This window comes from Lissotriton vulgaris, chromosome 5, assembly GCF_964263255.1.
Source record: "Lissotriton vulgaris chromosome 5, aLisVul1.2, whole genome shotgun sequence".
Classification (NCBI taxonomy): Eukaryota; Metazoa; Chordata; class Amphibia; order Caudata; family Salamandridae; genus Lissotriton; species Lissotriton vulgaris.
Genome location: NC_141693.1, coordinates 734688262 through 734976619, shown reverse-complemented (window position 1 = coordinate 734976619; position 288358 = coordinate 734688262). Strand labels below are relative to the sequence as shown.

The window sequence follows — 288358 nt, the reverse complement described above, 5'->3', positions numbered from 1 at the left end:
CCTCCCCATTAACACAGCTTAACGCCGCCTTTTAAATAAGGCGAAGCCCCTATCACCACAGGAACCTCGTTAAAAGTGATGTTTCTGTAGCAATAGGGACTTATAAATGCACCACAAAGTCTTTTGCCATATCTACAGCACAATGCCATTGATCTGAAGCAGTAAAATGACAAAAGCCTTTTATCATTCCAGGCACAGTATAACAGCTTTGCATTGATAAACTACCATCCAATGAAATGAATAAAAGCAACCCTGATATGTATTCCACTATCCTTATAGCTCTTCAGAGAGGTTTAACTTTGTCCAGACACAAGGGAGAACCCAGTATAAGTCAAAACAATACCCTTGCAGGCACAGAGTGCCGCATAAATTGAGCAAAAAAGAAGCAGAGAAGTCTGGATTGTTCCCAAGTTTAGGTGGAGAGTAGCTCCTGTATAGAGCACCCCACAACACCAGTGACACTTTAAATTTGCTCACCTCAAATGTCTGCTTTCTATCAAAAGCTGAAAGCATAGGATTAGTACAGTGCCATCCAGTGGCGGGCGCCACAATGAAGAGGTGGTGGGGCAGGTGAAGGTGGTGTAATAAAATTACCTGGAGCTGCCACGCACCTCCCACATCGCGCTTCGTCCAACCTGGTCCCAGGAAGTACTGGGGCAGTGTCACGGACTCTCTGTGCAATCCCTGTGCTGCTCTCATTAGAGAGCAGCGCATGGATTGCTCTGAGCGGGCTGTAAAGATGCTCCGCTCAGACCACGGGAGTCTGTGGGGTGTTTTCCAGTCCGGCTGTTCAATGCAGCTGGGATGGAGAAAACCTAAGAGCACATGTGTTTTTTTGTCAGCCTGAGACGGCCGGCCAAACACATATGCGCACTTAGGGAATACACATAGCACTCCTCTTCCCCATTCCCCACCCGGACCCTCACTGCACAAGCTGGCTCAGAGCCGGCAAATGAAAAATAAAACAATGCTAGAACATCATTTTATTTTTCATTTGCTGGCTCTGAGCCAGGCAGTGGGGGTGACGCTCTTCCGCCACTGCAGAGGAGCCACCACTTGGCCATCCATGCCTAACTGTAAAATGACAAAACCCACTTATCACAACAGGCACAATATTACAGCTTTGGAATGATAAAATACCATCCAAGCCAATCTGAAATTAATGAAAGCAACCCTTTACTCGTGTTTCACTATCATTATAGCTCTTCAGAGGTTTATCTTTGTCCAGATACAAGGGAGCACCCAGTATAGAAAGATGCATAAATTATGCAAAAAAAGAAGTAGAGGATGCTGGGTTGCTCCCGAGTTGAGTTAGAGAGTAGTAGTAAATGAAGACTTAAGAATAGGAAATTAAACGGATATTAGTGCACAATGATTATATTGGGGTTGTCAGTATTTTTGCAACAATATTTTGGAAAAACAATACATTTCTGCTCAATATTCTGACATATCAGTGCTAATGGAAAAGCCCTTCTGTTATCTACCTCATAGGAGGCTAAGGCTCTCATTTAGCGGGTGGCCTGTTGATGTGCTAGGTTAGTGGAGTCTATAGTCTCTATATGCCTGGAAGAGCAACATCTGTCAGATTTAGAGATCCAGTCTACTGGCCAGAGATCTATAAGTCTTTATAGCAAATTAAACTGTAGCAGTTTATTTTTATTTTTTATTTATTTAATGAGTTTTATATAGCGCTGGCTAGACCCGTAGGTATCAGAGCACTTTAAATTAGGTTACACAAGGTTACAGAAAATGATAACAATTACACATTACATCAAAGATAAGCAGCACATTGAGAGAGGAAAGAAAGGTGAGACAAATAGAGCAGAGGGGGGAAGGGCGAAGTGTAAAGGATGAGGGAAAAGACGACGAGAGACAAAAGGAAGTCTGCCCAAAGACCGACTGGATAGGTGACGTCCGAGGAGGGAATCCACAGCCCGTCTCCCCTAAAGCTAAATAAGGTAGCTCCATCGGGCATTAGTCAAATAGCTAGGTCTCAACTGACGAGGGAAAGTTCACAGAAGAAAGTCCAGTGGATAAACAGGTTGGGGACTATGGGCAAGGAAGGGTGAGTGCAAAGGTCAATAGCTGGAAAGAGGAGAAGAGTATAGCGGGGAGGGGTAGGGTGAAGGGGAGGAGGGACATACGTTCAGGAGAGACGCAGGAGGGTTTGCCCAAAGACCGGCTGGATAATCAAGGAGGGAATTCATAGCCCATCTCCCTTTTAGCTGGCAAGGTAGCTCCACCAGGCATCAGTCAAAATGGTTAAGTCTTAGCTGTTGAGGGAAAGTTGCTCTGAAACCTGGAGAGGTCGCTCTAGGAGTGCCATCTCAGTTTCATTCACTAAGCAAACATTTAGTTTTTTTAAGAATAAAGTCCCAATGCTGGAATTTGTTTTTCCATAGCAAAAGAAACAAAGGACATAACACGAAGGAGAACTTGGGCAAGGCTACTAAGCCCTTTTCCAGGGGCAAACCCTGCGATTTGCAAAACCACATGATTTGAAGCCACAAACTGGACATTTCTAGTCCTCATTTGCCTTTTAATGAGTCAGAAGTGTTTTTCCAACTCATAAAATGGGTTCTGCAACCCATACTATTTGGAAGGGGCATCCCTTTTTAAACTATGATTCAGTATGCAATGTATCAACGTTTGCAATTGTAATTCTGGTTGCAGACCATCTACTGACTCATCAAAGGAGGTGTTAACTGATTCTCAAAGCGGAAAGGGTGCCCTTAGCGTCCCTTCATCTTTGAGAATCATCCTGGCAGCTTAAGGGGGAGAAGGCTTTAACCCCTGAAGTTCTCCAAAATGGAGAACTTTTATTTTTCAAAGAAGCACTGATTGCTCTAAGTAAAACAGGTTGCTTAAAAGAATTCCATTTTAGAATTCAAAGTCAGGGATAGTGGTCTGTTGTACCTTTCAGGTCACCATCCCTGAGTTGGCAGTCAATTACACAGGGGATGGGGTTCACATTAGCAACCTGTCTAATTAATAATAATTCGGCACATCAATGTGCGACCCCCTGCGAATGGTGAGGAGAGTAAATCCCACAGTTCTAAGGCCCTAGCCTTTGTTTAAACAAAAATAACTAACTGTTTAAAGTGACTTATGCATGTACACATAACTCCAATCAAATTCATAAATAATAAGCTAGGCTGGTGCACCCAAAGTGAAAGTGTGATACTCATAGTCAATAAGTGAGACTGACTTCCCATTCCAAGACTGACAAACAATGGATGAGAATGTTTCATGGCAGGGAATTAAACCCTAGCATTTGGCACTGCTCCAAAGTGAAAAACTTGAAATGTGTGAGACTGTTACCTGAGTCTAAGTGGGTTGCACTATACAAACCCCCAAGTCAGCCTACACACCAAGTGAAGCTGAGTTTTGTGCGAGGCTTACATTTAATTAATGACTGAAGGGGGCTGACCCAAAGTCCCTCCAAGTAGTATTAGTCTATGTGTTATTGACAAAAAATAAGGTCTGAGATACCAAGAGAGCTGTAATATCAAATGCATATACCAACAACTGTCATAAAAATCCCACTAACAGGCTAAATAAAAAAGCAAATAAAGGACAATTTACAGTGTAACAATTAAACTGCTTTGCTTTGTACAAGAGAGTTATTAAGCGAAGTATGGAGTGTAGAATGACATTTACCTTGTATAGGTAAATGTCATGTAAATGTCCATCAGCATTACTGAAGGTATTATAAAAAATGTTTCAATAAAAACCCAGGACAAATCTGATTAATATAATGTTGAGTTATTTTCTCTACTACATTTATTCAACTTGTATAGTATGAAAAAACGACTTCTTAACCCCTTCCCTGCTGGCCCGTTTCCGCCCCCGTGCGGTAAACAAACGAACAGGGGCGGGCCATGACGAACCCCAGCCGTCATCAGCACACGAGCACCGTAGTGCATGACGGCTGGGGTTCGTCACCAGCATGGAAGGGGTTAAAATGTGTTTTCTTTCAGTGCCCCGTATTGTTGTTGGGTGAATTAATTTCAAGCTTTTTCATGAACTTTTCTCCAGTAAAGTTTACATCAACAAAAAGTACACAAATTCAAAACCAATCCATTTGGTGTTAAACATGAAAATGTATCCTTTTGAACTTTAACTACACAAGAGGTTAGTAAAGGGAAAGGGCATTTTCAATTGACATCATGGTGGTACTTGTGGAGGTCTATGGTATAATGACACTTCTCATTGCTTTTGTCGGGAGATACATTCTTTATATTTTTCTGACCACCAGATCAAACTTCTATATTCCCCATCTGCTACATGCAAACCCAACTGTTGGGTTTGCATGCAGCAGATGGGGGGATACAGAAGTTTGGTCTGATGGTCAGAAAAATATAAAGAATGCATCTTTGACACAAAAGCAATAAGAAGGGGGTGTAGTTGGACACTGGGTGCACAGTTCAGTGGGATTTAACGTCATTGCAGGTGCTTGCTGTGATTTTTGTTATGTAGGTGGATTACTTACAGTTAGTCATACGCTTATCAAGAGGCTACCATGTAAGCTGTTACAATGTTATGCATTATCACTGGGAAACAACCTTTACAACGCAACTTTTACACCGGACTACCATTCCAACGAAACTTTTACAACGCAACATCCATTACAACGCATGCATTTACAACGCAACCATGATAACGCATGACACTACAATGCACACCTGTACAACGCATGCCATTACAACGCAGTCATTACAACGCATACCATTACAACCCATAGCATTACAACACATAGTACCCTTACACTATCCAACACTTACCCTACTGTTGCACCCCCAGGAGTTAGAATATTCATTTTTAACCCTACACTATCCAACACTTACCCTACTGTTGCACCCCCTGGAGTTAGAATAGTATTTTTTACCCCTACACTATCTAACACTTACCCTACTGTTGCACCCCCTGGAGTTAGAATAGTAATTTGAACCCCTACACTATCCAACACTAACCTTACATGCAATGTAATGTTATGCGTTGTAATGGTATGCATTGTAAAGGTAGTATGCGTTGTAGTGGAATGCGTTGTAAAGGTAGTTTCAAAGAATTCGTTGTAATGGCATGCGTTGTAATGGTATGCGTTGTAATGGATGTTGCGGTGTAAAATTTGCGTTGTAAAGGTAGGCGTTGTAAAAGTATGCGTTGTAACGTCATACATCCATTATCACTAGTTGCTTTGAATGACAAATGTGGGGATTCCAAGTTAGAGAGTCTTATTCAGTTCATGACAGTTACAGAGGAGTTGCTAGAAGGCTGTTTTCCTTGAATTGACGCTGTTCAGTAACATAGACACAAGAGGCAACCTAAAAGGATAGAAAATGTAGGTATTAATATTCATTTAGAACTCGTTCAAAGTGAACAGAGTAACAGACATGTGTAGAATGGACCTACCTCAAAATGGGGAACTCACTTGGAATGAGGCGTGGCCCTGACTGAGCAGGAAGAATCTGTCTCTGCGTGCAGTTGGTATCGGAGAACTTAAGTACTGACACAAATTCACACCAGCTTGTACCATCTTGGAGTAGGCTGCCACGTGCAGCGTGGCGAGAACAGAGGATAAATGTGTTTTTTTCAGTCTACGCAATCGAGAAAGAATATAAGATAACGAAGTACGCACATTTTTGGAAGATTTAAACACACTATTTTGTAAGTTTAAAGAAAGGGGAAAAAGTTAAGAAGGTGTTGAAAGGCCCAGTACCTGTAACTCTTTTTACAGCGAGTAGAAAAGACTCAGTAATAATATTGGTATTTTAACTTGTTATTGTAGCTTGTTAAGTTACATGTTTTCAAAGTGTTTAAAATTGCAGCTTTCAACATGTTGCATCCCCAGTTTTCCTGTCAGAAGCAGGTGAATCACTGTTACCTTGTAAATTATGGAAGATAATATTTTACTCACATTTGAAAGTCGTAGGAGGAGAAACACTCTCTCTCACCTTCGAGAAAGCCAACTGTACTGCTATGCTACTGGGAGTTTAAAGGTGTAACTTTAAAGAAAGTATACACGACGTACCTGTCTGGAAGTGGTGCTGGAGAATTAAACTAAGTTTAAGAAATTACAGTTTGGATACTTGAAATGCATTTTGGGCCTGGAATAAATCTTGTTTTTGCTGGGGGGGAGCATGACGGCCAGAGGTTAACGGCCGTGACGGAGCTCCACCTTTTCCTATGCGGGGCACCACGCAGGCGCGAGGAGAGAATCAGCAGCGGCAATAACGGCAACAAGCGTATGGAGAATGGAGCGTTTCCACCCAGTGGCCCTGGGAGTGTGATATTTTGAGCCCCCGGACTGCGGCGGTAATCGGGCAAGGGTCGTCTACCAGCCACCCAGCGAAGAAGCAGGCACAGTGATGCGAGGCTCCCTCTTCTAACTTGGAGCAGACGGCGAGAGTGGTGAGCGGTATCGGTTCTAGTGACTATAGCCTTTGTTTGTCTTAAAGCTACACACCCTTCTCAAATCATGTGTATCGGGAGAAAGCGTGGGGGAAGGCATGAGGTGCTCAGAGCCTTTTTGACTATTGACTTTTTGGCTATTACCATCTAACAGTCTTCCTGGGACTACGTTTTTTTTTTTATTTTATATATTTCAGACCTTTTCCCTTTCCTTTTCCCTTTCCCCTGTCCAGGACCTTAGGCCAAAGATAGATTGCTTAATTTTCTAATTCTCTAGGTACTACGGGGAAGGCAGTAGGGGAATTCCCGGATGGTTAACAGAGGAGTCTTTGCACCCCACGAACCGGCTTGGTTTCGCGAGTATGGTGCTATAAGATTCTGGAGGGTTAATGCTGGAAGACGGGCTCAGAGCTTAACACAGTGGAGAGGCTATATCGCACTGGTATATGTACAAAGCTAGAGGAACGGGAGCGAAACTCTTGAAATAAGGAGCTACGGGGGGCAGTCAGCCTTGATAACACTGCTTAAAGATCCAGACTTGAAAAGAGTAGACAGTAGAATAACCTATGCACCCCTGAGCCTCTCTGGTGAACCGTTGTATATATCTCCTAAGAGTAGCAGTGTCAAAGACTTTTGTATGGAGACAGGTAGTCCCGACATAGCTAATCTGCAGGTCAGCCCTCCCTTAGTCAATTTGGGTAAGCCTGCACTAGCTGCTCCTGATCCGCTTTCTGTGGCTAATAGATATACCCTTCGCAGTCGGGTGGCCAACCTGCCCCGAGTTCATACTATTAAACCTGCCCCCCTCCCAGTGACTCACGTTAAGGCTTTAACCCAGAAGAAAGGGGCTAAGGTGAAAGGGTACAGAGGTAACCACGACATTGGTGACATTGGTGATTCTGAAACTCTACCAGGAAAAGGAAAGGGCAGGAAAAAGGTGAAGGGAAGGATCCCTGCTTCCTCCAAAGTTACACCATCGCTAAAATCATTTTATAAGGTTCTCTCCACTAGTACATCAAGTAAAATTAGAGATCCAATAAAAACTATGTCATCTCCGGCTATGGAAACCCCGAAGGAAGCCACTCAGACCGAGATGACGGAGAGCGATAAGCTTATATCTACCCCTTCACCTACTCAATCGGGTATTTCCGGCTCCCCTGCTTTAACATCAACAATGTCTCCTACAGTCAATTCGCTCGAGTTAGTACACCCAGAGGTGGAACTCTCAAATAGTTTTTCAGCATTGGAAATCCAAGATGAGCAAGCTGAACTAGATGAGGTGGGTAATGTGGATGCCTCTCCGCCTGTATCGGACATTCAGCATACTCCTGTATCTACAGTAACCTCTGTGATTACAACAGCCCCAGAAAGCCCTGCAACTTTAGCAGATATCCTTATGGGTTTGAGAGAAGACTTGGGGAGGCGTTTTGCTACCTCAGAGGCTAATCAACAAGCCATTCAGGCCTCATGTGAGATGCTAGCTCGTAAGGTCGAAGACGTTTCATTAAGAACGGATGCCCTGGAAGCAGAACTGCCCAAGATCCAGGAAGTGCTAGGAACATCGGCAATTAACATTGACAATCTGGTCAAACAGAATCGGGAAATGAGAGAAGACATAGAGAGGTTGGAAAACCACTCAAGGAAAAATAACATCAAATTTCTAAATATCCCGGAAGATCTTGAGGGCAACAACATCAAAGCATTTATTGCGGCCTTGCTTAAGACTACAGTGTTGAAAGACTCTCCCGAAACGGCCCAGGAATTACTGGTGGATATTCAAAGAGTCCATCGTGATCCTTTCCGGCGGAATCCTAATAAAGAAAAATCTAGGAAGATCTTGGCCAACTTTCTCACTTATTCTATTAAGGAGAGGATTTTATCACTGGGACGGAAAGCTGGACAGATTAAATCTGCCTCTTTTTCCACTCCCTTTACTTTCACTATTCGATCAGATATTTCCCACATTACGGCATCTAAGCAATGGGAGATGGGCAAGAGACTGGCAACTTTTAACTCTCTGGGGGCTCGAGCGCAAATGAAATTCCCTGCTTCCTTGAGGGTTATGTGGAATAACCACATGTATAATTTTCGCCAGGTGAAGGAGGCAGATTGTCTGATAGAAAAAATCAAAGCTGGGAGTAAAGGGGAGAGTGGAGATGGTGTGCAGGGGTCGATGCTACCCGGGGCAGCTGGGTCTGGGTCAGGGTGAGCGACAACACTGATTTTTCCCTGATGGGTTCATTATGAATTATAATGGTAGTAATTAGATCAGTTTAGTATAGTTTAGTACACTTATTGATAAAATTAGATGCTCTATGTAGTAATTCTCTTTTTTTTTTCTTTGCTGGTTTCTTTTCTCTTTGTATTGATTACTGTTAACACCGTGTAGGGGGGGGGAGGCCCGTCGCAGAGCATATTTGCTCAAGAAGAAAAGAGGGTTCCCCAGGGTGGGATGTGTGGTAAATAATTGATTACCCTGTCATAATTTCTATACATTAATAAGGATTACTCATATAATGAGAGGCAGAGTCCGTGGTGTCCGATTCAGAAGGGCTTTAATGCAATAGCTTGAGGTACTGGAGAATCGGGTTCCATCACCACTAAGGTTCAGGAAGGATCGTCATCTGAATTCTTTATTCACATAACACATTATATATAGTTAAAACATACATTGCATTGAATAGAGAAGGCGGAGCGCTCCAGGCGGAGCAAGTGAAAGAGAGAGATAAGAGTACATGGGCGTAAAAGAGGCGTGTAAGGAGGCGTACACGTGGTCATAGGTGTGTCATAGGTGGGTGGATGCATGGAGGGGGTTTGCATGGTCAGCAGGAACCTTTACCCTACTTATGCGCAAAACTAGTCATGACGTGGAATTGACGTGTAACTGGGGAGAGCTGACTTTAGTGCTAGTAGGGGAGTCTGGGATGTCAGAACGACCTGCACCTTTGGCATTATCTGATATCTTGTGTTTGAAGGATGTATTGTCCGAAGTAAAGGTCGCTCGAGCAAAGGCTGCTCATCACTAAATGCTAGAGTGTGCATATATTTCTTCGTGCATTGCGTGGGGGCCATGGGCCTTCTATGGATACGGGTTCTGTAAATCACTTGAATAGAGACAGAAAGGCTAGGCCCTATCTTCTGCAGGCGGAATATGTTTACCCCTTTCACTAGACTGGAATGTGTTTTCTGTGGAGCGGAGCAGATAACTGTAGGCAAAATACCGTCTTGGCAGGCCAGGCTGGGCACCTCTCGGCTGAGCAGGAAGTAAGGGAGAGGTCAGGGATACATAACTAAACTGCAGCTTTCAGAGTATCAGGAGGCTCGGAGCCTGAATTCGGGTCCTGGCTCGGCTGTGCCACAAAAACATTCATCTCGACTTTTAAACGTGTACCATGTAAATGCATTGGCAACATAGGCCTCAGTGCAGAATTAACGTTTCATTCATGGAAGGCCTAATAACTGACATACTAACATTGGACGGAAATGCAGAGGCATTATTATTACAGGCATGAGAAGGGAATTACATGATGACATGGACATACATGGGGAATAGGTACATACATAGGGTGCGTGTAGGGGACACACTGGCCACGTAAAATTTCTATTTCCTCATTCCCTCCTTGTCCCCTACTGTGCCCTTCAGGACACATCTATATTCATGAGACCATCTATTTGTTCATACAGCATCATTTGTTCGTCCCTTTTCATTTGTGCACGTGAACGTGGACGGGGAATACAGGCAGTGGCACACAAGCCGCAAATCGCTGGGCCACATTGCAGACAGAGACAGCAACTGAATATAACTAGTAGTATTATTCCTAGGAACGACAGTACTTTCCATCCCCAGGCTGATATCACACTCCAGAGCCAACCGGACCAAGTCCAGGTGCCTGGGTTTTGGTGTATCTCGTGAGCTATCTTATAGAGTCTTGTTATTGCTGCATACACGGATGGCGCGTTATTTGGAATAAACAAGAAACAACTGGAGCCGATCACTCTACAAGCCCCGCCCCTATCTGCCAGGATGACGTTAAGAACAAGGCGGTTCTGAAGAACAACAAGTCTCATAGCAGACTGCTCCTCTGTTACGTTTCCTAAGGCATAAGTAGTCTCATTCACTACTGCTTCCAAAGTTCTTGTCAATCTGCGTATTAATTTACTGTTTTGGACAGGACCTATGAAGAAAAAGAATCCTTTATTGAAATCTGAATATTGCTCCCACGCTGTCTCAGTCTGATCGACAACTGGGAATTCGGTCTCCCTCTTGTGTCTAACATGTACTAGTCGTGAATCTCGATGATAATGGGATGGGGCTAAGAAAACAGGTGGTATTAGGAACGCTATATAACACGTCCCACCCCAGTCTAAGGGCAGACGTACATAGGCTATCTGACCGCAAATGAAGTAGGAATGGCGGGAAGCTTTGAAAGTAGACTTTCCTTTATCATTGAACTCGACCACAGTATTACAATCACTGTGTCCTAAGTGCACTGAACCTTTCTTTCTAACGCATAATTCACCTCTTACTGGTAAGACTGTTATGAACGGTGAACCTGTATTGGTCTCGGACTGGACATTCAGAATCATAAGGTTAAGGGAAACATTTACTAATTCGTACACCTCATTTTCTAGATTTGTTCCTTTCCTTTGGGGTAAACCATCTTTGTCGGGGAAACATGCCTTATTCATTACTATATTCAAATCTCCCCAAATCCATTCACTCTGGGAACCTGTGAACTTTCTGTCTTGTGATGATGACATTAAAGCAAACCATGCTCCGCACGATCCATTGTGCGAAAACGGATACGGAAAGAGGGGCAGAACTCCCTTCGTTTTCTGATAAGGTGGGAGTCGGCCACATACCCAGCAATTCGTTACATTGCTGGTCTGGTGAGAATGGTGTAACATGCGAATAAAAGTATTGTTGCGCAGTGCTAGTCGGTATGACAATTCATGGGGTGGCAGGTCACTGAATGTGTGCTCTACAGTGTCATTGAAGGAAGAACGTATATGTGAACCAAGAGGAGGAAAGAAAACATGTAGCGTCAAGCTTATACATATAATCGATATACTTAGAAAAAACATAATGATCAGAGTTACTATGCATCTGCTGCGTAACGTTTTGCAGTATTTCTCTTTCTTATCTCTCTGCCTATCTCTCTGTCTATTCGTGTCTACGATCTTATACATATCAGGAACCTGTCTAACCGATTCACCCAAGGGGGACTTAAACAATTAAACGCTGTCTGACTTACTAGACCGTAGCTTTAATTTGTACTCCTTTTGCGGAGTCTTTTCTAGCAAAGGGAGTTTCGAGTCACTGATATCTGGGCAGTCCTTAGTTTCAGTTACTGGTCCGTGTCCATGGAATCGTTTAACGTGGTGTGCATGGATCCAGCCCTTCCTTCCCTCGACCTTGACGGTGGTCCTCGTTGTTAATAGTACCAGCTTCGGTGTTCGCCAGCGGGGCTCGAGAGGACTTGAACGATCAAAGTTCCGAATTAGGACAGTGTCTCCGGGAACGATACAATGTTCTTTAACCTCGTTGTTGTCGGGGAAGGCAGCTGCAACCTGTGAACGACAAGAAAGGAGTGCAGACATCAAGGAAGCCAGGTAATCTGTCAGCATATTACTGTCGACATCGGTTATTCGTTTCGGCATAGGCGTACCCCACATATTCGGTGGTCTACCAAAAACCACTTCGTACGGGGACAGTCCTGTTCTGGAATGAGCTACCATTCGCATGTAAAAGAGGGCAACCGGCAAGGCTACCATCCAATCCACGCCTTTTTCTGCAGAGACTTTCGCTAATTTTGTTTTAAGTGTCTGATTGTGTCTCTCGACGAGGCCTGCTGCCTCTGGGTGTCGTACGCAATGGAATCTCCCCTGGTACCCTAACAGAAGAGATACTTGTTTCATTAGTTCAGAGGAGAATGGCTGACCGTTATCTGAGTACACGACACGGGGCAAGCCGTACCGCGGAAAGAATTCTCGGACCAACTGCCTGGCGGTGGTCACAGCAGTGTAATATGGGACTGGGTACGCTTCTGTCCATCTAGATAGTGCACATACAACTACCAGGACGTACTTGTATCCTCGACATCTGTCCATCTGAATATAATCCATCTGGAGGACTTCAAAAGGGTGGTCAGGAGGATGAAATCCACCTTGTTCCACGGGAATGCCTTTGCCTGGATTGAACTGGCAACAGATCATGCAGGTACGCACTTTCTGTTTTGCTGCTGCACGCAGGTGCTTGTTGAACCAAATATTCTGTAAACTGTCTAACATAGCCTTTTCTCCTAAGTGTGCTGGACTATGTGCTGTATTTATGATAACTTGAACCATGGAGTCAGGGAGAAACCATGTGGCTTTGCCTTTTGTCATCCAACCCTGGTCTGTCTGGACCCCTCCTTGTTCAGTCCATTTCTTTATTTCGTCTGGAGTGGCATGTGTCTGTATGTCGAGTACATCTTGTGAGGGATGCCTGACTGTCATGCAATTTGTCAGTGATGGTACTTCTGTCTTCGTCGTGTCTGTGGGAATGTCTGTTGGAGTCTGGGCTGTAAGTTTAGCTGTTCGATCTGCCAGGTCGTTACCCTGGGAAATGGTATCAGAGACTTTCGTATGTTCTTTGCACTTCATGATGGCTATGGCTGTAGGCAATTGTATTGCATCTAACAGAGCCTGAATGAGGGGACCATGCTGAATTTTGGCCCCATGAGAGGTCAGGAAACCTCTCTCCTGCCACAGGACTCCGAAGTCGTGAACGACTCCGAAGGCATACTGTGAATCTGTGTATATGTTTACTTTCAAGTTCTTGGCTCGTATGCAGGCTTGTGTCAGAGCGATGAGCTCTGCTGCTTGGGCTGACAATGTGTCAATTCGATGTGTCTCTATAAATTCAGTATCAGTGGTCACTGCATATGCGGCCACTAACTCTCCTGTGCTTGTTCTCATGCATGAACCATCCACATAAAGTGTCAGGTCTGGGTCTGGCAATGCAATGTCTGTCAAGTCTTGTCTTGGCTTCGTTACTGTATTAATCACTTCCACACAGTCATGTGATGCAGTGTCTGCTGTGCTTGAGGGCAAGAGTGTAGCAGGGTTCAGGGTATTGCATCGTCTGATCTCTATGTGTGGCTGGAACAATGTCAGTTCATATCCTGTCAGATGTTGTGTCTGTGACCTGTTCAAGAGAACTTCCACTGAATGTGGAACCTGTACTGTCAGGGGGTGTCCTAACACTATGGAATCGCTCTGTCTTATTGCTAGGGCTGTTGCTGCAACTGATTTTAGGCACGCAGGCAGAGCCTGGGCCACTGGATCCAATGTACTAGAAAAATAAGCACAAGGCTTGTGTTTTCCTGCTTGATCTTGTGTAAGAACAGATAATGCTGTACCTTCGCGTTCAGTGACAAAAAGTGTAAAAGGTTTGCTGTAACATGGAGTCGCTAAAACTGGTGCTTGACATAGTGCTTTTTTCAGTTCATCAAATGCAAGTGTATGTTCTTGAGTCCAAGGGAGGACAGTCGAAGTCGCTGCCTCCTGTGTTGTTAACTGTATGAGTGGCTTGGCTAGATATGCATACTGGGGAATCCATTGTCTGCAGTAAGAAGTGAGGCCAATGAAGGCCCGTACCTCCTTCTGTGTCTTGGGCTGTGGAAGATTTGCAATTAACTGAATGCAGTCTGGTGTCAGCTGTCTACCCCTCTTGGACAGCAAGTGTCCAAGGTACACCACTTGCTGTGCACAGAATTGCAACTTTGAAGGGGACACTTTGTGCCCCTTGTCTGCCAGAAAGTATAAGACTGTCAGTGATGCACGTTCGCAGTCTCGTTCTGTTCGTGCTGTAATCAAGAGATCGTCCACGTATTGGAGCAGTGCGGTATCAGTAGGCATGTGAATACTGTCTAGTTGTCTTTTCAATGCTTGACTGTAAATACTAGGACTTTCTGTGAATCCTTGAGGAGCCCTCGTAAATGTAAAGCTGCGTCCATTTAAACAGAATCCGAAGAGGTACTGGCTCTCTGGATGTATTGGGACACTGAAGAAGGCGTTCTTGAGATCGATTACAGTAAAGAACGTCGCTTCGGAATCAATTGCAGTCAATAATGAAGAAATGTCTGGGACCACTGGGTACTGGGGTATTATGCACTTGTTCAGTTCTCGGAGGTCAATCACTAGTCTGTAGACTGGTGGTGCATTTGGGTCAGTTCGTTTAAGAATAGGAATGATAGGTGAATTACATACATTTCAGTCAGTTTCTACAACCACTCCTTGTGCAATGAGTTCGTCAACAATTTTCAGTAATGCTACTACAGCATCAGGTGGTAACTTGTATTGTCGGATTCGTGGCAGTACTACTCCTTGTTTGAGAGTGACACGGTATGGCGTAATGTGCATGTAACCTACATCAGTCGGACCTTGCGCCCATAAATGCTGTGGTACATTCTGGAGTCTGGGATCAAAATCTCTCAACACATAATGCCCTTTAAAATCACGTAAAAACAATCTCACTCCTTCCGGAGAACAACAAATCACTGCTCCTAGTTCTTTCAATGTCTTTATACCAAGCAAATTTTCTGGACATGACTTAGTAAGTAACAAGTCTGTAGTACGGGACAATGGACCAACTCCTAAGGAAACTGGCTTTGACACTTCGTTAACAATAGGCTTTCCTGAAAATCCCAGGGAAATATTCTGTGAGCCTGAGAGGGGTGCCCCTGGAACCTCGTCATGACTGATGGTAGTTCTGCTCGCCCCTGTGTCAATCAGAAATTTTCTGTCTTTTCCCAATACACGACTATGTACATAGGGACCCTCTTGATCTACAGGAACCTCAATAAGGGGCAAGCCAACCTCCCTCTCTATCAACAGTACTCTTCATGAGTACTGTTGATATTCTGGATAGTCTGACTGTGCGTACTGGTACATTTGTTGCGTGACATGTTGTGTGGCAGCTATTGGTTGGGGTACAGCTACTGTCTGTTGCGTGTTCTGTGGCGTTTGCGTGTTATGCGGGGTGTTATCCTGTCTAGGAGGACGCGGTCTTTCTTTTGTCTTGCCTGTAGCTATGTTATGTTTCAGGACAGCACATTCATTTACATAGTGACCTGGTTGCTTGCAATAATTACAGTTCCCTTTTACAGGTGCCGTGCCCTTTTTATGTCCATCAGCTGGTACTGATTGTGCAACTAGTACTTTCATTTTCGTATCTTTCATGTGTCTCTTTTCATGTTCCTGTTCCTCTCTAATTCTGTTCTGGTGGTATTGTAACATTTGCAACATTTGGGAAGGGCTATTTGCTTGCCAGGTACTCTCAACCTTCAGTACTCTATTTTTGATCGGGGGTAAGGAATTCTCTACTAATTTGCTCACAAAAAGATGTGGGTACGATTCACTATTTGTCTTAAGGCCACTATTAATAGTAAAACATTTTTCGAATCTAGAATAAAAGTCACTGGTGTCTTCATCTAGTTTCTGTTTACAGGCTGAAATAGCATCCCAATCTTCCTTTTTAGTAACTAATAATCTCGGCAGGACCTGTATCAATAGTTCAGGTAGGGCTTTGGCTTTATCCCCGAGGCCAACACCAGGGCCCCGTGTTTTATCCTCATCTTCCAATTCTGTCCAATTTATCTTTTTCTCTCCCACCTCCCAATCTTTTTCTTTAAGCTTTTCGTAAATGCCTGCTGGTAACAGTACCTTTAATAATTTAATGATGTCAGCATATGTGTAATCCCCTATGCGGAAAATATCTTTTAATTCACGGTGGAACCCCCCGGGTCTTTATCATGACAGGGCAGCAATTTTTTCATTTCCAGTATTTCTATTTTTGTTAAGGGTGTGTAAACATATACTCGTTGAAGCTCATTCGCTGTATTTCTAACGGGATGTACCTCTCGTAGGGGGTTCTGTCTGTCTATGTGGAAAATCTTTCTGTCGTGGTGTGGGGCAGGAATCAAGTGCGTGGTCAGAAAAGTCAAGTACTTATGTCGTTGGTCTAGAATGACATTAATTAATTCGGTACCTAGGCCTCTCCATCTCTCTAGGAGTAGGTCGTCCAGTAATTTATACAAGGGACCTGGATCAGAATGTTGACTGTCGTACAACGTGATCAGATGTTGAACCATGTAAATACCAGCTAAACGCTGTTCTTCCGGAGGAAGGCTCAAAAAGGTTTGCGCCACTACTTCATCATTATATATGTTAGAATTACAAGCCCATTGAACGGCTGACCGAGCTAGTTCCTGTTAATGCATAGTGTGCAGTCTATCGTACTCTACTCGTCTTTTTAGTGCGTTCTCAGTAGCTTGGAAAAGATGTTCGAGAGAATATCTTCCTGGTATGGGAGGTCCATGTTTACTGTAATCTAGGCCTTTGGGCCTGTTAAACTGTCTTGCTCTACCTACGTAATTCATTTTATTCACTTCCTCTGTTTCGGGCTCACCCTCATCTGATGGTAAGTCGTCCCCTTTCTCGTCTGACTCTTTCCTGTGTGCGTCTGACTCATTTTTGTGTAAGTTCAGAATTTCTTTACGAATTTTCCTGTACATGCATTCTATCTTTGACATTGTATCATGTTTACAAGCAGCTATATTATCGCTCCACTCCATCATACCTCTAGTTACTCCTTTATTTGGCTGGTCTTGTTCCCTAATCAGACAATTAATCAAAAAACGTAAAATCATGCGTTGAACCTCCACCTTTCTTTGTTCCATGGCCTCATGAATACTCTCGGGTCCCTCCCCTGTCCTAATAAAATGGTACATTCTGTCTAAATTGTCCTTCATGCCTGGTAATGTGGTCAAATAGTCTGCATCGCGTCTTAATCGCACTGAGAATATGAGCATTTGGCCCACACCTGGTACGGGATCATATATACAATGTGAAATCATTACATTTTGTTTAAGTGGTGATGCTGTCATTTTTGGCGTTTGTTGTAATGCTAATTCTTGCAGTGCTCGTAATGGAGGTGGTGTTCGCGGTATGCCTGTAGTGGGCCCCCCTCCCATTGCCCCTTGGCTTGAATCGTCTTTCACTGTCATTGTTACTGCTGGTGCGGGTTGATCCTGTGATACGGGCGGAGCGAAAAAAGGATTGTTAGGATTGTTGCCAGGAGGAGGAGGAGGAAAACCTGCATTAACATAATCCGGAGCGGCCTCTTCTAGATAGGAGGAAAGAAAAATGTCCGCTGCTGTCTGTTTATGACTACGTACTTTGGTCGGGATCAGTGGTGGCGGCAAATTACTAGGCACTTCCGGGGTCACTTTAGGTAGTCCTTCAGCGAGGACGGGATACATGCCTTTAAAAAGGGCATTTCTTTGTCTATCTGCTTGTTCTGCCTTAACCCGTTCACCTTCTTCCTGTAGCTCTTTTTCTCTGGCTTTTTCTGCTGCTTCTTTACTTCTCTCTGCTTTGTGGATTTCTTTCTCTGTTCTCCTATGCGCTTCTTAACGCCATAACTCAATGGCATCTTTCTGGGACTGTCTAACTTTCTTTTTCCATAGTGCTTCCTCTACTCTCATAATGCAATCAGCATCCCATGTCCCTGAGGCAGGCCATCTATATTTCTCTTCCAGATCCTTCGTGTTATCTACCCATAAGTCTAAAAACAGTATGGCATCTAGCCCGTGTTTTTGGTACATGAAATGGCCAGCTACAACATTAAAACATTAAAAACAGATACATCCTAACTAGTACATAGAAATGCAAAACATGATCCTGAGAAACTGCTTACTTTATATACTGCAAAACAGTACAACCATACCGGTCTCGTAAAGAGGCACGTCTTTACCGCATCCACCTAAATGGACACGTCTTTACCGGGTCTGTGTACCCAGACTCGTCTTTACCGGGCTCAAATAAATGAACCCGTCTCTATGTGTTCCCAATAACGGTACTCACCGGGAAGCAAAACTGAAGGCCTCGGAAACTCGATACTGGACTGGACTGCTGCTACTGCTTCTGCTGCGCATGCGCCTCAGAACAGGTGGGCCTCGGGATACCTCGGACCTTGCTCTCTCAGCTTGGGCTCTGGTCGGGATGGTCCGCAATCCTCACCGCCTCGTGTGGATGCCTGGTCGCAGTCTCCGTCTCCTCCGTGGGCCTGAGGGAGTAGGCAGGAAGTCCCGCTGTCGTGTACACCTGAAGTCCGTCACGGCTGTAGAAGGGGTAGGGGGCTGGACCTACATCACCGGCGCGTGGGGAAGGGGACTAGTCCCTATTCGGGCGCCACATTAATGTGGTAAATAATTGATTACCCTGTCATAATTTCTATACATTAATAAGGATTACTCATATAATGAGAGGCAGAGTCCGTGGTGTCCGATTCAGAAGGGCTTTAATGCAATGGCTCGAGCTACTGGAGAATCGGGTTCCATCACCACTAAGGTTCAGGAAGGATCTTCATCTGAATTCTTTATTCACATAACACATTATATATAGTTAAAACATACATTGCATTGAATAGAGAAGGCGGAGCGCTCCAGGCGGAGCAAGTGAAAGAGAGAGATAAGAGTACATGGGCGTAAAAGAGGCGTGTAAGGAGGCGTACACGTGGTCATAGGTGTGTGGATGCATAGAGGGGGTTTGCATGGTCAGCAGGAACCTTTACCCTACTTATGCGCAGAACTAGTCATGACGTGGAATTGACGTGTAACTGGGGAGAGCTGGGGGGAGCTGACTTTAGTGCTAGTAGGGGAGTCAGGGATGTCAGAACGACCTGCACCTTTGGCATTATCTGATATCTTGTGTTTGGAGGATGTATTGTCTGAAGTAAAGGTCGCTCGAGCAAAGGCTGCTCATCACTAAATGCTAGTGTGTGCATATATTTCTTTGTGCATTGCGTGGGGGCCATGGGCCTTCTATGGATACGGGTTCTGTAAATCACTTGAATAGAGACAGAAAGGATAGGCCCTATCTTCTGCAGGCGGAATATGTTTACCCCTTTCACTAGACTGGAATGTGTTTTATGTGGAGCAGAGCAGATAACTGTAGGCAAAATACCGTCTTGGCAGGCCAGGCTGGGCACCTCTCGGCTGAGCAGGAAGTAAGGGAGAGGTCAGGGATACATAACTAAACTGCAGCTTTCAGAGTATCAGGAGGCTCGGAGCCTGAATTCGGGTCCTGGCTCGGCTGTGCCACAAAAACATTAATCTCGACTTTTAAACGTGTACCATGTAAATGCATTGGCAACATAGGCCTCAGTGCAGAATTAACGTTTCATTCATGGAAGGCCTAATAACTGACATTGGACGGAAATGCAGAGGCATTATTATTACAGGCATGAGAAGGGAATTACATGATGACATGGACATACATGGGGAATAGGTACATACACAGGGTGCGTGTAGGGGACACACTGGCCACGTAAAATTTCTATTTCCTCAGATAGGGAGGGGCGTTGGGTCACGGGGGGGGTGCAGTGTGGGAAAAAAAGAAAAAAAATATGTCCTTATCTCCACGTACAGAACAAGAAATACATACATCAAGCAACATCCCATTATTGTATAGTCCTGTCAGGTGCTGGAGTAAGTGGGGGGAAGGAGATTACAAAATATGACGCAGGTTTTTTATCTTGGAATGTTAACGGGCTTAGATGTGTCCGACGTAGAAGATTGATATTTAAATATCTAGAGCAGTCAGAAGCCAAAGTGATCTTGCTCCAGGAAACCCATCTGACATCTGTAGAAGCTAAAGAGGCCTTTGGGAGAGTTAGATGGATCGATGCCTTTTGCTATTCAGATCAATCCGCCACTAATAAAGGTGTAGCGATATTAGTCAAAGGTGGCTGCGGCGGCTCAATAAAATCACTCTTAACTGACCATTCAGGCAGATGGGTTCAAGCTCTGATAAATATCAGGGGGAGGGATCGGACTGCGGTTTCATTCTATGGCCCCAATATAGACGATCCGGTATATATACATAAGGTGCAGGACAACCTGTCAGTAGTCCGCTCAACGCTACTTATAGGCGGAGACTTCAATGTCCTTCTTGACCCCAGGCTAGATCGCTCCAACCACCGTCAGGTGGTAGTGGCTCCAAAGTCACGACATGCAATGAAGAATATGATCCTAGACCTGGGATTAATAGATGCTTGGAGAGCGAAAAATGGCCCGATCCCAGGTCATACTTACTTTAGTAAAAAACATGGCCATGCTTCGAGATTGGATTATATTTTATTGGACCAAGAAGGCTTGGAGTCAACGAAGGACATGGCCATTTTACCCAGTGTGTTATCCGATCACGCACCTATTCTGGCTACATTCAATTTTTTAGAAGACAGGCCGAAAGTAAATCCTAGATGGACTCTTAAGCGAGGAGCCTTATATGATCAGGAAGTTGTCTCTATGATAGATACCTCCTCTGTCAGTTTCTTTTCTGACAATATAGGCTCGACATCCCTTGAATTTGTATGGGACGCCTACAAAGCGTTTGTCCGCGGTCAATTTCTTAGCGCAATAAGCTCCAGTAACAGAAAAGAGGCTGCTAAGTTTAAAACAATAGAGGACAAGATCTCCTCTTTAGAAACACTGAGAATGAACCTAAATGTGGAAGATGCTTCCCGAATTTCATCCGAAATAGAACTTCTCCGCCAGGAATATCGGGGGCTTCTAGACCAGAAGGTTAAGGCTCAATGGGCTTCATACTCCATGGAGAATTATGAATATGGAGAAAGAGCAGGCGCAGTGTTGGCAGAGAAAATAAGAGCAGACCGAGTCAAGAACAACATCAATAGGTTGATTATAGATGAACAGGGCACGGTCATGTCTACAGGTAGAGATGGAAAAATGTTTTTTCTCTCACTTCTCGGAGCTATATAAAGAGGAGCCTTCCAGTAGCCCAGTAAACGCTATGCGCTGGTTGGAGGATAAGGAATTACCAAAGCTATCGGAGGAGGGTCGTACCATGCTGGATAGTCAATTTACAGAAGATGAGATTAAAATACAAATTAATAAAATTCAAAAAAATAAAGCTGCCGGGCCTGATGCTTTACCGGGCGAGGTCTATAAAATATTTATAGATCTATTAGCACCTAGACTGTGTGAATTGTTCAACTTTATTTATAGTCCGCATGGTAAAATTCCACCTTCCTGGAAAGAGTCCACTATTGTTTTGCTATTAAAACCAGGTAAAGACCCTCTCAGGGCGGAGTCCTATAGGCCAATCTCCCTGCTAAATGCAGATTATAAGATCTTCACTGGTGTGTTGGCCGGGAGATTGGCCAGGCTGGCCCCGTCCCTGATTAATTCAGACCAAAAAGGTTTTATTCCGGGGAGGCACATCCATGAGCTGACCCTCCAACTCATTGGCTGTATTGATCTGGCGGTGACGCGGTCAGAGCCATTGGCGGTGGCTGCATACGACGCCGCCAAGGCGTTTGACCGCGTCAATTGGGGATTTCTGTAGGATGTGCTTAAAACTATGAGGTTTGGGGGGGATCTTCATTGATACTCTGAGGAGTTGCTATGAGGGAGCCTCGGCAGCAATACTGTTGAACGGCCTGTTGTCTCCCCGATTGAATGTGGGGAGAGGGACTAGACCGGGGATCCCTATCTCGCCCCTTTTGTTCAATCTATACATTGAGCCCTTGGCACAGGCACTTCGATTGGATAATAGAGTTACCCCATTTAGGATAAACGATTATTCCTCCCAATTGGCCCTTTATGCGGATGACTTAATGATTTACACCAGTAATCAGGTGGAGGTCTTCCCCAGAGTAGAGGAGATCATGATGGACTATGGACAGCATTCTGGATATTTAATAAACAACACTAAAACTGAAATAATGTGCTGGGGAGTCGATAATTGGGACGGCCCGCTAAGCAACCAGTTCAGATATCTAGGAGTCCTAATTACCTCCGACCTTAATAATATTGCAAAGGTCAACCTGACGAAGGTTATGAAGGATATTAGTTTGTTATTTTTGAAATGGCAGAAAATCCCCTTGACGATTTATGGCCGGGTTAACCTGGTTAAAATGGTTATTCTGCCCAAACTAACATATATATTCAATGCTATACCCTTAACTTTCCAAAATAAAGTTTTGGGGAATATCCAGGGGAAAATAGGTAGCTTCATCTGGGCAAACAAGAACGCCCGGTTCTCATGGAAAAAAATAAAAAGGAGTCTGTTAAAGGGTGGAATGGCGCTTCCGGATGTTCTCTGGTATTCCTTCTCTTTTCAATTAAAAAACATCCGCACTCTTTTAACCGCCCCAGATGAATCTCATTGGGGTCGGATATTAAAGGTGATGCAAGATCTAGAAGGGGAAGGCTCGGGTTTTTTGTATAAATATGGGTCCCCAAGATTCTTCAAAAAAGTCCGTCTGAAGGTTCTAAGATCTGCCTTGACGATGTGGTGCAGACTGAAGCGATGTTGGGGTATAAATTACTATTCAGATCTGGCCCCCATCTGGGACTCCCCTGGCACACCATTATGCCTAAAGGACAGTCTTTCTCAGGCTATCAGGAGTGCAGGAGTAGCTACCTGGTCAGATCTTGTCACGGCGGAGGGTGTTCTTCCCTGGGAAGTTTTGCGGGCTAAGATAGGGGATTCTTTTTCCCGTTTTAAATACATCCAACTTCGCTCCTGGTTTGTTACAGAGAAAGACAATATAGGGGGAAAATGGGAAATTGAGGTAGTACTCCGTTCTGTTGGTGTTGGGAAGAAAGAGGTAGCCCTTTGGTATAGAGAATTGCTGAATTCGGAAGAGTCCACAGCCACGCCCCTAAACCAGGTTTGGAGTGCATCTGTCTTTGAGGCCTCTGCCGCCGAGCTCTATGAAAGATCTCTTAAATTCTTATATAGGTATGTTAAGTCGGCCTCATTGAAAAAGAACCACTATTTAGTATTAAATAGGTTGTATTTCACGCCCAAAAAAATAGCAAAGTTTGTTTGTCCCCCCCCTTTATGTCCAAAGTGTGATTCAGTAGAGGCGGACGATATTCACATGTTCTATGATTGCCCTGTGATTGGTCCCTTTTGGACAAGAGTAGGAAAGACACTGGACAGTGTTTTAAAAGTAAATATTGGTCTGAATGGGGTGAGGGTAATATTTGGGTTGGACTCGGAAACTACTAACGAGCTCAGTGAGGAACAGATTGCCTTATTTTTTACTCTAATTATTATCGCTCGCAGAGAAATTTGCATGGTATGGAAAGATCCAGTCCCCCCACTATATGATAAATGGCTACAGTCTGCTCTAAAAACTGCACGGCTTGAGTTGGGGGCTATATATAACAGAAATACCACAGTTTGGCTCCCACTTTGGGAATGGGCACTCGAGTTGAGGTTGGTATCCGATTCCGAGATTGTCCAATGATTACACCGGACCCCGGGATAAAGGGGTAGCCAGGTCGGCTTCAGGTGCAGCAAGGACCCCGACCCTGGGTGCACAAGAGAGAAGAAAGGGTTGTTTTTGTCTCTCTTTTACAAGTACCAAAGGTGAGATGAGGACAAAAAAAAAATTTGGATACTTGAAATGCATTTTGGCCCTGGAATAAATCTGGTGCTGAAGAGACACTAGTTCTGAGACAAGATAAACAAGAACGAATGAGTACATTTATGGCTCAATTGAGGAACCGATCTTGTTCTTGCGAGTTTGGAGAAATGTCAAAATTTCTTATTTAGGACCAATTAGTTTTCTGCATCTTAAGTCCCAAGGTGCAAGTAAAATTAATGGTTAAGAGCCCTAGTTTTAGAAGTATTGTCAAGAGTATAAAACATACAGCTGGTGAAAGTGAAGGAAATGAGATTGAAAACACCTTACCTCATTCATTATGTCTTTAGGAGCACTTAGGCTTGCATGCATGCCGTTCAGTTTCGCCCCTCTCCTAACGGGGAGTGATTCAATTAGGGACTGTGGAGGCTGGAATCAGAAAAGCTCGTCTCTATAGTAGGTTGCCTCCCAGACCCTCGATTGGTATAATTTATTACACAAGGATCTGAAACATTATCCTTAGTAGGTTTCTCTCATTAACCTTGTTATACATTCAAGGAATTTTTATATCAGTGAAGATATCTAAAAAAAAAAACACTTTCAGATTCTTAATTTACAGACCCGCACAATTAATGAACATTGCTTACACTAGAACTTCTTTCATTTCTTTGTATTCCCAATTTTTTTTCAATTTGTGAATTGGCAAATCCAAACATTTATATATACAAACAAGTCGTTTTGTTGACATTTAGTTTAACCCCTTGCATGCTGATGACGGCCCCATCCATCATGCACTACGGCGCTCGTGTGCTGATGACGGCTGGGGGCCGTTATAAACCCGCCCACTCGCGATTTTGCCGCACAGGCGCAGAATCGCAGCAGCATGCAAGGGGTCAAACATGTGAACACATGACAAACTCACAAAATAAGTGAGACAAATAAACCACAATTTGTTATGACAAACTACATAAACTTAAATTACATATACGCTAGTGACTAACATCTTGTGGTGCAGGAACATAAATTATATAAAACATCTGTGACTTATATTATTATTACTTCATGATAGCACAAGGCACATACATTGCTTTAGCTAACAATGCTTTAAAAACAGTATTGTGTGCCCTTTTTATTGTGTATTGGGACCTAACAACGTTATGTCCTCTAATGCTTTCAAGTAGTGGTGTTATTTAGCGGTCCTGGTAAGGTCAGATATATTGATCAATAATTTTAAGTAGCGCCCTTCTTTGCGCTTACTGCTCAGTGCCTTATGTGCACTTGTTAGTGGTTCAACTAGTCTGTTGACCTAGGATGGTGTACGCCGAAGCGTTTCGACCTCCATAGATGGACATCAGCAGTGTTTTAGTGGAAGGTCTTCTTCAGGGCCAAGTGTTCTTAGTGCGGACATGTGTATTGTAATTAGAGTTGACCTAGCTATTGATTTTGGAAGCTAGATCCTTTGTAGAGGGCAATCTTCGTGGTGTGATAAGGAAGAATGAGCACCTCTTCTTTCTCACTTTTGTCTTGCAGTTTTTTAGGAGAGCTTCTGGAGTGGCCGTTTTCTTTGTTGCTCTCAGTGTCACTCTTTGGCGTCCTGAGTCGCGTTACTTCCTGGTTTTACACTTTAGAAAAGTTCAGTTTAGCTCAGCAGTGGCTGAGGCAGTGTCAAAAGTTCCAGTGCCTAAAACAAAAGAGGAAGGACAATAATTTTTCACCCTTCCTCAGTTTTACTAGGGTTTTTCATAGATTTTGTGATTATCATTAGCACTCTGCGAAGACTGACAGAGAAAAGTCAGAAAGCCTAGGATCAATGGAGAATTAAAATATTGGCGTGCATGGCAAGGCTGTAGCTCAAGATGGCCATGCAGGTCCTGGGCACATGCTGAATCCTGCCCCGTTTTTGCCAAATTTGGGCACATTTGTAATGTCCATTAGCTTTAAGAGCAAAGGCCCCTTGGGTTTCAGCTGTTCTGACATTACAGCAGTAGGCTCCACTGACCAACCCCAAGGACTTGGAGCAGTGAACACACATGGTGTACAGGCTGGACAGATCTGGTGGTAGCAATCCTGGCAGGAACAGTCTGCCATAGTGCGAAGGGGTGTATCGGCAGCACAGGAAGCCATACAGCTGCCAACATAGGGGTGGGGAGGTAAAGGCAACTGAGGCACTCACCGAAGGCCAGATCTGCAGGCTGGACTATGGTGATGTCCTAGATCCGACTCTGGCAGACAGGCGTGCTGGAGAAAAGGATGACCTGGGATCACAGTCCTGCCTTCATTAGTAATCACTGAATCTCAACCTGTGACTCAGTCTCTTCCCTCATCACGTGGTCCCCCTGGATGCTAATTTCAATGTATTACAGAAAAGGAACTGAAATTGCGCTCTGGGGTCTTTTCCATTGCTCCACCTACATTCCACGCACTGTGAATCCTTGGACGCTTTTAATACCACTTCACAACAAAAGTGAGTCCACACTGACAGCATGAACAACGAAGAAGACTTTGTCCAATCCCATGCCTCTGAGAATAAGAAAGTCCTGAAGGTTACATTATAGTACTCTCATGTTAGATCAGAGCTGCTACAATTGAAAAGAGTGTTTTGCAAATTCCATCAACCAGGACTATGCTGAACTTTACTAGAAGATGGAGAAAAGTGAGATTACTGTGGGGGCTACTGAGGAGAAATTTGAGAGATGGTCTTCTCAGGTACTAGGAGTAGAGAAAAAAACTATCTGCCTTTGCTGTGAAGATATGGGTATCAGACGACCAAAGTGGTGAACACAACTGGAATCAAAAATTGAAATACTGGACTCCTGAATTTCAGTTCCGCCTGCCTGCTGCTGCTGCAGAATCATTGTCAGAAGTAATGATGAGTGTGCTGGACGACCTACAAGGCCCTCAGGGAAACATGTAAGACTTATTGGTGCGAAAGGCATACAGGATATTGGGTGCCAAAGGGAAGTGTCTGGGCATATCAGACACGATATTGGTGACTTTAGTCACTGCCCAAATACCGACAGAGGGTGTGCTTCAAGCGATGAGCTTCACAAATATAGTGATATTCGGAGATCATTGTGTCCTCCAGTTTTCTGCCACACGGGTATGAGTCCAGGAAAAGAGAGCTGTTTGGGGTCACACAACAGTTATGTGTTGAGGGACTAACACATTCTGAAGGACCTTAAGTGCAGATTAACAAGGAAAGAAATGTGCGCTTTCCCAGTCTAACACGGCCAAAACATTTTTGCCTGGTTAGGACTGTGAAGAAGGACGATTTGCTGCCTTCTGTGATATTATCAATTAACTTAATTTTTCCTCTCGGAGTTGATCCCAGGGGCTATTGTTATCCAGAATAGGGATGCCTATAAAACAGAGATTCTCAACCAATTGTCAGTTGCGGGCAATTACAAGAAACTAGCATCTGACCTTACTAAGGATATCGCACTTACCATTAGAGCTGTGACGGATAATGCACTTGAAGAGGGCTTTATAACCAAACATGAATGTGAGTACCTTAATAACATCTACCCCCGTCTGACGACTATTTATACCTTACCAAAAGTCTACAAGAGGCTTAATGATACACCGGGGAGACCGATCATCTCGGGGTGTGGTTCGATTCTCGAACCACTTTGTAAGTTTATTGACATCTTCATTAAGCCAATAGCAGAGAACACTGCTTGTTACCTTAGAGATACCATGCAAGTGATAAAATTGGTGGATGAGAAACTGTTTGACCGTACACAGGAACTGATGGTGACAATGGATATCACCTCTTTATATAATAATATTCCACAACATGCCGCCCTTGAGGTTATAAGAAAAGTATTAGATGAGAGAGTGAGTCTCCACCAGTTTTAAAATTGAACTTCTAGAAATTGCAATGAAACAAAATTTCTTCATTTTTGATGGGGAATATTTTGTGCAGACAAATGGCGTAGCCATGGGGGCAAGCTTTGCCCCAAATTTGCCAATTATTTATATGGACCAGTATGAACATGATCTGGTCCTTGGTGAGAACAATCCATACAGAGAGAACATCACGTTATGGCGTCGTTATATAGACGACGTGTTCCTTGTGTGGAAAGGCCCAAAAGAAGAGCTGATGGCTTTCCACACTTGGCTGAATGGGAAAGATAAGAACATCCAATTCACTATGGAATATAGCAATCAGTCGATACATTTTTTGGATTTCACGATAAAGGAAGAGGAAGGGAGTCTACATACCACTCTGTTCAGAAAATCCACAGAGAAGAATACCCTTTTAAGATACTCAAGCCATCACCCGCGCAACCTCAGGGACAATTTGCCATATGGACAGTTCCTGAGGTTGCGTAGGAATTGTAGCCGTAAGATAGACTATTTTTCTGAATCATCTATTCTGATGATAAGACTTATGGAAAGGGGTTACCCTAGACGTCTGGTAAGGAAGGCACGAAAAAGAGCATGGTTTTGTCATAGGGAGGTGCTCCTAGAACCCAGGATAAGGAAGGATAATGATGATAGAAGGTTGATATGTGTGACAACCTTTAATACTAGAAGCACGGATATTAAGAAGATCATTAATAATCATTGGCATCTGGTGGCAGAAGATACTGGATTGCCAGACCCTCCCATACATGCCTTTCGTAAGGGTAGGAGTGTTAGAGATTATGTAGTGCACTCTATGCTAAAAAAGAAAAATGTGGAAACACAGACAGTGTTATGGAACCTCCTGCCTTTGGCGGGACATTATAAATGTGGAGCCTGTAAGGCAAGTTCTATGGCTGTAGAAACAAAAGAATGTACTTATAACAACTATACACACACCTTAAAACACCACACCAACTGCAATACCATGGGGGTAATTTATGCTATTCTCTGTCCCTGTGGTTTCATGTACATAGGACAAACAATGCAGAAGGCAAAAAGTCGTATCCTACAGCATTGTAGTAGGGTACGCTGCAAGGTACAGGGAGCTCCCTTGGTGGAGCACTTTGTTAAATCCAATCACCATCCTGAAAGCCTCAAGTGGTGGGTAATAGAGAAGGTAACACAGAACCCTCGGGGAGGCAACTTTGCTAATGTCATCAGCACCCGAGAATGTAGATGGATGCATCTTTTTGATACAGTGAATAGGGGACTGAATGAGCAGGAGGAAGTCAGCAGACAGATGGCTTCGATCCCCAATGGTTGATATCCTTTCTCATTGAGAGTATTAGTTAGACATAGAGGTTAAGATGCCCTTGAGAGCATTATTGGGCATTAACCTTTGCTAGAGCTATGAAGTATCTTCTTTTGTGTTCCTTGATGTATACTCTGTATTGTCTGTGTATATGCTCCGTATAACTGTGGATTTGTATTTATGCACATAATGTCTGTTGCCCAGGGATCTGGTCATAGATATGGACACTTATGTACACAGTATTGTATTGTATCGAATGTATTGTCTTAACTTAGACTCTATGTAGTCTGTCGAAATCAGTATCATCTTTTCCATCAGGTGTTGATTAGCAAATTTTTATGTATAAACTGTATGACACTACTTTGTATCATGTATTGTATATGGGATACAGATAATGAATGAATCCTGTTTCGGTAGGTCACATTCAGTACAATCATTTGGACCGTTTTTCATAGATTTTTGAGCAGACTTGCCTTGCGATCTTTAAGCTAATTTTAATTTAACAACGCACTCCCGCTATTGTTGTGCGATACGGACTAACCAGCTTACTTACAAATATGTGGACGAATTGCCACTCTCAGACTGACAAGCATCATGAATGCAGCCCTCTTTCTATCTTTACTCAACTAGTGCCAGAACATAGTGAAAGTGCGGGATATCATGTGACCGCACGTTACGTTGCGTGTAACTTTGGCCACGCCCCCCGTTTTTGTAAACCCTGTTGAGACGCGGTCCGTCTTCAATTGAAGAACGCGGATTAGATTTCTCCTTACGGTTCACTTCGACTAAGGTAACTACTGGCTGAATGCGTGTCCAGGCCCCTTTCTTCTAAATGTATTAATCGTGAATGGAATGAGTCTGACTACGGCCCCTCTCTGCTTTTTTGTTTCAAACAGAGAAGCGCTCCAGTTACCTAGACCTCCACTTAAAGAAACCTTTTATATGGAGCAACCCGATTGAGGTAAATATATAATTGTCTGGTCCCGAATGCGAGTATAACTGCTGGCATTATATTTTCCAGAATTATCGATCTATACTACATTGACCTTGGTCGATTTCCCTTTTTAAAATAGGATTGCCATTATCAACATTGGTGCTTCGTGTGGGTTCGCCCTCCTCCCCTCCCCTTCCATTTGATTGCCTGTAGCGAATTGATCCTCCGCTTAGACGTCTGTGGCTCAAGGCGGGGGTGAGTGTTTTTCTACCTCAATTGCCAGTTTGATTCAGTCGATTCAACATTGGGCGTTTGGGAATTATATCGTAATTTTCCCCCCCTTCTTGTATTTAGAAACGTATTAATAACACCCGGAGTAATCATCAATTCCATTGTTTAGATTTCTTGACACATCTATATTAGGTGGGTCACCTTCTTTGAGTAAATCAACCGCCATTTGGTGTTTTGGACATTAGACGACAGAGCTTTTTGGAGATGGGCACTGAGTATGTTTTTTGTCCTTTTTTCAGGTGGCCCGTCCAAATTATATTGACGTGACCTTTTCGTTTTACCCTTGGTAATGTACCCAACACTATTCATGTGAATTCATTTAGAACGTTTGGATAGGAACAGCAAATCTAATTTAAACTAATTAATTTTTAGGATCCTTGGTCCAGCCCCGGGTACCCGCCCCTCCCATCCTTGTCCTGAAGAAGACCCGCAGCAGAGGCCTTGAAACCGCCCTTTCTTGCGCCAGGGTCGAAACGTCAATGGTTATCCCCCTAACCCAAGGCCTACACCTTATTTCCCCTCCTTCCCCACCCCCCTCATTGTGTTTGTTACAATTGATGTATATACAAATGTATGGGTAGGCCTTTGTTTGTTCAACTGAAAAATTGTGTTTTTTAGTTGTACTGAATCATTTTAATTCTGCCCTTTGAGCTAATTTTCCTTTCAATTCACTGGAGCACCCCTTTAATTTCTTCCTTCTGTCCACTGCATCTTGCAGTTTTCCTTGATCACTTATTTTAGGATTATGTAAATAAATTTGTGATATAAAAGTGAGATCAAGTACGTTTGGCTTTTGATCTATATGTTGGGTTTGCTGCAATAAATATTGCTGTCTGCAAATTACACATCTCCTCAGGTACAGATTTAATCTGTTTAATTGGAATGTGTTTATGTTAATAATAAGACTTACATTAATTGCGCCTTGAGTTATATCAAGGACCACCTTGTTTCTATATACAGTCAGTCAATTCCTTTATTGTCGATAAATTAATATCATATGAAGACAAAAAGCACAGTCATATGAACATACAAATAATTACGACGAGATTGAGTTAAAAAATGTACAGTTAGTTACAGTTACAATAGATTTCAATAAAATTAAAAATGTCATAGATATAGAGCAATGTTTAACTTAAAACTCATTTCATGACTTATAAAATTAAGTATACATGTTCAAGACATCTAATTGTCACAGATATTTAGGAATGGTCGGAATGTGACATTTCTCCTCCTTATTCGATTTGCTGCAATTAAAAAACAGGCAACGTGAAACATTATTTTTGGTGAACCAAGTTGTTTTAGGTACACTAGTGCCGGTCTAACATGTAAAAATCCTGCCTCTTGGAGGATTGGCAACAAATATTTCCTCCTGCACTCAGTAAAGTGTTCACAGAACATCAGGAAATGTAGGGTATTTTGGGGTGAGAAATTGTTACAAGAGCAGGGGACTGCTTCTTCAGGGGAGCACCATTTATGATATACTCCCAATGTATAATGAATTAGGTTGAGCCGGAATCTGGTCAAAAGAAACCGATGATATGGTTTATTTACTGTGACCAGGTACGGTTCCGGCCCTGTGCAGGTGACCAGTGCATAATTTTCTCTAACCCTGGGTTTTCCCATCTCAATCCCTTCCCGCTCTAAAGAAAAAAATCCCAGGGACTTGGCATAAGATCCATGGGGGAAGGAATGTGGGGAGTGTGGTAGCCGGCTTTCTGTTACAATGTTTAAATGCTTTTCAAATGCAGTATCTCACCGCTGTTTTCCTTTCTGCAATTAAGAATACAGCAAGGTACTGCTTATTATGATTTTCTGGTGGTTAGTTATCCACAATGTCCATTTTGCAAGTTAGCATAAGAGAACATGTACTGCTTTCAGTGAGTAGCCTAATATATGGGGTAAATTACCCCCTGCTGTACACTACAAGGATATTGCAAGTCCAAGAGGAGTTTTGGGACCATCTAGAGAAACAAGGCCAAAGGCTAAGTTCCTTCATAAAGTCAAGGAACTCCAAGGCAGGTATATGTTTATTTGAGAGTACCCTATATAAATACAGTGTATAGTAAAACGATTACAGTTAAAATGAGAGGCAAACTCAGTGTGTGGATGACAACAACAGATTAGCAAATGGATGTTGTCAAAGAAACAGTATTACTTGTTTACAGATTGTCAATGGGACATGAAAAATAAAGATCAGTGTCAGATCTGGTATACATTTATTTGAGATTCCCTAGACAAAACCATCACTATACTAGATACCGCCATTGAAAAAAACGTATTTAGCAATTACGTTTGCTAATAAAGAAGAACATATAACAACAATCTCATTAGCTAATTATAAGTCGTCATGGATCGACCCTGCAAAGGAAACTGAACACTGGAAAAAAGTGAAGGGAGTGAACGAAGGCTGAATTCCAGAGACAGTTGTGCTAGCAATAGGCAGTCTAGACTAAATAGCAACTACTACAAATGAGGATAATGAAGCCAAAAGACTCATACTTTGCTTAGAAAAGATAAAAAGAAAGGTAGAGTTCCATCATCGCCACCTTTCTGCTGTGGTTGATATCTCACCTCCACCAGCAGTACCAGAGAAAATTGAAAAGTCAATTTTCCATTATGAGCCTGGCTGTAAATGAGTAATACATATTATTCGGAAAGGCAGCCTCATAATGATTGCTTGATATCAAAAAGCACACAATGAATGAATGACATGCAGAGAAACACAGCAATTAATATGGCATGCATATCCAGAAAATGTTCACAAAGGATTACAATAAAAAAAACATACCGGATTAGAGGAGGACTAGATCGGCAGCCACACTGCAACAATTCAATCAAAGTCCACCTATGTTCTTGAGCAACATATCAGAACAGAGAAAGTGAGCACATTGACCCGAAATGCACCTAAAAACTCTCAAAGTAGCTCTCACAAGATTGTAGTGTATGGAAGGAAACAAAAGATGATTTTAACACATGATAACTCGGGTGTCAAGTGTGAGGATCTGTAAACACTGGTAGTGACAGGGCCTGCACACTGTTCCTTCATCTTGAGGTTACCATGGAGCACCCAGGCTTGAGTCACGGGTTTCTGAGATTGGAAAGGAAACTAAAGTGAGAGTGAGGCGGGAGGGGGGGAGCGGGGGGGGGGGGGGGGGGGAGGGTCGTGGGGCGCACACAGCTGTTGGAAAAAAAGACACCTGCGACTTCAACAGGAGCTTGCAATATAGGTTAATATTTTTCATCCACATGCCATTCTTGCATATTTTGCGAGTAGAAGTGATAAAGACCAGTCTGGTAAATTGATTCCAGAGGTCATGACGACTTGAGTCTTGAGTATTCCTGCACTTTCACTTCATCCACCTAAGTTCTACTGAACTGCTGAGGACTGAAGAACTCCAGGACAGGACATTGAGGTCCCTCATTCCTTGCTAGAGTTTGCAGGTGGATTGCAACACATTTCCAGAAACTAAATCCAACAAAAAACACGAACATAATACTGACTGCACTTTGTCAACCAGGAACAACAGTCAATGGGTTCTCTTCTTTGATGTGCCTCAGGTAGCTTCTCAAAGAGGTAAAAAACAAGCATTTACAATGCAACGGTTTCGCCTTTGTAAAAGTTAGAGCTATTGGCATTGTAAATGACAAATTTTATTTATGCGTTGGTTTTGAAAACAGATAAATAAATGGGATTGTAATTTACATTGCCAACAGCTTAATCTCTCGCAAATGTAAGACCTATTGTACCCTACTGGACGAGCTCAGCAGACAGCAATTACTACCACACCCACACACCCAGAGCCACACACACCCACCCACACACCCAGAGCCGCACACACCCACACACCCAGAGCCACACACACACACCTAGAAGAGCAAGCACAGCGAGGGGGCAGGGAAGCAAGCACAGCGAGGGGGCAGGGAATCAAGCGCAGCCAGGGGGCAAGGAAGCAAGCGCAGCCAGGGGGCAGGGAAGCAAGCGCAGCCAGGGGGCAGGGAAGCAAGCGCAGCCAGGGGGCAGGGAAGCAAGCTCAGCCAGGGGGCAGAGAAGCAAGCTTAGCCAGGGGGCAGAGAAGCAAGCTCAGCCAGGGGGCAGAGAAGCAAGCGCAGCCAGGGGGCAGGGAAGCAAGCGCAGCCAGGGGGCAGGGAAGCAAGCGCAGCCAGGGGGCAGCAAAATTCTTGATATGCAGATTGCACATAATTCTTGGCAGCAGGCAGATTAACCCGCTGAGCTATCTTTTGATTGGACGCAGACAGAGGAGGCTTCCAGCATCATAAGGAAATTAATATGGGCCTGAAAAGCAGGACATTCGTCTGAAGTGATGAATACGAGTGACTAATGGAAAGCTGGCAGGTGGGGTGGGGATGGAGGGCACTTCAAAGTAAAGCTAGAACTGGGGCAAAGAAGAGATGTGAATCCTGTGTGGTGCGCCACCCCACAGTGACTGCAGGTAAACCCTGTGTGAAAATAGGCAAAAGCTGGAGTAGCAACAAGGGTCAGGGGGTGCGGGGGGGGGGCGGGCACAACAAGGGTCAAGGGGGTGGGGGGGGACTCGAGCACAACGACGGTCAGGGGGGTGGGGGGGACACGAGCACTACGAACACTTAAAAGAGATAAACAGATGAACACACAAATGAAGGAAATTTGAAGATTTAGAGAACTGCCAGGAATTAAATACGAGTACCAAAATGAAAGGGAAACTAAAAAAGACAAACAGAAAGCAATACATTGAAGAAAGGCGAGAGCAGAAAACATAAATGAAATGAAAATACCATGGTCGGGGCGCCGGAGGGGGGAGCGGAACACGGGAGGTGCTGGAGGACACCGAGGCTCATGGCGTTCAGGCACTGCGGGGGAGACCACACCTCCGGCATCATGGAGACATCCTGGGGGCTGCCGAAGCCAAACAAGAGAAAAGGGTCCGAGCTGCGGAGCTTCCCAAATAAGCTACTGCCCGGCCGCCATCTTCGGAGGAATGAGAACAACAAGTTCCAGAGCAATGTGTGCGGTTAGTTTGAATGAAACAGACATAAAATGAAACATCGGAACAAAAAGAACACTCCAGCACCGTGTAACTCAACACCAGGCATCAGATGACTGCCGTGAGCAAACTAAGGGTTTTACAAGAAAGGGAAAACAAAAGTCCTGCCCTCTCCCCCTCCTCAGCTCTCCCGCTAGTACCTCTAATACATACCATATGTTCTGCACACTCACCAGCTCCGCCTGGAGTCCCTTCACCCCTGACTGCTGCAACCATGGAGACACTTTGGGTGAAGGTTAAGCGAGAGACGGGCCACGGAGTCGAACGGGCACACGGACAGCGGGAGGGGGGCGGGAACGGGCACACGGACAGCAGGAGGGGGGGCGGGAACGGGCACACGGACAGCGGGAGGGGGCGGGTTAACGGGCACACGGTCAGCGGGAGAGAGGGGGCGGGAACGGGCACACGGACAGCGGGAGGGGGGGCTAGTTTGAGGTACTTTCTTATGCACAATATAATTAAGACTATGTGCGATCTGATCTTTTCTCCGCATCTTTCAGTAAAAAGTATCTGCACATGTTATTACCCTCCTTCACATTTATAACACTCCTTCAGTTTAAAGAGAAAAAAACGTTATATAGTTCTAAATAAAGGTTTCAATTTTGTAAAAAGCAAAAATAAGAATTTGGTAGCAGAGAATAGTTTCACGGATCACCAAGAACTAAAAGAAGGACTTCTAAATAAGGTTCTCCACAATTATTGTATGTAACTCAAAGGCTAGAGAAGGAAACCAAGAGTTCCACCGCTCTGAGCTCCTCTCCAAAATGGCCTGCTACTGGGCTCAAGGTTCGCCCACCCACTGAGATACTTCGGGTTCAGGCTTCCCTGTCGGTACTAGATACAGGCTCAGTGCAATATCGCAGGAAGCAATATTGTTTACCAGCACTCAAAGCTCCAGTTCTAATCTCAAATATGTCCCCACTTCAACATACCAAGCACCTATGGCTTTCTAGTGCAAAGACATCTAATGCATCCAGGTGTTCAGCACCACTCATGCCCTCCTGCGTCTCATACCATCACACACTTCCAAGTGTTCCTTCCACCGGGCACCACGTCAGAAAGACCAGCCACCACCTCCCAATATTCACGAAAACACTATACTCCCTTCTACCGGTATTGTGATTGACCCTAGCCACCACCTTTCAGTATACTGGAGTTACTGCCACCACCTACTAGTTAGTGTTACAGGCTTCAGACGCTCTTCTTCCATTGATTAAAAAAGTTCAGCGCATGCCATTTCACTGTGTATCAGAAAAAAATACGAACAAACCAAGGTGTAAACAGTTAGAGTTCTAAAGCTGAATTACCACGATTAAAATGGATGCAAACTTAAGAATGACCTACAGACGTTATTGTGGGAACGGCAGAGCGCACGATTTATTATTAAATACTTTATAGATTATTTCAATTTTCGGTCTTCTCATTTTTTGACCGACAATCTTCAAATTAAGGCTATATCCGGTTTGTTCTTAACAACAATGTTCTGTACATTAGACATAAGAGCTCCTTGCCGTGGCTTGTTCAAAAGTAAAACTATACAAACGATCAGTGTTTAGCCAAACTTGGTCCGATCAACTGACGATTGTACTTCATTGTGCGTTTAGGACTGCTCTCAAGGTTAATCTACGAAAATTTGGAAGGACCCAACCAAGCACTCAATTTCTGGCAATATACATGGAGGCCATTTCACTTATTAACGATAGGCCCAAAGTTGCATAAAAGGAAGTTGATTTACATCAAATGTATGTATGACAGATATGGTGTGATATTGAAAATGGAGGATTTTAAACTCATTTGAAATTAAATCATCTGATATTACAATGTATGTTATCATTCTAAGCTAGTGTTTCACCCCAACGTTTGGTAACAGCTTTTGTCCAGTGTGCACTAAATATCCGATTACCTATTTTTACTACTACTTCCACCAACTCCCAAGTGCTCCAGCTTTACACCACCATGTCAGCCCACTTACTCATCCAGTAATCAACCTCCCTCCACATACAAGTGTGCGTTGCCGTCAGCACCTACAACATTACACCAGACAGATACCAACGTTCATGCCTCATGAGATACCAGTGGTCCACTCCCCATCACCTATATCCCAGAGTTCACCCCAAATGACCTACCAAGACTCAGGAACCACAGATCTCCCAGTGGTGAGCAGTCAGCAACCATCACCTCTCTCTGCTCTCGCCACCCCCAGCCCATCCGTGTAATTGTTACCCGCCCATTTCTTCTGCAGCCCTCCTTTCTGCTGATCTTACTCTGCTGTACTCAGTGAGGGATACACCATTGAACCGACTTCCCCCTTCCCCACCGGGGCTCCTCCTCTCTGAACCCTCCTCCTACCCTTTTCCTATTATTAAGGCCTTTCCTTACTTCCCGGGCCTTTCTTTTACCTTTATATTCAGCCTAGTTCGTTTAATTCCGCTCCCTCCCCTACCCAGCGTGCAGTGCCCGACCAAGCTCCTCACCCTATTCTGCCCGTCCTCGGCTCTCTCCCACTCCCGCAGCCGGCGTTGCCTCCGCTTCTCCTCCGAGGCGTTGGTTCCCTTCAAACAAGATGGCGGATCCCGGTGTCCCCGCGGCCACGTCAGTGTCAGTCTCAGTCTCGCGCGATGGACTCTGGGTACAAACAACGCTCTTCTGCCACCCCTTGGGGCTCAGTTGCAGGCTCTGCAGCCTCGCAAGAGGCGGCCACGTTGTAAGAGTGACATTTAAAAGTAGGAATAGTAACAGAAGATCTCAAGGAAAATGAATAAACGTCTAAAATCCATAAATAAAATAAAATGTAATACTAAGCTCAATTAACTTTTTAATTTTCTAAGTAAATGTAATTGTATGCTCACATTATACCAATTTCTATTTTATTTTAGAAAACCACAAACGTTCTAAATTAAAAGTGCATAATAGTATTTTTTAAGGTACCAATGTGAAATTCAATGCTGGGTTTATATTTTGCTGACTTCCGTATGTAACGATGTAATTTCAAATATGTCCGCTTTATTTCCGCATTGATGTTATCGTATTCGTTGCAGTCCTCTTCTATTCTGAACTCCCGTTCATCAGTGAAACACTGTTACACAGGGTTTTCCACATTGCTCTATTGCGCTGTGACTTCACAGCTTGATCCTAGTGATATTATTTACCTGAGTCGCATGTCTCTCAATGGAACGTAGACTAGCATTTTACTGTTAACTGAAGTTCAGTGCCTCTAAAGCTTGTCGAACCTATAGTGTGACCCAAGCCGGAGCTGAGCCAAGGATTTTCGCTTTACACTAAGAGCCAGATTATGAGCCAAGGCATCAAAAGCTTTGATTTGGCATGTGAATAACTTAACTAACCTTATGTAAAATACAACAAAACTATTTCACATTATAAAGGAGTTAGATTGTGAACACTGGCTTTTCTCTTCAGTCCGCTACCTTGTCACTGCAATGTCCAGTTACAAACAATTGCATTTAAACACAAGTCAGGTCCCGGGCCGGCAGCCAATCACAGCGCGGCCCGGGGAATGACGTCACAGTGGTGTCCCGGGCCGGCAGATTCGGGGGCGTGTTTTTCGTGCTCCCCCCTTCCCATTGGCTGGAAGGTAAAATTCCAGCCAATGGGAAGAGGAGAGGGCGGGACTTAAAAAAAGACACGAAACGCCCCCAAATCGCGTTCCGACGGGGAAAGAATGATTGACAGCCACTCTCTTCCAATGGCTAGCCTCCATTTATGGAGCTAGCCAATGGAAGACAGAGGCGGGACGAAGCCCCATACTGTCTCTAACATTAGATTTCGCCCTGGGCGGAGCACTGCTTCGCAGTGCTACAGCCAGGCCGAAACCTAAAAATAGGCATCCTTAAAAAACATCTTACGTTATACCCTCAAGTTGACTGCCCACTTTTTCTACCTGAGGACTCTTCGAAACATCATACCACTTCTCATTCTGAAATATCATATGGCAATGGTCAATGCAATTATCCAATCAAAGACAATATGGTAACAGGCAAAACAGAAAAAGTCCTAGTTCTTCTTCAGCTCATTTAAAATACAGCAACCAGACTCATAACTGAACAGAGAGGTGAGAACATGTTTCTCCAAACTTATCAATCCCTTCACTACCTGCAAGTTTAAATCTCTTACGATCTTACATTGTTATTTATTTATTTTATTTTGGAGATTTATAGAGCACATGGCTGCCCAAGAGCGTCCCAGCGCTAATTGAAATCCACTATCAACTCCAGAGGAGGGGACCGGCGGGAAAAGAAGAGATCAGGGGAACAGCCATGTCTTCAGGGATCTGCGGAATGAAAGGAGATTAGGTTGGGCCCGAAGGTCTGATGGAAGAGTATTCCACATCTTGGACGCCTGAAAAGAGAACTGTCGACCTCCAAAACGTGTTTTTTTGATCTTAGGTATTTTGGTCAGGTGGGCATTGGTTGAGCGTAGGGTTCTGATTGTCGTGTGTGGGGTCACGAGATCTTTCAGGACCGGGGGGGCTTTTCCATGCAGGATTTTGTGGGTTAGGCACATGGCCTTGAACTGCACCCTTTGTTCAACCGGGAGCCAGTGGAGCTCCTTGAGTGCAGGTTTGGCGGAGCAGCGTTTTTTTGGTGCCAGTGAGAATTCTGGCGGCCGCATTTTGCACCACCTGCAGCCTAGAGATGACTTTTTTGGGGGAACCGAGATATAGGGCGTTGCCGTAGTCAAGTCTAGACAATATGAGGCCCTGCATGACCAATTTTCTTGACTGGAATGGTAGGAGTCGGAGAATTTTACGGATGGAGCGGAGCAGGCCAAAGCAAATTCCTGCAGTTTTCTTGGCCTGCGTGTTGAGAGTAAGTTTGTCATCCAGCCAAATCCCCAGACTCTTGATATCAGTTTTGGGGATTGGTGGTGGGCCCATACTGGAAGGCCAAAGAGACTCCGGGCGGAAGTGGGACTGGTTGCCTAGTACCATTAGCTCAGTTTTTTCCCCGTTGAGCTTTAAGTGGGAGTCGCTCATCCAGCTGACTATATTCTCCAAGCAGGAATACAGATCAATGCTGGGGGGTTCTGACTGGCTGAGGGAGACGACCAGCTGTGTGTCGTCCGCATATGTCAAGAGTTTAATGCCATAGGGGACGACGATTTGTTCCAGAGGCGCCATGTATACGTTGAAGAGTGTAGGGCTCAATGAGGAGCCCTGGGGCACTCCGCAACGTATAGGGGTTTCCCTAGAGATGCAGTCTCCTTCTGCCACCTGAAAGGAGCGATTGTGGAGGAAGGATTTTAGCCATTCAAGGGCTTTCCCAGTGATGGCGAGGTTTTCCAGGCGTTGGGCAAGGATGCCATGGTTGACGGTGTCGAATGCTGCGCTAAGGTCCAGGAGGATCACTGCCACTGATCCTCCTGCATCGATGATTTTCCTGGTTTCTTCGACTACCGCCACCATTGCCGTTTCTGTCCCTTGGCCCGGGCGGAAACCAGTTTGGGAGGTTTTTAGCAGCTCGTTGGACTCCAGATAATGAGAGAGCTGGGAGTTGATATATTTTTCCGCTAGTTTACTAATGCCTGGGAGGAGTGATATTGGTCTGACGTTGGCCAGGTTTTCCGGGTCAAGGGATGGTTTTTTTATAAGTGCCTTCACCAACGCTTTTTTCCAACTTGTGGGCACAGTTCCAGATTCAAAAGAGGCGTTAAGTAGGTTGGTCATGAGTGGAAGGATGCTCGGGGCAACCTGCTTCAGATGTCTCACCGGAGCTGGGTCATGAGGCGATCCGCTTTTGAGGGCTTGTAATATAGAACCAAGCGTTTCCGCGTTAATGAGTTGGAACTTGCTTAGCTCAATGTCTCTGTTCTGATGTTGGGGAGAGGGACGGGGGGAGGGGTCTATAGGAGAAAGAGGCGGAAGTTGTTTGAGTATAGTTTGTATTTTTGAGTCAAAGAAATTGGCTAGCTCATTGCAGTGTTCGATTGAAGGGTCTCGCGCAGCTGGGGGGGTGGGGGGTTTTAAAAGCTTTTTCAGGGTGAGAAACGTCTCCCTCGACGAACTTGCTGCTTTGCTAACTTTCTCACTGTAAAAGGAGATTTGTGCGTTTTTGAGAGCTTTTTTATAGTTAAGAATCATCAGTCTGTAGTTGTTTTTGCTGATGGGATTAAAGTCTTTTCTCCAGACTCTTTCTGCTCTCTTGCAGATTTTCTTTAAAAGGCGGATTTCTTGGGTAAACCATGGAGAGGTTACTTTTGTCCTTGGTTTACGATGAGGTTTTTTTGGGAGAGCTTTGTCTAGAGAATTGGTGATCCAAGATGAGAATTCCCTATCAGCAAGGTCAATAGTTGAACTAAGGGTAGGGACTGTGTCCTCGAGAGCTTGTTTCCACTTATCATAATCTAGTTTCGCCCAGGGTCGAGATGGTCTGCCGGGAGCTTGGATTTGCGGCGGTTTGGGGTAAGTGCACCAGGTGAAAGGAATACGTAGGTGGTCGGACCATGGCACCGGAATGGGAGGTCTGGTCACAAGATCCTGGAAATTACAGAATATGGGGTCGAGCAAATGCCGCCGGTTATGAGTGGGGAGAGAGTTCTGTAAGTGTAGTTGGTGGGCTGCCAAGTCTTGGATCAGCTCTGAGGCCGTGTTGTCTTTGCAATCTTCAAAGTGGACATTAAAGTCTCCTAGGATGAGGAAGTTGGTCCGGGCGCTAGATCTGGCCAAGGAGCATTCTAGGAGGGAGTTAAGAAATTTTCCCATGGTACCAGGGGAACGGTAGATAAGGAATCCGGAAAGAGAAGAGCAAGGGGAAATTTGCAGGGTGAAGTGGACGTTTTCACAGTCTAACAGAGGACTGTCAAGGAAACGGCATGGCATTGAATCCTTGGAGATGACAGCAATGCCTCCACCTCTGCCTTTGGGACGGTTAAGATGTTGGATACCGAATCCTGGGGGAAGGGCTTGGACTATGTCGGCGTCTGAGTCAGGCGTCAGCCACGTTTCTGTAAGAAACAGTATTTCGAGGTTATGGTCTTCAATGAGCATATTTATTTCAAGGGCGTGTTTGGGCAGTGATCTGCAATTGATCATTGCCATGTTTATAGTCGACTGGGTGGGGACGCTGATGATAGAGGGGGTGAATTTAAAAGAACAATGTGGACAGTGGGTAAAACGAGAGTCTCCTTTCAGTACATGGGAGCATGGCGATGGAACGGGCCTGTTGAGATGGCGTAGAGCATCTCCTGAATAAGTAAACCTTACCTCAGGCCTCTTGCCTGGCTCCTGGCGTGTACTGGCGCGGACGGGCTTGCCTTAGGCGCGCCTTTGGCGGGCAAACGGCGCTCCCGCTGCGCTCGTCCGCTGCGCTTGCGTGGGAGGCACATTTGAGGGGAGAAGGGGAGGGCGTGGCCTATCCGGTGGGCGTGGCCTCGCGACTGGCGATGGCGGCCGTCAGAACAACTTCACGAAGCAGCGCTAGATCTGCTGCCTGTGAGCAAAGCGAATGTCAGGGGCCCAGCAAGAGCTCAGGGTAGGTAAATAAGTTTTAAAACAATGTTACACACAGAAATAAACAGTTTTAAAATATTGTTGCAAAACCTCCGGCTTCCGCCTCAGAGGTAGTGTTTTCCTATGGGCGCACTTGTGTTCAGTGCTTTTGTAGGCTGGAAAGTGGGCGTGGCCTATCCGGTGGGCGTGGCCTCGCGACTGGCGATGGCGGCCGTCAGAACAACTTCACGAAGCAGCGCTAGATCTGCTGCCTGTAAGCAAAGCGAATGTCAGGGGCCCAGCAAGAGCTCAGGGTAGGTAAATAAGTTTTAAAACAATGTTACACACAGAAATAAACAGTTTTAAAATATGTTATGTTGATTTTCATAGCACCCTTTCACCCATGAGGTTATATTGGCGCAATACAGGACTGTGTGGCTTGCCTTGAGGGGCTTCATTGGAAGAACCAGGTCTTCAGTTACTTGCGGAATTCCAGAAGCAATAAAAAGACTCGGATGTGGTGTGGGAGGTTGGTTCATGCTTTAGGAGCAATGAACGAAAAGGCACAAATTCCTGATCTGCTTTTACATATGCTTGTCACATGTGCTAGTGAGAGTACGTCTGTGAAGAGGTACCTCTGGTTTTGGTGGAACTGCATACAGTGGTTCAGATAGGCTGGACATGTGCTGAGTACTAATTTGCATGTGTGGGTATGAAGCTTAAACAGAGCACACTGTTGTATCAAAAGCCAGTGTTGTTCTCTTAGGTGTGATGTGATGTGAGATTGCTGCATTTTGGGCAGTCTGAAGTCATTTTGTGAGGTGGTTGGTGATCCTGAGTAGAGGGTGTTCATGTAGTCCAGGCTGCAGGTGATGAGGGATTGGCTGACCGTTTTCCTGGTGTTGTTGGGTAGCCACTTGATTATCTTTTTCAGCATCCTCAGAATGTGGAAGCAGTCTGTGGAGAAGGCATTGACATGGGCAGACATGTCCAGCCAGCTGTCAATAATGATTCAAAGGTTTCTTGTTTGGACAACACAAACCTTCTCGACTCCCATCAGTCGGGATTCAGGAAAGGTTGCAGCACTGAAACCGCGATCCTAAACATTATTGATGACATCCACAAATCATTGGACTCTGATCAATGTTGCCTCCTCATTCTCCTAGACCTATCGGCAGCATTCGACACAGTAGACAACAAACTTCTCCTCAAGGCTCTCAAAGACAGGGCCGGTCTAGACGAGGTGGTCCTCAAATGGTTCTCCTCTTTCCTTCACAACCGCTTCCAGAGAACCAAAATCAAAACCTTTGAGTCCGACCTCCACCCCGTCAACAGGGGAGTACCCCAAGGATCAGTGCTCTCCCGTCAACTCTTCAACATGGAACCCCTCACCTCCCTACTCAGAAAAGCCAACATTTCTTTCCACCTTTAGGCTGACGATAACTCAAATTTACTTGGAAATCTTCTCGTCCAAAGACATTCAAAGACTCTATGAAACACTAAGAGAAGTGCAACTTTGGCTGACAAGCAACCACTTAAAACTGAACCCGGACAAAACCGAACTACTCCTCATTTCGAACAAAGAAGAGAACCCACTAATGGTAGAGTGGCTAAAAGCTATCGATGCGCTCAATGTGAACCTCACCCTGGCTGATTCTGTTAAATCTATAGGCATCACCCTAGACTAAAAACTGGACATGACTAAACACATTAAGATCTCGGCGAAGAGCGCCTTCCTCAACCTGAAGCTACTGAACAAAATTAAACCTTTTATCCTGCCCAAAGTTCTTAAACAAGCCACCCAGGCATTGGTGTTGTCAAGACTGGACTATGGAAATGCAGTCCTCTCTGGAATAACTCTCAAGGCGGCTGCCAGAATGGTCACAGAAATTTGATCACATCTCTCCTGCACACAAAGATCTCAAGTGACGACCAATACAATTGCGGACGAACTTCAGAACAGCCTACCTCACCCACAAAGCCCTGCACACAGGCAAACCTGAATATCTGGCGGTGAAAACTTAAAAAAGCTGGCCAGAACAGAACTCTCAGATGCTCTAACACCCTACTTCTCGTCCCGCTAAAATCACGAAAACAAAAAACGCGGCCAGGTCCTGCGCTGGTAATGCGCCCAAAATCTGGAACTCCATTCCCCCTCACATCAGAACTATTCCTTCTTTCGCTAAATTAAAAAATCAGCTCAAAATCCTCTTCCTCGATCGAGCCCTAGCGAACAGATAGAAGCAGCTGGAGCCTTGAGATTGACACCTCACCCCTCTCGGATGCAGTGTTAACAAGTCCTCGAAATGGAACTCTTCGTCATTGTCATTACGATTGTTTTGCGCTATTGTATTATGTTCTGCTCTCTTTTCATCTGCTCTGTAACTGATGTTAAGCGCTCCGATAGCCCCCGTCAGGCTAGCGCTGGCGTTGGGTCCTAAACCTGTAGGCCCTCAGGCGGACAACATCTAGGTGGCCACTCTGATCATTCACGAGTTGAAGTTGTTCCTGGTGCTAGTGTTGGAAATGGCCCTTTCTATGGTGCTTTCCCTTGACTTTTTGCTTTTCTCATTCAGGGTTTTCCACTGATCTAAGTGCTATTGTAGGACTGAGCTCGTTTGACACTGTCATTCAGTTCCAAAGCATTGTGCTTGTCATACGCATACTGGTGATTGGAGTATAGATGAGGGGCTGATTTGAGTTAGCTGTAAGTCCCTTGTCTAGGCATACATAAACCCAGGGCATGCACTTCAAATGCTCCTCCGTGGGCCTGCAGCACTGGTTATGCCATCCAATGCGGTAGCTCAATTGTGCCACAGGTTTGCCCTGGTGGGGCCTGTGTGCGCAGGTTATTGTTACTCAGCTTGGCATTTAAACGCTACTTGTCAAGGTTCTCCATGACTCTTGCTATATCGGAGTTCTCCCTAGTGACAGTGTACATATCAGGAAGAGGTAGGACATTTGCCTGTATGAGTTAGATGCAAGAGTCACGAATGACACCGGCTGCTGTGTTCGGTAAAACAGGGCCTCCTTCTCCAACTGGATTAACATGAGGGAATGTAGGTCAAGGCTATTGAGCAGTATTTCCTACGTGCAGAATAGTAGCAGTTTAGTGTTTGATATCGATGAGTTTGTAATGACGGATCCCCTCTGGCAGTGCAAGCAGATCTGACATTATGTATGTTGAAATATCACTTTGGGAAAGTGGGCATTTCAATGCTTGTGGCTCTGTGTACCTGTCCGTCTGTTTCTAATTTATATCTGTGTGCTGGGGGAACAGCTACAACTGTGCATGCCTGATAGAAGGCCATAAACTAGGGGCCCAAGGGAAACTGCAGACCGTTGACCCGGAGAGGCCTTTCTGGGACGGTTATGAGGGGATGTAATTGGCACCTGCATTCCAAGGGGCAGAGTCTTGGCCCCAGTGAAGATAGTGATTGAACCTCCCGGGGCAGGATTACAGATAGGACACAATTTAGAGAGGACCTGTGCATTTCAAAGGTTTCATTTTCAACTGATCGTATATTCAAAGGCCACTGTAGGTATAACTACTGGGGCTCTGACCTCAGAAGTTAGAGAAGCTTTTGGATTTTGAACCATTCTACTCTGGTACGATGTTGGGACATCCACAAGAAGAATCGTTAGGGCATGAAGGACTGTAACTTGATTATCCACAGACTTGTGGTGGCCTGGAGCTTGTCGTGCTACAGGAAGGGGATTATCACTTGGTGGATTTTGCCTGGACGTTGCTGGCCTGCAGCTAAGTGCCAACTGTTGTGGCCTGGGTCCCGAAGTAGTCTCCATGGGCCAGTTGGCTGACCTCCTGGCCACAAGATCGCAGGGACACAAAGTGTAAGAACTGGGGGTCTCTAGTTGGCAGAGTTAGGTACCTTTGACCAAATAAGGATCCTTGCTTCTAGTCAGGGTAAGGGGGGACACTTCTAAAATAACCCCTGCTCACCCCCTTGGTAGCTTGGCACAAGCAGACAGGTTTATTTCAGAGGCAATGTGTAAAGCATTTGTGAACACATACAGTAATATCACTACAAATGGACACCACACCAGTTTAGAAAAATAAGTAATCTTTACTAGACTTAACACAAGACCAAACGACAAAAATCCACAATACTGTAATCAAAAATAAGGCTTTAAAATGGTAGAAATAGCTTAGTTCAATGTAGATGGTAAATGCAACAGTTTACTCTCAAAGTAACTTGGAAGCATCACGCAATACAAAAAAAGGGTCGCAGGGAAGGTGATGAGTCATTTCCTTGCTTCGGGGAAGGTGATGCGTCGGTTCCTTACTGCTGCGCAGGGGAGGTGATGCGTCGGTTCCTTACCGGAGAGGAGGTGATGCGTCGGTTTCTTACTGTAATCCGGTGCGATGCGACAAGATGGTGCCTCGATGAGATGCGACGATCCGGTGCAGTGCGAGAAAATGCTGCCGCGAAGCAACAACGTTGGATGTGATGCTTGCACGCCCAACAGCCGTGCGGCGAAGTCGGTAACTTCTGAGCCACGACAGGCCCTGCGACACGCTTCACCGGGGATGTACTGGCAACCTCTGCGGTGGCAACACGCTTCTTCGGTGATGTGACACGCTTTGTCGATGAAGTGACGGCAAACAGCTGCAATGGCGGCACCCTTCTTCGGCGATGCGACGGCAACTGCTGCGGCGGCGACACTCTTTTCCTCATTGCATCTCGCTTCCAGCTCCCAGCGACTCGTACTCTTCTCAGAGGGCCCAAACAACAGTAGGCACCTCTCTGCAGGCAGAAGTCCACAGCTATGGAATTCAGGGGAGCTGGTGGTGAAGTCTTGTATCCCTGAGACTTCAGGCAGGAGGCAAGCACAGTTCAAACTCTTGGAGATTCTTCTTAAAGAATGCAAAAGTACACACAAAATTCCTTTTCCCCTTTCCTTGGCAATAAAGTAACCACTGCAGGCCAACCACAACAGCACAGCACGGGGCAGTCCCCTCATTCATCTTCCTTGGTTCTTCTCCTTGGCAAAGGGTCGTCTTGATTCCCAGAAGTGATCTAAATTTCTGGGATCTGGGTCCCCCTTTTTATACACAAAAATCCTTTGTCTCTGCAGGCAGAGAGTGTCTGTATCTAGTCCAAACCAGTTCTGGGTGCATTCTGCCATTGCACAACTTCTTCCTTTGTCTCTGAGGGCCAGGTTCATCAGACACACCACAGGAGGTGGAGCCAGCATTGTGGAAGGCAGGCACAGCCCTATTCAGGCCCAGATGCTACTCCTCTACCACTCCTCATGCAGATAGGTCTATTCAGCCTTGTACTGACACCCTGTCTCCTGGAGCCCCCCCCAGCCCCTGTAACTCACAAACCAGTCATGAAATACACAACCTAGCAGAGGCAGGCTTGGATGGTTAGGCAAGAAAATACCTACTTTCTAAAAGTGATATTTTCAAACACAGAATGTTAAAACCAACTTCACTAAAAGATGTATTTTATCATTCTGAGTTCAGGCATTCTAAACTCGAATTTTTACCTAGTTCCCGGAGTCAGTTAGGATTATAAGATGTTATAATCAAACTGCCCATTCTGGCCTAAGGGAACAGGTAGCCTTGCAATAGTGAAAAACGAAATTGGCTGTAATTCACTATCAGGACATGCTACACACATCAGGGCATGTGCTACCTTTTACATACATTGCACCCTGCCCTCCGGCCTAGCTTAGGGGGTGACTAATATGTAGAAAAGGGAAGGTTTAGGAACTGGCAAGTGGGTACACTTGCCAAGTCGACATGGCAGCCCCAGGCTGCACACAGGCTCTGCAATGGCAGGCCCGAGTCACATTTTACAAGCTGCTTCTGTGGATGGCACAACCAGTGCTGCAAGCCCACAGCAGCATTTGATTGTCTGGGCACACATGATGCACTGTACTAGGGTCTGACAAGTAAATCAAATGAACCAATCACGGAGTCACTACAATACAATACTTTACAATAGGGAGCACTTGCCCTTTGGCACTGAATAGCAATGGCAAAGTGCCCAAAGCATCTAGACCAGCAAAACACATAGCAACAAGCATTTACAATGCAATGGTCTCGGCACCATTAAAGGTAGAGCTATTGGCATTGCTCTTTTTTTTTTGCAGAGTTTTATATAGCGCAAACTAGACCCGAACCGAATCAGGTATCAGAGCGCTTTACATAGCACCAGTTACGTTACATGAGGACACACTTTCATTTTTTTTTTAGGCACGGGGAGATTAAGTGATTTGCCCAGAATCACAGGAGGTTTTTTTTATTATTTGGTCTCCTCAGCTGGCTTAGGAAGAAATCCATTGCTAAACTGTGTATTAAGGAATCAATAGTCCTTGACCTCTGAAAACAATTGTATATTTGAGTTTCTATTGTAAATACATTGGTGTCAGATTTTCAGGGAGGTCGGTGGGAAGTTTTGTTTCCTTGGAAGGAAGAAAGAAAACATGAAATTGATTGCTTTAAAGTGTTCCTGGCTATCTAGAACACATGCCTCCTTCCTGCTGAAATTGGTCATAAGAAGGAGGCAGTCAACAACCCCTGCATCTGGCAAATGGGTTAAAAATATCAGTGACTAAAAGGAGACAAAACTTTTTTTCTTTCTATGCAACGTAGATCACATGTTAAAGCGCTGCTAACAGTGTGCGTTCTTTATTTTTATATGCAGGATTTCTTTTTTTCACTGGTTTTATGTCTGCTACTTTGCGATACGGTGATATTCTTGCATCAGAGGGGGAGGGAGGCTCAAACAAGCCTTGTGCTACGCCACATTTCTCAACCCCAGAAGCATTTAAGAAGAGTGAGACTGTTTATTTAAACTGTGTTTCTCCTCCCCCGCCCCATGCAGAGTTGCCTTGATTACTTTTCACTTCGTACCAGCTTGTTTGCTCCATTAATCTCTCCGAGTGGGGGTGGTGGCGAGGCCGGTCAAATTAACCAGGGCAAAGAAACTTTAAGCCAACCCCTTCCAACTGTATGGTGAAATCGTGTTTTTAACCTCAATGTATGTTTTTTCTTTATTTGTAACGTTGCTTTTCTGAAGTTCGTTCTGTAACGAACATCTACTGCGGGATTATAACAATATTAAAACTACACTTAATCATGTCACAAGAAAAACGTATACCTTTTATTTCAGCTTACGAAACGTGGTTGAATGATTTCGCGTGAAGTCATACAATCAAAGGTGAAAAAGTGTCCACGTTAGAGAAAAAAAAAATGAACAAAGTAAAAATGTATTTACCGTTTCGTTTGCATATGTGTAACTACTGAGGGTTTTTAGTTTACATGTAACTCAAATTCGGTGAAACTGGGAAAGTAACCTCGGTGGGATAAAGAACAACATCGGCCCTGCCAGATTAAGGCAAACAGGCATCCTTAAAAATAAGACGAATCTGCGTTGAGCCACTAAACAACCGGGAAGGGTTAGTACATACCCAAGCTCAAATATTCAATGCAAACAACTACGACAGAGATAAACATGGCTTGATGCATCTGGGGATACTTAAGAACAATCTGCCACCGCAAAAATAAAAGTCCGAGTATGGCATATGAAACAACGCAAGCATAGAGAAATACTGCTTTATCTGAAAACGAAGTGGGGCAAAACCGGTGATATTTTGGAAAAGTGCAAAACAGATCGGCGTACCTTCGCGTATCAGAGTCTAAATGTGCAATTCGACTAAATTAACATTATAAAGAAGAAAATGAGGTGGGGGGGGGGGGGGAGAATCACTCACTCCAAAAATCATACCAAATTACAATAGTGGATAACATCATAAAATTCCATCCCTACCGTTTGGAAACTGGTTAGCTCAGTCTAACCCTGCAATTATTAAAACACTGACAGTGTACTGGGGGAACTAAATCACTCCTGTATTAAAACAATAAACACGTAGGTACATTTTGACTCTCGCACACAATCGGTAAAAACGTGGGATAAAAGTTCAGCTAGCAGTTTCCGACTACCTCTTAAAAAAGTAAATCAATAAAAAAGGAAGGTTAAAAAAGAAAGCAAGTTACCTACTGAACTGCTTTAGAGTCACTGGGGAACTTTTTGCAGAAGCATCCAGCGGATTTACTGGCTACAAATATTCTGTGGAGCGCACTCTTCGAAAATCTTGACCGCTTAGGACAGGCAGGTACAAACTGAGACCTGCCTATGCAAAGTTTCACCGTCCCAAACTGACACCTGTAGCTTTGCTAAATTAAAGTAATGGACTCGGAAAATAAGCAACATTAGTATTTTGAATACAAAAAATATATAACGAGTTCACTTCCATGTTGGGGACGAAGCGTTCAGACTGCTGATTCTACTCCTTTTATATTGTCGACTTTTTTGGGCACATTGAATGAGAGCATAAAATAAAATGATATAGTACGATTATCAAGAAATAGCAGAGCTACTGACAACGGTTAATGATTGCTAAGAAAAAAATTCAAAATGCACGTCAAGCAATGGTAGCCCAATTGGATATGCCGGTGCTTGATAACATTTGCCACAACCCTCTCACACACACGAACCATAACTCTCATAGTAAGAGTTGCTACAACCCATCACGAATTCATAATCAGGATTCTGCTCTCTTATCGACAGTAAAAAAACATTTTTGAATACTTTCCAACAAAAGCATTTGTATTTAAACTTGAAGCTAAGGAAAAGAAATGCGCGTGCCGTCATTCAACGCGTCATTCGGCGTCCCTGTCTTAGTGTTGCTTGCCTTACGAAAGGTATATTACATAAAGTAACAGCAGAACTTAAAATTTCACACCTAACGCACAGGCGGCATCTGCCATCCAACTGTGCCTGGTGGCTAGATGCCGAACATGATTTACTGATTTCTACTTTATTTCATTTAGATTTCTCTGTAAATAAAAGGTACATTTAGAATTTTCCGGGTTTGTGTTGCATAGATGGCAATTTTATAGAACGGAAACTAGCAGGCTTTTTTAACATGTTTGGTAAAGTTCACTATGAGAAGCAACTACTTAATACACTTCGACAAAAGAATGGCTGCACAAATCTTAGATTGCAGAACAAGAGCATCTTTACCTTCACATTGAAGGCGTTTGGAAGTGATATTCCATATTGGTTCTGCTTACTATGGGCGACAGCCAACCAAATGTGATACAAATAAAAAAAAAACAGAAAACATAAGCGCAGACATTGCTTGCGGCTTCACTAATATATAATTACAGAACACGCAGAATTTCGGCGTGATGCCGATTTCAGCAATCAGATCCTTTCCATATAGGCCATATTGCACCATTCATTAAAGGTCTAGTCCTGTAGGTGTTCTCTGGCATCTTCTGAAATATATTTTTGGCATGGGTTCATTTGCGCCCGTGCTCGTCCCTTTAAAGCATGACTACAAATGCTAGAAGCATCCCCTAAAAGGCCCAATTTAACAAAGCATTCATAATGGCAACGATTTTGAGTAGGAGACGTATGTGATGTACATTCTGAACATCCAAATGACGGCTGTGCTGGGAACGTGAAATGTGATGTATTTACAGACGAGATGTGTGGACAGCCATAGAGACACAGCTAATTCATTAAACTGAGAAAAAGATGCACGCACGAAAACGTGTAGAGTGGCCTCTCTCTCCTCTGGGCGGTTACGTGTCTCTGTCAGGAAGGCTGAAGCAAGTGCGATGGCTGCGGTTTGAACTGCAGCTGCCATAATCGCTCTAAAAACCCTAGTGAGTCACCACGGTGGCTTCACCTGCAGGCAAGAAGCCTTCCTTAAGGCATCGCATGTTTAGATCCCATCACGGGCCTCGAGAAGCAAAGCAGCCCGCTCGCAGAATGTGACTAACGTGCAATTCCAATGCTGTGTGCAACGAGCACCACTCCCTTTTCTCTACAACAAACGCCCCATGTCTCGTGTGTCTGAAACAGATGAAGGTGCAAGCCCTGGCAAAGGCAACACAACCGAATACCAGGCAACAGAATACCAGTTGAGGGGTGGGGAGAGGCTGCTGCTTGGCACACAGCGCCAGAAGCAAGCAATAAAATTAGGCAAAGAGCTCTCCCAACATGTTGACATCCGCAGCACACTGCTGTTGGGACATCATTTGCATGCTGCGGTGGTTCGGACTTCATGCAACAAAAATCAATCCCTCCTGCAAAATACACTAGATTCAGTACGCACGGCGCACATACCCGGCATATAGGGCACACACAGCATCAGCAAACTTGACAGCAGCATCATTTCCATGAAGGAAAGGTACCATTGGCACAGCTTGTCTTCGTGCTCCTCTCCCGGAGCGAAGGTGGCATCAAAACAAGCTGCTGCTGTCTCTTTGCACGCAGTGTCTATTCATAGGCTACGTATAGGTTCGATGAAGCATCACCACAATGTGTCCCTGCCTTTGTGCATGCCTTGCCCCTCCATATACTGCCCACGGGCGAGATGAGGGCATCAACACGGTCTAGGGAGGACTGTGCATGCAGGAACCCTACATCGCCTGTCAATGGGGGTGGGGCATCTACACCGTGTTGGTGCACTCAGGTCTCCTCAGGGAGCCATCAGTATTGCCGGGCACTGCCGACAGGTATCCAGTACCGGCGCAGGCGATGAGGCGCGCTGTGCAGTGGCACGCAGCAAGCACTGCGTGCGAGGTCTGTGCTGTGCCCCTCCACGGTTTCATGCCGCCAGTGTGCATGCAGTGGCACACGACGAATATGACAAACACTGGTGGCAGCCGCTATGCAAGGACCCCGGGTAGATATGCGGGGGGTGTTCCCTACCTTTCAGACGAGGACGACTTCTCGGAGTTAACTGACATCAGCAGTTCACTGCTTCCGCTGGCCGTGTGGAGAATGATGGTGGAGCGCCGAGGCCGGGCCGCTCTCGGACTCGCTCTGTGTGGGGTTGTTTCATGTGCTGCTGCGGGTGCCGGGTCCGGGTTCACGGGCGCTGCGGCGCAGGAAGGCTTTCGAGCAGGATCTAGAGGCGGCGGCGGCCTGGCTGCACAGTACACATGACTACCGGGGAGGCGGGCGCTACCACTGTGCGCGGCATGGGTACGCTGTAAGCTTCTAAACGCCTGTCTGCCCACACAAAACGAGACGGCGCGATTTGTACTCTTGGGCACACAGAGACTGCTAGGTGGAGGAGGCTGAGACTTCTTGGGGCGGCGGTTGTTGTGAAATGGCCTAAAGAAAAGCGCCGCCATTTTCAGATTCGGGGGCGTGTTTTTTGCGCCCTGAGTGACAGACGACATCACAGGGCTAAAGAACGCAAAAAATCACGCCCCCGAATCCGAAAAAGACGGAGCTTCTTTGGAGGGACGGCTCTCTCCTCCAATGGCTGGCCTCCGTTTAGGAAGTCAGCCAATGGTGGAGAGACAGGGCAGAGAGGCGGGTTCTGAAGCCCTACTAAATAACATTAAATCTCCGGACCGGAAGCTGCTTCGCAGCTTATAGGTCCCTCGACCTAAAAACACAGGAGGTAACAGCAAAAAAATGGAAGGGAGACCCACGCCAATGGTGCCAGGTCTAACACAAAGGATCTTCTCATTTCCACAAGATCATAAGGACCACAAAGGTGGCGGCAGAAACAGGAGGAAGTGATCGTCAGTTGGGATAGGACAGTCCTGACGTATACCATCATCACACTGTGCAGAGGAGTGTGCTCGTAAAGATCAGCAGCCTACTTGAGGTGCCAGGACGTGAAGAGTTCGAGGAGTGTGGGGGGAAGCTTGCAGAGTCTGTGGGACCCATGCTTGCAACCAGGGGGACATGTGCTAGCTTGCCCTCCAGAGGGTGTTGTGACTGAAGGGTGTTGGGGGACCTGAGCTGGGAGCTGAGACGGTCTTCGAACTCCAGATCGGGAGGACAACAGTGCCTGACATCGCGGCCTCCGTCCGAGGTCACTGGCTCTCTCTGGACCCACGCTACAAGGTATTTTGTTGTGGGGAACATCGTGAGGGGCCCGAGGGGTTTCATTATTTCATTGGGCCTTTTGAGATCCTAGGGCTGACTGCAGAGAGCTACAGAAGCTCGCACCTCCGCTTAAGGGGAAACGTTTTTCCAGACTTGGAAGCCATCCAGCTTCCTGGGTCACAAACTTTTGGGATATAGATCCTGCACTAGAAACCATTGGGTCTAACAGGTGTTTGTTCCGAGGTAGAAAAAAAACAGTAGTGTGTCATCGGCGTAGGTGAGCATGTTGAGTACATGGATTATGTCTGCCAGTGGCATCATATAGATGTTGAATAGGGCAAATGAGTTTCTAGGCTTCTGAGAAATAGGGTGGCATGATGACTGTTGGTGCTCTTTCAGTAAGAAAGATGCATATCGATTGGAGGGCGATCCTTGGATGCCAGCCGATTGATGTTGTCTGATCATGGTTATATGCGAGACTGTACATTACATGGACTAAACAACTGCAGCTCCTTTTACATCTGCGAAATTCAAATGCAATACACCTGAATTAAACTTACAACAGAGTTTTGCTACATCATCCTCAAACATGTAAAGTAAAATCAGGAAACTGAACTTTTTCTATAGTAGCAAGCTTTGACATTAGAGCACTCTACAAATATCCGTTTCCAATAATTTCTTACCACTAGAGATGTTAAATTGCTGATTTGTTCTACCCTATGAAAGCATGTTTGGAAGACAAAAACATGAGACATGTCTGACCACACCATCAATGAAGTTTGTATTAAATCCTGGATTAACTTCCTTCATGCAGGCTTCGGCCACTGGCTGATGCTGGGGAGGGTTGAAAGGAAACCCTTGGTGCTCCCACTGGAAGTAAACTACTATCACATCTGTGGGACTTCCTCTGCCCTGGATGCCTCCACAGGCATTGTTTGAATGGGGAGAGTCTCCGTTTTCAGCGAAGCCTTTCACAAACAAATTCCTACTTGTGGTTCGCAGTGCATCAAGAATAACACTAGGGGGAGGAGCTTCGCACGCATCCAAGATGGGCTCCCAAGACCCTCGTACCCTCCCGCATATACCCTGTCACTGATCCTGTCTGCTGTCGACATCTCTAAGTAGATGAACCACAGGAGAGCTGAAAGCTGAAAATTGCGTCCCGATCGGACCCCGGAGGCCGGAGTTGTGATGTGGTGAAGTTTGCGGCCCACGTCTCCTGGAGGCCCGGCGCTTGGGTTGGCATGGTGCCCGAGGTGTAATTGAACAACATCGGCACGGTTCAGCGAGGGCGGCCGGTCCGACCTCACTTTCACTTTAGGTTTTGGCACTTGGACCGTTCTTTGAATAGGAAGACGTCCCATTATTGCGACGGCTCATGCCCCTGTGCGGTGTCTGAGCGTCCTGGACAATATACGACGTGTCGCGCTTTGGCCTTGGGAACGTCCCTCCCCTTTCGTTGGGCTGACTTGAGTGCATGGCTCGGAGGCCATTTTACATTCTCCGTCTTTTACATTGGGCGAATAAGAGATGTTGGGAGCATATCCTGGAACAAAGTCTCTATCTATTGCCTGCCGGATCGGAGACTTGCTCTCCTGACTTGGACACCGACTTGAGATCGCTCTGAAATGGCGAGCAAATCGGAAGGGGACAAGCAGAGCTTGAAAACCACCAGGAGGGGTGGATACACCCAGTCCAATGTCATGGATCGGTATGCCCAGGTTAAGGGGTCGCCCGGCGGACTTGGTAAGTCGCAGGAGGAGGTGAAGGATTCCTCGGCTCCGGCAACTGAACTGACGTTGCAGGACGTTATGGCCGCCATTGACGGTATCAGGTAGAAGCATTGAGCTGCACTCCTGAGGCGGAAGCCGGGAGCGAATCACCCATTTTTAAAAAAAACTTATATTGTCACAGAATAACTTGTGTATTTCTTTTAAAAGCACTTACTTCTTTGGAAATTAGCTGTTAGAAGCAGCGGAGCCAGCGCTGACACAGCACGCTAATTGACAACACTCCTTCGCGCCCTCTCGCCACGAGCAGAGGCCACGCCCCTTTTTAGGCCACGCCCCCTGCCGACTCCTACTTATAGACGCCGATTCAAGGGCGCCAAGTAGAAGCATTGAGCTGCACTCCTGAGGCGGAAGCCGGGAGCGAATCACCCATTTTTTAAAAAAACTTATATTGTCACAGAATAACTTGTGTATTTCTTTTAAAAGCACTTACTTCTTTGGAAATTAGCTGTTAGAAGCAGCGGAACCAGCGCTGACACAGCACGCTAATTGACAACACTCCTTCGCGCCCTCTCGCCACGAGCAGAGGCCACGCCCCTTTTTAGGCCACGCCCCCTGCCGACTCCTACTTATAGACGCCGATTCAAGGGCGCTAAGTAGAAGCATTGAGCTGCACTCCTGAGGTGGAAGCCGGGAGCGAATCACCCATTTTAAAAAAAAAACTTATATTGTCACAGAATAACTTGTGTATTTCTTTTAAAAGCACTTACTTCTTTGGAAATTAGCTGTTGGAAGCAGCGGAGCCAGCGCTGACACAGCACGCTAATTGACAACACTCCTTCGAGCCCTCTCGCCACGAGCAGAGGCCACGCCCCCACGGTCCTCATTCATTGGAACAGTATAAATCATGTGCATCTTCCGGTCGCACAGCGGGCGAGCGCAGCGGGCGCGATGTTTGCGCACCGAAGGCGCGCCTAAGGCAAGCCAGTCTGCGCCCGTCCGCGACCGACCGGGGCCAGGGGCCACCCCCCCTGTTCAACCATCATGCCAGACCATCACTTACCACTCGCAGTTCCTTCGCCACCTAAACCAGACAGTTGGGCCATCCTGTTTACACACATGGGATCCCTCTACCCAACATTCCGCTTGTAATCAGTGCGGTTTTCGCCTCTCTCATGGTGTAAAGAAATCTACATCATTCTCTATGCTGTTGCTTAACTGCCGTTCGCTTCCGAAACACTCCACGGAAATCTCTCTATTGTTGGAGGAGATAAGCCCAGACGTCTTTTTCGCCACAGAGACATGGTTACAGGAACACTCTGAACCTGACCTAGTGCAAGCACTCCCACCTGGCTATCAAATACTCCGCCTTGACCGCAAAAAAGGCATTGGCGGTGGTCTAGCTATAATCTACAAACCAGATTACATTGTCACCAGTACCCCCGTAAATTTCCCAGACTGCGAATGTCTTCCTTTTTTTATAAAATTCAGCGCCACACATACCTTCTCGGGTATGCTTATATACCGCCCGCCTGGACCACAAAGGCAGTTTCTTTCAGACCTTGCCTCGATAGCGGCAAGTCTTGCAGTAAGCGCCGCTAATTTCACAATTCTGGGTGACCTTAACATCCACCTGGATGACCCAAATGACTCTGTCCATCACCTTTTCCAAAATTGATTTTATCCACACTAAGGGGTCGATTAGGATCGCGGACGGACTTGAGTCCGTCCGCGACCCCAGAGTATGAGGGAACGTCCGCATGGGCTGCGGCGTTCCCTCATGTGCGATTAGGATGTGACCGCCACCCTGGCGGTCACATCCTGGGTATTTAACATTGCGGCGGGTGCTGCTTCAAGCAGCACCGGCCGCAATGTTAAAAGTGCATGTGTAACATTTACATGCACAAAGCGGCAGGCACCGCGCGGTGCCTGCCGCATTGTGCATGTTAATTCTGGGGGGTACCATAGGTACCCCCCCATGTGCACCCCCCACCCGCCAACACCCTGGGGGCCCGCAACGGGCCCCCAAAATCAAAAGTACACATGCTTTTCCACGGCGGAAAAACCGCCGCGGAAAAGCATGTTTTCAAATGCTTCCTAATTTGGCCGGCAGTGTCTGATAGACACTGCCAGCCAAATGAGAGCTTTTCCACCGCGGTTGTAATCCGACCGCGGCGGAAAAGCAGCGGACAGAAACCAAGACCCACCAGCCATCGTAATGCGGCGGTGGGTCTTTGGTGAGTCCGCAGAGGATTTTCCGCCTCCTCCGGGCCGGAGGTGGCTTCCGCCGGCCCGGAGGAGGCGGAAAATCCTCCATCCTAATCGGCCCCTAAGTGTGGGAGCGTATACTCAGACGTGAGTCCCTAGCTCATTGCACCATCAGGATTCAAGCAAGCCGGGCCGATGACGGCTGAAATGCCAGAAACCGGTCCCCGGTAGCTTGTCTCCTTTCTGGTGAAGAATTGGCTTGGTAGTTTGGTCTGCCCTGTTCCCATCATGCACTGGGACAGGAACAGACTAATTTGCATGTAGCCAGGTTCTGAGCTGGGATGGTGCAGTCAGCTAAAAAACGGTGATGGATCAAGCCCTGATCTCTTGACTGGGTAGGAGTATTCTGCATCATTCAGAAACTCTGTCCATCACCTTTTCCAAAATTGATTTTATCCACACTAAGTGTGGGAGGGTATACTCAGACGTGAGTCCCTAGCTCATTGCACCATCAGGATTCAAGCAAGCCGGGCCGATGACGGCTGAAATGCCAGAAACCGGTCCCCGGTAGCTTGTCTCCTTTCTGGTGAAGAATTGGCTTGGTAGTTTGGTCTGCCCTGTTCCCATCATGCACTGGGACAGGAACAGACTAATTTGCATGTAGCCAGGTTCTGAGCTGGGATGGTGCAGTGAGCTAAAAAACGGTGATGGATCAAGCCCTGATCTCTTGACTGGGTAGGAGTATTCTGCATCATTCAGAAACTCTGTCCATCACCTTTTCCAAAATTGATTTTATCCACACTAAGTGTGGGAGGGTATACTCAGACGTGAGTCCCTAGCTCATTGCACCATCAGGATTCAAGCAAGCCGGGCCGATGACGGCTGAAATGCCGGAAACCGGTCCCCGGTAGCTTGTCTCCTTTCTGGTGAAGAATTGGCTTGGTAGTTTGGTCTGCCCTGTTCCCATCATGCACTGGGACAGGAACAGACTAATTTGCATGTAGCCAGGTTCTGAGCTGGGATGGTGCAGTGAGCTAAAAAACGGTGATGGATCAAGCCCTGATCTCTTGACTGGGTAGGAGTATTCTGCATCATTCAGAAACTCTGTCCATCACCTTTTCCAAAATCCAAATGACTCCATAGCAAGAGAATTATCCTCAAGCTTAAGCGCCCTCGAACTGCACCAACGGGTCACTGGGCCCACCCATCTAAAAGGACATCTTTTAGACCCCGTCTTCAGTAACTGTAAAAACCTTCACATTGGAAATCTTTCTCCCCTTCCCTGGTCTGATCACTTCCTTATCCCGCTCACCTGGACCCTGCACCCTCACCTCCCCCCCCAAACCCCCGATGATGCAACGATCACGCAACTGGTCTAAACTCCACCTATCTGAGTGGGAGGACCTCCTACAAGGTACGAAACCCACTAACACATCTATCCCCACTCAAGATAATGATAACTACAACATGTGGATCACTAGCTCCCTAGATACAGTATTACCACTAAAAAACTCCCATCCCAAACGGGGCAATCCTACAGCCCTGTGGTACACGAATGAACTACGAGAGGCCAAACGTGTATGTAAACGACTGGAGAGGAAATGGCGCCTCAGCTACCTCCCATCAGATAAATCGAGCTATAGAACAGCAATTAAAAACTACAAAGCGGACATTCATCTAGCTCAGGCTAAATATTTTGAACACAAGATTGAGAACGCAGCGACCAAACCCAAGGAGATCTATTGAATAGCCAAAACCCTTCTGCAACTTCCGGAGGCACCAAAGCATCATAACAACACTCAGACCCATTGTGAGGAAATTGCTGTTTTTTTACCAGAAAATAGAAACCATCAACTCTTCTTTTCCCCACCCTGTCACTTTGCCCACAGATTTTGTCAATACAGGTTGCACGACAGTTCCTCCTTACGTTCTCAATAGTTTTTCTCCTTTAGAACTTACTAAACTGGAGAAACTTATGGGACAGGTTAAATCTGGATCACCTGCCGACCCAGCTCCTCCCAGTACTCTCACCCACTATCTTAGACCTGCTCAACTCCTCACTCCATACTGGTACTGTCCCTCCTCTATGGAAAAGAGCAATGGTCAAAGCTCTATTAAAAAACCCCAGTCTCGACCAATCTAACCCCGCCAACTACCGTCCCATCTCCCTCCTACCATGGCTCAGTAAACTTCTCGAGAAGCATGTCAACTCCGTTCTCACTGACTTCTTGGAAGCCAATAACATACTAGATCTCTCCCAGACCGGCTTCAGGCCCCGTCACGGAACAGAGACTGCATTGATTGCAGTGACGGAGGAGGCAAGAAGGATCTTGAACGATGGCGGATCCACGGCCATCGTCCTACTCGACCTAAGTGCCGCCTTCGACACTGTCAATCATAATATCCTACTCCATCGTCTTGGAGGAATAGGATTGTCAGGGAGTGCACTCAGTTAGATGAGATCTTTTCTGACAGACAGATCCTTCAGGGTTTTTGTGAAGGACTTCACCTCTGCCAGTAGACCTCTTAATTGTGGAGTGCCTCAGGGCTCCTCCCTGAACCCTACACTTTTTAATGTCTATCTACGCCCCCTAGCTGATGTCGTCCGCCCATTTGGTGTGAAGATCGTCACTTATGCGGACGACACGCAGCTAGTGGTAGCACTGGACCCCCCCCTGAACTCTCATCACAGTCTACACAAATGCCTGGAAGCAGTCGCTACCTGGATGTCTGGCTCTTGTCTTAAACTTAACGGGTTACAAAACAGAGATAATGCTCCTTGGAAATAACATCGCAAATACCATCGACCCTATCTGGCCTCTCTGTTTAGGGAGTCCCCCGCAACCCAAGGAGCAAATCAAGAGCCTAGGCATCTGGCTTGACCACACTCTTTCCTTCAACCATCAGGCCACCAAACTCGCTGCCACTTGTTTCGGGCTGATGAGACTGCTTCGTAAAATCCTCCCTCTCCTTCCATTCCACTCGAGGCAAATTATGGTTCAAGGATTGATCCTCTCCCGCCTCGATTGTGGAAACGCCCTATATCTTGGGGCGCCTCAATCCACACTCAACAAACTCCAGGTTATCCAAAACTGTGCGCCAAGAATTCTTCTGAATATTCCTCGCCGAACCTCAGTAAGAGCCAGACTGAGAGATCTTCACTGGCTCCCGGTGAGATCCAGAATCGAATTTAAGAGCATGTGCATCGCACATCGCTCTTATTGGGGAACAGGCCCCTCCATCAATTCCCCCTTTGTGAAAGCCTACCAGCCCTCTCGTTCCCTCAGATCCGCGACCTCCCACCTCGCCTCAGTACCACGCATCAGGAAGGCCAGATGTGGAGGCCGCTCGCTCTCTTACAACCTAGCCAGGATTTGAAACTCCCTCCCTCTCCATATCAGAACTGAACTCAACCTTCTCACCTTCCGGAAGATTCTTAAAACCTGGCTGTTCAGCAAAACTTCGGTTTAAAACTTCACTCAACCTCTCCTATTCCAGCCTCTCTGACTCAGCTCAAGCTTCTTACAGCGCAGGGACGCCCCTGGGTAGCCATCGCGCTTTACAAATCCTCATTCCATTCCATTCCATTCCAGGTCGTCCCTTGGTAAGCAGATGGAGACCCTGGCACATAAGTTGGACATGGTAGCTATTGATGTGAATCTGATTCGCACGGACCTCACAAAGACAAATGAGAAGGTCAAATCGTTAGATATTAAGACATCGAGTCTAACTGACGACGTTGAATTGCAGACAGAGGTTCGAAATTTGAGGGCCTCGAATGACACTGTTGTCCGTCGCCTTGAGGACTTTGAAGGAAGGGCCCGAAGGACAATGTCCGTATAATTTGAGTTCCGGAAAAGGCGGAGGATCAAGCGGCGGATCTCTTTATTGAAGACCTGATCATCAACCATCTAAAGCCCAAGGGACTGAGTAAGTTCTTTACTGTGGAAAGAGCACACATGGTTCCTGGTGGAAGACCAAAAGTGGGTGCCCCGCCGAGGCCTATTATAGCACGGATCTTTAATTTCCGAGACAGGGACGCTATCCTCCAGGCATCTCGAGCGGGTGGGCCCCTGAAGTTCGAGAACTCATCTATCAGCTTTTATCTGGACTTCACACAGGGGGTCCAAAAACAAAGACTCCATTTTCTGGGGGTGAAGAGGAAACTTTGTGACATGGGTCTCAAATATGCCATGCTTTTTCCGGCCAAGCTGAGGATTGAACACGATGAAAGGACCTATTTCTTCGATAAGCCCGAAGAGGCGGCCAATTGGTTGGGCACTTTGCCAGCCCAGCAAGATTTTGGGGGACAATCTGGTGGGGCTGAAGGCGAACATATGGATCTGGAATGAATATTGAATGCCTGGTCCCTGGAGTTGCTAGGGTATTTCCTATTGTGTGGGTTCTAATCTAGGCTGTAGTTTCATGCAGATGGAATGGGGGGTTGTTGGGCTACCGGAGGGTCTCTCTCCTCCACAGCTTGTCTTTTTGTAGATGTGGGGGCGACAGGCACACTGCGAGTTGGGGTGGCTCTATGGTCTTAAGCAGGGGTGCAGGGTGGGGGGTATTGTAATAGGTTGTTTGGGAAGGGGAGGTGGGGGGGTGTTGATTTTCAGTTTCGTTTTTCAGCAAGGCACTATATTGCAAGACATTTTCATTGATGTGAGGGACTTGGAGGGGGGATGGGTTTTCATTCTGTTTTATGATGGGGGTAGGGGGTTGAGGTTGATGAGCTGGAATGTGAATGGGCTGGGGGACAAGATCAAACGCGGGGTGGTGTTGCAACTCCTGAAGCAACACTCTCCAGATGCGGTTTTACTTTAAGAAACCCACTTAGTGGGTAACATGTGTCATGCCATGAATAGAAAGGGATATCGTTTGGTGGCTCAGCCGGGGTTCTCATATGGGTCCCGGGGGTTGGAATTCTCCTTAAGAACTCTTTTCCATTTGAAGTGGAGTCCTCGGTCCTTGATGAGAGAGGGCGCTATGTTGCAGTTTCTGGAAGGTGGGAGGGTCGTGTGCTTTCCCTTGTGTCTGTTTATGTTCCTCCTGGCCTGCAGTCTACGACTTTTGCTGATCTGGGACGTGTTCTACCAGATCTCCCTGGGGGGTTTCTGATTCTGGGGGGTGACTTTAATGCAGTGGTATCTGGAGAATTGGACAGGCACCCACCTCGGGCTCTCAATGGGGCTCAGGGGTGGTTGCCTGACTTCAATGACACGATGGGCCCAGTGGACGGCTGGAGGTTGCTACACGCTACTCAACGACAGTACACTTTTCATTCTGGTGCCCATGGTAGTCTCTCCAGGATAGACTATGTGTTAGTGCCAGCTGCACAGGCGTCCTATATTGCTGAGATCAGACATATGGCTCGGGGTATTTCCGATCACTCCCCACTTTGGTTTCGGTTTGATCTGGCATCGCGCTCTGGAGGGAGGATATCTCCCATTAACCCTTGGTATCTCCGGAATCCCAAGACTCTCAGTTCACTAATTAAGGCATTGGACCATTATTTCCAAGAGAATGAGGTGTCGGTCTCTTCCTCGGTATCCTTATGGGAGGCTTTTAAGCCAGTGATTAGAGGTCAAGCTTTCTCTTTAATTGTTGGTGTTAAAAAACAGAAGGAAGAGGATGTGGTTAGGATGGAAACGGAGATAGCGGCTTTGGAATTGGAATTAGAGCGAGAGGTTACCCCCTCTAGATTGCATGTCCTGCACTTAAAGCAGTCAGATTAAAGAACGTTGGTAACGGATGGTGGCAAATTAATTGTGTGGTTAGATAGGAAGGACAGAGCTAGTCGTGTGGTAACCGAAATTGAGATCGAAGATGGGGCTCTGGTCACCGACCCGCACGAGATAGTGGCATGCTTTGCCGAACATTTTCGCTCTGTGTACTCTTCCGTGTCGGATAGACCGGAGGAAGATTCATGCTTGTTGTTGTGAGATATTGCGCTCCCGTGTCTGTCCGAGACGGACCGGGACCTCCTGGATAGTAAGATCTCAGCTGATGAAGTAGCATTGGCAATGCACTCCCTGAATTCAGGTAAAGCGATGGGTCCCGATGGTCTACCGATTGAACCATATAAGCTTCGCCCAGATAGGATTGCTCCGTACTTGAGAGACTTGTTCCTGGAGTCCCGAGATCGTGGTCTCCTCCCCCGTGATCAGAGATTGGCTTCGATAGTCGTAATCCATAAGGAGGGAAAACCGAAGAATAGGTGTGCCTCGTATCGGCCGATCTCACTGTTGAACTCTGAACCTAAGATTCTAGCTAAGTTGTTGGCTAATAGGCTGATAAAGGTTATTAGCGATCTGGTTCACCCAGACCAGTCTGGCTTTATTCCACACATAAATACGGCACTTAACCTTAGGCGTCTACATGGGGTCCTTGTGAAGGCCTCGACGCTACGTGAACCGGCCATTTTGGCGTCATTGGACGCCACAATGGCGTTTGATACTGTTGAATGGCCGTATCTGTGGGCGGTGCTAGCTAAATTTGCTTTCGGTTCAGATTTCATTAGCTGGGTGCGCCTTCTTTATACAGACCCTCTTGCCCAGATCGTGGTTAATGGTCGCGTATCGGAGCCGTTTTGTCTCGGGCGAGGTACTCGTCAGGGTTGCCCACTGTCTCCTCTTTTATTCGCGTTGGCTCTCGAGTCTCTCTCGTTGTATCCGCTGGGAGCCCTCGATGAGGGGCATTAATTGGTCGCCGCAATTTGAGGATCGTATTTCCTTATATGCAGACGACATTCTGCTGTATTTGACCTCCCCCAAGAAATCTTTAATGGTACTCTGTGATGTTTTGGCCTCCTTCGGAAGAAACTCTGGTTTGGTCCTTAATTGGGCGAAATCCTACGTGTACGTTCTCAGTGGCGAGATACCGATCCTGCCTCGTAACTGTCCTATCCAAATAGCACAAGAGGGATTCAAATATCTCGGAATTTATATTTCCATAGACCCTAAGGTTCGATACGAGAGGAACCTTCTCCCTCCTTTGACTCGGTTAAAGCGAGATGTTGCTGGCTGGCAAAAACTCCCATTATCTATGCTTGGGCAGGCGGCCCTTTTTAAAATGATGTCGCTCCGTCGTTTTCTGTATGCCCTTCAGAACACGCTGGATATTGTTTCGGCTAGTTACTTTCGTTTGGTGGAGGATTCACAGAGGAAGTTATTATGGGATTGCAGACCGCGTATTGCGCTAGCTAAATTAACGCTCCCATGGTATGATGGGGGCATCGCTCTCCCTGATATTAAGAGATATTATTGGGCGTCGCACTTGGCAGCCATCAATCACGGTATGTATGGCCCTGTGTCGAATCCCGGTTTCGCCATGGATAGGTGGTTACCTGGTGGTAATTATTATAGAGCGCTGTATTCTAAATTGGTGATGAAGGCTTTGACGGGCCGACCAGGACAGCTGTGCGGGTCTGGCGTGATGCTACCAGTTCATTAGGGTGGAAGGACCATTTAACTTAGGCTACCCCACTTTTCGGCTCTGACAAGTTTGGCAAACTGTGGAACACTAAAGGGTTCGACAAGTTGGATCTTATTAGTATCTCCAAGGTCAGAGACATATGGGTAAAGGGAAAGGTGAAATCATTTGCGGCCTTGCAGACCGAGTTTGAATTGGGAGGGATGGAATACTTTCGTTATGCTCAGATTAGACATGCACTGACTTCCGTTTTCCCGGAGGGGGAAGAGATTCCGGAATCTACCCCATTAGAGGATCGCATCCTGGATGGCCATATGCCTGATAGCACCATATCCCTAGTGTACAAGAAATTGATTAATCATAGGGCGAACCTTTTATTGCAGCTACGTGATCAGTGGACCCGTGACGGCCTTGAGCTTGATGACGAAGACTGGCAGTTGGCGATCTCCTCTCCGAAGGAGGTCGCGATTCCAACGCGATTGAGATTGGTTCAACTTAAAATATTGCATAGGGTATACACCACGGGTCCCCGTTTGGTCCAGATGGGTCTATCTGAGGAGGGTTTATGATGGAGGGGTTGTGGTCAACTGGGGACGTTCCTCCATATCATCTGGGAATGTCAGGAAGTGTTTGACTATTGCAGTAGAGTCCACGCGGTAATGCAGGAGGTCACGGGTGTGGCTCTCTTGCCGGAGGCCAGACGCTGTTTACTAAATGTCTGGGAGCCTACTGATCATAATGTGGCACAAACCCAGTGGGTGACTCTAGGGGCCATGATTGCCAAACGGAGCATTGCGCAGTTGTGGGGGTCCCAGAAGCCTCCTACACTTGACGTGTGAGTAAAAAATATGGACTGGTGTATGTTCCGAGAGAAAACAGTGTACTTGGCTCGGGGGCGCCCCCGGAAATGGAGCAAGATCTGGGGCCCTTGGAATAGATATAGAGGGGATATATGTGTACCACCAGTTACCGCGGTCCTTGATGTTCCACTTTCCCCCTGACCCCTTATTTTCATTGATTACTTTTGCTGTTCTTCTGTGTCCTCTCCCACCCCCCTCCCCCATCAATATATTGTTTATTGTAACATTTGATGAAATGATGCTCGACCCTCGTAAAGTCTTTGCATTCATATGTCTTGTATATGCCTTGCTTGTTTTTTCAATAAAAAGAAACATACAAAAAATAAAAAAATAAATTTAAAAAAAGAATAACACTAGACACCAGGGATTTTAGTGTTTTGGGCCGTCAGTCCCGCTAGCACAAGGGCTGACAACACCGGGGTATCTATAATTTCAAAAGCAGTTTGCTTTCCCATAGGTGGTGGGACAAAAGTAAAGATCATGATTGTGTGGTGGTTCGCCCTTTCTGCATATGGGCCAACCCCCAGGGACATATTACTTTGGCTACAGTGATATTCACTTTCTCTTGAGTGGCATGATCAAAAGCAAAGATCTCCATGGATTGCACCCCTTGGGGGGAAAGCAAAGATCTCCATGGCCAAAAAATCCAAAAGGGACCCTGTTTAGTGTAACTGGTGCTCATGTAAATTACACAAGTACCTTTAGGCCAAGTTCGCGCTATATAAGACGTCCGAAAAAAATAAATAACTATTGGGGTTGGCCAATTCTGCATAGGGGCGACCATCAGGTGGCACAATATTTTTGTGTGAATGCACCCCACAGGGAGAAACAAATATCTCTGTGGCTAAAAAAAATAAATTGACATTGTGTGATGTAACAGGCACTCATGTAAAGTGCACCAATAGCTTTGGGTTGAGTTTCCATTATTGAAAACTGCAAAACAAAAAACAGTACAGTGTATGGGGGTTGGCTCTTGTGACATAGGGGCTGAACCCTACTGGGCAGCATATCTTTTTTTGTTTTAGAAGTCTCTTGTCCTACGAAAAAACGCATTTCCCCCAAAAAATTATGCGGGGTTCGGATCCCCTGAGAAACGGGTTGACTCACCTCTGGGCCAACAGGCTCACCCAACAATAACATTTTACAAGAGCCATGACAAAACAAGCATTGACAAATAGGCCTGGTGAATGCTATCAGCTATTTGGCTTTGCAAATTATTATTATTATTACTGAGTTTTATATAGCGCGTGGTTACCCTTGGGCATCCCAGCGCTCATCCAGATAGCATACCATAACAGAAAAAAACATTAAACAGGGAACAGGTGAGTCTTTAAAAATGTGCGAAATCGCAGAGTGCTAGTTTCGGAACGCAGGGCCAGTGGGAGAGAGTTCCATAACGTTGCCACATTAACGGAAAATCTTCTCCCACCGGACCTGGCCCTCCTCTCGCGACTTGCAGAAGATATTGGTGGTCCGAGCGAAGGGCGCGGGGAGCTTTGTAAGGTTGAACCATTTCCCGAAGGATAGGTGGCCCTTTCCCCTGTAATATTTTATGGGCCATGACCAGTGACTCAAGTTGGCTCACCCCTTGTACTTTGAAGTATGCTGTAGTATTGGGTATGTGACATGGTAAAGTAAAACTTTGTTTTTTTTTGGCTTTTTAGTGTCTTTGGAGAAATTGCAGCAGCATCGATTAGCTAAGTGCTTTTTTAATGTTGAACACATGCTCGCACCCAATGATCGATAAGCTAAGTGCTTTTACACTTAGTCACACACTTTTCACAGTTGCACGTAACACCCACCAACTGACTTCGAATAATACTGGTGTCTCCTATGTAGGACAGTGTTTTAAAAGTAAGCTTTTATGCAGCTTTGGTTAGTCAAAAGATATGGGGTCTCATTGGATGAATGCTGCCAAAGACCTAACTCGAGTTATGGAGGATAGCTCGAAGGCTGGATCCGATACTGAGACCGCATCGGAGGGAGAAGAAAATTAAACAGAATCTGGAAGCGATTTTTCAGTCGGTGGAATTCCATCCGATGGCTCATACTTCAGTGAATCTGAGGAACATGCTCTTTTGATAAATTGAAATATGTATTAGAATTTTGGGGTGTAATAATAATGTATGAGGTGATTTGTGCACATGATCAAATTGACCGTTCATCTGAGCACATTGGTGTTGCGGTGGAGGTGGTGTGTTTTGAACCGCTACAATGTTACTGAGACACATGTTGTTGATTCATTTATAGCCCTGACAAAGTCAGAGATGCACAAGCATCCGAACTGACGGAACGCGTGTTGGCTACGGCTATATGTGATTGGAAGAGAATTCTGAATGACAAGAATAAAGATCACCATGGATATGGAGTACTGATTGGACTTTGATTTTGTGACACACGAGATGTTGTGCTCAGAACATTTTTCTTCATGTTTGCTATTGGACTAACTTGTTAGTTTTTTCTGGGGGTATGAGTGGCTGTCCCCGTTCTTGGAGCACACAACATAAATAGCTTTTACCTAACTAAGGGGAATTACTGATTACCAATTTGCGCACAAGTAGCCCTGCCACTAATCATCTTTTTGCTCTAATATTAAACTGCCATCAGGGATCTATGCCAGAAAACACATTGATGGCTAGGTGAGAGCAGGATCAGAAAATGAAAAAAAACCTTTGACCAGGCATAAAGTTCCTTAAAATAATAATGGAAGTCACTGCAGACGTCTAGAACATAGACTTGTTCTTAATTATAAAAACAAAATACCCTGAGAGTAAGATATCCGCTGCTGAACAAAATAAGACAGTTACAGTCTGAAATCAGCAACATTGTGAACGTTGTCCATTACATGAATGAACACTTTAGTTATTACCTAGGTGCAATCAAAATGAGCTGTATTGGCTACTCTAAGGATGGACCACAAACTACACCACTACACGCTTCATTTTAAATACCTGGTTTGGGATTGGAATTCTGTTGGGGTAGGGGGTCTTTTTATTCGTTTTATCCTGAATACTTTGTGTTGCTGCATTTTTAGCAAAGTGCACGTGTTCAAGTGCCCCACTTCCCCTTCATTAAGGCAAAGCGGCCACTTTGACTGGCCTGCTCTGCCACGCGGTCAGGGCTCTAGTTTCTGCGCATGGCTCTATTCAAGCGTGGCCATGGCGCCCCAAAGGGAAGCCTGTCTGCGCCCATCCCCGCCCCAACAGGCCCAGGAACCCTGCATCTATCCATCCAAATGCAATGGTCTCTGCAGACCAGCTTAAGGCACTCCGCCCCTCTTTAAACTCGCTGGTGAGTCCTAAGTGCTGTACCATTGCACCTTTTTGTTCATCGTAGACTGTAATTTCTTTTACTCTCCCAGCAAAGATGAAACTTACTCTCTGGGGGCATCTAGGAACGAGGCCACAGGCTACTGTAATGCTTTAGGTAGCAAATTCTCCTTCTATAGCATCAATGGGCACTCCCTGCCAAGACATCAACACCTACACAATTTGGTAATGAACAAATCCCAAATGCCCTGTTTCTTATTAGAACATGGCTTCATGATGCCTCACTGTCTGACGTTATTGCCACTCTACCCCAGGACTATGACATTGCTAGACAAGACAGCAGGTGGGATAGCCACAATTTTTCAATAGAAATGTCAATGTAAAATGCATGAGTTGCCTATCCCTGCCTGAGAAGCCATGTTTTTGTCTCTCAGTCTTTCACATAATCTCACCATTTCCGGTGTTCCGATTTACCGCTCTTCTGGCGATTGTGGCAATTGATGCTCTACGGTTCCTGACCGGCTCTCTCCCTACATTCTTAAACGCACCATTTTTATGCTGCTTGGCGAGCTAAATATACATCTGGAGGACCCAACTTGTAGCTTTGTCTTCGGCCCATATAGAGGACCTTAGTGTCTTGAAAGCTCGGCCTAATCAACTCTGCACCCACACATAAAGCCGGGAATCTATTAGATCCGAATTTCAAAAACATTAAGGGACTTACTACTGTCCCCCCCCCCCCCCCCCTCTTGGCACTTCTCTGACCACCTTGGCAGTGCCTTTCTCCATTCAGACCCGTTCTTTGCCCTCGACAGCTGCGGCTGGACCTCCGGTTATGTTCAAAATTGGTACAAATTATATCTAACCATCTCTGAAACTCCTGACTCCTAGATACCTTACCAAATCTAGTGCAGTCTAAAGAGCTTGACCAACCTATGGTTATTGATTGCTTCCGGAATTTCCTGGAAAGAAAACTTGCTTTCTGAACCAAGCTCCTCAGCAATACTCCACACTCCTGCCACCTGGTTCAATTAGGCTTTCCGTGCGGAGAAAAAGCAGTGCAAACTTCTGAAATGGTCTGGGAGAAAAGCCTACACCAAGGATAAAAATGTAGGTACAAAACGGCACAAAAAGATTATCACACACTATGTAGAGCGGCCCAGGTGACATTTTACTCAGATAAAATAACTGCTGCTCAGAAGTGTTCCAAAACTCTTTTTAAAGTAGTTTAAGAACTTTCAGATCCCGGTAATGTATCTCTGTTCCCCTCGCTGTCACAGTCACAATGTGACGATCTAGCACACTTTTTTTGTAACTAAAAAAAGGGTGACATATCAAAAAATCTCTTACGACTGCTTTAATGAGCAAGTCTCAAACGGATTTTAATATTTCTAGCAGAAGCTCACGGATGCAATGCTGAACCTGGGAAGCAGATGACATCAGTGCTTCGCAAGCCACTCAAAGTCTGCGCTCATTTGCCCCTCTGGACACCTCACTCTTGCACACTCTCTCACACTCCATAAACTTGGGCTTTCCTTGAGACCCTCTTATCCGGCCAAACTTAGTACACTGGGTCTAGACCTAATATAATTACTATCAGTTCTCCTCAACTCCTCCTTAAAAGAGGAATGCATTTGTCAGGCATGGAAACATGCCACAGTCCTGCCTCTTTAAAAAAAGCCTAATTTAGATCCCTCTTCTTGGTCTAACTTCAGATCAATTTCAATGCTCTCTCCTTTTCCCAAAATCTTGGAGAAACTTGAGTGTGCAAATTTCTGCCTTCGTGGACACCCAAAGCTTTCTTCATTCCACAGTCTGGTTTTAGAGCAGGACAAAGTACCGAATCCGCCCTTCTGGGAGTCACTGAACATCCAAGACGGCGTCTGATTTAATGGCTTAACAGCTGCACTGATTCTACTTGACCTTAGCGGAGCCATCGATACTGTATCCCATACATTCTATGAGAAAAACTGGTGAACCTGGGTCTCCAAGGGACAGCTCTATCTTGGATGTCATCTTTCTTGCAAGATCACATCAAGTCTTCTCTTCCAGCTTTACATCAAAGTACCATGCTCTTACGGCTGGAGTCCCTCAAGGGTCATCCTTAAGCCCAATGTTATTCAATGTCTATGTTCACTCCCTTGTGGATAGCGTGGAAAGCTGCAGCCTTACCCCATTTTCTTGAGCAGATGACACTCAGATGATCTTTTTTTTGCCGTCTGCCCAGGGCCACAATTCCAAAGCCCTGAATTCTTGTCTCCACCTAGATGAACACCAACTCATTAATGGAGACAAGACCGAGGTGATGGTGAAGGGTAAGAACCCTATGCTATGGGGCCCCCAGCACTGGCCTGAGACCCTAGGAACTCCCCCTGTCCTGGGTTCTAAAGAAAATAACTTAGGTTGTTGGCTAGATGTCAATATGCTGATAAAATCTCAAAGCCCCAAGGTAGCTTCAACCTATTTCGTGGTGCTGAAAAAATCATCTGGATAATCCCTTTTGCAGCCCAAAGGTCAGTTCTCAAGGCCTTGATTTTGTCAACACTGGAATATGGAAACATCCTCTACTCAGGGGCAGACAAGGCCTTTATTAAGACGCCTACAAGTCTTTAGGAACTCTGCCACTAGGCTTCTATATCTTCCTCCTAAACATGCCTCCGTTTTGTGTCTTCTTCGCGAACTTCACTAACTTAAGGTGGATACAAGCATTCAGTTGATAGCTCTATACTGGGCTCAAAAAATCCACTTGCCCGCTCGCTATGGTGAACCAGATTTAATCAGGACGAGCTATTTTTAGGGTTTTACTCGCCCTTTCTGGCAAGCTAAAAATCCTCTAACTTCCATCACAGAAAGAAAAGTAAAGGTAGGAAAACAAACTGACTTTTGACCTCTGTCTCTGAAAGAGGAACAAATGTGACAAGATAAGATTTAAAGGCATCTTTATTGCTCACAAAGTGAATGAGCAATAAAGATGCTTTTAAATCTTGTTATCTTGTCACATTTGCTTGACTTTCAGAGACAGAGGTCAATAGCCAGTTTGTCTTACTACATTTCCTTTCCTTTCAGCGACTGAAGTTAGAGGATTTTGTAAAGTGAACTGTGCGACAATCACCTTGAGACCAGTTCACGGTTCAAGTACATTACAGTTAGGTCAAATAATGCATAAAGCTAGATCGTGTACTGGTCCACTTTACCTACAAGAACTGGTGGTACCTTCACAGCCAACTTATTCCCTGCGTCCAAGAAACCTATACCTATGTGTGGTTCTCATTGTTAAATTGGCTTGAACGGGCGGTCGCTTTTTCTCACACTTGGGCCCTAGGCAGTGGAACATCCTGCCTTGGTCCCTGAAAAGATGCCCTTTACCGACCACCTGCCGCAAAAATCTGCAAACCTAGTTGTTCTGGTTGCTTCCCACTCCACAAAGTCATACCGCACTAAGACGTTCTTATATAATAAATAAAAGGTCGCTGATAGTAGCTTGATTATGTGAATGGCTCTGGTTGCAAAATCGATCTAGAACATAGGGTACCAACTTTGGTTTGCCAGGAAACCCCAGAATTGTGTGTGTTGCATCGTTTTAAGAAATGGCTTTCATTAACTTAGTCACTTTCACCCGCCAACTTTCGCTAACGCACTTTATTGCGAACTGCACCTGCCCATCATATTCTCTGCATAACATAACTCAGTCTACTTTATGAAGTGCACTCTTGTTGCCAAGATCCGTGTCTATTAACCCAAACGATGCACATTCGTTCACAATTAAAAGACGGAAGACTACATTGGAAAGGAAAGAAAGAGGGCGGCAGCCAAGGCTATGTAATTTTTTTCACAAAAACATACAACATGCACGTTTATAAAAAAAATTGCAACCACAAGAATGAATACGAATATTATACATTATTTACTAACGCAGACGTACTACATCATCTGATCAGAAACAATGAAACCACTCGGGGTCATTTGCTCCACGCAGAATGCGGCCCGTGTATCAGCGTAACCTTAGACCTCATTAACGGAACCAGTGTCAAATTACCAAAACATTTATTGTCCGTAAAAATTCAAAATATGCTTCAGAAAAATGCCATCGTGCATCCTGGAAGCACCCGCATGTAAAGCCGCAGTTTGTGGCCCTGCATGCAACCTGCTGAGTAACCACGTGGGCGCGCTCTATTTTGTGCACAGGCTGACCGGCATATGGGACTCCATTTATATGGTCAAATCACGGCTCTAATCATTCCCTCGTTCAAAACAACGGGCAGCAGCAAACCCGCCTGCCGAAGTCGACATAAACTGCTGTCGCCCTGTGCATTACATCCCCATCTAACCCCACGCCAGCAACTAAAGACCGAACCTTCTCCAATTTGGGCAGCAAGCACCGACATCGTTGGAGCTTACAGGAGGACTCAGACAGTGACTCCACATCCAATCAACACTTCGAAATTTGGTGCAACACACTGGGATTGGTTGAGAAAGCACCAGTGCTCCAATCCTGGGTCACTTTACAGATTATCAACCCTCCCACTCTCAGTCGAGTTCCAGTATTTATGTTCTGCCGAAGAATCTTATGTGACCCGGAAGTACTAAAATCATGGACAAATTACATCCGTTAAAAGATCAACAAGGAGTATCAGGCTGAATTGGAGCGTTTAGGGCGGTTTAGAAGGTACATGCATGCGTTTATGAAGGATGTGATGAAGTTTGCGTGAGTTGATGGATGGAACAGAACCAGTGTCTCATTGTGTGTGGAACGAATGGCAAGTAGGACACATAATTGAGCATCTTCTGGCCATGCTGTGTACCTGTTAAAAAATAAGATTACTTGCTTTGATATTAACTTTTGTGCCTTTAATGAAAATGGAGCAACGAAGCTGAATAGGATGCCAGGACTGCAGACGCAGACCTATGTATTACACTATTTTTGAGAGTCAATTTTTGGTCTGGTTGTCGCTGGTGTGACTCGTATACGGATTCCAGTGTGGTCATTCCAACGTGGTTGTGTATTTCATTTACAGACAGCACATTTTAAATTGAAATGGTCACAAACGTTAACACTAACATGCAAATTTGCTGATAAAACTATGTAGTGTATGAACAATAATGTGTGAAAATTGGAAAACTGAATTTCAGCAAAAATACTTATCGTTTGCACACCACCAACTAAAGTGTTCAGAATTGTTTTCACCTCCAAGTTTGAATATAAAAAATTAAAGAAAACAATGTCTGACAAGTCAGCAAGGACTATTGTGGTGGAATCACCGAATATGCCACTACTTACGGTGCTTCCACTCTTATACAAAAGTTGTTGAGGGTGTGTGAGAAAATTAGTAGCTCAGAAAGAAGAGAATGCATGTGGACAACCTCTGGCTTTAACATGTCTGCCTGTTCCAACGCATGTGTCCTACCCATGCACCTGAATATGAATATAAATATAAAGCCAGTGAAGTTCATTCTATACCCGAGGATGATGGAAACATTATTCTCAAGTATCTGTTCTTTCTTGAGGATGAAAGTGGTGTTTTTTTCCGAACATATCCTCATCTGAACCATCTGGGATGGCAAACAGAAAAATTCACATTTTCATGAGGTATCTCCGTGGTCTCCCTCATTATTTTGTAACACATCACTTCTTTTGAGCACCAAAGAGACTGATTCTTACATCATACATTTTGGATCTAATGCTCAAATCCTGTTATTAATAGGACTTCTAAATCTGCACAACCTCTATAGAGGCATGTGTAGGTCACTTCTGTAAACAACCATGTTTGAAATAATGGTCATTGGAATTGATATCCTATATTCCTTCAAAACAACTGTTTGGCTTTAGTTCTTCCTTCACCTGGGTAGGAGTGCCGGGATATCTCCGAGACTGAAGACAAAACTGATTGGGCAAATAAAGCTGTGAGGGAGCTCAAATATAGCCCCTTAATGTTCAAGGGAAGTGAAGAAAGAAGTACACAAACCAGAGGTCTCCAACCTTTTTATTTAGTGAGAGCTACATCTTTTCAAAGAAAGTTCCCGCAAGCCACTAATAAAATAGTGGCCACATATGTTACACTATGACCACCCTAAGTATGATTATCCGTAGCAACCACCCAAGCATTTCTTGTTGAAGAAATGCCAACAAAAAGGTTACTAATAATAAATTGTCAGCACCTGACTAATAAAATAACATCAAAAGCATCATGTACCCTCTGGAGCAAAGGATATAACCTAATAATAAATCTTCCCAACCATGACTGAATTATCATTCAACTACCATCTTTAAATGTGTTTTGGAATTGCAAGCTTTAGTCATCAGCATATCAGTTTCTAAAAATGCATTTTTTTCAATCAAATAAAACTTTACATTTTGGGCAAACAATCTCACTTTTCCAGGAAAAAAAACCTTTCCTGAAAAGACATGATTTTACCCTTCGAAATATGCAGTCCCCAGTTATCAACTTTTTCTTTCCATTGAGTACTCCAGTGTACAAATGCCTTTCTTGAAACATATTCTGCTTCCAATGCATCGGATTCAATGGATGCTCTGTTTAACAATAAGGATGCATGTGATAAGCTATTAATGCCTACCAGTTCTAACAGTGCCACGACAGGACGCCATAATGGCAAAGTTGCCCACCATATATCAGTCATGACCATTAATATGGAAGATCGCCCACCATTGTGTTTGGGAAAGCTGAAAGTTGGTCAGGCATTCTGCCACAACTACATCAAGGTTTCCCAAAATAGTCCTGGATGACCAATGTTGTAATTTGTGCTTCTCTTTTGCAGCGAGCCGTCCCGCCTAGCCACTTGCCATCCTGCCATTTGCTACTCCCATTTCCTGACTTTAAGCTCCCGGCCCCCATCCCAGGACCTACTTAATGAAGGCTGCAGTGCAACAGCATTTAGCTGGTCAGTGTACCATCCCCCCCCCCCCCCCCGCTGTCATAGCCCAGTGCTTATTTCCTGGTTTTTGGTTTTGCCCTGTGTTTCTATTTAATTCCCTGCTTTTGATTTGCTGTTGTTCTCTGCACATTGTCATCTTTAGCCTAAACCTGTTACCTTGTTAATTGTGATTTTATGTTTTCAGCTTTCCATTTCTTGTAATTTTCTGTGCCTTGTTGTTTATAATCTAAACTGCCATTTTTTTGTAATTTTCTTTTGCAGCGAGCCAACCCTCCTCACCTCTCGCCTTCCTGCCTCATTGCTCGCCTTCGCGTCATTTGCCCCTTCGACCTACCGCCTCCCAGACCCCATCCGCCTCCCAAGACCTATTTAATGGAGGCCGCATCACGGCTAAGCAGTGGATGCGCCAAAGGCACCCCAAAGGCATGTCCATCAGCACCCATCCGCTCTTGGACCGTACTCAGCGCCAGGAACCCTGATCTCCTGTCCCCCACAGCTTAGTGCCAAACTCATAGTCTTAGACTCCATACTCCGCAACAAAATCTGCTGCCGCCCCTCTCCACACTCAACAGAAGGACCTTCCACATGCCACCACTGTCTCTTCTCCTGCAACACCGCAGCACACACTGCAGCCACCACCACGCTTATAACAACTGCACCTGGATGACACCACTACCTTTTCCTCAACTCCAGATCGCACTGCAAACATGCCACTGAGATCTGGGACAACATCACCTCCCTCACCCCCATGTCGTCTTCCTCACAGAGACGTAGCTCAACCCAGAAGCCACATCCGACATCGCCATGGCCACACCCAACGGCTTCAAGATAGCACTCTGGGACTGCATCAACAAACACAGAAGTGGGATCGCCATCATCCACAAAGAAACCATCCACTGCACCACCGCCACAGACAGCACCACCCCGATTATGGAACACCTCAAATTCCGTCTCAAAACAGAAGGCAAAACCACCATTAGAGGGAGCCTCGCCTGCAGACCTCCAGGACCACGCCCCGGCTTCTACAATGCAGGACACATACTCGACCCAATTTTCCCAGTCAGCAACAGAGTCCAGTACAGCCATGTCACCAAGCTCATCTGGTCGGACCACTCATTCGACCGCTTCACAATCACAGCAGATTCCAGCACCCAAGAACTTTACCACCTGACCACCTTCCCAGAAGAATAGAATGCTGAAGTCAAACCCATTCTCAAGAAACAATCAGCAGGCCCCAACGAGCTCAAGAACTACCGGCCCATTACCCTGCTCTCCCAACTCCCCCCCCCCCCCCCCCCCCCCCCCCAAGTTATTGTGAAATACCTGGAAAATAACGATCTTCTGTATTCATCCCAATCCTGTTTCCTAAAGAACCACAGCACCTTAACTGCCCTAATCTCAGCCACCAACGGCATCTGAACCCTCCTAGACTGGGGAGAAATGGCTGCTTTATTCCTCCTTGACCTCTCAGCAGCCTTTGACACCATCTCCTACCACACTCTGTTCAATAGGCTTTATCAGATCAGAAGCGAAGAGGGCACCCTCTAAGTGATCGCTTACTTCCTCATCAGAAGAACTTGGAGAATTCACCTTCCACCCTTCACCACAGAACCCAAGAACTTCATCTGCGGCGTCCCTCAATGTTCATCCTCCGCCCTACTCTGTTCAACTTTTACATGACCCCCATGGCCAACTTCGTCAGAACCCATGGACTGAACATCAACTCCTACTCTGACGACAGCCAGCTAATCCTCTCTCTATCTGAAGACCCATCCACCACGAGGGCCAACTTCTGCCTGTGCATGACCAGCGTCGCTGACTTAATGAAAAAGTGCCTCAAACTCAACCCAGACAAAACATACGTTCTGATCTTCGGGAACAACATCTCCACAGGGAATGATTCCTGGTGGCCCAGGTAACTGGAACCCTCACCCATTCCTACAGACCACACCTGTTACCTCAGCATCATCCTGGACAGCACCCACTCCATGAAAACCAAATCAACAAGGTCGACTCCACCTGCTTCCTCACTCTTTGCATGCTCCGAAAGATCTTCAATTGGCTCCCTGTCACCACCAGACGCTTTGTCACTAAAGCCCTCTTCACTAGCCGCTTGGACCATGGCAACACACTCTACGTTGGAATAGCCATCCACCTCTTGTAGAGACTGCAGACCATACATAATCAAGTGGCCAGGCTCATCCTTGACATCCCCAAACGGACCCACATCACCCCACACCTGAAGAAACTACACTGGCGTTCACAAGATATGCCAGTTCAAAATGCTGACCCATGCCTACAAAGCCTTCCACAATCAAGGACTATCATACATTTACCACCGCCTGAGCTTCCACCAACCCTCAAGACACCAGTACTCCACCTCCCTCGCTCACTCCTCCGCATCAGACGAAGCAACAGTGGAGGACACTCCCGCCTCAATGCAAAGTCCTGGAACAGAATCCCCCCTCCAATCTTCACCCACCCTTCAGAAATTCAGAATGGGGCTCGAGACCTGGTTGTTCAACTGATTCCTCCTGAGCAGCCTGGCTCTCAGCGCCTGGATACCCTCGCTTGTGATTAACAGTGCTTTATAATTCCTAACTTTTAGATTGAATATTATGGTGTTGCCTCTATTATGCCATAAACAGACACAATTATGCCAGAGATGGGCCCTTTAAGGTCGGTGTAGAATATCATTTTGGTGATACTGTTTATTAGAGAGAGACACTCCTGCCTGCTTCCCCCCCCCCCCCCAACACACACACACACACACACACACACACACGCCCAATCTTCATGTGACTTTGCTAGGTTGTGAGTTGAGACAGATGGTCATGTGGCAGAACATGTGTTTGAATGTTATCATGCAGCCCTGCTTAGGTGTGGCTGCCTACCACTCTGAGAGTCTTGATATGAGCAGTGCTGTCTTTAATATGCACAGACTCGTTTGCATACAGTACAGGGCTTGGCTTCACCTCTGAGAGCCACTTTGAGGGTGCTGTGAGCTATCAGTATCTCCCAAGCTACTTGTTGGAGACCTGTGACATAAACCATCTACTATTTAGCTGAGCTTGTGTGGGGCAATTGCAAAGTGTTCTATTTCACTGACTTTAATCTTCTGCTCCCTGGACAAAAGATACATAATAAATAATCGCTAGATGCTGACTTTAATTCTTGGTTTTGAGGAAGAATTACTCCAGCTCTTTTGAAGGACTAATTATAGTCTTCATTGCGGGTGTATTGCTGCGCTTTAAAGGCCTTCTGACTCTTAGCAAGCTAGGTGACCACGATAGCAAGGCAGGTAGCAAGATAGGTACTAGCATAGAGGCTTTATATAGGGGAGACCTACCCCCTGTGCTTTACAAACGGTAGGTACACCCAGTAACAAGTTAGGTCTTCAATTGGAGGGATGAATTAGGTCTCTGGGACTAGGTCCTATTCTTAAAGGCCCTCGTGGCCTGAAGGTACCTATTTATTTTTTATAGCACACTGTAGGGGAAGCAGACCAGCAGATGTCAAGCAACAGGGTGCAGTGAGGACTGTGGCAAGGAGAAAATACACAGTGTGGTAATTTGTCTTTCCAGTCCAGATGCTATTTATTCAATTAGTAATCCTAAATAGTTTTGGTAAAGCAGCTCACTGTTTAATGTCTATATTTAGGATTTGTGCTGTTAATGGACGAGGCCTGCTTTAAAATCATGTACAGCTGAGATATTAATGCCTATTATGTGGCAATACTGTGTCAGTGTCTCACCACTCATTTGTATTACATGTTTCTGAGTTTTTGACTTTGTTATACGTCTGAAGGTCGGTTTCATTAAAGTAGACAAGATGGATGCTGCTAGATTGTTGAAACAAATGGAACACTTCGAGAAGTCTTAATAAAACGTATATTTTTTTATGTTCCTTTCTGAAAACAGTTTCTTTCATGATGTTTCCACGCTGAGAAATATGGACAGTTCTTTCGTTCAGCACAGTGTGAAGGTTCTGCAGGCACTGAACAAGCAAAGACAAGAAGGAAGATTTTGTGATGCTACTTTGGCTGTGGGTGGTATCTTATTCAAGGCCCATTGGAGTATTCTGGCTAACGCAAGCCCGTTTTTCCAAAGCTTGTATGGAGATGGGACATCAGCCAACATCATTCTTCATGAAAGTTTTTCCGAAGTGATTAGCCTGTTGCTAGACTTCCTGTACACCGGAGACCTGGCCATAACAGAAGAGAACGTGGGGAAGGTGCTCCTCGCATCGAAGGAGCTGTGCATTTTTGATGCAGTGGAGTTTTGCGAAAAGTTTGAGGTGAAATGCTTCCAAACAAACACCCCAAATGAGGAATATTTGAATGAGTACAATGTGGTTGACTCTCTCCACGGGCATGTTAAGCCACCTGCTGAGTCTGACGGCGAAGACACTGTAGAATTGGTGTGTGAAATCCACCCACCTCTGGCGCAGGAAGCAGCTCCCATAAACTGTATTCCTCAAAGCCAGGGACATTCTTTAACACCTGTTCTTAGGAAAACACCTTCCTCGCCAGACACAATAGAACCGGCAGAAGAAGTGAAAACAAGCCACGAGAGTAATGAACTGAAAAGGCCAACGAGGAGGAGCAGACAAGATGACAGTGTCTTCAGTAATGAGGTTGTAGTAAAGTTCCTTTTCTAACTTAATGCATGTTGACTGTAGTGACCGTAGATTTGCATGGATAGTAGTGGCAGAGATGCAGATCACAAACCTATTTATTTATTTATTTATTTATTTATTTATTTATTTTTACATCCATCTTTTCTATAAATATCCTTACTGCATTTCATTCAGCTCTGGGAATCGTATCCTTTTTTTCAATGTTTCCCCCTCCTAAAGAACACCAATCAATATCTCAGCTAGTGGTATCTGATAAAATAAAATACAATTTTCTTGTATTATCTTTGATACCTATTTTATTCTCTGGTCTTCTTCTTGCCTTGTCTGGGCTGATAGAGGACCAGAAACGTTTACTTACTGGTTTACTGCGTGTAAGCTGAATTATATTGAAATTGTATGTATACATAGTTAATTGGATAACTTTAGTCACAGCATACCCACACGGATGTCACAGTACCTACTGCTTACTTGGTGCAACTTCCATAGGATATATGCTGTGGAAAGAAAAGTCGAAGACCTCATTGCTCACAATCCTCACAAAGGCTTTCTCCTGCCACTACTCTACCTTCCCTTAAGTAGGCTCCGAATCTTGCGGTCCTCGATACTTGGAACACAAAATGTCCGCTCAAATCGACTGTGCAAATGGTAGAGACCTCGAGATACAAGTGCTGCACTTTACAATTTATTAAAATTATATTTTTACTTTTCCAATCATAACTATATAAGAAATGTGTTGGTCTAACGCGAACCTTTTTCCAAAATGAGCTATTTTCCCTCAGTTTAAACCTTCGTCAAGTATTTTGATTGGAAAAAAAAGTCCCATCTTTTTGCCAAATGGTAATGTAATATATTGGTTAAGACTGCAATATTTTTGTTAGTTAAAAACAATATTTATTTTCTAGGCCTAACTGGGAGCTATAAAGTGAACATTAGAATTCTCATTTCTTTGTTCCATTCCACATTGTTACCAAAGAAGGCACAACTCAACACCTTCCAATAAGTGCGGACATATCTCCGTATTCTGTCTCTCAGTTCAAATTCAAAATTCCTTTATTCGACTGTATGCAATGCAGTCATAAAAGTACAATAAAAAACATATACATACTTAACAATGTTAAAAAGACATTTTATCAAGAGCGAGAAGTCACAAGAGAGCATACAATTTCTAAAAAATATAAATATACTGTTTATCTAAAACATATTACCGGGGGAGGGATGATTCGAATAACGATTAACCTTCCATGCTTCTAAATTTCAGGGCTGTTTTTAGGAAATTACATAGAAACAAGGTGCTTTCACGGTATAGCATTTGAAGATAAAGTAATGCAGGCCTTATTTGCACAAAGTTCAATTGTTTTAAAAGGGGTTTTAAAAACAGTTTTCGTGGTATCATGTAGTAGGAGCATATAAATAAAAAGTGAGCCAGGTCTTGCGGAGACTTACTGTCGCAGCCGCAAGCTGGCAACACTTGTCCCCTGTGGGCCCCACTAGGCACAGCTAGCATCAAATGAAATAAGTCAAAACGAAATCTGGACAACAGGAAACGTTCATATCTAGAGATGGGCCAGGATAGGTAGGGTTCAATTTGCACGCAAGATTTTGTTAAAACATGCCTCCTCACGCTACCTTTTTTGAGCTCCAACTCTTCCCTGGCTAGCTGTCGATTCAACAAAAAAGTATCCTTTGGATACTTGCTGTGGTGCTAGGAAAAGTTCCAACCGACCCAGTTCATGAAGACAGTTTCTGATATATTTTAACCAGGGTATCTTGTATTTCCCTTCCCAGTTGAGTGCTTCGAGAAGGATATTTTGGGTAAATGGTATATCATCATTCATCCAGCAGTTTAACCAACACAGCAAGGGGTTAACAGCAATTTTATCCCCTAGGTAAGGCATACCAAATTCTTCGTGAATGGAGAAATTAGCTGTGCCTTTAGGTAGACATAATACTTGTTTTAGGAAATTGTTTTCAATTGTTACAAGGTCACCCACAGGGACAAAGCCCCAAATTTCACTCCCGTAACAGGCCACAGCGGTGCTTTTGGCTTGATATAGTTTCATCAGAGCAACCGCTGGCGTATTTCCCATTTTACTTGCAAAGTCAGTTATTGCAGCATTAGTCCTTGCTGTTTCTCCCTTTTTCTTCCTTACCGCAGGACCCCAAGTGAGTTTGTGGTCAAACAATACACCAAGGTATGAGAAAGTCTTTGTTATTGGTATTTTTTCCCCATTAACAGAGAAGGGATAAGACTTTTTTGAACCAGATCCTATCTTCATAACAAATGATTTAGTGTTGTTGATGCTCAGGCCCCGTGATTTCATGAATAAGAAAAAGGAATCAAGTAATATTTGAAGGCCCAGTGCAGTTCTGGAGATAAGGACGGCGTCGTCTGCATAAAGCAGAACAGGTACGCCCTTTCTCCCTATGTGTGGATAGTCAGTATTAGTTTTTAAAAGATGCTCCTCGAGACCATTAATATATAAATTAAAAAGAAATGGCGCTAAAATACAGCCCTTCCTAACCCCCGATTTATCTTAAAGTCTCTAGTAACTTTCAAGTCTTTTGTATAGCGGACATTTGCTAGAGTGTCACTATGGAGGTCGGCTAAAAAGTTAATCAAGTTCTTCTCAACCCCCATTTTGAGTAGGACATCCCAGAGCCTGCTTCTATCAACACAATCAAAGGCCGATGATAAGTCCATAAAGGCCATATATACAGTTCCATTTCTGGCCATAGTATACTTGCCACTGATTAAGTATAGGTTCAAGCATTGAGTTATTGTTGAGTGCCCTGGTCTGAACCCGTATTGAACGGGGGACATTACATTGTTAGTTTTTAGCCCACATGGTCAGCCTATTTAAAATTATTCCTCCCACTACTTTGGCAACTGAGTTTATCAGGGAGATGGGCCTGTAACATGCTGCATTGTTTCTGTCACCCTTCTTGTAGACGGGTACTATGGTTGAGGCCCCCCAGGACTTTGGGCTCCCGATTGCAACTCAAGCATTGACAACCGCGGTAAGGATTGGGGCCCAAAGTGAGATATTTGATTTGAATAAATCTGGAGGAAGGCTGTCTGGGCCCGGGGCCTTATTACTGGTTAAGCCGCGGATCCCCTTTTCGACTTATTTATTTATTTTTTAACATTTAATATAGCGCGAACAAATGCCCGCAGGCGACTTCTTCAACTGTGAAATGCAGGGGAGCTTCTTCTGTGATTTTAATTTCTTGTATCACCTGTGGATCATCGCTCTTGAAGATTAAACTAAAATGAGAGACCCACTCATTCTCGGGTATATTTGTTCCAAGACTGGAGGCATTGGGGTCATCAAACATCGGCTTGTTAATTATGCTCCAAAACTTATAGCTATTACCCAGAGTTGATGGGTCAAGCAAAGACTCCCAGATGTGTGCTTTTATATCCTTTTTATGGGATGCCAAGGTTGATTTATATTCAGATCGCAAGATTTTAATATGTGCGGAATCCCTTGGCTTTTTCTTGAGGGCCATTTTCAAGTTCCGACTAGCTGCCGAACAAGCGTGGTCAAACCATCTTGGCTGATAAACAGTTGGGCCTTTTATTGGAACAGATAGCAGTTGGTCAATCCTTTGAACTACAACAGCAAAAGCAGATAAGATGGTTTCAGGTGGTGTGGACTCAGAGACACAAAGATTAAGTTCCTGTTTGCAGCTCGTTTTAACAGACCTATACAAAGTATCACTGTTTATCATGGACCATTTCAGACGGCGATTTCCATTGATCAACTTTAGAGCACCCATGTCTTTATGGTTTTTCCGTAATTCAAAAAGACCCGCTCCTAGTTCAATTGAGATTGGATTGTGGTCACTAAAGATGCTTTCATGTATTTTGAAATTTAAGGCTAAATTTGCCAGATCAACAGAAAGAAGAATATGGTCTATGAAAGAGCCGTGCTCAGAACCTTTATAAGTTGGTACTTCAAAAATAAAGGAGTCATCTTTCAGGGACATAGCGACACTCAGGTTCAGGTCATCTATTAGATTATTCACATTGGTACCTCGCGGACAGTGAGCAAAATGAAGTCCTGACCTGTTCCCGCATCCCAAGGAGTCCAAGGTTGTCTCGGTCAGGTTTCCACAGATATGCGCGTGGAAATCACCAATGATTATTTTATTCCGTGGCAATTTTACCAATTCATCTCACAAGTAATTGTGGAGCTTGACGATGTTGTACTCTCCTGGTGATGTTACTGAATTATAAAAGTTGACCAAGGTTAGTGCTTTTCTGCCCTTCCTAAGCTCCATGACCTGAATGTTCCTGTTTTCCAATTGTTTGGTTTTGACCTGGCAGATGAGGGAGAGGCTGATGAATGTTGCCAGGCCCCCCTTTGATCTGCCACTGGGCGATGGAATTGCTGGGACGAAGAAACTCTGAAACCCCTCGATGAAGACATTTTTATCTATGAGCCATGTTTCCTGAAAACACAGTATAGCAAATTTCCTTATAAATTTCACCCACGTCTGGTCCTTTACTTTTGCGGCCAGTCCTGCTATGTTCCACAACAAGATTGTTATAGTGTTAAGTACGTCGTGATCAGTCAATGACTCTTGAGTCGTGTTAGTAAACGGATACAGGTTTTGATTAAGTCGGCTTGTTGCAGCTGCTGGTTGATTACTAGTGCTAGGTAGCAGGTTATGGGCTATAGTGGGAGGAAAGCTACCTAATTGAAGAGTGGAGAGAGTAGGTGCCACTTGTAGGGAAAGATTCTCAGGGAAAAGTGTTACGGGCTCTATTGTACTGATAACTGGTGCCACTCTTAAGAGGGCTAAGGTACTTGTTGGATTATCAGTACTTATTATGTTAGTTTGTTTCACACAGTTCGAAAGGTCAGGTGAAGTACTAAGGGGCAGGACAGGTGTCAGTCAATCCACCTCATCCAAATAATCATGGGTATACAGGGCATCATATCTGTTTGAGGTCGGAACCCCAAATTGATTTTGATTCAGATAGGGATATGCATGATCTCGTTTATATGTATATGGTGCGGATTCCATTCTCTCATACATTGTTGGAGGGGGATGGTTGTATGATCTACCTTCCCAGGATTGTGCGTATCTTTGTTGTTCAAAGTCTAAGGGCCAGAGGGTCTGAGGTAACATGAATAAGAAGACTAACTGTGCCTCTCCAGAAGATTTAATAACCAAATAGTGAAAAAAACTAGGGTCAACCTAACATTAACCCCAACAGATGGTCATATGAGGATGCCCATCAGTCACCACACGGAACCGCCCTTCATCATTTGGGTTCCTTCTAAGACCACTGATGGTGTTATCTCCTATGTTGCTCATGGAGAGCTAAGATTATAACCGCCCTCTCATGGACAATGAGATTAACGTGGTCTTACTTCTCAACGGAGAGGATGTTTAAGAGAAGGGGACTGATGTCGTAGTGCAAAAATGGTGAAAAAATAAGGAAAGAGTGTGTGAAGTAAAATTGGATAGGAGGGTGCTGAACGTGACTTTATTCTGTCGCTACCCGCTTTTCCAATGTTAAAAAAGTAGACATGGATAATCCAACTTGGATCATCTAAGGTATTCTAGGGTCAACATGTTTCTGCAATATATGACTTATGTTGTCATTGCTTTCATCAGGACCACTATACACTTACTTGCTACTACGAATCAATGTGCATTAAAGAAAAAAGTGCTCAAATTATAAGTAACAATAAATTATAAATATCAAAAACCGATACTGGGATCACCTGTGTCCACTAGATGTCTGTATCGGAACTTTCACCATTCCAAGATGGAGAGTTTCTAGGAGTAGCGAAAACATAGAGTTATTAGACAGTAATCTAATTGAGGAAGCACAGCATTCTTATCCTAGTTAATACATTCTTGGTTTCAATTGTAAAATCCAAGATGAAAGATAACATTTATGAAGGCACAGTCATGGGGACGTCTTAAGTGCCAAGTTTTCAACTTTTTTATGCTAATTTATTGATAGTCATCAAAAGGAAGATGTAAAGACCTCACCCCACCTGGCCACGGCTCAGGGTATAGGGGAAGCACCGCTCTAAAAGAAGGGCAAAGAACAGCATAACTGAAAAAAGCCCCTTGTATCTTGTGTTTGCAAACAAACATATACCTGCGTCAGGCGCACCACTCACTCCGTCACTCAAACTCCGTGATCGACCTGAATTTAGGGTCAGTATCACCATTACCATGACCTTCCATTTGCGCTTGTACATATGGAACCACGTTGTTCCCAACGTGAAACAGAGGTTCCAAAGTAATAGGAAAACAAAGTGCCAGTCAGACGCTACAGTCCTACTGAGAGCTAGCATGTAGGAAATGAATTAACGCTGGCATCCGATGTAAAGGGCATCCTGTCTATTAAGCAAATGAGAGCTTGTGCCTGCAGCGCTGTTATCACCCTGTCGGTCACCCTACCTCTCCGTCGGTACTTCAAACCGGCATCCGAGCCGACCGGGGAGGTAAGGGAGACCGTCAGAGGTGCAGTATATAACACTCACCGTCATTGGAACGGCGAGCGTCACATGTGTTTCTGCTAACATCCTGATTGGCTGGTTTAAGAGCCAATGGGAGCCAGGCATTTCCGATGTTACAAGGAAGTAAACCAAGCTCTGTATTCAGAACGGTGAGCTTAACATGCATTTCTGCTTGCATCTTGATTGGCTGGTTTGAGAGCCAATGGGAGCTAAGCATTTTCGATGTTTCAAAGAAGTAAACAATGCTCCGTAAACACACTACTATACAGATTGAATAGCCTAGTTATGAACCACCAAATGCAAGTTCTGGCTATTATAAGAAGACGTGTCTAGAGGGGTAAAAGTAATATGCCAAAAGAGTATTTCCTTTTGATGACTATCAATAAATTAGCATAAAAAAGTTGAAAACTTGGCACTTAAGAAGACGTCCCCATGACTGTGCCTTCATAAATGTTATCTTTCATCTTGGATTTTACAATTGAAACCAAGAATGTATTAACTAGGATAAGAATGCTGTGCTTCCTCAATTAGATTACTGTCTAATAACTCTATGTTTTCGCTACTCCTAGAAACTCTCCATCTTGGAATGGTGAAAGTTCCGATACAGACATCTAGTGGACACAGGTGATCCCAGTATCGGTTTTTGATATTTATAATTTATTGTTACTTATAATTTGAGCACTTTTTTCTTTTAATGCACATTGATTCGTAGTAGCAAGTAAGTGTATAGTGGTCCTGATGAAAGCAATGACAACATAAGTCATATATTGCAGAAACATGTTGACCCTAGAATACCTTAGATGATCCAAGTTGGAGTATCCATGTCTACTTTTTTAACATTGGAAAAGCGGGTAGCGACAGAATAAAGTCACGCTCAGCACCCTCCTATCCAATTTTACTTCACACACTCTTTTCTTATTTTTTCACCATTTTTGCACTACGACATCAGTCCCCTTCTCTTAAACATCCTCTCCGTTGAGAAGTAAGACCACGTTAATCTCATTGTCCATGAGAGGGCGGTTATAATCTTAGCTCTCCATGAGCAACATAGGAGATAACGCCATCAGTGGTCTTAGAAGGAACCCAAATGATGAAGGGCGGTTCCGTGTGGTGACTGATGGGCATCCTCATATGACCATCTGTTGGGGTTAATGTTAGGTTGACCCTAGTTTTTTTCACTATTTGGTTATTAAATCTTCTGGAGAGGCACAGTTAGTCTTCTTATTCATGTTACCTCAGACCCTCTGACACTTTGTGTTTTACAAGTTCTGTTGGGGCCGTATCAGAGTGTGGTCTCTAAAAATCCCTTTTGACCCTCTTCAATATATGTTGTTGTTGTCAAAGTCTAAGGGCGTCACCTGACTAGGGGCGAGAGGAGGTGCCCATGATTGAAGATGGGCTTGGGGCTCCAACGACCCCTCGTGGCCATGATAAGGTTGAGGATTTTTATTTTGCCCGTTTGTATTATAGGGGTAAAAATAGCTTAAACCCATCGTGCGGATCAGGCTATTTGTCGAGGAACTCCTCCAGTTAATGATGAATTTCGCCACTCGTCTGTCTTTAAAATTAACTACAATGCAGTCTCCCTCTGTTGATTTGAATCTTGAGCCCACCCAATCTACTCTCTTCACATGAGAAATATACCCACTTATGTGAGAGGGAAGTGGCCTATGTGTGGTTAACCATTGCATGACCTTATTTTTTAATTCCGTGTAAGTCTCCCCCCTGTTATCAGCCAGTTTGGGGACCCCAATCATGACAATAGTGTATGCATTAGATTCAGGTGGAAGGTTTATATGGATAGGTCTTTTTACTGTCATGGGTTTAAGCTGATTTGCCCCTGCTGTCTTAATAGGAATATTCGGTGTTAATAATGTGGGGTGCCTCAACGACTCTACATTTGCTATAACTGATTCTGGAGGGTGACCCTCAGCAGCCCATTCACTATCATCAGTTTTATCATCTACCTGTATAATTTGTGTGTTATTCACAGGCGTCGCTACTACCTGCGGTGAGTTGAAAACTACTTGTGTGGTAGTTACTAAATTGGAGGTAGCTGGGGATCCCTGTCGCTGAGGCGATGGCTGTTTGACGGCACTACTTGTTGTGTCTCTAGTGGTTTTCGCGGTTTTAGTATTATTAGCATTGAGGGTTTTGCTTGCTGGAACAAAAATGGAAGTAGGATTAGGCATTTTTAGCATTTTAAGAATGCTAGAGGATACTTCATTTTGTGCTCTCTCAAATTTTCCTAGAGCCTTCTCTATGTTGATGACTCGTTTACTAATCGGCTGTAAGAGAGATTTAACCATAGATTCTATTTCACTCAGGAGGGATATTTTCAATGTGGATAACTGATCTATTTGACTTGTCTGATCTTTAACCGAAATACTCTCAATATTATTCTTCTCATTTCGGAATGTATCTAGGTCTTGGGTGGGTGTCAAAGGAATCCCAGTTGTGGTTTTTGCGGAAGGTTTCGCCTGTCTAAGTTTTTGCCACATATCTTTAATTGAGTATTTCGGTTTGACTATTGGGCAGTAGGTTTTCCTCAACAGGTGTTTTGTCTTTCGTTTTTTCTTATGATGCTGAGTTACACTTGTTGGATCATGAGTTATCCCGGAAGCAAGTTGAGTAGCAGGTGTTAGGCCCTCCACTAGTTGAACCTCTGGGTCTAAAGACGATGTATGCAGGCAGCTTATATTGTTGCCATGGCTAGTCGACACCAGAGGACTACTCTCCATGGTGTTCCCTACAGGGCATGTGAACAGGGGTTTCGGAGTATTGTCCTTAATATGCGACCCTGGCAAATCTTTGAACGACTGCATTAGTAATGATTCCTGAGAGTTAATTGTGGCATCGATAATGTGTGTGTTATCAGTAGTGTGCAAAGACAGGTTTGGAAAGCACAGGTCTGGGGTCAATGAAAGTCGTCTCTCTGTGTCCTGGATGGCGTCCGCCACTACGCCAATGCTTTTTTGCAGCATAAGGTCTATGGCAGTTATGGTAGGTAGTGGCGTGCTCACAGATTTTAATCTTGTTGTGGATCTCGTTGTCACCGGAGTTTTCCTAACTTTGGACATCCTTGTGATGTAGACGTAGAACTGTGTGCCGTATATCTAGTAAACGGGTTACCTTGTTGCAGGGTGTCTGATGAGGAGATGTTAAGGGGGTGGCCCGTCCCGGCCACTTCAGGCCCCTGAGGGCCACAGAGGGCCCGCCCTTTGCCCGGGCTTAGCCCGGCGCGGCCCCGCGCGCTCCCGCGACGTGGGAGGTGAATGCCGATTTATAGCGCCTCCTGGCGCGCTCCGCCTCAACGCGACTTCCGGTCGCGGAGGCCGCTGGGAGTTGTGGTTTTACTCTGTCTCCCCCACACTGCGGCAGCGCTGATGGAGTGAGGCTGCGGCGGGGGGAGATGACAGGCAGCGGTGGAGCAGCGGCAAAGGCAGCAGTGCCGGTGTCTCATTAAAACCCCTCTGGCAGATTTGAAGTCCGTTAGCTGTGTGCAGGCAGGAAATAATTGCACGAGCACCCGCTCCCCAGCAGGTGAATGCCGATTTATAGCGCCTCCTGGCGCGCTCCGCCTCAACGCGACTTCTGGTCGCGGAGGCCGCTGGGAGTTGTGGTTTTACTCTGTCTCCCCCACACTGCGGCAGCGCTGATGGAGTGAGGCTGCGGCGGGGGGAGATGACAGGCAGCGGTGGAGCAGCGGCGAAAGCAGCAGTGCCGGTGTCTCATTAAAACCCCTCTGGCAGGTTTGAAGTCCGTTAGCTGTGTGCAGGCAGGACATGATTGCACGAGCAACTGTCTCTCAGTTATCTTGGACCACTCAAACCTCAACTTTCTCAATGAACTGCTTCCAATCGATGCATTTCTACTTTCATGTTCTTTGGTGATTTTGTGTCCCTCAAACCTCATCAGTATTAATCAACAGTACTATTCATATTTCTAACTATTTCAGTTCAGAAGCAGTATTTGGCAAATTTCTATTGAAGATTACAGTGGTTATTCCAAATTATCCCCAATTGTAAAAACATTACTATTATAGATGTAGTCCCGTTTGCAACTATTTATTAACCTCTTCCAAATTGTGCAATAATATACTACTTTCAGCTACATAAAAAATTAATTACAGACCTACTTATTGTTTAATAATCATTGTAATGTCTCAACTGCATAATTTTCTCCAATACTGGTAGACTGAATGATTAACAGTTGTGATGAACTTTCTTTTAGACCAACAAACCCCCCCCCCCTTCTTTTAACGGTCTCGATCACTTGACCACCTGCAAATACAGTGCCACCAATCTCCTTTTATATCTATGCACGCAAAGGGAACTCTCAATCAAAAGTATGTTAATGACCTGCAATCATCTACATTTGATATCCTTTGGGTTTTTTTTGTCCTTCAGGAATGGATCTGTGTTTAAAATATCCCTCATATACTTGTAGGGATATCCCAGATGGTGATGTTTTTTTAAACTCCAGTCATAGAATGATGCTTCTTTTCCTGAGAACACATTTTCTGAATTTACTTTTTAGCCTTCATGTACAATTCTGTAACTTCATATTAATTTTTTATTACAATTGTTGGTAATGAGAATGGTGCTTGTCCTTATGCTTTTACTTAAAGTTCTCTTGTGGTCCGTGGTTGCTCGGAAGTGTCTAAGGTGGACTCTGTTGTTTGATTCAATAAATATTTTTCAAGGTTTTCAACATGAATAAAAGAACTCTATACACTTGCCCCTCCTCACCAGAGAATCACAACAATCACAGGACTGGTGAGAATATTTCAGAAGTTTTTTCAGTTGGTGTAGACCGATTATTCATAGACATCATCTTATTTCACAGTAATGTGCTCCATGTAAACTAATCAAGCTGCACACTCTCTAAAGCCACAGTGCCATAGCATTTGCTGTATCTACAGTCATTCCCAAAGTAAGAGAATAGCAATGCCCTCCTTTTGTGGAGAAAATAAATAAATGTCTTTATTCTTGATAGTGTTTTACATGCCCCGTATGAACAAAATCTGTGTTACCAATTTGTAAGTGTGGAATAAGCACCGTGCACCATTTTTTATAAGATTGCCATTTTAGCTGAGAGGAGCATGATGTTTACCTGGGCAAGTATCCTCTGAGAAGAAATCCAGTTGTCCCTTGTAAAGCACCCTAGTAATATACCCCTGGTCTTCAGGTAATTGTATTCCCAGTGCTTCTTTTATAGCTTTCATGATTTCACCCCAGAAGCCACAAAAGATCTTGCAGCCCCATGAAATGTGTTTTTTGGGTGCCTTTGTCTCTGCAGGCCCTTCCGCAGCTATCCTGCTTAGCTGTATCCATTGCATATAAGCAAGCAGGTGTGAGAAGACCTATATACCGTGTTTTGCTGAATGACCCCAAGCCCTGAGCATGATATACCTTCCCTTGACCCTCTCATTATATCCCATTGGGCATCTGTAATGTTCGCACTCAATTCTTCCTCCCACTTAGACTGTAAACTAGCTTTTCCTGGTGTTCCTGTGTTGTTCGTTGGAATCTTTCTGAAGGATTTTTTCAAATGGGGGAAAAAGGATTTCAGCAGCTGTTTATGTTTGGATTGAGAGCCCAGTGCCACACATGCATGTATTTAGAACATTCAGATTTTTATAAACCCTACTGCTCTGTCATCACTTACATTTTTTTATTTTTTATCTTTAAACCCATGAACAAATCTCTCAAACACATGCAGTGGGTCCTCCACCGAGCATTTAGTGCTTTCGTATCCATTCTTGCGGTGTATGCCAGATTGCCAAAACATTGGAGTGAAAGGGTCTGGCAGAGAGGTGAGATCCATTTTTTCACCTCTGTAAACCCAGAACCTGAGGGATACTCTTGTGATTGGGAAGCAGGAAATATTGACAGGTTATGTTTAGAATTGCACCACAAGAACTCCTAAAGCGGCCATCCAGCTAAAGGGTGGTCTCTATAACATCACTTTTTCTCAGTCTCTACTTTAGACCAAGCCAGTAGGTACCACAGAAAATGTGGGATCCTTAGGCCACCCCAGTTTGTTGGGCGAAAGTCTAATTTCTCAGGCTTCTCGCTTTCTTTCCCCCTCCTATGAAATTGGTACGCATGAGTTGTATATGTGCCAAGAAATGCAGTTTTATTATTAGAACAGTGCCTGAAATAAAAGAGCAGCTACGTAGCGGTGTCCTCGTCGGTCACTATTCGTCCCTTCCATGATGAAGCTAATTTATGCCACTGTTGTGTGGCAGCTCCGAGCTCTGCCAGCATTGGAGATAAATTGGCATTATATGTTCCTGTAATCATTGCAGATAGATGTATCCCTGAATAGTTTATCGTATTGCACTGTTAAATTGGGAGTGTCCCTGTACCCATTCTGCAGTCTCTAACGGCATATTGATTTTTAGAGTCTCAGACTTGTATAGCTTTATCTCAAAGCAGAAATAATGCCTAAGTCTTGCTGGGTTTTTAAGAGAGTTGACATGTGTCCTTTAGTGTTACCCATCAGTCCTTACTAAGTTCCAACCACAATCAGAAAATTCAAATAGGGTTGTAACCAATGCATTGTGATTTTTTTTTTTTGGACTGATTTTTAATTGTCTACATGTATGGTTTTGTGTAAATTGTATTATATGTTATTGTTTCATTTTCATTCACTTCAGTCCATGTAAGTCCATTGTATGTTTTTGTGAAAGTTTATTTAGGACAACCACTGATAAATGTATAGCACGTTTTTTTGATGCAACTAATGGTTTATGAAATAATGAATATACAGGATTGAATCCAAAAATGGTGTGTTTGTTTAATTTTTAATTAGATATTTGTACTTTCAAAATAATATTACAAATGTCATATGAGATTAATCTGTCCTTATGGCAAACAAAGTAATTTTTCTTCACAACAGAACCACTGTTGTATGCACGTCCTTTAGTGTTAGTCAGCAAATTTAGAATATCATCAATGGACGTTTAACTTTTGAATTCATTGATACCCAGTCTTAACGCCTCAGTACATGGATCGTTATGGACCTTGTGGGCCAGGGGTTCAACCTATATTGCAAACATTTGTAGTGATCGTGGGCATCTCTGCATTCTGCCACGCTTGAATCTAATTACAAGAGTTCCTACCATTCACTCTGACTTCTGCGTTGGGGCTTGAAAATTCTACCAATGCCACTGACTAAAATCTCTATCTATTTGGACTTCATGTAAAAAAAAATCAACTCAAACTGGTTTTATCAAAGGCCGAGTCTAACAACATAAACAATACCGGTTTTTGATTGTTCCTTTACTATGTCTGCCATGTGTAAAGTCTTGTTTTTGTTGTCTCTAGCTTGTCTGTGGTTTATGCATTCTGATTGAAACAGATGAATTAACTGTGGCACCAAGGATTCTAACGTCTTGTTAGTATCTTGTGAATATTTTCATGTCCACATTAAGTACCAAAGTAGGGTGGTAGGGACCATATTCTTGCATTTTCCCCCTGTTTAAGTATGACCGTTATTCTTGCCTCTGCCATGGATATGGGTCATTGCTCTGCTGTCAGCCATAGTGTTGAATGGTCATCAGATTGCGACACGATCTTTATAGAAAGGTGGCGGGAAATCCATCTGTGCCTGGGGCCGAGCTCATTCTTTAGGTTTTGTTGGTGCCTGCTATCTCTTTTGGTATGATTAGTTACTCAAAAATCTCCTTTCGATTCTCTTGTATGGTTTTCAGAGCAATGTCTATTAAATAACCTGTTCTTCGGAAGTGATCTACAGACTCGCTAGAATTTTGACTTGATAAAATTAAAATACTCTTTCTATCTTATCCAATGTATTAGCCTGTCATCCATTCCTGTTTGATAAATATCTGGCCTTTCTTTTCATTCCAGTTTGCCTGCCAGCAGGTTTCCTGCCTTATTGCTTCCTTCATAGTAATGTTATTGAACCCTTGCTAGTGTATATTCCGTCTTAAGTTCTTAGAATCAGGGCTTATGTCGCATTACTAGGAATCTGCACCATGTATTTGGGACAGTGTAGCTTTGTGCCATGTTTGCTGTTCTTTCTAGTCCTTATCTAAGAACCATCTAATTACCTCTCTCACTTTTCTTAGTATTACAAAATTCTGCGATGCAGCACTTCCATCTCAGTATTACTTTTCACGAATCCCACACAATCTATAACGAGCACTCTGTGCATCATTACATTGAATGAACTCCTTGCTTTGCGTGGTGCCATTGGATCTCTAAGCAAGGACTGATCTAAGTACCACACAGGGTCTTATTAATTCTTCTGTTGTCCCATTTTAATATGCACTTAACCGCGCCATGATCATAGAGAATCTTGAATAAGGCTTGTGTGCAGCAGCAATGGATGGCAAATCCCTGACTAGAGGCTGGATTGTATCCCAAATATCTTAATCCTGCTCTGCAAGCGAGGCTATACCCTCACGAGATAGTGGTCTCCTCAGCCATTGAGCAGCAGCCATCTCTCTTCCTTGCTTACTCATCACTGATACTGTAAGCATGATGTTTACTCCAGAACCAGAAAAGGCCCCCACTCCATTTACCTTTGCTGATGGAAAAAAAGTAAGAATTGCTGGTGGAAAAAAAGGAAGCAAGTCTCCCAGTATCTTTTGCAAAGCGACGGGTTTCTTGAAGAAAATATATATCTTTCGCTACACTCAAAATAGCTATTCCTTTTGCTGGGATTATTAATGTTGCTCATGTTGGACCATATAAATGGGACATTTTCTCCCAGTTTCATTTTGCTTATATATAATTTTATATACATTAGTTTATGATTTCTTTTTTGTTGACTTTCATTATTGAACATGGAGCAATTCTCTTGGTATTGGCCTTCCAGACCAGTCCTACATCGCTTTTCCCAAAATAATCCCCGTCCCTCCCCATTGTAGAGCATTTCTGTCTTACACCCGATTTCCTCCTTATTGCCCCAAACCCCCCCCCCCCCCGTCCCCCCTGAGTACTGACCCGTGAATTGACTAACTGTTCTACTTCTATAGCAGTGTTCCTCATCTGGGTTGGTCATTCTCATGCAAATCTGCTGGTAACCTAGAGACCCAGATCTTAAGGCCTCTCTCCTCTGGTTGTCCTGTTGTGGAAAATACCTGTTTTGTATGTGTGGTGTAATGTCCATTCTCCCCCTAGTACCTCTGAGCCACCCACCCATCCTTAATTCCCCTCTCTTGAAGAGCCCACTTTGTCTCTTTATAAATAATTCCATTTTTATTTGAGGTTCCCATCTGAAGAGTAAGGTGTTGCTTGCTTGTCTTGCTGCTTAGGCTATGCTTGCTTAAATTGCTAAATCACCATCTTCCACTCTTTATCCGTAGAAGATAAATTAGGTTTTATCCATCCACTTAATGCTGACCTTCCCGCATCTGCCCATCTGTTTCTAGATCTGCCTTGTTGATGCTTCTGTTTGCACGTTCACCTTCTCTAGTATATCTTTCAGAATATGGAGGATGGATATTGCTTTCTTCAGCGACATGGCCTGCATATTCTTATCTTATCATTTGACTATTCAGTGGTTGGACCCCCCCCCCTGTATTCAGTGTCATGTGATTTAAGAAATTCGACCTCTGGTCAGATGCTTCTCCTTGATGAGAGCTGAATGAGCCTGAAAAAAACCTGACAGATTAGTCCTCAAAGTTGACTTTATTTTTGTCTCTCACTGCCTCTATAAGCTGCTCTTTCTAATAGAAGAAGCTCACCCATATGCTGGTATGCGGGTACCAGTCTAGACCATCTGTGAATAATATGTCCTGCTTCCAGCATTTCCAAACAAGTTCTTAGGTTTAAAGCATTTTATTAAGACAAAAGAACACGGGGAGAGGGAACAGGAGGTTAGGGTTACAGACAGTACAATAGGAGAAAAATCGTAGTATCAGGAGCGTGCCCGTGGAACAGTGTTTTAGGCCAGAGGAAAAGCAATAGCAGATGAAAAAGAATAAAGTGCAATTTATATCTCCACTCTGCGCATATCCAGCACCCCAAATCTGATCAAAGAAGGCAATGAAATTGACACAAAAAAAGAGCACAGCCCCTCCCCCTCTAGAACCCCTGCCCCAAAGAAAAACCCAACTCCCCAACCCCCCCGTCCAATGTCCCATTACCAGTACTACCCGCCCCAGAGCCACACCCCCCCTCACTAAGAACCCGCCCCCCACTCATTCTAGTCTGCCGGAGTCGCCGGCGGCGTCAGCCTCAGAAGCCTGAGGTACCTCGGGCAGGTGAGCTCCCTGAATTCGGTGGTTAACAGCGCAAGGAAGGGTTGCCACAGCTCATCAAATTGATCTATCTCCCCCGCCACCGTGAGCGACAGTTTCTCCATTCCCAACACGTGCCAGAGTCTATGTAGCCAACCTGTAATGGAGGGGACAGTGGTAGTGCGCCAATGGATGAGGATATTCTGGACCGCAGACCCCAGCGCGATCGCGATCTGCCTACCCCTGCGGGACTTCAGCGGGTACATCAGGCCATTAGGGAGGCCCAGCAATACATACGCCAGAAAGCGCGGGAGCTCAATTTCAAAGTGCTTATCCACCTCATCCAGAACCTCCTTCCAATAGGCGGTCAGCAAGGGACAATCCCAAAGAATATGTGAGAGGGTCCCCACCAGCCCGCACCCTCTCCAGCACCCCTTATCAATGTGCCTATTCATCTCATATAGTCTCTCTGGGGTGTAGTACCAGTATGTGGACACCTTGGTAAATGTCTCCGTAAGGCCGGTATGGTACGCAGAGTGTCGTGCCCGATGTGCGATCTGGTCCCATTCCTTGTGGCTAAGTGTCCTGCCCAATTCCCTGTGCCATCGTTCCCTCCCCGGGTTATAATAGTGGAACGGTGGGGGCTGTAGATGTTTATAAAGATCAGTAATCAATTGAGCATCAGAGGTACGGGTCACCAGCCACCGCTCATACGGTGTAATTTGACGATCAGCGGTGTCCCGCACCTGGGGCTGGAGGGCCCAATGTCGGACCTGCATGTAACGTAGTCTATTCAAACTCCGTCAGGCCGAACTCCTGCTGAAGCTACCGAAAGGGGACCACGCCTTCCGGCCCATAGACCTGAAAGAGCGCCCGGCAGCCCGCAGTCCTCCAATGGGAGAAAGCGCCTGGCTCCATCCCCGGGGAGAAATCAGGATTATCCACTATAGGTGTAAATGGTGAAGGGAAAGTGGTAAGGTCTCGGGCCTCGCAGACTGCATCCCACACCCTCAAGGGGACCCGTGTAACGAAAGAGGCGTAAAGGTTGGGGGGGCGGTGAGCGCGGCGCAAGAATGGAACCTCCTGTAGGGTGCGGCCCGCCACCGCTTGGTCCTGAAAAAGCCAATGTTTATCGGACTCCCACCTGCTCCACTCCACAAGGTAACGCAGCTGCGCCGCCTGAAAGTACTTACGGAGGTCCGGAATACCAAGGCCCCCCGCCTCCGGGGCAAGCGTGGAGAGAACCCTCTTCATCCGCGGCTTGCGGCCTTGCCAGACAAAGCGGGAGATGTCGGCCTGCGTTTGTCTAATCCAGCCCACTGGAGGCTGGAGAGGTAGGGCTCGAAAAAGATATAGTATCTGGGGCAAGACCATCATCTTGACCGCCGCGATCCTTCCCAGCCAGGATAGTAGGCCCTTACTACAGCGGCTGAGCTCCTCCCTGATCTTTTTACTGAGAGAAGTGTAATTAGCCGTCACCATCGCTGGCAGCGTGGGTGCCAGTAGGATCCCTAGGTATGGTACAAGGGACGATGACCACTGCATAGGGAAGAGTCGCTGGAGGTCCCTCCTAGTGTCCGCAGCCAGAGACCCATCTAAAGCCACCGACTTGCTCATGTTCATTTTAAAGCCGGCCACACGTGAAAAGGCATCCAACTCGCGGATGCAGGCGGGCAAGGACCTCCTAGGGTCGTCCAGGGTTAACAGGACATCGTCCGCATAGAGGCTGACCGTGTGGACAAACTGGCCCATCCTGATCCCAATAGCATCCGGATTGTGGCGGACCCTCTGGGCGAATGGCTCCATGTAGAGAGCAAAGAGGAGTGGAGAGAGGGGGATGCCCTGCCTCGTACCGCGCTCGATTGCAAAACTACGGGAGCTGCACCTGTTGACTCGCACCAACGCTGAAGGATACTTATAGCAGTTGAAGACCATTGTGCGGAATTTATCACCAATTCCCAGTTTCCTGAGGACCAGCTCGAGATACGGCCAATGAACTCTATCAAAGGCCTTCTCAGCGTCCACTGCTAGCAACATCCGCTCCCCCGGGATCCGCGAAGCCTTCTCTAAAACGTGCGTCACCTGCTTGGTGTTGTCGACCGTCTGCCTGCCGGGCACAAAGCCAGCCTGGTCTGCCTCAACCAAACCGGGGAGGTGCAGGGCCAGCCTGGACGCCAGAATCCCCGTGTACAACTTGAGGTCGACGTTGAGGAGCGAGATGGGCCTGTACGAGCCGCATAGAGCCCGGTCCTTCCCGGGTTTCGGAATCACCGAGACCGTCGCACTCAGAAGATCCGGTGGGATGGCTCCCGGGTCAGAGAAGGAGTTAAACAGTCGAGTTAAGACAGGGGCCACAACCGGGCAAAAGGTCTTATAAAACAGGGACGTGTAACCGTCCGGGCCCGGGGCCTTCCCGTGCTTCAACCTAGCTATAGCGGAGATCACCTCTTCAACGTGAATATCCCGCTCCAGATATTCCGCCTGAACGGGATCCAGTGCCGTAAGAGGCACCGACTCTAGATATTCCTCGGTGTCCCGCGGCGAGGAGGGCTCCCCAGCGTACAGCGCCTCATAGAAACTGCAGAAGGTTTCCGCCACCTCCGCGTCCTCGGAAACGGCCACCCCGTCCGCACTCAAGAGTTCCTTCACTACGTTACGCTGTTGCGCGACCCGAAGCCGATGCGCCAGGAGCTTGCCGCACCTGTCCCCTCCTGTGTAGTAGGCATGTTTCAAGCGCAAACTAAAACTGAACTCTGACAAGACGGAGGTCCTCATCCTGGGCTCTTCACCCTCCGCCTGGGACGACTCCTGGTGGCCTCCCGCCCTGGACACCGCACCCAAACCGACAGACCATGCACGCAACCTGGGCTTCATCCTGGACTCCTCCCTCTCCATGACCAGGCAAGTCAACAACGTCTCCTCGGCGTGCTTCAACATCCTACGCATGCTACGAAAGATCTTCTGGTGGATCCCCTCCGAGACCAGGAAGACCGTCACCCAGGCCCTCGTCACCAGCCGACTGGACTTCGGCAACGCCCTCTACGCCGGTACCACCGCCAAGCTCCAGAAGAGACTCCAGCGGATCCAGAACGCCTCAGCCAGACTCATCCTCGACATCCCACGAACCAGCCACATCACCAGACATCTGAGAGACCTCCACTGGCTCCCCGTCAACAAAAGAATCACCTTCCGCCTCCTCACCCACGCACACAAAGCCCTACACGACCAGAGTCCGAGCTACCTCAACAGCCGAATCAACTTCTACGCTCCCAATCGCCACCTCCGATCAGCCAACCAAACCCTCGCCGCCGTCCCCCGCATCCGAATAGCGACTACGGGAGGAAGGTCCTTCTCCTACCTGGCCGCCAAGACCTGGAACTCCCTCCCGACCGACCTGCGCCTGACCCAAGACCACCTCGCCTTCAGGAAGAAGCTGAAGACCTGGCTGTTCGAGCAGTAGCGGCCATCCCCCCCCCCCCGGCGCCTTGAGACCGGGTAGTTAGCGCGCTATATAAGTGTCACTGATTGATTGATTGATTGATTAAAGGCAGCGTATTCCGCTCTATCCAGGTGCCGACAGGAGCTTCCTTGCCGCCTTCAGCTGCCTCCAAACCCTCGGAGCACCCGTACGGCGGTGGACCTGCTCAAGCTCCCGAACCTGAGTAGTCAGTTCATCCCTCTTCCGTTGCCGCTCCCTATTTTCTGCCGAGGGGATGGAGATGAACTCCCCCCGAAGAACCGCCTTCAACGCAGCCCACTGTGTCGCTAGTGAAGTGTCTGTATTACTGTTGTGTGTCTGATAGTCCTGTATGACCTCTGCAATACGTTTCACCACCGCTTTCTTGTGCAAGAGGGTGTCCCTAAGGCGCCACATCCCCCGAGAGGGGGAGGCCGCCGGCCACGCAAACGCGCCAGTAACCGGCGCATGGTCAGACAGAGTCAGGACCCCAACGTCCGCCGCCATAGCAGCGGCGCGCATCGGCCCACTAACCAAGAGATAGTCCAACCGTGCGTAGGTGCGGTGCGCATGCGAAAAATAGGAGTAGTCTCTATCCGTGGGATGCATGGAGCGCCAAAGGTCGTGTAAATCCATGTCCGCAATCCGGGCCTTCACAGCCTGGGAAAGTTCTCCAGTCTGTGGAAACCGCTGCGCTGACCTATCCAATATTGAATCAAAGACGATATTAAGGTCCCCCCCTAGAATAACATGTCGGTCAGGCGAGGCAGTGACATCCACCAGTACGGAGTCCAAGAAGCGTTCCTGGTGGTCATTCGGGCTATAGACAGAGCCAACTGTAAACGCTATACCTCCCAGGCGGAGGCGATATGCCAGAAGCCTCCCCTTCTGCTCAGCGTATTTATATAACACCTCCCCCCTGAAGGAGCTCGCTATGAGAATGGCCACCCCCGCAGTCTTGGTCGCTGCAGAGGAGAAAAACTGGGTGGGGAACTTAGCAGAGCGCAATCTATGGCAGTCACGGGACAATAAGTGGGTCTCCTGCAAAAGGCAGATGTCAGCCTGCGTCCCCTCAAGCAGAGACAGAATCGCCCTGCGCTTAATCGGATTATTCAGTCCCTTAACATTAAGGGTCACCACCTTCAGGGACGACATGTCTCCCAGGGACCAGGAACGCTATGCAGCGGGCAAGGAACCAGAGGGGGGGGGGGGCGCGCAGGGCAGTCGCGCGGGACAGGCCAGAGCAGGCCAAGCGTGGGCATGGACAACTTCGGACGGGACTTCCCCAAATCTAGAACAACACCCAACCCCACCCCAAACACACCCACGGCAACAAGCCAAATGCCAACTCAAACAACCCATTGTCTCAGTCAAGCCCCAAAACGGGCAAGTCCGTAGAAAATAGAAAAGTGGACGTCCGGCCACTCACCTCCACCCGCTCCCCCCCGACCCCCCCCCCCCCCCCCCCCCCCCAGCCCCAAACCTGGCATCGAAGAAGCTATGTTCATCTCCCCCCGGAGTGAGTCTAGGCCGTCAAGGCCACGCCGTTGGAGTCGGCCAAGTCCCTGGCCGCCGCCCTCAAGGCACCGGCCATGTCCGCCCTGATGGTAGGGGAATCAGGACGCCCAGCGCTCGCCGTCGATCGTCTCCTCGCTGACCTCCGTCGGCCCCCTCTCTCCGATCGCCTCCAGGACGGCGTGGCTCCATCCTCCTCCGTAGCCGTGAGCCCCAGGACACCGCAAATGTCTTGCAAGGATCGTAGCTGATGTAGCCCTCCGTTCCAGCGAAAGATCAAGCGAAAGGGGTGCCCCCAGGAGTACGGCGTCTCATGTTCGCGCAAGAAGTCGGTGGCAATCCTGGAGGACCTGCGCTTCTGCAGCGTGATGGCGGACAGGTCCTGATAGAGCGCCACGGGCCGCTCCCGGAAAGTCAGTGGCTGTTTCCTGCGGGCTTCTGACATGATGCGCTCCTTCAGCAGGAAGTCGGGCAGGAAAGCTAAGATGTCCGGCGGGGGCGCCGATGACTGGCGCTGTCGTCCAACCCTGTGAGCTCTATCAATGCGGATAGGAAAGTCCGCGGCCTCCCCCAGGATCCCCCGGAACAAGTCCTGCAGATAGCCCACCAGGTCAGTCCCTTCGTCCGCAGACTGCACACCACGCACTCGAATGTTATTTCTCCTCGACCTGTTCTCAAGGTCCTCGGAGTGGGCCTGGAGCTCAACACACTGCTCCCGGAGACGGAGAACGTCCTGTTGTAAGTGGACAATCTCGTCGTCCCGGCGCTGGGACGCCGTCTCCACTGTCTCAACCCATTCACCGAGGCCCTCCACCTCTCTGCGGACCTCACGGACCTCACTAGCCACTTCCCGCTTCAGCGTCTGGAAGTCCTCATTAAGAGAACTGAACAACTCCTCCATGAAAGATCTCGTGACAGGGTGTTCTCCCCCGGGCGCGTCCGCCGAGGCCCGGGAAGACCCCGGCGACGGCTGTGCTCTGTCCCGTTGCTGCTGGGCCCTGCCAAGCATATCCGGCAGGGTGCGGTCCCCCTTCCTCGAGCCACCTCTTCCAGACATTCCAAGCGCTTCAGGTGAAGAGCGGGCACAGGCCCGACCGCTCCGGAGAATGTCCAACCACCAGCAAGTACTCGCTGTGGGGAGCTCCCGGCAAAACCGGGGACCTGCGCCACAGACGACAAAATGGCGCGTCGGTCCGGGCACTACAAGCTGCGGGCGCCCAGTCGAGATGGCAACCGGAACCTACACTGGGGGGACCCGGCCGAGCCAGTACGCTCCGCCACTGGGAGATAGCTGTGTAGAGGCGGAGGGTGCAGGAAACTGCCTTCAGGGGACTCCGGAGGAGGCCAACGACACCGACCCCTCGAGGACAAAATAGCGGCAGGGTGGGGCCAAGCAGAGCGCCCGAGCCCGGCGACACCACCGGGCCACTCCAGAAACCAGGCAATCCGGAAAGTTCCACAACCGGGGCCGCTCGGTTACTTAGAAGAGTTGGCAGTTCTGGCCCCGGTCTCAAGTCGATCGTCCTCCAGTCCCGGGACCGGGATCCTCGCCATTCAGGGAGCCACTGCCTCAAGTCCAAGCACCAGGGCACGCACTCAAAGTCCCCCGCGTAGCGGGCCCCCCAGCCGATAGCCCTCCTTCGACCTCCGTCGAGCGCCGGGACAGTCTTCACCCAGATCGCCAACTTTCAGCACTAGGCCCAGCCAAGGCGCATGGACAGCACTCCGATACGCTCCGCCTCCCGGGCGCTCCGTCGTCTCTCGATTTTCAATCGGTCTTTTGAGGTGCATCCACCGGAGCGATCAGGGCCAAAGCGGCATCAATGCGTGCACCAGGTTCTCTGCCACACTCCTCTCAGCCGCTGAGCGTCAGCGGGGGGAGAGAAGCTGAAGAAAAAGGGCTCGAGCCTAGCCAGGCTGGAGGAGCTGCGGGAAGATGCGTCCGCTCACCCCGCCATCTTGGCCACGCCCCCTCCCAAACAAGTTCTTAAAACGTCCTCACAATAGGCATGTCACTTCCTTGGTCAGTTGGACTCAAAAAAGGCTTCTTAAGCAGTGGGCAAGCCATGCATCTTTCTCTAGTATATCTTTCACACGTTGGAGGATGGTAATTGCTTTCTTCAGCGACATAACATGAATATTCTGATCCGGTCATTTGACTGTTGAGCGGAATGGATGACCCCCTCTGTTTTTAGTGACGTGATTTGAGAAATTCGAATGCTGGTTAGATGCTTCTCCTTTATTGCGTCATGGCGGAGCCTGAAACGCTCACGACAAAAGGTGACATTATTTCTCTCTCACCGTCTCCATGAAATGTTCTTTCTAATGGAAGAAGCTCACACTTGTGAGGATATCTGGTATCTTAGTGCCCATTGAGGCAATCTGGGTATAATATGACCTGCTTCCAGCGTTTCCAAATAATAAAAAAGATCCTCACAATAGACCTATTGCTTCCTTGGTCAGCCGCACTCTAAATAGGCTTTTTAAGATGTGGGATAACCCATGCATACTTGAGACTAACTGGAAACCTTTCCCTCTGCTAAGTTCAGCACTAACTGGGGCAACCATAATTCTAAGTTCTTATCAAGGAGTAGACTATGGAGTCTCCAGGACATTGGCGGATATTATTACCTCAATAATCTAATCAATCTGAACTAAGGTTACGTATGACGGGATGAAAGCAGTAGGTAAGCCAGTTGATGACTGTATTAATGGACTTTCTTACCAAAGAAAAGTTTTCTAGTACCAGTACTGCCAGTGCCTTCTGATAGGTGTTTGACAAAGTATATTGTGTCTTCTCTATTATTACTTCTGTAGTTAGACTATCTGCCTTCTGAATCGGGGTGTTGAAATACAAATGTTTTGCAGCTACCAGGAAATGGGAAGGAGAGTGTGGCAATGGGGGCAAAGGGAGGCAAAGCGGCACATAAGCATGAATGCAGAGCTTACTAGAGGGCGGGTGTGCGCTCGCAGGACATATTCACCACTAAGCTCTCCTGCAGTTGAACGTAGTTTGTTCTTGGACAGCTCTTATGTCTCGGGAGTGTTAAACAGCTACTTGGAACTCTGTGTCTGCATCTCTGAATTCCTTGTGCTGGCAGGGGACTTTAACACGAGCAGAAAACCAGCAGCAAGTAGGTCCACATTCATGAAGCTCCATATAAGTTCTGAGTTTGTGTAGATCATCCCTGAGCTTCAGTCGTGCTCCAGTTGGCATTCACAGTCCTTGGCAGCTGAGCAGCAGCAGCCCTCTTCTAATCCCAGCACAATGTTGGAGTTCAAAATCCCAGAGTTTGGAGGAGTTTCTGGGAAGGTCAGGCCATGGTCTGCTCCGTCACAGATTGTGCTGTAAGAGATGGTGACTGGGTGACAGTAGGTAAGTATAATCTCCAGAGGCAAGCAATGGCAGAAAGCGTGCATTGGCTCAGACATGCGAACAATGAAAGACAACCCAGCCTGTTTATGGGTAGTAGCCATTCTCCATCAAGCAACAACCATTTAAACTAAACAACATTTGCAAAAATCTACGGTTAACCCTGATGATGGGTACAACAAAGTAGATTGTGATATTTGCAATCCTTACTGCACATAATGTTCATGACCTCTAGGTTTGAAAAAAGAAAGAAATACGGAAGGGTCCATTTGCTACAGGTTACTGAATTTAACTTACAAGTAATGCACTGTAAAATGTGGTCATTTAATTCATCCAACCAGAAAGTAGACAAATCAGTTGAGGAAGGCTACTCCCTAAAGGTTGGCAGGTGGGGATACAGACCAGTTTGAGGTATTTCCAAACTAAGGCCACACCAACGGTATCCCTATGAGGAATCAGATCTGCCTGTTCTAATGTTCTTTGAGCCCACTCCCCCCCTCCGTACTGATATTGCCAAGAGGGGAAATTGCAGTTGATCAAACAGAGCGAGGAAAGAAAAGTGGAAATGGAAAAATTGTATCGATGGTCAGAGACTTAAGTGTTTTTTAAATTAGAATTATCTGTAATATATTGACCCATTACTTGGATTCTACAAGCTATAAAAACGTATTCCATATCAGGTAAGCATAAACTCGAGTATTTGACTTTTGATTCTGAACTGTTCAGCACGTCTTATTTTTGTGGTACCCTGTCTCCTGACAGCCTGTATACTTTATGGTGTGCAGCTTTCCTCTTTTCTTTTTAGAACATTTGCCGTTATGTTCGGCCCAGCTTCTTTTTGACTTTGTGACTGTTTCATGGGTGTTCTTTTTAACAGAAAGTTAGACGGCTCCATTCTCCATTTTTACTGCAGTAAGTTTGAGTATTTTCTGATCCAGAGGTGTTCTGTATAGTACACTTTCAAATGTGTGTTTCGATAAACAATCCAATTGTCACCGTGCAGTGTGTGTGATGCAAGGCTTTCCCACTACTCACCATCAACCTAACGTGTGTTCTAACGACCTTTTTACTTTGAAACATGGTATTGTCCTAACATTAAACACCCTCTCAATCAGAACATTTGGATGGCAATACAGAACAACTTGTTGCTTCTGATTTGCAGCATACTTGTATGCTACAAATTTAAGTTTGGTATTTGTTTATTTTCTAGTTGTTTAGCATTCATTGGTGTCTTCTGTTGAAACATCTGATGATTTGGCACACAAGAGGTGGCAGTATGTTTAGTTTGATTAATATGTCAGTAAACTTCATTTCAATTGATACTTCTTTTTGAGTGTATTAAGGTTTGATAATAGAAAGTGAATTTTTTTTGTGTGAACTGTTCCTTTTTTGATGTATGCGCTAAACAAAAATGATCAAATCATGGTCTCTTCACAGTGGGAAATGGAGGTGGTGGTCCATGATGTCATTGCAGACGTTGACATTCATGATGAAGATTACTCGCCGGAGAAAAAGACAATATACCCAAAAAGGAAATCATGCGTAATGAAAAAGAACACTGATTTGGGATGTGCTGTGGATACTAGCCTAGTACCTGGAGAAACTCTTCTCAACAATAAGACGACCCATGCATGTGTGGAGTGTCCCACATGCAACAAGAGGTTCCTCAGCAAATATTATCTGAAAGTGCACAACAGGTTAGACTTGTGAAGCATATCAGTCATCTGCTTATAATGTACTGATGCAAAAAAAAAGAGGTAGACGTTTTCGTTTAATCCAACTCTGAAGAGTACATTTTTTCAGCTGTGCCAAGTGAGGAAATGTTTTGTGAAATGACATCAGATTTCTCTTCTTCACATGTTTAGTTACTGTCTTTTCTTTTCAGGCAAATGCAGGGGAGTCCTTGTAGCCTTCAGATAAAGATGGAATTGCAGACCAGATATTACAGCAGCGAGTGTACCCCATTTCATGTGGGACCTTCATCAAGCCTTGTTTTAAAGGCCAGCCACATTGGGCATGATACATCTGATAAGCTTTGATTTGTGATGGGGAAGAGCGGAGCTACATGTCATGGTAATCTGAGTGATGTTGGCTGAAAACCCACGACTTGATGAAGGGCTTCACACCAGACTTAAACAAACTTGTAAACTATGCAAGAAGATTTATTTACACAACCAGAGATCTGGAGAATATTTCCTTTATAAGAAGAGCTTGCTCTTGGGAATTTAGTGCATTTGTCCACAAAAAAGCGATTTGCTCTCCAATTAGTAATTTTTCTGCTGTTAAAAAAGGCAATCTCTATGTCCTCTTAACATCATTGGTGCATCATTGAAGAGCTCGGTTAATTCTAGATGTGAATAGCTCATAATAAAACCAAAATGAAAACATCCTTGCCTTTGTAAACTTAAAGACTTCAGCATCATGAGTCTTGAGTATAGGCACTTAAACCCATACATAAGTATAGGTTTAGTGCTTACTTTACCAGTGCTAATAATGTCTTCAGGATAATCACTGAGATTTGCTTGAACTACGTAGCAATTGGCTGAGTTTACCTTCACTTAGTGGTGATTGTCAAGTCATCATATCAATAATGGAAATATTATACCTATGCTTGTACATCATCTCTACTAGGCAGATAGCAAGTTTGGGGACCTAACTTTGAGTAAAGTTGCAAAATCTCTTGTTTACCTGTTGCAAAGACCAACGACCATAATTGCTTGTGCCGTCAAATTTGCATCTGAACCCCCAGTTGTTGCATGCTGTGCAGGTGATGGTGTTAACAATGTGGTTCCTTTTGCCCCATGAAAGTGATAACTGGAAGAATCTGATGAATCGACCTCCTATTCAACCAATAACTGAAGACTGCCAATTCCCATGTTCTGTTTCTTATTACCTCCTGGCCAATCTTAATGTCTCCTCAAATAGAAGTAAAATAGTATTTATCGGTTTTTAAGTCCCTCCTACTAGACCAAGCAAGCGGTCTGTTTGCAAAAAGACTTCTAGTCTGCTTATAGTGGGCTTAGAGCCCACCCATTGCTTAACATTAGTTAGCTTTATTTTCACTTATTTGCTTGCTTATTCATTAGCTTGTGTGGGCCTTCTTTCCCCTTCTTGTGTTTGTCATTCTCCTGGAGCATGGCCTCATTACTTGTGCCCTTGACTGCTTACTTTGCAGACACTTCTTATTTCTTTATAGTTAAGCAATCCATAAGCAAATATGTCTAAGCAGTAGTTCATGTACTCCTCTTTCACCTTCTGCCATACTACATGTTGCTCTCTCTCACTTGTGTGCTTCTCCTTACCCCCTCCAAGTTTCACTAGCCCTGGTATGCCTCTCCTCCACAAAATAGCTTTCTCCTATTTGTGCTTCTCTTCCTCATCATGCTCCATGTTACTTTCCCACCCCACCTGCAGCCCTCTGTGTGGCTTCCCACCCCACCTGCAGCCCTCTGTGTGGCTTCCCACCCCACCTGCAGCCCTCTGTGTGGCTTCCCACCCCACCTGCAGCCCTCTGTGTGGCTTCCCACCCCACCTGCAGCCCTCTGTGTGGCTTCCCACCCCACCTGCAGCCCTCTGTGTGGCTTCCCACCCCACCTGCAGCCCTCTGTGTGGCTTCCCACCCCACCTGCACCGTGTGTGTGGTTTTCCACCCCACCTGCGCCCTTTGTGTGGTTTTCCATCCCATCCGCGCCCTTTGTGTGGCTTTCTATTCAACCTTGTGGCTCCCAGGCCCCCACCCGCCACCTCTGTGTGGCTCCCAGTCCGCCACCCGCCCGCCCCCTCTGTGTGGCTCCCAGTCCGCCACCCGCCCGCCCCCTCTGAGTGGCTCCCAGTCCCCCACCCGCCCGCCCCCTCTGTGTGGCTCCCAGTCCCCCACCCACCCGCCCCCTCTGTGTGGCTCCCAGTCCCCCACCCGCCCGCCCCCTCTGTGTGGCTCCCAGTCCCCCACCCGCCCCCTCTGTGTGGCTCCCAGTCCCCCACCCGCCCCCTCTGTGTGGCTCCCAGTCCCCCACCCGCCCCCTCTGTGTGGCTCCCAGTCCCCCACCCGCCCCCTCTGTGTGGCTCCCAGTCCCCCACCCGCCCCCTCTGTGTGGCTCCCAGTCCCCCACCCGCCCCCTCTGTGTGGCTCCCAGTCCCCCACCCGCCCCCTCTGTGTGGCTCCCAGTCCCCCACCCGCCCCCTCTGTGTGGCTCCCAGTCCCCCACCCGGCCCCTCTGTGTGGCTCCCAGTCCCCCACCCGCCCCCTCTGTGTGGCTCCCAGTCCCCCACCCGCCCCCTCTGTGTGGCTCCCAGTCCCCCACCCGCCCCCTCTGTGTGGCTCCCAGTCCCCCACCCGTCCCCTCTGTGTGGCTCCCAGTCCCCCACCCGTCCCCTCTGTGTGGCTCCCAGTCCCCCACCCGCCCCCTCTGTGTGGCTCCCAGTCCCCCACCCGCCCCCTCTGTGTGGCTCCCAGTCCCCCACCCGCCCCCTCTGTGTGGCTCCCAGTCCCCCACCCGCCCCCTCTGTGTGGCTCCCAGTCCCCCACCCGCCCCCTCTGTGTGGCTCCCAGTCCCCCACCCGCCCCCTCTGTGTGGCTCCCAGTCCCCCACCCGCCCCCTCTGTGTGGCTCCCAGTCCCCCACCCGCCCCCTCTGTGTGGCTCCCAGTCCCCCACCCGCCCCCTCTGTGTGGCTCCCAGTCCCCCACCCGCCCCCTCTGTGTGGCTCCCAGTCCCCCACCCGCCCCCTCTGTGTGGCTCCCAGTCCCCCACCCGCCCCCTCTGTGTGGCTCCCAGTCCCCCACCCGCCCCCTCTGTGTGGCTCCCAGTCCCCCACCCGCCCCCTCTGTGTGGCTCCCAGTCCCCCACCCGCCCCCTCTGTGTGGCTCCCAGTCCCCCACCCGCCCCCTCTGTGTGGCAACCAGTCCCCCACCCGCCCCCTCTGTGCGGCTCCCAGTCCCCCACCGCCCCCTCTGTGTGGCTCCCTGTGTGGTACCTTAAGTACCAATATATTTATCTGGCTTAGTTTTAATGAATCTTATTAATCGAGGCAAAATGTTGCAGATTGTTTCTTTAGCACCTGGCAGCTACTGTTAATTAATCTACAGTGACCATTTGTTTGTAGCTTAAATTGCCCATGTAATGAGTTATTGTAATTTTACCTGGTTTATGTTAGTGAGGAAGATGTTGACATCTTTTATTTAACTTACCTGAGATTTGAAATATGCACTATCCTTTTATAACGGAGAATGTTGTTCAACCAACTGTAGATTTATTCCTACTTTTCCTGTTTTAATTCTTTGAGCACATATTTAATGTTTGTTTTAATTTTAGGAAACACACAGGTGAGAAGCCCTTTGAATGTTCCAAATGTGGTAAAAGGTACTTTAGGAAAGATAACCTCCTGGAGCATGAAGCGAGGAACTGCGTGAACAAGTCAGAAAAGGTATATCTCCTGGCATGCCTTTACAATCAATTAACAAGCAATCCAGATGATTTTCCTCTTAATGGAAGATGACCATAGCATACCTGTGGATGTGATGACTCCTACAGCTAAATCAAAAAATTTATTTTTTTGTTCCAACAATGTAAACTTTGATTGTCTCATTCCAACAGGTAGGCAGACTATAATAAGAAAAAGAAGAGGAACATAATTTTAACCCATGTATTGCCATTGTGGGTTTGCCTCATGCAAATTCAACCCCCTTTACTCTTTGCTTACTCCCGCTTGTGTTATTCCCCCTGCAAGCCTCTTTGCCCTCCATGTTACTCTCTCCCTCATGTGCCGTCCCCTGCAAACCCCACGGTTCTTTTTCTTCTCCCCCTCGTTTGCCTTTCCCTACACCCCATACACTGTTGCACTCCCACTTGTTCTTTTCCAGCCCTGGAAAACACCCCTCGCTGCTTAGAGTTTCACTCACCCTCGTGTGCTTGTCCAATGCAACCACCCCCTCAGCAGAACATTGGCAAAGCCAATGGGTCCTAAAGGCCGGAACTATTTGCTTTGCCAGTGCTTGTTGTTAATTCTGTTATAGTGCTATGGGGACCTCCATTTAGATGTAATAATTTCTAAATACTGATTTTATAGAAGTGGTGACCACAAGGTATGATTCTTATAATCATCTTGTTAAGCATGTATGGAGAAGATATCAACAGACATTGGTGGACTGTTTGGGGGAACTGGTGTAGTGTCCGGACTGCAATCTACTGAAATGCAGAACATCTATGACCTACCGCCTGAGGGTATGAGTGCATGCTGCATTGCTTTCTGAACGTTTTACTGCGCTAAACCTGTCATTGCAGGGGGCACAAGTTGGTGCTCGCTCTGCTCGCAATTTGTTTTTTTTATTCCTATCGGTGTACTGCTATCATAAAGACTGGCGCTGCTGTGAGAGAGCAGGGGCACGATTAAGGTGCTTACACTGTAATTAATTAGTTTTAAATTCACGGTATTGACATTTACCTTTTTATTGCAACTGTGTCCGCCTAACACTCCCCGTTCCACCCCGAGCCTAGCTCGTTGTTTGTGGAGGGAGGTCTTTCTATCACTTGCCCGAAATTGCTACACTTCCGGCGGAAGGGGGGAGCGGTCTAGTTGTCACACCGCCGACTCCCTTCATAACCGATGTGTTGGCGGACGCGCAGCTGACGCGCGCAGAGGGCGCGACGATTGCGCGCCAAAGTCCAGCTCGTCTGCGCCCATCCGCAACTGGACGAGGCCAGGAGCCAGTCCCCCTGCTGCTACAATCACTACAAAAACTCTTATTTATACTAGAGATGCACTTTTGAATCTAAGATCCACTCAATGCTCACAAACTACGCCCCTGAGCTGTCACGAAGCCCCTTACAAATGCTCAGGTTGTAACATTGCCCTCTTATCCCTTCCCTCTACACTTACCTTGGCAAACTCTGATTTTCTGTAGCCTCGGCCCATGTATAAACACTTAGTTTCCCCTCACGAGCTTACATTCATTACTTTGAATTGTAGATCGCTACCTAAGCATAAAAGAGAGATTTTTGACCTACTTACCACTTCACAACCAGCCGCACTTTTTCTCACAGAGACCTGGTTAACTGACCGCTCCGGTCCAGACATAGCATCTGCCCTTCCCGACAATTATACCTTTATCGGTAGAAACAGAGTGGGCAAAGAGGGTGAAGGGATAGCAATTATCTTTTAATAAAATTTACACCTGTAAATGGGAGGACTTAGATATACATAATTGTGAAGCCGGTCTCTTCAAGCTCCTGCTAACCCCCAATTTTACTTTATCTGGAATGCTTATTTACCGTCCCCCCAGTCCCAGCCAGCTCCTGGTCGACCGCATTCCTGGACCATATTTCACCGCTGCTGTTAGATGCCTCTAACTTCCTGATCATTGGGGTTCTCAATATTCATTTTAATGACACATCGTGCCCCACCAGTACCAATCTCATTTTGGATCTAGCAGCACTTAACATCCTTCTCCATAACTCTGGCCCAACTCACAAGGCCGAGAATCTGCTTGACCCCATATTTTCAAATTTGAACACCATAACATGCAAACTTCCCTACCTATCCATTGGTCTGACCACTATATGGTGGACTTTTCTATAATAACTGATCGGTCCCCCAAGACCCCAGCAATCCATACAGGACCCAGGGTAACCCGAAAATGGAAAAACCTGGATGTCAATAAACGTAACTCCTATCTTGAGAACACCAGGCCCCTCACCACTGTTACTAACATCAAGGAAGAGGAGGTCCTACATAACTGGTTTATTGCTGCCGTCAATGCCTGCCTCCCTCAGAGTAAGAAGAAGTACACTTTACATCATCCACCGCTCCTTGGTTCACAGACTCACTAAAAAGGGAGAAAACTATCTGTAAAAACCTGGAGCGGAGGTGGCGTACCGACTATGATCCCGGCACTAAGCAAATGTATAAATCTGCCCTAACCAAATATCATGCGCTTTGCAACACTGCTAGGGCACAATATGTCAACCGTACGATTCTGAATGCACAAAACCGCCCAAAAGCGCTTTTTAAAGCAGTACAGGAGCTCTCTGGTGCTTTATGTCAGCCAAAAGTCCCATGTCTTGACACGACGCAATGCAATACCCTGGCAGAATTCTTCATTTAAAAAATTGATAACATCTATGCCGACTTTGGAGACCCAACCCTTATATATTCACCCTCGGAGCAGCCTGCACTGGCCACGGCCAGTGCATCTGAGGAACTGAAGCTATCATTCAGTAGTTCCTCCCAGTAGCTAACAACCTGGGACTCTTTAAATATCAACACACTTTATGACATCATTGGCAACATTAAATCAGGCTCCCCTAAGGATCCCATTCCCCCTCAAATTTTACAAGCCCTGGACACTTCTACCCATACCCCTATACTAGAATTACTTAACACATCCTTAAGGGAAGCCAAGGTCCCTAATGCATGGAAACATGCCATGATTGTACCTTTACTAAAAAAGGCCAATGCTGACTCTGAAAATCCATCAAATTTCTGTCCCATCTCACTCCTTCCAGTTTTTTCTAAAATTCTTGAAAAACATATTAACACTCAACTCACCAAATACACTGAATCTAGGAATCTTCTTCATCCTTCTCAATCTGGCTTTAAGTCAGGCTTTTCGACCGAATCAACACTTCTAGATGTCTCTGAGATCATCCGATGCCAAGTTGACAAAGGGGAAACCGTGGCACTCATTTTGCTTGACCTAAGTGCCGCATTCGATACGGTTTCCCACCCCATCCTTCTCAACACCCTACAGTCCTATGGCATCACTGGCTCAGCTCTGAAATGGCTTGCTAGCTTTCTTTCTGACCGAACGTTTCAAGTTTTCTCCACTACAGCAGCCTCCAGAACACAAAACTCGAAATGCGGCGTTCCCGAGGGCTCCATTTTGAGTCCCTTATTATTTAATTTGTATGTCAGCCCTTTGGCCACGATTGCAGAACAATCTGGGCTCACCATTTATTCCTACGCTGATGACACCCAGATTATCTACTCACTTTCTGCTAATTCTCATTCCACGTCTTCCTCCTTATGTTCAGGACTTAACAACATTGCCAAATGGATGTATGACAACAAGTTAAAACTCAATGGGGGAAAAACAGAACTTCTTCTGTTTGGTAACAATACAGTTCTGTGGGGATCTCATCACTGGCCTTCTCAAACGGGTCCTCTTCCTGCCCCCTCCAAAACGGCCCGTAACCTCTGCATTATCTTCAATGACCAGATGTCTATGAAGCAACAAGCGGTTAAAGTCACCTCCACTTGTGTTACGATTCTCAAGTGGCTTAAGAAGATCACCTGGATGCTTCCTCAGGACACACAGAAAACCGTAGTTCAGGCCCTAATTACATCTAGACTGGACTACGGTAATGTCCTTTACTTAGGCGCATGTAAGGAAGTAACTCGTAAATTGCAGAGGGTGCAGATCATTGCAGTCAGGCTTCTCTGCAAACTACCTAATAAATCTTTCACATGTCTGTCCTTGAAGAACCTTCACTGGCTTTGCATTGAGTGCCGCTTAAAGTTTAAGGCCTTATGCTTCATGTACAAAATCCATACCAGCAGCGCTCCATTTTATCTTGGGAATCTAGTTCACCAATACTGTCCCTCGTGCGTTCTTCGCTCCTCCAACCAGCACAAGTTTCAGGTACCCAGGATTAAACGGGCCAGAATGGGTGGTCGGTCTTTTGCTTACTTGGCACCCTCCCTCTGGAATTCCCTTCCCATTCTCCTGCGCACTGAACCAAGTTACCTTAAATTCTGCAAGGATTTAAAGACCTGGTTGTTTAACCAATAGGCTGTTCTTTTATCTTACGAGTCTCAAACTTTGCCTGTTTTTACCCTCATCCTGTTCTTAGCGCCGGGAAACCTATGGGTAGCTGTGCGCTCTATAAGCTCATTTATAATAATAATATAATAATGCTGTACATGCCCTGCCTGAGACTCCAGCTGACCAAAAGAAATACGGAAACTCAGCTTGGTTACGTGCCACTTAATGAACCATGCAAACCGTGGAGAAATTATACTGTTCAAGAAAAATACCCTGCATTAAGTATTCTTGCTATTTTTAAAGGCTCCCAAATCTAGTTCTACAGACCAGGGCTTGAAAAATCATAACATATTTACCAGACCTTCAGGTCTAGTAACTGAAATGATCTACTCGACAGAACTGTAATGTACTTGACCAGTGAACTGGTCTCAAATTGTGTGATCCTGAACAAATATTTTGCCTTATGATGCAACCTTTTTTTTCATTATCACATGAGAACACCTGCACAAAAAAACTCTTTATTTACTAGACTAAACGTTTGCCCACAATGTATAAGAATAAAGCCCACAGATGGTGTACACATGATCCCTGGCTTCCTCGTAGTTCACTTATAGCATTGTTATCTGGGCAGGAGCAGGAATATTTCCCAGTTCACGTTTAAAAACGAACTTTTCATAAATATATTCCTATAGAATGATGTAGTGGTGCACTCTCACTTACAGACAACGCATTTTCCATTGAAATGGGCACAAAACCTTCCCGCTAACATGTAGTTTTACTGTTAAAACTATAGAACGCATAAACAGTGTTTAGAAATTGGGTTTCAGCTAAAATATTTAAAATTCTCACATCACCAAGTTGTGTTCTGATTTTTATTTTGATCCTATAAAATTCTTTTTTTTCCACCACAGAAGTATGTGTCTTCATAACTAGTAACATATATTTGAAATGTTTGATCAGTTCACTCATTAGCTATTTCAGAGTTGTGTTAGAACCAAGCCTGAAATCTTACAGCCTTTCATTTCACATACTATACACAGCCCTACTGTCACACAGTTCACTTTAGAAAATCCTCTAACTTCAGTCACAGTAAGAAAAGTAAATGTAGTAAGACAAATTGACTTTTGACCTCTGTCTCTGAAAGCTGAGCAAATGTGACCAGATAGTAAGATCTAAAGGCATCTTTATTGCTCATTCACTTTGTGAGCAAGCAGAACATCTGCTGTCAGCTCGCCAGAACGGGCGAGTAGGCCCTCAAAAAATACCTTGTCCTGATTAATTCTGGCTTGCCATGGCGGGTGGCTTTTTCGAGCCTTGCAGGATTTGTGTTTCAGTAAAGATCAAAATTTCTTCTGGATGCCAAGTCATCCTTGCAGATTTCAGCTTCATAAATAATGCTGCTCATTGAGCTTTCATGTCAAGCAAGGTTGAAAAATACCTATTGTTGGTTTACCAAGAACATACTTTGGGCTTGGAGTCTGTCCATTGCTTACCATTGGTTGGTTTTGTTGTCGCATTCAGTTTCTTGCTTCATTTTTTGATGGTTTCCCTTGTCCATCTTGTGTTTGTCCCTCCCCTGGAGCATAGCTGTTTTACCATCCTCTTGCTGGCTGGCTTGTACCCCTCCACTGATCAGTTTTAGGAAACAACTTTATTCTTTTTGGTTAGGCTCTCCATTAGAGTGTTTGTGTTTCCCAGCTCCCTCCCTCTTGTATGTTTCTCCCCACTTTCCACACACTCTCTTTGCTCTCTCCCCCTTTAGCAGCTTGTTGTGTCTCTCGTGGTGTTCTCCCCTCAGCCCCCCCCTTGCACTTGTGTTGTTTTGTCTCTTGTGTGTGTCTCCCCCGCTCTTCTTCCACCCTCCTCCTGTCCTCCCTCGTGTTACTTTCTCCTTCGCTTCTCACACCACCATCTGTGTTTGTTTATTTATTTATTTTAAAGTTTTATATAGCTCGAACCAGACCCTTGTGGGTATTAGAGCGCTTTACAGGGTAGGTGTCATAGTTACATAAATACAAAGAAAATAACATTGGGTTCAATGCTGGTCCGTGATTGTAAAAAACCTACTATCATTGATACATGGGTATAAGGTGGATAACAAAAATCTAGCAAAGTATAGATACAGTATCCAGGAGACCTCACTGGACAATAGACAATAAAAGGTTCTATGAAGAAGATACATTGTGTAGCAATATAACCGTAGTCCATGCTCAAGTGAATTTAGCCGTGAAAAGCGATTTCACTTCTTTTTTGAAAGATGCCGTAGAAGGATTAAGTCTGGTTTCTGGGAGTAGAGCATTCCATATTCTGGGCGCCATCCCTGAAAAGGTTTGGGTATTTGTTTTCTTCTTGTTGAATCTTCGCGGTTTCAGTAGAAGGGTTTTAGCACTTCTTGAAGCTCTAACCCCACATGAGGGCGCTACTTTCTATACCAAATAGCTTGGTGCATTATGGTGAATGGCTTTATGCATCATACAATGCATCATACATGCTATTTTCAGATGTATTCTAGCTTCAAAAGGTAGCCTATTAAGTGATTTTAGGTCAGGAGATATGTGGGAGCATCTTTTGGAGCCTGTGATGAGTCTTGCTGCAGCATTGATTGAGGCTCTTAGAGGGGCCGTTGCAGCTCTGGGTAGGCCGCAGAGAGAGATACTTCTGTAGGCAATTCTTGGGACAACTAGAGCTTGTACTGCCAGTTTGAAGTCCTTTTCCGACAGGAAAGGTTTCAGTTTTCTCAGAGGATGTAACTGAAAATTTGCTCCTTTTGTTGCGTTGCTGATGTGTTTTTGCATATTGAGGGTTCTGTCCAGTGTAATTCCCAGCGATTTTGCTGAGTCAACGATGAGAGGTTGGCAGTTGAGTGCAGTAAGGTGTTTGATCAATTCTTGCATTCAGGGTACTTGAGTGGGAGGAGTGATTAGGAGGAATTCGGTTTTGAGGGCATTCAGGTTTAAATGGTTTTCGGCCAGCCAGATCTGAGTTTTTCCGAGAGTTGTGTTGAGCGTTTTGATGTCTTCTAGGGTATGGATCTTAAGGATAATTGTGTGTCATCAGCGTACATGTGATATTGCACGTTAGACGAGTTGAGAATTTCAGTGAGTGGTTCCATGAATAAATTGAACAGTGTCTGAGATAGTGAAGATCCTTGAGGGACTCCTAACGTGACCTGGATGGGTTTGGACAGTGAGTGGTTCACCTTAAATCATGAACCAATTTAGAACTGATCCAGATAGTCCCATTCTGTGTTTCAGAAGCTCTTAATTCATTATTTTATTTATAGAGTTTTATATAGCACAAACATATTCTCAGTAATTACACAGGTTCAAAGGTGTACTTTTTTGTCTTTCTGAGGTCTGATTAAGATTTGCTGGGAAGTTGCAGTTACTTATTGGAGTTTTAGTTTGCAATTTTTTTGAGCTGACCGTACTCCTCAGGCATTTAATATTCCAGAGGAAAGCTTTGCCTAGCTGCGACAATGGCACTGATGGATTACCTGGTTAGTGTCTGACTGAAAAGTGAATGATTAGCAGTTGGGCGAATGCAGCTTTACTTAATAAAGGACAACGAGCGTGGCACTCTTCACATTCCGATTTCAGAAATGAAATGGTTCTCTAGCTCCTATACAGGGAGGAATGTCAGATCTGCAGTGTTTTATTTAAAAAATGTCACATTCTGCGCTTGTAGAAAGAAACCAGGTAACTGTTTCAGAATGAAAGACAACTGAAAATAGTAAAACGTCTGGTTGTGTGTTTTTCCCCGTGAAACGGTCTAAGGTAGCAGGTCTTAACCAGTGGTCCAGGGACCCCTTGGGCGTCTGCTTAGGAAATTAAATAATATCAACAGATTTATAAAGTGTATATAAAGAAGCAAAATGTTACATTTTAAAATGTTCTGTAAATCTTTATTTTTGGCTACAAAATAAATTGGTATCCTCTGATTGATTCATGGGAGGAGTGCATCAAACAGAATATAGTATGGACAATGAGTGGTCTCCATTACATTTAAAAAAGCTCCAACCTTCCCATTGAAATGTAACCTGATTTTTATTTTGCATTTGCTTGTGAATTAAATAACATATTACATTTTGTGTGTATTTGTTTGATGAATGTGTGTTTCCATATTTTTGTGTATTGCCTTGCAGTACAAATCATCAAAACTACTTGGGCTGTGGTCCCCAGAATCCAATAATATCTCAGGAGGAGGGCCCCTGATTCCAAAAATGATTCATTAGGAGTCCCTAGGTTTGAGTAATGATTAAGTGGGGGTCCACGGAAATCAAAAGATTGAGAACCACTGGTCTAAGGCATTTGGGAAAATGTTATATTCACAGCAGATTCATTACAAAGCTGCCTTTTGGTTCAGTCTGATCTAAACAATGCCTTTTTGTATTTGAATTTCTGAGAGGACGAAAACAGAGAAAAATGGATTAGGAGTATTGAGTATCCTGAAGCAAAATGAAATTAAGTTTGTGTTGCCTCTCAGAGAAATTATTTATAAGGTCTGGTTGCTTCTAGTGCTTTGTGGCTTCTTGGTGCTAGATTATAGCTTCGGAACTTGGACAGCCACGAGTTCCTTCTCAAACTCCATCCTCATGGGTATGTCATGGACTTTGGGATCACTCAGGTAGGCCTGTCCTAGAATGTCAGGCTCAAGTTCCCAGGTTTCTGGTCCTGAAACTGGCAAGGGGAAAAGGCAGTGGATACCCGAACCCTAGAGCTCAATGAGTTTCTTGATCTCGCTAGTGTATCAACCTTGGTTTCCATAAATGAAATCTTGATGCACCTACTGGAAGTGTCTGTCCTATCTTTACACCCAGGTTGCAGACAGTGTTTGTGTACTCCAGGAGTTCAGTTCTGTAACCAGTCTTGGGCCAGTCTGCCCTTTTGCTATTTCCTTGTAGACTGCTCCAGCCATGGTCTTTGTCACCAGCTTGAGAAGGGATGCAGGGGATAGGGGAGAGTCCATTGTTGGCCTTCTACAGCATGGAAAGGTGACAGTAGTCTGTTTCTTCCAAAGGAAGGTGTGCATGCTGAGCCACTGAGTTGTGAACCCTGCTCTGGATCTCACTCTGTCACAGGGAGAAAAAAACAACACACACACACACCTTTACACACACACTTTAACTTGTGGTGAACTTGAAGCAGTGGCGCACAGTGACCAACATTGGCTCTCTGAGGGGGTGGTGGATCTTTCAGGTATGATGGGGTCATGTGCAATTAAGGTCAGTAACTGTTGCAGCTTGAGATTTTTCTGACCTGTTGCTCCATAGATAAGGGCGAGGTTTGAAACTTTCATCTAACTTGTATTAGTCAGACCTCTGTGCACATTTGGATCCCATCCATGTACTTTCTGTTGCTTTCCGAGTGCTTCTTATCTCTTTGTTCTTTATACCTGTAGCACAATGGATCATTCAAGCACTTCCATCTGTCGATGTCCTTCTCCTGTGTTCTTCGTTCTCGTCCCTTTCCTCCGTCCTCCTGCTGTCCACTTCTTTCCCATTCCCACCCCATCACTTGCAATTCCCTTGTACAAGGACTTTTCTGTCCTCCATTATGTCCGTGCGGTTTTCCCTCTTATGGATATAGTCTGAAGTCTGTTGAATGACCATATTAGGGGAGTGTGAAAATTGTGAATTAATTCGACAATACTGCTGAATAAGTGCTGACTGGGGTTGTTCTTGAGTGGTAGTAGTGGGGGAGTGTCTTTTTGGAAGTGAAAATACATACCCGAAGGTCACTTTTCTAAAACCTTTCCACTGTGTTTTTTCAGGCGTTTACTTGCACTATCTGCCAGGACACCTTTAAGAGACGATCAGAATTACAGATTCATGTGGTATCACACACAGGAGAGATGCCTTATAAAGTGAGTACTCAAATTTGACCACTATTGTAAGGCACTAAGGGAGTTTGAAGGATGGAAGAATGAGAAGACATATTGAAATTTCCTTTTTATCTAGATTTTTTAATCAATATCCTTAAAATTGAGACGGCAGATAAAATGAAACATTGTGTGGTATTGAAAGAAGTCATTGTAGAAGTATATTGCTATTCACCTCCTTCAGTATATGAATCCTAACACTTTTCCTGTTCTCTGACTGGTTCCTTTTTGGAGGGATTTCACCTGCTGTTACTCTATCCTAAGCAATCTATAGTATATCAATGAGAAAAGGTCCAATAAATAAACGTAAAAGCTCTGGATAACGTCCATCACTTGAAAAACACTTTTTCAGCAGAAGACGCATCTTCAGTAAAAAATGTGCATAAGCTCAACAGGTTTTTATGCTTTGATCATGTTAAACTTTCATGTAGTGTGGCAAGATAGTAGCTGGAAAGACCATCCAGAATCTTTTTCTCAGCACAGCTAGTTTTTTAAAATCATTTGTTTAGTGCTACCCTCCCGTGAGGTAGCACTCACACATTCCCCGTAACACTAAGTAACTGCAGGGTCTTTGTGCAGATTTTCTGGATGATTGCTGGTTGTTAAATATTCCATTCTAGTTCCTTAGTATGTACATTGTTTCTCACATAGATATCATGACATTCTGGCATGGGTCCCCACATGAGAATCAATATTGTTTATCCCTGGTGGAAGTTCTTTAGCTGAGTCGGGTTAAGGATCACAGTAGCATGGGATATGTGAAGCTTCCTAGACTATAGCACATTCACACTTCTCTTCAACTTTGACATTCACAGGACTTTTTAATTCAGCCCCTCACAGGTGCGGGGTCTATACTTATAAAACAACTATAGTTCCACTTGAACATTTTGTGACATACACGTCAAAGGCAGGTTGTGTGCAAGCAAAAATGACAATCTCTGGGTTGCAAATTAACAATTTCAAAAACAGAATGCTTATTTTGTTTTCTATTGGCTTTAACCAGACTCTGGGGAATGACAGAGAGGCTCATATTAATTATGATACTACTTGTATGATAGTTTAATGATTTAACTTCATTATTTGGGCAGCTAATCGTGAGCTCATTTTCAATATTTTAAGACCATCATACAAGAGCAAACATTTAGGTAGTTGGTTTGTAATTGCAGGTTGCAAGACAAGAAGGTTCATATCTGAATTGCTGCAATCAGTAAGCCATCAAAGCATTTGGCGCACTACTCTTCTCCCATCTATAGCATTTCATTGCAGTGGGTTGGGGTATGGCAAAATTGGGTCATGGGCAATGTTCCCCCTAATTTTTTTCCTCTGTGCGCTGCAACCATGGCTATGGGCGCCAGGAACCAAATCGCGCGTGTCTGCGGTGCCAAATGGCACTCAAAACGTTTACTTTAAAAAGTGAAAAGATGGAGCATTTTCACACATACAGCTCCACAATAAGGGTCTTAAGGGCAGTTTGCAAATTGGATAAGCACGCCATGAACAGTTGTGCAGGAAGCCATTACAGAAAAAAGTACAAAGTTAAAGCAAAGTAGGTTGCTTTATTTTAATGTTAACCTCACAGACTTCCCCGACGTAGCATAGCACCCGATTTTAGGAGAGGCTGACCAGCGCAGTGTGTGTTTACTGAAATGCTAGGCATGCATTAAAGAAAACGGAAATGCCTCATCCATTCCTGTTTGGAAGCCGGGGACCCCCAAGCAATTTGTACAACTTAAATTTCTTCCTAAAAATGCCTTTTGAAGCTGAGGCAATTTCAAGAGGGAGATAGCCTGAATTAGGTCTATTGGCATGGACATGTATGCATACAGCAGTGTATTATTTATTGGTACGCACGGGCTTGTGGAAAGTGAGCAATCAGACCGCACAAAAATCAGTGCCCTTTTTCTTCCCTCTGTTCCCCTCGCTGTCCCCATGCTCTTTCTGCCAGGTCTTTCCTTCTGTACCCCTCGCTGCCGGTGTCTCTGCCCAGTTTTCCCTTCTGTTCCCCTCGCTGCCCCCGTGCCTCTCTGCCCGTTCTGCCTTCTGTTCTTAGCTGCCCCTATATTTCTGTATTCTGCCTCCTTGCCATTAGTTTTTTGTGCCCGTCTGACCTCTGTGCCACTCGTTTTTCTGCCCCTTTTGCCTTGTGTTCTACTCGTTTTTCCCCTCGCTTTTTGTGCCTTTCTGCCCTCTGTTCCACTCGTTTTTTTTGCCTTACGCCCTCTGTTCCACTCGTTTTTAGTGCCCTTATGCCCTCTGTCCCACTCGTTTTTTAGGTCTCGCCTGTCGATGCGCATGCGCATCGAGCAAGGCGAGAGTATTGCGAGTTATCCACTCTTTATCTACACTGCAAGGAATCGTGGCGATTCCTTGCAGTGCCCGTGACTTTTAAGGTCAATGCGCATGCGCATTAAGCTTATGCGCATGCGCATTGACCTTAAAAGTCACGGGCGCGTGCATGTCAGTCTTTGTTTACCCGCTCCGCCCCCTTCCCGCCGTCTCGCATTTCCCCCTGCCGCATCAAAGGCTTTCACGGCCGGCCGGCCATGCTTTCAGTTTCACGACCGGCCGGCCGTGTCAATTACATTTCTCTCCCCGCTCCGCCCCCTGCTGCGGCCGTGTCGCACTTCTCCTCCCCCCCCTCCCCACAGCAATGCCCTCCGTCTTGTTTGTTGCAGTCTGTCTTCCTTTTGTCTCTCCCTATCCCTCTTACTTCACCTCATTCTCTCCCCTTCCCTCTGCCTCGCCATCTCTTCTTTCCCTCTCGATTCCCCGTGTTTCCTCCTTTCCCCCGCCTCACTCTCTTCACTATATGTCTCACTCCTGATGTTATTAGGTTGAAGATATTTCAGTGACATATATATTTTAAACAGAACGCGGTATTCCACAACATCGTTATCTTTCCTGAAATGGTATTTTTTTTTATAAAATAGAAGCTTGTGTAAAAAAAACGCTGCACATAGAGGGTACGTGCACTGTTGTTGTCCCGATACTGCCTTCAGAGACAGTCTGAGAGTTGCATTAAACCTCCACTTGTTTGGCGAGTGCGCAGAACATCCTGTTCCTTCTGGGCCGCCAACGGCTGAAGCTCGGCCTCTACTGCCCCCTGCTGGTATCAGGCGCTTCGGACAAGAACGTGATGACAGAAAGCTTAAATGAATCGGGGCCGCTGCTACTGCGCTGGGTAGCTCTCCGGCGGCCCATTGTTATTTTTTTCTGATCGCGTGATTGGATAAAGGCACCAAACGTATATAAATACGGCCCCACAGTCCAGCCATAAATGACGCGGGGAGTCGCATAGGAACAGAAGCAAACTCAGACCAATTTCATCTCCATGGGCCTCACTGGCGGGTGCGGCTCGAATTTTAATTCCACGGTGAGCACAAGACCTCTTCTGTTCGTCCGTATTACTTGGAGCGAATAACTTAAAACTGAAAACACATGGAGGGTGAAATGAATTAATCATGATGACCACCGGCATTGGCTTAGCTATCATTCCATTCCATCGTTTTTTGCTCATTGTGCCGTTAGACAGTATAGGCACTCATGCTTGTCCGCATTTACATTCAGCGTGCTGGTGCATGAAATCCTAATTTGTTTTAACAGTTTGAGGGAGCGGCCGCAGGGATATATGATTTTTTTCTCCTTTGGGTGCAAGTAGTGGAAGCACGCCCTCTACTGCCTCCTGCTGGTACTAGTAGGAGCAGCTCCTTAGCAGCTATGAAGATGCAAGGCCCCTCCCTACTTTCTGCCCTGGCCCCTCCCCCTCTCCTTGAGGTGAGCTCGGCATCACCCTCGCTCATAGCCTCGAATCCATCACCCTGCTTCCAGTATGCACACCCCGAGCACGTCCTCGAAACACATTTCCATTCTGTCCATTCCTATGCATCATTCATTTATCACGCAGACACCTCTCAGATCCGTTTCAAAGCCAAACTGCAACTTTCTTGCACTCTCACTCATCCTCACTCACCCTCAACCCCTCACCCTCACTCACCCTCAACCCCTCACCCTCACTCACCCTAACTCACCCTCAACCCCTCACCCTAACTCACCCTCAACCCCTCACCCTAACTCACCCTCACTCACCCTCAACCCCTCACTCACCCTCAATCACCCTCAACCCCTCACCCTCACTCACCCTCAACCCCTCACTCACCCTCAACCCCTCACTCACACTCACTCACCCTCACTCACCCTCACTCACCCTCACCCTCACTCACCCTCACTCACCCTCACTCACCCTCACTCACCCTCACTCACCCTCACTCACCCTCACTCACTCACCCTCACTCACCCTCACTCACCCTCACTCACCCTCACTCACCCTCACCCTCACTCACCCTCACTCACCCTCAACTCCTCACTCACCCTCAACCCCTCACCCTCACCCTCACTCACCCTCAACCCCTCACTCACCCTCACTCTCACTCCTCACTCCCCCTCACTCACCCTCAACCCCTCACCCTCACTCACCCTCAACCCCTCACCCTCACTCACCCTCAACCCCTCACCCTCAACCCCTCACCCTCACTCACCCTCACTCACCCTCAACCCCTCACTCACCCTCACTCACCCTCACTCACCCTCACCCACCCTCACTCACCCTCACCCACCCTCACCCACCCTCACTCACCCTCACTCACCCTCACTCACCCTCACTCACCCTCACTCACCCTCACTCACCCTCACCCTCACTCACCCTCACTCACCCTCACTCTCACTCACCCTCACTCACCCTCACTCACCCTCAACCCCTCACCCTCACTCACCCTAACTCACCCTCAACCCCTCACCCTAACTCACCCTCAACCCCTCACCCTAACTCACCCTCACTCACCCTCAACCCCTCACTCACCCTCAATCACCCTCAACCCCTCACCCTCACTCACCCTCAACCCCTCACTCACCCTCAACCCCTCACTCACCCTCAACCCCTCACTCACACTCACTCACCCTCACTCACCCTCACTCACCCTCACCCACCCTCACTCACCCTCACTCACCCTCACTCACCCTCACTCACCCTCACTCACCCTCACTCACCCTCACTCACCCTCACTCACCCTCACTCACCCACCCTCACTCACCCTCACTCACCCTCACTCACCCTCACTCACCCTCACTCACCCTCACTCACCCTCACTCACCCTCACCCTCACTCACCCTCACTCACCCTCAACTCCTCACTCACCCTCAACCCCTCACCCTCACCCTCACTCACCCTCAACCCCTCACTCACCCTCACTCTCACTCCTCACTCCCCCTCACTCACCCTCAACCCCTCACCCTCACTCACCCTCAACCCCTCACCCTCACTCACCCTCAACCCCTCACCCTCAACCCCTCACCCTCACTCACCCTCACTCACCCTCAACCCCTCACCCTCACTCACCCTCACTCACCCTCACTCACCCTCACCCACCCTCACTCACCCTCACCCTCACTCACCCTCACTCACCCTCACTCACCCTCACTCACCCTCACTCACCCTCACTCACCCTCACTCACCCTCACTCACCCTCACTCACCCTCACTCACCCTCACCCTCACTCACCCTCACTCACACTCACCCTCACTCACCCTCACTCTCACTCACCCTCACTCACCCTCACTCACCCTCAACCCCTCACCCTAACTCACCCTCAACCCCTCACCCTAACTCACCCTCACCCTCACTCACCCTCAACCCCTCACTCACCCTCAATCACCCTCAACCCCTCACCCTCACTCACCCTCAACCCCTCACTCACCCTCAACCCCTCACTCACCCTCACACTCACTCACCCTCACACTCACTCACCCTCACTCACCCTCACTCACCCTCACTCACCCTCACTCACCCTCACTCACCCTCACCCACCCTCACTCACCCTCACCCTCACTCACCCTCACTCACCCTCAACTCCTCACTCACCCTCAACCCCTCACCCTCACCCTCACTCACCCTCAACCCCTCACTCACCCTCACCCTCACTCCCCCTCACTCACCCTCAACCCCTCACCCTCACTCACCCTCAACCCCTCACCCTCACTCACCCTCAACCCCTCACCCTCAACCCCTCACCCTCACTCACCCTCACTCACCCTCAACCCCTCACCCTCACTCACCCTCACTCACCCTCACCCACCCTCACCCACCCTCACCCTCACTCACCCTCACTCACCCTCACTCACCCTCACTCACCCTCACCCTCACTCACCCTCACTCACCCTCACCCTCACTCACCCTCACTCTCACTCACCCTCACTCACCCTCACTCTCACTCACCCTCACTCACCCTCACTCACCCTCAACCCCTCACCCTAACTCACCCTCAACCCCTCACCCTAACTCACCCTCACCCTCACTCACCCTCAACCCCTCACTCACCCTCAATCACCCTCAACCCCTCACCCTCACTCACCCTCAACCCCTCACTCACCCTCAACCCCTCACTCACCCTCACACTCACTCACCCTCACTCACCCTCACACTCACTCACCCACCCTCACTCACCCTCACTCACCCTCACTCACCCTCACTCACCCTCACCCACCCTCACTCACCCTCACCCTCACTCACCCTCACTCACCCTCAACTCCTCACTCACCCTCAACCCCTCACCCTCACCCTCACTCACCCTCAACCCCTCACTCACCCTCACTCTCACTCCTCACTCCCCCTCACTCACCCTCAACCCCTCACCCTCACTCACCCTCAACCCCTCACCCTCACTCACCCTCAACCCCTCACCCTCAACCCCTCACCCTCACTCACCCTCAACCCCTCACCCTCACTCACCCTCACTCACCCACCCTCACCCACCCTCACTCACCCTCACCCTCACTCACCCACCCTCACCCTCACCCTCACTCACCCTCACTCACCCTCACTCACCCTCACTCACCCTCACTCACCCTCACCCTCACTCACCCTCACCCTCACTCACCCTCACCCTCACTCACCCTCACTCTCACTCACCCTCACTCTCACTCACTCACCCTCACCCTCACTCACCCTCACCCTCACTCACCCTCACCCTCACTCACCCTCACCCTCACTCACCCTCACCCTCACTCACCCTCACCCTCACTCACCCTCACTCTCACTCACCCTCACTCTCACTCACCCTCACTCTCCCTCACTCACCCTCACTCACCCTCACTCACCCTCACTCTCACTCACCCTCAACCCCTCACCCTCACTCACCCTCAACCCCTCACTCACCCTCACTCACCCTCACTCACCCTCACTCACCCTCACTCACCCTCACTCACCCTCAACCCCTCACCCTCACACAGTGCAATAGGTCTCGGAGCATTTGAGTTAGAGCTTTTAGAAATGTTTATGGCTTTTTTTTTAATTCTTTAGCATTGGCTACAGGAAACAAAAATGCTAAAGATTTACAAAAAAACCCATAAACAATTCTAAAAGCACTAACTCTAATGCTGCGAGACCTATTGCATTTCCAATGCTTGTTGTGCCTTTCTGTCCTGTGTTCCACTCATTTTTGTGCCTTTCTGTAGTCTGTCCCACTCGTTTTTTGTGCCTTTCTGCCCTCTGTCCTACTGGTTTTTTGTGCCTTTCTGCCCTCTGTCCCACTCGTTTTTTGTGCCTTTCTGTCCTGTGTTCCACTCGTTTTTAGGTTTTGACTAGCCAATGCGTATGAAGTACGCATGGCTAGAAAAAACTTAATGATGTGTGTGTGTGAGGACTGGACCGTCCCCACTCTCTCATTGGCTAGCTCCATAAATGGAGGCTAGCCATTGGGAGAAGGCTGTGTCCGTCAATCTCGGACCAGATTCGGGGGCGTTCCCGAGAATTTTTGGCTTTTGGCTACGTCAGCCGAAAGCCTCTTCTCGTCAACGCCCCCGAATCTGGTCCGGGATTGAGGGCACCCGCCTTCCTGCTCCTGTCTCCTGTCTCCTGTTTGTGGGAAGCAGCTGTCTGCCTCCAGCCAGGGCCGCGCTGGGATTGGCCCAGCCGGCCGAGCCTCCGCCGCGTCATCGGGAGGAGGAGGAGGAGGAGTAGAGAGCAGGAAGCAGCCTGCATAGTCTGTCCCGAGGCTCCCCCCCCCCCCCAATCAATAACCCAATGTATTAAAAATCTGACCAAGAAGCGTTCGGATAGTGTAGTAATAATGCTGAAATGTGTTGGTCACAGTTATAATGAAAACATAGCCCTACTAAGAGGTTTTGTTGCTAGGAAGGTCACGGCATAATGGTATCTGAAAGCACTTTTCAAAAGAGGCAGCCTAACAATTTGCGTTATTTAAGGCCAGAAGGCACCATTCAGGTATGGCCGCCACGTTAACCTACTTGGACGAATCTAGCGGACGCGACGAAAAATGAACTGTCCTCTCGGAAGTGACACGCCCGCCCCATCCTCACGAGCCACCGTAGCCAATCGGGAAACGCTACGGAAGCCGGCAAGACGGCGGCCCCGCAACGCCAGCCTACAGTCGGGCCAATAATGTCCGCAATGATGGCGGAGCAGAAGGGCTCAAAGAACAGCGCTAGGAACCAGGGAGGGGTACAACGCGTGGAGGGCAAACTCCGTGCTAGCGTGGGGAAGGGGGACCACTATGAAGCGCACCAGATGTACCGCACCCTGTTCTTCAGGTAAGGCAGCTGGCGTCCTGCATCCAAAGCCTGGTCTTCCAGGGCTTTCTTTGCTCTTTAGTGAAGCTCAGGGCTAAATTGGATGATCTGGATTGAGATGTCTTCATTTAAGTGCACAATATTTGCTGCTTCCAGGAAACTGGGTCTGTCAGCGAGGTGGTCTTTGATGGTTATTTGACTTTCTGCACAACCGTCACAAGAGAAGGCAAAGAAAGGCCGAATGGTGGTTTAGCAATCTGGGTTTATACAAATACTTGTTCTAACAGATTAAAACATCACAAAGGTAATTAAAACATCCTGCTTGTAAGAATAGATAGTGAACTGCGTACAACTGATATTATTAACGACTATTGTCCCCCTGATACTATCAAGAACTACTGCACTATCATCAATGACCTGGAGTGATGTATCTCCAAATTAAAGGTTGAGCTTCGAGATGTTATTCCCCCTTTGTAGCAAAAACCTCAGACCTCACACCTTGTGTCTGTGGTGACTTGAATACTAGCTCTGACTCAGCTATGCTGCATGTGGAGCTGCGCAAGCAAAAGTCCATATGGTGTCTCTTCCCCCCCCACCCCCCCCCCCCCCCCCTCCCCCATATGAACGTCCACAAAACAGGATCTTCCAAGCGCAGCAGAATTTTAAGAGTTCTCCTAAATAGGCCCTAATTATGGTGCCTGAATGGTCGCACTATATAAGACTGTCCTGGTCATACATTCAGAGCATGCGTTAAAGCTACCTTGATTGATTACATATTTATGTACAGTGAATCCTGGCATATCATCGCTGACATGACCATCATGAGGTGGCTAGAAAGTGACAATGACCTTTAATGGCTACTTTAAATGTGCGCTTGGAGCTCGGCTTGGGAACAGAAGTGGCTAGAATCTACAGCTCAACTAATTTAATCGTGTCAACAAGTAGGAAAAACATCACATGGCATGCCAGTCGCTCTGCCAACAAATTTAGTCCTGATTAATTGCTGGAAGCAAGAGCGCGACAACCTCATACTGCAACAAGACCAAATTGATCCAACTGCTCCAGTCAAACTTGCTACATTCCGGAGACCAGCATCAAAGCTAGTATCAGTTAGTAGTCCGCTCTTGCATTGCCTGCTGGATCCTATAGGCAGTATGTATATAGCTTGGTTTGATGAAGAGTGTCTCTAACTAAAATCTGCACTGGTACCAGCCCTACACTTAAGAAAAAACTCTATTATGCAAATCTCGCCTGTCCTCTTCCAGCCTGCCCTCCCTCAGCCTGTCCCCTCCATGACCTTTCCCAGCCTGTCCTCTCCCAGCTTGTCCACTTCCAGCCTGCCCTCTCCCAACCTGCCCTCTCCCAGCCTGTCCCCTCCCTGCCCTCTCCCAGCCTGCCCTCTCCCAGCCTGTCCCCTCCCTTCCCTCTCCCAGCCTGTCCTCTCCCTGCCTGTTGTCGTGTCCCGGCGGCAGCAGGCAAGAGCGTGCACTGCGTCCCCGAAGTAACAGCCCTAAAGCAAGCAAGAAGTACGCCCCCCTCCCACCAATCCCTGTTAGGTAGTGGAAACTGTCCAAACTGGGGTGCAGACAGCCCCTCTCACCTTTCGGCCTGGTACCACTGCACCAGCCGCACTACTTCCCTACTGACCGTTCTCCACTTCAGCCCCGTCTAAATTACAATTCCTGCTTGTGACTCTTTTGCCTGCTTGTGCTTGTTTTTGTGACCCTGTTGCCTGCTTGTGCCTCCGTGTGCCCCTGTTGCCTGCTTGTACCTCCGTGTGCCCCTGTTGCCTGCTTGTGCCTCCGTGTGCCCCTGTTTGCCTGCTTGTGCTGTGTGGGTGTGTGGAAGGCTCTGTGTGGGTGTGTGGAGGGCGCTGTGTGGCTGTGTGTGTGGGGGGCTTTGTGAGGCTGTGTGTGTGTGGGGGCTCTGTGTGGCTGTGTGTGTGGGGGGGCTCTGTGTGGCTGTGTGTGTGGGGGGCTCTGTGTGGCTGTGTGTGGGGGGGTTGTGTGTGTGTGGGGGGGCTCTGTGTGTGTTTGTGTGTGTCATTTGCGAGAGATAAAGCTAGTGGCATTGTAAATGACAATGCCATTTATTTATGTTAAAAAAACATAAATAAAAATGTCAAGAGCAATGCCAATAGCTCTAACTTTAACAAAGGCAAAACCATTGCATTGTAAATGCTTGTTGTGCCTTTCTGCCCTCTGTCCCACTCGTTTTTGTGCCTTTATGCCCTCTGTCCCACTCTTTCTGCCCTCTGTCCCACTCGTTTTTTGGGCCATTATGCCCTCTGTCCCGCTCGTTTTTTGGGCCTTTATGCCCTCTGTCCCGCTCGTTTTTTGGGCCTTTATGCCCTCTGTCCCGCTCGTTTTTTGGGCCTTTATGCCCTCTGTTCCACTCGTTTTTGTCCTTTATGCCCTCTTGCCTTCTGTTCCGCTCGTTTCCCCAACCGCTGTGGCCTTTTGTTTAAATATAGCTGATAATCAGAGCCCCTTCACGGGCTCCGATTTACAGCAATACTTAAACAAAATGCCACAGTCTGCCCTGCGCTTTACTAACAAAAGCGGACACTTTCTAAACACAGCGTGTGCTAAAGTACACGCTGTGTTTGGAAAGTGTCTACGATTTTGTTAGTAAAGCGCAGGGCAGACTGTGGCATTTTGTTTAAGTATTGCTGTAAATCGGAGCCCGTTTAGCGGCTCTGATTATCAGCAATATTTAAACAAAAGGCCACAGTCTGCCACGCTCCCACACAGCCGCAAGCGCCATAATCCCCACCAGCCCCCCCCCCCCCGCCTCTTTACCTGCACTCCTCAGGCCACTCCGCCACCGCCACCACTGGAAAAGTGACTCATATTCACGCCGCTCGCTTTTTTAAAGAGGCGGGCGGCGCGACTCTCTAGCGACGTCCTGTGTGCGCGCTCCACGCTAGGTGGTGCGCGCTGACGTCAGGGAAGGTGCGCGCGGCCTAGAGGGAACAGTGGTCATGGGCATTATGCCCTATTTAAAGTTAATTGTGCCCTTTCCATCAGGAAGAGGGCACAATTAACTTTTATGTCCACTAGAATCTGTGGTCTCGGGGTATTCCAGTAGTCATGCGCAAGCCCGAATGTTGTTGACCTAGGTAGAATGCTCATCGCAGTAGGATGGTTTACGTTAATTGAGTTTACAGGTGCAGCGTGTATAATCCCTAACTGGAATGGTCTCTCTTTTCAGTGTTCCCACTGTTCTCAGCAGTTCATGAAGAAGAAGGACCACCAGAGCCACATGATAAAGATGCATGGCGCTCCTAAGCCACATGCGGTAAGAATCTGAGCTATTGTGTTTATTTTTCCTAGAGATGGACTGTGCAGAGTAATTTTTTTCACTTTGCAATGCAGGCTTGTGCTAGAAGAGGATCTGCATATTTCCACTTCCCTAGTTTTTATCTTAGGTTAAGCCATTATTCCACCTGTTTTCCTAAAGCTCCCACTAACTTTGAACTGATTGTAACTTTTTACCACCATCACAATGAGGTAGCTTTCATTGGACATGCCATGTATAGTTATCCTCAACTCTGAAATACACAAATATGCAATATTGTGACATGTTCTTGTGCATCTACTTGTATGGATTACAGTTTTGCACCCCGAAAAATGTGCAAGATATCAATACACTTTTCCTAACAGCAGCATACCCTGTTATTAACTTGCACGAGCAGAAATCGGGACGACGGGTTCTCTGTGATCAAGAAAAGAGAATTATCATATTTGAGGTGCAAAATTGAGACACATCATAGTTGAGTGGAGGATAGATTACGACTTGGTGCATATAACCAGAGTCATCACTCTTTATGTGCACAACACCTCCCAAACTGATTGCTTTGGAACAGCTTTCAGTACACATACTGCACCTTATACATAAGCTAGAGGGAGAAGATTTGAATTACAGGCAGACACCTATATAAATTGACTCCACCCACCATTAATGAAGACGCCATGTTTCGATATTGCATATGATTTTAAACGTTGGATGGATACATAGGTTTTGCAGCGTGAATCTTTCTGGCTTCACTATGCTGTGCATTATTCCGCGGTCTAGTGTTTGGGTCCGGAATCGTAGTCTTTCCTTTGTATTTTTTTTTTTTTCCGTAGGACAGGTGGGCGTCGACGTCTTACCTTTTGGTGACCTTCCGTGACGTCGGCATGCTTCCTGCGGAAGCTCCCACCCTTGGGCGCCATCTTCAGATTCTTTTTTCCGCCGTTGGGTCTGGATCGTTCCAGAGAGGCTCCAGAGTTTTGGATTGGAAAAGAATAGAGAAGAGTCGAATTTGGAGGAAAAGACTGAGAAGACGACGAGGAATAACAAACTTAAGCCGGGGCGACGAAAAAGAAGGAGAACTTCGAAAACTTCGACGTCGAACGAAGAATGCGCACTCAGGGGGCCCCCTGAACGAAAGAAATGGACAACACACCTTTTAAATTCTGCCGTAACTGCCACCACAAGTACGCGCAGAAGGACCAGCATCTGGTTTGCAACCTCTGCCTACCGGTTGACCACGAGATCAAGGATTGCAACGTTTGCTCTGCCTTCACACCGAAGACCCTCCGCGTCAGAGAATGACAGAGAAGGGCCAACTACACCATGCAGGGGAAGGGCCAACCTCCTTTCCTTTGAGATCTGGGACTATCGACCGACGAAGAAGATAACGTTGCCGGAGAAGACGACGACTACGCGGTCGAAAAGACAGATAAGAAAACTTCTAAAGAGGTAGGAGAGTTGTCGACCCCTAAACCCCCGACAGACCATCGAAAGTCTGATTCAGACTCTCGTAAAAATGAGTCAAAGTCCTCGAAGGGAGCACTGGCGCTGAAAACCTCGACGGCCGCAGCTGCATCCAAGGACAAAGAGCCCAGCGGATCCTTCGAAAAGGACTCCCAGTCGGCGAAGACCGACGAAAAGCCATGGTCGTCGAAGCACGTCCCCGAGAAGGAACGTTCCACTTCGAAAGAAAGGGCCCCGAAGATCGCCTTGACTTCGACAAAGGACCCGAAGCCCATTTCGACATCGACGTCGAAATACACAACCAAAAGACCAGCCGAACAGTCCGACGCCGAACAGGCCGCCTAACTGGAAAGGAAGAAAAGACGGCTCGAGGCCGAAATGGATAACATCCTAAAAAAGGAAAAGGGAGTTCGACGAAAGGCTCAAACAATTCACGATTACGTCGAAAACACCGACGGTAATCGTCGAAGAGGAGGAGGATTTCGAGGCCGAAGAGCCGCAGAAAAGCCCTGAAGCTCAAGAACACCAGGAGGATGAGGAGTTCTACTATGAGGAGGAGGGTGACGACGACCAGCGGACGATCCTCGGGTCGGCATCTTCGTGGGCACAGGACCTGGAATGGCAGGACCTCGACACCGAAAGCCCAGAAGAGGACGTAGACACGTACCCTTCGAGGCCTTCGCCGCCAGACGACATTCGGGCATACAATATAGTCGAGAAGAATGCAGCAACGGCGTTTGGGGTCAAGCTGGACGAGGAGAAGCAGAAATCTGACTTTTTATTAGAGACCCTACTCCCCACACAGACAGGAGCCAGTATCTCCCAATGCTAGAGAGTGTCATGGCTCAGGGGAAGGAGGCATTCAAGGAACAGGTCTGTTACGCCCAAAACCGAGAAAAAATACAAACACTCCACAAAAGATCCCCTCCCTACATCAAGGGGACAGTCCTAGCAGACTCCATTATCACTGCGACTGCAAGGAAAAGGGCAAATGTGCCGACATCGGGCCACCACCAGACAAGGAAAGCAGGAGGATGGACCTGACGGGGAGAAAGATTGAAAGGAATGCAGCATTGCATTGGCGCATGGCAAATTCAAACGCCCTAGTAAATAGGCACCAGTAGCAAATCCTGGACCAGATTGGGCAGCTGGTGAAGAACCTCCCAGAGGAGTACCAGCAGAGGTCATCGCACCTCGTGGAAGAGGGGAAAAATGTGGCGAACACTTGCCTTAAGACTGCCTTGGATGGAGCAGACACATCCAGCAGGCTGATGATGCTGGGGATCACTGAAAGAAGGCAAGCCTGGCTCAGAATCTCAGGCTTCAAACCGGAGGTTCAGCACGACATTCTTAGCACCCCTTTTAATAGAGACACTTTTTGGAGCACTGGTCGATGACAAACTCACCCAGCTTAAAAAAGAGAACGACACTGCAAGGTCCATGGGAGCCCTGCAATTCAGAGGGGTGAAAAGAGGTAACCCGTCACGGAGACCGAACGGCAGAGGGGGAAACCAGCCAGGAACGTCGCACCAGACCTTCCAGCAGTCCGGCCAGGGAGACAACCAGGCACAACAGGGACACCAAAAACTAAACTGGCACAACCAGCAAAGAGGCCAATCCTTTCGCGGGAGAGGAAACGGATGTGGTCAGAACAAAAGAGGAGGCCACCAAGCCACCTCTAAGTGACGCCGTCACACAGCATGTACCCACCCGCACAAGACCTCCCAGGGTGGAGCACAAGAGAACAAAAAATGGGTTACACAGACAAAAGATCATAGAACATGTAACACCAGTAGGAGGCAGGCTAAGTCACTTCTTCAGAGAGTGGAAGAAGATAGCAACAGACAAGTGGATCCTGAACATCATACAGTTCGGATACTGTATAGAACTAGAAAGGACTCCACCAAACAGAAAACCAAAAAAGAGGACGCAGTCAGGAAAGGAACTCGTAACTGCTTCAAAAGGAAGCAGAGGAACTGCTCCAAAAGGAGGCCATCGAACCAGTACCCCACCAGGAAAGGAACAAGGCGGTGTACTCCACATACTTCCTAGTACCAAAGGTGGATGAAACACTAAGGCCCATCCTGGACCTCAGGTTCCTAAACAAATACATAAAGACAAAAAAGTTCAAAATGACGTCTCTCCAGGAGGTCATTCCACAAATAGGATTCAGAGACTTCATGGTCACCATAGACCTAAAGGACGCCTACCTGCACATACCAATGAACAGGAGTCACAAATGCACGCCTGCTCAGATTTCCCATCAACCAGCATCACTACCAATTCACAGCCCTAGCGTTCGGCCTAAAATCCGCACCAAGGGTGTTCACAAAGTGCCTCGCAGCAGTGGCAGCGCACCTAAGAAGGGAAGGGATCCATGTATACCCTTACCTAGACGACTGACTAATAAAGGCAAGTTCTCACAAGACATGCAAGTAACATGCCCAGCGCGTGACAAACACTCTGATGGACCTGGGATTCTCCATTCAATGGGGAAATCCTCTATGGAACCAGAGCAAGTAAAAATCTTCCTGGGAGCACAAATCAACACCATACAGAGCAAGGTGTTCTCCAGCGACAAAAGGACGCAGGCGCTAATGAAGGAGACTCGCCTATACCAGAAGGGGCGAGCTCTGACCGTGAGGACAGCGAGCAAGGTCATGGGGATGATGGCCTCATGCATACATTTGGTACCAAACGTACGCCTCCACATGAGACTATTCCAAGAATGGCTGCAAGAACAATGGTCACAAGCTACAGGTAGTTGGGAAGATCTAGTGGTTGTAACGCACGCAGTGCAGGAAGAAATGTTGTGGTAGAACTTGGAGAACATAACAAAAGGGAAGCCTCTAACACCACCGACCCCAACAGTGACCATCACCACAGACGCAACCCAGAAAGGATTGGGAGCACACATGAGCAAGCTCAGGGTGAGGGGTCTGTGGACTCCAGCGGATGCGGTCAAACACATCAACTACCTAGAACTGAAGACCGTGTTCCTCGCCCTGAAAGCCTTCCAGACGAAACTGTACAACCAGAGGGTGTTGATCCAGACGGACAACACAACAACGATGTTCTACATCAACATACAGGGAGGAACCCAATCTCCGCCACCTTCGAACCTAGCGCAGGAGATATGGATATGGGCTATCCCTCTAAATATAGACCTGCTAGCCATACACCTACCAGGGAAAGACAATGTGGAAGCAGACTGGCTCAGCAGACAGACATCGGCATCGAGTGGGAGCTAAATGGACAGGAAACGCAAAAGCTAATCAGAAGGTGGGGGACACCAACAATAGACCTATTTGCAACACACCAGAATGCAAAATGCCAAAGCTTGGCATCCAGGCCAACAGGGGAGGATTCCCTGGGGAATGCCCTATGGATAGACTGGTCGAAGACATTTGCTTACGCTTTTCCCCCCGATACCTTTGATACACAGAGTACTCAACAAGTGCAGGACCAGCAACATGACTCTGATACTGGTGGCACCTCAATGGGCCAGGCAGACGTGGTACTCACAGATAATGGAGATGGCACAGGTTGCACCCCACAAGTTCGGGAAAAGAAAAGACTTACTGTCCATGCAAAACGGAGAGGTACTACACCCAGAACCAGAGAGCCTCAGCCTAGCAGCATGGCTCCTGAAGACATAGAATTCGCACACCTAAGGTTACCAGAGAGCGGGGGGCGTGGCTAAGCCGAGCTGCGAGATGGCCGCTCGTTGAGTGAGCTCCGCCGGCTACACCAATTAATCCTTTTGTGATCCTGCTCCTGGCGCCTGCGGGCCCCCGCTCCCTCGGGGTTTGGCAGAGGACACCTCCATAAATCCGGAGTGTGAATCTGAGACGCACTGCAGCGGCGATCCCGAAACCGGAGCCCTTCAAGACTCCGCCGACTGGACAGCCCGTCCTGGCACTGGGCGGAAGTGCACATCCCTGGGCGGCGCGACGCACTGCAGCCCGAGGCTTTGGAGGCCCCTAGCAGACCGGAGATCGTGGGCGCGAAAACTTGGCGGCGGCGCCGCGACTTCAGACGTTCCCTAGCGGACCCCTACTGAGCCCTGAACCGATCGGGAGAACTGTGGGCGGATTGGAGGCGATCGGGGGCTAGATCCCTTGCCTGGCGGCGGATTCGCCTGCGGAGCGGAGCCCGGACCTGCCGCCTTAGTGGAGAAGACGTGGAACGGCCAAACCTGCGGAATCCTGGTGAGCGCATGTTCCTACCCTGCTGTGACCGCTGGCGGTGGCGGCCGGAGTGCAGCGAGAAGCGCTACGCGCGGAGGGGCCCCTGCTGGCGTCCTCGATGCCCTACCTGCTCCACCTGGAAGGGGTGCATACTAACTGCTGAGACCATAGGCGTGCTGCCTGTCCAGCCACAAGACTGTTGGGCTCCAGCCCTGAGAATATAACTTGGTCACCTGCCCTGCCGCATTTTGGGTCTCGGCGCCATTACCATACCCCAAGCACTCAGCCCGCCATCTTGGGCCTGCCTGGCACGCTGCTGGCATCGCGTGCGGAGAGCGCTCACGCCACTAGGGCCTGGACTCCGGGCTGTGGATCCGGGCTCCCCGGGACTACCTACGCAACCCCTGCCTCACACGGGTTGACGCCTCTACACTGCACAGGGGATCCCTGCGTTTCTGAACCGCCCTTTGTTAATGACCGGCAGCCACGATGGGGAAGAACGAAGCCAAACAATCCAAGATCAGCTTTGATAACAAGCGCACTCCGAGGAACCCTGCTGCAGAATCGAGTGGCGACATGGCGTCGTCTCAAGGGCTGCCGGCCGATATTGACTTTGGGGCGCTAATCATGGAGGTAAGATCCAGCCTGAAAAGTATCGATACTAAACTCGACACCATGTCTGCGCAATTGGAATCCGTGAAGACCAAGGTGGACGTACATGAGACTCGGCTTGACTGCTTAGAAAACAGGCAGACTGAATGCTGTGAATTCCAGCAGCAAGCCAAGAAGCATATTACTTCTCTGGAACGAGAGTTAGATGTACTGCGAGCCAAGTCGGATGATTTGGAAGCACGTTCCCGAAGATCCAATATACGCATAACGGGAATTCCGGAAACTACAAATATCGACAAAATGGAGACCTATGTGGCGGACCTTTTGCATGAACTCTTCGACCCGCACCTATCCCCAGTCTTCACGGTCGAGAGAGCGCATCGATCGCTAGGGAAGAAACCACCGCCAGGTGCTACACCTCGGCCAATCCTCGCAAAACTGATCAACTACCAGGACAGAGACTTGATCTTGCGCCTGGCGAGGGAGAAGGGCAGAATCACCCATAAAGGTAATAACATTTCCTTTTATCCGGACTTCACCCCCCTGGTGCAAGCGGCTCGCAAGGAGTTCCTTCCGGCGAAGAGACTACTGCTGCAGGCAGGCGTGCCTTACTCTCTGCTGTACCCTGCAAGGTTGAAGGTACTGCATGACAACACCACCCACTTTTTCACGGACGCAAAGTCGGCGCTCAAGTTCGCCAAACACATCGGCGGGGCGGGGTCCAGGAGAAGATCGCCCAGACATGAAGATACGTCCGAACAGCTAAGTGACAATGACTAACTGGTGGTCTAGTGGGGGTACTAGGATGTCATAAGTCCGCCACCTCAAACTTCATGTGAGTTGGCGCGGATTCATTGGGTTCGTTGCTGGTACATGCTCCCTGGGAGCGCGATAGGTGGAACTGGGTCCTGTCCCGGGACTCCTGGGTGTGTTTTATTGTGCCCTACTGAGTACAGTCATCCTGGAGGCGGTGCGACTGCTAGATCCCGTGGAGGGGGACTCGCGGAACTCATGGAACCTTATCCCTAATTGTAGCCACCCCGTTCACACGGGGCTGTTCGCTGGGCACACCACGCCCCATGGGGTGCCTCCCGCTGTTTTTGCTGTTGGTTCTAGGTTGCACCTTGTGTGCCTTACTATGGGGTATTTCACGACCTGATTGGGAGGTTGCTGAGGGTGGGGGGCAATGGGGGGGGTTTGTTGTTTCGTTATTTCTTGTTCCGACATGGTGCACAGAACTGGCCGCTATGTTTTCATTTTCAGGTACGCGATTCGTGGCAAGGAGTTATGGGGTCCGTTGTGGGTGCGGGGGGTGGGCTGGGACGAGGATGGTCCCAACACTGGAAGACTTCAAATATGGGTGGGATTAAACTTTGGACCTGGAATATTAGAGGCCTCGGGGACTACAGAAAGGCCCGATTGATGCATGGCACATTGGCCAGGCATAATGTTGACGTCTGCTTCCTGCAGGAGACACATATTAATACTACTCCCTCGCCCAGGTTGAAGAACTCTAGGTGGTCTCAGGTATATTCTTCTGTTTACTCCAACTATGCCAGAGGGGTTGCTATACTTGTGCGCAGGGGGTTAGACTGGCGGGAACATGCTCACGTGTATGACGTGAATGGCAGATACGTGATCTTGTATGGCTCCCTGCAAGGGCGGCCTGTTGTGCTGGCAGCTGTTTACGGTCCTAACGTAGATGACCCGGACTTTTTTAGGGACGTGTGGGCGCAGATTGCTTTGCTTGACTGTTCGTCGGTGGTGTTGGGGGGAGATTTTAATGTTGTGCTGGATGATGATATGGACAGACGTGGTGTGAGTAGACCTATGCATGCCCGTGCGCGCCAGGCTATCCTTGACGTGATGAGTGAGGGATTGTTGTCGGATGTGTGGAGGGTTCGTCACCCTGACGTGAGAATGGGGTCCTGTTACACGTGCCATAAAGCGGCTTGGTCCAGATTGGATTTCTGGCTGGTGTCTCCTGAGGTTGCAACATGGGTGACAAGGGTCGAAATACAGGCTAGGTCCCTATCGGACCATTCCCCCTGTGAGCTTGAGCTACGCCTTCCTGATACCATTAACAGAGCATTCACGTGGCGATTGCCCCCACACGCACTCACGGACCAGGTGTTCGTTGAGGAGATCAGGGACGACATTGTTAAATACTTTGCTGAAAATGCAGGTTCCGTCGCCTCAGAGGCTGTTGAATGGGACGCCTTTAAGGCAGTAATAAGGGGCCAGTGCATAGCGAGGCAGGCGGGAGTGCTACGATCGATTCGAGACACCCTGGCTAAACTGGAGGGAGAGTTGCGAGGGCTGGATGCAGCCTTTAGCTTGGCCCCGACATTAGGAACAGCAGGTGAAATCAAAACGAAACTGCTTGCCTTTCGAGAGGAAGCGGAGAGAGAGGTGCGTTTTCTGGGGAAACGCGCTGAGGCCCGCAGATACGGAGAGGGGGATAGGCCCAGCAGAACACTCGCCAGGTTGATAGACTCTCGGGCACAGTCACACTACATCCACACTATCTATGACAAAGAGGGGACTTTAGCCGTGGGCCAAGAGGCTGTATTGCGCGCCTTTGCTGACTTTTATGCGTCTCTATACGCCTCTAAACAACCCACCGCCCCGGCCTCCTTAACTAGTTTCCTTGACTCCATTGCATTAGTTTGGTTCAATAGCAACCACAGACAGTACATGGACTTGCCTGTTACCGTCCAGGACATCGCTCAGGTGATAAAAAGCATGCCGGCTAACAAGGCCCCTGGCCCTGACGGCCTGACGACGTCCTTTTACAAAACCTATGTTAATGAACTGGCGCCGAAACTACACTCCGTGTTTGTGGAGGCCCTTGAATTGAACTCCCTGCCTGACTCCATGCACGAGGCCTTAATAGTCACTCTTCTAAAACCTGACAAAGATGAGATGCTCCTGGACTCCTATAGGCCCCTCTCCCTCATTAATGTAGATGCCAAAATATACGCTAAAATAATCGCGGACAAGCTGCAACCGATGTTGCCGATTATAGCTTTGCCTGACCAGTCCGGATTCATCCCCGGTAGAGCCACGTCCCATAACCTCAGGACCATTTTCTCGGTCCTTCATTACCTACATCCATCTGTGCAGGCGGCGGTGGTGTTTTTGGACGCGACCAAAGCGTTCGACTCTTTGGAATGGCCGTATTTATTCAGGGTGCTGGAAAGAATGGGCTTCAGTCGCAATTTCATGACCCTGATCAAATTGCTGTATACTGGACCCAGAGCCAGAGTAAGTGTAAATGGCCTGGTGTCCGGATCCTTTAATATCACTAGAGGAACCAGGCAAGGGTGCCCACTATCCCCCCTCCTCTTCGCCATCGCGATGGAGCCACTTGCGGCTCGGATACGTCAACACCACACTGCGAGGGGCATCGGGTTTAGCTCTCGGAGCCTCTTGATCTCGTTATATGCTGACGATGTGACCTTGTATATTGTCAACCCCAAAGACAACATGAACCCGCTACTCCGAGAGTTTGTGAGGTTTGAGGGCCTGGCGGGAATATCCATCAATTGGTCAAAGTCCGTAGCTTTCCCACTGACCGATGAGACGAGCCAGCCATCTGCAGACTACCCTATACGTTGGGAAGCTGAGGCTGTTAAGTACCTGGGGATTTGGATTAGCCGGGATGTGCAAGAACTATGGTCTCTGAACTTTGGAAAGGCAGTAGATTGGATGGAAGGGAAGATTGAGGTTTGGAACAGGCTACCTTTGTCCCTAGTTGCACGAATAGCGTTGGCAAAAATGGTGATTCTTCCCAAATTCCTGTATCTGTTTGTGAACATCCCGCTGCCCATGACATCACACTTCCATGCGCGGGTGCGCTCGTTGATGTTGAAACTGGTTTGGGCTGGAGGCCAGGCGAGGATCTCCTGGGACCTGCTCACACTCCCACTTAGGCAGGGGGGCCTCGGAGCTCCCGACTTGAAGCTATACTCTCTGTGTGCACAGGCGCAGTTTCTGCATTTTTGGGCCTTCCCCACTCCCTACCAACCGCACGTAGCGGTGGAAATGGCTGCGCTGGCCCCGTTGCCCCTGCGCGTGGCCCTATATGGGAAGGTTACGCGCCCTTCAGCGGAGATCGACACTGTAGAAATGGTACGCTGGACCTGGCGAGAACTGCAGAGAAGAGCTGGCCTCTCCTCCCTGTATGCACCTGCGATCCCACTGCGGGGGAACCCACTGCTGCCCTGCTTGGCTGCCAGAGGCGATGTTCTTACGCTCCGGGGGCAAAGACTGCACACATTCGCCGACTTGTACCCTGAAGGCACCTTTGTCGAGTTGCACACGGTTGTTGGGGACCACCCTGAATCTTTTGCGGACACGCTGCTGTACCACTCCCTTAGGGAATCATGCAAACAGTTGGGACCCCACTTCCCGGAGGAGCCGCAGGCACTGGATGCCCTACAGAACCTACTGTCGAAACCCTCTCCCAAAAAATTGGTGTCGAGGCTCTACAACTGCATGCAGGAGCAGGCCCCAATCACTGTGGCTACCGCCAAAGATGCTTGGGCTGCGGACCTGGACGTCCCCCTCACGGATGACATATGGAAGTACTGCTGTGAACAGCTGACTGCACTGTCCCCGAACTACCGGCTGCGGCTCATTCACTTTAAATTTTTACACCGGTACTACCGGACACCGATGCTACTTCATCGCATGGGCATCCGTACGGATGCGTCCTGTTGGAAGTGCGGGAGGGCAGAAGCGTCCTTCATACATGTGGCGTGGAGCTGCCCCAAACTAACAGACTTCTGGACAGATGTCTTTGCAGCTATCAACCAAATCTTAAGTAGAAACGACATGCCGTCGCCGCTCCTGGGCCTGCTGGGCTACGTCAAGGACACTGAACCTTGTGACAGAAAATTACATGCACTCCTCCTCCTCTATGCTAAACGACAGGTTGCACTACACTGGGGCAGGAGGGCGTTGCCATTGTTCACTGGGTGGGTCGGGAATGTCACCTATGGGCACGCGCAACTCACTCACTACTGGGAGACCATGCCCACTGCCTCTAGGCCGAATGACATTTGGGAGCCCTTTCTGCAGTGGACAAGAGAGCGGGCGGGATCGGAAGTATCTGGAGGATCGCCTGATGTGGGTGTTTCGGATGATATGGGCTGAGTGGTTGCTGTGCGTATCTGAACTGACTTGGCACTGATGTTCCCTTCTGGCACTGTCACGCCCTGGCTATGTACCACGCTTGCCCTGCTGTCCCTCCTTCACTTTGTACTAGCAGCGCGTCCTGTTCCCCTTTTTGCCTTCCCTTAGACCACTCGTCCCGACCCCTTGCCCTGCTAAGATATCTCCCTTCCCCCCCCCCGCGTCACCCCCCCCCCCCCCCCCTCTCTACCTCCGCCATGTATGCTTGCTGCCTGCCTCACCTCCACTACTGCCACGGATCGCTACCGGCCGACGGACACACGCGGCCCCGCCAAAGCGAGGGGAACTGCGTGGTTGACTTGCTATGTTTGCACCATTGTTACGTTGTTTACGTTTCCTTTCTTTTCTTTTCTATTTTGTTGGGGACGGTTGGGTGAAAACGGTGCTACTAGATGTGTGCTTCCCACTTGCTGTTTCTAGAGTTGGGGCCTGCGGATTGCCCCGAGACAGCTTCCACGGCTCCTGTTATGGTCATCTATCTACTGCACTGCAAAAATGTAAGATCACTAACTGTGCTACGGTTGTGTTGCTCACGTATGATACATTGCAATGTTGGACACCCTGCTGAGGGCTCGGAGCTCCACAAAAGTTGTATTACTGTCGACTGTTTTCCTGACTTAGATGATGTACACACCTCATAGCGGCCTGCCTCCGGGTTGTTGGCGTGACGCAGTGTAACCGTTTGTCCCTTTTGTCATAATAAATGTCTTACACCAAAAAAAAAAAAAAAAAAAAAAAAAAGGTTACCAGAGAGCACCCTGCGGGTACTGCGAGAGGCAAGGAGGCCTAGCACACAAAAGTGCTATTTGGCAAAATGGAAGAGGTTCACGCAATGGTGCAGCAAGAAAAAGCTGCACAGGAAAATGACTAGGGAGTCAACAGTACTGAGGTACCTCATGCACCTGCTGAAGGCAAAGCTAAACTCGTCCTAGCTGAGAGTACACCTAGCAACGATTGTGACCTACACAAGAGGAGAGACTGGAACAAGCTACTTTACGTCACAGCTAGTAAAGAGATTCATGGAAGGGGCAAAAAGGATCGCACCTCCTAAGAGGATGCCACCGACAGCATGGAACCTTAACCTAGTCCTATCTGAGCTCATGAAGGCGCCTTTTGAACCAATTCATAAGGCTTCACTACAAATGCTAACAATGAAAACAACCTTCTTGATGGCTATCACCTCACTGCGAAGGATGAGCGAACTACAAGCGTTAACGCTACAAGAACTCTACATACAAATTCACAATGATAGGGTGGGGATGAGAACTGCCCCACACTTCATGCCAAAGGTGGTGTTGAGGTTTCACATCAACCAGACAGTTCAAATACCAAGCTTCTTTCAAAAACCAACCACGAGCGGAGCGGGTGCACTCCACACTCTGGACGCTAGAAGGGCAGTAATGCACTACATAGAAAGAACGAAGGAACACAGGAAAACAAAACAGTTCTTTGTGTCCTTCGCAAGCAGTTTCCTGGGTAGACCAGTAACAAAGGGGACCATCACATGATGGATCGCACAAACTATCTAATTCTGCCACAAACAGGCAGACCAAGAACTAGCGGAAGGGGCACGTGCCCACTCGACTAAGAAAAAGGGAGCAACAATAGCCTTCCTGGCTAACGCACCCATTCAGGACATATGCCTGGCGGCAACATGGGCTTCAGTGCACACGTTCACAAAACACTACTGTGTGGATATACAAATGAACAAGGAAGCACAAGTAGGACAGAAAGTGCTTTAACATATATTCAACAGCCAACGCTCCTCTTCAACCCAGCCGCCACAAAAGTAACAAACCGCTACAACGTCTATGCACAGCATAGTGAATCCAGAAAGATTCACGCTGCAAAACGAATAGTTTCCTACCTGTCGGTGTAGTTTTGCAACTTGAAGATCTTTCTGGATTCACTAGCGAACCCACCCACCTCCGCCAGAAAGATGAGGCTGGAGAATAAGGTGGTAAAGAACAAGGAGAATACTGAAACAAGATACCTTGAATGACAAAACGGATAAAATTAACTTACTTGAATATTGCCAAGGATTCGCAAACACACAAAACGAGAAAAAAAGAATCCGAAGATGGCGCCCAAGGGTGGGAGCTTCCGCAGGAACCATGCCGACGTCACAGAAGGACACCAAAAGGTGGCACGTCGACGCCCACCTGGGCTACGAAGAAAACAAAAAACCAAAGAAAAGACTACGATTCCGGACCCAACCACTAGACCTCGGAATAATGCACAGCATAGTGAATCCAGAAAGATCTTCAAGCTGCAAAACTACACCGACAGGTGAGAAACTATTTGTTCTAGCAGATTCTTGCTGGTAGACTTGTGCAGTAGATGGAGTACACTTACTATGCACCGATATACAGTTTTTTGTGCACCTCGTGCCCGAGTGGGAACATAACAAAACTGAATATTTAGGCAGAACATTTTGAGATAATAATCCTCTGGTTTGACTTTAAAATGGGGGGCCATTGCTCATTAGGCCTCAGCATTGTTAGAGGCAGCTTTCAGAGGGTCCCTACGAGAAGCACCACTGTACTACTTTAAAGAAAACACTAGGTTGTTGGGGAATGTAGTTGAAGAATGGGAATCCATTAAAGTTGTCAATTATAGCCTTAGTTGTCAATTATAGCCTTCTGCCTAAAAACCTCCTATGTTGTCAAAAATGTATTTAACAGAAACAGCACTTCACTTGATGACTATTGACTGGATCTGAAAAAGGTTGCTTGGAGCCAACCCGAAGTCACAGTTGGGTGTGACACAATGCAACTAAAAATGTGCTAGTCTCTTAGTGTACTCATGGTTACTAGACAACTGAAAATATAAAGTAAATCAGCATAGTGAGGGTGAGAAGCCAGGTAGGCTGTTAGCATTGTAAGCGAAAATTGAGTCTCTGAGTTCAAAGATCACAGTGCTGGTCAGTATCATATCAAAGTGGTGCATTCACAAGCGGAGCTCACTTCCATTTTTGCTGAATACTGCTCTTGGGTATATGCTAACCTCACTGATGCCTCAGGTCATGTCCTGGATGAGTGCTGCGTTCTTCAGACTACCTAAAGTTACACCTTTCCAAAGAACCATTCGCATCCTTCTTGAGATTAGACAAGCAATAGTTGATCAAGTAAAGGGCAACACGCAAGATTTGGATGGGCTTCCAGCAGAATTTGATGCCACATTTGTGCATACTCCAGCCCCATTATGTGTGGAAATTTATGATTAATGTAGGCATACCATCCACACTGAGAGATGTCCTTATCTGTGGCTCTCCTGAGATCACAACATAACCCACAAGACTATTTATGACATCAACCTGTCCGTGTTTGATACAGATTATAAGATATTGTGTAAAGTGCTGTCAAAACAATTTCTACACCATCTCGGACTACTGATCCACTCATATCAAAGTGGATTTCTTCCAAACAGTAACACTCTCTCCCACTATTATGCACATTGTTTTAGATATTAAGTGCACCCCCAGAAACTGAGCGTTCATAATGGCCTTTGTAGAGGGCATGGTTTATCAGGCCATCACAGCAGATGTTTTTTTTTATCCTGACCAATGGTCCCATCACCACCTGTAATTAAGAGGGAGATGACTCTCAGATTGTCACTCGATCTGGATGACATGAATTGAATTGAATTGAATTGAAATGAGATTTATAATGCGCAGAACAGTAACCCGCAGGTATCAAGGCGCCTAGCAAAAATGATCGGAGAATGATCAGGAAAAAGACAAGAGACCTTACATATATGCTTGCCGAAAAAGGAGAGTTTTTAAAGCAGTACTGAAATTCTGTAAGGACGGGAGAGATCTCGGGTCCAGAGGAAGTTCATTCCACCACTTAGGAGCAAGAGTGGAAAAGGCTCTGCCACCCCATTTGGCTCTTCGTACACGGGGGGCTGTCAGACGCAGTTTCCCGGAGGAACGCAGGTTCCTATGGGGGATGTAGTGGGAAATGATGGACCCTATTCCGGTATCGCTATTTTTGGCGATGGCTCTATAGGTCATGCAAAGATCCTTGAACCGGATTCGGTGTTCTACCGGCAGCCAATGCAGCGTTTTCCTGGCTGCAGTGGCCGAAGAGCGTCTGGGAACATCCAGGACAAATCTGGCTATGGCGTTTTGGACCACTTGCAAGCGCTGCAGCTGGCCTTTAAGTCCAGCATACAGCGCATTACAGTAGTCCAAGCGCGAGCCAATGAGGGCAACGGCTATTTGTTTCCTTGCCTGGAAGGAGAGATATTTCCTGATCCTGCGTAGGGTGTGGATCAGACCCCAACAGGTGGAGACGGTTCTGCTCACCTGGCTGCCTAGGTCAAGGGCAGGATCTATCAGCACCCCGAGATTCTTAGCAGAAGTTGTAGGGGAAGGGCATGTTCCAAGTGAGTCAGGCCACCAATTGGCTGACCAGATGTTTTCTTCCCCCCCAAACACCATCACCTCAGTCTTCTCCCCATTCAGTTTAAGAGAGTTCTGAATCATCCATTGACCAACCGCCTCCATACAAGATCTAAACTTGGAGGCGATTAGTTCATCTGAATGGGGAAGAGAGACGAGGATTTGAGTGTTGTCTGCGTAAGAAACTACCTCCATCCCGAACGATCTTATTAGTTTGGCTAGTGGGGTAACATAGATATTAAAAAGGGTCGGGCTGAGTGCTGACCCTTGAGGAACCCCACATAGCACTGGTCGGGATGGAGATAGGAACTCCCCTAGCTTGACTCTTTGTTCCCTCCCCGTGAGGAAAGAGGTCAAAAGATCCAGAGCTGCGTTCTTCACCCCCACCTCCCTCAGCCGAGATGTAAGTACTGAAGGGGAGAGGGTGTCGAAGGCCGCAGTTAGATCTAGCAGGACCAGGAGAGAGGTCTGACCCTAATCTACTGTCGTGCGGATCTTATCGAGCACGATGGTGAGGGCTGACTCGGTGCTGAATTCTCTCCTAAATCCATGCTGGGTGGAGTCTAGGCATCCTGAGCTTTCCACAAAAATGGCGAGATGCTTGTTAAGATGTGCCTCAAGCATCTTCACTGGGGCAGGGAGCAGGGAGATAGGCCGGAAGTTTTTTAGGACCCCCGGGTCCAAAGAGGCCTTTTTCAACAGGGGTTTTACTACTGCCTTCTTCCATTCTGTTGGGAAAATACCATCTCTGATGGCTAGATTCATTACCTCTAGCAACAGTGGTAGGAGGGTCTCCCTACACTGCTTGATGACTTTCAGAGGGCAGGTATCCAGAGGGGAACCAGACTTGGTCTTAGTTAGTAGTAGCTCAAGATCTTGCAAGACCAGCGGGGGAAAAGAGTCCAGGGTGCATAATGGGGAGATTTCTGTGGTGGTCAAACTCATCTCTACCCTAGGTGTAGATGCACTGAGACCTGCTCTTTGTTCCTCGAGGGCCAGGTGGATATCCTGGATCTTAGTATGGAAGAAGGAGGCAATCTTATCACAAAGATCCTGCGAAGGAATAACAGGGTCAGGGGCTTGCAGTTTGACCAAGGAGTCAACAGTTTTAAAGAGCTCCTTCGGAGAGGAGAGCGAGGAGGTCACGGTAACAAAGTATTCTTGTTTAGCCTGCACTATTTCAGCTTTGTATTTTTTAACCAGAAGTCTGAGCCTCCTTGTTCTTGAGGTCCCAACTAGCATGCCATAGCCTCTCCTTTCTCCTCACTTCTTGTCTAAGAAGCCTGAGGGAGTCGGAAAACCAGGGGGCAGAAGGTCTCTTTCTGGCTCGGCGCCGAGATTGTACAGGGGCCAATTTATTCAAGGCCTCAGTAGTGACCTGTTCAAAATGAGCGACTGCAGTCTGTACACTATCTAGGCCAGTGGTAGCGAGGCTTGCAGCCCAGGGCACGAAGGAATCGCTTTTAATGTTCCTAAAGTTTCTGGCAGTCTCCATTGTATGGTTCCCTATTTTACAGGAATTCACCCTATGATGTTTCAGAAGAAAAGGGACCGCTAAATGGTCAGACCAGGAAAGATGGATCGGGTCCTTAATAGTCAGACGGGGGTCATTGGAGAAGATGCCATCCAAAGTGTGTCCTGCACGATGTGTGGCTCCAGTAACACGTTGCGTAAGCCCACATGATTCTAAGGCCTCAGTGAGACAAGAAGTATCCGAAAGGTCGTGCCGTTCTAGGTGGTAGTTAAAGTCACCCATGATGGTAAAGTTGTCACGGCCAAAATAAGGTTCGAGGGACTGGAGGAGGTTATGCGTGAAGTGGGTTCTCGAACCAGGGGGTCGATAGACTAAGATACCGGTGAAGAAGGGGCGTTGCGCTTCTTTTATTGTGAAATGAAGTGCTTGAAAGCTGTCAGGAAAATCAGGTATGGGTACTATGTGGCATTGTAGGTGATCCTTATAAAGGATCGCTATCCCCCCTCCCACTCGTCCCTGTCTATCGAGTCTGGCCAGGCAGTACCCTTCAGGGACCGCCTCGATAAGATCAGGGTCGGAAGAATCCTTGGCCCAAGTTTCGGTCACAAACACTAGAGTGGGCGTTCTGTCCAGTACCATATCCTTAAACATAATCTTGTTCTTGATAAGGGAGCGGGCATTAACCAGAATGCCCTCCACTCCTCCTGTATAAGGACTGGATGTGACGGGGTGTTCAGAGATAGAATGGATGGGGGCGGGATTGGGAGGCCTATGCGAGGAATGACATCCACATCGTAGTGGAAGCAGAAGATCATCCGGTTCATAAGAATGTGAGCAGCGCTTTTTGTGAGGTTTGAGGGCCAACAATTCGCGAAGAGAGTAACTGCAGGGGAGAGATGACATTGTACCAGAGTCCGGGGGCCAGCCGTCCAGCGCGTCCTCTGCGCAGACGGGCAGGACTCTGGCACGACTCCGGCGCAGGTCCGGCGCGTCCGCTGATCGCGTCCGCTGAGCCATTATTGCCTGTTTTTATAGCGCTTGTCTATGGCCTCCCCAACCCAGCCCGACCTAAGATGGCCGCCAAAAACCGGCGCCCAGCCCTCGGCGTCAACACTCAGCCGAGGGTGGGACCGGAGCTGCAGGGAGAGGGGAAAGATGATTTTTAAAGCGCTGCTGAGCGCTGGGGGGTCTCTACACACTGCTATAGCCTACATAATGAAATTAGGAAGCACAAGTGTCCAACGAGTAAAATCACGGAAATATACTTAAAATATCAGAGAAAGGCAAGAGACCTCCCGGCTTCCGCCTCAGGAGGGGAAAGGTGTGTGCAAATGTCAAAAATTACCGCTTTCCTGATTACTGGCGCCTTTTATAGCGCTTGTCTATGGCCTCCCCAACCCAGCCCGACCTAAGATGGCCGCCAAAAACCGGCGCCCAGCCCTCGCTGGTGCATGGTGCTGCTGCATTGAATAGGGGATCTCCTTCACAACCTGAAGCTGTGTGAAACTCTCGGAAGTCGATGACCTTGATGGGCCACACCTAACCCCAACCCTAACCTACCATGTGATTCCTGAAGTGAGCAGGAGGCAGGCTGGCTCACAGATTGTTCACTGTGCCATTGGTCCTAAAACCTTGGAGCCAAGTGGAAGAGGCTAATCCAACAACAAGCTGTGCAGGAACATGGTTAGCAGCCACCCTTTGCCAACTTTAAAGACGAGTCTCCGGTACGAGGGTGGATCAGCCTCCGAGGATGGCTGTTGTGGCCCCTAACCTGCGCACAGGAGCTGTTGCAGTCCCAGCTATTTGCCACCATGGCCATGACTGCCTGTGACAGGCTACCTGAGCAAGAAGCACCAATGATAACATGCAAATAGTGTTACACCGCTGAGCCATACTGAAAAAGACACTGACCATGGCAAAGAGATTCTGTGACATAACCAGATTCTCCATGGCTACAACATGTAATTCTGGACCCTTTCCTGAACAACCAAAGTGGCCTTAGAGCAACTACAACATGACTGGGTCCTATAAGCCAAAAAGGATGAACCAGCCCAGCTTGAGCAAGAAGGCTTCACTGCCTCTGCAAGTATTTGCAGTTATAAGTTGGTTGCAAGAACTGACAGCTGGTCCTCCGTGTCATTGGGCAGTGCTGGGAAAACCAGGGCCCTAGATATTGACTGCTAACCAGTAACGTGTGTGAGGCTGCTGGTCAGACCTCACAAAATACACTATCGGGTGCGAGACACAAATCTACCCCCCTTCTGCTCTTACCGCACCCAGCCATGGCCTGGAAAAGCGGTTGTGAGGACACCAATGTTTGGAGAAAGTCACTGGACTCGCTCTTGGAATATTTGTTGGTTGAATGAGACAATTTCCTATTATTGGAACACAATATAACTTGCCTCCTTCCTTTGTTGATGAAGAGAGGCCCCTCCCACCTCTGGCTACTAACTTGATTCTGAAGGGTCCAAGCCCTGACTCCTGTTGTCCTGGCATAATAATTCCTAGTGTAAGCCAGATAGTGAAGGTTTCGGCCTAGAACAAAGATAAGAGACCTTGAACTACCCTTGTGCCCACGCCTTGGCCTGATTTGCTCTAAACACCTGAACCAGTTACTCAGTGCCACCAATGTGACTCTTCAAAAATTAGAAAATGTATGGACCGCCTAGCCCCCAAAACAACAACAAAAAATTAACAAATGTGCCAAAACTTCCCAGTGTGCCAGAGCACGGAGAACCCCAACACCACTGATACACCTATCTCTCTCTCATACCTCCCAGGTGAGAGAGAGAGTGGTGAGGTGTGAATTGGCTCACAAGATATCTCCCACTGATGCCTTCCTAAAGGCCATCCCAGAAACTAGGGCTACACTGGAGGGGAAAATCATAGGGATCCGCTTAGATATGTCTCTGCTTCACAAGGACCTCGAAAATCTTATAAACCATATATTAAGAAAGTGGTATAAGAACCACAACTCTAGTCGGGACGATGTCGAAAGGATGTACATTTGTTGGGGACCCACAGAACCACCTAAGGTAAGTAGATAGGGAGCCCTCGGAGAACGTGTGCAGTGTGGGAACACGACGATGTGCTCCGTGCAAGGCTATGTGCAAGTCGCGTTTGCATTTTAAAGATTAAGGACCCTTCCCAATGGACCCTGGAGGAATCCTTTGGAAGACTGGAGAACCACCCCACTGGTGGATACCCTAGTACACCTGTTACCTACACCTGGGAAGCCGGGTGCATACTTGTGAAGTGGTGTCGGAAACCACAGTCGAACCCAATGGAGGACTTAAGGAAAGTGCTGCTAAGGAAGAAGTGTCCGGTGTAATCCAAGGATGGAGGTACCGGCAAGCGGAGGGGACCGAGTCTGTCACTCGGGTGACCGGGAGACTTGGAAGTCAAATGCCTTCCGATGTCTGGTGTTGCAGGATGGATAAGGAGGACCTTGATTCTGCAGCTGTGAGGACCAAGTGAAGCTGAGGAGGACCAGGACCTGTGCACGAGCTGTCCCACGAAAGAAGTTGTGATGAGGGGTCGCTGTCCGTTGGGAGCACCAGCAAGCCTTAGCAAATGCAACCAACGCAGGAATCAAAGAAGGAGCAACGTCTGGACCAGCAAGGTCCAGGGGACTCGCCAAAAGCAGGGAAGTCAGGGCAAGCCCGAGCAATAGGAGGAGCCCAAAAGAAACCAGTGTGACCCTCAAATGGACCCACAGGCTGGAGTCGCAAGAGGACCTCAAGCAGCTCACAAAAAGGCGCAGGCCCCAATGCACACAATGCGGTGTGACTGAAGATTCTGTTCACAGGAGATGCTCGAGGTTGGAGCTACTTGGAGCCCGAAGATCGTCTTGGAAGGAAGCCAACAAGCCTTTGCAACTGCAAGTTGGACGCAGTGCACAGGGGTTCTGTTTTTGAAACCCCCACGAGGGATACTGGCCTCAAACATGGTGAGAGGGCCGGGCAAGCCCCTGGAGCTGTGGAAAACCCCTACCTGTATTGCAGAGCCCACAATCCGGAGGAGCTCAAGATCTGCAGACCGGTCAACTTAGTTACGGTGCCTGCGAATGCAGGGGAGTGACTCCTTCACTCCAAGGGAGATTTCTTCAGCTGTCTTTGATGCTTCACAGGCCTAGGAAGGTTCCTGTATGATTCACAGGCACAGATGATGCAGCAGACTGGCAGGTAGACGAAAACAGGCCCAAACGAAGTCCAGCAACGTCCAGAATGCCCAGAGTGTAGAGGTAAAAGTGGTGTTGATCTGAATCTTATCCCATGACAAATCTAGGGACCTACACCCAGGTAAGCCCTTAAGTACCCTAGGGAAAGTGTTGGGAAGATTCAGGGGACCCTCCCAGGGGAGTGTCTGGACAGGGGTGAGGTTACTCCCATGTCCTTTGTCCAGTTTTGCGCCAGAGTGAGAGCCAACGGCTCCCACAACTGGTTTGAACTGGACTGTGCATGGGGACACCAAATGTGCCCCACATGCAGATTTTCTAGTGCTGGCAAGCGCTCCCACCTGCTCCCAATACACTAAATCCTGTCTGGGAGGTGGTCACACCTCCCTGTGACAGGATGCCTATTATTCCACCATCCCTGACTCAAGTTTGACTCCGCAGCAGAAGGGCAGAAATGTGTCTCTGGTTGGCAGCAACCATTTTGTGCTGTCCAGGTCTAGAAGGTTGGCACCGGGAACACGGAGCCTAACAGAGGTCTCTTCCAGTGCTTGGAATCATACCTCCTACACTGTTTACAGTGTGGGGCAATGATTCCAACATGTTTGATACCAAACATGATAGGATTCGTTGCAGCCAGTTTTGAGAATGGTCATTGCGTAACTACTCGGTACCCCTCTATATATAGTATATGGCTGCTTCACTGACAACCCGGGAGAATGGACTCCATAGGCTGCAGGGGTGTCCTGCTCATGCAGGGGCACCCTCTCACTTAGAACCAAGCACCCTGCCTTCAGTAATGCAAAGGCCTGCTATAGGGGTGACATAGGTTTTAAGTGCAGTGTCACTAGATATAGGAAACCTATATCTTAAGTAAGTGGTGCAAGCACCAACTCACACAGGTCTCAATGGCAGGCCTGTAGTTCCATTTTGCATGGTTTCTCATGGGCGACATGCTTCAGCACATGTGATACCTCTGGGATACCGTTTGCCCTGGGTACCTTAGTACCATATACGAGGGGCTGAAAAGGGTACACCAGTATCCTATCTGGGATGTACCTTAGTACTGAACACAACAATTTAGGAAGAAAGCAAATAGACTGGGTTACTGATTTGCAGTATCCCCGACAGACTAGTAAAAGACCAGCATAGCACCAGGCAAAAAAAGTGGGGGTAACCTTGCAGAAGGATCCTACCTTCCTACAATGTCAGTAAAAGAAGACACGCTTCAGCCACTCAAAACTATAGTCTATTTTCACTAAATTGGCAAAGCAATGGTGAGGACAGGGTCTAAGTCTGAGAGGGCAGGGCTTGCCAGAGATTGTTTTTGTATTGTGGGGCTGCTGAACAATTTATCCCACCACCTCCAGCTTTCTTCTGCACCAGTTCATCACATGGCTACTTGTTTTCTTGTAACATGATGCAACACTCCATGTGGCACACTGCACTTGATCAGTATTCTTTGACTTTTACCAGAGCAGTGATGTTCTCAGATTGGCGTTTGGTTTAACAGGATCATTCTGGGCAACTTATAACCTGTATGTTACATTGTTAGAATACCTGCTTCTGTACCCTTGACAGCCTATCCACCTTTGGGGGAAGTCACACTTATTCGAGGTCCCTCACACAACCTGGAACTGTATATAGAAGAGAAAAGTCCAATTGCTTTGCTGGAGAGTACCTGTTTCTTGTGGATGGAAAGCCAGGTGTGTTTAATAAACTCTGAAGCAGCATCTGAAATGCCTGGCAAACTCCACTGTTGATGGAAATGCTCCAGGCCATCAGGGATAACTACGCCAATATTACCATTGGATGCAGTTCCCCCTGCATCTGAGACTAGGGATAAAGGAGAGCAAATCGCACAGCAACTCAGAGGACAGGGAACCAAGGCAGCGCCTTCCCCACAGGGATGACCAGCACCACCTCCGCTACCTGTTGTATGATCTGAATCACTGCCCTGGGGATCATTGCAAATGGGGGAAAAGCATAACTCTGTTCCTTTGACTAGTCCTGAGAAAAAGTGTCCGTCGCCTTTGCTAACAGATCTTCCCTCCAGCTGAACAACTTGTTCTCTTGGCGATTCAGTCTGGAGGCAAAGAGATCTACAGTGGAGGGACCCCAAACATCCTGGATCGACCTGAATAGATGAGGATGGAGATTCCAATTGCTGTAATCTATCCGATATCTGTAGTTCTAATCCACCACTTAGTTGGATTGCCATGGAATGTATTCCAATACCACAGATATCCTGTGACTCGGGCAATAATACCAAAAGTGCATGGCTATCTCCTCGAGAAGGGCGATCTCATGCCCCCCAACTTGATGATGCATTTTACTGCAGATATAATGTCTATCCTGAGGAGGATGCATCAAGACTCCTTCTTGGGCGAGAGCGACCTGATGGCAAAGAACCCCCCAGAAGCTTCAGGCAGAAGTTTTCACTCTTGGAGAGACTATGTGCCGCCTGTTGAAATGTCTCCACAGCGCGCTCCCTTACCCCAACGTCTGGCGTCTGACTCTATAACCACTTCTGGTTGAGACCTGAAAATGGCCCTGCCTCACCTCTTCAGTCAGAGGAACCTGATCTATGTAAGCCAAGCCCTTCCTCAAATGCCTAATTTTCAACCTCGGAAGGGCCCTGTAGTAAAGGGGGCCTGGAAATATCAACTATATAGATGAGGCTAGCAGACCAACAAGGCGAGTGATCACCTGTAGGGAGACTGTTTGACCGGAAAGGACTGACTTCAGTTCGGTGCCTGGTGGTGCTGCGGGGGAGGGAGGGAGGGGGGCTGGCAGTGAAGCAAGGCGGAGCAGGCTGGCACCGGGCAGCGAGAGATCCAGGGAGAGGGCAAGGCTGGAGACTGGGCAGGGTAGGAACAGGGGGGTGGGGGACAAGAGCGAAGAGTCATGTGTGAAACACTGTGTGTGTGTGTGTGTGTGTGTGTGAGACACTGTGTTTGTGTGAGACACTGTGTTTGTGTGAGACACTGTGTTTGTGTGAGACACTGGGTGTTGTGTGAGACACTGGGTGTTGTGTGAGACACTGGGTGTTGTGTGAGACACTGGGTGTTGTGTGAGACACTGGGTGTTGTGTGAGACACTGGGTGTTGTGTGAGACACTGGGTGTTGTGTGAGACACTGGGTGTTGTGTGAGACACTGGGTGTTGTGTGAGACACTGGGTGTGTGTGAGACACTGGGTGTGTGTGAGACACTGTGTGTGAGTGATAGGCTGTGTGTGTGAGAAGCTGTGTGTGTGTGTGTGGCTCTGTGTGTGTGTGTGTGTGGGGGGGCTCTGTGTGGGGGGGGGCTTTGTGTGTGTGGGGGGGCTTTGTGTGTGGGGGGGGGCTTTGTGTGTGGGGGGGGCTCTGTGTGTGTGGGGGGGGCTCTGTGTGGGGGGGGGGTCTGTGTGTGTGTGGCATTTGCCAGAGATTAAGCTATTGGCATTGTAAATGACAATGCCATTTATTTATCTGTTTTCAAAGCCAACACATAAATAAGAATGTTGTCATTTACAATGCCAATAGCTGTAACTTTTGCAAAGGCGAGACCGTTGCATTGTGAATGCTTGTTGATCTCCTGAAGCCTGGTCTTTGGGAAACTTCAGTTAAGCTGGTTCCAAGTCGATCAGGAACCCCCGGAACTCTATGGTCTTAGAGGGACAAAGACTTGACTTTGTCTTGTTGGTTACAAACTCCAAGTCTTGTAACAGAGGTATCGTCATCTGCAGGTATAGATAGACTAGCTCTTAGGAATGAGCCATGATCAGGACATTGTCAAGATAAATGATCATGCATATCCCCTTCTCCTGAGATGGGCTATTACCTGCTTCATCACCTTTATGAAGCACCAAGGTGCTGAAGAAATCCCGAAAGGAAGGACGAAATATTTTGACCACTTGTCTCTCTACCTGAATTGAAGGAACCGTCTGTGAGGAGGAAAGATGGGAATGGATAGGTAAGCAACCTTGAGGTCTAAAGAGACCTTCAAGTCCCCTTTCTGCAACAAGTCTGTCAAGAGATGAATACCCTCCCTCTTGAAATGTCTGTAGATGACAAAGTAATTGAATTCTCGCAGATTCAAGAACAGTCCGCGTCCTCCCCCCCCTCTTCTGTACCAAGAGGATATTGCTGCAGAATCCCCTGGTACGAAAGTCTCAATAGGCTACTGTGTGCATATGCAGCAATTCTTCTATTTTGGCACCTATAAAAGATGACTCTTGTAGACCAAAAAGATGACTCATGTAGGGTAGGGGGCCCGGGTTGGAGGAGTGTCTGATAAGAACTCAAGCCGGAAACCTTGAATGGTTTGTAATACCCAGGAATCCTGAAGTCAAAATAATCCAATTGTGGAGGAAGAATTGTACTTAGCCGCCCCACCCCCAAAATAAACTTCAGAGGTATCTATAATTCTTACCTGTGGAATTGTTGGATTGGAAACCAGCCCTGAATCTGCCTGTGTTGAAGCAGTGTCTGGAGAATCATTGTCGGGATGGGAAGAATGTACCTCTCCTCGTGAAATCCTAATACTCCTCATGTCCGTAGTATTGTCTGCGAGGGCCTTGATAGTAGAGGCAGCCTGGCAAGCGCCCCCTGCCTCGCCCAGACCTTTCAAAAAGGCTTGCTTGGAATACCTTTTTCAGACTGGTGTGCGCGTTGTCGAGCATTGTAAATGTGATCACATATTTTGAGATGTCCTTCATGAATTTGTCCTCGAAAAGCTGACCTTCAGCTAAAGGACCAGCTTCTACCGAAGCTAACTCAAGCACGATTGTGTCCATACGCATACGGAGGAATTTTATTCTTTCTGAGGACATGGCACAGTTGGTGTTTCCCAGCAGGCATATGGCCATTGGGTCCACTCCTCTAAAATGTCAGGGTCGACAGGAGCACCAGTCTGCTTCGCGGTTAGGGCCTTCACCAGAATTCTTGCCAGAGGACCTGTTAGAGTGGCATTTTGTCTTGACACGCACAGAGCGTGGTGTATTTCCTTTTTGGTCCTTGGCATACTTTTTTAGAAAGGTTCACATGCTTGCATCAGTTTCTAGAGTTTCAGCCACTTTGTTAGGGAAATATGGACGAGTGCACACCACTTAAAACTTATTACGGACTTCCTTGTCGAATCCCTTGTGCAACTTGTTATGCAAATATTCTGATACCGCTAGAGTGGGCGCCCTATCATAAGATCTTGGATGGATAATGCCCTCGGGGTTCAAACTGAAGGGGCAGGTGCTGAAGGTTTACCGGAGGAGGACTTCATAGACTTTTGACATTTTTGGGTAACCTCAATATCAGAATGCGTAGCACCCGTATGAGTAGAATCCGTATCGGTGTCCACCTTGTGTTTGGACTGGGACCCTTTGGAAGTGGAAGGGACTGACCAATACTGATGATCCCGAACATTGGCAGATAAGGGGTCAGCATGAGGACACTCAAATGATTTGGCTTTCGCCTTGTGAGGCACGTCGGAATTGCCTTTGGCAGGATGGGGGTAACCTGCTGAATATATCCATGCTGTTTGGCAAATAATGCAAGTTGGGCTGTAGTGGTCTGTAAGGCTGCCACCACCAAAGCCGGATTAACTGTAAGGGGAACCGCAGTTTCAATTGTCCTGTTGACCGACATAGCGCGAGCGGACCGGTAAAGCCCCTCTAAAATGAACCATAAGAGAGAATAAACTCATAAGCTATACAGTAAGTAACAATGCATTTATAGAAAACATCACATGTAATGCAACACCGTATCTGAATATCGCAAAACGTAATGAACATAGAGGCACTTACCTCCAAAGCGGAGCAACAAAGAAAGAGGCTCTCAAAATGGTATTGACTGTGCTTATATGGGCTACTGGACCTTGATTGGTGGTTATTGACAGAGCATCATGGGATATGTAGTTTGTTATATGTAAAATGTTTTTTCATTGGCTGCTGTTATTTGGGCAGTAAAGGAAGAAAAGCGTAATCTGAGCCTCCGGTCCTGAAATAGAATTCCAAGGTATGCTGTGGTGGCCATAACCCTTTTAGAGACCCCCCACCTGTTTCATCCCACTTCAAGCACTGGAAGGGAGGTTCCAGAACTGTTGGGCACTTTCATTTTAAAGTGCATACCAGCGCCACAGGCCCTTGCCTGCCACTCACTGCCCGCCAGTATGACCCCAGTGAACAGCCGCAAAAGGGGTTGCATGCCGCACCGATCTTTGCTCTGAGTCTCTGTTTGCAGGAAAAACTGCAGTTGAAGTCGCTCCCTTAACTCCTCTCATTATCACCCCAGACAATTTGCGAGTCGCAATTAAGGAATGTATTGGAATCGCTATTTTTATAGCGATTGCTACATGCATAGGCTTTTGCGTTTCCTTCATCTCAATTAAGGAAATGCAAAAGCCTACGTTGATGCATGTGCCAGTTAGCCGTGTACTTCGTATTGAAGAAATGTATGACTGTGAAGCATGTCTTGTGAAGGAATTTGCTTAGTTCGCACATTGACTGGATTCAACAAAAAGCTTATCTTTAACGTTTAGGTTCCACAATATATAGCGTAATTTGTTCACTTTCCGATGTAAACAAGCAGATCTACTCTCAATACAAGCTGAGCTTATAATGGGTGCACTCCATTCCACCTCATCACTTATATGCATTCTATCTTAGGTCCCTGTTCTTTTAATTAGAGCCTTTGCAAACAGTGGTTACAGAGTCTAACAATTGACACTCCTCAGGAAATGTGTAAGCTCCACTTTAGAAGCACTTTGGAATGTCTCTGCCATCGTTAATGCTGCAGTCGCTAACGCTGCAGTATGGTTACTTCATAATCTGTCCACACCAGGCTTGTCACAGACTTTGGGAAAGGGGCAAAGACTACAGGAGGGAGAGGGAGTCGGCAGAGAGCTACATGCTGCTCCTGTGTGCTGCAACAAGGATTGATGTTAGTCTGGTAACAAACAGTAGCTGAACAGACTAATGACCGTAAAGGCAGGTGCAATTCCTTTCTCCTGCATGCAGGCAAACCACAAGGGTACATAAACTCAAATTCACAGCTCCTTCCTCCCAAGATCGTGCATTTACAATCTCCAGATGTGCATTCCAAGACTTAGGATATTGCTTGCTCATGCACATGTTTAATTGCAAAATTGTATATGGTTTGTGAGTTCATGAAGCTCACATATTCCCAAAGGTTTCTTGATGGATGTTTTATCATCCAGAAGATGATAACAGCAAAGTTGAATGGAAAATAGGGTACCAGTGTTGAAGCAGCATTGGAAACTGTTGATTGTGATCAGAGAAGTGAGTGGCGAGACTGCCTGTTTGACTTCCTGGCTGGGTTCTCATTAAAAGTGCAAGACCAGAGCTGCCTCTGAAGTATTTGCAAAGTGGGTGAGAAGGTATATTGGAGGTCTTTGCAGAGAGGAAAGGCAGAAAAGGGTCACACAGAGTGTCCATGTTTGTGCAACAGCATCACACTTTTTAGGTTGAATCCTACAAGACAGCACAGTAGTCTGGTATGCTAATGACATCTTGGGGACTTTCTGAAAATGTCCTTGGGAATGCATTCCGCCCATTGCTTACCATTGGCTTTGTGTTTTGTAACTCACATTTGCTTGCTTTCTATTTGCTGGCTTTATTTGTTTTAGCCTGTCCAGATGAGTTAGTCCCTCCCGTGGAGCAGAGCATAGCCTATTTACTGCATTCTTCCACAATTGCTCACTTTCTGTAAACGGACCAATAAATCTTGTTCTTATGTTGTCACATTTCCTATACATTCAGAGACGGAAGTCTAATGTCAGGCTCTGTCTTCCAAGGGAGCTTGGTGTTCACTTTTGTTTCTCTGGCCTTAAAGTGGGAGGATTTATGTGACAATCTTGCTGTGAAAGCAAAGACTTCTTTTCTAGCATTCAAATTTCTTAAGTTCAAGTTTATTGATACCAAACAGAAAATACAAAGTGAAATACATAAGAGAAAATATAATACAAGGTATACTGGAATAAATAATGCAAAATAAGAGAAAAGCGGAATCAATAAACGATACACTCTCGTTCATGAAAAAAGGAATGAGAGAGGGAAAAAAATAAAAAAGAAAGTGAACAAGAAGATCAAAGTCAATTCTAACAGCAAGTGCACAGATTACATTGAATGCAAAAGAGCAAGCAAGCAGATAATCATATAAATAACAGTTGGTACAATAAAAAACGGTATAGGAATAGGCAAAAAGACAACGATGTAATATTCAAGGGGGTTTACGAACTGCATCTGGTAAGTTAAAGGGAGCAATGGTGACAGGAGGGGGAGAGGGGGAAGAAGTGGAGGAAAGGTAATCGGTGAGTGGAATCCAAAGAAGGTCACGTTTGATGGCAAGGGAAACAGGGGATACATAGTTGGTATCTAAACGATGATTAAAGCAAATAGCATTCCACCAGGCCGAATAAGTAAGTTTTGAGGAATCTTTCCAATTGGAAGTATTTAAGTGGAAGGCTACAGCAAGAAAAAGGTGAAACAACTTATAGTGAGAAGGGGATTGAGGTAACTCTGGAGAGAGGGAGCCGAGGAAAGCAATGGATGGAGTGAAGGGAAGTTGAAAATGGAAAATAGTGGAAATACGTGACCAAATACCACGCCAAAAGGAGGTAACATTAGGGCAGTGAAATAACATATGGGACAAATGAGCTGAAGAGAATGGACAAGACCAACATGTCGGAGAAAAGTCAGGGGAGAAAGATGCCAATTTAGATGGAGAGTACAATAATCTTTGATAAATAAAATAAAGGGTTTGTGTGGTATTGGCTGCGCGAGAGGTTTTGTGAATCTTATTTCAAAGCTTATCCCATAAAGAGACAGGCCACATGACTGATAAATCTTGTTCCCAGGCCAGTTCAGTGCGAGATTTAGAGCGCTCCGAAGAAGTTAGTAAGCAGGAGTAGATACGAGAAGGAGAATAATTTAAGAGTGGAGATAAAAGAGGATAGAGTGGGGGAAAGTCAGAAGAGGCAGGAAGGGAATGAAGAAAAGAAAGAAGTGCAGGGAGAAGTAGATTATATTGTTTGTGAAAAGAGTTGGGAAGCAGATAAAGGGATTGCAAATCAGAAAAGGATAAGGGAACTCCGTCACAAAGCAACTGCGAAATCCATTTTATGCCTTTAGAGTACCAGGATTTCCAACAGAAGGAACGATTTTTAATGCGGAGCTGTTTATTGTGCCATATGGATTGGTGAGATAGAGAAGCAGAGGAAGGATAAGTAGAGGGGATGAGGCGAGTAAGAATATGACATGAGTGCGCATTAATAGGAGATCGCAATAAAGAAGTATGAGCCGAAAATGCGAGGATTTCTGAAAAGTCAAAGGGAGAGATGAAAGACTTTTCCAAGGATAGCCAAATTGGTGGATAGGTAGGGGGATCTGTAGATATCCAACGAAGAGTTTGCCTCAGGGAAAAGGAGTGATGATAAGTTTTGAAACTTGGGAATTTCAATCCTCCTTGAGACTTGTCCTTTTTAAGAAAAGAGAGCGCAATTCGAGGAGGTTTGTTCTGCCAAAGAAATTTAGACAGTAGAGAGTCTAATCGTTTAAAATAATAATGAGGAATACGGACAGGAATCCTAGAAAGGGAGTATAAGATAATAGGGGCTAGCATCATCTTAATCGAGTCTAGTCTCCCCCACCAAGAAAGAAATAGTGGATTCCATTTAGAGATAGAATCCGAGATTTTTTTGGAGATACAATCAAAGTTGAATTTTAGAGTGTCTGAAATGGAAGAGGAAAACCAAAGGCCCAAATATTTAATTTTTGAAGGTTGCCAGGAAAACACAGTCTGGTCAAAGTAATGCCGTAGGCAGGAGACATTAAGGGGAAGGATCTCGCACTTATCACGATTAAGACGATATCCTGAAACTAAGGAAAAAGCTTCAACTTGACTAAGAAAAGAGGGAATAGTAGATTCAGGATTGGAACAATAAAAAAGAATATCGTCTGCATAGACTAATAACTTGACTTGGGCAGGGCCTGGGTTGAAACCAGTAATAAGATTATCTTGTCTAATTTTTGTTAAAAAGGGCTCAAGTGCAACAATAAACAATAAGAGGGAAAGAGGGCATCCTTGACGAACCCTGTGAGAAGTTGGCCTGATATTCAGTGTTCACTATTCTAGTGGTCACTATGTATCAGTGCAAACAACCCTTATGGTGATTGGTTGTAAGTCAACCAATAGACCAGCTATCCTAGTAGCATGGACAAGAGCAGTCTTCGGGCTAAACTCTAGAGGGCGTGTTAAGCCAGCTGTTATACCATCACATATACCCCTTGAACACCAAGTGAAAGGACACCACACAAGTGTTATGAAAATGTTATGTTATGTTATATGTGGTTTTGTAGCGCGCTCCGATAGTCAAGACTGTCCTGGCGCGGGGCAGTGTCTTTATTTAGATCACAACAGCCCTGTACTCTTTATGAGGACAGGGTACTAAGCACACAACAAAACTCTTACGAAAATACTTTAAGTTGCACAATTTACACAAATGCCCGAGGGGCACGAAAAACCATATACTATGGAAGTGGAATGCGAAATTACTAGCAGGTAAGTACTGGACTAATAGGCTTTGGGATCGCTAGGACTACGTTACTGAACCTTCAGATTAATAGTAGGAGGCCTAGGGGACTCGGGTGCAGAGTGTGCACTCTCACGCGGGATGCGGGACAAAGTCTATGGAGGCTAGTAAAAGCAAAGTTAGTGTTCTCGGGCGAACCCGATAAGGTAGGTTGAAAACGAAAGTGGATCTGGACCCTTGGATAGTGAGGCTATGCTGGGGCACCAAAATGCCGAAGTTACCTAGCCCAGGGGCTGCGGCTGCATAGGTCTGAAAAGACGTCGGGAATCCTCGTTGACGAACCAGGAGCCTGAAAGAAGGAGTTGCTGGCAGGCGACCAGTGAAGATTGTTCGGTGGATCCAAGCCTGGATCGAAGATGGAAGACACCTGTAAGCAGAGGGGACCAAGTTCTTAATCACTAGCCAGTGATCAGATGGGCACCAGGATGGCACCGGATGGTAGTCACCTCGACCAGGTGAGTGGGCGACGCTGGGCTCTGCAGTCTCACGGACAGGAGGTGTTGTCGGCGACCAGGATGGAGGTGCAAGCTGTCCCACGATGGTTGATGCTGTCGACGTCGCTGGACCCAGGATTGGGGCAACAAGTCTTGGCAAATTCAAGCCCACACGGTGGACCTAAAATGGCGTCTGGAGTGGACCAGGAGGGTCCGGGGTGCTCCTCTTTTGGAAGGGAGCAAGGGCCAGTCTGGAGCAACCAGACCAGCAGTGTTGTCGTCGTCGGTCGTCGTCGGGAAGGCCACAAGCCAGCGGGCTAGTAGCCAGACAACGCGGTGAGCAGCCAAAAAGCAGAAGGGCCCCACGCAGATCTCGTGGATGCTGGGGGGCTGGTCTTCGGTGCTGGAGCTGCTCAGGGTCGGGGCTTCTCGGACCCCAAAGCACTCACCAGAGGATCCCTCGGCGGTCGTGCTAGATAGAAGTCGTGCAGTTCTGATGATGGCCGGTCCCTCGAGGTTTCGTCACACCTACGGTTCTCAGCTTAGCTGTAGAGGTAGGTAGAGGTCAGAGGTGCCAGGGAAGCCGGGTCTCGTGGAGCTGGTCAGTCGGATTCCGGAGGAAGGACGTGCAGCAAACCGTAGAGTTCTTAGATGGTGCCTGCGGATGCAGGGTGACTACTCCTTAGCCACAAGGGAGAAATCTTGAGAAGAAGTCGAGAGTTCCTTTCGTAGAAAGTAGTTTCTTGATTCAAAGATGATCTAATTTGGAAGGGTCCCCGCTCCTGCCTTTATCCTAAAGAAAGGGGTGGGTACGCGACTAGGTCCTGCCCTAGGGGTGGGACCAGGAAGGGGGGTGGTTACACCCCTCTCCCATGCCGGACTTTCCCCAGGCCAGGGGCTGGTGTGCCCCTGGAACTGGTTCTAGCCGGCAGATGCGTAGTGAGCACCGGGGTGCCACTTGCAGTCACCTTCCTGTAAAGCCCTGCCTACCCAGGATACACAAAACCCTGTCTGGGATGGTGCTAGCACCGCCCCTGACAGGAAACCCTTTGTCCAAGCTCCCCTCGCTGGAAGGACTCCCAGCTGCAGGGGGTCAGACTCGTGTCTGTGGTGGCAGCATCTATTTTGTGATGCTGAGGCTCGAGTTAACTTTAACCGGGGTTCACAGTTACATACATGTCGTGTCCAACTAGAACGGTGGAATGCTAACCCCGTCACCAGAATTGGCGAGGGGTTAGTATTCCAATTCGTATGACACCTTACTCGACATGTTTTGATAAAGCTATACCAAAGATAGCATTTAACCGCGAGGATTATAATGCCCTTAAGAGTATATGGTATGCGTTATCATGGAACAGCTATTAGGACTTGGTTCCGCAAGCTGCAAACGGGCTCAGCTCATGCCAGAGCAACATCTCACACGATTCCAAGCACTCTGCCTTCAGGATTGTCAAGGCCTGCCATAGGAGTGACTGATAGGAATCTGTGTGTCCATTTTTAGGGTTAGATATAGGTATACTATATCTAAAGCAAAGGGTGATTACACCACCTTGCCCCAGCTGTCGTATAGCCAGTTGTGTCAGATTTAGATGGCCAGCCAGGGGTGGCATAATACATGCTTCAGCCCCTGGTAGGCCCTGGGTACACCTATGCCCTGAGTTACAGGGTCTGATAAGGTGGCCCAGTACCAATCGGTAAATGCACCTAGGGTACACGTTGTAATTTAGTGAGAGAACAGCTAGGCTGTGGGTCTGATTAGCAGGCCCACAGCCAGAGAAAGTCGTAAACCAGTGAAACAAAAGCAAAAAAATCTGGGTGATCATAGGATTGCAGACCCTACTCTTCTACATGACCCCCCCACCCCCCAAACTTTGGGACAATAAACTAACCTTGACCAGGTGAGTCTTCTTGCTCTAAGTGGAAATACCTGGAGAGCCCATCTGCATTGCCATGATCAGTGCCAGGTCTATGCTCCACTGTAAAATCCATCCCCTGTAGGGAAATGGACCACCTAAGCAGTTTGGGGTTTTCACCCTTCATCTGATTTAGCCACAAGAGGGGCTTATGGTCGGTCTGAATCTTGAAATGAGTGCCAAACAAGTATGGCCTCAGTTTCTTCAGGGCCCAAACCACAGCAAAGGCCTCCCTCTCATTAGATGACCAATTTTTCTCTCTGGGGGTCAGCCTTCTGCTTATAAAAGCAATGGGCTGATCATTACCATCAAAATTCAGTTGAGATAGAACAGCTCCCACACCCAACTCAGAAGCTTCTGTTTGGACAATGAATGGTTTGGAGTAGTCTGGACTCTTGAGGATAGGTGCTGTGCACATGGCCTGCTTTAGGTCATTGAATGCTTTTTGACAGCCTGCTGTCCACTGAACTTTCTTTGGCATCTTTTTACTTGTCAGTTCATTAAGAGGAGTCACAATTGACCCATAATTCCTGACAAACTTTCTGTAGTAACTAGTCAGGCCCAAGAAAGCTCGAACCTGAGTCTGGGTGGTTGGAGGAGCCCAGTCCCTGATTGACTGTATCTTGCTCTCCAGTGGCTGAACTTGGCCTCCACCTACAAGGTGGCCCAAGTATACAACCTGTGTCTGCCCTATCTGGCACTTTGTGGCCTTGATAGTGAGACCTGCTGCTTGCAGTGCCTCTAACACTTTCCTCAGGTGGACCAGGTGATCCTCCCAGGTGGAGCTAAAGACAGCTATATCATCAAGATATGCTGCACAGAAGTCATCCAGCCCAGTGAGAACATGATTCACCAGCCTTTGGAAGGTGGCAGGTGCATTTTTCAAACCAAAGGGCATTACCACAGATTGATAATGCCCACCAGGGGTAGAAAATGCTGTCTTGGGCTTTGCATCCTCAGCTAACCTGATTTGCCAATACCCAGCTGTCAGGTCAAATGTACTTAAGTAGTTGGCAGAAGCCAATCTATCTATCAGTTCATCTGCCCTTGGTATTGGGTGGGCATCAGTCTTAGTGAATGCATTGAGGCCTCTGTAGTCTACGCAAAACCTCATCTCTTACTTACCACCCTGGGTGTGAGGCTTTGGCACTAGAACTACTGGACTAGCCCAAGGGCTATCAGAGGGCTCAATGACTCCCAGCTCCAACATTTTCTGCACTTCAGTTTTGATGCAGTCTCTAACATGATCAGGCTGCCTGTAGATTTTACTCTTGAATGGCAGGCTGTCACCAGTGTCAACCTCATGGGTACACCAATTGGTTTGACTGGGTGTTAGAGAGAACATATGCCTGAAGGATTGAAGAACTTGTTTGCAATCCTTCTGGTGATATTCAGAGAGGCTGCCACAAAAGACAACACCATCTACTGACCCATCATCAGGATTCTGAGTGAGCAGGTCTGGGAGAGGGTCACTCTCTTCCTCCTGTCCCTCATCTATGGCCATGAGCAAGCTCATGTCCTTCCTGTCGACATATGCTTTGAGCCTGTTTACATGGAGCACCCTGTGGGGGCTCCTGGGAGTTCCAAGGTCCATCAGGTAGGTGACCTCTCCCTTTTGCTCAAGGATTCTGTGGGGCCCAGACCATTTGTCTTTGAGTGCTGCTGGGGCCACTGGCTCCAACACCCACACCTTCTGTCCAGGCTGATACACAGTCAGGACAGCCTTTTGGTCATGCCAAGCTTTTTGGAGTTCTCGGCTGGCCTTAAGGTTTTCAGATGCCTTTTCCATATACTCAGCCATCCTGGAGCGGAGACCAAGTACATAGTCCACTATGCTGGTTGCAGGCTTTTTGAGAGGTCTCTCCCATCCTTCCTTCACCAAACACAGGGGTCCTCTCACAGGATGCCCATACAGAAGTTCAAAAGGGCTGAAGCCAACCCCCTTCTGTGGGACCTCTCTGTAAGCAAACAAAAGGCAGGGAATCAGGACATCCCATCTACGCCTGAGCTTTTCAGGTAGTCCATGAATCATCCCTTTTAGGGTCCTGTTGAACCTTTCAACAAGCCCATTGCATTGTGGATGATAGGGTGTAGTGAACTTGTAGTTGACACCACATTCCTTCCAAGTAGCAGTTAAGTAGCTTGATATGAAGTTTGCACCTCTGTCAGAGACAACCTCCTTAGGGAAGCCCACTCTGGAGAACACTCCAACTAGGGCTCTTGCCACAACAGGTGCTGTAGTGGTCCTAAGGGGAATAGCTTCAGGATACCTGGTGGCATGGTCCACCACCACCAGTATAAACTTGTGCCCTGATGCTGTCTGGGGTTCCATTGGACCAACAATGTCAATCCCCACTCTTTCAAAGGGCACCCCCACCACAGGCATTGGTATAAGGGGGGCCTTTGTAGTGCCACCTGACTTGCCACTGGCTTGGCAAGTGACACAGGAGCGACAAAACTCCTTGGTATCTTCATTCATGTGAGGCCAGTGAAAGTGTGAGACAATTCTGTCCCAAGTCTTGTTCTGGCCTAAGTGACCTGCAAGGGGAATCTCATGGGCCAAGGTGAGAAGGAAACCTCTCAGAGACAAGGGGATGACCAGCCTCCTGGTTGCACCAGGCTTGGGGTCTCTTTACTCAGAGTATAGGAGTCCATCTTCCCAGTATACCTTGTGGGCACCTGTGGCGTTCCCTGCAGCCTCAGCAGCAGCCTGATGTCTGAGGGGTTCAAGAGAAGGGCAGGCTAACTGTTCCTTCCCCAGGTCTGCTCTGGAGGGTCCCCCTGAGCCCAGAAATTCAACTTGATCAAGTTCAAATTCTTTAAGCTCAGTTTCCCTCAGCTCCTGTAGGTCAGCCTCCTCTGAGACTTGATCCTCAACCTGGGGCAAGGGGGAAGGCAATGCCTTAACCCTACTGCTCTTCTTCTTGGAAGGTGTCTGGTCCATTGTTCCAGGATCTAGCACCTGTTCAGTGGGGCATTTTCTGGCCTGTGACCTAGTCACAGCAAGCACATGTGCTGGCAAGCCTAACATCTCCATGTGAGTCCTCTGCTCCACTTCTGACCATTGTGATGACTCCAAATCATTGCCCAAGAAACAATCCACTGGGAGGTCTGAACTAACTACAACCTTCTTTTGGCCATTTACCCCTCCCCAGGAGAAAGCAACAATCGCCATACTATAACTGGTAGTGACGTTGCAGGCATTGGTCACCAGGAAATCTGTACCTGGCATGATCTGTCCAGGGTCCACAAAGTTAGGTGTCACCATTGTGACACTGGCACAAGTGTCCCTATAGGCCTGAGCCATTTTGCCATTTATCAAAGGTGTCTGCCTGTATTTGCCCAAAGTATTGGGACTGACATCAGGGGATATATCCACATCCCCTGTACAGACAAGGACAGCCTGAGTGAGTGTGCCAACTAAGTTGTCATACCCCTCAGAACCCAAGGTTAACCCAACTAATCCCTTGGGAGGTGCACTACCACTGCTGGCTGTACTAGGGGGTGTAGTTGCCTTAGGGGCTGCAGTGGCAGGAGTTTGCCCTCCTTTCTTGGTGCACTCACTAAACCAGTGAGTTTTACTTTTACAGTATTGGCACCACCTTTTTGACTGGCCTTCTTGATTTTTCTTTTTCTGGGAAGCCTGACCCCCACCCTCTTTGGGTTGTTGGGGACCTGTTGAAGACTTCTGGTCATTTTGTTCACCTTTAGTATCTTTACCCTTCTGGTCTGCTTTCTTCTGACCACCCTGGTTCTGGCCCTGGTTCTGCTTAACCCTTGTTCTGACCCATCTGTCTGCCTTCTTTCCCAATTCTTGGGGAGAGGTCAGATCTGAGTCAACAAGGTGCTGATGCAACAACTGGTTCTGACAATTGTTTAAAATCTGTTCCCTCATGATCAGATTGTACAATCCTGTATAATCAGTAACCTTACTGCCCAGCAACCAGCCCCCCAAAGCCTTAGTGGCACAATCCACAAAGTCAGACCAATCCCGAGACTGAGTTTTCTGGGTATCCCTGAACAGCAACCTGTACTGCTCAGTGGTTAGGCCAAACCCATCTATCAGTGTATTTTTCAGGACTTGGTAATTGTTGGCATCCTCAGCTCTAGTAGTGAGGAGCTTGTCTCTACCTTTACCTTCAAAGGAGAGCCACAAGATAGCTGCCCACTGACTCTGGGGGACACACTGTACAGTGCAAGCCCTCTCCAAAGCAGTCATCCATTTGTGGATATCATCCCCTTGTTTAAAGGGGGGCACTATCTTACTCAGGTGTCTAGTGTCTAAACTCCTGTCTTTTTCTCTTGGGAGAATGCTGCCACCAGTGAGATCTAGCCCACTTAACTTTTGCTCTCTAGCAAAGGCAAGCCTCTCTTTGGCCAGGGCAAGTTCTTTCCTTTCAATCCTCAGATTGGCTTCCCTCATCTTAGCTTCATGCTCCCTTCTCTTAAGGGATGACATCCCTCTATCAGAAGAGGTCTGAGAGCCATTGGTTCGAATGGATCTGTTAGAACCTCTGGATAGAGACCTATCTTGTCCATTCCCAATGTTAAGTCTGCCTGAGAGTGGCCCTGGGGGTCCCTCAAATCCATTCTCATGCCTACTTAAGTTGGTCCTAGTGAGTCTACTGACTTCTACCTGACCTTTGTCTGCCTCCTCCCCTGATAACTCATCTGCATCCTCATCCTCCGCATCATCTGCCTCCTGGAGGGGGTGGTCATGGTTATCAAAGGGACCCTGTAAGGGGGCATGTTCCCATCTGGATGAGAAAGATCTGTGTTAGCAGCCCTCCTAGCATCATAAGTCTCTAAGAGACCAATCAGAAAAGGAATGGTAGGGGTTGAACCCTGTTTTAGTTTCCTGGAGGTACACACTTGTCTCATCTTCTGGAAGCTAAGAGCAGCATATCTGGAAGGGACCTGTGGAGGGTCCACAACTACAAGAGGGGTCTCTGAAGACTCTCCGTGGTTAGACATGCTTCTAGTGTGGTGTAAGTGATGCACCTACCTACACTATTTGTTTGCCTACTGATCCCTTGCTAAGAGTTGTAGTCAAGGTGTGCTAAGCCTTGCTAAACTACAACAGCTGGTTCAGTAGAACTCCGAGTATTCTAAGCTAAGTTATATGTACCTTAACTTATGTGATCTTTCACAAAGATATTCTTAGGATACGTGTGGTAAAACAACAGCAAGCTCAAATCCAAACCTCTGCTCACCAATGTGAGAAGTTGGCCTGATATTCAGTGTTCACTATTCTAGTGATCACTATGTATCAGTCCAAACAACCCTTATGGTGATTGACCAGCTATCCTAGTAGCATGGACAAGAGCAGTCTTCGGGCTAAACTCTAGAGGGCGTGTTAAGCCAGCTGTTATACCATCACATATACCCCTTGAACACCAAGTGAAAGGACACCACTCAAATGTTATGAAAATAAACAGTGTATTTATTTAGATCACAACAGCCCTGTACTCTTTATGAGGACAGGGTACTAAGCACACAACAAAACTCTTACGAAAATACTTTAAGTTGCACAATTTACACAAATGCCCGAGGGGCACGAAAAACCATATACTATGGAAGTGGAATGCGAAATTACTAGCAGGTAAGTACTGGACTAACTGGCTTTGGGATCGCTAGGACTACGTTACTGAACCTTCAGATTAATAGTAGGAGGCCTAGGGGACTCGGGTGCAGAGTGTGCACTCTCACGCGGGATGCGGGACAAAGTCTATGGAGGCTAGTAAAAGCAAAGTTAGTGTTCTCGGGCGAACCCGATAAGGTAGGTTGAAAACGAAAGTGGATCTGGACCCTTGGATAGTGAGGCTATGCTGGGGCACCGAGATGCCGAAGTTACCTAGCCCAGGGGCTGCGGCTGCATAGGTCTGAAAAGACGTCGGGAATCCTCGTTGAAGAACCAGGAGCCTGAAAGAAGGAGTTGCTGGCAGGCGACCAGTGAAGATTGTTCGGTGGATCCAAGCCTGGATCGAAGATGGAAGACACCTGTAAGCAGAGGGGACCAAGTTCTTAATCACTAGCCAGTGATCAGATGGGCACCAGGATGGCACCGGATGGTAGTCCCCTCGACCAGGTGAGTTGGCGACGCTGGGCTCTGCAGTCTCACGGACCAGGAGGCGTTGTCGGCGACCAGGATGGAGGTGCGAGCTGTCCCACGATGGTTGATGCTGTCGACGTCGCTGGACCCAGGATTGGGGCAACAAGTCTTGGCAAATTCAAGCCCACGCGGTGTACCTAAAATGGCGTCTGGAGTGGACCAGGAGGGTCCGGGGTGCTCCTCTTTTGGAAGGGAGCAAGGGCCAGTCTGGAGCAACCAGACCAGCAGTGTTGTCGTCGTCGTCGTCGGGAAGGCCACAAGCCAGCGGGCTAGTAGCCAGACAACGCGGTGAGCAGCCAAAAAGCAGAAGGGCCCCACGCAGATCTCGTGGATGCTGGGGGGCTGGTCTTCGGTGCTGGAGCTGCTCAGGGTCGGGGCTTCTCGGACCCCAAAGCACTCACCAGAGGATCCCTCGGCGGTCGTGCTAGATAGAAGTCGTGCAGTTCTGATGATGGCCGGTCTCTCGAGGTCTCGTCGCACCTACGGTTCTCAGCTTAGCTGTAGAGGTCAGAGGTGCCAGGGAAGCCGGGTCTCGTCGAGCTGGTCAGTCGGATTCCGGAGGAAGGACGTGCAGCAAACCGCAGAGTTCTTAGATGGTGCCTGCGGATGCAGGGTGACTACTCCTTAGCCACAAGGGAGAAATCTTGAGAAGAAGTCGAGAGTTCCTTTCGTAGAAAGTAGTTTTTTGATTCAAAGATGATCTAATTTGGAAGGGTCCCCGCTCCTGCCTTTATCCTAAAGAAAGGGGTGGGTACGCGACTAGGTCCTGCCCTAGGGGTGGGACCAGGAAGGGGGGTGGTTACACCCCTCTCCCATGCCGGACTTTCCCCAGGCCAGGGGCTGGTGTGCCCCTGGAACTGGTTCTAGCCGGCAGATGCGTAGTGAGCACCGGGGTGCCACTTGCAGTCACCTTCCTGTAAAGCCCTGCCTACCCAGGATACACAAAACCCTGTCTGGGATGGTGCTAGCACCGCCCCTGACAGGAAACCCTTTGTCCAAGCTCCCCTCGCTGGAAGGACTCCCAGCTGCAGGGGGTCAGACTCGTGTCTGTGGTGGCAGCATCCATTTTGTGATGCTGAGGCTCGAGTTAACTTTAACCGGGGTTCACAGTTACATACATGTCGTGTCCCTCTAGAAGGGTGGAATGCTAACCCCGTCGCCAGAATTGGCGAGGGGTTAGTATTCCAATTCGTATGACACCTTACTCGACATGTTTTGATAAAGCGATACCAAAGATAGCATTTAACCGCGAGGATTATAATGCACTTAAGAGTATATGGTATGCGTTATCATGGAACAGCTATTAGGACTTGGTTCCGCAAGCTGCAAACGGGCTCAGCTCATGCCAGAGCACCATCTCACACGATTCCAAGCACTCTGCCTTCAGGATTGTCAAGGCCTGCCATAGGAGTGACTGATAGGAATCTGTGTGTCCATTTTTAGGGTTAGATATAGGTATACTATATCTAAAGCAAAGGGTGATTACACCACCTTGCCCCACCTGTCGTACAGCCAGTTGTGTCAGATTTAGATGGCCAGTCAGGGGTGGCATAATACATGCTTCAGCCCCTGGTAGGCCCAGGGTACACCTATGCCCTGAGTTACAGGGTCTGATAAGGTGGCCCAGTACCAATTGGTAAATGCACCTAGGGTACACGTTGTAATTTAGTGAGAGAACAGCTAGGCTGTGGGTCTGATTAGCAGGCCCACAGCCAGAGAAAGTCGTAAACCAGTGAAACAAAAGCAAAAAAATCTGGGTGATCATAGGATTGCAGACCCTACTCTCCTACAAACCCCTCTGGAGAGGGAAAAATAATCGGAAACTTTACCATTAGCGAAAATAGAAGCTTTGGGGCCAGAGTATAGGAAAGCGATGAGGGGGATTAATTTTGGGGGGAAGCCAATCCAGGAAAGAGCACGGAACATAAATTCCCAGCTAATACGGTCAAAGGCCTTTTCGGCGTCAAGAGCGATGGCAGCTAAGGGGTATTGAATAGTGGAAGCTCTACTAAGGACATTAAAGAAGACTCTTAAGTTATCAGATAAGCGACCTTTAACAAAACCAGATTGCTCTGGACCAATGAGTTCAGGTAAAATGGGATCTATACGGAGGGCAAGTAGTTTAGCAAAGATCTTGTAATCCGTATTTACAAGGGAAATTGGTCTATTATTCTTGCATAGGGTAGGGTCTTTGTTGTCTTTAGGAATGAGGCAGATCATTGCTTCTTGAAAAGTACCTTGAGAAGAGCCGTCAGAGACAAAGGAATTGAAAAGAGAAAGTAAATGGGGTAGGATTTGCTTGGAGAAATGGCTATAAAATTCAATGGTAAACCCATCAGTGCCAGGGGCTTTGCCACGATGGAGTACTGAAACTGCGTGAGAAATTTCTGCTGAAGTGACGTTAGATTCAAGCGGGGAAAAGTCAACATGGGAAGAAGAAGGGGGAGTGAGAGAATGAAAATAAGAAGTCAAATCATCAGAAAGAGGAGGGGACTCAGGGGTATAAAGTTACTTATAGAAAGAAATAAAATTATTTAGAATGTCTTCATCTTTGAAGTGTGAGATTCTATCCGAATCAGTGATGGAGGTAATCCGGGTCCTATCTTGACGAGTTTTTAGATAGTTGGCTAAAAGTTTACCCATCTTGTTTTGACCGCCATAGTAGCGGGCACTGCATTTTAAAAGATAGGAGGATGCGGCATCAGTGGAGGATTTATTAAAAGCAACTTTTGCAGAAATAAGATCCTTAAGAGAAGAATCAGAGGGGGATTGATAGTAGGAATATTCTAATTTTTTTGATTTTTGCTAAAAGGAGGGAAGATTGATGTTCGAAACCTTTCCGTTTTTTAGAGACAAAATTAATTATAAAACCTCTAGCTGTTGCTTTGAAGGAGTCCCAAATCATGACAGGGGAGGAGTCAGGGGTAGAATTAGTGTGAAAAAAGTCAGTAATAAAAGCACCGAACTGGTCTGTGAACTTGGAGTCAGCCAAGAGAGAGTTGTTAAATCGTCATCTGCCAGGTGAGGGGGAGAAGGGTATCAGGTCGAAGTCTACGAGGACAGGGGCATGATCGGATATGAGAATGGAGCCAATTTCAGAAGCAAGGGCACATTGGGTAAGGGATTTACTAAGGAAAAGGTAATCGATACGGGATTGGGTTTTGTGAGGAGGAGAAAAATAACTGTATTCTTGGAGATCAAGGTGACAGAGTCTCCAAATATCAGTTAGGGAATTACGACGAATAGCTTAGGTAAATTGATTATGCATTTTGAATCGAATGAAGGTAACTGGGGAATGTCTGTCAAGGTCGATCATGGATCTGATTACAGTCACCACCAAAAATAATATAATTATCGTTTAGGGAAACCAATTTATTGGAGATGAGGGGCCAAAAGGTATGATCAACATTAACTGGAGCATAAACATTAAAAAAAAACAATAGGTACATTATCAATCTTCATTCTTAATAGTACATAATGACCATCAGTATCAATTTCAAAATGAGAATCCGTAACAGCAAATTTTTTATGAACCAGTATAACTACGCCATTTTTTCCCCCAAAGAGGGAGAAGAAAAAGTATGGCCGACCCAAAGTCTTTTTAGTTTAGATGATTCAATATCATTAAGGTGGGTCTCTTGTAACATGGCGACATCAGTTTTTAATTTAGCTAAATGAGCTAATACTCACTGTCTTTTAATTGGACTATTTAAACCTTTAACATTCCAAGATGTAACTCTGAATGATATATAGTAAAAGCATTAAAAGAGAACATAATGCAAACAATGCAATAAAAAGTGCAAAATGAATAACTGTAATGGAGAGAAAATATGAGGTAAAGGAATAGGAGAAAAAGGTGAAAAAGAGAGAAAAAGGGATCAAAAAAGTCGAGAAAAGAGATAGGGAAAGAAATGGAGGGAAAAAGAAATCTAAGGGGAAGTATCGAGGAAAAGGAGAGAGTAACAACATATGAGGTAGTAGGAAAAAATGAAGGGAGGAAGAGAGAACAGAGAGAAAAAGAGAGCAAAACAACCAGATAATAACATGAAATCGTGACATACCTACAAATGAAGGATTTAAAAGGTACAAGGGGGAAGGAGGAACCAGACGGAATGACGGTACAACCGGGTTCAAACAGGACGGAGGGCCGAGAGGCATCGTAGCAAGGGAAGGGATAAACTGTGGAGAAAAATAAGTAAACACTTGTTACAAACACGACAACAGGGGAAAAACATGTGGCAGCAATAAGACTAGCAAACGCAACAGGACGAAAAGGTCAAACAGTGAGGGGTAAGGAACATAAATTCAGCCAGCAGTCGATGAGGAGGATTCCATAGGATCAGCATGATGAGCGTTGATGAAGCTGCGAAGGCGAAGAGGGTCTTCAAATGTTGTAGTCTTATTATTGTAAGTAACTTTGAATAGGCACGGGTGAAAAAGACCATAACGAGCACCCATGTCCCGAAGAGCAGGTCTTAAGTCCAAGAAGGCCTTCCTCCTGCTAGCAGTGGCCTTGGCGTAATCCTGAGCAAAGAATAAAGTAGATCCGGACCAGATAGTTCGCTGAGAGGATTTCGCTGCTGAAAGAACCTTCAAAAGGTCAGTGTATTCCAGGAAATATAGGATCACCCCTCTAGGCCTCTGAGAGGGGGAGGTCGAAGATGGAGGAAGACCTAATCTATGTGCTCTTTGAATGTTAAGCAGGGTGCCTTCTGGCATACGGAGGACTTTGGGGATGAAGGATTTGAAGAAACCAATGGGATCCGACCCCTCTTGTCCTTCCTCAAGGCCGTAGATACGGAGGTTGTTGCGCCTATTACGGTTTTCAAGCTCCTCCACTTGGCGCTGTAGGGTAGAGACCTGAGAATGAAGAGGAGAGATCTTCGCACAGTCATTCGCCAAGGAAGAAAGCGATTGCTCCACAGTTGTAACCCTGCCGTCGAGCTGCGACCAAGAGTCAGTGAGAACTTGGAGTTTCGCATTAGTGTCTTCCATAAAAGGGCATAGAGCCCGAATTTCCTCCAATAATAACTCCATCGAGACAGGAGAAGTTGATTTTGGAGGTGAAGGGGGGTTTTGTCTGAGGCGTTTAGTAAGAGATTTCCCAGTAATCGCTGTAGGAGTCTCAGACGCCGCCATCTTGTCTTCCGAAAGAGAAGATAGAATAGATTGAGTCCGAGAAAACTCGGTAAAAACCTTCGAGTTTTTAATGAAAAATATGCTTGGTAGGAGGTGTCGCAGTCGTAGTGCCTTTAGATCTACCCATAAATAGCGGCGAAGGAATAGAATCCAATAGAGTGTCGGAGGTCGCGGGAGAGACAAAATGGCCGCCGAGTGAAAGTCAGTCAGAGAAGGCACATGAAATTACTCAAAAATGAGCGCAAAACGTATCCATACCTTCAAAAGCAGAAAGGAAGACGAAGGTGAAGGAAAAGTCACCACAGAGTTCCAAGGGGATCATTGATAAGGTGACACAGCTCAGCCGGGGAAAAAACAAAATGGCGATCGCAATGCGACGATGCAGGTACGGAACTTACATAGTTCGTAAATCCAAAATGCCGTACTCCAGCGAAGCCACAAATATCAGGGTAGGAGGAGTAGATGTTCCGACGTCCTCACATCCCACAGGTAGCGCTGAGCGAGTCAGTAAGGATGCCGTACACCGGGCAAACCGAGGAGCTTCACCCAGACACCGTCATTCATGCCAAGCCACGCCCCTCTAGCATTCAAATTTCTATAAGTGAACTGTGCAGATATTTCAGTATTTCTGAATTAGGAAAGCACAAATGAAGCACTCTTTTGTAATTCTGAAGTGTGGGTGAAACATATTTTAATACAATCAAAACAAATCAATACACTAGGTGATGACATTTGCACATATTTTCGTTTGTGCGCTGTTTACTTTTATCAGCAAAACTGTAGGTCTCTTCAAAGGTAATGGTCATTTCAATTGAAAATGTGTTGTCTGTAATGGCAGTGCACTACCACACCTGCATACTCCACATTACGCCACTCCACAACTCTACGCCACTCCACAACTCTACGCCACTCCACAACTCTACGCCACTCCACAACTTTACTCCACTCCACAACTCTACGCCACTCCACAACTCTACGCCACTCCACAACTCTACTCAACTCTTTGCCCCTCCACTCTACAGCACTCTACTCCATTCTACGATACTCTACTCCATTCTACAACATGGCACTGCACTCTCTACCACACTTCTCTGCCACAACACTCTGCGCCACAATACTCTGCTGCACGACGCTCATTCCACTCTACTACAAGCCAATCCACTCGCCGCTCCACTAACTTTTGGCCAAGCTGAACAGCAGCCACGCTGGTATACTACATGGCTAAAAACACTATGGCCAAGCCAGAAGCTCTTGCTTAGGCGAGACCTATTGGGTTTGCCAATACTTGTTTATTTTCTTTATCTAGGCGAGCAGTTACCAACAGTATTTGAAAAGCCAGAAGAAAGATCATGTAATTAAAGCTTTCTATATTATAAAAATGTTCCTGCAGATTTCAAAACGAATGGAGGGAGAAGAGCAATCATGCTGTGATGCAAGTATGGCCTGGAAGGTGCTCTGCGTTGGAGAGCTCCCCGAATGCATGCTCAGGTTCCAAACACCATACCTGCAGCTGTTGCAGTCACGCATTGTGTGAAGCAGCCACACTGGTTTACGCTTCTTTCTTATCCCTCGCTTCTAGCGCTGTACCCAACAGATCCCAGGAAGGAAGTGTGACCTAGTTAGAGATTAACTACTTTGCCTCTGTGCACTTGCCCTTTGTCAATGAAATCTTCGATGTAAAGAGGAAAATTGTTGTTACTCGCAATGGCTGTAAAATTGACTGATCACAAAGGTGTTGACACTTTCAACAAAGCAGTGATTGAAGTGGGAAGACTCATTACGGCTCCTTGTGTATAAAACTCAAAAGATGAATGACTCTTCCAGCAAGAAAAGGCTAACGCATGTGATCTGCCCGTCGGGTGCAAGAGGTTGCATGTACTAAACAGATTAAGGCTCATAAAAACACTCTGGAAAGGGTACCTACATGTGAGGCAATGTGAAGGAGAAGTTGAGGTCATAGGGAAGTTCCAATACATATGTGCCAATGGTCAACCCCCACCTCCTTTTTAAGTCTCGCTGGCGTTGCAGCGTGAAGCGCTGCCGCCAATGAGACTTATAGTCGCTGTGTTTGCCTCCAAGGGAGACAGACCTGGAGACAGACCTGTGCACGAGCCGATAGAGGTCTGTGAACGCGCTTCACAGTGGAACAGCTTGTGCGCGTTACGTCAGGCGCCGCAAGTAATAATTATCACAGCATGAGACCCCACTTATCACAGCATGTCAACAGGCGCCCCGGGCTGCTGGAGCATTCAACTATAATTAATGTGCAATTGAGTGCTCCAGCAGCGTGGGGCGCCTCTCGGCATGCTGTGATAATTATTACTTCGGGGCCTCATGCTGTGATAATTCTCACTTTCTGATCGAGAGCAGGCGTATTACTGGCGCCACCGCCACGCCTTCATTACGACCTATTTGAAGACGCTTGTATAACAATGGCGGCCACCACATCATTCATGGGACGCTGCCCTTGAGGTAAGTGACTATTTCTTCTATTTATTTGTTGCATTGAGTGTATTTCCACCCGGTCTCTCCCTTGGCCACTTCTCTCGTAGTCTCAGGGTGCCAGGCGGGAGAGTGTTATCTAGGGTCTCGCTCTCCCCCGCTTACTCTCACACTGTCTCTTGGTACAGAGCGGTGAATGTTTCCCCAGGTCTCCCTCTCTCGTCCATGTCTCTTAGTCCTGAGCGGGAGAGTGTTTCTAGAGGTCTTGTTAAGTTGTGGGCTGAACTTTCCTCACTCCCCGCGACCCGTGTGATGCTTCCCCTGGGGTCCTGCTGCAGAGAAATAGGTGGAAGAGAGCCCATGGGAGTGAAGCGGGCTCCAGTCAGCACTACATGGATCCTCTCACGAGCTTAGACCTGCCAGAATGCATGACCTGCCCCGGGAGGTAAGACTGGACCGCGACGCCTCCCACTTTCCCGGAGGGCACAGGGAGAGCCTTGAGCCATCCTCCTTGTCTGCACTGCCTCCCCTCCCCCCCAGTCCTCTCATAACTTGCTCTGCCATCGAAATAGAATGTGCCTCGAAGCCTGCTGTACCGTAGACTGCCTGCCTCGCACCCTACTACACACCATTGCGATCACCGCATACGGTTAACTACCCCGACACTTACCGCTCAGTGGGTTTCCCAAAGCTTGTTTGTTGTTAAAGCGACCCCATGTCACACTTTCATTTTAATGCCGGCTGCACTTTTCTTTATAGCGGCTTGCCGCATTTACTTTAACACAGCATTGTTTTTTGCTAAAGAGCCCCCACGGTTGCAAAGGCGTCCACACCCCTTTCTGTATGCGACGTTTGCCCAGATCACTTTAGAAACTACACAACTCCGTAGGCAGTGGTGGCGTGCAGTGTGTGGCATCAATTCCTGGTTCCCTCGGTCTCACTGTTACGGTAAAATGCAGCATTTTAATTGTATTATTTATGTGCTGCTTGTGGGGTCAGTTTTACGAGCGCCGCACTCCATTACCTTTCTTTCACACCCGGCGAGGGGGGTTCTTGCCACGTCCTCTGATATCAATGATGAGCACAGTTTTTCGACTGTCTACGGGATCTATAGCTTATTTTGCTCACAGGTGGCTCAATTTCAGATGATAATTTGGGGTTTCTTTAGGACATCTCTGCCGCTACAGTTAGGATACTTGTGTCTGTTGGTCCGTGAGGTGCCGTATCTAAATTCAGCTTTTTCGACAATAGTTTATTGCAAACAAGTATCTTTCTTTAAGGGGAGTGACATTAATACCAAGTTTCTCTACTACCGAGGTTATTTCCATAGTCAAGGGCCCCACTGCTGAAGTCACCAACAAAGTAATAGACATGCTCTTGGAGGTTTTATTTGTAGTGGAAGGGCAGGTAGTGGAGGCCATTTACTCGTACCCATAGTATATCATACTATTTTGCACAGATGAAAGAGATGTGTCCCTGGCTGTAACAGGCACTGGTTGGCCCTTTCCTGGCCCGTACTTCGCTCTGGAACACCCCGTGCAGAAGTGTGCCAAGGTCCGTTTTATACATCTACTGCTGCAGGTAACTATGCGCGGAGGCTCCTCTTCCCTGCCACAGTGCAGGCTGGATGTTGAAGTCCTCAATACAAGAAGACCGGTGTTCCACACAACGATGTGCTAAAGCGTGTTTTATAGGGCTACTGCTTCAAGTACAGTTGCGTGAGTGCCCCTCCTCCTCCCTGCCCCAGTGCAGACTGGATGTTGCAGTCACGAAACACCACAGCACCACCCAGCACCACTCAGCACCACAGCAGCACCACCTCAGCATCACTCAGCGCCACCTCAGCATCACTCAGCGCCACCTCAGCATCACTCAGCGCCACCTCAGCATCACTCAGCGCCACCTCAGCATCACTCAGCGCCACCTCCGCATCACTCAGCGCCACCTCCGCATCACTCAGCGCCACCTCAGCATCACTCAGCGCCACCTCAGCATCACTCAGCGCCACTCCAGCATCACTCAGCGCCACTCCAGCATCACTCAGCGCCACTCCAGCATCACTCAGCGCCACCCCAGCATCACCCAGCACCACCCCAGCATCACCCAGCACCACCCCAGCATCACCCAGCACCACCCCAGCATCACTCAGCGCCACCCCATTATCACTCAGCACCACCACATTATCACTAAGCACCCCTCAGCACCACCACAGCACCCCTCAGCACCACCACATTATCACTCCGCACCACCACATTATCGCTCAGCACCACCACATTATCGCTCAGCACCACCACATTATCCCTCAGCACCACTACAGCATCCCTCAGCACCACTACAGAATCCCTCAGCACCACCACATTATCCCTCAGCACCACCACATTATCCCTCAGCACCACCACATTATCACTCAGCACCACCACATTATCACTCAGCACCACCACATTATCACTCAGCACCACCACATTATCACTCAGCGCCTCCACCGCATCACTCGTCGCCACCACAACATCACTCGTCGCCACCACAACATCACTCGTCGCCACCACAACATCACTCGTCGCCACCACAACATCACTCGTCGCCACCACAACATCAATCGTCGCCGCCCCAACATCACTCGTCGCCGCCCCAACATCACTCGTCGCCGCTCCGACATCACTTGTCGTGGATGTGGAAAATAGAATAAATGCTGGGCCGCACGCATTGATTAAACACTGAAAACAATCTGGCTTTGTGTGGATAGTTTTTTTTATCAGCATTTTATTTGATTTATCATGTGTAGAGTTCAGGTATTCAGACGAGCGCCCTTTTTTTTTTATTTATGGTGTAAAGCATATGCATTATGTGATTCATGTTTGTGTAAGTAGGAAAGTTCGTCCTTAACAAACACATCCTCAGCTGTTCATGTATTTAAGATTACATTTGAGATTGTTATACCAAAAATGAGAGACCGGTCTATTTCAGTTTTTAGCACAATCTTCACCCCATTTTATTCATTATTCATCACAGCTGCATAGACACCAGACGCATTGTTGTCTTGAGTTTTTTTCCACAGAAAGCAGACTCTCCTACTTTAAATTGCATCAATGTAGGGGAAAAAAAGCAAACCTTCTCAGTCCATATTTTCCATTGACAGCTACCTGAATCTCACTTCAAAAAATGGATACATTCGTAAAGTTTGACTATTACAAATTATAAAGAATTGACTTGTTTTAAATAATATTAATGCAAAGTATATCCTGAGCTAACAAATATTAAAGAGTGTAAATAAACAAATGACGAGTCGTAATTTCTTCTCTTCTTCTTTTATTTTGCAGTGATCCTTCTTAGTGCAATCTAGCCGTTGCCAACACGTGTTTCGTCTTTAGTGGTTGTAGACCACAGACTTCTTCAGGACTAGAACAATGTAATATACGTAGATCAGTCAATTTCCTGACATACTGTAAAATCACAATAATCACCACATGAGCTCAAATGAGCGTGTTTACGTCATATTAATAAATACAAACCAACAACCAGTCAATTGACAAGTTTTAAAAAACCCAATAGTTAAAAACAATGTCTTAATGAAGCAAGGCAGCAAGTCATAGTATATAATCCATGAGCCACAAAGTGCCCAGTGAGAGATATATAGAGATAAGTAGGAAACACCAAAAACCATGTGAATCATGCATGGACAAAACAATTACCTAAGTGCAAAGATTCTGTGAATATAAAAGAAGAGTGAACCAACCCTTGTAAAAGAAACAATTCACAAGCCAAGAAAAAAGGGGGGGTGTGGGGGGGGGGGGACTCCCAGGAGTAGATTAAATCTGTCTCACCTAAAATTAGGCTCTCAGTTCCTATTCATATAACCCAGCTGCTAATAATTCGGAAAGTGTAATCCTAATAACCTGCATAAATCAATAATAGAGCAGTATTAGAAGCATGTAATAACCCAACCACTGAACCCAATAATATGACATCAGCTGTTAGAACCAGAACTCACTCCAAAACTTGTGTTTCCCAGCTTCGTGTAACCGTTACTCAATAATATACTCCAAATGTAGGGAGAGACCATGTGTTTTACCTAAGTAGAAATAAACAGAGGAAACGAAAGCAAATGAAAAAATCGATTCTCCAACAGCAACCACCACTCTATAATGTGAATATCCTTTGATGTAAAGCCAAATGAATATCCAAAGATGCCACCAGTATACTCATGAGCTCTAAAATGAACAATATAAAAGGACACCAACACTCAACGGGATGAATCTTAGAAGCATCCCAACACGGGTCTCAGAACACACCTCGTATTGCGACCACACGTCAAGTGTATCAAACATACCAGTTACTCTTTCAATTTAAAGTATTGGGTCTTTTGATTTGCCATGATTCGAACCCCATATGTGTAGTCAGTACGGTTTGTGCAGAAACCGGAACATATGTATTGTTATCCGGTCATGAGGTGCCAAAATTAGTCTAAACACTCAATGCGGGATATGTGCATAACATCATAAAAGCGACATGGTTGCAAAGGCAGTATTTCCTCAATCACACACAATCTTTAAACACTACACGGACATTTGTCTAAGAAATGTCCCTCTTGCTGCAAAATACATCATACTCAAACCACATAAATAAACTTACCAAAGACGGAGTAACGTCTTGTAAGGAGAAAGATAACTGGCGTTTAGCACCCGCGCCATATTGGTAAAACGTTCAACCCGTCTCCCGACCATAGACACTAACGACGATTTTGCGCTCCAAGTCAGTAAATGTTACGTAATCCAAGTTTAAGAGCTGCCATCTTGGGTAAACGATATTCTTGATATTTATAACTACCCGTATCATAGTATAGCTTTCCAACTCCGTAGTAAAAAATTTTTATCAAAATTATTCGGATATCTCAGAAAATGTCCGTTATACCATTATAATAGTCTGAAATTACTACTTATGAATGAGTCTATTTTTATTATTATAAAATTATCACAATTCACATGCGATCTGTGTTAATTGAAATATCAGGCATCTAACGTATTAAATTCAATATTAAGAGCAGAACTCCTCCAATAGATCATGAAAGAATCGCATCATGACCCGAATAACCAGTCATATCTGCACTCCTAGTGTTAAGCAGTAATCTCAAAGTCCTTAAGTCACTTCCAGAGTTACAGGCGCTTAGAACCGCCAGTTAATTTATATTTGCTTTTAATAAGTCATCCATGAGTAGTTTCCTCGGTTGGCCAGTACACAGCCCGGTTTCTTAAGTGTCAATTAAGGTTTTGGGGAAATACAAGTGAAATAAAGTAGAAGAAGAAAAAAAAGGAAAGAAACGGCATCTAAAACCATCACCAATGAGTGACATAGTATATTGTGTGCATATACGACATACATGTAACTTATTGTGTGACACCGTCCTGAAAAAGTCGATACGGTCACCTAATTACAGCAACCCAACATTTGTAAAATGTGGTGTAAATATTCAAAAGCATTCACATAATATTATGTACATTGTATCAAATTCTTATGAATAAAATTGTACAAATATTTCAATTTCAAACCTATCCAGTATCAATCGGCCAAAAACATGTTGTTACCAAACAGTATTAATGTATAAAATATCATATGGAACAACCTCACACACAAAGTATCTACCATGAGACTTGTTCTAAAAGAATACACGTTAAGGAAGCAATACATCTCTCCAAAAAGACCCTACAGGGTAACATTGGGGAAAGCAAATCATTAGTCCCTCAAATGGGCATCCAATTGCATACCAATCATCTTTCATTTCATAGAGAACAGATTCCAGAATCGATGTAACAATCGGACTTCATCATGTTGTCATTAAAAGCGAGGTGTATCATCTTGACAACCATAGTATATCCACACTATATTGTTATTCTGGTTACAATAATTTATCAAAGAAGCAGTACAATATCCAACGTTCTTCAGATAAATACCAATAGATTAACCCCGATTAGTTCCCAGAAAATACTGAAGTTCGTCATCAACGTTCAGTCCCCTCTCCACTGCATGTACCTGCATAATCCATCTTGCCTCCAATTGGCGGAGTTTCAGCTCCCGGTTTCCACCTCTCACATCTAAGGGCATAGTTTCAATTCCATGAAACGCTATAGATAGGCGTTCTGTTTGTGAGCCACACTCCAATGCATGTACTGTGAGTGGGTACTTAGTATCCCTGTTCTTAAGCGCCCTATAATGTTCTGCCATACGATCTCTCAATCTCCTTATGGTGCTACCAATATAAACTTGGTTGCCCCTGCATGTCACAGCATACACCACATAAATGGTATTACAGTTGATGTGTGTCTTTATGTGGAAAGTCTTCAAACCATTATAGCTAAACTGTAGCATCCCATGCATGACATTTTACACATGCTGCAGTTACCACAGCGAAAGGATCCTTTAGCCAATAAGTGTAACCAAGTGAGAGTCTGCTCCGTCAATCTAGGATAACTAGGGCTAATAAAGTTCTTGATGGTCATACCTCTCCGGTATGTAACAGAAGGATTATAGTCAATATATTGTCGCAAGACGGGATCAGAACTCAACATAAACCAATATTTCTTTAAGATCTGATACATTTTAGAAGACCAAGGATTATAATTGGTTATTAGTCTAACCGGGTTCTTGCCTGTATTATTTATAGTCTTCTTAGGCTTAAGTGTTTCTTTTCTGGCAAGTCTAAGAACCCTCTTTTTGGCCTTAGTTACCACTTCTTGTCCATATCCCCTGGAGAGGAATCTCTTCTCTATGTCTGTTATGCAATCTCGAAAATCATGCTCTTCAGTACAATTTTGTCACGCTCTGTAGAGTTCACCATAGGGGATGGCATTAACTTGTGATCTAGGGTGTGCACTATCACTATGTAACACCGCATTACAGGTTGTTTGTTTCCTAAACAGTTTGCTGCACAATCTCCCATTGTCAACAAATAGTGTTAGATCCCAGAATGTAATTTTCTCACTACTATAGTCAATGATGAAAGTCATGTTGTAAGTGTTGTGATTCATGTAAGCAAAGAAATTTTAAATCACAATAACCCAGCGCAATTATCACCCAGCCATCTAATCTTGTTCTTGTTGTTAAGACAATAAATTAATAGGATATGTTGGACCTGTACTCTTATCTGACTATACTTATATTTGTTTTTACATGGCCTCTAAATTTCAAATCCTGTTTTGCAGTGTTCTACGTGTAGCAAATGTTTTCTTACTCGGACGGAGCTGCGTTTGCACGAGGCCTTTAAGCACCGGGGGGAGAAACTGTTTGTTTGTGAGGAGTGTGCGCACAGAGCATCCAGCAGGAACGGTTTACAGATGCACGTTAAGTCCAAACACAGGTTTGTTGTTGCTCAAATCTCCATCATCAGTGCTAACCGCAATCTGCGGAGAGCATACCAACTCGATACAGACTGGTCCAGTTCTTTACCTAATTGACCACTGTTTTAGCAATTTGCATGATGTCTTGGTTCTTTAGTTCACTGCTGTGCAAAGATTCTTGCCCTTTATGTAAGGTAGCGCTTGATTGAGCCTGACAGTGAAGGAACCCATGTTCTGTTTTAGCCATGGTTACAATAAAAACTAAATGGAAACAAACAAAACAAGCTTTTTCAATGCAATAGGTCTTGCATTTACTATTGATTGAGCTATTAGCATTGTAAATGACTGCTTTTTATTTACTTGTTGATTTTTAAAGCCTAAATAAAATGCATTGTTATTTACAATGCCAATACCTTAAACTTTCACAAATGCGAGACCTATTGCATTGCAAATGCTTGTTCCTCATATGTCATTGAGTGGACTCCAGACAAACGGGAGATAAGCACTTTCACCTCCCCCTTTGACATAACCCACGTATCGGGAATGTGCCAGCAGCTTCCAGTCTATGGATATATGGGCGGATCCCAGTGCATTAAACCAACCAAGGCACTAGTTTGGTCTACCCCCCACCCCTTCCGCCACATGTTAAACAACCCCACCCCTTCTTCCCCAGAGTTGCCAGCACCTGTGTCCCCTCTGTCTCGTGTTCTGTCACTTAGCTTGTATACATCGTAGTGGGGTTAATAAAACTCTACATTTAAGATGCAGAAGTGTGCCCCGTTTCATCCAGGTCCCCTCCTCTCGACTCCCAAGAGTCGCTCCACAAGGAGAGATTTCACGCCACATGAACAAGTCTCTTATGCAGTCCGCGTCCGCATTTGTGTGTGTACATGCATGCACTTGCGCGTGTCTGTGCCTTTGTGTGTGTTTGTGTGTGTGTATGTGTGTGCGCAAGTGTGTGTAGGTGTGTGCAGGAGTATGTGCATGCACATGTGCGCGCGCGTGTGTGTGCGAGTGTCTGTGTGTGTTCATGCTTGGGTGTAGGTGTGTGAGTGTGTGTGTGTATTGTGTGCGATGCTGCAAGCAATCTCCTAGCCACGCTTCATCCCTTTGTAGGCCGGGCCGAGAATGATCCATTACACACTGTTTTATCTGTTACTCAGGAATGTGTAATCACAAAAAATTCATAAAGTTTATAAACCCGTAAATCATTAAAAAGTACTCTGCTGGGGGACGAGCCGAGAGCGCCCAAGATGGCCGCGTAGGGTAGCAGCTCCGCCATGACGGAACCCTCAGCCCCCGCATCCTGTGCCAATCCTGATGCGCTGACCCAGTGAGCGGGTAGCGGAACTGCTGAGGTGCCCCCCGATGCAACTCCGGTCCCGCTGTGAGATCGGGGACAGGAGTTAGGAGCCTGAAGATTCAGGGCCTCTGGGACTGCGAACGCCTGGGGCTGAAGTAGAGGGCGCGGCCGGGCACGAGTTTGTCAACAGCCGCGGCTGAACCCGGAAGTACCCGGCCGGCCCGGAGGACTCGGTGGTGGGCCCAGAAATAAAAAACGGAGCCCGCAGTGGGGGTCCTGAAGGTCGGCCCGACTGTGCCCACCAGTGGAGGGATGACGGAGGGTCTCACGAGTGCTGTGGGGCCCCCGCATCCTGAGCCGACCCTATGACACCGGCCCTGAGAATTTGTAGCGGATCTCCTGTGCTGCCCCTGGATGTAACTCCGGTCCCACTGTGAGATCGAGGACCGGAGCGAGGGGCCGGAGGGTTCGGGGCCACCGCGTCTTTGGAAAGCTTGGGGCTGGAGTGAGGGAAACGGCCGGCCGCGAGATTAACAGCGGTCGCGGCAGAACCCGGAGGTGCCCGGCCGCCCCGGAGGACTCTGAGGTGGGCCCGGGAACAAAGGAGTGAAGCCCACAGCAGAGGTCCTGACGGCCTACCCGACTGTGCCCACCTGTGGAGAGATAGCAGAGGGACTCACGAGCGTCGTGGGGCCGGTGAGTGGCCGAAGCCCGTTGGGGGTGGAGACGAGATGGCCTTGTGTGCGGGCGAGTGGGCTCGTGGGCCTGTGGACATTAAAACCCCTCGGGCAGGTCTTTAGGGGCAAACTGTAATCCGGGGCTGGAGCGGTGAATGACCGGATGTGGGAAGATCGAGGCGCATCTGTGGCGGCCACCACGTTCCGGAATAGATGGCGCCCGTGGTCGGACCCAGGTGACAGTGAGCGGCCCGTGGTGACGAAGTTGAGTCACCTTGTTGCCCTGAAGTGAAAAGTGGGGCGCCAGCCAACGAGTCCTGACGAGGACTGGGTCATTCAGAGTGCGACCCAGCAGTAGTGCAAAGGACGGCCTCTGAGTAATCTCCTTGGGGTCGGGGCTCGGCGCCCGAGGCCCAACACGGAAGGAGGGGGCGGTGGCGTATACCTAAACTGCGGAAGAAGCTGGACTATCGGTACAGTGGAGGCTTGCTCTTGAGGACACTTGGTGATAGATAAAGGGTCAACCCTGAAGAGTGGTCCTGCGCCTGGTGGGAACGAAAGACGTCTGAATCTGGGGGGATGTAAGGGCCGCTGGGGTGGGAATTGGACCTCTTCGTGGTACGGATCAGTGGAGCCGGGGTCGCTGGGTACGGGTGGGAGCCCTGGTGAGGGTCAAAGAGGGCGGCTAAACCCGAAAGCGAGAGGTTGCAGCCTCGGTCCACTAAAGGGTCCCGTTATGTCCAAGCCAATAAGCTGGACCGGTACACGCTGCCCAGAGGTTCACCGCCTGACTCAAAGAAGACACACGACCCGGGAAGAGACTCAACTGGTGCTCTGCTGGAACCTACATTGCTGGATGTGATGGCGGCCATAGATGGGGTGAAAACGTCTTTGGGACAGAAAATGGAATCGCTTGATCAGAAATTGAATGCATTGACCATTGAGGTCAACCTTATCCGTGCGGACCTTACTAAAACCAGGGTAAAGGTTAAATCCCAAGACATTAATACTGCTAGCTTAGTAGATGATGTGGCGTCGCTGCAGCAGGAGGTGCAGGAACTTCAGCGGGCTGGGGATCTCACAAGCTGGATGACTATGAGGGGAGGGCCCGGAGATGTAACGTCCGAATAATTGGTGATACTGGAAAAGGCAGAGGGCCCAACTCCGGATCTGTTCGTGGAGGACCTTGTTCTCAAGCACCATAAGCCCAAAGGCTTGAGTAATTTCTTTACTATAGAACGGGCACACAGAATCCTGGGTGGTAGACCGAGGCCTGGGGCTCCTCCCCTGTCCGATGATTGCGAAGGTGCTTAACTTCAGAGATCGAGACGCTATCCTGCAGGCCTCCAGGTTGGGAGGCCCTTTAAGATTTGAGAATACCAGCCTTTCCTTTTTCCCGGATTTCACGCAGGCGGTGCAGAAACAGCGCCAGGGATTCCTGGGGATCACGAAAAAACTAAGAGACAGAGGCCTGAAATATGCCATGTTGTGCCCGGCCCGGCTAAGGATTGAGGCCAACGGAAAAACGTGGTTTTTTGACAATCCAGATGTTGCCTCGGATTGGTTGGAGACGCAGGCCCAGCCAGGGTCTGAGAGACCTGAAAGTGAGGAGAAAGGAACGAGCCAGAATAGGAGTAGTAAGAGCTGCTCAGGGACTGCGACTGGGATGTCATAGTGTCTTGGTGGGCGGTGATCCGCTTTAGGCGCAGAAATGGATGCAACAGGGGTGAGGGGGGATCTATTGGAGCTGCTTTCCTCCTCATGTCTACCTTTAGATAGTTGGTTAGTTAGATTATGGGGCGACAGGCACACTGCGAGTTGGGGACAGGCGGAAGCCGAGAGCAGGGGTGCAGGGTGGGGGAGAGGGGTTGGGAGTATGTGGGGTTTCTGATTTGTTGTTGAGTGAGTGGGGTTTTTTTCTTTTACATTTTTTTTGCGTCAGGTGATGAGTGTAGCTCGGTGCCCTTCACATGGGTTAAATGGCACAATATAGTCATGGATCTGGGATGAAAGTGCTGAGTTGGAATGTGAATGGTCTGGGTGATAAAATCAAGAGAGTGATGGTCAGTCAGCTTATCAGGAGACACTCCCCAGATGTAGTTTTGCTGCAGGAGACTCACCTTGTGGGTAATAGGTGCATGGCCCTCCATAAAGGGGGGTATAAATTGGTGGCGAACTCTGGATTTACTACTGGATCTAGGAGGGTAGGGATCTTGGTTAAGAATTCCTTTCCCATGTCAGTGCAGGCCACGTGGCTGGGTCAGAGGGGCAGATATGTGGGGATGTCGGGACTACTGGAGGGTAAGACGGTCACCTTTTTATCGATATACGTGCCACCAGGCCTTCAGTCTGATACTTTCCGAGACTTGGGCTCAGTCTTCCTCACACTGCCTCTCGGTAGTCTAGTTTTGGGAGGCGACTTTAATGCTGTCCTGGATGGGGAGGCTGACCGTAGCCCGCCACGAGTGCTCAGGCAGTCGCAGAGATGGCTCCCAGACTTCCTGGAAATGATGGGGTTGGTTGTTGCTGACGAGTTCGTAATCCAACGCAGACCCATTTCACTCACATATTGGCAGCACATAGTAGTTTGTCAAGGTTGGACTACATACTGTTGCTGACAGTGATGGCCACCATGATTCAAGAAGCATGATACCTTGGCTGGGGTATCTCGGATCATTCTCCGTTATGGGTGCAGCTCCCTCTCGGAGGGCCGACGGCTGGTAGGGGAGCTCCCATTAATGCTTGGCACTTGAAAGACCCGGCCATTAAAAAAGAGGTGCTCCAAATGTCGGACCGTTACTTCCTGGAAAATGAGGGGACAGTTGATTCAGCGCAGTCCCTCTGGGGAGCTTACAAAGCAGTCGCAGGAGGAGAGGTCTTGTCACTGGTAGCAGGGAAAAAGAGGAAAAGACAGGCAGAGTTAACTCAGAAGGAGGCCGAAGACATAGCTTTAGAGGAGGGAGTCGCTAGGTCGCACCCAACGGCGGAACCCCACTTACTGAGACTCTGGCAGAAAGAGTACGAAGCTCTAGCGAGAGACCGAGCGATTGCCCAAAATAATGCCATACAGAGCCGCATATATGAGCATGGCGATAAAGCTGGTAAGTTGATCGTGTGGCTCGAGCATGGAGAGTGCTTAAAAAGTAAACAAGAGAACCCAAAAGGTTGGCTGAGGACAGTGGGTATCAATCATAACTTTAAAGAACAGTGGTCCTTAGCAATCAAGAAAGTAAGACAGTCAATGTTATATAGACCATGATAGGATACTATATAGTTACCATGTCCAGCCGGACAAGGGTTTTTATTTTCAGAAATTCACAGAATAAATTCAGGGATATTGGAACAACAACAGTTGTAGTAGGGCACAGTCCTGTACCGAACAAGGGGAGGAAAATGGGGGAGTTTAGGATGGGGGGGGAAAGGTAAACAAACAAACATTTATGTGAATACAGGCAAAGAGTGAGCAAAAAGGTTACTTTTCTGAATTAGTATCTCAAGTGTACCAGAAGTGGTAGCAAACAACAGAATATACACAATGGTAAGTTATGAGACCACTATAAAAGGTCGACGTTTCGATCCTGTGATCTAATTGAATGGGATCATCATCAGGACTATATCATAATTTTGCCTGGTTTGGACTTTAGAGCGCCTCGAGTGACACGCTCCGCGTTGGAATATAGTAAAGGAGGGCCGGGTTGCTTCTCGAAGGGGAACACCGTGGGGAAATGTTAGGATAGCATTGTGCAAGTCACAGCCTCTGGTGCTGCACGTGCAAGCTAAGGTATTCCTCCGGTCCTGGTTGGGTGGTCTGTGGTGGAGCGCCGCAGTGTAAGGACAGCTAGAAACAATGTTCTTGCGTCCGCCTTTGGAATAGTTGTGGGTGCCGGCAACTTCCAAGGTTGAAAGCCGAGTTCACGGTAGCCGGTCTGTGAGCCACTAGGTGCTGGTGGAAGTCACAATGTACTGTCCACGGCGGGGCGGCAGAGTCTTGCCGGTGCACACCTTGGAAGTTGCCGGCAGCCACAACTATTCCAAAGTCGGACGCAAGAACATTGTTTCTAGCTGTCCTTACACTGCGGCGCTCCACCACAGACCGCCCAACCAGGACCGGACGAATACCTTAGCTTGCACGTGCAGCAACAGAGTCTGTGACTTGCACAACGCCATCCTAACATTTCTCCACGGTGTTCCCCTTGTAGAAGAGACCCGGCCCTCCTTTCCTATATTCCAACGCGGAGCGTGTCACTCGAGGCGCTCTAAAGTCCAAACCAGGAAACATTATGATATAGTCCAGATGATGATCCCATTCAATAAGATCACAGGATTGAAACGTCGACCTTTTATAGTGGTCTCACAACTTACCATTATGTATATTCTGTTGTTTGCTACCACTTCTGGTACACTTGAGATACTAATTCAGAAAAGTAACCTTTTTGCTCACTCTTTGCCTGTATTCACATAAATGTTTGTTTGTTTATCTTTTTCCCCATCCTAAACTCCCCCATTTTTCCCCCCTTGTACGGTACAGGACTGTGCCCTACTACAACTGTTGTTGTTCCAATATCCCTGAATTTATTCTGTGAATTTCTGAAAATAAAAATCCTTGTCCGGCTGGACATGGTAACTATATAGTATCCTATCATGGTCTATATAACATTGACTGTCTTACTTTCTTAATTGCTAAGGACCACTGTTCTTTAAAGTTACGAGCATGGAGAGTGAGCATCTAGGCTGGTACCAGAGTTGGAGAGACCGGAGTCAAGTAAAGTCACTGAACCACAAGCTGTGGCAGACGCATTCTCGGAGTATTATAGGAAGGTTTATACCGCCGACACTGAGTTTACCGAGGCTGAAAACAGCGCACTGATTAGGGATGTTGCTATGCCTGGGTTGTCGGGGACGATAGGTCCTATTTGGATTCTCCGTTCTCTAGTGATGAAGTGGTGCAGGCTATTAGACAGATAAAGTCCGGTAAGGCGACTGGCCCTAATGGGATACCGATTGAGCTGTATAAATTAAACGTCAATAGGATCGCCCCACATGTCCGAGCCATGTTTCTGGAGAGCAAAAAAAAGGGGCAGCTTCCATATGACCAACGAGTGGCAAATATTATCGTCCTAAATAAAGCGGGTAAGCCTAGGACACAATGCGCCTCTTATAGGCCTATTTCGCTCCTTAATGCAGAGCCCAAAATCCTGGCGAAGATGCTTGCTACTTGGCTGGTAAAGGTAATCACGAATTTGATACACCCGGATCAATCTGATTGCATGCCGCGTCGAAACATGGTGCTGAATTTGCAGAGGCTGCACAGTATCCTTGAGGGCTCCTCGAAAATACATGAGCCAACGGTCTTGGTGTCCTTGGAAGCCTCTATGGCGTTTGACAGGGTCGAATGGAATTATTTGTTTGCAGTATTAGCAAAGTTGGGTTTCGGCTGTGAATTTATTGGCTGGGTGCGATTACTGTATGCAAACCCCCTGGCCAGGGTGGTCGTCAATAACTGTAGGTCGATTGATTTTACGTTGGAGAGGGGCACGAGACCGGGATTCCCGCTGTCCCCGCTGCTCTTTGCACTTGCTATGGAGCAATTGGCGGCCTGGGTCAGATGGGATAGATCGATACAAGGCTTGCGGTGGACACTGGAATGGGAAGATAAGATCTCGCTATATGCGGATGACTTCTTGCTTTATCTTACTAAACCTAGAGTCCTTCTGGAATTTTTTAGATGTGCTCACCATTTTTGGTAGATATTCAGGATTAGCAATTAACTGGTCAAAGTCGTTGCTTTTTGTACTAGTGGGAGAACCGCTGAGGATCCTGCAGAAGTGCCCAATCCGGATTGAGACAGTCGGTTTCAAATACTTGGGTATCTACATAACGTTTGATCCACAGTTGCGGTACGCCAATAATCTGGCCTCCCCGCTGAATAGATGTAAGAAGGATGTGGAACCCTGGAAGACCCTTCCACTTTCTTTGCTTGGAAGGGCCGCTCTTTTTAAAATGATGGCTCTGCCCGGATTCCTTTATGCCCTACAGAATTCGATGGACCCGGTACAGGCCTCCTATTTTAGGCAGATTGAGTCACTTCAGGGGCAGCCTCTGTGGGAGGGCAGACCTTGAATAACATTCGGTAAATTGACACTACCGTGGTACGATGGTGGAATCGGACTCCCAGATTTGAGAAAGTACTATTGGGCTTCACAGCTGGCTGCTGTGAACCCCATTGTCTACGGGCCCCCCGGAGATCCGGGATACGCCATGGCCCGTGGACTGGCCCCGGGTGGAATGTTGGATAGAGCACTATATGCCAAACCAGGGAAGTTTGCTCTATGTGGTCCGACCGCGCATGCTATACGGGTGTGGCATGCGGCCAATCGGTATCTAGGTTGGGAAGGCAAATTGAAGTTGGCTACACCCCTGTTGAATTCAGAGAAACTAGGGAGCCTGTGGAAAACCAAGGGGTTTGATAAATGGGACCTTATTGGGATTACTCAGATTAAGGATGTTTGGGGAGGAGACACGGTACACACATTCGAGTCATTTCAAGAGCTGTATAGTTATCTTTGGCAACTCTCTCTCATAGTGTGAAAGAAAGAGAAAAAAAAAGAAAACGATATGTGTTCTCCTTTTGAAGAGCCAAAACATAAATATTGTGAGGAAGTGCTAGTAAGACGAACTGGTCGTGCTTACTATTAAGTGTCAGGCCCATTGAATCCCTCGAACCATTATTAATTGGGAAGGCTTGCAGCTTGGAATAAAAAAGTTGGTTGGCCAGCAAGCCTTACCGGTTTTTAACGGTGAGAATTGTGTTCAGATTCTCACAGGGGTTCGATGGGCACGTACACTTGATAGTTAGCACGATCAGTTTGTCTTACTAGCACTTCCTCACAATATTTATGTTTTGGCTCTTCAAAAGGAGAACACATATTGTTTTCTTTCTCTTTCTTTTTCTTTCACACTATGAGAGAGAGTTGCCAATGATGAGAAGTGGGTAAACTGGCGAGCATTAGTCAGCAACCCCTCTGGTGGTTCTACCATGAGGCACTCTCTATCCCCTCACACTTTTTTGGTAGTAGGTGGAATTCAGCCTGGATGGTTATGTGAGTTGGTTTTAAGAAAATAGTATAGGATACACTGTGACAGATCAGAATAGTGTAAATTATCACACTCAAGGGAATTGAGAAGGCTATTGAAAACCCTTGGATCGTCATTCCTGTTAGGACTAAGTGTAATTAGGGAGAGGCTCCTGTTGATTGTAAAAATGTGCATGAGATGTAACATTTAATTTGATATGTTGCCAGAACTGGGTGTCTTGTAACTTATCTTTGGGCAAGTCCATAACTAGAATGTCCCAGTACACATATTCACGTCTGTGCCATTTCTTGTACCCCGCGCTTGTTTAACTTGTCATATAGTATATGTATTGTGCTGACTTGTGGCTTTTCTTTGTGTTGTGGTGGGTGACGTCTATTGTTTTTACGCATTGGTCATTAGATTTTTGAGGATAGGCCGCATCAACCCTCCCTCAAGCTCAACCTCTGTTGAATCTCTAGGGCCACAAATTGCTGAGAGACTAGGACGAAGGTGGTCTCTTATTACTAGAGAAAGTTGAGACAAGCCTGATTTTCCCTCGCCAAGTCCTGCTCAAATGGGACGACCATCAGGGCATTATTTCTAGGTCTGCATATATTCCCTGTAAATAATTTTCTGCCCGTTTAGTGGCTATGTGCACCCCTTTACTTTCGCTTCTATTGAGGCACCCCCCCCCCTCCTACACCCCCATATAATAGAATAGATATTCATGGGATACCATGACTAGCTTGTGACTGTGGGGTCATGGGGGAGGGTGTTCTTTGTTTTGTTTATTTATTTGTGAGTTTCTATATATGGCGCTAGCTCAATCCTAGACACCACCGCCACCCCGGGTGGCCAGTCCACCCGCCACTTGAAGTGCAATAAACGTGATAGAGCGGTGTCTCTGTGTCTCCGGCCTGGTGCAGGGTGACAAGCCCATGATTCATGGGTGGGGGCAGGGGTCTGTGCGAGCTACCAGGACTGCGGGGAATGCGGTGAGGGAGACGGATGCTCCTGTCTGACGGCCCCGCCCCGGCCAGGAGCTCTGGCTTCCATTGCAAACTGTCACCCCTATCTCCAGTGGCCCCGATCGCCCCACCTCAGCCCTTACCGTGGGAGGTGGGGAGCGGCCTTCCCACAAAATGAGCCCTCGCCCCACTCGAGAGAACACTCACCTCGGGTGCTGCACCACAGACAGACACCACCTCTGGGGCATCAACATAGGGATAATTATCACGCACTTACTCATGTATTCAGTCTCTGGCACCTTCCTGGCTCGTAATATTTTGATTGTGTGTGTTTCTATTCCTGATTGTGTCTGCATGTATGTGTGCTTATGAGCGCGACTTTGTGATTGTGCCCTGTGTGTTTGTGTGTCTGCTTTTGTGTGGGTTTGTGAGTATTTGTGTCTGGCTGTCTTTGCATGAGTCTCTCTGTAGGTAGGTATGTGAGTGGGAATGTGTCTTTGTGTCTCTGTCTCTATTTGTGTTCTGTGTATGCTTGTTTGTTTGTGTACCCCATCACCTTGTTTCTGTTTGAAGGGAGCTTAGTTTTACCCTTAACAAAAGAGCTGCACGCACCTCTGATACACATACGTTTTTTTTGCTCCAAAACACAGCATAGCGGGTTAAATTAATATCTTTAACTACAGACGCGGAGTAAAGACCAGATCAACACCGAGGAAAACAGTAGTAGTGTTCGTGTGAGGGTGATGTAGGGTTAGTCAGTCTGTGTGCGTGGCAGTTAACGGCCCCTTGCACCCTCCAGCGGCGCCATTAAGCACAGGCAGCCCTCTCCTGTGACGCACAACCCCATCTTTTCTCGCCCCCTCCCGCAGTCTAGGAACGGAACTGGCCACTCAGTGCACGAGGGAAGAAGAGCGAGTCGGAGCTGTCCATGCCCAAGGAGGGAGGCGAAAGGTGGAAGCAGTAAAGCAAAAGTTGCAAACATACATTCCTAACCGATGTCTTCATTTAGTATCGAATCACAATTTGTTTATAACTTATTACAGGATCTTGAGGCAAGATGGACAAGGTTTTCACCTTTTGGAAACTAAGCATTGCAAACCTTTATCGTTCTCTCCAGGGCCCGCTCAACAACCTTCAGTTTGAGAGATGTTTAAAACTCTTTTGTTCAAGTACATTTCTCTCATGTTAGTTTACTCTCATGTTCGATCAGATAAAATTTTTCAGCGCAGGGCACTTTTGTGTAACAGCTGCGCTTTGTAAAAGAAAAGAACATAACATAGAGGACACAGCAAAACATTTTCTAGTCAAGTTATACACTATCAAACTGTGTTTGTGTAGTTCTTATGAGGTTTATCTAACATGCACTGCACAACAATCAAGTGCATTGCAGATGAACGGCAGTGAAAGCGAAAGCGATCGCTAAATGTAAAAAAAAAAACGGCCGCGAGTGGTGCGCGCGCGCGCGCCACTGCGAGCCATATGTCTTCAATTATTGCGCCTGTGTCTGGGCACGATAATTGAAGACATATGGGCTTTGTTGCGCGTAACAGACACAAATAGGCCATGGGCAGAGCAACGCGACCACCTATGGCCTATTGCGTGCTCTGTTACAAAAAAACATGTACTCCAAGCCCAATCAAAGTAGACCATAGGAAAAACACACACACAAGCTTGTTCATTTGACTTTGAAAAATGGACAGCACCCTTCAAGATTAAATACACAATTTAAGAAATATAGTATTTCAGCTTTAGTTAAAGCACATGCAACATTGTCATAACTGTTTTCCCAACAAATACATAGACAAGAGACTCTGTGTCTTCAATTTTCTGTCCTTTATTCAGTTTTTCATTTTCTTTTAAAAATCGCTGATAGCCAAATAGCCAACGCGTTTCGTCCGTGACCGGACTTCTTCAGGGCTGAATAGAACGTATAACTTTCAGGTTCGTTAATGGTGAATAGTTGAGTGTCCAATATTTGAATAGAGTTAATAAAGTAGTCCTTTTTAATTAAGGAACATAGGTGATTCAATAAAGAAGTCGTAGATAGGTATAGCAACGGTTTATTCAGGCCAAGGTAAGCCCAGAGAACACCACATCGACGAGCGTAGTGGAAAGGTCTTCCTGGTTCTAGCACCTTCGTTTTGGACCTAGCCACGGTATTTAAATAGTGATGCAAACGCTTTGTCTTAATCCCCAAAAATGTTCTTCTTCAAGCTTGTTCATTTCCAGGGTCCATTTCTGAAAACCGGTCAAAAGGACTCTCGCTGCGCGAACATTATTCCGCAGTGTAACGCTAGGCGCAAGACCTAAAAAAACAATTAAGCACCTTGCCAGCTTGCCAAGACCAGATCTATAAGGTAGTGATATTCTGATTGTTTCTATCTATGTTAATTGGTTATAACTTACAGCTTCTTTTTTAATCGGATTGTCTGAAAATAGTTCATGATATTTTTATTTTGTTAATATTTGCTGAATATTGAATTGTGTTTTTAGACATAAATGCTGTTTTTTCTCTTTTTATTTGCTTCTTTTCAAGCCGTTGTTTTCTTCATTTTGCCTGAATACCATAGCCACGTGTCGAGTTGCATTGTGTTTTGTAAACTAGATCACTTGATTCTACAAACCAGCAAATTGTCCAAAATGTACAAGAGTGAAAAATTAACCTGTGATATATCTTCTGTTCAAAGGACACATTATTTGAGCACCACTTTATTCCTAGTGTTTAATTGGGTAGCTCAAGAAGGACTGAATGTGCTAAGAAAACCAAAATAATTGTCTCTTTCACAGGAACGAGCGTCCACATGTGTGTGAATTCTGCCATCGCGCATTTACACAGAAAGCCAACCTCAATATGCACCTCAGGACCCACACAGGCGAGAAACCTTTCCAGTGTCACTTATGTGGCAAGACTTTCCGAACTCAAGGTACAAATCTGTTTCAGTACATTTGCTGCTGTTTTTACAGTGTGTGTGGTGCATATATGCTGTCTGTGGATCTTATCCGAAATTATGGGAGTTAGGTACACAATTAAGCGCATGCCAAAATGTACGTATGTGTATACCTGTTTGAGTAAATATTTGTCATTATTACATTTTTTAATTTTCCTAACATTCATTAGTCATGTTGATTCAGTTGTCACTGAAGATGTATCAGTCTGTGAAGAGTTTTTAATGAAAAAATGAATCCTGTAATCCTAGTTTTCTTTCAGAGGAACCTCCACAGAAATCATAAATGCACTGAATTGTCCGATGGATGTTGGGATCCAGGTGCACTTTTCAAAGAAAATTTAAATTTGTTTTTGCAGTTCATCAGATAATCCATACCCTCTTTATGTAAAATAATGTAGCAGCCTATTAAACTGATATTATATTGTAAACTTCCATTTATTCTCCAGTTTTGAAGTTTTCATAGATTCACATGCTTGAATCATTCCCAGTCCCTTAGCAGGAGATTCACTGTAAATCCAGGAAGCAGCATTATACTAAATGAAGTCTTTAAAGGCAACAAAATGTTCACTTTATTATCCTATTTACATCATATGAAAATAACTAAACTTCAACCAATCAGGTTGCTGTACCCTGATCACTCCCCCAGAGGCTACCACACTTCATATTTCCCCCCACACATTGTGTGAAGAGATTTTCCCTGAGCTCTGCTTAGTTCATGTCTTTAAAAACCTGAACATCTTAATTATTTAAAATTTAAACCATATGTCACTACTTCAGAGCCTTCTGAGCTATCATTTATTCTGAACTCTAGAAGAACAGTATGTCAGAACCATAAAAAAGGTCTCTTCCTACTTTGTGGTACATGTGGGAAGGAGAGACTGTATTCTGAAGATGCTCGCAAAGAATATATTTACTGCCACACCCCTCCTCAGAAAGCAAAGAGTAGCATGATCTATGGAACGTTTCCTCAAAGACTTTGAATGACACAGGGGGTTGTTTGCTTATTTGTCTGGAAAAGATCATGTCCAATGAGAACTCTGCCTCGGAGGAAAAGAGTTAAGGTACCTCAGAAATGGCTAAAAAAGCTCATAAAAGCAAGCACTTGGAAGACCATTCAACAAAACATCGTCCTGAAAAAACTTCTGCCAAATGTGCTCCAAAGAAGGTATTCAAGATCTCTGAGGGAATGTCTTCAAGAGACCAAAGTCCAACTTCTTAGGACACACCACAATGAAGTAGGAAAACAGATTTTTTTTTTTTAGCTCGCAGCCCAAGTTCGAAACCACAGATTTTGTTCACAAAGCTATCTTTAGTACTTACTAAAGCATCCTTATGAGTGCAGTCAACAATTCCATCATTGGCAACAGAGCAATAGTTGACGAAGCACCCATCAACGAGGTCGGTGTTTCCTGTGTGACGACAGTAACCACTACATCGACAACAACATTGTCTTCAACAGTAACCATATTTACAACAAGGAGTGGTGAGGGACAGAGTCTCTGAATTAAGCAGAAAGCTCTCACCCAGTAACCCCTGCAACGCCTAAAACTACACCATTCACAGAGATGCCATAGGCTATATATGTATTACCTTCGACATGGGTTATGTGAATGAAGAAACCATCAATGAAGACTCTTAAGATTACCTTTGTTCCAGAGAAAGGCTTTCCAGTATCATTTCGACCTGGGCACACAAGACCAAGTAAGTGCTGCCTCTGTCATCAAGTGGCTGCTAGATGTTGAAGACTCAGAGGATGACATGAGGACGTTTGGTCCTGGTATAGCCCAACTCCATTTGACTTTAAATACCTGGAGGATGATGAAGAAGAGGATGTGGAAGGTGAATACATATTTTCACACCAGTTAGACACACCACTGTCAAGTTGTAAAGTGAAACCAGTCTAATACTTAGATGAATATCGCCTTTATGAACTGTGAGATGCAGCATCAGAAGAAAATGATGCAAGTCCCTAGAGATTTAGTTAGGGACTTGCATCTCACTTTGGCTGACTTTGGCACAAGGTTTCTAGAGCCTTCAAAAACAAGGTCACCAAAGCAACTATCTTTGCCACTACAGTCAGCGACATGTATTGTAGAACTTGTAATTTGAAAGTCAAACCAGCCAACTCAAGGATCTCTAATAGGATGTATTACATACAGTGAAAGATTATTTATTCAAATGAGGACGGAGAGGACGGAAAGGTACAATATGACATATCTCAAGTTGTGGGCTCTGATTGGGATGGTTATCTAGCACCCTTTTCTCTACCAGGTGCTCCACAACCAGCAGACTCCCCACCAGATGATATTGGTTGTTTTCATGCTCTATTAGAATGAGAAACGATAAGGTTTGGGTTACCAATTCCAGTCAAACAAGCAGATTGTTTCTTATAGAACTCCAAAGAACTCTTAAATCAATGAAAGACATCCGGTTAGAAATGAGGGTCTCTAGTTGGTAAAGGCTGGTGCCAATGTCCATATAGGGACCCTTCTTCCTAAGTCAGGGCAAGTGGGCTACCCCCTTTGACATCCCCTGCTCAACCCTGTGGTAATGTAGCACAAGCAGTTAGGTCTATCTCTAAGGCAGTGTGTGAAGCATTTATGACCATGCACAATAAGACAGTAATGACACCACAAAATGACAAAACTTGAGTAGGTATAGAAAAATAATATCTTTATTTAATGTTCAACTAAAGACTATCAAAGCGTTTCAACAAGCTACAATGCACATAACCTAGTAGGGACTCAAAAAGGCAATAAAGTATTCCCCAGAACGTGACAATGACTGAGTTCAAGGCCGGGGCCTACGCGACCCGTTGTGTACCAGGTACCTGCAGGGGAAAAGGGACAAGGCACGCTACTTCTCAAAGAAGCGGAGGTGGTGACAGGCGGACTCCCAGGGACCACAAGTCTTGACTGCAGGGGCCCGCAGTGTGCACCCACAATGGTCCGGGCACTCGGGGGCAGGCGGGCTCTCAGCCGCAGCTGCACGCGGCTGTGGCTGCGGCGGCCTGGGCTGGTGGGGGCGATGACACTTGTCTTGCAGCTCCGTGGTGGGCTCACAGCGGCAGCAGCTCTCTTGGCTGTGGCGGCCCACGGTATGATAGAGGCAATCCTCAACAATGGGGAAGAAGCTGCGGGCACTCAGCAGCAGCAGCTCTCTCAGAGCTGCGACGGCCCAAAGGACAAATCTCGATGAGGCAAAGTTAGCAAGGGTGCGGACACTCAGCGGCAGCAGCTTTCTCTCAGCTGCAGCGGCCACAGGACAAATCTCGATGAGGCAAAGTTAGCAATGCTGCGGGAACCCAGGGGCAGCAGCTCTCCCTCTGCTGCGGCGGCCCACAGGACAAATCCCAATGATGCAAAGTCAGCAAAATTGCGGGCACTCAGCGGTAGCAGCTCCTTCTCAGCTGCGGTGGCCCACAAGACAGATCACGATAATACCAAGTTAGCAACCATGCAGGAGCTCAGCGGCAGCAGCTCTCTCTTAGCCCACAGGACGAAGGGTGATGCAAGGTTGGCCAAGGTGCTGGCACTCCGCCTTCAGCAGCTCTCTCTTAGCTGCGGCGTCCCACAGGATGAAGGGTTATACAAAGCTGGCAAAGGTTCAGGCACTCAGCGGCAGCAGCTCTCCTAGCAGCGGCGGCCCACAGGATGAAGGGCGATTCAAAGTAAGCGAAAGTGCGGGCACTCAGCGGCGGCAGCTCTCTCTCAGCTGCTGCGGCCCACACAGATCCAGCGATTGGTTCCGAAGGTTCAAATTCAGATGGGCTCACAGCGGCAGCAGCTCTCTTAGCTGCTGTGGCCCGCACAGGTTCAGCGAAGTTGCAAGGGCTCGAATTCAGGCAGGCTCTCAGCGGCGGCAGCCCTCTCTTAGCTGTAGCGGCCAACACATATTCAGCGAAGTGGCAAAGGTTCAAATACCGGTGGGCTCTCAGCGGCGGCAGCTCTCTCTTAGCTGCAGCAGCCCACACAGATTCGACGAAGTAGCAAAGGTTTCAAAGTCCGCGTTACTCACAGGAGAACCAGAGGCTCTGGATTACTCGACAGAGGCCTCACCTGCAAGAAGAATTCCTCGCACAGGAATTCCGATGGCTGACTGGGTGAAGTCGAATGTCCCTGAGACTTAAGGAGGCGCTCTCAATTCAGGCCCTCGGGTAGCTTCTTCGGCAAGCTTGGTGAAAGTTTTAGAGCCCTTTCCTCTGTCCACTCGGACAGAGTTTCGTCTTGACCTCCAGAAGGAACACACCAAGCAAAGTTCCAGCGCAGAGTTTTATACCTAAAAAGTCTTTGATCTCTAAAGTCACAAATCACTCAGTCCAGTCAGAACCAGTTTGGTGGGGTCGGGGAGCATTTGGTTTACGACGCGACATCCTTCCCTTTTAGAATGAGGGAGTCTGCTATCAGACGCCCCAGGGGAGTTGGAACCATCATTCACCTTGCCGGGACCGACCTTGCTCAGATCAAAGAGTCACCCCTCCCCATGCACGGAATACCGATCTCTCTCTCTCTCTCTCCAGCCTGATCTGACCCAGCTGGCCCTGCTGTTCCAAAACCAGACGGCCAATACACATACTAACGAAGCTTATAGTAAAGCTTAGGCAAGAAACTACTGCCTTTCCAGAAGAGGCATTTCCAAACTTGGGATCTATAAATGATCCTTACTAAAAGCTGTATCTCGAGGTCCTGAACATAAACATATCAAACTCGAAGTTCCTATCAGGTTCCTGGGGTCAAATAGGATTATAGAAGGTAATTCTCAACCCGCCCATTCTGGCCTATGAGAACGGATCGTTTCACAGTAGTAACTGTGAAATGGAGGGTAACTCGCTATTCGAGAACGCTACACAGATCTAGGTTTATGGTTATCCTAATTCATACAGTCATCTTTACACTGGGAGCATTCGCGCTGTGGCACTGATAGCAGTGGCACGGTGCCCAAAGCATTTAAATCCAGCCAGCATAAAACATAGGAAGAGGAGAGAGGCAGGGAGACCCACGCCAATGATGCCAGGTCTAACACATCCTGATTGTAGATTGTCTGTGCAATGAAGGTTTAACGGTCATAAAGAACCCAGTGACTGGGGCAACAGTTGGTCCTTGTCCAGATAAAAATTATAAGGTGCAAGACAATTCACCTGCCATCCCAGGGCTTATATTGTATTGATATAGGCTGCCCAAAAGAGATCTTGAAATCCTAATACTCCCTGTCCTACCACACCAGACAGAAAGGAAGGCTGTTGGACCATATAGGAAAAAGGCAACTACAGTAAGGGTAGCAGATTCATAAACCATACGTAGTTGTTAAGACGGGGAAATGTGGTCATACATTAGTGTCTATTTAACCCTGCCAGTAGGCAAAGAAAAATGAAGCAAAAAAAATCTACATGGGTTAGAGGGCTTTGTCGGAAATAGACTTCACAATGTACATTGCATCCACTGGGTTCATTCAGTTTGTGCGTACTGCTGTTCTCAGAAAGCAGGGTTGGTTAAAGTCTATATCTTTCAAAGCAGAGGTCCCAAGTAAGATCTTGGACCTGCCCTATGATGGAAAACTCTATTTGGTAAACATGTAGACATTGCTCTCCAGTCAATTCAGATTGATATGGATATGGCAACATCACTCACTCTGTGTCCTCCAGCAAAGACTGAACCAACCCTTTTGTGGACCCAGAGTTTGAGGCCAAATTTAGTAAAAGCAAACACAAGGAGATGATGGACAGAGCGCTGACACTTTTCAGACACTCATCCCCAGTCACTATTAGATCTGGGATGAATCCATCATCTTTCTTTAGCTCACTTCACCACCCCAGTTCAGCCCAGACATTTGCAAATCAGTGTTGACCCTTTTCCTCATGGGACCAGTCCAGCCCAGCCCAGCCCAAACTGCCAAGTCAGGTCTTCCCTGGACCGGAAACGAGCATCCTAAGACCGGTTTCGGGGTAACACCCTTCATCAGCCAGGCTAGCTTGAATCCAGTGGCAAAGTGAGCAAGGGACCCATGTCTGGGCATACCCTGCCAACTTGGGACGAACAAAGCAAACACATGGAGATGATGGGCGGACCACTGAAACTTTTAAGACGGACACCCCCAGTCACTATTAGATCTGCAATGATGGATTCAACCCAGAACTGTGCCCTGCCAGGGGTTGCAGCTGTGACCCCTGGATTGGCCCTTGTGACCCTGTCACTGCCTTTGCGACCCCTGGCCTTCGAAGTAGCAAAATCAGTGCTAGAAACGCAGCTTGTCCTTTTGGACGTCATTAGGTGCTGCACTCTTTGTATTCTGTCAATTTATTTACTACATTAATAGTGTGGAATATATATATATATATATATATATATATATATATATATATATATATATATATATATATATATATATATATATATATATATTCATATGTTTCACAATTAGTTTGATAAAAAATGGAGTCCATTTAGCTGGAATATGCAGCTGTGGTAAAAAAAAAAAAAGGCTTTTAAATGTAGGTTATGTGCGTGCTTACCAGAGAGAGTGTGTTTATGTGATAGAGATTGTGTGAATGTGTGTTTGTGTAAGCATGTGTTGTGTGATTGAAAGTGAAAGTCAAAGGAGGTGTGATGTCACTTCCGCTACCCCAGGCGTTCTAGTGAATTGACATGCATGTCTATAAATGCCAGTGTTTTACCACACCACACCAAAGTAATATATTAGTGGAAGTATGCTCCAAAATGCACAATTGACTACACAACACCCCTTACTATTCTCCTGCTGAATGGGCGTAATTCATTTGTTAAACTTCTTCTTTGTGTGAGGCTTCGATTTTTCACAATCCCTATGACAGTAATGTAACATTGACGGCAGCACCCCCACTCTAAAATTGTTCTAGCTCCACTGATCCAAAGGATGTAGTGGAACAGAACTTCTTACTTTCAGTGTTGGAACCTCGCTGAAATATATTTACAGGACCACAGATTTAGAAAAACAGATAAATTGTTGGTAGCTTATGGGTCTCTCCATAGAAGATACTCCTTTTCAAAACCGAGAATAGAGTGCTGGAACTCTGCAGCTTACAGTGTTTTCCGATCCCTAACCAGGAAGACCTCTGGAAAGAAAAGTGAAATCACGCTCAACAAGGAGTGTTTTCACTTCCACCACATCATTTGCTGGTGTGTTAAAAACATGCTTTTTAGGGCGGCAGCAGCATGGAAAAATAGACATATGTTCACCCAGCATTACTGTTTGGAGTCAACAGTACAAAAGGATGCAGCAGTGGGACAGGCAGGGCTGCATCATCTTTTCGGATAAGGTGGACCATTTTTTTTATTTTCCACACTCTGCAACAATGATTATCTATGCTTTGTTTAACTGCTTGCTATTTCAATTCAAGCGATCTGTGAAAAATCCAATTCTGAAGAAGAAAAATAGTTACTTACCTGTAACTGTAGTCCTCCAGTATTGACATATTTCATAGATTCACATGTGGCCCGCCCTCCAACTCGATTAAGGCTTCCCTAGCCAACAAAGTTTATTATCATTCTAACTTCTACTAGAAAATCTGAAGTACAGTAGCCTCTAAGGAGAGTGTTAATCGGAGTGCTGCAAACTTTTTGAGCGAAGTTTAGTTCTTTTCAAATGATGTGAATATAATAATAAAGTGAATATTTTCGTTTACAGGCTACATTAAGTATAATACTGCTTTCTGTATTTACCACAAGACACTTAGCTCAGCAACTGGGAACGATTCAAGCATATGTATCAATGAAAGATACCAGTACAGGAGAATACAAGAAGTTTAAAAACTCACTAAAATATTTAAATGTCACCATGGAAACTAGGTGACCAATAAAAGGTACTTCCTAAAGGAAATGAAGAACTAATCACCAATGTAGCCATATAGTATGCAGCCATGCGAGTCGTAAAAACTGACTGTGCAGTTTGAGAACTCCCATCATGCTGTATCAGTGTTAGTTAGTCCAGGTATTTATTTTTTTGTGGCGGAGACAAGCAGTACTACTGCAGAAGCCATCATCTTCCTTTATTACTTCAACAGGGTAGGAGGGGGGGTTGCTTATGATTTCAATGGAGATTATCCTGAAGGAGAACTAGGATTACAGGTAAGCAACCATTCCTTGTTCAGCTGATTTATATTGATAATCATAGCAAATCTGTCCCTACTGGAAGGAAAAAAGAAAAATAATGGACCACATAAAGAGGTTGCTGAAGGAGGCCTACCATATTTAGGCATCTGAACTAGTGTCTGAAAGAAAGCATAAGTATGCATAGACCTCCCAGATGGCTGCCTTGCAAAGTGGAAATATATTTTTTAAAAGCTACTGAAGAAGTTTTACCCCATGTAGAGCAAATGTTTAGTCTACCAGGCAATCTTATTGGCTTTCTCATAGCACAGTAAAGTGAGTTTACCCTTCTGGAGTGAGACTGGTTTGAAGTAGCCAGTCAACATTCCCCGAGCAAGAAGTTGTGCGGTGTGAATCTTACCTGATGTGATAATGGTAGCCAAGTTGTATCTGTAGTCTGTGTTCCCTACCCACTGCAATTTGTGGTTTCTTACTGGATTGTGAATGGAGTCATTTACAACACTCTAGCCAGGCTGCAGCTGGAGAGCTGCCTAGCCCAGTTCTGTCGAGTAGCAGGAATAACCTCTTTCTGGAGCACATTCAGTTGTTTGGATGGGCTGTTGGTCCTCATGTTTATTTGGTAGATGATGAAAAGCAATTGAATATTCTGCTCAAGATTTTAACTTTCCTGACCATCATTGATGTCACACCCCTTTTTTTTTTCTTCTTTTTTTTTTTTTTTTTTTTTTTTTGTCAAAACATTTCCTTATTGGCATTTCACATTAATCGTTGTCAAGACCAGTTCAAAGTAGTATTGAAATACAAATATATGAATATATGATTAATGACCAACAGTAACAAGTAATCAACACTCAAGTGCCAAACACATATACATGAAAAATATCACTTCATATCCGATACAGTACCAGCCGCAGGTTCCTTCACGTAGAATTATCCCCAGGTGTCAGACTGGATCCGGAAACTTTTGCCACAGCATCCCTGCATGGCGGGGGCGGCATCATGCGACTCCGCCCAGGCGTCGTCCACGTACGTGACGTCAGCGAGGTCACATAAGCCCCACCCCAGCACACCTACGTCAGTTTTTTCCTTTTCCGCTTGCAACGCGGATCCGGTCTTGCTACGGGCCTGTTTTGTGCCCCTTTTTTCCCTCCTCATTGTCTCTCTTTTTTGGCAAACAGTGTGCGAATGCCTTCGGGCTTCAAGACTTGTACGTCGTGTGGGCGTCTTATGTCAGCGATGGACCCTCACCTCATTTGTATGTGGTGTTTAGGGGAGGATCACAGCACTACTGATTGTGAGGCGTGCCAACAGTTGAAGTTGCGGCAGGAGCGCCGGATGAAACTGCTCTCGGGGCGTCTCTCCAGGTCAACCTTCTCCCCTCGGTCCGCCTTGGCAGACGACTTCATATACGGCGGTGGTCGTCGTCCTCGCCCTTCTCCGATGTCACTAGAGCGTCGCCCCAGTGGGTAAGTGTCACAGTGTGTCCCCGGGGGTTGGTGTTCGGCCTGCCGGGGGCGTGGACTCTCCGCGGGTAATGCGGCCCGCGTGTCGTCCTATCCACCGTTTCCCAGTGATGGGGTGTTGAGAGTCCAGATGGAGACATACACGGCGGCTTTGCAGGCCTCGCTGGCGTCTCCTCCTCCTTCCCCTCCTGGGGCATCAACGGATCCCTTGCCTTGCGCGGAGACCTCTGTGGCGCAGCCGGTGGTACGGATCCAGGTTTGGAGGATGTGGTGCTGTTGGGGTGCGGCCCCTCGGGGGTGCCTCGTTCAGATCACAGCGCCTCTGCCTCGCCGCAAACTCCAGCGGGAGTCCCTGTGGTGTCTCGGGAGGTCACCGGGGCTCGGGTCGCATCCCGAGACCCTCTTGGTCCTTTGACAACGTGGTCCTGTCTAAGGCCGAGGTGACACCACTACTGCGCTGGCACTGTTACATCGGGCGGCTTCACAGGGGTCGGTGGACCCCCATCGTTCCGCTCTGGGTCGAGGCTGGGCGGGGACCCCTCGCTTTCTCCGGGCCTTTCTCGTCCCTTCACGCAGGCGGCTGCCTCGTCGGAGGGCGAGTCAGAGGTTGAGTTGGCCCTGTCGGCGCCGTATGGTTCGCCGGCCCCCTCCGTCACATGCTGGGCCGAGGCTGGCGGAGGGCTTCATGTCACCCCTCTGGTCCCTCTCGTTCCTCCTTGCAGGGGGCTGCCTCGGTGGAGGTAGAGTCGGCTCCGTTTCGGCGACGCCCGCTGTCCACTTCGGATCCGGCCCGCTCTAGTACCCGGCGCGTGGGACTTAGATGAGCCCTGTCTCCTTCGGCGCCGGATGGAGTTGCTGTCCAGCAGCCAACAATGCCAAAGTCCCAAGGAGGACTCAATGGCCAGAAAACCCACTCCACAGCCAGAATAAGTGGCCTAAGCAGGCCCAGAACCAGTCCAATGAGGATGATGAGGAGGAGGAGGAGGAAGAGGAGGAGCCAAGAACCTTTGGATGGTGGAGTCAGCCGGGGCATGGAACAAGAGGCTGCCATCAAACGGAAGATCAATGAGCTCGCATCCCGGTGGAGGGCTGTGTCTCCTGCAAGTGCTTTCTTTTGCTCTTGACCGTGGCTCCGTCTTGTTGCTGTTCTGTCCTCCTCTTGGTTCTTTGGTGTATGGGGTTACGACGCTCCTGTGCCCTGGTGCTCTGGCTGCTCTGGGTTGGGAAAGTTTGCCTTCAATCTTGCCTTCTCTTCCTTTCCATTCCTCTTGCTGCTGGGGGGCCTGGCCCCTATGCTATCCTCTGAGTTGGGGTCATCTGATCGTGCCTCACCCTTGTTCCTTGGGGGGGTGGTTGCCCTCTCTGCTGGGGTGGCTTGGAGGTTGGTTGTTCCTGTCTGTTTTGGGATTGGCTCCCCTTTCTTGTTTCTGAATGGGGGTTGTAGGCCTGCTACATGTGTCAGGGCTTTTTACGCAGGTTCCTTGCCTCCAGGGGAGCGGAGAGGCTGTCTATGTACTGGCAGGGTGGCTGCTCAGGGCTCTGCTCTGTTCCTTCTTCTGCTCCCACTTTTGGACACCGCAGTGTTGCACTGTTCCTTAGGGTGTCCTTTTTCTACTCTTTTTCACACTGTTCCCATGCTCCGACAGTTTTTTGTCTGGTGGCGCCGTATTGTGGTGTGGAAAAGTTCTCAGAAGAAAACTGACGTAGGCGCGCTGGGGTGGGGCTTATGTGACCTCGCTAACATCACGTATGCGGACGACACCTGGGGGAAGTTGCACGATGCTGCCCTGCCGCCGGCGCACAGGGATGCTGTGGCAAAAGTTTCCGGATCCAGTCTGATAATTCTACGTGAAGGAATCTGCGGCTGGAATAGTCGCTACCAGATGCAAAGTTACCGAAGGTAAGTAACTCGTACTTAAGATCAACATAGGAAAGTATGAACTCTAGTATGCCATTAAACACCGTTGCCATTTGTGAGGTACATCTCCATGTGCAAGACTAGAAGGATAGCCCGCCCCTTTTCAACCCGAGCTTAATAGACATAGGTTCATCTTTGGTGAATTACTCTATTGTTGCCATCCTGAGACAGACCTATTTTGTATTCACTGTTGGATTTGGTCCTAACATGCTATTTTCTCAACTTTAATTCCATTAGTACTGTAGGAGAACGGATATGGATCTGTGGTATGTTCCCCGGAAAGCAAAGTTTAAGTAGTTTTAAGCAAATTCTATTCTATTTTCGAAATATGTCAGGCTAGATTCACCAGCAAAGAAAGCAATCAATGGAAAATGAAAATAAAGTAGATGCCTCCCTCTCCTTTAAGGATTTTATGGAAAGTGAAATTTCCCTAGACACACTCTATTTTTTAATTTGTTTTACAGCGAGTTTAGATAAACACAATCGAACTCACACTGGGGAGCGTCCATTCAGCTGCGAATTTTGCGATCAGCGGTTTACAGAGAAGGGCCCTCTTCAGCGACACGTTGCAAGTAGACACCAGGAAGGAAGACCACACTTTTGTCAGATATGCGGGAAAACCTTCAAAGGTAAAGTGCACTCACACTGGCCATCTATCACCTATTACATATGGGTGAGTGGATCATATAAACCAGTATTATGCATGTTCATCATTTGTCATGTTGCTCATTGCCACTATTCATCCTGGCATTAAGATAAGGTTTTGCTCCTGCATGAGACATTTAACTGTGCAAAGAGTGTGGCAAACATTTTTTGAGGTTGGTGCCGATCTGGAGGTGGAAGTCATAAACACTACCATTCATCAGAGCAAAGGTGAGCTGTTTTGACTCGCCTTAAAAGTTCTTCTCCTTCAGTGTCAGGATTTCTAGTTCTAAAATATGGAGTGACGAGAAATAATGGCTGGGTTTTCGGAACATCCTTACATTCAAGCAGGTCAGCATTTGAGTAGCCCCTGGGTTCTGTTTCTCACAGCAGCATCTTCATTGAGCCTTCATACAGTCTCTGTGCTGCGAGAGCCAAGAAAAATCTAGGTTTTTTCATCATTAGAGATGCATGTGAATAGTAAAGATTTCAGTTTCAAGTCCTTAGTGAAGACATTGATCACTTGCAAATCCGCTACTAATATGGGCTCTTATAACATGTCCCCTGATCTATCTATCTATCTATCTCTCTCCCTGCCATATTGAATACATTAAAACCATTTATGTTTATTAGCTAAATTACTTCATTTGCGCATTATTGCAGATTTGGAGATAATTCATCCTGCTGCAGAGAAAGTAGATGCCAAGGTATTTTCCACATGACATATTTGTATATATATCTGCAGCATGTAGAAAATACCTTGGCATCGACTTCCCCCACTGCTGGATGAATTATTTCCAAATCTGGAAAATGGCGTAAATTAAGTAATTTAGCTAATTTACATAAATAGTTTTACTTTATTCAAGCTCAAATCATATATACCGGGTGTTGGAAAATTTTCCATTTCTGTAGGGACACCCAGAACTCTTTGCTGAACCGTGTTTTTGCTGGCTATAGAACTATGCACACTTTACCCCTGCTATCCATTGGTAGACTGCTTGTGCTCGTCCTTTCAACTTGGTAAAATTGGTATACTCCTATTGTCATATCTAACTTTGTTAGAAGTCCCTAATATACGGTGCCAAGGAGTACCCATGCCTTGTAATTTAAATGTCACAAGTGGACTGCAGGACCAATTGTGCCACCCATGACAGCAACGATTTCAACATGACTGCGGGCATGCCACTCGTAGCCTGGCTGTGCCATTTTTTTTTTGGGTGAAACTTTTTATTGATTTACAACAAAAACCGGATGCCGGCACAAGCAGTGCAAAGTTACTATAGGTCTTTCTCCCTCTAATACTAATATCATCATTTTAACATCCACGTATAAAAACAATGAGAATCATTACAGGCTTTACATCCATACCATATTGTAGTGTAGTTCCTATATTCCCAATAGGCTCTGCGCATTGGAATAACATAAACAGCATTGTAGACGTAGGACTGAGGTCATCTAGGTCTCTACTGACTAGGTTAGACCTAATTCGTTTTTGCCAGCTAGCTCAGAGGTCACTAGAAACTTTCTCGAATGTTCAGGAAAGGGTTAACCGTCCTGATTTAGACAAGAAGGGATTAGTTTCTGACAACCGCATAAACATGACAACTTTGCTCCCTCAGAATAAAGAGTGTATCTCTAGAGTCGTGTGAAAACAATAGACAGCTATTTCACTCAGTCAATATTGCATGCTTAATTTCACCAGAGTGCAGAGAAATCGAGAGACTGGCGTTTTCAATAAAAAGGTGTTAATGTATTGAGCAGTCTTCTTTCTCATGCAAGAGAAATGAATTGCCACAATTGCAATACTTATCATAAAGTAAAGTGCGTACAGTAAAAGTAGTATTATGAAATAATACTGTAAAAGCATTGATATGGTTTCTTAGCCATATGATACTTTAAAATGGATAAAATATATACATACATAAAAACATTGACTAACGAACTCAACTGGTGCTTCTAAGATACGCCTACCCCGGTGTACCTGACCTAGGCCTAATACGTGGGAAGGAGTAAGTAAGTTGCAGTGTTAAGTTAAGTTAGGTTTTTGCCAAGTATCGGGATCAAGAATTCTCTCTACGGTTTTAATCAGCTCCGTACCTTGGTTATAGAATGAAGAAGGTCTTGTATCTCGCTTCTCAGGACTCGATCTCCCAGCAACCCGCGAGGGTGACTTGAGAACACAGGAGCTGGATTTCCAGGCGTGAGAAAAGGCAGCTTCTCCAGCGCGTCAAAAAGGGAGGGGCGGCTTCCTTCGGCTCTGGCAACAGCTGGGCTCTCGGACAAGTAGAACGTCTCTCTGCTCCCCACCACCGTGTGTTTGCTTAAGGCAACGTTGGTATATTTATACCTGAAAGGTGCCGGGTTTGAGGTAAGGTTGGACATAAGATGTCACTAAGAATTAACAGTTCTTTCTGGACTCCAGGAGTTCTTGTGCAAATCAAAACAAAAGCAGGGGGAATTCCCGGGCTGCTGGAGGCTTGGTTTGTTTAAAGAACGCGTTGTGCTTTCTAGGAGTCTATGGGAGTAGCCTTGCCGTGCTTTGGACTGCATGGGCTATTACTAAATATGGATATGATTCTTATGCCTTTATAAGGATACTATTTGTTATAACCACATAAGGGCATGAATCGGGAATATCGAATTAGGGTCCTAGATAGAAATACAGCAATATCTGATCCTCAAAAGAGACAATTCTACCCAAAGTGCCCAGAACATAGTGTGATAGGTAGCATGAGCTAGGAAATGGCAAAGGCAATACATCAAAGGGGGAGAAGCCATCACCTCCGCTGTCACTTGGGCCAACAATGTCCGCCTGTTCCACTGGAGTTCCACCGTCTGGGAAATGCAAATGTCCCCCCCCCCTCTATATTTGTTCCATCTTCCCCATGTTTGATCCCTTTTCTTGGGGCAAGCCCGCCTCTTAAACACAGACTTCTTGGCGATCATTACAGTGTCCATATCCTCTGCCCAATCAACTAGGAGCGGGACTGCCTCCACCCCCATTTATGCACAATGTTTCGCTTTGCAGTGACAAAGCCCATCGAGGCCCAAGTCTGTTCGGCGTGTTATAGGTCAGTCGCCCCCCAAATATTAAGCAGCCACAGTTTGGGAGATATCTAATGGACTTGCCACTCGCTCTCGCAAGCTGGCGGGCAATCTTTCCCCAGTATCCCTGAATTTGAGGGCATTCCCATAGTATGTGATAGAAGGTACCCACTTGATTGCAATGACGGAGGCCGAGTGGGTCAGGGCGTCTCCCTATTTTGAACAATAGTGTGGCATCGAAATAGACCCGGTGAAGTATCTTGAACTGGAGGAGTCGCATGGGAATATCAACTTTGCGAAGGGAGGTCAGTTCGTCCCGTCACATGTCGTCCCAGGTCTCTTTCCCAGCCCACTCTTAATTTTTGCATCGGGTCTATACGGTTGTTAACTAGCTTCTTATATGTGCGTTAGATGGCTTTGCGCTCCATTGGATCCAACACCAGCCGGTCCTCTAAGGGGGACGAGTCAGGGAGGGGGCCCTCCTACGGCAGAGCAGCAGATACAGCATGCCTGATCCTCAAGTATCTAATTGTCTCGGATTAAACCAATTGGTATTTCGCCTGAAGTTCTGTGAATGTGGCCAACCTCCCCTTAGTTCAGATATCTCCGATCATAGACATTCCAATTGTATCCCATTTGTCAAACCCTGAGCATGTACTGAGGTGAATATCGGGTTCCCATAGGGGAGTCGCTTTCGTCAAACGATTATGCCATCCCAACTTTCTAGTGATGCGGTGCCAAGTCTCGACCGTCCGTGCCGCGGGCCCGGTTAAGTTCAGTTTGTGAAAATTAGTATATAGCACTCTGTTGTAACCGCCCCGTCCCATTAACCAATAGTCTGTCATCATAAGGGCCGAACACCCTTCTATTGATTGCGATCAGGCTGTGCCATTTTTAAGTGCAAATTCGACCTGTCAAAATAACCCCTGTGACAGGCTTCACCCTTACTTTTTAATATGTATTAGTCACCCCTGAGTAGACCTTATTGCTCATAAAGGCATGGTATTTAAAAGTAGGACATGTAAAAGTGTAATATTAAGTTTAATGTTGAACATGTTCTTACAGTGAAAATTAACTCAAAGCTATTTTCAGTATGCCAGGTTTGGCTGTTCCAGAGAAAACCAACTAGGATGCAATATTGAATACCAATCCAGTATCTTGGGAAAGGGGTGTGAGAAGTTGGCCTGGTATATGATGCTCACTAGTTCTAGTGATCACCTTGTACCATGCCAAGCAACCCTTATGATGATTGGTTGTAAGTCAACCTTATAGACCAGCTATCCTAGTAGCGTGGACAAAGCAGTCTTATGCTAAACTCTGTTAAGGCATGTGAAGCAAGCTGTTTTACCATACACAATCCCCTTGAATACCAAATGAAAGGACACCACGCAGATATATATTGAAAATATATATATATAATTATTTAATACAAATCCCCTATACTCTTAATGAGCACAGAAGCAAATGCGTTAAAACAAAACACAGTTTAAATACACAAAAGTTGCACAATATGGATGAGCCCTAGGGGCCACCTGAACCATATACTAAAATAGTGGTATAAGAACCACCTAGCTGAAAGGAAGTAGGCCTAGGGCCTTGGGAATCGCTGGAGCTGTTCGGGACTAACAGTGAAGAAGTCGGGAAAGGCCCGCGGGACTCGGGTGCAGCGCTTAAAGGGGACGCATACACCAATGCAATGTCAATGGTGCGTAAAAATTACAAAGTTAGTGTTTAAGGAACCTTCCGAGTGACCTATAAGGATGAAACTTAAGACCTAGACACTAGAGGTGTATACCAGTGTAGGAACACCGGTGTTGCTGAGTTACCTCACCCACAGGAAGCGGGTGCACAGGTGCGAAGTAGTGTCGGGTTTCGTCACGCAGGTCGATGGTGCTTGGAGCTGAAGATGCTGCAGGCGTCGAGACGAGAAGAGTTCCGGTGGATCCAAGGGTGGATCTGAAGTGGTGAAGACCTGAAAGCAGAGGGGACAATGTTCAAAGTCACTAGCCAGTGACTACCGTGGAACCAGGATAGAACCAGGCGATGTCGGGTGCAAAGAGGCGATGAGGTGTAGCTTGTCTCCGCTGCCACGTGGACACGAAGAGGTCGAGGACGTCCAGGAGTCGATCACGAGCTGTCCCACGAAGGCTCTAGCTGATGGCGGTGTCGGCAACTTGATTGGAGCAAACAGGCCTTGGGTAATGCAAGCCACGCAGAAAGTGAAGAAAGCTTATCACTCAGACCATCAAGGTCAGAGCGGGTGCTCCTTTTTACAGGAGCGAGGGTAAGTCTGGAGCAACTAGACACACAGTGTAAATTGTAGGTTTCGTCGCCAAGATGGCCGCTAGCCACGTGGCAAGTGGCCGGGATGGCGCGTCGAGTGGCAAAGTGCAAAAGGGCCCCACGCAGATCGTGGAGATGCTGGGGGGCTGATCTTCGTTGCAAATGCTGCTCGGTGGTGGGGCTTCTCAAACCCCGGAGCACAGCGTCGAGGGTGCCTTGGGTGCTGCGCAGTCAGCTTCTCGGGGTTCTTTCGAGATGTCCGGTCCCACGTCTCTCGGTGCCTCCACGGGTCTCTTCTTCGCAGGGACTGTGGATCGGGCTCTGAGATGTCTGGGAGTCTGGGTCTCGTCGGGCTCTGGGCTCGGGCTCCGGCAGGAGGCGGCGGCAAAGCAGACGTCGATTTGCTGGATGGTGCCTGTGTTCACAGGGTGGCCACTCCTAGGCCACAAGGGAGATGCTCTTCAGTCTTCTGTGCAGCAGAATGTCGAAGTCCAGTCGTCTTCTTAGTTTCAAGTTGATTTCAGGATGATCTGAGGTGCTATGGCACTGCTCCCACTCTTATTCCCAATCTGAGGGGTGGATCACCTGCTAGGTCCCTCCTCTGGGTGGGACTAGGAAGGGAGGCGGTTACCCCCTTCCCTTTGTCCAGCTCCGCGCCAGGACTGGGGCTGGAAAGCCCCAGCACCGGTTTGGACTGGCTTATGCACGAGGACACCTTGTGTGCCCCAGGCATGTCTGATTCTATTCAGCCCTGTCCTAACCAATACACAAAATCCTGTCTGGGGTGGTGCTCGCACCTCCCAAGGCAGGAAACCCTTTGTCCAAGCCTCCCTCGCTGGAAGGACTCCCAGCAGCAGGAGGTCAGACTTGTGTCTGCGGTGGCAGCATCCATTTTGTGATGCTGAGGCTCGAGTTTAACTTTAACCGGGGTTCAGGTTATGTACATGTCGTGTCCCTCTAGAAGGGTGGAATGCTATCCCCGTCGACAGAACTGTCGAGGGGATAGTTTTCCAAATCGTATGACACCTTACTCGACATGTTTTGATAAAGCCAAACCAAAGTTAGCATATAACTGCGAGGATTATAATGCACTTAAGAATATATGGTATGGCAATATCCCGGAACAGCTAAGGGAGTGGTTCCCGACAGCTGCAGACAGGCTCAGCTCATGCTAGAGCACCATCTCACATGAAACCACGCACTCTGCCTCCAGGATTGCAGAGGCCTTCCATAGGAGTGGCTTATAGGTTACCGTGTGTCCAGTTAGGTTAGATATAGGTATACTATGTCTAAGTAAGAGGTGATTACACCAACTTACCCCAGCTGAGTGATCAGCCAGTTGTGTCAAATATGGAGGCCAGGCCAAGTAGGCCTTGGATACACCTATGCCCTGGGTACCTGGAGTACACTGTTACAGGGGGCTATACGGTGAACCAGTTCCAATTCGTAATGCACCTAGAGTGCATTGGCATTAATTTAGAGAGAGAACAGCAGGCTGTGGGTCTGATTAGCAGGCCCACAGCCACATTAAGTCATAAACCAGTGAAGCAAAAAGCAAAAATTTGGGGTGACCATAGGATAGCAGACCCTACTCTCCTACAAGGGGCTAGCTAGAAAAATAATTAAACAGCTACTTTTAATAGTTGTAAAAAGAATCAACTCAATAGTGAAGTTGGATTTGTTCTAAATATTATGGTAAGGTCACTTTTATTACTCATACACTAATAAATTCTGCATGTTAAGTTACAAAAATATACATTCAGGTAGATGGAAGAATGTTTGGTGACACCCTTATGTCACATTTCACCTGAGGTGGGTGCTGCACCCTATAATCGCAATGCATTTTCAAGCATAAGAAATATTTAAATTCGTCTCCAGGCTGGAAATGAATATTATATTAGCAGCTTGCTCCGCTCCTTAGCGTTCATGCACCATGTGTTTTTCTTTTATTTAATGGGTACCCAATACCGCAAAGGTCACCCACAGAAGTAGCAGTCATTGGGAGCAGGAGGGGATGAGTCTCAAGAACCCTGCTTTCTCCATGCACGCAGCTCCTGTGCTGGATCAGGCATTGTGCTTTCTGCTCCTGCTATGATGAGAGCAAATTTTCTTATGTTCCTGTGGCGGGAGCAGTTTTGTCTACTGCTCCCATGTCTGCATTGTTTGCATCTGTCCCCCCCAGACAATGGCGACAGCAACTACCCATCGACTTGTTCTCTACCTTGGTGGATGGGGTTCCAGAGAAAGAACGAATAGTTGTGCCAGGCCCTGGAGGATAGGATCCCCAGGGCAAAAAGAATCTCGGGAGCAGGGGCTCCTCACCCAACCCTCTCACCACATAGTAAAATAAATAAAGATGCCCCAGACCCTGACCCACCCGGTGTGAATAATCGTGAAAGTAGAGCAGTACTTTTCTGGGGCCAAAGGTCAAATTGTTACCTTTGACTGTTAAGCCAGTTTTTATGATCTTTAGCTTGTTTTGCACATGATGGCCAGCTCTAGCCACCAGGAGCATGCTAATCTGGCCCACTGTCCTCTAAAGTGTCGCACTTCCCAGGGAAATTTTCTTTTGGCTCCCTGTGCCCGCTTTCTCCTTTAGCTCCTGGTGCTGCTTTCATGCTGGTGGAGGCATCTTGCACCAACACCTGCCAGCAAATCACCCTTCTGCCGGTACTCCTAGGCCCCATAGCCTCCTGGCTGTCTTGCAGAGCATGTGAGGGGGGGCAGGTATTCCCCCAACTGGAGGCATAAGGGAGCCACGCACTGGCCATTGAGAGACCCTTTTTAGTCCTCGACGTCCGCTTTCACAAGCCAGTCTTCCAGGGTATTAAGTGGCTCTTCCTTCAAGCTGGCCATTCATCTCCTGTCATTACTCCCATGTCTATGATCAACTTCTCTCTATCTCTCGTTTTCGTGGGTTTTTAGGTAGGGTGGAAAGGTCTAGATGCCAGGCCTCCCTGGCCAATCTTAGGATGCCACATCACCCCTTCACTCCTTTTCACCAACCCTCCGGCATTCTGGGACCATCCAAAATGGCGCCAAACGTTTTCTCTGAACAGAGCTCCTCGGTGGGCCTCAGTTCCACGCCCAGCTGACCTCACTACTGCATCCCTTCCCATCTAAACTTCACAGGGGAGCCCCTTGTGTGTTAGTTACTGATGTCCGGGCTCCCTCCTTTGTTCCATGGACCTGAGCAGACCTAGCCCAGGTGCAGAATGACAGCTAATTATCAAATGCAGATTTTCCCCATGACACTTTCCTCTCCTTGAAACTAGATCAATCACTGTTCCTTTTGTGTGGGGAGGTTTTTGTTACCTATGCTGGGGAGCAGAGTAATTACCTTGGCCTTGAAGGCAGGACATAGGCCTGGAACCTGGTTACGAGCTGAGCCAGAGAAATAGAACAAATCTTGCCATCCCATAAGATGTATATGTGGTGTGTTGGGAACTACATATTCAAACTCTGTGTGCATGTTTTACCCCAGTTTGACGATTCAGAAAAGGGGGTGGTGATGGACAGAGTATCTGAATTAAGCAGAACACTCCTACCCAGTCAACAGGTCAGGGCTTGATCCATCACCGATTTTTAGCTCACTGCACCATCCCAGCTCAGAACCTGGCTACATGCAAATTAGTCTGTCCCTGGCCCAGTGCATCATGGGAACAGGGCAGACCAAACTACCAAGCCAATTATTTTACTGGAAAGGAAACAAGCTTCCGGGGACCGGTTTCTGGCATTACAGCCGTCTTCGGCCCGGCTTGCTTGAATCCTGATGGTGCAGTGAGCAAGGGACTCATGTCTGAGCATACCCTTCCACGCTTACGGTGGAGGGTATACTCAGACGTGAGTCCCTTGCTCATTGCACCATCAGGATTCAAGCAAGCCGGGCCGACGACGGCTGAAATGCCAGAAACCGGTCCCCGGAAGCTTTTTTCCTTCCCAGTGAAAGAATTGGCTTTGCAGTTTGGTTTGCCCTGTTCCCATCATGCACTGGGACAGGAACAGACTAATTTGCATATAGCCAGGTTCTGAGCTGGGATGGTGCAGTGAGCTAAAAAACGGTGTTGGATCTAGCCCTGATCTCTTGACTGGGTGAGAGTATTCTGCTTAATTCAGAAACTCTGTCCATCACCACCCCTTGTTGTTTAATTACCCCAGTTTGACACCTGGCTGGACTGTGTTGCCTAAGTGGAATGAAACTGCACATCTGTTAGAGACATCTAGCTGCAGATTCCCTACCATTGAATTATCCCCCGGCGCCAGACTGAATCCAGAAAATGTTCTACAGTATTACCTCTGTGTGTCGAGTGACTCATTAGCAACGTCTTCCATCGGATGTGACGTTGACTGAGTCCATATAAGCCTTCCCCTGACGTCAGTTTCTTCCTTTCAGCGCTTACAATGCAGATCCAGAGAGCTGTGCCTCTGGCCATTTTTTTGGTCTATCTTGACATTTTGTCAACACAACAGTGTGCTTTTTCTGGATGTCCTCAGGGTTCAAATCCTGTGGGTTGTGTGGACCGCAGATATCGGCCACAGACCGTGATAGTATTTCTATGTGGTGTCTGGCAAACACCATGACACTGAGGAGTGCAACTCCTGTCATCAACTTCAGACAAAGGCGTTATGGGAAAGCTGCATGAAACTTTTGGCAGCGCGATTGTTGCAGGCTCCACATCGGTCGCGGTCACCTTCTCATTCCAAATGCCACTAAAGGGCTTGCTCCAGTAGTCCCTCCCGCAAGCGTCCTTCGATCTCGTTGTCAAAGGGTAAGTCTCATCATAAGCAGTCAAAGTTGCAGCCTTCTCCGACTTCACTGCATACGTGCAGCGTTTCTGACGCCCTTCCCTATCCTCTGGTTGAGGAGTCGGAGCGAGAGTCTACCTGGGCCTTCCAGTATTCTCTGGAGCCGGGGCGACTCTGGACCAAGTGAGGGAATATTATCACTCCATTAATGCTATCTTTGGATCTTTGCCTCCCTCTGGTGCGCGTCTCAGCCCCAAGGATGCCAGAGGAACCGTGACTGGATCCACGCGTCTGTGAGGCCATCTGGATCTGTAGTCTGATCCACGTTGGCACCAGTGCACAGACCTTTGGGGTTCCCACCTGCGACTACAGTACCTGATCATCCGGCTCTGACTTCGATGGCACCAATCAACGCTACTAGGTCTCACTTCTCCAATGCTGATGCGTCACCATATCGACGCTGGTCCACGTAGGGGCGGTTTCAGAAGAGAGGTTCACTTCTGGCTAACTTCCTCCTTCTTTCGTGGATGTGGTCTGTTTAATGGTGAAGAATGGCTATACCCTGCAGCTGTCACAACCACCTACCAGCCGAGAAAAAGTTTAAGAATTGTCTCTTGTTGCGAGTGGAAAATGAAAAACGCCAGTCCTGACATTGAATATGGTGTTAATGCCACCCTCAGAGTCCTGTCTGAGATACAGGTCTAAATGACAATTTTTTTACGCAGCAGCAAGTCCATTTCTCTCTGCTTTTAGAAGGCAATCTTATAAGAGCAGTTTCAAGGGAGGATGTACATTCCGGTCTAGTCTTGACCTTCACACTTGGGTTTTTGGAAAACTATCCCAAGTTAATTATAATTTGCTCCAAGATTATTCTATTCATAACTGATTGAGAACTCCAACATGCAAGCTTCCTGGAAGTGGATAACTTCATTACCAAGAAGAATATGACCGCCGAATGGTTCTAGAATCTTCTGTGAATACATGGGGTCCTGTGTTAGGCAAAAAGCTCCAAAAGCATTCCTACAACTCCATCTGACAGAATATGGGATGCAGCTCCAGGACATCTTACAAGCACAATCCTGTCCATCCTTGCCCAATTCTGATCTTGGAATGGGAGACATATGCTCGCAACCTATGAGTAGGATACCACTTTTGCCAGCTCAACCCAGTGCTCATAGTCACCACCTACTCTTGTGTGTACAGGTGGACAGTGACCAATGCTGGGAACTCTTATTGCCCTGGGCTACCGATCAGGTGTATCCCTGCTAAACGCATGCTTCTAAGAATTGATAGCATTCTATCTGTGGTGAATAGCTGACTGGAGGCCCATGGAGAGTGGAACATTGCTGAGCCTCTTCTATTGATTAATCAGCCACAAGAAAGCAATATAAGAGATAGTTTTGTTACAGGTACTAGCACATCAACCCAACCACATAACTTCAGCCAGTAGATAAATACTTATGCGATCCTGGCTCAGGAGACATTACAATACCTGTATCTAAAATCCACCCTTGCCCCCCACTTCTGGAATGCCCTTCCCTTCTCCATCAGGTCCATCCCCACGTATATGGACTTTCGTAAAGCCCTAAAAACTCATCTTTTCTCCCAAGCATTTCCATTGCAGTAACCCTCCTGTTGCCCCTCATTGCTGTCATTTCATAGCGCCAAGAAATTGTACGGTGTTAGTGCGCTTTATAAAACTTTTCAACTTCTAAAGTGTACTTCTAACTAGACTGAACCAAGTTTCGCAGTTCATCAGACCAGCTGACACTAATGGAGTGTCCGCCATAGCTAAAGGGAAAATGTCACTCACTGCTACATTATTCACTGAGCCCAAACTCCATCAGGTGCCTGGGTACACTCCAGCAGGCTAAAGTGGTGTTGGTAGCACCCTCCAGGCATATATTTGTATTTTGTTTTTTAACATTTTTATATAGCACAAACTAGACCCGAGACATTGGGTATCAGAGCGCTTTACACAAGCACCAGTTTCGTTACAGATGGACACATTCATTTTTGTTAGGCACTGGGAGATTGTGATTTGCCCACAATCACAGGATGTTGAGCGTCGTTGCCAAGACTCGAACTAGGATCCCCAGCTTCAAGGTCGACAGCTCTAACTGTAAGGTTTCATCCTGTGAAACATATTGCTCCTGATTGGGATACCCCACACACATTCTGCCATTATGTTCTTGAGGCTTCTATTGGAGTGCTGCAAGATTTGGCCAAGAGGTTATTTACAACCTTGTGGGGGCTTAAGCCGCCTGATGCTGCCTTTCTCCTCCCTTTCTCATCATTTGTTGTGGAATGTATCCACAAGGTGAATAGAAAAGAGCTTGAACCTGAGCTTAGAAAGAAGTTGCCTATTTAGGTGATTCCATTAACCATTAGACTGTAGACTCCCTCCCATTATCAACTCATGGCCATTGGACAGGTAGTTCTCACCAAATAGAGTTTATTAAGTTAGATTGCGAGGGAGGGCTGCATGCTTGCAGGGAGGAGTTCGTAGTTTGCTAGAGACTTGTGTGTTCAGTACAAGTGTGCAGAACTCTCTATTAACTGCTACACAAGTAGTGACCATTCCACCACCAAGTCCCTTCACTAAGAGGTCCTTGTAGATATCTGGTTCGCTGCTGAGATGTTGCAAATTCCTTCATCTGGTGAGCTGAATCCAGTTCCTTCCATCACATTGGCAAACTCCTTTATGCACACAAATCACACAGAGAAACACCTTCTCAAGCCCAGATACTATTCCCAGAAGGGAGAATTGCTATCCAAGGGATTTCGCTCCTTGATCCCTGCTTCCTGAACCACGCAAGTTTGGGGCCCTTTTCAGAAGATGAGTGAAACATTAAAAGTGGCCTCATCGGCCAGTGAAGTGTTTAAACATTACCTGATTGACATACTACTCCAGTCTGGGGGTCTGTTACTTGTTCCTGTGTGATCACTGCATTGGAAGAGCCCGCTGCCCTCCTCCCCTGTCTATTTGGTACCAATGTGTGCATGAAGGAATGCTATTAACCTCCAGATCAGGGGATCTTGACAGAGCAGAGCTTATTCCATTTGCAGCTCTCCAAGCTTCTGGAAGGTCAGGTAGGCACAGGAGAGATGGAGTGTGTAGCAGAGCAGTTACCAGCTCAATTTGCATCAAACACAATGGCTCGCCAGTCCATCCTCACCCAATGAACACACATTTCCCAGTCACGATAGTGCCCAAAGGTACCCATGTAATGGAGACTGCACAGACCTTACCAAGGGGGAACTGGTAGGGAACCCCTACATAGATTTATGCTCCCACCAGTCAATCCACCACAGCCTGGGTAGAGAGAGCAGTAACCACTATCTGTAAAAAGGGATGTAGGTTGCGTGCCCCTTCGATCTCCAAGTCGAGCACTATGGTCAAAATCCATGTAAACAAGGTGATCCTCAGTGGACTTTAAAGATTCTCCTGTTCTTTGAGGTAAAATGAAAAAAACAACAGCATCTTGCAAGGTGATCCACAGAGGGTACGGAACCGCACTCTCTAGAGCCGAACAGAAAACGTTCCCTTCAAACCGTTTAATTGGTTCTTGCTGTCTCCTTTAGAGACTAATAACTGTTTTTAAAGAAATTATAAATCTTTAAAAAAATCCATCAAGCACTTGACTTTTCAGCAAACTTGGGGTTTAGGTTTCAGATCATAAAAATACTATACACTTAGAGTACTATAAAGCAAAGTTACCTATCATTATTTCAGGAGATAATCTGAAACCATTGTTAATCTTTTCCGGCATATATTGTATTTAGTAACAACTACTATCTTATTACCCGTCCCCCTCACATTTAACATCTACATCTGTGATCTCCATTGTCCCTAGATTTTCTCATATTTCTTAAGAAAACCCCTCGTATATTTATGGTCAGCATGCACCAGTCCATTCCGGTATATCAACATTCTGCGGTCAGCAACATGTGACTTCCCCTACAATGTCTCCAGCACCCTACGAGCGATCATATGCCGGTGATCATGATCCTACTGTCATCAGTGAGTGGGTCCTCAGTCCATATTCGCAGAATAATTAGTTTGACCTCTCTTGTCTAGGTAGCTCTTAAGACATAATGCAAACATTCTCTAACCATGCCCTAAAACCTTTCCAACCTGGATAACCCCCATATTGTTAAAAAAAAATCAAAACAAATCTCAAGTCTGCCTTGTGCCACTCAAAACAGTGGTCAGACCTCACCCTTCTCATTTATTTTCCGTTTAGTCCTTGTGTAGTAGATTCTGTGTACTAAATTGAGTTATTCAGGCTGAAGCCTGCTCTAATGGCCACATCACTTTGGTATTTTAAGGCCTCCGGCCGTTCCTTATCTTTCATTCCTCTCACATCTGCCTCCGATTCCATAGTAAGGTGTGCAATGTTCAATCCTCCAGGAAAAGTGTGTCTGGCACCCAATAGGGTGTACTCTAAATCAGGTAAAGCATTTGGAAAAAAAATGTCTTCTTATAGAGTGTGGTCATACGAAGCAGCGAGAAAGGCAGCATTCTCCAGTGCTTCACACAGCTTTGAAAGTTTTCCAGAACACTGAAGAAGTTGAATTTGTGAAAAGTATCCATATGCCTTGTAACATATTTGTCTAAATATTTAAATCTTTTAGGGCTCACACTGAGTTCAATGAGTAGCTATACATCTGGGCTCATGTCGCTAATAAATATAGAACCAACTTGTGCCAATTAATGGCTAATCTAGAGTTTTTAATAAGGGTATGGAATACCTGCAAAACCTTATGTTTCAGTTAACGAAATTCTTCCTTTTTGCTAAGCCACATAATTAAGGAAAACCAATATTTGAAGAGAATGCTTACATGTGGGTTTAAATGCGTAAAACAACTGTTAAATATTGCTCCTTAAACTTGTGTTTCTGCTCTTTTTGTTTTAGCTATTGAACAATTACGGGTCCACGTACGAAGACACAAAGGGATGAGGAAGTTTGAATGCACTGAATGTGGTTACAAGTTCACACGACAGGTACAGTGCTACCACAAACCGTGAAGCTTGTTTATTTGTTCTGTGTTAACATACTACCTTGCTGCCTTAGATAAAGAGCGAGTGCTTCAGCAAGCATCTCCCCGATGATGCACAGATCTAGACAACTGTATGGGCCGCCTTTAAAAACAAATAAAGGTTTGCTACGCCTGTCTAGCTTTACCGTTTTCCTACAGGTGCTCCCTAGTGTCCAGCTGTATTTGTAACACATCTGTCTCCTGCATGTCTCCCAGCCTTGTTACATTCTTTTTTTTCGTTGCCAACTATTGCTGTTGACAGGTTATGCACAAACTTCACAATAGAGCTTCCACATCTGTAAACTGGGGTTACTCCAAGGTAAGGCCTTGAGGTCAAGTTCAAAAAGCCATTAACCAAATAAAGAACTTCACTGTTAACATCTTCGAATCATAATATTATAGGCTCTGTGGCTGTTCCCAAAACAATAAGTAATTTAACTACAGTAGCGCCATAAAGAAGTAGACAGATAAACAAGAGAAGATATTAAAAATATAGCACATTTATATGCACAACATTTTGTTTAAAACTAAAACCTTGAACTATGTATTCATTTATTAAAGTTCCAAATGGTTTTCATTATTTGGTATATAATAACTTTTAATTTATTAACATAGTAACCCATGATGGTTCAAAGATATTGCACGTTTAATATCTTATAACAAATATATATTTTTTAAAAGTGCACATCCTTTAACACTTAAGGAATATATAGTAAATATATATTGTTTTTCTTTAAATCTAGTGTGTAGTTCTATACTCGTCCATACCTTTTAACGTATACAAAACTTGAATGGTCCTTGTTTGAATACTGCTGAAAAATCCTTACTATTATATTTTTTGTTTTTCATCTGGGCCAGCAGCCTTCATGACCCATTGCTTCATTGCTGCCAGCATTGCTAAATCAAACTGGAGCTAAAGGGTATAGTGTCTTACATTGTGCCTCCACTTGTTATATTTGAAATAATCAAATGAAATGTGCTAGGGCTGTTACATTACCTGAAGTAACGCATACACTCAACTAATAGGTCTTGCTTGCATGTTCAATCTCAGTTAAACATTAGAAAATGCCTGCTGCTCTGTAAAAGCAAAACCAAAACGACTGCTTTTTGTTTAAAGTGCATAAGTGAAATAAATAATTTCATGATATGATTCAGTTTACTTCTGTAATGTAAAATACTGCTCCTACTTTCAAGCGTAAACGCTACCCAGGTTGCTGAATGATATATTAAACTTGGACTACCATACGGTGAGAGAGTCCTGTGGCTGGAGCCAAAGCCAATTCTGTGTCGTTTAAAGAAGTAATAACAGTAGGTCTCATAACAGCTGCCATGTCAAGCCAAACCTAAAAAATCAAGTTCCAAAAGTCCGTTCTAGCATCTTCAATAGGCTAAAGAAATGTGCTGCTGCGCTACTAAACCTTCTAGACCGATTTATTTACCAATACTTCTGTTTTGTGATGTTATAGTATTCTTGTGTAGCAGCTTACATAATGCATTTTGTATAGAAAGGCAGGTTGTGATTTTTGGTCTCTGTAATCTAGTTAAATAAACAGGATCCTGCTGTGGACTTCATTTCAGATCCCTCAGGAAATGAATGTCTTTCTTTCATTTTAGGCGCATTTAAGACGTCACATGGAGATACACAATCGAATGGAAAACTACAACCCCCGGCAACGGAAGCTGCGCAATCTCATCATTGAGGAGGAGAAGGGGCTGGTGATTGGTCTGCAGAGCCCTCATGAACTGGAAGTAGGGTCTGCAGAAGTTATAGTGGAGTCTCTGAATCCAAGCTCCCTTGAGGAAGGGCTGTCCTTACCCCGCCTCTGCGGGGATGAACATTTTGCAGACACAGATGGCATTGAACATTCGCTCATGTCTGCGACCTCAATCACCGATGACTGTGAAACGTAATGTCTTATTTCTGAGGCACGTGTAAATTGTAGAATAAAGTATATATTATTTTTGTTTTCATGCGTGGCATGGCCTAGGGTTTTTATTTTCTAAATCCAGCGTTCTTCCAAAAAGTAAAATATCTTTAAACTCAGGCAGGTCCCTGTAGTCACTTTAAAAAATGAAAATTCAGGAAAGTTTGCTGAGGCAACAGTTACAGGAGAAGGATGCAAATGAAGGTGTAATAACATAAATATTAATAAAAGAAATATTAATGGAACTTCCGGGTCACGGTCCCGCTTATTGGGTTTGCTTGCTTTTCTATTCCTGTTTGTGAAGGAAAATGCTAATGTCTTTCTAGTGTAGGAAAGCTACAAGCAGCGGCTGACTGACAAGCTACGACGATATGACTGACTTCGCCCCTGTCCTACTGGCCTTTCAAAGAAACTGACCTCGTAATACACCTCCAGTGAAAGACAGCCACTGCTGGGGGGGGGGGGGGGTTGGTATGTCACTGATGCAGCATTCCTGGATCATTCAGTTATGCAGCTTGCAATGTACATTAACAGCACATTTAGTCATCAAATCAGAGTTGCAAAACTAAGAATCCTGCAGTGTTCCGTCACACATTTTTCGCTGTGTTTTACTTAGCGAAAAATACACAGAGTAAGCTATAGAGAAGAAGTTATACCTTCCACCCAATATATTCCTGATTCGAGCAGAAATACCCATTTCCACCTTACTCTGGTTTCCAACAGAAATTGTAGTGAGCCCCATGGAGAAGGCAAGCCCTCCTAACCTTTTATTATATTCAGGAACATTGAATATTTTCTCCAAGAAGATCCTGAAAGGCTTTGTGGAAGACCGTAGAGTGGTGTGTGGGTTTTTCATTCGAGAGAATGGTTTAACTACATCTTAACAAAACAGAGATTTTAATGCTGTACCAGTTTTGGAGAACAAAATGGAAAGACAATAGGCTGGTAGGTATCCGGTTGTATGTACAAGTAAAACACTTTTTTAGGTTTCTGGCTAACTGCGACTACCCTAGCGAGCACAACTCTGACATTGATGTTTCTATGTCTCAGAGATTAAATTCTTGACCATTGGGCTCTGCGGATTCGTCATTTAAATATTCCTGTTATCCCCGAAGGATGGTGTATTGGTGATGGCTTCATTAGTAGGTAGCTAGGAATTCCAATGACAAATTCATATGCACTCCTTAGAAAGGTCTCGGTCTGCCGCTGTAACGTCCAAGTGAATACAAGCCAGCCTTCCGTGTAGTCTCTAGAGAGAAGTGGGAATACCAATGCTGTTGGGACTCACCCAAGTCCTGCCTGCCATGCCACTCATGTCATGCGGAGGCTAGTAGAGGGCACTCTCCCTCCTGTTGCTCAAATATTACTCTGCTTTGCATCCATCTTTCTACCAAGCATACTACCAGTGAATGTATTGGGCTATACTTATGTTTACTTATTCCAGAAAAGCTTTTGCCTATTTGTTATTTGAGGTAGACCCCGCCGCACCCATTCATCCTCTGAGGAAATGTTGGTTTGCCTGCAAAGCCAGCTGATTCCATGTCTGATTGTTGGGTGCACCAAGGATTGCAGTGAAATTGAGCAGGTAGATTCTGAGTCTTTTATTACATTTGTATGCACCAAAGTTTGCATGTGCTGCAGGCCAGCTTCAGGACCACATGCTGATCCAAGAGGGAAATCTGAATTTGTTGTGTGTGGAGAAAAATAGTTCGACCAGAGCTGCTTGTCCAGCTTTTTTTTTGTTTTTGGCAGGGCTATTTTTAAAATGACACTAGTTACCTGTGATAGTAAAATTAGGTTTAGAAATTAAGTGTAATGGATTTGTTGTGGACTCCCTTGATCTGTAACTAGTAACTCTCCCTGTGCAGCTTACTTTAGCTGATCAACTGATCAGAGCTTTCAACAGGTTGCTGCTCAGGTTTTGCATTGACACACTTACTCATGTTTAAACCACATTGTTTTAAAAAGGCTCATACGGGTTGAACACTTCACATTATAGCTGATTAATGGTTTATGTGCAGTAGTTTTGAGAGAGCTACATCAATGAAAATCACAGAGTACAGAATCTAAGTCTACGCAGTTGCAGCCAGTCCCAGTCATCGGTTAGAAAATTTGTTGAAAGTGGGAAACTAACCTTTTTTGAGTCTTGCTAGAGGAAATGCTATAGAGAAAATAGTCCTCACATCCTTCCTACACTGGGCAATTGCAGAAAATGTAGTGCTGTGTACAGCATACCACATAAGTACATACCTCATTTAACTAGACTGAGACTTTTGTTGAGTCTCAACCTTTTGAAATATTCATTGTCGAGAAAGATTGGAGTGTTTCTCCCATTCGCTGATCACTGCCATCATGAATGAATTTTTCTTTCATTCAAAGTATGTCCTATCATTAACCACGTGACTACCAGCGGCGGCTCCTCCGCAATGGCGGAGGAGCGTTGCCGTACTAGCTCAGAGCCAGCATGTGAAAAAAGAAAACTATATTTGATTATTGTTTTATTTTTCAGCTGCTGGCTGAGCCAGCGTGTGTGTCGTGAGGGGCAGGGCCATGGAGGAAGGAGGAATGGAGTTTTATAGGCACTTCTAAGAGCGCATGTCTGTTTGGCCAGCTGTCTTCGGCCGGCCAAACAGACCTGCGCACTTAGCTTTCTCTAACCCGGCTGTATTCTATAGTTGGGTGGAGAAATGGCACAGAACTCCATATGCCTGAGCAGAGCATCAAACCAGCCCACGCAGGCCAATCCTGCCGTTGCTCTCATAGTATGAGAGCATTATCTGTATTGGGTGGCAAGTCGGTCACAGGGACTGCCGGGAGCAGCATAAGAACAGAGGAGCACCAATGCACGAGGCAGCCGCTGAATCAGGTACGTTTATTTTATTTTCTTAATTTAGCCTTCCTCTCGCCAAATCCGCTACTGCCCTACTACCCCGCCAATGCATATTGGCAGCAGCCGCAACTGGTGACTATTAGGGATTTAACATCCTGATTCTGAGCCCTTATTCATTTTTAGGTCTCGCTGAGCAAGAGCATGCGTTGATCTGAGACATTTAGTAGGCGAGTTTTCAAAGTGCTACCCCACACTTTGGCTGGCCTAGCACTTGCGTTCACGCGAGCGTGCACGCGTGCAGCCGCCATCTGTCTTTCACGGGTCATTAAGTGCACCACTCGGCCGGGTGGTGCACTTAATGACCCGTGAAAGACAGATTGTCTAAACTTCTTCATTCTTATGCTTCCTCCCACTTCGGACGCCCAAATATACCCTGAATTTCGCAATTATCCTTTAGGCATGGAAAGTGACTATAATTTAGTTTTAATTTTCTTAATGACTTTTCAGTTCGCAAGAAAAAGCAGAAAGCAGAACACTGTTATGAAAGTTTTAAAATGTGGCACTTAAGCAAATGCGTTTTGCCATGGGCATGGCCTTCCAAAATATCCATCCTATCTGCTGACCTTCAGTGGAAAGTTCAATACTCGTTAGCATTTCAGTGTCAGAGGACTATCATAGCTTTTACCAGTCGATGTCTGTGTGGCAGAGTCTGCGCCTAAATTACAGGCACAAGGTAGGAAGCAAGATTTGTGTTTTTAGGTCTCGCCTATCCCATTCTGCAAGGAATGGATAGGGGAGAATTATAGTAGGCATAATAAGTTCTCAAACCATCGGCGGATTTCAAACCGTTCACTTGAACACAAGCACGCGCTTTTCCCCCACAGGCTTTTTTTTCACGAGCTTACAAGAGCTTTCATTGGCTCTTCACTTTGTGCACGCTCCATTCAAGCTGCTCACTCCTCCCACCCTCTCCCTGTCCAGCGCGATCCTCTTGCTCATCCCACCCCCTTCCTTTGTAGCACGACAACATTCAGCCGTGCACTCTTTCCGGTCATCCCACCCCCTGCCTTTCAAGCGCGGCAACACGCAGACCATAGCTTCTCTCCCATTCAGCTGCCCATTCTTCCCCCTCCCCCCATGCGCGCTCTTCTTTATACTGTTTTAAAACTCAACACGCAGACCACAGACTCTCTCCCATTCAGCTGCCCATTCTTCACCCCCCCTCCCTCTCGCGCTCTTCTCTCTACATTTGTTTGCAAACACCAAAACTTGTACCACAGACTTTTTCTGTAACTCGCACGCCACTTTTCTTTTTGTTTTGTCCACGCAGCATTCATCTGCCTATCACGACCCCAGCATGCCAACGCCAAACCCACGGCTTCTGTTTTCATTGGCTCTTCACTTTGTGCACGCTCCATTCAAGCTGCTCACTCCTCCCACCCTCTCCCTGTCCAGCGTGCGCCTCTCGCTCCTCATCCCCCTCCCTCTCCAGCATGCCAGCACTCAGACGTGCACGTCCCACCCGCTGCCTTTCAAGCACGGCAACACGCACACCACAGCTTAATCATCTGCCCATTCTTCTCCCCCTCCATTCTCTCTCTTCTCTCTAGATTTGTTTGCAAACACCAAAACTTGTGCCACAGACTTTATCTGTAACTTGCGCAACACTTTTCTTTTTTGTCCACGCAGCATTCATCTGCCTAGCACGACCCCAGCACGCCAACGCCAAACCCACAGCTTCTGTTTTCATTGGCTCTTCACTTTGTGCACGCTCCATTCAAGCTGCTCACTCCTCCCACTCTCTCCTTGTCCAGCGCGCGTATAGGAAGGTGGATACCTGACTATGGTTACCCTTGATTTTATGCCTTGTGTTTAGCTGGTTTTCGACCTAGTTGGCCTGGTCCCTGCTAATCAGGGCCCCAGGCTATCTGCTCTCTCTGTAAAATGGATTCCATGTACCCTAGGTGCATAACTAAATTGGCTTGGGTCACCTTGTCAGCACCTGTACAGTGCACTATAGGTGCCCAGGGCATAGGTGCATCCAAGGCCTACCAGGGGCTGCAGCATATCTTTTGCCACCCCTGGCTGGCTATCCAAAATTGACACAACTGGCTGATCACTCAGCTGGGGCAAGGTGGTGTAATCACCCCTTGCTCAGATATAGTATGCCTATATCTAAACCTATCTGGACACATAGAAGTCACTCCTATGGCAGGCCTTAACAATCCTGGAGGCAGAGTGCTTGGTTTTATGTGAGATGGTGCTCTAGCATGAGCTGAGCCTGTCTGCAGCTGTCGGGACCAATTCCCTTAGCTGTTCCGGGATAATGCCATACCATATACTATTAAGTGCATTATAATCCATCGCAGTTATATGTTAACTTTGGTTTGCCTTTATCAAAACATGTCCTGTAAGGTGTCATACGATTTGGAATACTATCCCCTCGACAGTCCTGTCAACTGGGATAGCATTCCACCCCTCTAGAGGAAGACGACATGTTACTTTGCTAAAACGCAATTGATATTTAAAAGAGCCTCAGCATCCCAAAATGGACGCTTCTGCCACAGACACGAGTCTGACCTCCTGCTGCTGACCGAAACTCAGCCGAGAAGGCCTGGACAAAGGATTTCCTGTCACAGGGAGGTGTCACACCACCCCAGACAGGAGATAGTGGATTGTAGCAGGGAGGTTTGAAAGAACCCAGACAGTGCCTGGGGCGCACAAGGCTTCCCCTTGCATAATCCGGTCAAACCGGTTCTGGGGCACACCAGCCCCAGTCCCAGCGCGACCTGGACAAAGGGAAAGGGGTGTAACCACCCCCTTCCTAGGTCCCACCCATAGGAGGGGACCTAGCAGGTAATCCAGCCCCCTAGATTGGTATAAGAATGGGAGCAGTGCCAAAGCACTCAGATAATCCTGACTGAAACTTATGAAACGAAACTCTGGACCCTTCGACATCCTACTCGACGTAGAAGACTGAAGAATCTCCCTTGTGGTCAAGGAGTGACCACCCTGTGCAAACAGGCACCATCCAGCACCCCTTTGTTTGCTTTGTTGCAGTTCCCGCCGGAACTCGAGCGACAGAGTTCGACAAGACCAAGCGTGCCTGCCATCTAACAGCCCGATCCACAGTCCCTGCAGAGCTGAGACCCGTGGAGGCGACCTGAAGCGTGGGGCCCGCCATCTTGGAAAGACCACGAGACGCTGACCGTGCAGCCCCCGAGTGATCCTCGAAGCTGTGCATTGGGGTCTGAGAAACCCCAGCCCTGAGCCTCTCTTGCACCGAAGCTCACCCCTCTACACTCACCGAGTGCTGTGTGGGGCCCTTCTGCAACTTTTGGCTCAACGCGTTGGCCCGGTCACTTGCCCGTTGGCTTGTGGCCCCTGTGCCGACGAACCTTGAAAACTAACTTGTGATTCTGGTTGCTCCAGACTTGAAAAGGAGCACCCGCTCTGACCCTCCTGGTCCGAGTGTAAAGCCATCTTCGAATCCTGCGTGGGTTGCCCTTGCCAAGGGTTGTTTGCTCCAATTCGGCACCAGGTTGGAAACATTCCGAACATTTGGGTCTTTCAGTGGCATTTCTGCAAGAGCCTGCATGGGACAGCTCGTGATCCACTCCTGGACATCCTCGGTGCCCCAGAGTCCACGTGGCAGTGGAGAGAAGCGACCAGTCAGCGACCTGAAAGTGCCCGACATTGCCTGGTTCCTTCTGGTTCCACCCTGGTCACTGCTAAGTGACCCAGACTCTGTCCCCTCTGCTTTCAGATCATCTTTAACTTCGATCCACCCTTGGATCACACCGGACACTTCTCGTCTCGACGCCTGCAGCATCTTCAGCTCCAAGCACCAGCAACCTGCGTGACAAAACCCGACTCTACTTCGCACCTGTGCACCTGCTTCCTGTGTGTAAGGTAACTTAGCAACGCCGGTGTTCCCACACTGGTACACACCTCTAGTGTATGTGTCTTACGTTTCGTCCTTCTAGGTTGAGCGGAAGTATTATTAAACTGTAACTTTATAACTTTTACGCACCATTGACTTTACATTGGTGCATGCCTGCGCTGCACCCGAATCCCGCGGGCTTTTCCCGACTTCAGCATTGCTAGTCCCGACTGCTCCCAGCGAATCCCTAGGCCCTAGGCCTAACCACCGTTCGATTGGTATCTCTTATACCACTTTTTTAATATATGGTTTGCGTGGCCCCCCGGCCTCATCCATAACTGTGCAACTTTCATATGTTTAACTGTGCTTTTGTTTAAACGCTTGTGCCTCTGCACTCATATGTATTTATTACTAGAATAATCCTCTGTACTTTTTATATTTTTTATAATATATACTTGTGTGGTGTCCTTTCATTTGATATTACAGGATTGTGATTGGTAAAACAGCTTGCTTAACACGACCTCTAGAGTTAAGCCTTTAAGGCTGCTTAGTCCATGCTGCCATTACGATAGCTTGTCTATAAGGTTGACTTACAACCAGACACCATAAGGGATTGTTTGGACTGATACAAGGTGGTTCCAGAATTGGAAACATATATCAGGCCAACTTCTCACAGCGCGCCTTTCGCTCTTCATCCTCCCCTCCCTCTCTAGCATGCCAGCACTCAGACGTGCACGCTGCCCAGTCAACCCATCTCCTGCCTTTCCAGCGCGCAAACACGCAAACCACTGTCTCTCTCCCATTCAGCTGCACGTTCTTCCACCCCCCCCTCTCATGTGCGCTCTTAGCTCTCCATTTGTTCCAAACCCCATTGACCGTGAACACAGATCTGGCACGGAATAAGCAACATCAGTGCAAGCTTCCTTCACAAAAAGAACATGCAGGGTGTGGCAGCATCCAAGCAAGATTCCCTCACGTACACAGAACAAGCATGGCATGCAAGCTTCCCTCACATACACAGAACAGGCATGATGCAAGCAGAATAAGTGCAAGCTTCCCTCACATACACAAAAAACAAGCATGCACAATCAACATTTGATAATTTGTACACACGATCAATACTACATTCACAAAACTTCGAAACAACTATTAAAGTGGACACTTACCTGTCAAACGACGCAGCAACAGCACAGGAAGCACAACACTCCTTCCGCGCCCGATGATTCTCGAGGATCTGGGAAATTCCTAGGTGACACTTGTCAATCGCAATGCTATGAAAAAACGTAGCGCTGCGATTGGCTGCAAAAAAACGTCAATCCAAAAACGGAAGTAGCAGAAAAAAAAAACTAGAACGCTAACCTAAAAAACGTAGGTAGCATCAAGGGGACGCATTGCGTCCGCCATTTAAAAAAAAAAAAACAACAAAGGTAAGTCTGTAAAAGCAATCAACACAACATTAACACACACGCCACACACAAAATATTAAAACACACAAATAAACACACATGTTAACATAGAAAAAAACATAACATACTAAAAAAACACACTTACACACCATCACTTCAGCAAAAATACACATCACACACTAAACATAGCACCACTACAATACACTCATACGGCGCCAGCACAGCATCAATCACCAACACCACTCAGCACCACCACAACAGCATCACTATACATCAGGAAAGCTCTGCCACAGCACAGCAGCATCAGTCCGCGCGACCCTTGCACCAGTCACCACCACCACCAGTCACCACCACCACCAGTCACCACCACCACCAGTCACCACCACCACCAGTCACCACCACCACCAGTCACCACCACCACCAGTCACCACCACCACCACCACCACCAGTCACCACCACCACCACCAGTCACCACCACCAGTCACCACCACCACCAGTCACCACCACCACCAGTCACCACCACCAGTCACCACCACCACCAGTCACCACCACCAGCATCACTCAGCTACACAAGCATCACTCAGCTACACAACATTATAAATCAACACCACAACATTATCAATTTGCACCGCCACTGCACCACTCTATACCACCACAGCACAACTACGCACCACCACCACTGCGCCACTCAGCACAACCACATTATCACTCTGCAACACCACAGCACCACTCAGCACAAGCACAGCAACACTCAGCACAGGCCCAGCATCACTCAGCACAACCCATAACAACCACAACACCACCACTGCATCACTCCTAACAACCACAGCTACACTCGAAAAAAATGACAGCACCACTCTGCAACACCACAGCAGCAATCCGGACCACCACTGCACCACTCAAAAACACCACAGCTTCACTCAAAACAACGGCAGCACCACCACAGCATCACTAAGGACCACTAGAGCACCACGCACAACAACAACAAAATAAATCTACACCACACAACACCACTACAGCACCACTCACCACCAACACATTATCACTCAAAACTACCACAGTATCACTCAGCACCAACACAGTACCACTAAGCACAACACAGCATCAATCAGCAACACAACAGTACAACTCAAAACAACACGAAAATTATCAGAACCACAATAGCAATACTCAGCACTCCACCCTCCAAATCCACCCTCCAACTCAACCCTCCAAATCCACCCTTCAACTCCACTCTTCAACTCCACCCTCCAAATTCACCCTCTAACTCCACCCTCCAACTACAACTCCACCCTCCAACTCCACCCTCTATCTCCACCCTCTATCTCCACCCTCTATCTCCACCCTCTATCTCCACCCTCTAACTCCACCCTCTAACTCCACCCTCTAACTCCACCCTCTAACTCCACCCTCTAACTCCACCCTCTAACTCCACCCTCCAACAACTACACACTCCACCCTCCAAATCCAACATCAAATAACAAACTCAAAAAACAAAACCACAATCAAACTCCACCCTCCAAATACAAATCCCCCAAGTTATTTACGTAAGTGTTAGCAAATAACATAATACATTACAATAACTTTTAAATCAAAATTGCATTCATAAATTTAAATAAAAGCCATTGTTATTTGTAATATCAATACATACAAGTCACATACAAACAACACATATTGTATTACAGTTGCTAAAGGTGTCACGTTAAAAAAATTAAAAATATTGGCATTGTAAAATACAAAACTATTAATTACTATATTTTGTGTATAGAAAAACATAAATAAAGAAACTTATTATCTACAATACCAAAACATCACACTTTCCTAATGCGAGACCTATTGCATTGCAAATGCTTGTTCAAGTGGCTCCAGTTCAGAAATGCCACTGAAAGACCCTTATGTTCGCAATGTTTCCCACCTGGCGCTGATTCTTATCGGTTTGAAGTGAAATTCCAATCCGATTTTGGGTGTGATACGCTAAAGACACCTGTATTGAAATGTTTTATGGTCCACAGCCAGGTTGGTTTATTTTAAATAAAAATAATTAACTCAATGTTTTGCAATTTTCAGGCAGTGTACTTTCCTATTTATGCAGCAAAAACTAGCAATAGCAGACACCACTTTCCGGCGATGCTGGTAGCATCGGGCTTTCACTGCATGTGAGAAACTCCGCTCTCGCTACCTCTAAAAAAAAACACCTCCCACGGGTTCCTGATAGCGCCTGGACAGTAGCCCCCCGTCTTTTGGCTCCTGCCATGTCTGCTTTTGAACCTCGCGCGTGCGCGCACCACTCAGCTGCAACTCTTCGGTGTTTCTGTATTGTCTTCTGTTTCTCTTTTGTCAGGGCTTATATTTATTGCAACAAAAACAATCACATTTGTTGAAACTTTACTCGCTCCATGATTTGCAGGTTACACAAGGATATTTTGAGCTACGCTGAAACCCACTACGCTATATTTTGGGGATTTTCACATATGATAATCAGGTTACACGCACTGCTCTGTAGCACACACATTAACCTTCTAAAATATTTTATGGTCATTCAAATCTGTAGTCAGTTGTTTATTCGCAGATCTGTGAAAGTTGCCTTGATGCTCCAAACCATCTTACTGGCGGATAGATACACTTTACTTCAAGATACAGCTAAAAGGATGTGTACGTGGCCAATGTTTCTGAAGTGCTGAGCCAGACGCAACATTCAACTCTTTTGTTGAACTTTCATTCTTGTAGGTTCAATAAAATAAGCATTGGCACGCTCATATTTTGCCTTTGTCAGTGCATCAACAAGCACTGGCAAAGCCAAAAAAGCATTGGCAACGTAAAACAAGCATTGGCATAGCCAATAGGTCTTGCCTTTGGGACCTTATAAGTATTTAGTTATCCAGCACAATCTCCTTGGTGCAACAACATCAAGTGTTGCATGGTTAAACATTTATAAGGTTCCAAAGGCGAGACCCATTGTCTGTGCCAATGCTTGTTTAACATTTGGTGCGCTTTGCGGTTGTCTTCATAACTTTTTTTTTTTTAACAAACCTCTCTTGCCCAAATTTGCTTTCTTCCACCCACCATAAAAGATGGCTGTGCAAGAAAGTGCACAGCTTTTTTTCCTGAAAGTATTGTCAAGAGCATGTTCGCTGTGCTACGATTACTCTCTTCCTAGCTCTCAGAAATGGTATGTCACCACAGTTTTTATAATTTTCTAGATGCTCAGCAATATTTTCTTTTTTCACAGTTCCAATTCACCTGAAGTCAGTGGTCAAAATTGGTGTAAAACCCATGCGTGTTTCTGAAAAGCTATACATTTCTGAAAACTAGAGAAAATGCTGAATTCGGCAAGGGATCATTTGTGTAGAGTACCAAACTTTTTCGGAAAGAAACCGAATTGTGAAGTTACAAAAAAAATTGTGACAATGAATTATTAAAAAAAAAAGAAATAGGGGACAGGGTTTTCATTTGTAAGATTTTGTACTGGTGGTCAATCTACTAAAGTAATATTACGTTACATCCGTCTGATATTTCGGGTCATAGGTATGTATATATTTTTTGCCAGTTGCCCAGAAAGCTGCGATACTCAGCTCCATCAACTGAGCGGAACATTGCAAAGACTTTTCATTGGATATCAACCATGCTTCACACCAAAGAGCAAAATCTAATGAATAAAAATGGGTTAAGACGGAAAGTTATTTATTTTTTAAATATATCCTTAGACTGCTGAGCTTAACGATATGGGTCATTTGTACTACTCCAAAGTTTGGATTACTTATAATGCCAGGTTGTTCTGCAGATTTGTTTGTTTTTTTAAATGTATTACTTGTGCACTGTGACCTGTATTTGGAAGTCCAAAAATATAGATAAATGCAATAGAAAATAATGTTCTACTATTCTGCATTGGCACAGTTCCCCAATAAAAAACAGTACCCCACTTGCGTGGATGGACACATCGCCCAGGACTGGAAAGATCCAGAACAAACAGTGAATTGTCTAGATTTCTACAGGTCTTGGAATGGGTTAGCTGCTCAATAATTGGAGCCTGAGTTGCCCAGCACTCGAGGTAACCTAGAAAACATAGGCATTTTTGTCCGCCAGGTAACACAGGGAGAGCAGGATGGTGTGCCTTGCACGATTCCTACAAATTTTTCTTTGTAAAAATGTCATTTGTGCATCAAACTATGGTCGCAACACAACGTTTCCATATATCTGTCAGGGAAAGTCTGGAATCTGGGGCGGAAAGTCTTACCCAGAGTTCCCACGCTTCTCCCAATAAAAACAGTACCCACATGTGTAGGAGAGCTTATGAACCAATACAGGAAAGGCCCAGAATTGCACACTGGAAACAATAAGGACGTGAAATCAAAGTAAAAATCTTTATAAGATGTGGGCTCCCCTTCTTGGATGAACGGCTGGTGAAGGTGGGGTCCCACGTCACCTGTGTCATACCATCACCAGTGCACCATTACCACTCTTGTGTTTTGTCTCCATCAACCCTTCCAAAGTCCAACTGCATCCCTACTCGGAGGCTGAGCTTCATCAGTGCGGTGTTAATCCGGCCCTTATGAGATCTTTTACTTGAGCTCTGAGTATTTCAGAAATCCAGGATCTAATTTTTAGGTTTCTGAGTCTGATTCCAATCCCAGTTTAGCAGGTCCTCTGCCTGTGCGCTTGATGGCCTATACATCCTGTTGGGGGTCACGAGCCAGCTTGCAAATGAGCGTCTCGAGTTGAACTTAAGAAGAGAGAGGTTCAAGCATCAGGTGAGTCACTCGGCATGCAAAGAGATTTTGGATTCTGTCCCCCAACCCTCCATTATTGGACATTGCCGGCTAATCTCACATTTATACAGATACCTCCTCTTTGGGAAGAGGCACTCATATTGTTGAGGTGATTGTGCAAGGCCTATGATCCATGGCATAGTAAAGACTTCTCGCCAGTTTGCTAGAGTTGCAGGCAGTCGCCTTGAAAACGTTTCTTCCCTTGATTTTGTGAAGTGACATTCATACCCTTTTGAATAACCCCAACAGTGTCCATTTCCTCAACAGAACCTACAGTGTGAGTTCTTGCACCCTGTGTTAGCAGGCCTTGCATCGGTGGCAGTGGGCACTGCAACAGGGCATTTTCCCAGTGGTGGATGAGATGGCGGTCACCCTGAATATAAAGAAGCCTGGATCTGCCTGTCACAGATGGATCACGCTGAAGTAATAGCCCTGATCTTTTCTCGACTTGAATGTTCCAATGTGGACCTCTTTTCCACTCCCCCTTAATGGTTCCCAAGGGGACACCTTCAGATTCAACTGGTCGCAGGGTGTGACCTACACATTTCCACCAATGACTCATTTCGAAGATCCTGCTGAAATTGCAATTAGGTCAAGCACAGCTGATTCTAATTTCCTCAGATTGGACAAGAAGGATCCTTTGAAACTCACCATTCAACCTCCCGCTTATCTCCCAAACAGAACAGGTCTGATATCAGAGCAGGATTGTCTGATTCTCCACCCCAGCCCCCAGATGCTAAATGACTGGAGATTTAGCTGTATCAATTAGAGGCCTTCTGTCTTCCACCAAAGGTAGCAGATGTTATCTTTGCTGCCCACAACCTACTACCAATTTGTCTAAATTTGTTTCATTGAGCAGTTTAAAACCGTTTGAGGATACTGAAACTGGGAAGGGATATTTAGCTTCTCTTTGTCCCTTTTTTATGTCTTCTTGATTAACCCTTTATGTTCAGGTCATTCCTAGTGGCATAATTCTTGAAAGGTTTGTTAGTCGTGTTTCCTTATTGTTCTTTCAGAGGCGGATTTGTTTTTGCTGTTCCCCTGCTTTCTTTTAAAACTGGATTTGAAATGTTTGTTGGTCTTTTTTTCCTTATTATTCTTCCGGAGGGGATTTGTTATTTCTCTTCCCCCACTTTCTTTTAAAACTGGATTGCTAGTGGCAGTCATTTGTCCCTGTAAGCCAGGCCACCATTCCCATTTTCTTTTTTGAACTCAGGCAAGCTGTTCTTTCTTATATGTCCATTCTTTCTGCCAGAAGTTGTAACTGCCTTCCACATGGGTCAGTCTATTACCCTTCTATCTTTCTCTCCTCCCCATCATTCAGAGGAAGAGGAGAGTTTACAAGCAATTGGACCCAAGGGTAATGTGTACATTAGCTGTGCAAGACCTGATAAGGTTGATGACCATTTCTCTGTGGGCTTAACTGGACCCGAGAAAAACACACCAGTGGCCAAGTTTTTCTTACTTATATTCACACATCAAACCCCCCCTGGATCCACAATGAGGACTCAGATTCGATACACCAGCTATGAGCTCTGTTCACTTAACAAAACCCAAACACTAGCTACAGACTCCATCCCAACAGAGATCTTCAGAGTTCACTTAACTCCCCCCCAAAAAAGATTAGACAAACATATAAACAACAAAATTAAACCAAGTCCACCAAGACCAACAAAACCAGAATACAAACAATTTGGGTCTATACTGCAATGCACGGTCTCTTGCCAAACATGCAATTGAGATCTGGTCTCTCCTAGACGCTGAAAAACCCGATCTCTTCTTTATCACCGAAACATGGCTCCATGAACAGTCTCAGCCCGATCTCTCGGTAGCACTTCCACCTGACTACCAAATAATCGGACTAGACAGAAAAAATAAGAAAGGCGGTGGCATAGCCATCGCTTCTAGAAGTACAACTAACATTCGCATGGTAGAGGCAGTATAAGAGATTTGGGGTGAAATCTGTATCTTCTCAATGGAGAACGCAACAAAGGGAACATGGAAAGGCACCCTTCTATATAGGCCACCAGGAAAGAAAACTCTCTTCTCCAGCAACCTTACAGAAATTATAGCTCCTCATGTCCTATCGGCTGTTAATTTCTTGCTACTAGGCGACTTTAATTTCCATGCGGAGCTTAACACAGATTCCCACACCCAGGACCTTATAAATAGTCTTGAAACCCTGGGCCTAAAACAGATGGTGATCGGTCCCACACACATCGCAGGCCACACCCTAGATTTAATATTAGACATTCTTTGTCTAGAAATAACAACAGTGGATAATAGGGCGTTCTACTTATTTAATGTTTACAACAGTCCCCAACCTTCCCATAAGGAATCTATGTGTATAGGGAAGTTGGAGTCGCTCATGGATTCACTAAAATCAGAGTCAGGGGTTATTCTATGTGGAGACTTGAACTGTAATTTTGAACCAATCTCAGGGATAGCCACATTGTTTGAGGAGGAGGATAACGCCAATGCAATACCTGCCCTGAATGAGGATTGTACGGTTGCCGGTACAGCATTGGCGCTACAAATTACACGGTTCCTGACCTCACATGGTCTGAGAGCATGCAATGGCCGTATGCCCTCAGACAACCCTAAAGCCCATACATTCAAGAGAGGCGACTATGGGAGTAAAATAGACTATGTTATTGTCTCCCTCAACCTCTGGCCCTTTACAGTGGACCTAAAAGTCAAAGAAAGATACGAAAGTGACCACTACCCCTTAGAGATGAGCTTTCTCCTAAGCATGGTTAGTGAACATGACAACATGGAGAGAGGCCATTGTACAGCAGCCACAGCCATTGCTGATAACATTGTTCTTAGCAATAACCGTAGGGCAGTTAAATGGGCTTTTGTCCTAGAAAAAGAGGATTTACTAGCTAATATCTATTGCATCTTTGCAGATACCCTGGACCAATATTGTCCCCATAGCTGCACTCCTAAAGAATTTGTTGATTTACACAAAACCCTTTTCAGCCAATTATTAGAAATCCTCACTAAGAAACCAAAAAGAGGTGCAGGTAGGACTAATGCAAAATCTGTAGGCAAACCTTGGTATAACAAGGAATGCCGTCTTGCCAAAACTGCATTGATTAACGCTGTTAAAGGGGAAAGTTCGTTAATAGTTAGAGAGAAAAGAAAGGCTTACAACAAAGTAATATCAAGAGCCAAATCCTCATGGGATGAGGAGTTGTGGCTCAATATGTTAACGGCCGCGAGAAACAAGGACCAGAAGCAATTCTGGGAATTGGCAGCTAAGGAAAATAATCAAGAGAAAGGCTCCAGGGAGGTCTACTTAGTTGAGGATACTTGGGTTAAGCACTTCTCATCCTTGTATGCAGCTAAAACTTCGATCGAGGTAACTAATGATGCACCCCTGCTTATACTATCAGCCAATAATCCCCAGGTAGTGTTTACCTTAAAAGAAACAGTGGCAGCAATCCCTTCAATTAAGAAAGGGAAGGCGCCAGGGCTTGATAGAATCCCTGGCGACCTGTATTTGTATAATATCGAGATTTGGGCACCCTATTTAAATCATTTATTTAACATAGTAGCGGCTAGTGAGCGCATTCCGGATACTTGGAATGGCGCAGAAATCATCACTATTTTTAAAAAGGGGGATCGTGGTGATCCAGCAAATTACCGCCCCATCAGCCTTTTAGATATTACGCAAAAAATATATGCTAGGCACATTCTAAATAGAATAAATTCATGGTTAGAGGAGGAGTCAATTTTATCTAAATACCAGGCGGGATTCCGAAGCAAAACAAGTACTATTGATCAAGTATTTAGGCTATGCTGCTTGTATTGGAAGTATGTCATCATCCGCAAAGGTCACTTGTATGTGACCTTTGTCGACCTGCGAGCAGCATTCGATCTTATTCCACGAGACCTACTTTGGGAAACCCTGAATAGGCAAGGGCTGCCAGGCGACCTCTTAAAACTTGTAATAGGATTGCATCGGGAGAATTACGCTAAGGTTAGATGGGGCCCAAATGGAGAACTCACAGACCCGATCCCGATAAAAAGGGGAGTACGACAGGGCTGTGTTCTGGCCCCTACTTTATTCTCCCTTTATGTAAATGATATTGCAACCTATATGGAAAATTGCGATAATGATTCTCCTCGACTGGGAGGGGAACGAGTTGCGTCCCTCCTTTTCGCGGATGATACAATCCTAATATCGCAAACGCCACGTGGACTACAGATCTTATTAGACAGGTTTCAACAGTACTGTATCAATAAAGGACTAGAAATTAATATAAAAAAAACAAAATATATGGCACTGAACCCGCATAAAACCTTTAAAAAGAACTTAATGTTAAATGGGCAAAGATTAGATTACGAGCACAGCTTCACCTATCTGGGGGTCTTGATGGACTCTGCAATGGGATGGGGTCCACAACTGGAAAAATCTAAATTGGTGTTTAAACAAAACTGCTTCCCCATAACACAGAGATACAATAAAAGTGTGAATAAAGCAGTTACTCCAGCGATAGAGCTCTTCAGATATAAGGTACAGTCTGCCTCCTTGTATGGGGCAGAAATTTGGGGACCAGTATGTAAAAAATCCTTTGAAGTATTGGAAAATAAATTTGTCAGGGGTTTATTAAAAGTTCCAACCAATACTCCCCTGATACCATTATTCCTAGACCTTAACATTAAACACACAGACCAGCACGCTGTGCTGAGACCATTGCTGATTTGGGTCAGATTATGGACAACTGTGGAACTGTCTGACTATAGAAATGGGATGAAGGAAGTATTAGAGCTGGATAGAGACAATAAGATCTTTTGGTTTAAGCATGTTAAAAGATGGCTTACCAAGCTCGGATTATCACACTTCTGGAACGAGCCTGAATCTCTTAACCTAAATTCCAAAAAAATCGTCAAATTAAGCTTCTGGTCACTAGTGAATCATGAATCTGTGTATTCAAGAACCCATGGCCCCCTTACTGAAAAATTTCTTATGGCAAAAAATGAGGCTCTATTCGAACAATTTTTAGACGAAATCCAACCCCCACTGGCAAAATCTCTATATCTAAAATTTAGGTATGGAACGTTGAGAATAAAAGTATGTGAGAAAAGTTGGGGGAAGACTGACAAAGAACATTGTACCCTGTGCACTAATAACCAAAGGGAGGACATTTTCCACATATTGTTTTTCTGCCCTAGCTATGATAAAGCCAGGAAAAAGTGGATAGTCCCCTTGTGCCGCAACATTGGCTCTACTTCCCATAGGGAAGCTGGCAGAATCCTAAGTACGGACACCAGCCAAGTAATTGTGTTCGGTATTAGCAAATTTTTATTGTCCACTTACTTTGTCAGAAGGAAACTATCTCTTTCCTTCTAAATTAAGAAAGTTGTACTTGCACTCCCCGGAACCATGAACCAAGCCAATGCATTGTATATTAATTCGGGTTGTAACTCAAACTAATGTTTAATGTCTTTTTAACTTTTTTACACTTTTTAAAACATTTTAAATATTTATTGATACTGTGTCAAACTGAAGTATAAATCATGTGCTTTTATAATGAAATACTAGCTAACATGTTAAAATTTGATGAAATGTAGAAGAGTGCCCTTATAATGGATGTTATATTGTTGTATTTTTTTTTATTATGAATTGTATTTTATTGTTATCTTTTATGTTGCAATGCAACGAAATAAAGATTGAATTGAATATTCACAAACACCATGAATATCAAAGTAGATCAACCTACCCCTATCCTATGGTCTGACCACTATTTTATAAAATTCTATCTAAATGGATCTTTAACACTACCCCACCCTATGAAAGAACTCAGATTAAGCAGATCCTGGAGTAAGATAAATCCAGAGACCTTTGAGACCCATCACACTCCTCCTGTCTTCTCTGAAAAAACGAATATCAACCAGGTTGCAAAAAATTTTGACCTAGCAATCAGCACATCTTTGGATATTATTGCACCAAAGAAAATAACCAAATGCCCGAAAAAACTATCGCCTTGGTATACCCCCGAGCTAAAAAGTGAAAAACTCATTGTAAGGAAGGCAGAAAGAAAATGGAGACAGACAAAAGACAACATGGATAGACAACACTATAAAACCCTACATCACCATTATATGGACAGTATAGCAGAAACTAAAAGAACGAACTGAGGAAATCGCATCAACCAAGCAGCCAACTCACATAAGGAATTATATAAGATCGTAAAGGAATTCACAAATCTCCCTTCCAGTCTAACATCTCAAACTGCTTCTCAGGAATGGGTGGACTTACTCTCAGATTTCTTCCTCACCAAAATTAATGACATCCATAAAGCCTTCCCCCCAGCAAATAACACCCCACAACAGGATAGTTCGATAACTCCTCCCAGTCCGATTAATTGCTTAAAAAACTTCGAGGAAATAACTGAAGGACACACCATGGCAACACTTAAAAAGATGCAATCCGGTTCACCCGCAGATCCCGCATCTCCAGAAATCCGATCTAAAATTGGAAGCAGTCTCATACCTGATCTCACTAAAATTCTAAATTTATCACTAACTCAGTCTGCACTCCCTTCTCACTGGAAGGAAGCTGTGGTTAGGCCAATCATAAAAAAAACATCTGCTGATCCCAAACAGTTATCAAACTACAGGCCTATTTCTCTGCTCCCTCTGTTCGGGAAAGTAATAGAATCAATGATTAATAAACAGCTATCTAACCATTTAGAAAACAATAAAATCCTCGACCCATCACAATCAGGCTTTTGATCCCACCACAGCACGGAAACAGCCCTAGTGGAGATTACAGATAACATCAGGCTCTCCCTCGACGCTAAACAATCCGCTATTTTAATCCTTTTAGATCTATCGGCGGCCTTCGACACCATATCCCATACCACTCTTCTGGGCCGCCTTAGGGAATGTGGTGTCGAGGGCTCCGCTTTACAGTGGTTTGAAAGCTATCTCTCAGACCGATCGTTTAAGGTGGAAATGAACGGATTCTCTTCAAAAAGTCAGATCATCAACAAAGGCGTTCCACAGGGATCAATCATTAGTCCTACACTTTTCAATCTTTACATGTCACCCTTAGCTAAAATAATTAGAGCACATGGTTTTGACACAGTGTCGTTCGCCGACGACACACAATTACTGATCACTCTGGGCCCGGATCATATCAATACACAGCATCAATTCATAGTGTATGATAACTGTAAATGGCTGGATGTCCAAAAATCACCTCCTGTTAAATGCGAGCAAGACCGAAATTCTGCTTTTCGGTAACGCTCAAAATATCTGGTCCTCCAACTGGTGGCCACCCTCATTGGAGTCGTGCCCCTCACCAAAGTTAGCTGTCCGCAACCTAGGAGTTATAATGGACAACAAACTCTCAATGGAAAACCACGTAAATACTGTGACCCGAACCTGCTATGGCATTATGTGAGCCCTTAGAAAAATCTTTAAATGGATCCCACTACATTCTCGCTTACCCCTGGTTCAGGGCCTTATCATAAATCGTTTGGATTATGGTAACACACTATTTACATCAATAAACGAGAAACTAATATCCAAACTCCAAGTACTGCAGAACACCGCAGCGAGGCTAGTGCTAAATCTCCCCCCGCGCTCACCTTCGGCTCCCAGCCTAAAAACACTTCACTGGCTCCCTATTAAAAAGAGGATTACATTTAAAATATGCTGCATTGTACATGAAACAGTCAACAATAATGGCCCAACAAATCTGGCAAAGAAGCTAAGTCAATATCAACCGACAAGAACACTTCCCTCAGCAAATAAACACCTCCTGACAGTTCCTAAGGTCCGCACGGTGAAAAACGGTAACAGATCCTTTTCCAAAACCGCACCGGAGATATGGAATACCTTACCGTTGCAGCTGCGTCTTGAAACCAACCACAAAACTTTTCGGAAAGCCCTAAAAACATGGCTTTTCTAAGAAAGAAAGGAAAAACAATAAAAAAGCCTTCTGTTCTGGCTTGGCACTCTTTTTCAGCTAGCGCTATGAGACCTACAGGTGAGATAGGCACTTAATAAAAACCAATACATAGACATAGACAAGCATTCAATTTAACATTGGAATTACCCTTTGTATTGAAATCATTTACTCATTGGCAAAGAAAGCCTTTCCATCTGCCAAACTCTAGAATGGCAATAGCAGCTTCTCCTACATTTGCAAGGGGCATCCCTGGAGCCAATATTTGCTTGGCTGCTAATTAGTCATCTCTGCATACCTTGACTAAGCATTGCTGATTGACAGCTTCAGCACACAGTGACTGATATTTTACCAGGGCTGTGCTACCCGATGTTTTAGGTTGATGGCCCATCAGACAAGCCTCCCTTAAAGTGAGGGAGTTGCATAAGGAGAGGAATCTGCGGGATGAGTAGCAATCAGAAGAAAGTTACTTACCTTTGGTCTCTAGTTCTGGTCCTATGTCTTACTGCAGATTCCTCACTGGACCCCCTCGTGGCGTGCCTTTATGAGATACTGCAGCTAATAATAAGATGTAAAAGTATCCACAATCAATAGTGTTATTGTTGCAGTTGATGAGCAGTCTCTGTTCCTCTATGCATGCCTCGGTGGGACATGGAAAAAATGCAAGGATCTGATACCAGTAAGTCAGATGTTACCATATATAGTCTAATGTCATCGCATCTTGGGTGAACAGAGCTGCAACTAGAGTCGGGTTTAGCCACTGCATGTTGCTGCAGAGCTTGTGCTGAGGGGAACATTTTTCCAAATCCGGTCTGGTGTCTGCAGCATATTCACAAGGTGAATAATCTGAGAGAAGATACAGTGCCAAATAAAAATATTGACATTGAAGGTCATTTTGCTTCAAGCACAAGTCAATTTTAATTAAGCATCAGGTGTCTGGGCATGTTTTAGATAAACTGGCTAGATGAGCTTTGGCTGCTTATTTCAAGGTGAGCTTTCTATTTAAGCATGATTTATACTATTGTAACATTTCTGTGTCACGGACATTGGCACTGCTACTGTCATAATTGACCTGTCCTACGAAGAGGCAAGCTTGCACTGCTTCTGCCACGGTGTAACTGTTTTGGGAGGGAGGGAAACGTGTGCTACTGATACACGTGGTTACTGTTTTGTCTCATTGAATTTTGAGGAAACCATTAAACTGTGCAAGAGCTACAACGATTGTCATTGCGAAAGCTTATATTTTTTCATTTGTTTTGCCACACACAATAAGGTTAGCACTGGTTATTCTGATGGATACACCTTCTGATAGAGACTTCTAGCTGTAGATTCTTAACCTTTTGTATTTACACCAGGTGTCAGACTGCATATGGAATCTTTTCAACAATCCCTCCGCACTAATGCCGTTCCACAGAAATGACATGTGGAGGCTATCTGATAGAGTTCGAGCTGCAGATTACTTACCTTAGAATAATCTCCAGGCATCAGACTGGATCCAGAAAATCTTGAGCAGCATTTCTGGGCATGGCATGTGGCGTCGATCAGCTCTGTGTCATCTATACCGAATGATATGTCCAGGCCTATGTAAGCATCACACTGGTGCGCTTATCTGAGTTTCTTTTTGCGCCATCAGAGCAGATCCGGAAGAGCTTCTCCAGTCAATTTTTTCCCACCTTTTTCGAATTGTTGTTCCCAGTGCCCTTTAGGGATATTCCCTAAAAAACTTACAGGGTTTAAATACTTCAGAGCATGTCACCGATAAATGTCAGTAATAGACCCCCATTTGGTTTGCTTGTGGTCCCTGAAGAAATCTAAGAAGTCAAAGCTTCCTTCACCACATGGGTCCTAATCATTGGACAAGCCATGAGAACGACCCCACAAGTCAAGCCCTGCCTCCGCACACCACCTCCAGAGTCTGGTTCCATTCCGTGCCTCCCTGAATTTCCTAGAGTGACCCCCCACCTAACTCAAGGAATTCTATGAGTCCATGCAATGCCTATTTGGGTAACCCGATCCCTGTGTGGCGCCTTCTGGCCTCACGGGTCAGGGATGTACCCAGACTGAAAATCCACTAGTGGGTCTGCCCTCTGTGCTATTTGGACCCACTGGTTCCCTTCCTGCATCTGGACCGACCCCAGTTGCAAATCCACAACCTTCGCAGTGGTTCATCCCTCTGGTGCTGTTCCTGGCATTGCCGAGTCCATAGTCATTCCAAACTTCAATATGGAGCCAGACCAGCATTGACCAACGTCGACTCAGACGATGACTGGACCCACAAAACTGTCCAGGTTGGTGACAGTACCTGTTTTTCTTGATCGACCCTATGGCGATTTTACCTTGGGTGGTGTTGAAGAGCCTTCTAACTACCCGGACCCCCTTGAAAACCATTGGCCCAACCATACGATGACAACTGGTAAGAAAAACTGTCTGTCACCACTGGCCTAGACACTTCTCCAGACTCTGGCCTGGTCCGCCCTCCTAGTGTGGTTACGGAGGAAAAGGGCTTCCTTTGCTATGGTGGTGAGGAGGACAGTGGAGGTCCTCGACCTTCAACTACCCTCCAAAGTCCTATCCCAGTGTGTTCCCTTCCACTCCACCAGATAGGGAATCCAAGAGGCTGGACACCTTTGATAACAGGATTTTCTCTTCCAGCAGCCTTGCACTGTAGTCGATGAACACCACATGCCTCGTGGGCCGATACAGCGACACTGTGATGGGCTCGGGTGCCCATGTGCGTCTTATGGTCTCAGTAGAGGGCGGAGCCATCCTCAGCCAGGCTATCACTGATTACATGGACGCAACAAAGTTCACAATCAGATGCAGTCTGGCTACAGCAGACTCTCTGTGCAGGGCCATTGGTTCATTGCTGGTACTTCGCCGACACGCCTACGTGAGAACAATTGGCTTTTTGGGAGCTGTCCAGGCATCCCCATAGACATTCCCTTCAATGGTAATCGACTGTTGGGACAATGCCGATTCAGCGTGTTGGCACTGCAAGAAAAGTAGCGTCACTGTCTAGTCATTGATGCTAGTCACGGCCCCACGCCAGCCACACTCTTGTTTTCACTCCTTCATTGACTATGGAAGGGGATATCAGCCACCTTTGTAAATGTAAATGTAAATGTGTGTGTCTTTTTTTGTGGCCATGGCTGCAGCTCCCACAAAACCAGTGGGAACCAAGGCCAGAGATCTGTCAAGCCTGCCTCCCCTTCTCCCTCTGGCAACCATGCTTCTAAACCTCTTTAGTACCCCTTTAGTATGCCCTCATGACAACAACCAGGCAGGATCAAGCACCGCCTGCCCCAGTGGCATGACATTGGACAAGTGGGTGCTCCAGATTGTCCAGCGAGGTTATGACCATCCACTTCTGGAAACCCTGTCACCTTTGCATCTGTTCTCCCATCATCCGATGGTGGTCCCTTTACCCCTGCTGTGCCAGGAAGTGGAGACCCGTTTGGCCAAACTAGCTATTGAGAGGGTGACGGCATCAGAAGTAGGTTGTGGGTGCTATTCCTGCTACTTTTTGGGGTGAAAGAAGGACCAAGGCCTCCACCCGATTCTGCACCATTTCAACACTCTCCTGAGGAGGGAAAAATTAAAGATGCGAATTATTGCCCCTGGTCCTGTCCATGCTAGACCCTGGAGACTAGATGGTAACGTTGAACCTGCAGGATGCCTATTTTCATATCCTCATCCTGTAGGCCCTTCAACATTATCTGCAGTTCACATGGAACAAGAATATTTCCAATTTGCAGTGCTCCACTTTGGTCTCACCAGTGCCACTCAGGAATTAACAGAAGTGATGGTGGTGGTTGCACCACATCTTCTGAGGTCAGGGGTGCAATCCTCTCCCCTATCCCGATGACTGGCTTCTGAAGGTGGGTTCTCGCAAGACAGTTGTCGGCCACCTCCAGACTATGGCGTACCTCCTGCTCTCTACGGTTCACTATAAACATGCCAAGGTCACATCTGACACTCGGATGCTCCCTTTCATCAGAGCCATTCTGAACACAATTCAGTTCTGTACCTATCCTCCAGAGCCAAGAGTCCAGGACATTTGGGCTATGAGCCTGATGTTCCAACCTCAGTCCTGGATTTCGGTAAGACTTAGACTGCTGGGTCTGATGGTCTCCTGTGTCCTGCTGGTGAAGAACGCTCAATTGCATGTGCAGGCTCTGCAGTGGGACCTGAAGTCCAAGTGGGTGCAGCATCAGGGGAGTCTTTCAAACCTGGTCCAGATCACAGGGGAAATTAGAAAAATTGCAGTGGTGGCTGACTAAGTACGATTGGGTCAGTGGCACACCCCTTCCCCATTGAGAGCTCATAGTAGTGGCAGATGCATCACACCTGGGCTGGGGTGGCCACCTGGGAGACGTGAAGATCAGAGGACTGTGGTTCATGGAGAGTCTCAGCTCTACATCACCTTGCTGGGAGTTGACAGCGATTCGCTTTCCATTGAAAGCCTTCCTGCCATCCATCAAGGAAACACTGGTTCAGGTATTCCCAGACAACACAATCGCCATGTGGTACTGCAACAAACAGGGCAGGGTGGGGTTGTGAACCTTGTGCCAGGAGGCACCCCTGTGTTTTTCCTAGCACTGGCGCGAAATTTAGCTGCCTAGCATCAACGCAGGCACCCTTGCACCAAAGTGCAAGAGTGCCTACGTTGCAGGAAATGATTGTTTATGTGTAGGAATGTCCCTTCCTGCACATAAACAATCACTAATGACAGTTTGCTACTTCTGTGGGCTGCAGGGATCACTGACATAATATCGATGACCAAAACATCCCCATACACAAATAGCGACACAAAAATATCGTTTGCCAAAATATCGACATCCTAACTTTATAATTTAAATCACTAAAATATGGAAACATAATATAGATGTAAAAAATATCGATGTACAAAATATCGTTTTTTATATATAAGAAATAAAGGTAAATTAATTAAATAATAAAATTAACTAAAATAAGTATTTAGATGTAATGTAAATTTAAAAAAATTTAATAAATGTAATTAAAATTGTAAATATACGTATATAAAAAGTAATATATAAATGTATATTTACATTAAAATAATGAACTAATTTTCATTTATTTTAAAATGTTATAATATATACAAATTAACATATATATACACACCTATAACATAACATTTAATTAAAAAAACATATAAATTAAAACATTAATATATTTAATCATTTTTAAACTTACATTTTGCACTACATTGAGTGCAACAGTAGGAAAAGTGTTGGCTATCGAAGGGGAAAAAATTACTATTCTCTTTCCAGTGAGTGTAACAGTAGGGAAAATGTTGGATAGCGGAGGACACAAAATTACTATTCCCTCTCCAGTGAGTGCAACAGTAGGGAAAGTGTTGGATAGAGGAGGGAAAAAATATACTATTCCCACTCCAATGAGTGCAACAGTAGGGAAAGTGTCGGATAACCGAGGGGTAAAAATTACAATTCCCACTCCAGTGAGTGTAACAATAGGGAAATTGTCGGATAGCGTAGGAGGAAAAATAATATTCCCATTCCAATTACTGCAACATTAGGGAAAGTGTTAAATAGTGGAGAGGAAAAATTTACTATTCCCACTCCAGTGAGTCCAACAGTAGGGAAAGTGTTGGATAGCGGGGGGTACAAATTACTATTCCCACTCCAGTGAGTGCAACAGTAGGGAAAGTGTTGGATAGTGAAGATGTAAAAATTGCTACTCCCACTCCAGTGAGTGCAACAGTAGGGAAAGTGTTGGCTGGCGTAGGGGTAAAAATTACTAATCCCACCCCAGTGAGTGCAACAGTAGGGAAAGTGTTGGCTGGCGTAGGGGTAAAAATTACTATTCCCACTCCAGTGTGTGCAACAGTAGGGAAAGTGTTGGATAACGGAGGGGTAAAAATTACTATTCCCACTCCAGTGTTTGCAACAGTAGGGAAAGTGTTGGATAACGGAGGGGTAAAAATTACAATTCCCACTCCAGTGAGTGCAACAATAGGGAAAGTGCTGGATAGCGTAGGGGTAAAAATTACTATTCCCACTCCAGCGTGTGCAACAGTAGGGAAAGTGTTGGATAACGGAGGGGTAAAAATTACAATTCCCATTCCAATTACTGCAACATTGGGGAAAGTGTTGGATAGCGGAGGGGTAAAAATTACAATTCCCACTCCAGTGAGTCAAACAGTGGGGAAAGTGTTGGATAGCGGGGGGGGGGGTACAAATTACTTTCCCCACTCCAGTGAGTGCAACAGTAGGGAAAGTGTTGGATAGTGAAGATGTAAAAATTGCTATTCCCACTCCAGTGAGTGCAACAGTAGGGAGAGTGTTGGATAGCGTAGGGGTAAAAATTACTATTCCCACTTCAGCGTGTGCAACAGTAGGGAAAGTGTTGGATAACGGAGGGGTAAAAATTACAATTCCCACTCCAGTGAGTGCAACAATAGGGAAAGTGTTGGATAGCGTAGGGGAAAAATTACTATTCCCATTCCAATTACTGCAACTGCAACATTAGGGAAAGTGTTGGATAGCGGAGGGGAAAAATTTACTATTCTGACTCCAGTGAGTCCAACAGTGGGGAAAGTGTTGGATAGCGGGGAGGGGTACAAATTACTTTTCCCACACCAGTGAGTGCAACAGTAGGGAAAGTGTTGGATAGCGTAGGGGTATAAAAAAAATTCTATTTACACTCCAGTGAGTGCAACAGTAGGGAAAGTGTTGGAAAGTGAAGATGTAAAAATTGCTATTCCCCCTCCAGTGAGTGCAACAGTAGGGAAAGTGTTGGATAGCAGAGGGGTCAAATTTAATATTCCCACTACAGTAAGTGCAACAGTAGGGAAAGTGTTGAATAGCAGAGGGGTAAACATTTATATTCCCACTGAAGTCAATACAAAATTAAATACAAACAAAATGCCAACTACAGTCCAAAAAAGTTAACAAAAACAATATATATAAAAATTACAAAAGATAAAACATATTATGTTTAAAAAAAGTACCTACAAACATTATTTTATACAAATTAAAAAAAATGTTTTCAAACAAATAACTATTTAATAGAAAGTAATTATAATCAAAAACATTAATTGTTACATAAAAATAATATTTATTTCCTACCCTATAACACTACACAATTCAAAACACAGATCTGATTTTCTAAAAAAGTGTACCTCCATAATTAACATAATTAATTATTAAAAAAAGCAAATATGAATGAAAACTAATTAAAACAGTAAAAATTAATTTACTCACCAAACATTACCCCAATAAAACCAAAATCCACACACAAAATAAAAGTAAACATAAATATTTATCAAATAATAAATGAATAATGAGCAACTAATTAATTAAACCTAAAATACTTTCCACCCCCTACCCCAGTAAATACCACAACACACACCTAAAAATAATGACACAATTTCCATAACTAATTTTACATTATTAAATTATTATCAATTAACAACAACTTATTAAATGAAAATAATTTACTTCCCACCCTTTACCACTATAAACCCCACAACTCACATCTCAAATTAGTTACCCAATTGCCATATTTATTTTTTAATTAATTACCATTATTCAACAATTAATTATTTATTAATTTGAAATCAATTACTTCCCACCCTATTCCCCTACAAACTCCACCACTCATTCCTAAAAAAAGACACAATTAACATAATTAATTACTAAATAATTAATCAATATTAATTAACAAACAATTCATAAACAATTATTAATACATTAATTCCTACAGTTAACATTATAAATTAAATAAATATTATATAAAAATTATAATTCATTGTATTAAAATTCATTACTCCCACCCTAGTACCCTACAATTCCATGACCTGCTCCTACTAAAATGTTACAATTAACATAATTATCAAATAATTAATAATAATTAACAACCAATTAATAATTAATGAATAGATTAATTCCCACAATTAATACTATACAATCTAAATTAAATAAATACTAATCAATAAGAAATATTACAAATGTTGATAATTATATTACTTCCCACCCTGTTCCCCTATAATCCCATATCCCACTCCTAAAAATAACAGAATTAATATAATTACCAATTAATTAAAATGCAAAACCAATTAATAATTAATTAATTACCACAATTGACACTAAAAAATCTAAATTAAATAAATACTAATAAGTAATAAAATATAATTAATTTATTATCATTAAATTACTTCCCACCCTATTCCCCTTTAAACCCACATCCCGCTAGAGAACTAAAAGCAAAATTTAATTAACTACTAAAAATGTAACACATGTATTAAAAAACAAAAGCAATACTTATACAAAAAAATAGATCACATACTTCCAAAATACAAACTAAAATACATTACACTAATGTAAACATCAATATTTTAAACCACAATATTTTTGCAACCCATATTACTAACTTCATATTTTCAAAAATGATGTCTCTTACCTTAAAGCTTATATTTTTTACCACAATATTCTTGCTATCGATATTCCTGTATCACGATATTTCCAACTCGATATTTGTGTATGCAAATATTTAAAACGTGATATTTTGTCTGTGCACTGTGCTGCAGAATACAGCACACATAGAAGTAGCAAATCATCATTATTTAATGATTGTTTATGTGCAGGGAGGGACAGCTTCCTGCACGTAAACAATCAATATTGACATTTTTCTTTTTCTATGTGTGCTGCATTTTGCAGCACACAGAAAAATCAAAAACAAGGAGAAATGCAACTATTTCTCCTCGTATCCCCATTGTAATGCCTGCTCCTACATGGTGTTAGTTTTTGGCACTGCCTCAGATTTACACCTTCTCGTAAATCTCGTACAGAGTAAAAAACAATGGGTGTTGTGGTGGAACACCCACAGCAATAGCCATTATTATTATTTTATTTATTATTATTTCTTGAATTTATATGGCGCACAGCTACCCGGATGTTTCCCTGCACCTACGGACAATGCAATACAAGAGGCAAGGGCCAGCGGGAGGATAGAAGTTTTACTGATTAAAAAGCCAGGTTTTCAAATGTTTGCGAAATTTGAGGTACTGCTTTTCAAGGCGTAAATGAATAGGAAGGGAGTTCCACAGGGAGGGAGCCAAAGAAGGCAAAAGAGCGTCCTCCCATTCTGGCTCATTTGATTCTCGGCATCTGAAATTTTTATTGATTCGAAGATCGAAGTAAGCGTGAAGGGCGATAGTGTGGCACCAAGGCACTTAGATAATGGGGAGCAGAGCCCATGTTTATTCTGTACATATAACAGAGGGCTTTAAATTTGGCGCGATTATCAATTCTCAGCCAGTGAAGTTCACGAAGTACGCCAGAAGTCGGAGCTGTTCTAGGAAGTTGGCAGAGCAGTCTAGCAGCTGAGTTTTGAATTACTTGAAGCTTGAGGAGCACTTCCTTGTCAGCACCTAGATAGAGTACGTTACCGTAGTCCAATCTGGATACTACCAAGGCCTGGATGATAGTTTTCTGAGTAGCAGAGGGAAGCATCGAGAGGTTTTTCCTAAGCCACTTTAGAATAGTAAAACAAGTTGAAGCAACTTTGCTGCTTCATCGACAGTTGGTCGTCAATGATTACGCCAAGGTTACGTGCCGATTGTGATGGGAGGCGAAGATCACCCATCTGCAGGGGCCAATGTTGGGGGCCCCAGAGGGTTTTGTTGTTGCAGAAGATGAGGAGTTCCGTTTTCCCCTCATTTAGCTTAAGTTTATTAGCGTGCATCCAGTCGGCTATCTTTTTTAACCCTGGTTGGAGAGAGGGTGACTTTGAAGTTTCCTTGGAGGAAAGCGAGAAGATAAGCTGGGTGTCATCAGTGTAGGAGTAAAAGGTTAAGCCTGCTTTCTCTGCTATCGTGGCCAGAGGGCTGATATAGATGTTGAAGAGCAATGGACTAAGAATGGAGCCCTGGGGGACTCCATAAGGAGACACCTGAGTCAGGGACTGAGCAGTTGGAGAAGAGACCTGAAAGGTCCTATCAGATAGAAAGCTGGACAGCCACTTGAGTGCCTTACTGCCGATGCCCTTAGCCTGGAGAATTTTTAGAAGCGAGGGGTGGAAAACAGTACTGAACGCTGCACTTAGATCCAATAAAATAAGTGCCACTGTCTCTCCTTTGTCGTATGTAGGATGTTTTGTGTCTCAACAAACTTAGTCAACTGGAGGTTAATGTGCTTTTCCAGGATCTTAGAGAGAACGGTGAGCAGAGAAATGGGGCGGAAGTTAGAGAGGACCTCAGGGTCCAAGTTGACTTTTTTAAGCAGAGGGAGGACCATCGCATGTTTCCAGGCTGCAGGAACCCTGGCTTCCTGGAGAGATGTGTTAAGAAGCTCCATGATAGTGGTGAGTATAGGGAGGTCTAGTTTTTGAAGAACAGCGGGGGGACCGGATCCTGTGGGGAGCCAGACTTGATGCTCGTGAGAATATTACGAAAAGAAAGAATGTCCAGAGCAGTCCATCCGTCTAGTGGGCTGTTGCTACTGACTTGAGCAACTTCCTGTGAGGTACAAGGTATTGTGGAATAATTAGGTTGTAGATTAGTTGAGGTAGGTGAATGTCCGTAAAATTCAGAATAGATTTTAGCAATTTTATCCACAAAAAATGTTGCCAAATTATTACACTGCTTAGAGTCAAGACCCGGAGGCTTGGGTAGACAGGTGGCGCCAAAGAGTTCCTTCACTACTTTAAACAACAATTTTGAGCAGTTTTGTGAATGTAGAATAATGTGATTGGCGTGCTCAGCCCGAGCACCGTTGCACATTCTGTGATAGTTGTTCAAAACTAGTTTATACGAGGATTTTTTTGCCGGCTCATAATTTTTCCGCCAGCGCCTTTCTACATTTTTACATTTAGTTTTTTCTATTTTACGTTTTTCAGAGAACCATGGCGCTGGAGGGCGATGGTGGTCCACTTTTTTATTGGACAATGGGAGGCATGCATCAATGGCAGAAGTTAGCCAATTGTGAATGACCTCATCTTCATCTAAGTTTGCTCTTGAAATTATCGGCATGGTGTTATTCAGATGAAGATTCAGACTGTTAATATCTAGATTTTTCCAATCTTTGCAGTCTCTAAGATCAGCGAGAGAAGCTAATTTCTTCAGGCACCGTTCATGTGTAATCTTAAATTCCACAAGAAAATGGTCGGACCAAAGAATGGGAATGGCTTGCTTGCAAGAGATGGTGGTAAGGTTGGAAAAAATTGGATCCAGTAAATGTCCTGCCTCATGAGTGGGGCCTAAGTTATGGAGACAGACATTCATAGCGGCCAAGTCAGCTATGAGAGTAGAGCTGATAATGCAGGAATCTTCATTAAAGTGTAAATTCAAATTACCTAAAATCATGAAGTAAAGGGGCAATGAGGTCTGGGAGTGCAGCTGCCCAATGTCCAGCAGGTCCGGGAAGGGGGGGGGGGGGGGGGGGGGGTACATTAAGGTCCCAGAAGGAGGGAAGTTGGGGGACAACTAAAGTTTAAACAGACCGGCTTCACAGTCCTTAAAATCCAAGTCATCCCATTTGCAAGTGTAGGATGTTTTAAAAATTATTGCTATGCCACCATCATTCCTGACTGCACGACTCTTACTAAGATAAGTGTAGTTAGGGGGAAGTGCATACGCCATATCGGGTCCGGAGCTCTCATTAAGCCAGGTCTCAGTTAGAAAGATGGCGTCAGGTTGAAAGTCGGTACGGAGATCAAGAATATCTACCTTATGTTTTGGGAGTGATCTACAATTAAGGCTAAAGAATTTGAATTGGGTGTGGGACTCATTATTCTTCTTGGTCACAGTTGCGGTTGGGTTGTATTCATGACAGGTGGAATTCGAGTGGAGGTGCGGTGGGAAGGTAAGTCCACAGCAGGGGCGGTTTGAAGTAACCGTATCGGGAAAGAAAGATGAGCATTGCGAGTTGGGGACAGGCCGAAGGGCCAGAAGGGTTTTGCTGGCATAGGTTATGTGGCCGTTATGGGTTCGGACAGGGTTTCTGGAACCAGGCCACAGGCTGCGGACGGGCGCAGACGGGCTTGCCTTCGTCGCGCCAGCCGTGCGCCCGCTGCGGGCGTCCGCTGCGTCTAGAGAGAGGCATCTTATCTTAAGAAGAGAGTAGTCCGCTGCAGAGCAGCTGAGAGATGGCCTAACCCGGAAGTCGTAAATCACTTCCTGTCACACTATTCACGTCCCTCCACGCAAACCGAAAAGTCGGCGGTGGACCAGGGACACAGTGCAGGTAAGGGCGGTGCTAGTTATAATTTTAAAAGAATTAGTGAAGCGTTACCAGTTAAAAACACAGTGCAATGTCAAGGTTAAAATAAGCAGTGCAAGAGTTGCAGAAAATAGCGAGGCAGGAGCCCTTTTCCAGGCTCTCCTCTCACCAGCAATGTAGCATCTGTCTCTCGTCAAGCGCTTCCGCTGCTCGGAGCGAGAGGCCTCTTCTTTTAAGGAGGGAGTAGTCAGCTGCAGAGCAGCTGAGAGGTGGCCTAACCTGGAAGTCGTAAATCACATCCTGTAGGAGAGTAGGGTCTGCTAACCTATGGTCACCCCAATTTTTGCTTTTTGCTTCACTGGTTTTCGACTTAATGTGGCTGTGGACCTGCTAATCAGACCCACAGCCTGCTGTTCTATCTCTAAATTCACAGACATGTACTATCGGTACATAACCAAATTGGTACTGGACATCTTGTCAGCCCCTATACAGTGTACCATAGGTGCATCCAAGGCCTACCAGGGGCTGCAGCATAGCTTTTGCCACCCCTGGCTGGTTCTTAAATTGACACAACTGGCTGATCACTCAGCTGGGGCAAGTTGGTGTAATCACCCCTTGCTTAGATATAGTATACCTATATCTAAACCTATATCTGGACACATATAAACCTATAAGTCACTCCTATGGCAGGCCTTATCAATCCTGGAGGCAGAGTGCTTGGTTTTACGTGAGATGGTGCTCGAGCATGAGCTGAGCCTGTCTGCAGCTGTACGGAACAACTCCCTAAGCTGTTCCGGGATAATGCCATACCATATACTCTTAAGTGCATTATAATTAGGGCTCCCAGTTTTATGGTATTTATTTTTTTGCTATTTCCGTCTGTATTTATCCATATTTATTTTTTGTCTATTTTATCTGTATTTATCCACATTTATTTTTGCGACGTGCAAAAGATGATGCGACAGCTAGTATTTTTCCACATTTATTTAAATTGACAATGCATGGGCCTGGTTGTTATTGGTCAACACAATACATTCATCTAAAAACTTTACCATTGTAGTACAAGCACTGTCAGCAGGAGATGGCAATTATCTTATCACCAATTAAGGAGCCAGGAGCGCGGATAAGGCACAGGTTGAGTCGGCTACCAATAATGATTTATATCTTCTTTTGCCAGTGCCAGAACCCGGGCCCAAGTGAAATAAACGACATAATGCACGCTCCCCCAACCCAGGAAGGAGGCTGTAGGACATAAATCCTGGTTTTGACAGAGCGAGCCCCATGCTAAACATTAACTCTAACGTGGCTTTAAGTCAGCCCAATTGTTTTTACTGGAAGCGGAGTGAACTAACCCATAGTTGCCTAGGTTCAGAATGACATGTGTGACATTTTCATAATTTCAGTGAAATTATGAGCCACATTTTTATGACTGAGTGGCTCTGTTTGAGCAAAATCAAGCAGGCACACTTACTAATGCAACTCAACCATGGTGGGGAGTTAAACCCGCCCTAGAAGGATGAAAGGAAGTGGAACAGCCAGCCCTGCTGAAACCTCAACCTAACCCTGATCCAGAGGCGCAACTGGAGTCAAATTTCGGGGAGGGGGGTGCTAATAAAAATGTAGGGGGGTGGGGCAATAGGTAGAGTGGAGATGCAGGGACTCTAAGTGGGGTGAAAAAAACAACAAAGCCTCGTTAACAAGTGAATGGTCTTTCAAAGACCATTCACTCGGGTGCAGCTGCGATACGCTCAAGACCAGTCTGTGTGTATGTCCGGGAAGCTGTCTCAACCCGGACAGGCACACACAACGGGGGAGGGGGGCCTGAATAGATGGGTGATAGCGCGCTTGCTCTCACCCATATGGTTCTCCCTTCCCACTAGCTCCCTGTTGCTGCACCGCCCCCCATTTGTGGTCTTTTAAAAAAAATGCATTTATTTTGTTTGTCGAGGAAGAGGTAGTAAATTACTGCTGGTGCACCTCAAAAACACTTTTTTTGCTGCTTCTATTTTCTTTTTTTAAACTATCCATCTGTGTAATGCAGCATGCGGGTGCCTACAAAATGATGCGGCTAGGGGAATGGCCTTTTTTTTATTAGCCTTTCTTCTTGCTATTTAGTTTGCTTCTTGCTGATGCTGTACTTCATGACGAAAATGCCGGACTGCCTTGGGTCCCAAGAGTTACAGCAGACATGAATCTCATTACTTGACTGTCTCTCCTAGTGACCTGACCAGCAAAGATCCTTACACCCTCCTTGTCCGTCCCAGTACATGTCGCCCACCCCACAATACATGGGCACACCTCCCACTGTACAACCCCAGAACTTAACCTGCAGCGTAAACGCTAATCATCTGTGAAGTGCGGCTGCAATAAAACAGTCGCCAGCCCGGGAGGCTGTCTCTGCACGGGCTGCCACACGACAGGGGGGAAGGTGTACGGGGGGTGGGCGGGATAGGAGCTGTAGACTGACTTGATCGGCAGTCAATTATGTGACATTTATAGCACGCAGATGAATAGTGCCTTGGGGTAGCCTTTCAGATTACACATTGTGGGAGCTGCAGACGTCATGAATTGTATTAAAAGCATTGAAGAAGGCTGATTCAAGATGTTTGCTGCGTCTGACGATCCTACATTGCCTGCTGTTTACAGGAGAGCTGTTGCCATGCAAAGTGATGCCTAAGCCAAATATGCGCTGCAGATGCTGCTTGGGCGCTCCTCCAAGGTTGTCATATAGGTACAACTTCAGATTACTCAGCAAGGGAAGGCTGTTTATGCAGACTATCTTTCTGCCACTGGAGGGGGGCAGTGTGTTGTTCTAAGCATCTTCAACAGGAGCGTAGCACTCCAACACTGAAGCACAGCAGCGGGCAAAATGTACTCGTATTTTGCCGTTTCTACATATAAATACAGACAAAGGAAAAATACTTTTCCGTCTGTATTTATATGTAAAAATCCGTAAAAACGGAAAACCGGGAGCCCTAATTATAATCCATCGCGGTTATGTGCTAACTTTGGTTTGGCGTTATCAAAACATGTCGTGTAAGGTGTCATACGATTTAGAATACTATCCCCTCGACAGTCCTGTCGACTGGGATAGCATTCCACTCTTCTAGAGGGAGAAGACATGTTACTTTACTAAAACGCGGTTATTCCTAACCAGAGCCTCAGCATCACAAAACGGATGCTGCTGCCACCTCCTGCTGCTGACCGAAACTTGGCAGAGGAGGCCTGGACAAAGGGTTTCCTGTCGCAGGGAGGTGCTACACCTCCCCAGACAGGAGATAGTGTATTGGGGCAGGGTGGGTTGAAAGAAACTAGACAGTGCCTGGGGCGCACAAGGCTTCCCCTTGCATAATCCGGTCAAACCGGTTCTGGGGCATACCAGCCCCAGTTCCAGCGTGACCCTGGACAAAGGGAAAGGGGTGTAACCACCCCCTTCCTGGGTCCCACCCATAGGAGGAACCTAGTAGGTAATCCAGCCCCCAAGATTGGTATAAGAATGGGAACAGTGCCAACGCACTCAGATTATCCTGACTGAAACTTATGAAACAAAACTCTGGACCCTTCGACATCCTACTCGACGTAGAAGACTGAAGAATCTCCCTTGTGGTCAAGGAGTGACCACCCTGTGCAAACAGGCACCATCCAGCACCTCGATGTTTGCTTTGTTGCAGTTCCCGCCGGAACTCGAGCAACAGAGATTGACAAGACCCAGTGTGCCTGCCTTTTAACAGCCCGATCCACAGTCCCTGCAGGGCTGAGGCCCGTGGAGGCGACCTAAAGCGTGGGTCCCGCCATCTTGGAAAGACCACGAGGTGCTGACCGTGCAGCTCCCGAGGCCCCCTCGAAGCTGTGCATTGGGGTTTGAGAAGCCCCAGCCCTGAGCCTCTCTTGCACTGAAGCTCACCCCTCTACACTCACCAAGTGCTGCGTGGAGCCCTTCTGCATCTTTTGGCTCAACGCGTTGGTCCGGTCGCTTGCCCGTTGGCTAGCGGCCCCAGTACTGTCGAACCTTTGAATTTGACTCGTGAGTCTGATTGCTCCAGACTTGCCCTCGCTCCCCTGAAAAGGAGCACCCGCTCTGACCCTCCTGGTCCAAGTAAGAAGCGATCTTTGAATCCTGCGTGGGTTGCGCTTGCCAAGGTTTGTTTGCTCCAATCCGGAAGCCGACACCACCGACAGCGCGAGCTGTGGGACAGCTTGTGATCCACTCCTGGACATCCTCGGTGCCCAAGAGTCCACGTGGCAGCGGAGACAAGCTTCACAACATCGACCTGATTGCGCCCGACATTGCCTGGTTCCTTCCTGGTTCCACCCTGGTCACTGCTGAGTGACCCAGACTCTGTCCCCTCTGCTTTCAGATCATCTATATCTTCGATCCACCCTTGGATCACACCGGACACTTCTCTTCTCGACGCCTGCAGCATCTTCATCTTCAGGCACCATCAACCTGCGTGACGAAACCCGACACTACTTTGCACCGGTGCACCCGCTTCCTGTGGGTGAGGTAACTCAGCAACGCCGGTGCTCCTGCACTGGTACACAACTCTAGTGTATATGTCTAAAGTTTCGTCCTTCTAGGTTAAACGGAAGTCTCATTTTACAGTAACTTTTACGCACCATTGACTTTACATTGGTGCATGCCTGTGCTTTAAGCGCTGCACCCGAGTCCCGCTGGCTTTTCCCGACTTCAGCATTGCTAGTCCTGATAGCTCCCAGCGATTCCCCAGGCCCTAGGCCTGACCACTGTTCGATTAGTGATACTTATACCACTTTTTTATTATATGGTTTGCGTGGCCCCCTGCCTCATCCATAATTGTGCAACTTATATATGTTTAACTGTGCTTTTGTTTAAACGCTTGTGCTTCTAGACTCATAAAGAGTATAGAGGATTATTCTAGTAATAAATACATATATTTTTTATAATATATAACTTGTGTGGTGTCCTTTCATTTGATATTACAGGATTGTGATTGGTAAAACAGCTCGCTTAACATGACCTCTTGAGTTAAGCCTTTAAGGCTGCTTAGTTCATGCTACCCTTAGGATAGCTTGTCTATAAGGTTGACTTACAACCAGACACCATAAGGGATTGTTTGGACTGATACAAGGTGCCCCCAGAATTGGAGACATCATATATCAGGCCAACTTCTCACACATCCTGTCGCACTATTCACGTCCCTCCATGCAAACCGAAAATCGGCGGTGGACCAGGGACACAGTGCAGGTAAAGGCGGTGCTACTTATAATATTAAAAGAAAATTGTATACCCCTTTCATTCCAAGTGATGCCTGCAAAGGGGCCTTATTTACAAGGTGGCGTTAAGCCACAAAAAGTACCTTAATGCTGCTGTGTAGATATGGAGAAGGACATATCCCGACCAGAACGTCGCTAAAAGTGACGCTCTGTTGGCGATAGCTCCTTTTAAATATGCCCCATTGTGGATTTTCCACTGAATCATTCTTGCCTCGAGTACTTGAGGAGATCGGGACCGACCGGGCCAAAGTCATCCTAGTGGCTCAAGATTAAGCATGGAGAGTCTGATAACCAGAGCTCCTGGGCTTGAGCATATGTCCTCCCATTTGTCCAGCAGTCGAGGCCGCATTGACTCGCCGGTGGGGTAAATTTAAATAAAAACTTACCTTCGCAGCCCGGTCCTGTCCCGTGTTGCCTTGTCGCTGCTCGGAGACCTCTCGGGAAGCAGGCAGCTTCCCTCTCCTAAGCCAATCACAACACTGCAATGGCAGCATTGTGATTGGCTGGGGCGCTGACCACACAGGAGTCTATTGAGAGGTCATTTTCTCCATGTAGGCTGCATGCAAGACCGGGCTGCGTGGATAAGTTTTTATTTAAAATTACCCCACCTGCACCCCACCCGCGAGTCAATGCGGCTTCGAGTGATGGTAACACTGTGCAAGAGGCTTGGCGTTCAGTAGCTCATGATGATTTTCACTGATCAGAAGTAGCTCTCACTGCAGAAAAGGTTGGAGACCCCTGCTGTAGATTGCATTGTACACAATACAGCTAAAGCTGGCTGTAAGCAAGACCTAAAAATGAACTATTATAAGCTGTCCATAAATGTACTTGTTTCAACTCACAGTAAAGTGGTCTCAGCAGAATCTTTCGGGAGTTCCTTCAGAACACTAAAATCTCATACCTATCTTGCTCCGAGACCAATATGAAAAGGCTTTTCATTTTTAAAGACCTCTCTTGGTTCTTTTCTAGTATTCAGTGCACCACACGAGTTTCCTGTAGGGAGGCAGACCAGAGGATGTGGGTAACCAGCAAGGATAGTGCAAGTACCAAATAATGAAGCACAGGACCTCTCCTAGGCTAAAGACAAGCGGTGAATTAGTATTTGTGCTCGCAGTTTTCTTCTACAGCATGTACTAAAAATCTTTTCAGTCATCTTAAGACCAAGAGCGGCCAGGCAGTTCTTTGTGTATTTACTGGAACTGGGTGGATATTTGTGTAGTGTTTGTAACTTGTTCTAACCCCCAATTTAGAAGCTTGTCGTGATTTGCAGGAACCTTGTAATGGTGATAACAATACTCCCAACTGCCAGGATGGTATGAATGTATTGAATTAATTAAATGAGGTTACATTTAGAACAAAATATCAGTTGTTACTGTGTATTTATGGGCCTCTGAACGCCAACTCATCCGCAAAAACATGACAGCGGTGGGGAAAGCAGTATTTGTCTCCTTCTGAGGAGAGGAGTAGACAGGAAGAGTTAGCTTTTAAGTCCTTACTTTAGGGGAATCAAGAGTTACACTTGTTGCCAGTGTTGTACGCTGGAAGGGAAAGTGTGTAAACAGAAACACATGATGCGTGACGCATGTTTATAGGCCCCAGTCCTTATAGAGCACTCTAAAAATCAACATGGTGAACAGACTGGTTGAAGGACCTTACAAAGGAGAGATGAATTTTCTACAGGCAGGCTGTAAAATTGATGCATAAGTAACAACATGATTTTTTTCTGGGACTAAGGTAGGCCAATGACTCGCACAGCAGTTTTGTACAAGCATTGGCGAAGCCGATAGGTTTGACCTATGCAACATCTATTGGCTTTGGGAATGTTTTTTAGACAAGTTAAACAGCCACACGGGCTGCTGTGCAACATGGCTTAAAGTAAAAAAAAATGTAAACGCTGTGATGCGACTAGCGCTGACCACATCCTAGAGCTTTTCTTTTTTCTTCTTCATTTAAGCCATGTTGCACAGCAGTCCATGCAAGCACGGACAGCAGGAGGAGGGCAGGGGATAGAAAGCAAGAAAGGACAGAGGGAGGGCGCAGGGCGGGTAAAGCAGCAATGAACAGTGAGAGGAGGGTAGGGGTGTGATAAAGAAGCAACAGACACTGGGCCTCATTAATGAGGCTGTGCGTCACTTTTACGCCGCCGGTGCGTCACTTTTTGTGACGCACCAGTGGCGTAAAAAATGCACCTTGTTGCACCATATTTACAAAGTGACGCATCTACCTAGATGCGTCACTTTGTAAACCCCTCCGCCACATTATACCTGCGCCAGGTATAATGTATGCAAGGGGGGCGTATTGAGGCAAGGAAGGATCGTAGAAGTGACGCAGTGAAATCTATGAGAAGGGAGGGCACTGGCCACAGACAGCAAGTTATACTTGGTTCATGCTCCACGACGGGGACACACACAAAGCCCTAGGAGTAAGCTGAGGTGAGGAGGATAAGAAGCAAGGAAACAAGAGTGACATCGCAGCCAACCAATGTTTGGTATTGGTAAGTAAGGGGGCTCTAAGCTAGTTTCAAGCTATTTTGTTGTTGTTAACAATCGGTTTTGCTGACTGCATTTTTAGTTTTCGCCTGGCAAGTAGGTAGGCATGTGCTGTGATGCTGGTGCTGGGATCACTACTAAACTGGAGATCCGATTGACTGTGCAGCTGGTAATGCTTCTGTTATTTCACTCTGATTGGTGAGGTTCCAGCTGTTGTTCTTTAACCTTGCATAAGTGGATGAGGTCTCAGCTTTGCAACTTATTATGTAACTGTTTAGGTCTCACCTACCAGACAGCAAAAGATATCTGGTAGCGAAAGACCTTTTGAGGGCTTACCAAATACTTACAGTAGGTTTACAGCCTGTCTATTGCTAACTATTGCTTGGCGTTAATGCCACTTTCATTTACTTCATTCTTATTTAATGGCATACCTTCCTCTTCTTGCGTTGCCACCCCCCTCCGAACCCCCTCCCCCTCCCCCCCCCCTCCCCCCCCCCCCCCAATCATAGCCTCTTTACTGTGATTTCAAGCTTGTACATTTGGTGGACACATCCCGTAGCCATTCTGTCTAAAGGAGGTCACAGTCCCTCCCAGTCAAGGCCCCTTTCTTCACTTTTCAGAGAGAAATTCACACCTTCCAGGAGGCTGCAGTTAACAGGGAATATTATCAGAAAGGGCTACTAGAGCCTTTTGGCAGGAAAAGGCAACTTTCCAAAACTGTAATTTTTAAACTAGTAATTTAAAATAAGACTTTACCATCAGATTGGATTTTAAATTCCTATTAATTTAAATCTTTATATCAAGATTCTAGCTATTACCAAACTGAAGGTATACATTTTTAGTTCTAAAAGTATACCCTAGTGCTTTTAAATGGGAGAGTAAGTCTTGCCACAGTGAAAAACGACTTTGGAGATTTTTCACTGCCAAGACATGCTTACAGCATACCTTAGGGGTGAGTTGCCAGTATTAAACAGAATGGTTTAGGCCTGTCAAAGAAGTTATCTTGTCAGGTTGAATTTGCAGTTTTCAACTGCACACTCAGTCTGCAGGGGCAGGCCTGAAGACATTCTTCTACTTTGTCACTTTAGTGGTGGTCCAGTATGTGCTGCAGTCCACTGGTATGATTTAAATTACATTACCTGGGTACACAGTGTACCACATATTGGGAAGGAACTTGTAGGTAAGTTAAGTATACCAATCAGGGATCAGCTAATAGCACATACAATTTATGGGTCAGAGCACATACAGTCGGCACAGGACATGAGCACTCCAGGGTTCAATCAGTATACTAGCACTACATCTAGCAAAAAGTGCATTTCTTCAAGCAAGGCTCCCCTCAGCTCAAAGAGAAGGAGCAACAGCCATTCTGTTAGACCTGTCATCCCTAGGGTGGTCTTTCCCCATTTTTTTTCCGCCCTTGCCTTGTTTTTTCCACGACCTTTTTTTGTTGGACTTAGGTCTCCGGGCACCTTACCGCTGCTAATCAGTGCTAAGGTGCAGGTGCTCTCTCCTACCAACATGGCTGCCACAGGCCCCTGCTACTGCTGAGTGGTCTCTTTAGTAGCATCATAGTAGCCAGGAGCTTGCTGGGACCTTAAGATACTGTAGCAACACCAGCCCGCCTTTTCTGCCCATATCTAGACTGTGGAAGCTCCTGGAACCTTCCGGAATAGGGGAGGGGTCTCACTTTTCCACTTTAGAGAGTGGTCACCTGACCTAGGAATATTTAAGGAAAGGAGGGAAACCTTTTTGTCAGTTGGGGCATCACTGGACCTGGGGAACCTCTGCAGGAGTCTTAGGTGGTAGGGCCTAGGGGAGGAACCTATACCACTGGAAGTGGCTGGGCCTAGGCATTGCCTTCTAAGTTGAGTAAGGGACTCGACCAAACCCACTGATCTGGCCCAGCGTGGGGAGAACCCAGGGAACCACCTGCAGTTATCTACAGGAACCAGCCTGACTTTAAGCCACCAACTCAAGCCCCCCCCCCCTTATCACCTATCCCCCCAAGGAACTACCTGAGAAGGGCGCAAAAGCCATCAAGCCCCAAGAAGAACACCTATTACCAAGAAGGACTGCTGGGGATCAACCAGGTATTAGCGCTGAACCATCCACGCGTTCCCCTGCTCAGCCTGGACCCCCCTGTGCTGTCCTGTCGCAGTTGTGGTGCTGAACTACCTGAACTGCCTTCGCTGCGCTCTCCTGCTGTGCCCCCTGAGAAGCGCTGTGCCCCTAAGAACTGCTGCTGGCCTAAGCGCTGTGAGCGCTGCTGTGATCCCTGAGCGCCGTGGCCCTGAAAGCGCTATTTCCTTCACCGCTACGGCCCGGGGTTACCTGCTCTGCCCTGCGCTGTCTGGAAGTCCTCTGGGGGCCGGGGAACACCGCCGCCGCCCGGGTGCCAAGCCGAGAAGTTGCCGCTATCACCGCTGCAGCCCGGGATTGCTAGTGCTGCCCCCTTGTCGCCTGGATGCCGTCTGGGCCTCGCGGACACCGCCGCAGCCCGGTGCTTGCCTGTGGAGGTCCCCGCCTGCGAGGTGCATCGTTGCGGCGGCCCCCGGAGTCAGGAGAGGGCCGCCGGAGTGCAGAGTTGGGCCGCGCTAGGCCCTGAAGCAGCCACCATCCTCACGTGACGGGGGCGTCGTCACGGGCTCTGCCCCAACCAGGGCCGTACCCCGATTAGCTGTCCGGCCGAGCCCCTCCAAGCGAGCCTCGGATTTGCTCTGGAGCCCGGCCGACAACAGCACTGTCCCGCCATTGGTGGAGTCTGCCGCGCCTCTTCTTCGCAGCGTCCTCGCTGGTCCCGGGGCCCAAGGAGCTATCGGAAGGCCCAGGACCGGTTTCCCCAGCAGCGTGCGGCCCCCAGGAGGGTCCCACCAGCCAGAAACCATTGCAAGGGCAAGGTAATCCCCCGGGGAGGAGGGCGGAAGGCCAGAGAGAAGTGCGGGCCCCGGAGGAGCGGAGAGGGAGCCCCATGACCGCCCCTCCCCGCGGGCGGAACTGTGGTTGGGCCCAGTTGGCCACAGTTGCATGGACAGGGACCCCTGGACCGGGCAAGAGCCCACAGTGCGAGTTGGGTGACTGTTTTGCTAGTAGATTTAACCCCTCGTTAGGGGATTGTCCTTTGTAGACTGCCCTTACGCAGGATCTAGGAGACCCTGCTTTATTGATTCCGCTGAGGTCCCACGTTACTACTGAAGCCTGCTTAAGGAAATGCCGCCTGTTTCTCTACAAGAGTGGTTTTACTTCTGCCTAATGAAATATTAGCTGAGCTCTGAAAGAATGAATTACTTACCTTTGCTACTATGATGAAATGTTGCCTGAGTCCTCATGAAACCAATTTACATCTGCCTACCAATGAAATGTGCTATTGAGTTAATGCTGAATTGATTAATAGTTTGCCATGAATGATTTGCCAACCCTGAATTTGATCTAGATAAAAGTGTATTGATTTTAACAGACCAGCTGGTGTGGTGTCAGTTATTGTGTGCGTTTCCTGTCTCAGTGGGTGTGTGTGCAGCACTGCTACTTTAAACCTCAGCTTTCGGGTGCCTTCCCGCTCGTGCCAAGCTACCCCCGTGGAATTGGTGACCCCAGTTCTCACACATTCCCTTGGTAGTTCTTGAATATTCAGCGGAAATATTGTGGAAAGCCCTTGACACGTTGCAGGGTTATTTCCAGACCCACATCCTTCTGTCAGGACCAATCGCTGTGAGGATTACATCTCCTTCAACACTTTCAAGCCTTTGCTCAAATTTTACCTTGAACTGGACTAGACCTTTGTCCAGCTCTTCCCTAACAACTACTACCTTGGACCGTTTAAAATCCAGTCTATCTTGTCTGAAGTTTGAGAGACACAAGCTGTCTCCTGAGAGCAAAGCATACCTTACATCTTCTTCAAAACACTTGTGGTAATACCCAACCCCATATAGACAATATTCAGTCTATTTTTCAAGGGGGACCACCTTCATCCACCTGTTTCCTGGTGGTCACAGCAATTTTCAAGTTGGGATTTTTAAACAAATTAAAACATGTAAATATGCAAACAACTGTTGGCTAAAAACGCTAAATTATTTAAAGGTATCGCAGATGACTTAAGGTCCCTTGTCAGCTATGAATAGCCATGTTAATGAAAACGTTTGTGACTAAGGCCCTCTTTAAGAGTAACCCTGCTAAGAATTAAATAAATATTTTACCTTTTAAAATGCGATGCATTGGAGATCAATATTTAAAACGTGTAATAATTTTCACCATGTTGGGTCACAACGTGGATTTATTTTTGCTTTGTGCGCCAAAATCAGCATTCACCTTTATTTATTGGGCATCCCCCCCCCCCCCCCCCCTGTAAATTTGGCGGGTATCTGGTGACATTTAACTAGGGAAAACTGTGAGGAAGGTGGTAATTACCACAAGAGAAATTGATACTTACCTGTAACTCCGGTTCCCCAGCATTTGTATCTTTTACATATTCTAAAGCTTGAATCATTCCCTGTCATCAGGCTGGCGATCCCTGGAAATCTTAAATAACAGTAAACATTGTTAAAATGGCAACGAGGCCCAACAGCAGTGTTTGTTTAGTAGCACATCTGCCTTATATGAAGCAATCGGAACTTTATTCAATCAGGTGGAGTGCTGGCTCTCCTACTCCCACTAGAGCCAACCAAAGCTCAGATTTAATAGAACAAGTGAGAGAAGAGTATATAATAAATGAACCTCTGGCTGAAGAAAAGGTAGGGTCACACGAAAATATGAAAGATATCAACACTGGAGAACTGGGGTTACAGGTAAGTAACTAATATCTTCACCAGCATTCATATATACACATGCTTGAATCAGATCAGTAAGCAGTTTATGATAATCATAGTAAATACAATAAAAGTGGAAAGCAGGCTCAACATTACTGAAACCGGTCATGAACAACAGCTTGTCCCACCGCCGAGCTATCTTCTACGTTAACATCAATGCAGCAGTGTTTTATAAATGTGTGCCTCGTCTTATAGGTAACGGAACTGTAGATGTCTCACAGAGACACACCAAGATAGTATTGCAGTCATGTCCATGCACCTGGTGGAATGCACATTTGTTCGCCCCTGGAGCAGACGCTTGGCTTTGCTGTGGCAGAAGATGGTGAACGCTGATAACCAACCTGTTATTCCCCTGCTTGGAAGTGGTCGACGGATTCTTGAATGACCAAAGAACACAAACAGTTGGTTAGTAGAGCGAACGTCTTTTCTGTCAATGTAAAATGTAATGCACCTTTATACATGAAGGGAGTGAAAAGACATTTCAGCTATGTTGTAGGATTTGGTTAGTTGAGATGGAAGTCAGTATGGACTTTTGGAGCAAACTTGGGATTGGTCCGTAAGATGACTTTGTCCTTAGTAAAATGAAAGGTAGGGTGCTTTCACTGTAAATGCATGCATTTCTCAACTCTTCGCACTGATGAAAGCACCAATAGAAGCAACGATTGCTAGGGAAAGGAACTTAAAATGTGCTTTATGGAAAGATTCGACAGGAGGCAACACGAGTTGGCTCAGGACAATATTTAGTTCCCAGGGTACTGGTGGGCATAGTATCGGGGGGGGGGGGGGGGGACTCCCTTAATGAAATGTTAGATGATATTCTTCAAGAATAATGTGGCCTGGTTGTCTTCTGTTCTCCAGAGCCATTAGATTACTGCCAAATAATCTCTTATTTGAGGAGTATTTTAGCCCATCTTTTGCCAAGCTCAGCAAATAAGGAAGTATTTGATGTAGTGTTATTGCTATAGGATGTTATACTTTGGTCTTGCATCAGACACAAAAATGTTTCCATTTGCCATTGTAGGTTCTTGTGGTTACTTGTGTCTTGGCTTGCGCCAGGATGTATCCAAAATTTTCGGAAAGATCATGATAACCATACTCTAAGACATCAGGCATCATGCAGTTAGACACAATGCCTGATGGTTGTGGTGCAGAATGTCTCCATTGTGCCTGGAAAATAGCTTGGGGTGTATTTCAAAGGTATTAAAGGGTGTACCGAGAGTTTCAAGACCCTGTGTACCAATACCGAGGAGGCCAGGCTGGGGCAATGAGGATCAGGTTACAATGGTCAATCTTCACTTTCCTGAAAACCTTCGTGATCTGGGAAACTGTGGAAAGGTATAGGCAAAGACACTGGACCATCTGATAGAAAATGCATTGCCCTTGGACACTGGTTGCCAAACCATATGGCAAATTTTGTTGAATCGGGTGACCCCCTTTGTGGAAGATGCAATCCACTTGGTCCTTGTCAAGTTCCCATTCCTGACAGTCGGTTAATGTGTGACTGAGTGGGTTGGCCTGATCGCTTTGCCTTCAGGAATATGCTCCACTGAAATATCCATGTGATGGAATATAGCCCAGTCCCACAGTGACTGTGCCTCTTCTGACAGAGTGTAGGATCTCTACCCTCCTTGTTCGCGATGTAATACATTAATGGTGTTGTGGCGCCTCGGGGTGTCCCTGACTGACTGGCGTTGGGGTGATTGGGGATACCGACCCCTCGAATAGACTTACTGACACCGGTACTCTGGGTAAAGCAGGTTTTATTGTTTTAAATGTTCGTTTTCTGTGGATGGTTTTCCTGTAATATGGCAGGGGGTTTCTGTGTCGTCAGACAGTCTTTGTTGGCGTTTTTCCGTTGCTTTCCGTCTCTCATCCCGGTGCCTTCTGGGACTGGTGGTTCTCCCTTCTTCCTCCACGATGTCGAGGCGTCTCGCCCGTGCAGGGAAGAAAAACAACGGAGTTTTAGATACTGTTCGACGTAGCAGCACGGGGAAGGGAGTGAGGGATCACATGTGCACTCGTATCAGACTATGGCCCGCAGTGTTGGGATAGTGAGGGAGGGGAAGTGCACAGGGTGTGAGTTACCTCTGGTAGCCACACTTCCCTCGATGAAGTGTGGCTGGGCGAAGCGCCTTCCTGTTGGCCTCCTGGCTTGGTGGACTCCTCTCCTCTGGACCTTCCCCTTTCAACGCTTCTCTCTCCGTCCTCGTCTCTGACCGCCGTCTCTCGCCGTTCTCCCTCCTCCGATTTCGTCTCAGTCTCACTCCTCCGATGGTCTCTTTCCTCCGCCTCCTGCCTCTGCTCCGCTTCGCCGTTGACGTCTCTCCTCTGCTCCCGCCTCTCCTCCGTTCTCCGACTCTGCTCCCCTCCGCACTCGTCCTCCTCCGTCCTACTCCTCTCTCCTCCGCACTCGTCCTCCTCCTTCCAACTCCGCTCTCCTCCGCAATCGTCCTCCTCCTTCCAGCTCCGCTCTCCTCCGAGTGTATAACACACCTGGGATGATTCCTGACCGGCCTTTACCTGGGGCGAGGGGGTGTGTCTTGTGACGGTGTCCCGTTCTAACTCCGCCCACTTAAAGAAGCAGGGCTCGTTGCTGTCTTCCGGATCCGTTTCTTCCAGGACGTCGGTGTCTCTCCAGGTCCCTGTATGCTGGTCAAAGAGAGGTGAGACAGGTAAGCCTGGTGGACCCGAGGCCTCCCCGTTACACCCCTCCCTACTTGGATTCTCCCGATCGGGGAGAGGAAACCTGGAGAGGTAGTCAGCGCTAGCGTTGCCCTTTCCTTTTCTGTGTAACACTTGGAAGGAAAAAGGTTGTAACGATAGGAACCACCTCATCACTCTTGGGTTGTTGGAGGCGTTGCGACTCATCCATTGGAGAGGCTCGTGATCAGTGTACAGTTTAAATGGGTGTCCCTCCAGGTAATACCGCAGTTTATCAACTGCCCATTTGATTGCCAGACATTCTTTTTCAATAGTGGGGTACCTCACCTCCCTAGGGAACAGTTTTCGACTTATAAACAGGATGGGGTGTTCAATTCCTTTTTCCGACGTCTGGGATAACACTGCCCCTATCCCGAAATCGGAGGCGTCTGTGTGGAGAATGAAGGGTTTGGTGAAATCGGGGGATGAGAGCACGGGATGGGTGGTGATTATCTCCTTTAGAATGTGGAAGACCCTTCTCATCTCAAGGGTTGGTTCCCTGAACCCGGCTTTTGGGGTTTGCTTCTTCAGGGTGTCGGTGAGCTGGGCGGCTATGTCAGAGAAGGAGGGTATGAACCTACGGTTATACCCCACTAATCCCAGAAAGGCTCGCATGTCCCTGATGTTGTTGGGAAAAGGGGTATCTGCAATGGCTCAGACTTTTTCATCTTGAGGTTCAATGACTCCATGCCCCAAGACGTACCCCAGGTATTTCACCTTTTGGAAGCCGATCCTTGACTTCTTCGCATTGACATGGAGTCCCGCTTTGGCTAACTGTGTTAAGATGGTTTCCAGGTGTCTGAGGTGGGTCTCCCAATCGGGGCTGAAGATAATGATGTCGTCTAGGTACGCCGAACTGTATTCCTGATGTTCCCGGAGTACCTCATTCATCAATCGCTGGAACGTTGCGGGGGCTCCGTGTAATCCGAAGGGGAGGACTGTGAATTCAAACAATCCGTCAGGTGTGGAAAATGCGGTCTTCTTGTGATCTTCTTCTCGCAGTGGCACCTGCCAATACCCCTTTGTGAGGTCGAGGGTGCTGATGTATCGCGCTTCCCCTAATTTCTCGATCAACTCGTTGATTCTTGGGATGGGATAAGCATCGAATGAGGAGACCGCGTTTAAGGCCCTGAAGTCCATGCAGAACCTACTGCTTCCGTCGGGTTTCGGCACCATCACGATTGGAGAGGACCATTCGCTTTGGGATGGACGTATGACACCAAGGCTGAGCATTTCTCTCACCTCCCGGCTGATGGCTTCCCTTTTTGCGGCGGGTATCCGATAGGGTCGCTGCTTCACGATGGTCCCTTTCGGTGTTTCAATCCGGTGTTCTGCCAGGTACGTCGACCCCGGGAGGTCCGAGAAGATGGACGAACACCGCCTAAGGACTTCCTGTAATCCTTCTTGTTGGCCTAGATATAGTTCTTCGTTGATGACCAGTTGGCTAACCGTGGTCTCCCTTTGTTTGTCTTGGGCAGGGGTTGTATATGCAGAAAGGGGAGGGGCTCCCAGCCACTTCTTGAGGACATTAATATGAAAGATCTGGGTTTTCCTTCCTGTTAGCCATAGCCGGTATGTCGTTTTACCGATGGTTTCCAGAACCTGGTAGGGACCTTGCCATTCCGTATGAAACCTCTTAGTGGTGGAAGGCAACAACACCAGGGCCCAGTCGTTCACCTCGAGTTTTCTCCATTTTTTTCCCTTGTCATAATGTGTTCTTTGTTTCATTTGGCTCTTTTCTAGCTGGGAGTATGCCAATTCCCTTATCTTCCCCAGCTGGTTTTTTAGATTCTGGCTATACTCGAGTAGAGTATTTGTATCTCTGGATGGTTCGGCCTCCCAATACTCTCTGGTCATATCTAGGAGACTTCGGGGTCGTCGGCCGTACAGCATTTCAAAGGAAGAACACCCAAGACTGCTTTGGGTCTGTCCTCTAATGACGTAGAGGGCCAGGGGTAGCAACATGTCCCAGTCCGTTCTGTTGGCCGTGAGCATTTTCTTCAGAATGCTTTTTAGGGTCCCGTTATATCTTTCCACGAGGCCGTCTGTCTGCGGATGGTAGATGGAGGTCTTGATTTGATGTAGATCTAATAGAAGGCACACCTCTTTCATCACTCGTGACATAAAGGGGGTGCCTTGGTCCGTAAGGACCTCCTTCGGGAACCCGACCCGTGAAAAGAGCTCTAGGAACTTCTCTGCGATGTTCTTGGACGTGGGGGATTTCAAGGGGAAGGCTTCGGGAAATCTGGTGGCATAGTCCACAATGACCAAGGCGTATTGGTTCCCCTTCCGAGTCTTAGGGAGGGGGCCAATGAGGTCCATGGCCACCCTCTCAAACGGGGTTCCAATAATCGGTAGTGGCTGCAAAGGCACTGCCGGGGGTCTGTGCACGTTTTTGCGCTGACAGACGTCAGAGGTCTGGCAGTGGGTCTTGATATCTTGATAGACTCCCGGCCAGTAGAAGTTCTTTAGGATATTCTGGGTGGTCTTCTCGCTGCCTGTGTGTCCTGCTAGGAGGTGGGTATGGGCATAAAACATCACCTGGTCCCGGAAGCATACTGGTACAAGAAGTTGCTTGGGTTCGTCTATCCTCCCTTGTCTGTAGAGGAGTTCGTCTTGGATCATAAACCGGGGGTACCTGGGGGAGGGGTTATCCTGGTCGGCGTGGGCCTGTTCCCAGGCGTTAAACAAAGTGGCGTCATTGGCTTGCGCAAACTGGAAACTGCGGTCACCCTCCCACGGATCAGGGGCTGTGAGCACTCTCTTGGGGCCTGCCGTCCCGATTTTAAGGGTCTCTGAAAAAAGGTCTAGGAAGTGGGGATTGTCTGTCCCTATAATGAGCTCTTCGGGGAGGCTGTCTAACAGCCCTACCTTCACCACTATGCGTCGCCCCCCCTCTAACTCCAAAGGGACGTAAGCGACCTGGTAGCTTTTTATATCTCAGTGGAAACACTTGATGTGCACTAGGGACTCTGGCATTACCTGGGGTTCACACACAAACCGCCCCTGAATCACTGATTGCTTGCACCCCGAGTCCAACAAAGCCTTGACTTTCCTCCCGTTCACCTGGACACTCACGTGATAGGCCCCTCCAAGCTCAGCGGAGAACATTACTGCTCGCGGTAGATACCCCACCTCCATGGGTTCTTCCTGGTTCCTCTTCCGTGGGCAAAATCTAGCAATATGGCCCCAGGTGCCACAGTCAAAGCATTGAGGGCCTCGGAATGGGGTGATGTCCGGGGTTGGTGGTCTGGGACCAGGAAGCCCTGGAGGGGGTCGTGGTTTGCGGTCCATCCGAATAGGGGCTCTGACGTTTCTCTCGGGCTCCGTCAGATGTAGTCTAGGTTGAGCCCGTGAAAATGTGGATGCCATTTCCATTGCTTGTGTTGTGGTCAGGTTTGAGTGTTGCCTCAACCACCGTTGTGTCCCGAATGGCAGCGCCTCGAGATACTGCTCCAAGTAGATTTTATCCATTATGGCCTCCTTTGTACTCTGTGTGGGTGTTAGCCACTTATCGGCCGCTGACTTCGGCCGAAAGAACAAGGTCTTCGGGTTCTCTCCTGGGGTCCCTCTCTCCTTGCGGAATCGAACGCGGTATGCTTCTGCGTCTAATCCTAAATGATCCAGGATGATGTTCTTTATTTGTCCATATGGGGTCTGCCCGTTGCCATTGGCCACCTGATAGGCTGCCTGGGCTTCCCCTGTTAACAAAGGCGCGAGAAAGAATGGCCATTTCTCTAATGGCCAACCACAGGCAAGGGCGACTCTCTCGAAGTTGACGAGGAACGCGTCTGGATCTTCTCCAGCGATATACTTCTGTAGAGATATGCCGGATGGTGTGGGTACGTGTTGTCTAATCTCTCGCACCGGGTTGCCTGCCGGGTCGATCGTTATAGGCTGTAGTTCACCCAGTCGCTTCACCACGGTGTCTCTGAAATTGTCCCGGTCAGCCTGAGCGGTGGCTATCTGTTGCTCCACCGCCCACCCCAGCTGTTCCTGCCCTTTGACCAGTCTTTGTAGCAGCTCTTCCATCTTAGTGTCCCAGATGGTTACTGTGCTGCCTGCATTCTCCACCACTTGTGGCGCCTCGGGGTGTCCCTGACTGACTGGCGTTGGGGTGATTGGGGATACCGACCCCTCGAATAGACTTACTGACACCGGTACTCTGGGTAAAGCAGGTTTTATTGTTTTAAATGTTCGTTTTCTGTGGATGGTTTTCCTGTAATATGGCAGGGGGGTTTCTGTGTCGTCAGACAGTCTTTGTTGGCGTTTTTCCGTTGCTTTCCGTCTCTCGTCCCGGTGCCTTCTGGGACTGGTGGTTCTCCCTTCTTCCTCCACGATGTCGAGGCGTCTCGCCCGTGCAGGGAAGAAAAACAACGGAGTTTTAGATACTGTTCGACGTAGCAGCACGGGGAAGGGAGTGAGGGATCACACGTGCACTCGTATCAGACTATGGCCCGCAGTGTTGGGATAGTGAGGGAGGGGAAGTGCACAGGGTGTGAGTTTAAGGTCTTTTGCTAAGGGGGTTTAGCCCACTTAAAGCCCGCCCAGCCCGAAAGCCGTGATCGTACCTCTGGTAGCCACACTTCCCTCGAGGAAGTGTGGCTGGGCGAAGCGCCTTCCTGTTGGCCTCCTGGCTTGGTGGACTCCTCTCCTCTGGACCTTCCCCTTTCAACGCTTCTCTCTCCGTCCTCGTCTCTGACCGCCGTCTCTCGCTGTTCTCCCTCCTCCGATCTCGTCTCAGTCTCACTCCTCCGATGGTCTCTTTCCTCCGCCTCCTGCCTCTGCTCCGCTCCGCCGTCGACGTCTCTCCTCTGCTCCCGCCTCTCCTCCGTTCTCCGACTCTGCTCCCCTCCGCACTCGTCCTCCTCCGTCCTACTCCTCTCTCCTCCGCACTCGTCCTCCTCCTTCCAACTCCGCTCTCCTCCGCAATCGTCCTCCTCCTTCCAGCTCCGCTCTCCTCCGAGTGTATAACACACCTGGGATGATTCCTGACCGGCCTTTACCTGGGGCGAGGGGGTGTGTCTTGTGACGGTGTCCCGTTCTAACTCCGCCCACTTAAAGAAGCAGGGCTCGTTGCTGTCTTCCGGATCCGTTTCTTCCAGGACGTCGGTGTCTCTCCAGGTCCCTGTATGCTGGTCAAAGAGAGGTGAGACAGGTAAGCCTGGTGGACCCGAGTCCTCCCCGTTACACGTGTGTGGTCTGTTCCTATGAGAACCACTCGACCTGCCAGCCCTGGAAAAAATGCCTGGAGACCCAATCTTATCGCCCAGAGCTCCAGGATGTTGATGTGGAGCTTCTTTTCCCCGTCTGAGCATTATCCTCCAGTTGAGAGTTCCTGTATGTGACCTCCCAAGCCTTCTGTTGTAAGTATCACTCTGTCTGATGTTGGATGGAAGGAAAGCTCTACGCTGAGATTCGTAGGGATCTGCCATCATACCAGCACTTGCTTCAGACAACTTGTGAGTAGGACTATGTTGTCCTATAAGTTATTAATTTATTTCCATTGACTGTCCAGTTCTTATTGGATAGCCGCATCCAGAGCCTGCAATAGGCTATAAGTATGGGCACTGAAATGATGTAATTGTGTGGCCGTGGCATTTTTCCTATATTTATAGATTTGTCGCATTTGCCACATAATCCACCATCTGCTGCAAAATCTGCAGGAACAAATTGTTTCTAGCTCAAATTGTTCAGACATATTAAAAGCACAGCAACATATGTTGCTGCACGGTGTTGGCCCTATACAAAGCTGGGCTGGTCACCTTTCTGTTGCTTATTGCTATATTTGAGAGTTTAACTGGAACAAATGAGGTACAGCCGATGCCCAGACTGTGTTAACACATGTAAAAATGACAAAATATTTATATAGTACTATCATAAAATGTGCTGCATTGCACCACATAATTTGCAGTTTCTTGACACATAAATTACTCAACCTTGCCATATAATATGGTCCTCCCCTGCCACACAATTCTAGTGGCCTCGCTATCAGACCCATGCATGAAAACATCAGACCCAGTAAAGACTTGTATTGTCTTAATGTGACTGCATGCTTGACAGAGATGATCCTTGCTACGGAAGGGCGGGTTCTTAATCTTTCCACTGAGGGGAAAGCATTTCCCAGTTCTGTCCAATATCGTCCCTAAGAATGGAAGTTTTGTTTGAAGTTCTGTGAATGATTTGTTGACATTCAGTTCCAGTCCCAATTCGTGAAAAGACTGATGCAGGCAGACGTCTAATTGTTTGCTGTTTCTTTTGACGGAGCCTTGACCAGCCAGTCATCCAAGTAGGGGCATACTTGGTGACCCTGACTTCTAAGGTAAGCAGCAACCAGTTCTAGGTACTTGATGAAAATCCACAGTGCAGACTTGAGACTGAAGGGGAGAGCCTTGAATTGGTAATGCTGCCAACCACTTGAAAGCAAAGGTATTTTTGGTGCTTTACGTGTAGGAGGATGCGAAAATACGCATCCTCAAGACAAAAGGTTGTAAGGTAATTGTTGTCCTGGAGCATGAGGAGGACTTCTTGGAGCTTTATCACACAAATGCCTGCCTTCTGAGAAATGTGTTGAGTTCTCGGAGGTCCATGATAGGTCTCCATTGACCAGTCTTATTTGTTTACTATGAAAAACCAGTAGAATACTTGCTTCCTCTGGGCTTTCAGAACTGGGTTGATTGCTTCTTTGTGGAGGAGAAAAAGAATTTCCTGATGCAGCTCCCTTAAATGAAGATGATGGGGCATATTACCTAGAATAAGCGTTAATTATCCCTAAGCTTGGTTAGCGGCTATAATTTTATCGCCGTGCTTCGCCTATTTTTATCACTTAGAAACCTTGCTATTATCAAGGTTTATCTCCTGAGCGATAAAAATCGGCCGAAATGCATGAATATCGCTGAAAAGTCAGCGATATTCATGCATTACTGAGCTAATGCTCTTAGCCATGTTATCCACCTACCATTGGATAGCATGGCTAAGAACTGCTCTGGGCAGGCGTTAGCTTTTGGAGATATTTGCGCTTAGCGCGAATATTTCCAAAAGTAGGTAATAGGAGATAGCGATGTTAGCGACTGTTTCCAGTCGCTAACATCTTGGCACGCCCACTTTGCATGTCATTAGCGATAATTATCGCTGACATGCAAAGTGGGCCCCAAGATGATCGCTATCTCCTACTAGCTGTCGCTTATTGGTATTAGCGACAGCTAGGTAATAGGGCGATAAAATTATCGACGCTTTAGCGGGAAAAATTCCCTCTAAAGCGGCGATAAGGCCCTTGGTAATATACCCCGATGTTCCTTAGTGGGTGGACAGATTGTGCATTCAGGACATACCTTAGACTTTCTTCAGAAACCTCCAATCTTCACAACCAACAGTCCATTGTTATAGCAGGGGGAGAGGTGAAATTCTTCTCCATATTGGTTGATGTGAGGACGTTAATGGCGGAAGCTGCAGGAAGTCAGACACATTTTTCTTGGTCCTGGAAGCACGCTGTAGGAGATCTGCCATCGTTTTGTTGTTTCTATAGATTTTACAAAGCTTCATCAACAAGTTTGCCAAACAAGACTGAGTGGAACGTCCAAACCCTTTGCTTGTATTCTAGAACTGAAAGCAGTGGACCACATCCAACCATGCTATCTCAAACAGCAGCCTCTGACAATTGGCAAAAACCTGCATTGGATATATCCAAAGCAGCATCAATATTAGCTGCTGATATTGTTGCACCTTCTCTGACAATATTTGTAGTCATATATCTCTCATTCTCTGGTATGTGGTCAATTAGTGGCAAAACGACATGCCACATCTGGCAGTCAAAGTGGTCTTGAAGTCCTAAAACATTTTCAGCCTTGATTGACGTAACCACCATGGACCCAACTATACAGCCAAATTGTCAATGCAACTCCCTTCCCTATCACTGGGTGGCCAGGAAGGCATGATTGTGTTTTTCGACCTTCGCTGAGCTGCAGAGCTGATGACAGTCCCAGCCTCCCTTAGGGCCATCGAAAGCTGGATCCTGTGTCAGGAGTCTGGTACTTCGTCTCCAAACGAGGCACTACTACTGGTATTGGCCAGCGTTTTCATTAATTTCTGACCAGATAAGCTCAAGGAAAGGAATAGTCTTTATATATAATTGGTTGAAGTTCTTGAAAATCATATGGGAAGGACTGCTGTTCTACAGAGGTTATTGGCAGACTGAATTATTTAACCGCTCTCTCCATTAGTGCATGGAAACAGGCTATGTCATCCTGAGGAGAATCTGGGTGAATAGAAGACTTACCACCTTCTTTAGGTGTCACTCAGTTT

At 46.4% G+C, this 288358-nt stretch overlaps 1 protein-coding gene across 2 annotated transcripts; it reads left to right on the top strand.

Moving 5' to 3' along the window:
- Positions 1–74695: 74695 nt before the first annotated feature.
- ZBTB48 (zinc finger and BTB domain containing 48) lies at positions 74696–231853 on the top strand. 2 transcript variants are annotated; one of them, XM_086922170.1, is made up of 12 exons: positions 74708–74790; positions 76899–77021; positions 80936–81650; positions 108143–108402; positions 112016–112127; positions 122236–122328; positions 134137–134223; positions 189557–189711; positions 202501–202637; positions 214588–214752; positions 229759–229847; positions 231497–231853. In XM_086922170.1, the coding sequence occupies exons 3-12, from the start codon at positions 80967–80969 to the stop codon at positions 231791–231793; spliced, it is 2079 nt and encodes a 692-aa protein (XP_086778296.1). In that variant the 5' UTR covers positions 74708–74790; positions 76899–77021; positions 80936–80966; the 3' UTR covers positions 231794–231853. The 2 variants fall into 2 exon arrangements, with proteins under 2 accessions (XP_086778295.1, XP_086778296.1); XM_086922169.1 differs by lacking the exon at positions 76899–77021 and having other exon boundaries at positions 74696–74790.
- The last annotated feature ends 56505 nt before the right edge of the window (positions 231854–288358 follow it).

Excerpts from the sequence above, each read along its gene's own strand:
- ZBTB48 (XM_086922169.1), top strand. The coding sequence starts at position 80,967 with ATGGACAGTTCTTTCGTTCAGCACAGTGTGAAGGTTCTGCAGGCACTG. Across the intron at positions 122,329-134,136 it reads CAGGAGAGATGCCTTATAAA|TGTTCCCACTGTTCTCAGCA; the intron begins GTGAGTACTCAA and ends CTCTCTTTTCAG. Across the intron at positions 229,848-231,496 it reads GTTACAAGTTCACACGACAG|GCGCATTTAAGACGTCACAT; the intron begins GTACAGTGCTAC and ends CTTTCATTTTAG.